General features: G+C 46.3%; 2 protein-coding genes, 1 long non-coding RNA gene, 1 other non-coding gene and 1 pseudogene across 13 annotated transcripts; 1 reads left to right on the top strand and 4 right to left on the bottom strand.

Annotated features, from left to right (window-relative positions):
• The first annotated feature begins 37,456 nt into the window (after nt 1-37,456).
• On the top strand, nt 37,457-106,789 carry SEC22A (SEC22 homolog A, vesicle trafficking protein). 6 transcript variants are annotated; one of them, XM_037013053.2, is made up of 9 exons: nt 37,457-37,580; nt 40,978-41,178; nt 53,574-53,737; nt 54,863-55,057; nt 71,167-71,282; nt 88,914-88,979; nt 94,872-97,408; nt 100,747-100,847; nt 102,244-106,789. In XM_037013053.2, the coding sequence occupies exons 2-7, from the start codon at nt 40,997-40,999 to the stop codon at nt 95,070-95,072; spliced, it is 924 nt and encodes a 307-aa protein (XP_036868948.1). In that variant the 5' UTR covers nt 37,457-37,580; nt 40,978-40,996; the 3' UTR covers nt 95,073-97,408; nt 100,747-100,847; nt 102,244-106,789. The 6 variants fall into 6 exon arrangements, with proteins under 6 accessions (XP_036868948.1, XP_036868947.1, XP_073087634.1 ...); XM_037013052.2 differs by having other exon boundaries at nt 94,872-100,847; XM_037013054.2 differs by lacking the exon at nt 37,457-37,580 and adding an exon at nt 37,621-37,991 and having other exon boundaries at nt 94,872-100,847.
• Nucleotides 41,188-50,266, bottom strand: LOC140848389 (mitochondrial import inner membrane translocase subunit TIM14 pseudogene; annotated as a pseudogene).
• ADCY5 (adenylate cyclase 5) lies at nt 105,179-249,616 on the bottom strand. Of its 5 annotated transcripts, none has more exons than XM_037013047.2 (22): nt 247,930-249,616; nt 169,922-170,071; nt 165,407-165,528; nt 152,482-152,593; nt 150,786-150,913; nt 148,681-148,905; nt 147,673-147,814; nt 145,663-145,803; nt 141,363-141,385; nt 140,282-140,426; nt 139,069-139,166; nt 136,047-136,134; nt 133,941-133,988; nt 125,463-125,579; nt 124,867-125,031; nt 121,918-122,093; nt 119,740-119,769; nt 118,626-118,758; nt 113,699-113,962; nt 112,393-112,597; nt 109,478-109,602; nt 105,179-107,653 (listed from the first exon to the last, which is right to left on the bottom strand). In XM_037013047.2, exons 1-22 carry the CDS (start codon nt 249,052-249,054, stop codon nt 107,525-107,527), a joined length of 3,891 nt encoding a protein of 1,296 aa, XP_036868942.1. In that variant the 5' UTR covers nt 249,055-249,616; the 3' UTR covers nt 105,179-107,524. The 5 variants fall into 5 exon arrangements, with proteins under 5 accessions (XP_036868942.1, XP_036868946.1, XP_036868944.1 ...); XM_037013051.2 differs by having other exon boundaries at nt 148,681-148,752; XM_037013049.2 differs by having other exon boundaries at nt 148,681-148,839; nt 247,930-249,614.
• LOC118971512 (U2 spliceosomal RNA) lies at nt 226,459-226,649 on the bottom strand. The gene has a single exon (XR_005059947.1). It is a non-coding gene; the product is annotated as a U2 spliceosomal RNA (small nuclear RNA).
• A 3,027-nt stretch (nt 249,617-252,643) lies between the features above and the next one.
• Nucleotides 252,644-269,041, bottom strand: LOC108396720 (uncharacterized). The gene is made up of 4 exons (XR_012129174.1): nt 268,943-269,041; nt 268,748-268,845; nt 259,587-262,618; nt 252,644-258,075 (listed from the first exon to the last, which is right to left on the bottom strand). It is a non-coding gene; the product is annotated as an uncharacterized lncRNA (long non-coding RNA).
• Between the last annotated feature and the right edge of the window lie 4,682 nt (nt 269,042-273,723).

Below are 273,723 nucleotides of genomic sequence, written 5' to 3'. Positions count from 1 at the left end.
CCTCCAGCAGGATGAGCTGCCCCTCAGCAGTAACCATGCTAGGTACAGCATTGACCAGCAGGGGGAGCGAGGGCCCGCACCACCTTGTGTGCGGAAGGGAGAGAGGGGCTTTGAAAGATTGGGCATTTGCCTAGGGAGTCGTCCTAGAGTTACCTAAAAAGAACTTTCAGTTTATTGGATCAGACTGAGATAACCACTTCTGTTAAAGCAATTAAGAGGAAAACACGCACACGCACACACAAACACTTTTCTCTGCATGAACAGGCACAGTGTAAATATGCAACTCCTAGATTCCTGATGAAGTGTGGTGCTCAGTTCTGAACACAAGATTCCAGACCAGCGAGGAAAGGACCACGAATCTCTCATATACTCTGGTTAATCTTGTTCTAGATTGCAGGCTCCCTGTCAACAAAAACCATTGAAATTTCTCACACTGCTCCCAGAAAAGACCGACTCTTGGTAGTTAATTTTCATTGAGTGTTTTTCTTCACTGATTTTCGAGGTAATACATGTGTTATAAGAAAATTTGAAGAATGCAGAAAAGCATGCAAAAGAATTTTGAGTCATAGTCCTGCTATTCATCAGTTACTATTGAATATTTTGGTGTATCAGTTTTCAATTTTTTCTATCGCACACAAATGAAATCTCTTTGCATTTTATAAATTTAAAAAAATTACAAAATATTAGAACATTTTCCCATAGTATTAGATATGCTTCCTCAGCATAATTATTAAAGATTATTATATAGCGGAGTTTATCAAAAGTATTTCTTGGCACTATTGACATTGTGGGACAGAATTATTCTTTATTGTAGGGCACTTCCCTGCATGTTGTAGGATATTTAGCAGTATATCTGACCTCTCCCCATTAAATGCCAGTAGCACCTCCACTTACCCCCAGGTAGTGACAATGAAATATGTCCTCAGACTTTGCCAGATGTCCCCCCTGGGGGGGGCGCAAAATCACCCCCAGTTGAGAATCACTGCTATGCAGTATTCCATCCTATGCAAATTTACATCCTATGTAAATTTTTTGCTTACAAATTCATTATCATTAGATATGTTATTCATACCTATTTCTCTATCATAAATAATGCTGGAATGGATATCTCTGCCTTAGTTATTTTATGCATTTTGCACACTTTCAGAAGTGGCTTTTGGGGTCAGAATACACTTGTTTTTTATTTTTATTTAAGATTTCATATTTTTTATGTTTATATTTATATTGTTGCAATATTTATATTGTTAATTTTTCTTCAGCAGTACACCTATTTATACTCTTACCAGGAATATATGAAATTACCTGCTTTCCTAAACTCTTGCTAGCTCTGAGAACTATAATTTTAAAAACTCTTTGCAATTGCATTCTTAATGTAATTTTAAGACATAATTATTCTGGTTACCTTTTATCTTGAAAATTCACTGTAGTTTTAGACTGCCAGCATGTTTTAGATTCTGTTTCTGTTTCTGACAAGTTTCCTTAACTTCATGTCACTTGCAAATTTGATAAAAATTAAAATGTTGTAAAAGACAGAGTGTGGCTGAGAATCATGTAGTAGGCCAATAGAAATTTCCCATCAATTCATTAGTTCAGTGTCCCTGGGTGCAGTAATTCAGCAAGTTCCTAACCCTCTCCATTGTCCCAGTGTCCAACTCAGATTTTCCAGCCTTTTCTAAGAGATACGATGAAGATGTTGTCAAATATTTTGTTATCATCTAGATATATTGTGTTTACCTACCACATTCCTCTGATGAATCAGTCTAATCCTGGGAAAGAAGACAAGTCCTTTATATGTGCACAGCCCCTTCCAGTTTGGAAGTATTTTTAGCCCCTTTTCATTCAATGCTCACACAACTCCAGTGTTGTAATGAGGAGGCCACGGTTCCAGGGGTCATATAACTTGCTCAAGTTCACAGAGGTGGTAAGTGGCAGAGCTCAGACGCAACACAGCGTTCCTCTCTCCTATGACCAACTTGTCATCGGTGATGCTTCCTTCTAGTGATTATTGCCTCTCTTCCAAACCCCCACTAGTCATTGTTGAACTGCCCAGCATCATGTCTGCTCAGTAAGTCTTCCCTTTCCTGGACTATGATTTAGTTACGTCCCACCTTCTTTCAGGACCTGGGGTGAGATTTGTCTGGGCCAAAAAGTTGAAATTGTTGAGGGCAAGCACACGCTTTCTTTCAAACTCTTAAACAATGTTGATCTTTTAGAAATCTGTTTTTTTCTATATATCATCTCTCTCAAACTGAATCAACTAATGCGTAACCAATACCTATATTTATAAAATACTTATTATGTATTTATGTTACATAACTACCTAAGAAACTTGAAAAGCTATCAAGGCCAGAGCTTCACCTGAACAGAGTCGCCAGTTCCAATGCACAGCTTGAGTTCCAAATGGGCGGGTTGAGCACTGCAGGCCTCACTGTGTGCAATGCTAAGCTTACTTAAATGTAAATGGAAGCAAGGCTAGGAAAACTTGGACAATTAAAGAGAAAGAAGCTTTGCCAACAACATTATTCTTCGAATTGGAAATATTTGGAAATTTTAGGTAAGTTGGAAATGTTTCATTTTGATTAAGTAATTGAGCTGCTTGTGCTCTGTTGTTACCTTTAACTCTCTTAAAAATTGTTTCTGAAAAACACTCAATAGGAAGTTATATATATATATATAAATCTGTCCACATTATCATTGCAATACAGGAGCATGCAGCTAAAATAGCTTGGCTCTGGACGCAAAGGCAGGAAAGTAAATGACAGTAACAGCACTACTGTATTGGTCAGACTACAGAGTGAGCAGCACGTGCAGAGCATGACGTTTCAAATGGTGCCACATCACCGCGTGTTCAACCTGGCATGTGGGCTGGGAGTCTGCCAAGCAAATGTCTCCCTTAACAGGATGTTAAAGCCTCAGCAGAATAAGATTTTAATTCCTGTCATCATCTGACAGTCTTCAAAACTTCCACTTTCTGCAGCATGAAAAAAATTGGTTTGGGTTTCAAACTTGGTCTATCAAGAAATAAGCTAACATCTGAAAACACAGAGGGCTTATCTGAATGCAAGCAGACACTGGTTTTCAGAAGTCTTTGACATGTTGAAAAATAAAAGAGGTGTCTGGGGAAGGTAAATTGCTGATAGCAATAGTTCAGAGGAGGAACTGGAGTACATCGAGCCCCACCAGCCAGGGTGGGGAGGGATGTTGTTCGGCTGCATGAGGTGGCAGTGGAGACTGGAGTATAACTTTTTGCTATCTGTGTATTCAATCCATCTTCTTGTTTTTGGCCTCACTTTCAGATGTAGTTGGGGCTTCCAAATCCTAAACCTGCCCAGAGTTCTGTAATGTGACTCTGCTTCTGGTCTTTTCCACTAACAGGTTGGGTTTCTGATCTGCTGAGGCAGCGACCACCCACCAGCATGACAGAGCCCAACACCGTTCTCCCCTTCAGAGTTACATCTACCAGCCTCCCTCAGGAGAGTGCTGCCAGCCATAGATTCGCCATCTGTAAGGACTGAAGCTCATACAATGTAGGGGCCCTCTTTAAGAAAAATAATATGAAATTAAGGACAAAGGCAAATGCTTATGTAGAATGAAAAGGAGAAATCACAGGGTAAGTGCTTAAAAGCTAAAATATACCACAAATAACACAAAATCCTGAAAATAATACTGTATTCTTATTTATGATTGTTTTTCTGTAAGAGTCTGCTCAAATATCATCTCCTCAAGGAGCCCTTGTCTCCCCTCCCCAAAGGACCCCGCACTGTCCACTGGTCTCCATGCCCTCAGCCTGCTTTCTTTTATCCCATAGCACTTGTCTCTCAGGATGTCACAGCTATTCTTGTTTGCTCAGACCGTCTTTCTTCGTTCCTAGAAGGTAAGCTCTTTGAGGGCAAAGACATTTTCGTCTGATTCTCCACATTGTCTCAATACCCAGAACCTGCTAAGTACTCAATGAATGTTTGTTGAGTAAGTGTTGAAAATTTTCACATAGAATTCAATATTTTACAAAATATAAGTAGAGTAGAATCCAGTTTTTGTAAAAATATGCATAGGAGGCGGAGCCAGGATGGCGGCGTGAGTAGAGCAGTGGAAATCTCCTCCCAAAAACACATAGAGCTATGAAAATATAACAAAGAAAACTCTTCCTAAAATAGAGACCAGAGGACACAGGACAACATCCAGACCACATCCACACCTGCAAGAACCCAGCGCCTTGCGAAGGGGGTAAGATACAAGCCCTGGCCCCGGTGGGACCCGAGCGCCCCTCCCCCCGGCTCCCGGTGGGTGGAAAGAAACCGGAGCGGTTTTTTTTTTGGCGAGTGCCTTTTGGAAGCCTTCAAGGGACAGGGACCCCGTTGCTAGGGAGGCAGGGCGGCGGGACCAGTGAGCGGGTGCCTGGGACTGGCGCCTGAGAACAAAGAATATCACGCATCTTTCCCTATGGGACCGGTGGGCGGGTGCCTGAGACCGGCACCTGAGGACGGAGGAAATCGCACGTTTTTCCCTTTTCTTTCTCTTTTTGGCGAGTGCTTTTTGGAAGCCTTAAAGGGACAGGGACCCCAGTGCTAGGGAGGCAGAGCAGCAGGACTGGTGAGCGGGTGCCTGGGACCGGCGCCTGAGGACAAGGAATATCGCGCATTTTTCCCTGCGGGACCGGTGGGCGGGTGCTTTTTGGAAGCCTTGAAGGGACAGGGGCCCCGGTACTAGGGAGGCAGGGCAGCAGGACCAGTGAACAGGTGCCTGGGACCGGCGCCTGAGGACAAAGAATATTGCACGTTTTTCCCTTTTTTTTTCTCTTTTTGGCGAGTGCTTTTTGGAAGCCTTAAAGGGACAGGGACTCCGGTGCTAGGTAGGCAGGGCGGTGGGACCGGTGAGTGGGTGCCTGGGACCGGCGCCTGAGGACAAAGAATATCGCGTATTTTTCTCTGTGGGACCGGTGGGCGGGTGCTTTCTGGAAGCCTTAAAGGGACAGGGACCCCGGTGCTGCGGAGGTAGGGCAGCAGGACCAGTGAGCGGGTGCCTGGGACTGGCGCCTGAGGACAAAGAATATCCTGTGATTTTCCCTGTGGGACCGGAGAGCAGGTGCCTGAGACCAGCGCCTGAGGATGGAGGAAATCGCGCATTTCCCCCTTTTTTTTTTCTCTTTTTGGCGAGTGTTTTTTGGAAGCCTTAAAGGGACGGGGACCCCGGTGCTAGGGAGGCAGGGTGGTGGGACCAGTGAGCGGGTGCCTGGGACCGGCGCCTGAGGACAAAGAATATCACGCGTTTTTCCCTGCGGGACCGGTGGGCAGGTGCTTTTTGGAAGCCTTGAAGGGACAGGGACCCCGGGGCTAGGGAGGCAGGGCAGCAGGACCAGTGAGCGGGTGCCTGGGACCGGCGCCTGAGGACAAAAAAAATCACGTTTTTTCCTTTTTTTTTTTTTTTCTTTCTGTTCCCTCTCTCATTGTTGCTGTTGTTGTTTTGGTTTGGAGAGTGCTATTTGGAAGTCTTAAAGGGGCAGGACAGGACACTTAGACCAGAGGCAGAGAATCTGGGGATCTCTGGGCACTCTAACCCCCTGGGCAACAGGGAGCACAGAGGCCCCTTACGGAGATAAATAGCCTCCCGGCTGTTCCCCCTCCAACAGGGCTCCACCACTTTGGAGGAGCAGCCCCAGCCAGGCCACGCCCACAGCAACAGCGGAGATAAACTCCATAGCAAACGGGCAGGTAGCAGAAGCCCTGTCTGTGCACAGCTGACAAGCATAAGCCACTAGAGGTCGCTATTCTCCCAGGAGAGGAAGGCCACAAACCAACAAGAAGGGAAGCTCTTCCAGCTGTCACTCGTACCAGCTCTGCAAACTATCTCTATCACCATGAAAAGGCAAAACTACAGGCAGACAAAGATCACAGAGACAACACCTGAGAAAGAGACAGACCTAACCAGTCCTCCTGAAAAAGAATTCAAAATAAAAATCATGAACATGCTGACAGAGATGCAGAGAAAAATGCAAGAGCAATGGGATGAAGTCCGGAGGGAGATCACAGATGTCAGGAAGGAGATCACAGAAGTGAAACAATCCCTGGAAGGATTTATAAGCAGAATGGATAAGATGCAAGAGGCCATTGAAGGAATAGAAGCCAGAGAATAGGAACGTATAGAAGCTGACATAGAGAGAGATAAAAGGATCTCCAGGAATGAAACAACACTAAGAGAACTATGTGACCAATCCAAAAGGAAAAATATTCGTATTATAGGGGTACCAGAAGAGGAAGAAAGAGGAAAAGGGATAGAAAGTCTCTTTGAAGAAATAATTGCTGAAAACTTCCCCAAACTGGGGGAGGAAATAATCGAACAGACCATGGAATTACACAGAACCCCCAACAGAAAGGATCCAAGGAGGACAACACCAAGACACATAGTAATTAAAATGGCAAGGATCAAGGACAAGGAAAGAGTTTTAAAGGCAGCTAGAGAGAAAAAGGTCACCTATAAAGGAAAACCCATCAGGCTAACATCAGACTTCCCGACAGAAACCCTACAGGCCAGAAGAGAATGGCATGATATACTGAATGCAATGAAACAGAAGGGCCTTGAACCAAGGATACTGTATCCAGCACGACTATCATTTAAATATGATGGCGGGGTTAAACAATTCCCAGACAAGCAAAAGCTGAGGGAATTTGCTTTCCACAAACCACCTCTATAGGGCATCCTACAAGGACTGCTCTAGATGGGAGCACTCCTAAAAAGAGCACAGAACAAAACACACAACATATGAAGAATGGAGGAGGAGGAATAAGAAGGGAGAGAAGAAAAGAATCTCCAGACAGTGTATATAACAGCTCAATAAGTGAGCTAAGTTAGGCAATGAGATACTAAAGAAGCTAACCTTGAACCTTTGGTAACCACGAATCTAAAGCCTGCAATGGTAATAAGTACATATATCTCAATAGTCACCCTAAATGTAAATGGACTTAATGCACCAATCAAAAGACACAGAGTAATAGAATGAATAAAAAAGTAAGACCCATCTATATGCTGCTTACAAGAGACTCATCTCAAACCCAAAGACAAGCATAGACTAAAAGTCAAGGGATGGAAAAACATATTTCAGGCAAACAACAGTGAGAAGAAAGCAGGGGTTGCAGTACTAATATCAGACAAAATAGACTTCAAAACAAAGAAAGTAACAAGAGATAAAGAAGGATACTACATAATAATAAAGGGCTCAGTCCAACAAGAGGATATAACCATTCTAAATATATATGCACCCAATACAGGAGCATCAGCATATGTGAAGCAAATACTAACAGAACTAAAGAGGGAACTAGACTGCAATGCATTCATTTTAGGAGAATTCAACACACCACTCACCCCAAAGGATAGATCCACCAGGCAGAAAATAAGTAAGGACACACAGGCAATGAACAACACACTAGAACAGATGGACCTAATAGACATCTATAGAACTCTACATCCAAAAGCAACAGGATATACATTCTTCTCAAGTGCACACGGAACATTCTCCAGAATAGACCACATACTAGCTCACAAAAAGAGCCTCAGTAAATTCCAAAACATTGAAATTCTACCAACCAATTTTTCAGACCACAAAGGTATAAAACTAGAAATAAATTCTACAAGGAAAACAAAAAGGCTCACAAACACATGGAGGCTTAACAACATGCTACTAAATAATCAATGGATCAATGAACAAATCAAAATAGAGATCAAGGAATATATAGAAACAAATGACAACAACAACACTAAGCCCCAACTTCTGTGGGACGCAGCGAAAGCAGTCTTAAGAGGAAAGTATATAGCAATCCAGGCACACTTGAAGAAGGAAAAACAATCCCAAATAAATAGTCCAACATCACAACTATTGAAACTGGAAAAAGAAGAACAAATGAGGCCTAAAGTCAGCAGAAGGAGGGACATAATAAAGATCAGAGAAGAAATAAACAAAATTGAGAAGAATAAAACAAAGCAAAAATCAACGTAACCAAGAGCTGGTTCTTTGAGAAAATAAACAAAATAGATAAGCCTCTAGCCGAACTTATTAAGAGAAAAAGAGAATCAACACAAATCAACATAATCAGAAATGAGAATGGAAAAATCACGACAGACCCCACAGAAATACAAAGAATTATTAAAGACTACTATGAAAATCTATATGCCAACAAGCTGGAAAACCTAGAAGAAATGGACAACTTCCTAGAAAAATACAACCTCCCAAGACTGACCAAGGAAGAAACACAAAAGTTAAACAAACCAATTACGAGCAAAGAAATTGAAATGGTAATCAAAAAACTACCCAAGAACAAAACCCCGGGGCCGGACGGATTTACCTCGGAATTTTATCAGACACACAGAGAAGACATAATACCCATTCTCCTTAAAATGTTCCAAAAAATAGAAGAAGAGGGAATACTCCCAAACTCATTCTATGAAGCCAACATCACCCTAATACCAAAACCAGGCAAAGACCCCACCAAAAAAGAAAATTACAGACCAATATCCCTGATGCATGTAGATGCAAAAATACTCAATAAAATATTAGCAAACAGAATTCAACAGTATATCAAAAGGATCATACACCATGACCAAGTGGGATTCATCCCAGGGATGCAAGGATGGTACAGCATTTGAAAATCCATCAACATCATCCACCACATCAACAAAAAGAAAGACAAAAACCACATGATCATCTCCATAGATGCTGAAAAAGCATTTGACAAAATTCAACATCCATTCATGATAAAAACTCTCAGCAAAATGGGAACAGAGGGCAAGTACCTCAACATAATAAAGGCCATATATGATAAACCCACAGCCAGCATTATACTGAACAGCGAGAAGCTGAAAGCATTTCCTCTGAGATCGGGAACCAGACAGAGATGCCCACTCTCCCCACTGTTATTTAACATAGTACTGGAGGTCCTAGCCATGGCAATCAGACAAAACAAAGAAATACAAGGAATCCAGATTGGTAAAGAAGAAGTTAAACTGTCACTATTTGCAGATGATATGATACTGTACATAAAAAACCCTAAAGACTCCACTCCAAAACTACTAGAACTGATACTGGAATACAGCAAAGTTGCAGGATACAAAATTAACACACAGAAATCTGTAGCTTTCCTATACACTAACAATGAATCAATAGAAAGAGAAATCAGGAAAACAATTCCATTCACCATTGCATCAAAAAGAATAAAATACCTAGGAATAAACCTAACCAAAGAAGTGAAAGACTTATACTCTGAAAACTACAAGTCACTCTTAAGAGAAATTAAAGGGGACACTAATAAATGGAAACTCATCCCATGCTCATGGCTAGGAAGAATTAATATCGTCAAAATGGCCATCCTGCCCAAAGCAATATACTGATTTGATGCAATCCCTCTCAAATTACCAGCAACATTCTTCAATGAATTGGAACAAATAATTCAAAAATTCATATGGAAACACCAAAGACCCCGAATAGCCAAAGCAATCCTGAAAAAGAAGAATAAAGTAGGGGGGATCTCACTTCCCAACTTCAAGCTCTACTACAAAGCCATAGTAATCAAGACAATTTGGTACTGGCACAAGAACAGAGCCACAGACCAGTGGAACAGATTAGAGACTCCAGACATTAACCCAAACATATATGGTCAATTAATATTTGATAAAGGAGCCATGGACATACAATGGCAAAATGACAGTCTCTTCAACAGATGGTGCTGGCAAAACTGGACAGCTACATGTAGGAGAATGAAACTGGAACATTGTCTAACCCCATATACAAAGGTAAACTCAAAATGGATCAAAGACCTAAATGTAAGTCATGAAACCATTAAACTCTTGGAAAAAAACATAGGCAAAAACCTCTTAGACATAAACATGAGTGACCTCTTCTTGAACATATCTCCCCAGGCAAGGAAAACAACAGCAAAAATGAGCAAGTGGGACTACATTAAGTTGAAAAGCTTCTGTACAGCGAAAGATACCATCAATAGAACAAAAAGGAACCCTACAGTATGGGAGAATATATTTGAAAATGACACATCCGATAAAGGCTTGACGTCCAGAATATATAAAGAGCTCACACGCCTCAACAAAGAAAAAACAAATAACCCAATTAAAAAATGGGCAGAGGAACTGAACAGACAGTTCTCTAAAAAAGAAATACAGATGGCCAAGAGACACATGAAAAGATGCTCCACATCGCTAATTATCAGAGAAATGCAAATTAAAACTACAATGAGGTATCACCTCACACCAGTAAGGATAGCTGCCATCCAAAAGACAAACAACAACAAATGTTGGCGAGGCTGTGGAGAAAGGGGTACCCTCCTACACTGCTGGTGGGAATGTAAATTAGTTCAACCATTGTGGAAAGCAGTATGGAGGTTCATCAAAATGCTCAAAACAGACCTACCATTTGACCCAGGAATTCCACTCCTAGGAATTTACCCTAAGAATGCAGCAATCAAGTTTGAGAAAGACAGATGCACCCCTATGTTTATCGTAGCACTATTTACAATAGCCAAGAATTGGAAGCAACCTAAATGTCCATCGGTAGATAAATGGATAAAGAAGATGTGGTACATATACACAATGGAATACTACTCAGCCATAAGAAGTGGAAAAATCCAACCATTTGCAGCAACATGGATGGAGCTGGAGAGTATTATGCTCAGTGAAATAAGCCATGCGGAGAAAGAGAAATACCAAATGATTTCACTCATCTGAGGAGTATAGGAACAAAGGAAAAACTGAAGGAACAAAACAGCAGCGGAATTACAGCCCAAAAATGGACTAACAGGTACCAAAGGGAAAGGAACTGGGGAGGATGGGTGGGCAGGGAGGGATAGGGGAGGGAAGAAGAAGGGAGGTATTAAGATTAGCATGCATGGGGGGAGGGAGAAAGGGGAGGGTGGGCTGCACAACACAGAGAGGACAAGTAGTGATTCTACAAAATTTTGCTAAGCTGATGGACAGTAACCGTAATGTGGTTGTTAAGGGGGGAACTGATATAGGGGAGAGCATAGTAAACATAGTATTGTTCATGTAAGTGTAGAATAAAAATTTAAAAAAAAAAGAAAGAAAGAAAGAAAGAAAAGGGGGATTACTCCTTGATAGGATAAAACTATTGGTAAATCAAAGATCAACGCATGCTTTAAATATCCTTAATGTTGATCACTTAAAGGGTGTCAGATGATCAGGTATGGAAGTACTCCTTTCTGATAATATTCCTTTCTCTTAATAAAAAAAAAAAAAGGCAGTTCCTGTGTGCTGACCTCCAATGAGTTCTGCACAGTGGTATAGAGGGCATGTCAAAGTGTGGGCAAAGGGTCTGTTTGTTTCTATGCAGAATATCAAGGCCTAGCTTGGATACCCAGAAAATGAACTAAGATACGATATGAGGAGGAGCTTCCGGCATCAGCACTCTCTGGAGGACTTGTGCCAGGGGGATGATCATCAAAAAGCCTCCACAGGTATCCGGACGATGCTGCGGTTGTGGCTGCATCCAGCCCACCATCTCCTGGACTTGCCATAGGAATGAGGAGGGAGATGTCTAGGCTGGCATGTGCATACAGTGAGACAACGAATTTGACCGGATCTGTACTGTTGGAACTCAACCAGGAGTTGGGAGGGGTGCAAGTTGTAGCACTCCAAAATCTCATGACTATAGACTATCTACGGTTAAAAGAACATATGGGATGTGAACAGATCCCAGAAATGGGCTGCTTTAATTTGTCTGATGGTTCAAGTACAGTTGGACAATATCCATCATATCATAGATAAATTTTCGCAAATGCCTAGGGTGCCTAAATGGTTTTCTTGGCTTCCTTGGAGATGGATGGTAATTATAGATTTGCTTTGTTTATGTCACCGTATTCCTATTATGTTAATATGTGTGTGCAAATTAGTTAGTAGTTTAAAACCTATACATGCATAAGGTACTCTACAAGAAGATATGTCAAAGAAATAATCAATCCTCCCATGTTTCCTTCCATATGCTACCTCTATTGCTTTTCTTCTTCCTTCCTAATTACAACACTTAAATAGAATTCGTGCCTCATATCGAATTTACCGAGTATCATAATTCCTCCAGGTGGTAAAGATACCTCGAGACAAGTGCTGGGCATAGAAGCCACAGGGCATAAATCTGCAAAGAAGTAAAAAGCTAACCTTTGCAAACAATATGGCTTCTCTCTCACTTACCAACTTTACATTTCCCTGTATGGCCCCGGAAGATGACTGGTTAGCCAGAGACGGGTAAGATTCCTCAAGGGAGGAACAACCTAAGACAGGCACAGTCGAAGGGGGTCCATCAGGTGAGAAATTGGGGATCAACAGAGGTGAGGCTCAGAACCTCACCCCCCCTGCTTTGAGAGAAATCTTCTGCACCCGTGGATGTTTTGCTGCCCTTGTCTAGCTTGGATTAATACTTAGTCCATAGGCACACACCTGATCATCTGATCATCTACATTTGCCCTCTTACAGCACTAAACTATGTTTTCTACCTTTATCTTGCATCTACTGACCACTTCAACATTTTATTAAAAATAAAAATAATAATAATAATAAAGGGAGAAATGTGGGATCAACATATAAATCAAGTATAAAAATCAAACGAATATTCATATTTGACCTGATTGTTTATAGTTCATAATGCGTGATCAAAACTGAAAGTTTCTGTGATGAATGCCCTTGTACTGTTCACCATGTAAGAATTTATTCTCTATGTAAGAATTCGTTCACCATGTAAGAACTTTTTCGTAATGCTGCAGAAGATTGGAGACTGACGAGAATTGGGCTTGAGATGGATTAATGATTGTGCATTGAGCATTGACCCCCTTATACAGAATTTTGTTGTTGTTGAAAACCGTTTGATCGATGAATATGAGAGATGCCTTCTCAAAAAAAAAAAAAAAGTACACACTTCCAATTGTAAAATAAATAAGTAACCGGGATGTAATGTATAGCATAAGGAATACAGTCAAAATATTGTAACAACTTTGTATGGTGATAGCTGGTAGCTAGAATTATCAAGTATATAAATGTTGAATCACTGTGTTGTACACCTGAAACTAATGTAATACTGTGTGTCAACTACCCTTCAATAAAAAATAATTTTAAAAAAATATGCATAGGAAAAAAGACCAGAAAAAAATAGATCAAAATATTACAAGTGATCATCTCTGGGTGATAAAATTATGGATATTTTTTATTTTCTTTTTCCTGCTTTTTTAGACATTGCAATTTCTTTTCAATGATGTATTAAAAAGTTTAGATAAATAAGAGGCAAAATGCTCATGATGAAGTGAGAAAAGCTAGAAACAAAATATATCTAATAAGATCCTGATGTGTTTAATTTGTTTTTTGAATTAAGAAACCTTGAAGGAAATAGAGCAGTAAATTAATAGTGAGTACATTTGGAAGCTGGAATAACAGGTGGTTTTCATTCCTTTTTATTTTTTTGTGTTTTTGCAGGTTTTGTAATAGACATGAATTGCTTTTGTAATCTATGAAAATTAAGGCAATAAATATTAATATGACCAAAAAAAGCCAGGAGTTATGAAAAATGAGGTCTGCATAACTAGAGATGTGAATAGATATTTGGTGGTGTTCAAAAAAAGGATGGGGGAAGGGCCCCAGAAGGAGGAAATAAGGTGGGAATGGAAACCTTTCTGAGATTAAGATTAAGTAGTAAGGGGAAAGAAAAAAGGAAGCAAGCGTAGGGAGGGATGAGTATAATGACAGAGGAGAGGTGGAACAGAAAAATTCCTCCAAAGTCAGCAAGCTGGACGTCCCCTCATTATAGAGCAAATAAATGTCCACCTTGAGAGCTTCCTAAATTTGGGGAAAAGTCTCAAGTTAAGTGGTAAGGAAATGAATGTCATTTTGTAAACTTCCAATGGGCTCTTTTAAAAAGCAATAAAGAAAAAAATGTATTTGGGAATTGCCCCAAAAGCCTTCTTGACTCCAGTTTTTCAAGAGACAGGCATCCAAATCAGGATATTCATGACTTGACTTACTGTGCATTAATTCCAGGTGGTGACGATTGATCGTAACTACAAATAACAGGACACATTCTTGTGGTCTCCAAAGAGTACCTGGATAATGGAATAATAATGATGATTAGGATGTGGTGAATCTAACTTCTCACTATGAAACAGAATACCAAATAGAAGTAGTTAGTATGCACTGAAAGCAGCATGTGAATAATCAGATAAAAGACAAGTACTTAGTATAGTACAAAACACTTAGTGAAAATCCTTTAACATTATTTTTGCAGTACAGTAAAATAAAAATGTGGATTAGATTTAAAATTCATAGCTTATCTAAAGGAACTCCCTGGGACTTACTGCCTACATATAAAATTACTTTAAAGAGAGAAATAGAGACTGTATTATAAAATGGAAGGAATTCAAAGCTCCTTTTTTACTGGAATACACATTGATAAGTGAAAGTGCTTTTAATTAAAGATAATTAAAATAATAGGCTATATTTAAAATAATTACATACTAAAAGATGTCTACAAAAGAATGATGGGAACTTGTCTTTAAAATTTTAACATGAGCAGTATCAAGACATAATACCTTATCAAAATGAATATGTTTTTTCACTAATCTACCTGTTCACCCTATTCACTAATCTCCCTTCTGCCTAAAGGGGGAAAAAAGCCTCACTAATATACAGACCCTTATTCGGCAGGTACAGAAGAAATGTACTGGAGTTGTATCTCTATGACAAAGTTGTAAACATAAATTTACCATTGAAATAAAACTTGAAAGTAGTGGATTGCTTGAAATACATAATCATATTCATGTGTCTATGAAGAGTGATAGATACATATTTAATATATGACTATATATAAGTGTGTGTTCCTCACATTAATAATTAACTTAAAAGGAAATAAAACTATAAGGTCCCACCTATGAAGGATGTTGAATCTAAATAGCAATAAAATGAAATGTAAATTAAAAGAAGGATCCTTCTTTTTTTTTCACTTTAATTAACAAAGTATTTTTTAAATGGTTGTATCCAAGCCATCATTTATCATCACCAATAGCATTTGAAAATGATTCAAACTTTCTTTTTAAAAAAATTTTTTACAGTATAGTTGATACATTATCTTATATCGGTTTCAATTGTACAACACAGTGGTTAAGCAGTTACCCATATTGTTAAATCTTCACCCCCACTAGTAAAGTTGCATTCTGTCAACATAGGAAGATTTTACAGAACCATTAGCTATATTCTCCATGCTGCCCTACCATCCCTGTGACCAACTTTCATTATGATTGAGATTTTTGTGCCCCTTTATCCCCCTCACTATTCCCACCCACCCTCTCCAACCCCTTCCCCCTGGTAACCACCAGTCATTTCTCAATGTCTTTGAGACAATGCTGTTTTGTTCATTTTGTCTTGTTTTGTTTTTAGATTTCACAAATAAGTGAAATAATATGGGCTTTTCTCTGCCTGGCTTATTTCACTTAGCATAATACTGTCTAGGTCCATCTGTGTTGTTGCAAATGACAGGATTTCTTTCTTCCTTATGGCTGAATAATATTCCAGTGTGTATATGTACCACAGCTTCTTTATCCATTCATCTATTGATGGACACTTTGGTTGCTTCCGTATCTTGGCTATGGTAAATAATGCAGCAATAAGCATAGGCGTGCATATAGTTTTCCAGTGATTCAGACCTTTTAGAAAGTAATCTGGTGGCATATATTTAGAGGCACAAAAATATTATAACTTTCAATTTGGCTACTCCAGTTCTGGGAATGTATCCACAGGAAATGATCCCAAGCATGAAAATAACTATAAGCAAGAATATATTAAAGCATCACTCAAAAAAGAGAAAAAAAGGAGAGGAGGGAGACATTTTTGAAAACAATACCAAATATCTAGTAAAAGAATAGTTACATAAGTTATGGTACATTAATTTGATATATTCTGGAACTGGTAAAACTGAAACCTAGGGAAAAATACAGAATAAATTGTATGGTGGGTTAAATTTTAACAGCAGAGTGCATATTTATGTGTTCTGTATGATTGCAAATGTTTCAAAGATAAACTTAAAAAAATACTGGAAGAATATACATTAAAATGACAACAATGGAGCTGTTAGGGTGATGAGAACATGGGTATTTTTGTTCCTTTTCTCTATGTTCTTCATATTTATGATGTGATGATAATAATTTTAAAATGAACATGTTATTAAGTTTTGGATTGGTGATTTGCCAATTTACTATTTTTCTTTTTTTTTTTTTGCAATGCTTTTCCCAACATATTGTCCAATCCCACTATATCTCTGAAGGCAGGTAGCACAAACTTAAAATAAAATTTTGGGGAAACATTTTAGGTAAATTACAGATGAAAATGCTCATCATGAAATACGATGTGAAAAAAATCTAGATATAAAATATTTTACCTAACATGAATCTGATTTGTTTCAAACTATTCTTATTAAAAATAAGACTTGACCTTATATCTGATATCACAAGCATGAGCAACAAAAGAAAGAAAACAGATAAATCAGACTTGATCAAAATTAGAAACTTTTGTTCTTCAGAGGATATCTTTGAGAAAGTGAAAAGACAACCCACAAAATGGGAGAAAATATTTACAAATCAATTATCTAAGAAACTCTTCTAATTTAACAACAAAAAGACAAATAACTCAATTTTTAAAAATAGACAAAGGATTAAAATAGACTTTTCTCCAAAGAAGATGTATGAATGGCCAGGAAGTACGTGAAAAGATGCTCAACATTACTATTCACTAGGGAAATGCAATTCAAAACCACAGCGAGATACAACTTCAAACCTACTAGGATGACTATAATCAAAAAGTCAAACAACAACTAGTGTTGGTGAGGATGTGGAGCAACTGGAACTCTCATTCACTGCTGTGAAAATGTAGGTGCACCTGCTATGGAAAACAGCTTGGAACTTCCTAAAAAAGTTTAATCAGTTACCATATGAGTCAACAATTCCACTCCTAGGAGAAGTAAAAATGTTATGTCCACCAAAAAACTTGTACATGAATGTTCAAAGCATTACATGTAATATCCAAAGTGTAAACAACCTGACTGTCCATCAACAGATGAATAGATAAACAAACGTGGTATGTACATACCAGGGAATGTTATTCAGTTGAATGAATTTCTGATATATGCTACATCATGGATGAACTTTGCAAACATCATGCTAAGTGAAAGAAAATAGACACAAAAGACCACATATCATATGATCTTCCTTGACTTACAAATGGTGCTACATCCTGATAAACCCCTTCTAAGGGGTTTTGAAAATATCATAACTTAAAAGTGCATCTAATACACCTAACTTATTGAACATCATAGCTTAACCTAGTCCACTTTAAACACGCTCAGAACACTTAGATTAGCCTACAGTTGGGTGAAATCATTTAACACAAAGCCCATTTTATAATGAAATGTTGACTATCTCATGTAATTTATTAAATACTGTACTGAAAGTGAAAACAGAATGGCTATATGGGTACAGAATGGTTTGAAGTGTGTCAGTTGTTTACACTCGTGATCGTGTGGCTGACTGGGAGCTGGGGCTCACGGCCCTGCCCAGCATCAGGAGAGAGGATCCTCCCACATACCATCAGTCTGGGAAAAGAGCAAAACCCAAATTTTGAAGTGTAATTTCTACTGAATGTGTATCATTTCCACACCAGTGTAAATTTGAAAAATTTTAAGTTGAACCACTGTAAATCAGATACTGTTTGTATTTATGTCCAGAACAGGAAAATCTATAGGGACAGGAAGTAGATGAGGGGTTGCCCAGTACTGGGAAGTACCAGGGAAGGGGAAGAGATATGGAACTTCTTTTTGGAGTAATAAATATAATCTTAGTGATGATTGCACAACTTTTTGTTGGTACTAGAAACCACTGAATCCATATGGTTTAAATGGAGAAATTATTTTGTATGGGAATTATATTTCAATAAAGCAGTTAAGAAAAAAAAGAATGACACCTCTGTTTGAACCCAAGGGTGTGAAAAAAAAAAGTGTTGAGAGAAATACAGCAGTAAATTAAAAGTGGTCACCTTGTGATACTAGACTGACAGGTGATTTTCATTTTCTTCCTATTGAGCAGACTGACCTGGTTCACAATCCTTGCTCCAGCCTGCTATTATCTAGTTGTGAGATGTTGGGTAAGTCACCTGACCTCTGTATGCCTTAGTTTCTTCTTCTGCACAAGAACCATCAATGATGATTTCTTCAGAGTGATTTGTTCTGAGCATTAATACAGGAAGTTCATATAAGTGCAGAGCACCGTGCATGGCATTTAGCAAACTCAATAAATGCAAGTTAGTGATGGGTGCCCTAATAATAAACAGTGGTATTAGTACTAGCGGTGGTAGTAATGAGGGATCCACAATACCAAAAAACCTTAAAAACTGCCATTCCCCATTGAGAGGCCTCTCTCTGCAGGTTGTAAGTTGTTGTAAATGAGGAGGGCAAGGTGGGCACCTCCCCAGCTCACAGCGCTTTTGCAGAAAATGTTGAGAGAAGCATACTTTTGGTTTTCTGGGCAATTTTAATTCCTAATAGTGGTTACATTTTCTCTGAGCTTTGTGGCGATCAGGCAGTGGTAGAGTAGTTTTTTCTTTCAGTTTTGCTGTAATGTATAGTTTATTTGTTCCTTTTCTTTCTTTTTAAAATTCACATCCACATAAATGGTTGAATTTTGAATTTTTTTTCCAACTAAATGAGATTACCTTGGGTTCCAGAACTACACTTTGCATGATACAGAGTAATGGACTTAATGGAATATAAGATTTATTTATCGGTATCAGATCTGTACCATCAGGAACATCATAAATTCTACGATTTTACCGAGCTTTTGCACAACTAGGAAAAATTAGGGTGGATTTTTGCTCTCCTTATACTTAGATTTGCTGTTGAGATCAACTTGAACAATCAAGATTAGATGTTTAATGATTTGTATCTTGTGTCTATAAATAAGTGGTCACATATTGTCTATCGTCACAAGCATCAAAAGGGAACAATTTTTAATTTCTGTAATAATTCTCCTGATACCAATTGTCTGGTGGAGGTAGCTCAATACATTCCTCATTCTGTAGGCTCTCTAGGGCACTTGGGAAGAGTACATTTCCCAGCCTCCCTTGCAGTTGCATTGTGGGGTCTCACTGGCTTCTATCCAGTGAAGTGTAGGAGGAGTGATGTAAGACATCTTCAGTTTGTCTCTTAAAATGTCCAGTGTGATCATCCGGCTTTCTCTTCCCTTGGATGTCGTCTCTAGATGAAGGGACCGAGATCTCTGAGTCCCCCGTTGGAGAGGAGCTGCTGAAGGAGCAGCCCAAGACACTGACATGAGTGACAGATAAAACCTTTTTTGTATTAAGCCTATGCTGTCTCGCCTAAAACAAACAGCATTTTAACACAGAGACCCCGGAATTCTCTCAGAAGAGGGTTGGTGTCATCACATTAACTGTGAATTATTTGGGTATATGTATATTTTGCTTTCAGTAATGCAGCTAGGATCAGATGTTCCTGCAGCCTGTCTCCTTGTATGTTACATGTGACATCACTTGGCTATTTGCCTTTACCTTCTGTCCACTCCAACATGAAAGAGGGCTCCTGTTGACCCATGTCAGGGACGTGACATCCTTCACCAGAGCTAGGTCTCCTCCCAGTGGCGTCTCTCTGCATCCTGCATGCCTTGGTTCTTCACTTACACCCAGATGGGACAGTTCAAAAGAGCTGAATGCATGAAAACCAGTATACTTTATGGAGCGCATTCCACTGGACACGTTATGTTAGCCTTCTTCCCCTTTTGGAAAAAAATTGTTTGGAAATCAGATTACTAATGCATTAGGATAAACAAACTCATTATCATTCTGTTTCTTTTGCTGAGAATCCAGACATTCTTAGTATCTTACAAGCCATCGCATTTATATTATAAAACCTTTTTCCCCCTCTAATTTATAAGCACCTTAAGGTCAAGGGACCAGGTTGATTTTTTTTGTTTTGTTTTGAATCTGAAGTGCTGAGAGTTGGATTAATCTTACTCCTCAATTCATAGTGAATTACCACTATCAGAAAAATAAGGTCCTTTTCTAGTCATCTATCATTTTATTTTATCTTTACCATCCCCCCTCCCTCCAGGTGGTCAGCCACCAATGTATCTGATGTATGTTAAGAATGCATTTATCCTTATGAAATATGTGTTGTGGGAGGTGTCAAATTTTTGTTTCTTCTCCATGGATATTAAATGACATTGTGCAAAGTCCGGTGAAAAGTCTGGGCCAGTTTCTAGAATGCTAAGTAGGTCACCTCCTCCATAGACTTTCAGGTAACATGCTCATGATTAGATTATGCAACTTTATTACAATTTATATGGTTTTCAATGCCTTTGAAATGTGATTAGTTCTTTTAAGGATCATGGACCCTTATGACACTTAGCTTATAAATAACTAAATCCAATTAATGCTCCAGACTGAACCAAACCTAATTTCTTTCAAGTTGGGGTTCTCAGCAGAGGAGGCCTAGGTTTAGAACTTTTGAAATACTCATTTCATCTTCTGTTCAATTCATTTCAGCAGTAAAATACAGGCAACCAAAGAGGGGAAATTACACATATATAGTTTATATTAAATTATGGCATTTTATTAGTTTGAAAAAATAAAATTAAAATTCCAGAAAAGTAGAATCATAAAATAAACTGCATGCCTTTAAGTTCCTTCTTTAAAAAATAATTTATTTCATATATTTAAAATATTTAAGAGGCATTAAAAGAATACAGAGCATCACAGTGTCTATTCTTCAGCTTTATAGCTTACAAATACAGCTGAAGGCATCTTCCTTGTCCCCATTCCCCTCCATTCTTCCCCCAAATCAACATTATGTTGGATCGCATGTTTATCATTTCCCTGTAAGTCTTTATGCTTTTATTACTCAGATGTGTATCCAAAATGATCGTGTTGTTTTGCAAATTTTAAGCTTTATATTAGTGGTATTATACTCTTAGTACCGTTTTTTTATTTAAATTTTTTGGAGTTTGTTCTCGTTCATATGTGAGGTTCTTCTAATTCATTCAGGTTCCACTGCCATCTGTTCTGTTGCAGGACTAAAGTTTATTTTTGCCCCCGCAAACAATGCTGACATGAACATTCATGAGCACATCCTCTGTGTCCTCATGTGGGAATTTCTCTAGAGTTGGTGTTTGGAAATGAGGGCCTCATGATAGCTTCCGGGGCTCCTTCCCGGACAGGCCTTGCTTGTGCTGCTTCCAGTGCAGCTCGCACTTCTGTCTCTTGCAGCCACCTGTCATCGCGTACCCTGACGAGGGTGGCTCCGTGGCAGGGGCTGAGCCCATAGAAAGTGACGCTCCCTCAGGTCCCCCTGGGCTTTGGCAGTTCCTCTGACCGTGCTGCCTGTCACTCTGGCGCCCAGGCTCTCACCATTCCCTTGGAGAGCAGCCCCTCGTAGGAGCCCCCTGGACCACTGGCCTGTCTTCAGCATCCTGGCTTTGCATCCCATCTCGGTTCTGACCCTTCACGTTCACTGTCTCTCCCCTAACTTCATCCTAACTGGACCCTTCACTCACAACTTTCACCTGGCACTGTCCTCCCTGCCACCACTCTGCCCTTGGTCCTCTATCCTCACTCCCCCTTTCCCACTCCTACCAATGTCCTGTTTCCTCTGCCTCAAAGCCCTCCTTCCCCCTGAGCTCATGTTATTTTTCACTTACCCATCCCCAGCTGTCTCATCTTTGCCAGCAGCATCCTCTCTACTGCTAGGCCCACTTGCTCCTCCTCTCGCACTCAGCCAGGCCTTCTCCTTGGCACCAGAGTCCCTTTGCCACCAGTCCCAAACCCCTCTTTCTGTCCTTCCTTTCACCCACACTACTGGGTACCTCTCTGCCACCAAACTCCTTAATTCTACTGGATCTCACATTCTTGATGGGCAGTCTTTCACCCCCACGATTTGCCTCTTCTTCTCCCCTCCCGGAGCACACTCAGATCAGGAATCCCCACCAACTAGGCCTCAGTTTCTGGCGCTGGGCCCTTCTCTGCTCTCTGACCCCCAATAGACATCACTTTCACTCTGACTCAATATATATCACTCTAACTCTAATGCAATCCCAGTGAAGACCATCCCACGGAGCTCATTTCCATGGAACCCTTGTTAGTGGGCCTTTTCTGTTCTAACCATCTCAGGCATTGACCCCTCAAGTATGCCTAAGAAGGTGGGCTGCTCCTCTATGCTCATTTCCACATTAGGGTCAAAGGGTCCAAGGAAATCCTCAAGGCTGAGCTCCTAAGCTACAATCAGGAGATGTCCCCAGAGCCAGTGAACTGGGAAACTCATCACAACAAAATGGATATCTATGCAGTGTTAAGGTTCCAGGGACCTAGGAATGCCCCCCACCATGAGGAATGTCAGTTGCTGTGCCTTACAGAGCAGCTGGCTGGTGATTTGAAACTCCAATGTGAAATGAAGCCACAGAACTAGTCCCAGGCCTGCCCTTTGGTCTGATACTTTGACTTCTCAGGTCTTGCTGGCCAGAGCATGCCCAGTGGGGATGCAACTGCCCAGAGCCTGGGTGTTCTTGGGGAGGCGGGAGGGAGACACCTGCAAGAGTGGGAACACTGGGTTCTGTGCCGTTGGCCCCAGCAAGGAGCCAGGATAAGTATTTCTCCCGAATGGAAGAGAGAGAGAGGACTCCAGGAGATCTAATACAGGAGAGCAAGGAGAAGGGCAGCAGGACCAGGGGCCTTCCGAGCTGGAGAGAAGAACTAAGCTGCCCAGCGCAGCACAGAGACTCGTGAACGCAAGAGCCCCTAACTCCCAGCACAGAATGGGCGGGCTCCTGAAGAAAGGAAACTCAGGAAAAGAAGGAGGCACTTCTTACAATGGCTTTATTTCAAGGAAAAAGACAAGGGGCAAGAAAATGCCTTTCAAAAACCCAGCGCAGTGTCAGTTCCTGCACAGAGCCAGGCCCAGTAGGAACTAGGGCTGTCTTCATGAGATGTTGAAGTTCAGGAGGGCATGGCAGGCAGGGGCCTGATCCTGGGGAAGAAACTGGGGTTCAGGCATGGGCTTCACACACGGGAGGGAGGTTAGGGCAGTAAGGAAGTGTGGTCCTGGCAGGGCCTGGAGATGGGTATTGCTGCAAACACAGGTTCCCTTTTTCCCAAAGCAAAGGAAAATGACAAACGCCAGTGTGCTGCCCTAAGTCAGGCTTTCAGGGCCAGAGCTATCCTTGCACCAGTAAGTTGTAAGTCCCCAGTAACAGGACATCCTTCATGCATGGTGCACCGAGGGAGACACAACATGACTTCTGGGGTACTCTTGCCCAAAATGCTTAACCACAATCTAACCAAGAAAACACTGTGCGCCTTACCAATACTTTTCAGAAATACCAAGGTTGTGAAAAATAAGAAAAGACTGAGGCAAAGTCACAGGTTGGAGGGGACTAAGGAGATATGATAGCTAAATGTAAAGTGGGATCCTGAACTGAACCCCAAACAGAAAGACATTTGTGGGAAAACTAGTAAAATTCTCTAAGTCTGTAGTATCTTAGTTATTGCACTAATGTTAATTTCTGGGTTTTGATTATTGTGCTGCAGTGATATAAACTGTTAACAGTAAGGAAGTATACAGGAGCTTTCTGTACTATTTTTGTAACTTTTCTGTAGTTATTTTTAAATAAAAGCGTACAAAATCTAGACCTGATGCCTTTGATTGGGGGCAATTTTTGATCCTTGATTCCATTTCTTTATCAGTTATTGGTCTTTCAGGGTTTTCTATTCCTTCTCTAGACATTTTGTTAATTTTTCGCAGAAGTTTCCATTTCAACTACGCTTCCAGAATTATTAGCATAATATTCAAATATATTATTCTCCAATATGTTTAGAAATGTCTAATGGGTTTATAGTTATGCCACCCTTTTCACTCATGACATTATTCATTTGTGCTTTCTCTTGCTGTCTTTCCCTTTGATGGGACTGCAGGAAACATGTCTTTTTTATTGGCCTTTTAATATTCTGTTTTGTTTTTCTTTTCTATTGCTTATTTCTATTTTCAGTAATTTCTGGTTTTAGATTCATTCTTTCTTCTATTTTTTGTGCTCTTTCTATTCCTCTTTTTTTAACTTCTTGAGTTGAATTGCTCATTAATTTATCACCCCTCATGTTTTCTAACAGAAGCAGTCAAAAATATATGGTTGTTTCTTCTAGTTCAACGTGATGGCATCACTCAAGTTGTAGGTAGTGTTTTCATTTTTCCTTTAAAAATATTTTTCCTTTTTTATTGAAATAAAGTTGATATAGAATATTATATTGGCTTCAGATGTACAACCTAGTAATTTGTTAATTATATACATTACTAGATGCTTGCCACAGTAAGTATAGCTCCCTGCTATACCAAGATACTTCAATATTATTGGTTTTATTCTGTATGTTGTACTTCCTTTCCTATGATGAACTTATTTTACAATTTGCAATTAGTACCTCTTTATCCCTTTCACCCATATTACCCCCCCCTTTACCTATGTCTTGTTGTCTATATTTATGGATCTGTTTCTTTTTTGGTTTTTGTTTTGTTGTTTAGATTCCACATGTAAGTGAAATCATTTGTTTTTCTCTGCCTGGCTTAATTCACTTAGCATAATATCCTGTAGGTCCATCCATGTTGTTGCAAATGGCAGGATTTCTCTTTCTTATCTGAGTAATATTCCATTGTGAGTAAGTACCACATCTTCTTTGTCTATTCATTTATAAATAGGCATTTGGGTTGCTTCCTTATCTTTGCTATTGCAAATAATGCTGTCAATAAATATAGGTGTGCATATATCTTTTCAAATTAGTGATTTTGTTTTCTTTGGGTAAATTTCCAGAAATGGAATTGCTGGGTTGTATGGTATTCCTATTTTTAGTTTTTTGAGGAAACTCCGTACTGCTTTCCACAGCGGCTGCACCAATTGACATTCCCTCCAACAGTGTAGGAGGGTTCCCATTTCTTCACATCCTTGCCAACACTTGTTATTTCTTGGCTTTTGGATAGTGGTCATTCTGACTGGTGTGAGGTGATACCTCACTGTGGTTTTGATTTGTATTTCCCTGATGATTAGTGATATTGAGCATCTTTTCATATGGCTGTTGTCCATCTGTATGTTTTCTTTGGAAAAATGTCTATTCAAGTCCTCTGCCCATGTTTTAAATGGACTATTTGTTTTTCTGGGGTTGACTTGTATGAGTTCTTTATGTATTTTGGATATTATCTCCTTAAAGGACATATTTGCAAACACATTCCCCCGTATGGTAAAATGCCTTTTCTTTTTGTTGAGGGCTTCCTTTGCTATGCAGAACCTTTATAGTTTGATGTAGTCCCACTTGGTTATTTTTGCTTTTGTTTCCCTTGCCTGTGGAGATGTGTCCATAAAGAAATTTCTCATATTGATGTTCATGAGATTCTTGCCTGTGTTGGTAGTGCTCTCGTTGTCGCACAATTTTAATGGTCATAATTTCTGTTACAATTTTTCCTTTAACTGATGGATTATTTATAAGTATGCTTCTTATTTCTACATCTATGAGACTTGCTATAAGTTTATTATCAGTACTTATTTATTTTAATAAAACATGAGCATTCTTACAGTCTAAATAATATCATTGTCATTTGGACAAGGTTCATAATACAGTTTTAATAAATATTGTCCATCTGCTCTTCATTCTTCTCTCCAAAAGTATTACTGTTTGCTTGAAATGAGGAAAATGTTTCAAAATAGAATATGTATAATTGACTGAATGATCTGAGACTTCAGTTTTGGCTCACCCTTCCGTATCTTTCCAACAATTTTGTATACTAACGAAGACATTGAAGCAAACCTTTAGCTTGATTTGTGATTCAGTTCACCATCTTCAAACAAATTACAGCCAATAAAAGTTTTAAAATTAGCATCTCTTCTCTGGTACTTGCAGGTATCAATGACATTTGTATGTGGATAGAGGTCATAGAAATTTGTGATTGTGCTGAAAAATATATAGGTCCAGAATCAGACTTATTATTGCTAGTGTTAAAGTATGACAAGCAATATCCTGGTGAATTTATATATTCCCACTATTTGAAACACTGAGTTAAGCCAGAATCTGAAGACAAGGTCAGGAAAGTCACTCTCTAAAATGGAATCTACTGAGATTTAATATACAAGGAAGGGGAATTTTTGTAACATACCTTATTTTGTGGTTGTGAGGGAGCTCATTAAGTAATGGCCCTAACTCATACAGACTGAAAAAGAGAATCAAATGGCAGTTATCCATCACTGCCTGTGTTAGTCAGGATTGTCCAGAGATGCAGAACTAGTAAGATGTGTAATATAAATCTGTATAGTATATGTATATACACACATACATGTATATAGTATATGTATATGATATAGAGACAGAGACACAGAGAGTGAGATTTATTTTAAGGAACTGACACATGTGATTATAGAAACTGGCAAGTCCAAAAATCTGTGGGGTGGGCCTGCAGGTTGGAGTTCCAGGGAAGAGCTAATACTGCAGTTCAGGTATGACGACTATCTGCTGCGGAGTTCCTTTTTGCTCAGGGGAGGTCAGTCTTTGTTCTATTTAGACTTTCCTCTGATTGGATGAATCCCACCCACATTATGGAGAGCTGCTTTTTACAAAGTCCACAGATTTAAATGTAAATCTCATCTAAAAAAACACCCTCACAGAAACATCCAGACATGTTTGACCAACTACCAACACCGCAGTCTGGGTAAGTTGATACATAACATTAATCATCACGCTGTCCAAGGAGGATAGGGGCTATTATGGGGAGGCAGTAGTATTTTAGTCCCTGGGAGACAGAGTGCCCAAAAGGGAAAGGGGTCTGACTTTGATTCTCAACTGTGTTTCTTCTTAGTTTTATGATCCTGAGCAGTTTAGCTAATCTCTAGCAGCTTTAGATTCTTTCTATACTAAATAATAGGGTTGTAAGAATTAAATCATATAATCCTATATACCACTAAGGGTCCCTTTGTAGGTGCTCAAAAGTTGCTTATTTCCCTCTGCTTCCCCAGGAAGGAGCATTCTCCAGCTGCTGCCTCACTGCAGCCAAACTTCTTACGAGATGACCTAACACTCTGAGCTCTTATGCTCTGCTCACAAAGCCACACTCTGATTACTAATTCCATTTTCCACAGATGTGAACATAAGAATTCTCATTGGAAAGGACTATCCCATTGTTCATGAGTACAATAGCATTCTTATTCATAAATCAGAATCTGAGTAGAAATTATTGGTAAGGAAAGAAATGCACTCCAAGAAATTCACAAAAAGAGAGTTTGTTATCAAGACTAAGGGGAAACTCACAGAGATGTAATGGTAGGAAATAGCCCATCCTCATTGGAAACCATAAAATGAGTCATCTGCCTCCGTCTCTCTCAGTATACATAGGCTTCTTCATTTCTCCTGGGCTTTCCTTGCTATGTTCTAAACATCTGCTCCCCTGTGATCTGGGTCAAGTGAGGCACTTCATAGACTCTCTGGCTTGCCCTTGATGCGCCTTTGTAGCTTCAGGCACAGCCACCTGACCAACTCACTCTTTGTGTTTCTTACGTCAAATCTAGAGAGTCTGATTGGTTTCTGGCCACCTTATCTGGTCAGATGGTCCAATCAGCTGTGGCTAAGCGGGAATGGATCATGTAATTGATAGACTAATCCTTACAGCAATATAAGCCAAAAATTTAGGCAGAAAAGGTAGAATGGTGTGCCAGGCAAAGTGACCTACAACTTGGTCTCTAATCTGGTTGTCAAGCTGAATCAGTCAGTACACCTCAAAGAGCTATACCTGCCCTCTGCCTGCATCCTCAGTGCACAGTTTACGTTTAATTCACAGCAGCCTTCAGATTCGCACAAACTTCTCCCCAAGTGAGAGAAGCCAAGGCTCCTATAAGCCCTTCTGACCCTGGTTGCCCCAAGGCGGCTGGAGAACCTTAACCTCTCCCTTGTATGGCTCCCAGTACGCCGCTATGACCTCTGGCAGGGACTGGATATCTTTTTTTGTCTTGTCTTCATATCCCTGTCCCCAGTCTCTGTGGCTTCCCTGGTCTTTACCTCCTCTTGTCTCTATAGACCTGTGGATTTTACACTCACATTCTCCTAGAGTCCAGCTAGATCTTCTCCCTTGGGATGAAGGTCCAGTGCGTCCTCACTCCAGGATGAACCAACGCATAACACTGGCTTTCTGAACTTGCAAAGCTGAGAGGCAAATCCAGACATGACTGGATCCCTAAAGCATGTAAAGTGTCTGAGAGAACAGGCCTAAAGAGCAGGTCTGCTTTCCCAGCTGCAGAGCCACCCACTGCAAGGGACAGCAAGGCAACGCAGGGAAAAGAACCAACATGTGAGTCAGCAGGTCTAGATTTGAATCCAGCTCTTATATTTAGTAGCTGTGGAACCGTGGCCAAGTTTTTGGAGGCTTGTTCCTGTAAAATAATAATAATTATAATACGGAAGGCACTCTAAAACCAAATGAGTGCAACATAATTAGCATGTAATAAACAAATGGGGGTAGTTACTTTAAATCATTTTTATCAGTGTTAACAGCGACATTTCCCAGTCTCCAGGAAATGGTTAAAGAGGAGGTATTGCTATACCACACAGTCAACTCCTCATTTCTTAAATAGGCTTTTCTCTCCACTCTATCTTACAAGGTCACTGCCATCTGGGGGCGATGAAAAAATGACGGATATATTTATAGCAGTTAGGGAAACTGTGTTTTGGATTTGAAGAACTTCCCCCACCTAAAACCCTCTCCTGTAATAAAAGTTTAAAGTCTTTTCCCTGCAGCTTACCTTATTTTATTTTTTTCCTAAACCACAGCAGCAATGTCACATTGAGGTTTTTCTCTGTGTGCAGGCACCACTGTACTGAAACATATTTCTTACTGAATTTTGGTTGGAGGGAAAATTATGTTGAAGGCATTTTTCCTATAGCGAAGAAATATATAGTAATTAAGACATTGTTTGTAAATAGGAGCAAAAATAATTTATAGCTTATGTGCAATCATTTCATTCTTTCATGAACTTACTTTACATATTTATGTGTGAATAAAACCCATGCATACTAACTATCTCTTTATTACAGTAAATGAGACTGGTGGGGAGTAAATTGGAGAAAGAAAGTGTGGGGCACATAATTGAAAAATAAGATGGAATGATGGATTTGAGATGCATGTCTGTCACTGAATCATTTTGTGACTCTAACTAAGTAGAACAGTCTGTGCTCTGATTCTCCACCTGGAAGATTATGATAATATAACTATCTGGAAAGTATGGCATAAGAGTATTTTTTTTAAAGGAGAACATCAAAAAGATTTTTGGACTTTTGGGTCCTAAGAGGCAAACATTCAAAACAAGAGTCTGGGAAATTAGAATCCTTGTTAAGCCTGAAACATTTTATCCTTGGTTAACAGAGTTTGTAATATTTGAAGAAGCTACTTTAAATCTAGGTGTTCACCAAATTAATGATAGTGTTTATGCAAAGAGATGAGTGGGCCACTTACAAAAGATAATACACATTTGGCAAAGAAACATATAAAACAGTCACCAAACTCACAAATACTACAAAAATTGCAAACTAAACAATGAGGTAACTTTTTTTCACTTTTCAAATTGGAAAAAAAATTAGACAGTCTTTGACAAAAGTCCAGCTTTGGTGAGATATTGGGGAAATACACATATTATTGGTAAGAATATAAGTAGTACAGACTTTTTAGAGCAACCTGGTAGTAGCTCTAAAAATTTTAAACCTGCAAGCCCTTTGGCCAAGGAATTCCACTTCAAGGAACCTATGCCACCTGAAGACTCACACTAAAGATGCACACATGATGGTGTTTGTGACAGCTGTGTTCAGCATGGAAAGGGAAACTAAACATCCATAAATGGAAAACTGATTCAATAGCTTACAGTACATCCATATTATCACCTGCCACTGTGAGAAGAATGAATTAAATTCACTAATACCGAGAGACAGGATAGGAGGAGGGACTGTCTAAGAAACACCGGTCATAAAAACAAGTTGTAGAATAATATACAGGGTATGATCTCATTTTCTGAAAAGCCTTTGTGCGGAAGTGTGGGTAAAATTGTAACATTTCTACAGTATCTCGCCTGGCTTTTAGTGCATTTGCATATCCTCAGGGGTGGAGAGAAGTTCATCTCCATGTCAATGGGTAATTACCTGGGCAACCGAGGGCGTGTCTGAACCTGAGCAGTTTAAAGGGAGGGGCTGGCTGGCTGCTCGCTTGCTTCTTCAGGAGCAGAGGAGAGAGCCGGCCCTGGACTGCAGTTTGTAAGCAATAAACGGGTTTTAAACTTTATTTCTCCCTTTGACTGATTTCCGTTTTTAGAAGTATTTTTCCCTGGAATTTCCTCTCCCTGGACTTACAGGATGATACCCATTAAAATAGTGGGTAGATTGTAAAAAAAAAAGTTTCATTTTTTCACTTTATAAATGTTCACATAATAATTTTTTTAAAAAGTATAAATTTTTATTTGTTAAAACAGTTTGAAATCACATATAATTTTATATGGACAGGCTTTTACAACTATCTCTTCTGCCATCCTTGACACTGCACTGGATCAACCTTTTTGTTTGGATTTTCTCTTCTTGTTTTGGGAGGCATTTTTATATAAACAACATTTCACTCTATAAAAGAATATCTGTTTATTGGAATATCTATTTATTGCAATGCTTAGAAAAATCTATCAAAGAAACTAAAAACAACACCAATCTCTCTAGAAATAAACTGTACATATATTTTGCTGTACTGTCTTCTAGTCTTTTTCTATAAATTTTTAAAAATTAGAATTATAGATATCATATTGCATGCTGATTTTAACTTACTGTTTAATTATGTGCACTTCCTCCTATTATTAACCACTTTCTGACATAATTGTGTTATAGATTGTGCCATATTATTGACATACCATTAGTTATTTAATATTGAACATTTTGATGGTTTCTAATTTTTTGCTATTGTAAAGAATATGTATATACATATATATATGCATATAGAAATATATGTATATTCCATTATATCTCTGCCTAAATTTCTAGAAAAGGAAGAATGAATTTAATATTGATTGCAATGAATATTTTAAAGACTCAATACGTGTTGTCCAATTGGCTCCTGAAAAGGCTGAATTAATTTGCACTCTTACCAGAAGGGGATCAAAGTGAATGAAACTTTGGCCGTCCTACTCTAACCAGTCGCTTAATTTTTAAATTAAATAAATAATAAAAGAAAGTTTGGCCCATTTAAAGGTGAAGACAATCTTATTTATTTATTTAGCCTTATTTATTCATTTATTTATTTATTTATTTTGGTATCATTAATCTACAATTACATGAAGAATATTATGTTTACTAGGCTCCCCCCTTCACCAAGACCCCCCCACATACCTCTTCACAGTCACTGTCCATCTACGTAGTAAGATACTGTAAAATCACTACTTGTGAAGACAGTCTTTTTAAAAAATTTACATTTATTTGTATTTGCATTTGTAGTTGAATAAATTTTAATATATTTTTACTTCAGTTTGCATGTAGCTTGAAAAAGAACATGTCCCCCCATAGTCAAAACATTACAGTTAACAAAATCAATAATAATGAATAATTTCTTAATATTATCTAATATCTATCTCATAGTTAAATTGTACCAATTGTCTCAAAAACGTCTTTTCTGGTTTGTTCAAAACGAAATCCAACCCCAAACCAGGCGTCATATACCTTGTTGTTATGTCTGCTAAGATTCCTTTAATCTCCATTTCATTTCTTCCTTTCTTTTTTTTTCTCCATGCACTGATTTAGTGAATAAATTGGACCAGTTGTCTGCAGAATGTTTTATTTTCCAGTATTTGTCTGGCTGCCTCCCTGTAGTTTTGTTTGCCTTTCTCCTTTATTCCCTGTATTTCTTTGTAAATGCTCTATTTACCTTCATAGGTGTTAATCCCTAAAAAATATATTGTACTCCAAACTGTACTCCAAACTCAGCCTGTGACAATGTCCTTCTCTGTGCACCATGTTAGGAAGCACACAAATTCAGTTTGTTCCAAAGCTAGGGACATTAACCTTGGTGACATAGTCATTGTCAGGCTTCCCCTCCATATAGTTCCTGGTTTTCCCTTTGCTTAATAAACAATTTGGGGAGATGGTCTAAGGATATATAAATATCCTGTCCCTCATTAAACTCTTTTTCTACTCTTGTTGGCATTGGCATCCATTAGTGATTTTCTAACTACATCATTGCTTCTGTATTTATTGCCTGGCATTCTACTATAAGGAAGCTTTCTCTTCTTATTTATTTATTTGTTTGTCTATTAAATTTATATCAGTACGGACTCATGGGTTATTTGTTTAACTCATTATTTTTACTCCAGTCAATGGGTTATAAATTACAATGATACTTTGGTTTGATGCTCATATTGTCCCCAGTCAGATCCATGGGAATTCCTTCAAGGTGCCTCCTATGTCCTTTTGATATATCTTTTCATTCTTCGCCATTTTTTCCTTTCTGACGTAAGATGGTCCATGTTCATAGTGTTCTTTCTGTGTCCCAGGTCTGAGATCAAACTTTTTCCAAAAATCTCTCATTCCTGTGGAAATGGCATTTTGCTCCCATGTATCTAGGTAACTCCCTTATTTTTAATTTTCTTCCTTGACATGGGACATTTGGCTTCCATTACCCTCAATAATATTTATTCACTCGTTTGCTGGAGCCTAGAATCAGAAAATACTTTCAGAATTGTTCATTAGACTTCAATATTTGTACACCAGTTTTTTTCTTTTGAGGGAATTTACATAGAATGAAATGCCAAAACCTTAAGTGTGCCATTTAATGAGTTCTGAAAAAGACATATACCTGTGCAAACCAAACCCCTGTCAAAATACAAAGCATTATCACCATCTCAGAAAGCTCCCTCCTGGCCCTTTCTAGTCCACCCAACCAATAGAGGCAAGCATTGTTATGATTTTGTTTTCATTATAGATTAGTTTTAGTTATAACTTCATTTAAGTGGAAAAATACAGTGTACTTTTTGGTTTCTGGTTTCTTTTTCTCCACAAGTTTTCATGGCCCCAAAAATATCCTATCTTGGTGAATATTGCATGTGTACTTGAAAAAAATGTGAATTCTGCTGTTGTTTGCTGATGTCTTCTATAAATATCAGTTATGTCAAGTTGGTTGTTAGTACTGTTCATGTACTTTACATCTTTATTGATATTTTGTCTACTTGCTCTGTCTCTTACTGAAAGGGAAGTGTTGAAATCTCCAACTGTAATTGTGAATTTGTCTATTTCTCCTTTCAGTTCTGTTTTTGCTTTGTATACTTTGAAACTATGATTAGATGCATTCCTATTTAGGAAGTTATCCCTTTTTGATGAAATATCCATCTTTTATCTTGATAATATTCCTTGTTCTGTAATTCACATTGTCTGATATTAATATAGTGACTTCATCTTTCTTTTGATTAGTGATTGTTATTCTTTTTCCATCCTTTTACTTTTAACTGATCTATGTCTTTATATTTCAAATGGATTTCTTGTAGATAGCATCAGTTGGGTCTTGACTGATTTTTTAAAAATTCAATATAATAATCTCTGCCTTTTAATGCAGTGTTTAGAGCATTTACATTTAATGTTTTATAATTTGGGTTAGGTTTAAATTTATCATATTGGTCATTTGTTTTTATTTGTCTATCTGTTCTTCATTCCGTTTTTATTTATTTTTGCCCTCTTTTAGATTACTTTATAGTACTCTAATTTTAATTCCTCTATAGGCCAACTATACTTTAGATACCTCTATTTTCCTTTTATTTATTTTTCTCACAATATGTATCTATCACATTCTACTTACAAATTATACTACTTCATGTATGTTGTATATATACTTACAACAGTATATATCCAGTCACCCTTACTTTATATTGGTAACATGTATTTTACTTTTTTGTTATAAATCTCAGAGATCACTGTTACTGTTTTTTATTTAAATGGATAATTATATTTCAGAGAAAATTTTTAAACAAAAAATTGATTATATTAACTTAAATATCCACCATTTCTGGCACTTTTTGTTCCTTTTGTGTGAATTTGAATTTCCATCTGGAATCATTTTTTGTTTAATCTTAAGAATTTCTTTAGTATTTATTATACTTCAGGTATGCTAGCAACAAATTCTCTCATCTTTTTTTTGTCTGATAATGCCTTTATTTCACCATTAGTTTTTGAAAAAATTTTTGCTGCATATAAAGTTCTAGATTGACAGTTTTTCCTTTCAGAACTTTGAAGATTTCATTCCATTATATTCTGGCTTACATTCTTTCTGATGTGAAGTCAATGGTAATTCTTGTCTTTGTTCCCTAAATACAATGTGGCTTTTTCTCTGGTTGTTTCTAATATTTTCTTTTAATAATAATAATTATTATTATTTAGAAGTTTCAGTGTAATATGCCTAGGTGAGAATTTCTTTATGTTTATCCTTTATTGGATTGCTTTGTTTTCTTGGATCTATGAGTATAGTTTTCACCAAATTTAGAAAATTTTTGGCCATTATTTCTTCACATATTTTTTATTTCATCTCCTCTCTTTATGGGTCTGTGATTACACATATGATAGATAACTGTTGTTCCACAGGTTGTTAAGGCCCTGTTCATTCTATTTTCATCTTTTCCTCCTTCTGCGCTTTTGTGTAGATAATTCTTTTGCACTGTTTCCTCATTTACAGATGTTTTCTTCTGCAGTGTCTAAACTGCTTTTAAGCCCATCCAGTGATATTTTCATTTTGGATTATTGTATTTCTCTGCCCTAGAAGTTCACTGGTTTTCTTTATAGTTTCTATTTTTTAATTTTATCTGTTTTCTTTCATATTATGATCACATTTATAATAACTGCTTTAAAGGTCCTATCTGCCAATTTTATCATCTTTGTCATTTCTGGGTCTGTTTCTATATATAGATTTTTCTCCTGTTTATGGTTCACATTTTCCTGCTTCTTCACCCATATAGTAACATTTCACTGGATACTGGATACTGTGAGCATTACATAGTTTAGTGCCTGGATTTTGTTGTCTTTCTTTAAAGATTGTTAAGTTTGGTTCAAGAAAGAAGTTAATTTGCTTGCAGATTAGCTTTTTCAGCTTTGAGTGGGTCTAAAATAACCTTTACTCCTGGGCTAGTTTAGCCTCATCTCTAAAGTGTGGCCTTTCTGAGGCCTCTCTGCCAAATGTCCAAGGTGTTTAATAAGGTTTCACTATTCCAATTGGTTAGAACTTGAATGTTTCCAAACTCTATTCAAGCTTTAGTAGTTGCTCAGCTTACTGTTCCCCAGTAATTGTTATTTAATCAGTCTCATGGACTCTATCCTTAAATGTACATAAAATATTCAAGGATACTCATATTTTTGGAGCTCTTTCTCTGGTACTCTGCACTGCAAGCTTCAGTTGCCTTAATTCCAATTTCTTTCTACTGAATTAGCAAGAATACTGTACTCTGCTTGGCTTTCTGGGGAAATCTTTGGACTCATCTTATTTGTTTTCCTTATTTGCAGGATGATAGTCTTACTCTACTTATTGTCTAATGTATGAAAACACTTGTTTCATAGATTTGGTCCAGTTTTCTATTGTTTGTGATAGGAAGGTTAGGCTGTTACCAGTTATTTATTCATGGCTGGCCCACCCATAACATTTTTAAAATGTAAAATGTAAATATAAAATACATACTGAAAAATTGCATAAATTGATGAATTTTCATTAACTGAACATACTGGTGTAATTAACACCCAGATGAAGAGGAACATTATTAGAACGCCAGAAGCCCCCTAGTGGCCCTTTCCAAACATTGATACCACCTAAGGATAACCAATATCCTGGCTTCTATTATATATGATTTTTGTCTGTTTTTAAACAGACAAAAGTGAAATCATGTAATATACAATTTTTGTATCTGGCTTCTTTCACTCATTTTTTGTGATTATGAGATTCATCTATATTTTTTGTGTAGTTTTAGATGATTCATTCTCTTCCTGTATAGTAGTCTTTTTGTGAACATATGAATACTTTTTCTGTTGCATATGTACCTAGGAGTGGAATTTCTCAGTTAACCCATTCCAAACACCACCAGATTTATACAACCCATCTAGACATTTCTTCTAACTCCAGATTTATATATCCAAATCTGTTTGAATCTCTGTTTACAAGCATCTCAAACTTCTATCCAGAACCATTTGCTCCCTGAATCAGTAAATGGCTTTCTACTCCATTTTGTTACTTAAGGAGCCATCCTTAATGTTTCTCTTTTCTTTACCCTTCCTGGCAACTCAATCCATTAAGATCCTGGGATTCCATCTTTGATTTATACATGTCTCAAAATTATCCAACTTCACTGTTTAAACTGCTATTACCCTAGTTCAAGCCACCATCATCTCCGGCCTTGACTTAAGTAATTGCCTCCAAACTGGTCTTCCAAACTACTCCCCACAAACAACCTGATGTAAATCAGATTTTGCTTAACAGTGTCTATTAGTTGCCCACATTCTTTAGGATACTTTCCAAAATACAGTCTAAAATCTAAAATGCGGCCAATAAGAGACTGCATGGTCTAGCCCCTATCTCATCTCAAACCAAGTTTGATCCCTATTCCCCAACCACACTGACTTCCTTTCAGTTCCTAGAACGCATAAGTTCTTTCATGCCTCAACAACCTCACATGAAATGTTTCCTTGGCTTGGAATATTCTTTAAGGCTTCTTCATACGCCAGGAGTTCAAAAGGTACTTTTTCAACGAACTCTTCCCTGGTAATCCAGAATTAATCCATCATTGCACCCACTGATTTTCCTTCATTGTACTGGTCACAATTTATAATTAGGTAGTGATTTATGCTTTAGCGTCTCTTGCTCCTATTACACTTTAGATTCCATCCAGTGTTATGTTCACTCCTATAATCCAAAGCCTAACCCTTTGCTTGGCACAAGGGACATGGTCAATGAGTGCTTGTTTAATAATGCATGACTGATGCCAAGGCTGGAAGGGACTACAAGGCCAGTAGTTGGCATTTCTCTGCCAAGGTGAGGTGCCTCTTCTTGTCTAGATGAGGCAGGATATTTTCTTGCTCACTCAGAAATCTTGTCCCTGTTCCTTGGATAACTGTTTGCTGTGGGCCTGTGTGAGAGACAAACTGCCGGCAGATACAGGCGGCAGGCGAGAGAGATTAGCCTTATTTGTGAGGGGCAGCATAGTCTGTCACCGAAGGCCTTGGCAACCTCTTGGCGCAGGTGGATGAAAAGCTACCAATCTTTCCTTGATGGGGGCGGGACTACCTCAGGCCCGGGCAGGGCGGGTCAGTATGTTCTTCCCATTGAACCTGATTGGCCTGGGCCAATCCCCCTGGGGAACGGGGGTGGGGTTTGATCCTGCGGCCGCCAGCCACGTTGGATGCGGGGCTGCCCCGCGGATAGGCCCTTCCCCAGCCCCACAATGCACTGCGGGCCGCGTCACTCGGAGCGGCGGGTCCCAGCTCGACAGGTACTGCCCGGCCCCTCCCAGCCCTCGTTCCTGCCTTCTGAGGGTCTCTGGGACCCCTGGCCATCCGCTGCCCTCGTTCTTCCCGCCTCCTGCCACGAACTCGGGCCCCGCCCCGGGACTGCAGACTTGCCCCCTGCAGGAACCCAGCCCTTAGGGGGCGCGAGCCGGGTGTCGTTAAAGCCGCGGAGCTCTGGAGGGGCGGGATTGCGGGGACTTCGTACTCTTCGACTTGGTTGTGCGGGGAGCGCGAGCAGCGGTTGCCCCTCGGCCGACCTGCCCTGAGTAGGCGGCAGCCCGGGCAGGGGCTCCGAGGGGGAGAAACGGTCGCTTGGGCTGCCAGCGGTGGAGAGGTAGGGGGAGCATTCTCGGGCTCCCAGGTCTATCAGAAACACGGGGATCCACCGAGGCGCCGTAAGTGGCCCGGAGAGCTTGGCGCGGCGTTTCTTGTTTCTTTTAGGCAGGGTGGGATTTGAACCTGAGCCTTCCTTTGCGTTTTGTGGGAATTGAGTGAGCATTGAGCCCAGAGTTGCCCGCGTTAGCTCACGGAAACCTGTTAAGGCCCTACTGGCACTTTAGGAACAATGTGGGATAAGGGAGACCTGAGCAATCGTCTCGGCAGGTGGAAGAGGGCTCCAAAATAGGAGGCCAAGCCCCAGCCGGCTTGAATCTCTCTGCCAGTGAAAACAGCTTTGGACTTTTCATCTCCTTAGTTTCTTGGATCATCCACTTGGACAGTTCAAGAGCCTGAGAACCAGTACCTCCTATTCCTGTTCAGCCAAGACAAGTCCAGGGCTAAAGTGTCAGCCATCAGACCAGCTAACAGGTGGAACAGCACTTGTTGAAACTCGTCTGAATCTCCTTCTGCGTTATTGGCATTTGCTCACATGCTGAAATTATAAGCAGTTAGGCAGTACCTTGAACAGTACCTACAATTTCTGGAATATGAAGGTTGTAGTTAAGAATCTGGGTAAATAGTTCTTGATGGTAAGAACTTCATATTGCTAATGTCTGGCATAGTCCCTGACATATAGTATGCACTCCATAGATGCTTGTTAATCAGGCATAAAAGAATGCAGTCTACTTTTAAATCCCAAGAATATGGATGTTTGGAAACTGAATGATTGTGTTGCAGTATACTTCTGGAAAGACTAGTTTCATATTTAAATAATAAGTGCTTAAGAGTATGAAGTAAGACACTTTCCTCCTTTCTTAACACTAGGCAGCATGTTACGATTGTGGCTTAATAGTTAAATAAAACATGGTAATAATTTTAAAAAGAGGTTTATAATACAGATATTATCCCTTGCAAGATCCCAGCTTTCTCGCTACTGCTTTTAGAAGAGAAAAGAAACTTGATTGAATAGGGGAAAAAAATGATTTGGGTATGTCATGTTGGAACTTTAGTTTGAAGGTTCCATAATGGTGTAGGCTAATTTAATTCCTGTTGGTTTTTTTCCTTTTAAGTGAGCAGAGGAGAAAAATCTTAAAGAGTAATGACGTATTAATACTTGTCCATTTCTCTCATTTTACTCATGGAAAGAGGAAAAAGGAGGGGGGTAAATTTAATGCATTAGCTTTATTATTTGGGTTAATTTTTATTGTCAGTTACCATCATGAATGGGCTGTCAGATTTGGACTCCACGCCGCAATGAAAACTAGGGACTACTGATTTTCAACTTAGTACCAGTTTGTTTTCTGTGATATTTTTTGATATATTACTAACTCCATTTTTCACTTTTGGAATGAGATAATATTGACCTAGCTGAATTAGGCAGGTAAGGATTTGTCTCTGGGCTACAATATCTTGAAGAAAGCCTATGAAATTGTTAACTAAATTTTTCAGTTTTCACCAGTTGCTCCTACTGTTAGTGAAGGAGAAGTATTTAATGGTATTGGGCTCTGATGGCCTGGCAGGAAAGGGTTATCAGTTAATTTCAGACTGTGATTATGTTTTAGTTCAACGTTTTTACAAGTCTGATCCTTAGGCAATAAGCATTGTACCTGGAGTCTAAATTGAAGACTCTCAAGCCCCACCTCTCAGTCAATGGGTCAGAATTTTGGGGAGTGGGCCTAGAAATCTGAATTTATAACCAAACTGTCAGTGGCTTTTATATAAGCTAAAATTTGAGAATTACTATATACTTGTTACCAATGTTTCTGTTTACCTGATTTCTTTCAGACCTGGCCTATGAAGTTCTTTTATCAGTTTTTGTAAGGCATAATCAGAATATAATAAAAGAGGTCATTATGATTTACTTTCTGGTAAACAGATTGAGAACAATATTAAAACCAGTATTCCTTTACATTAAATTTATGTTAACTAAAAATATTTTCTGATTATCAAAGTAATATATGCTCATTGTGGAATATTACAGAAATTTAGGAAATTATAAAATGATACCAATTACCCATAATACTATTTCCTGGAGAAAAGCATTATTCTAATTTTGGTTTTCTTCCAGGATCTGTTTCTTCATTTATCCCTACCTTTTTGTTTTTATGGAAAATAACATTTGTATTTTTTTTATAAAGGTATTATGGATATACACTCTTATGAATGTTTCACATGAAAAAAGCAATGTGGTTACTACATTCACCCATATTATCATGTCCCCCCTTACCCCACTGCAGTGACTGCCCATCAATGTAGTAAGATGCCACAGTCACTATTTGCCTTCTCTGTGCTACACTGTCTTCCCCGTGATTTCCCCGACACCATGCGTGCCAATCATAATACCCCACAAATCCCCTCTCCTTCTCTCCTGCCCTCCCCCACCCCACCCCTTTGGTAACTGCTAATCCGTTCTTGGCATCTGTGAGTCTGTTGCTGTTTTGTTCCTTCAGTTTTGCTTCATTGTTATTCTCTACAACAACATTTGTATTTTTTATCCTGCATTTTTTCTACCTGATATATAAGCATTTATCACATTATTAAACTTTTTTCACAAACATAACTTTTAGTTGCTTCATTATATTCCATCATAGGGGTATACTGTAATTTATTTAACCTTTTCCTTATTATTGCATGTTTAGGTTGCTCTCAGTTATTTCTGTTGAAAGTATCTGTTTAATTATCTGAATCTGATTACTTTCCTTAGGATAGGGTTATATATTTAAATTTATTGAGGTCAAAGGGCATAAATATTTTTAAACTTGTTGAATAGCACCAAATTGTTTTGAGAATGGTGTTTATTCCAGTATTTTCTTTAGCATCTTCTGAGAATGCCACAAAGAAGCAAGTAATAGTATTTTTTTTAAATCTAATTCATTAAGGAAAGCATAGTATGTTGTTCTTATTAGTATGTCTTTGATTATTAGCGAGTTGAACATTTTTGTCCTGTGCTTATCAACTTTGTTTTAAGTTTTTATCTAACCCAAATTGTCCATTTTGTTTTAGGTCTTCTCTGTCAGTTGAAATGTCTATGATTTTATCTGCCTCAGTCATTCGTGTCAGAGATGGACTGCCACTTTCTGCTTCTACTGACTATGAACAAGTCACAGGTGTGCAGGAATGCAGAAAGTATTTTAAAGTGCTCTCGAGGAAACTTGCTCAGCTGCCTGATAGATGTACACTGAAAACAGGACATTATAATATAAAGTAAGACTTGAGTTTACTCCATTAGAATCACTTGCTTATTGTTTGTCATTTTAATGAAATTTAAGTAGTTGCAATGGAAATTAGGCTTTGCTTAGTTTAGGAAAACTTGTTCAAGTCAAGAATCATGTGGTTCTGAACTTGCACCAAATAGTGGTCACTGTGTCATCCCCCTTTTTGCAGTGTCTCTGTGTTTATATCTGGCTTTAGAAAATTTTATAGGTTTTTAATCACAGATATTCCGTGTTACAAGTTGATAACTAGGTGTTTACTGGTGTTTTTATATGTCCTGGCAACTGTAGTGGGAAATATAAAAAAATTGTACATGAGACCTGCCCTCAAAGAACTAAAGAACTTTACATTGTAGTGAGAGAGGAAAGCACTTATAACTATTGCATATAAAGAAAGTAAAACTGGAGGCCAAGGGCTTCTCTGAGAGGGTGATATTTGGGGGTGACCTAAAGATGAGGAAGAAGATAGTCATATGAAGGATGCTGTGGTTGAAGAGCAACTCAGAAGCAACAGTCAGTGCAGAGGGCCTTCCATACAGATAACGGGATGGAAAGAAAACTGAAACAATGTAGACAATTAATAGAGTGGCAGAAAGTGAGGTCAAAAAGGTAAGAATGGGGCAGTTTATGTAGGGCCTTCTAGGCTGTGATAGAGAGTTTGGATTGAGTCTAATGCAATAGGAAGCCATTGGAGAGTTTTAAGCTAGAAAATTATGTATTCTGATTTTGGCTTTGAGTAGATCATCCTGGCTACTCTGTGAACAACGGGCATTACAGGAGAAAGAGTGGAAGCAGAGAGATCATTTAGGAGACTCTAGGAGAGGTTCAGGTAGAGGTGATGTTTATGACCTGAAGGAGGGTAATGATGAAAAGTGCTTGGATTGCGCCATATTTTGGGAGTAGCATCAACAAATCTTCCTAATGGATTGAAATGGCATGTGAGGGGAGGAGAATTATCAAGAGTCACCTCTAGATTTTTGACCTAGAGAATGTCCATAATTACTTGGTGAATAAGGCTGAAATTAAACTGGAGGATGTGTATTCCAGAGATAAAATCAAGAGTCTATTTGGACATATTAAGTCTTAGATGCCCATCAGACATCCATGGCACTGTCAGGTTGGCAGCTGGATGTGTAAGTCTGAAGTTTACTACAGAGATTTAGATTTGGGGGTCGGCTTACAGTTTATAATTAAAACCTTGGGGATGGACAAAACCGCCTTGGAGAATATACACTTGAAACGTTTACAGAACAGTTAACTCATGAACAGTTTGGTACTGATTGTGCTAACTACAAAATCACATCAGAACAAGGTTCATATGGGTATAATAAGGAGAGGGCTTACTTATTGAGATGACACATGCACCGTGTCCTGAAGAATTGGTAAGCTTTGCCTGAGGCAGAGAGGAGCACCTTTCAGGTGTAGGGAGGAGAGGCAGAGTAACTGAAGCATGTGACTTAGCATGCTAGGTGCATTAATTTATTTGGCCTGGTGTAGTGAATGGTGATTTAGGGATAGTTACGGGAAATGTCACATGATTAACATGGGACCAGATCCTGAATGTCACTTTGATATGATAGGTTACGGGAAGCTATTACTGTAGGTTTGAGGGAAGTGACTTGATGAAAAACAATGGTGAGAAGTGAAATACAAGGTGAAATGGAAAGTCTGAGAGGAGAGAGGTGAGTTTATAATTAGGGCCTGAACTAGTAAAATACAAGTGCAAATGAAAAAGAAAATGTCAACCACAAAGACACTTCAAAAGAAGAAATGGTTAATATTGGTAAGATGGAATACCAGAAATGAAGAGAGAAAGGGACAAAGATTACTGAAGCTTTGGAATTGAATGTAATGAGGTCTTTGGAAATGGTTGCTTTTGGGGTGTGAGGAAGAAGAAGAAGAGAAGGAAGCTCCAGTTTGGGCATTTAAAAAAATTTAAATAGTGTTCATCCATGGAGTATTAGTTTCCAAATATTCTATAATCTCATTTATAAGAAATTTATATGAATGCTTTGATTTAGCTTGTGCTAAATTATTTTTAAAAGTTGTAGCTTTGAGGCATTTATTATAAAAAGCTGGTACTCATAAACTAGTAACTTAAAATTCATACATTTGCTTCACTTTTTAGCTTGACCTTCTAGTAAATCTTTAGATTCATTGATTTTGGCTGCTGTATAAGGAGATGATCCTCCCTTGTCTGGATGGTTTAAGAGCATAATTCATTGATGAGCAGCTCTTATTTTTCTTTTACTGGCAGTAGGGCTTACACCTAGTATTAATGTGGCTTCCCATTTTGTCATTTTGGGTTCAAATCCACCTCTGTAACAGCCACCACTGAAGGCAGATTTTGGCAGACTTTGGAAAACTTGTTTTACTTGAGGCTCCCTGTGCTTCATGACTTGCAAAACATAATGGCCTGCAAATCCCGCAGCAGCAGTGGTCAGTCCAACTGCTACCACTGTGCTGGCCATGGCTCTGGTGCAGCTCATCCCAGCCCAGAGGCCGCAGCCACCCACCCCATGCATCTACCAGGATGCTATGCAGCCACCCCCAGCAAGCATAAACCACCCAGATATGGGCAGCCTCCATTTTGAGCATTTTAATTGTTGTGACCAGGTAGTGCATTGGAGGTGGGATAGAGATTTTGGAATTTTAACATGGAAGTTAAAACTGTGAGGGTAAAAATGCTCACTGAGTTTTCTAAAGGCCCACAATAGAACTTTAGGGAACATCCGTAGTAACTTGGGTCATCTAGGTAAAGGTAAAATAATGAATTGTTATCTTTAACTAGGTTTTCTGAGCATTTAACTGGAAAATGTGGTAGTGGTGGTGGTTCAAATATATCTAAATTGATAGCCTACTTCTATTTTCTGGAGAAAAAAATTAGAAACATTTTAATATTTAATAGACTGTTTTAGTGCCCTTGTTCATTATTTTGAGTATTAACTGTTACTGTATAGTGCTGTAGACAGAAGTCAACATTATAGGAGATTAACTTGAATGTATATTAATTCTGGTAGATATCCTGGACTTTAAAAAAAAGCAACAACTTCTTTTTAAATGTTTTTTGTTCCTGTACCTTATTCTCTTAAAAATAGAGTAGAATGTAGTAAAATTCTTAATACCCCTCCAGTTCTGTTTCACTGTTGTGAATTCTAGATCTAAATAATTTCTTTCACCCCATCTTATTCCACAAAATATATAAAGCGACTTACAAAAATATGATTTAGTAGTACAGGGAAGAGAATTATATGAAGGAAAAAGTAAAGTAGGAAGATAATAATAAACTAAAGTAACATTTCCTTCTTAAGATGCAAACTACATAGTCTGTTCATGTGTTGAAAGGGGCTACAAATATTGCTCTTATCTTTTTTGTTGCCAAAACAAAAGGGGTTAATGGATTATTTATAGGATTCACAGTGGCCATTGGATAAAAACATTGCCTTTCATGTTAACTGAGACCTGATGTACCTAAAGAGGCACAGCATTTGGGTAGCATTTTTCAGCAGCCATAGCAATAAACTCTTTATGATTTTTCTATTAATTCCTTAGTGTATGCAAATGGATTGGTACAAGAAGCAATTTTATGAGAGTTTAGCAGTGGGATGAATCAGCAGTGGTCTAATCTGGCCTCATTTAAGAATACAATGTAGAAATGTCTAAAGAAATAAATAGATTGCATGGCCTTCAGAACCACACATAGAAAAGCCTCTATGCATGTTATTTTTATAGCTAGGTTTTTGAAAAGATTGAACAGATTTTTAATTCTAGTTCCTAACAAGAACCTAGATTTTATATATTTTCTATCACGGATTAGAGGTATTGTTCATTAGTTTCGTGTTTACCGAGGTTTTCATGCTATGAAAAATTTAGATTGAAATGTATAAAATTGGGAGTGTGTTTTCATGTGTTAGTTGACTTACTTAATATTCTCACGTGACAACTCTTTTTCTGACCACGAGTTTGCTAGATAAAACTCATAGATCTGCGGTGGTGCTATTGTAGGACAGCCTGAAACTGGCACCAGACTCCTCTCTGCTCTCCTAGCCAAGTTTCTACATGGGTCTCTTTCCTTCAAAGCCCAGTTTATAGCTACTTCTTTTGAATCACCTTTTCCTTGTTATTACTATTTCATTTCTTTAATGGTGTCACTCTCTTCACAGATTGCATATAGCACTTGTTTGACTTTTTCATCATTTATTTATTTTTCTTATTTTTAATTTATTTTAAAACTTCTATATCCACGCTCCTTAACTAGATTGTAACTCATTGAGATAATTGATCTGCCATGGCTTATATTATTTTTGATTCCTCATCTCTTAGCATTGTGGTTTTCAGAAAATTGAGGTGCTCTCTTTGCAGAATGCCACTGAGAACCAAAACAAAGTAACTAAATGTATAATTATGTGCTAAATCAAGTGGTACCTCACCTTGGATTCTAGTTGAATAGATAGAGGAAGACCAGGTCTTTGAGAAAAAAACTAGAGGACTTACATTTAAAATAGATAAAATTCCTTTAATTTTCTCCTTCTGTGTATTGGGAAAATGATGAAATTCATCAGATTGCAGGGCTGAGTACTGCATTTCAGCAAATAGAACTCATTCTGTGAAGCATGTCTTGTGCTGGCACAATGCTGTGCATATTGTAACATAGTAGCTGCTAAGTGAAGGATGGCTGTTTTGAGGTATGGCAGTGTTCAGAATGCCATAGACTTTGGTCTAAGGTTTCATTTTGTCCAGAATTCTTCAACTTGACTTGTTGATTGGGAACAGGGGTGCATAATCCAGTTTTGTGATTTCTTTGTACTTTACATGGTAATCATACAATTCTCTCTGTATAAAATTTTAAGTAATTCATCTGTTTCATAGGTTGAAGGATACCTTCCTTGAATTGTCATAAATGTTTAATATATGAAAATAAGTTGTGCCATACAAGATCTTAAAACTTTGAGATTAATTTTGGGGGTTTAAATATCATAGTTACACATTTTTTAGATCTTTAAACATTGAGACACTGATTTTATAAAAAAAAAACTTTTGGGAGGTCAATCATACTCTGTTGTGAATTTCAGTGCAATTCCTTAGTTCTTTCACCATGAAATTATTTGAGTCTGTTAATGACTGTGAGCCTCAGAGATTCTCTCCTTACCTGAGGATTCACTTTCTCCGTATTTGTCTCCAAACTGGTACATCACTAGGAATGCTGTTTTAGGCTTACCTGCCTCTTTGGATTTAGTTTCTGGCAGTGCCTTTCTTTTACTCTTTGGTGTTACTTTCTGATTACATGAGTAGTAACTTCAACAACCCAGTTATTAAGTACCTTCACTTGCTAGGCACTTTACTTAAACTTTGCAACAGCTCTGTGAATAGCTAATAAATAGAGCTCTTTTATTTGCCAAGGACAGAAACACAACTCACTAGCTTAAGCAAAAAAGGGTATTGTGAAGGACAGGCTAGCTTCTCAGCTGGCTGGAACCAGGGACTCAGATGTTACCAGGAATCTTTCATTTCTCCAGTCTCCCTCCTTTTGCAGATAGGTGTTCTCCGTGTATTAGAAAACACTGTACAGGCTTACTTATTTCCAGCTGAGCAACCCTTCTCCCTCCATATTTCAAGAAAAAGATTTTGTTGGCTTTGCTGTGTTGTGGCCTCTTTCTGGACTAACATTGTGGTCAGAGCGCTAAGGTACTCTGAGTTGGATCCTGGATCACATGCCTACTCCTTTGATGGGCAGTTCTACCAAAGTCACATAGAATAGGTAGTGTGGCTGGAGATAATTCTGCAAAGGGAAGGAGTGAAGGGACACTGGGTAGATAGCATTATAGTACTACCTCCCTTAGGTAACAGATGAGGAAACTGAGACACAGCGTTTAAAGAAACTTGCTCAAAGTCACAGAGAGAATAAATGATATATCTGAACCACAGTCTTTGGCTTCAGCATTCATATTATTCTCGGGTAAAAGAAAGAGTTGCCTCCCTTACCCTTAATGTCTCTCTTGGAAGAATAAATTCTAATTCTTCTTACTTTTTATGGAGAGAAAAATTAACCAGGGAAGAGAATTAAGTGAAACTCCCTCCCACCTTTGGGGCTGAGAAATACGAGGAATGGAGTATGTGTGAGGTCTAAAATGGATGAGACAGCATTGTCACTTTGGAGACCAGATGTTTGGTGAGGAAGGGGCATGGCAGGGGAATGCAACCCGCTGCTACCACTTGGGGAAAGAAGGCAACCTGTGTATCCTACTTGCCTGTTTTGTCTCCTTGCTAGCATCACATTACTTTTCTCTTGTTTATTATGGTAAAATCGACAGCTTTTTAGCACTGTGTATGTTAAGTAGGTGCTTATGAACTAGTCTGGGAACCTAATTACTTTTACAATACACTTTTTGTGGGAGAATAAGCTCTACGTGAATAAACTTATGGAATTTAGCCAATAGGTAAACACATGATTGATTATCTAAAAATGTCAGGAGCTTCATTCTCTGGGGGGTGAATGGGAAAGGGTTAGTGGGAAAGGGTGAATCAGGAGATTAACTGCAGAAAAAGAAATTAAGGGTGTTAAAGGCAAATTTTGCTTGTTATCTTTTGTCCAAGGCTCTGATTGTGTTAATGCTAATTACCTTTGGTCACTTAAAATCATCTTATTCTCCTTTACTTTTCTGTTGTAAGTTGCTATCGCCTGGCATATTGCCTGTTAATAAATATTTTCATATTTAGTGAGGTTAATGTTAGTGACTAAATGAGTCTTTTATTCATGGGATAATGTGTTATGATTTAGCTCTTCATCATTGGAGAATAATTTCAATTTGACCATTTAAAAGAGGAGGGAGAATGTAAGATGTTCCTGATGGAATGCTGCACGTGGTAGATGCTTAGTGTTACTGAGGTCTCACCTCCTTAGCTTCCCAGTGATGGCAAAGTCTTGTTTCACCTTGTTTCCTGCTAGACATATTTAATGATGATAAAATCCCTAAGATATACTCATTTTCATAGTATCAAACTGTTTTATATCTTAAAGTTTAATTACTTTGCTTTAGAGAATAGAATTTGGTGTGGAAGGTTATTTTGAAAATAATATTTTTTCATACTTAGCAATTTTAACTTAGATTAGAGATGGCATGTCCTACTAGAGAACTTTTCTTCCCCAGGAAAGCTATTCACTGGGCAAATGTAGCTACAAAGGATAAGCAGATTTTTCTACATGTATACTTGCAGAATGAAAATATTATGTATTGCAAATATGATTAGTGTCTCAATTTGTAAATAGTTGGCTATGTATTTTTTTCAGTTAGCATGCTACAAAATGCAGTTTTGTTTCCTTATCTTGTTTTAATATATCATTTTATCATTTTAAATGCATTCCTAATACTGTATTGCAAGTTCCTGGCAGGCAGGGACTTAGTCTTTGACTTCAGAGCCTATGGAGTAAAATGCTATATACATATGCTAGGTGCTCTAGTATTTGCTGTGGGGAAGATGATTGCTTTCACTATTTAGTTTGATGAAGCAGGCTAGAATTGTACTAATAATACCAGTGTTTAATTGGTGATGTGTAAAATTTCTTTGACAGTTCATAAATAAAATTAGATATCAGAGAAAGTTTAATGTTTAAAACTATTTGTTTTATTCGACTTTAGGAATAACTTGCGGTATGGCTTGCTGGGACACAAAAAAGAATTAGTTTTTAATGAAGTGATTGAAAGGGATAAATCCCCTTTTCCTAGAGTTTGAATTTCTGCCAGACTTACCTGTTTAAGACCCACTTGATCCTGGAACTCCCTCAAGAAGTTCCTAGTGTATGTGCAGAAACCAAATGGGTAATGAGGTTAGATAATTCCTTGGCCCAAAGAAAGGCAATAGCTATAAAGACCAAATATAGTGGTACCAAAGCCCAAAAGTGGAAGGGAAATAAAAAGGGAAATCAGAGGAAAATAGGAAGAAAACAATGGCAATTTAAAAATTATACTCAAGGTGGAGAAAAGAGGACTGTCTGCGTGTGTGTGTGTGTGTTAGTAATGACTGTGATAAAAGGAGAACAAACTTACCTGTTAGACTCTGTAGCCATCTGGAGGTACTCACTGTAGAGGTAATTCCACGTGGTCCCTGAGAGCAGCCCCCTCTTTGAAGTAAGGGGATATTGAAACTCACTAACCTGAACCCTAAAGCCTTCTGGGAACACTGACAGGAAGATCAGATGAAGTTATACTCCCTTCTGTCATTTAGTCAAGTATTTATTGGGTTTCTGTTTGCATAAATACTTTTAGATACCAGCCAGCTGTATAATTATATGTACACAATATACTCAACAAAACCATGTATAACTGAATGAACTAATTTATTGAACAGTTATTACGTGCTAAACACAAAGTGTTCTAGGTGCTAAGATTACAGTGTGGAACCATACAGAAATCATCCTTCTTTCATGGAACATAGATATTAGTAAGAAACATTACAACAAATAAACACATAAGTATATAACTTCAAATTAGGTTAGTTACATGAAGAAAAATAACAGCTGATGTGATGTAACCATGGGGTGGACTCAGTTTAGATTGTGTGCTCTGGAAGGGACTTTAAGAACTGAAGGATGAGTAGGATTGATCATGTCAGAACTGAGCATTGCAGATGAAGCAGATGGAATTTGTGAAGCTTCTCAGATGGGGAGTTGGGGAACTGGGTGAGTTGGTATCTTTAAGGATCTGGAATGGGACTAGTGTGGCTGGAATCCAGGGAGGGAGAAACAGAGTGATTTGTGATTTTGAAAAAGTGGAAGAATGTTGGTGAATTAAGACAAAATTGGTTTACCTATACACTAGGGAAGTTGGTGTTGTGTTGTGGAAAGAATGTGAGTTTTGGAGTTAGAACTTTATTGCCACTCTGCTTCTTAATGGTGTGTGACCTTGGGTAAGTTACTAAGCTTCCCTGAACCTCTGTTCCTTCATGTGCAAAATGGAGCTAGTGCCCCTTTACTGTGAAAATGAAATCAAGTAAGATAGGCAAAGCACTTAACAAAGGTTCCGCATTCATACTAAGGGGTCAGTGAACTGTACCTGCTGCTGTTACTATTACTACTACTTCTCTTCTTCAAGGCAGAAGGACAAAGGCCAGGTCTATCAAATGTGAGCTAAATGAGCCTGATGAACAGGCCAAAGCATGTACGAACTGGTATGCCTGCAGGTGACTTTAGACTTTTTCATATGAGTGGTCCTCAGTGAAATGGTGGGAGTCGTTCAGTTTGTCCCAGTGATAGTTGAAAAAGCAGAAAGTCTTTTGATAACAAAAGTAAATTGACTGAGCCATATGTACTTTTGGAAAACTGCCTTTGCATTTCAAAGAAAGACAGCATTATAAGGCTATATTTGTCATGAAAAGCCATAATATTGAAGAACATTTTATAGCCTTTTCAGAGAGTATCATGGAACATAATTATAAAAAATAAAGACTTTGAAATAAAGACTCTGAAATTGCTGACATAAAATCCTAAAAACGGTTTCCTTTCATTCACAAATAATTTTCTAGTTAAATTTAGTGTAAGTAAAAAAACCATTGGAAAAGCTGTCATGTAGGTGTCTATTATCAATGTGGAAATAAAGTAAAAACCAGCCATAGCACAAAAAAATGGGGTTCAAAGTTTTAGTATATATTTGAAAGATAAATAAACTCCTAGCTAGCCATTTGGGAATTCTGAATGTTTGATAGCCAATCACCTATTGTGTTCTATCACAATTCAAATTATTATTGGGTATATTTGAATGCTAATGACATGCCAAAAAATTTTGACAAGGACAGTGAAGATTTTTTTTGAAAGATAAAATTACTTAGAAAAACAAATACTCAGCTTTTGGTTTATATATTAATTTTGTAGAAAAATGCAACATGTTATGGCTAAACTTTTTTTGACTCTGACCGATGAGAAGAGATACCTTTTACTTTGTGAGCACTACCCATATACAAATAGGAAACTGAAAAGTTTTATAGAACAATATGCATTCCAGTGTTTTCTGTTACATTCTGTTTCAATTTTTAAGAGAACACTGTGTGTAATTCACTTTCTAATTTTATGACCTACTAATGGGTCATAACTTGCAGTTTGAAAAACATTGCATCAAATGATTACATAGTAAGTAGAACTTCAGAAAGGAATTCCAGGTTATTCCAGAAACCTAAGATCAGCATAATTACCCCAGTAGTGTATCACACACCATTAATAATAGATGATTAATAGGTGCTACCCCACATCATTTGTCTGCCTGGAATGGTCTTTTAGAAAGATACACACACACACACACACACACACACACACACACACACTACATAAACACACATATATATTTATATTTACTTACATATGCATAAACTCTCACTGGAAGGATACAAAAGAAATTAATAACATGAGTTACATTTGAGGGACATAGGTATCTGTGGGCAAAGATTGGGATAAGACACTATGTACAGTATTTCCTCTCATTTTTCATTCTTTTTCAATATTTGAGTCGTGATATGTTCTAAATATTAAATCCAAAATAACAGATAAATTCTGCTTCTACAGTATTAGAGAAAAAAGGGGGTTGAGGGCCTTCAGTATGGATCAGGGTTTGGCGGTAAAGATTGCTGTGACAGAATAGCAGTATCTGGTGCAGGAGCGGGAGTTAGAGTCTATATGCTGTTCACTGCCCTTCATTTAGACCAGCTCTGTTATCAGTGCTGTAAAAGGATGTTTAAGTGACTGATTAAAAAGAGTTAATCTGTTGTCCCAGGCTCTGCTTATTATAGGGGGAATGTACCTCATTCTAGAAAGTTTTTTTTAATAGAACATAGTTAATTTAAACATTTCAGTGCTTAAAGTAGTTTTTTCTTTTTAATTTTTAACTTATTTAGAAATAATTTCAAACTCACAGAGAAGTTGTACAAATAAGAACAATACAGATAATACCTGTACCCAGATTGACCTTTGGTTAACATTTTACCCCACGTGCTTGATTTTATCCATCTACCTATTTTTGTTTGAACCATTTTTGAGACATTAACAAATACCATGCTGCTTTATTCCTAACTACTTCAAAGTGTGTTTTCTAAGATTAGGGATATTCTCTTACTTAACTGTAAGCACAGTTATCAGCACTATTAATATTGATATTTTTATCTAATCTACTGCCTGTTTTCCATTTTTGTCAGTCAACCCAGGAATGAGCTTTATAGCATTTTTTTCTTTCTTTTCTGGCATAGGATCCAGACTAAGGTTAGGTATTACACTTAGATGTGTCTCATTGGCCTCGTAATTAGAAACATTGCCACAGCCTTTATTTCTTTTTTACGACTTTGAGATTTTAAATCTCAGCCCCCCTGCCTTAAAAAAAAAAACCCAGAAAACAGAATACTGATCATTCTGATACCCTTCCATGATTAAATTCAGATCATGCCCTGTTGGCCAGAGTAGTACATAGCCGATATGTCTTTCTGAGGATATCACATCTGAGTCACAGAAATCAGTCCGTTGGCCCCTCATTATGATGTCAGAGCACTTGGTCAGGGTGCTGAGTAGTTTCTACTGTATAATAAATATATTCCCTTTGGCAACCAATAAGCAATCCATGGGAAGATATTTTGAAACCATGCAAGGTTCCCTGCTCCTTACCAAAATTTCCACCTAGATTTAGCATCCACTGATTGACCTTGCTTGATCCAATCCTTACCACATTGGTTACAAAAATGCTGATTTTTTTTTACAATTCTAGCACCATCTGTACATTTGCCTGTTGGCACTTAACACTCTGCTGCAAGAGTCCTTCTTAGTCCCCTTTTATTTTATTTGTTGTTATTATGAACTTGTTAAGTTCCTCTTTTTACCCCCAGTAGCCCATAATTCATTATTATTTGAAGTAGGGGATTTGATTCTGGGGTCAGTGGATGACTTTAGGAGGTTGGTAATCACCCTGAAATTGTGTGCCAAGTTCTGTGTTGTTTGGACATCTTCCTGATAAGAGCATGCATAACTTTCATCAGAATCTCTGAAGAGTTCTTGATTCAAACAATGTTAAGCTCCATGAGGTTGAAGAGTTAAACCTTAGGTCTTAACGCTATCTGTACCCTTATATATTTGTATAATTCTTTCCCCTGCTTTCTACACCAGGTGGTAAATAACTGAAATGTTGGAACCTCAGTGTATGTCCCTCTGTAGGTGTGTTCCATTTTTTTGTCTACTGTAATTGTAGCTGAAAACAGTATTATATTTTTGTTCCTTTAATTTTTTTTACTGGAATATGTAATTTTAATATCCTCATTGCTACTGTAGCTGCAGTTTATAATGTATATAGAACCAGTCTTGTGAAACAACATATTACCTTGGTTTCATTTGAAATTTTAAAACCAATGTTTTTTACACTATAGTTTTATTAGCTCTCTGGGAGTGAGTTACATGATGTTGTGCACTGAAAATTACCCCAATGTTCTGGCCTTCTCTTTCCTGGATGAGCTTCAGAAGGAGTTTATTACTACTTATAACATGATGAAGACAAATACTGCTGTCAGACCATACTGTTTCATTGAATTTGGTAAGGGACTGATTTTTTTTTTCTTTTTCATCATCATGTCTCCATCTAGTCATAAGCAATTTCTTACCTAATACTGGGGGGCAAGGGGAAAAACAGAAAACTCTGCTACCTTGCTTTTGATAGGATAATTTAACAAATAGTTTATCTATTATAGCAACTTCTTCATTTAGGAACTTGTAAGAAAAAATTTTGTTTGAACTGTGGAAGGGATTATGGTTATTTGCACAAATAGTTAATCCTGGAGGACAATCTCTCAATGAGAAATTTATAAGCCAGGGATTCAGAGTTTTGTGTTTATGTGATAACCTTTTATGGTCTGCTTAACATAGAACAGAGGTTGGCAAACATTTGCTGGAGAGGACATCTTTTAGGCTTTAAACACCATATGGTCTCTGTCACAACTACCCAACCCAGCTATTGTAGCTTGAAAGCAACCATAGGCAATATATAAATGAATGAGCATAGTTATACTCTAATAAAACTTGATTTACAAAAACAGGCTGTATTTAGCTTATGGACATTAATTTGTTTGACTCTTGATATAGAAGGAAAAAAGGTAAAACCAAATTGTAAATGGTGGAAATAAAATGGTAGATATTTAGAAAGTATCTTAGAGGGTATTTAGGAAATAATCTTGTACTGATCTCATTAAATTTATCTGTTAAAACATATTCTAAGGTATAAGCATTAAAAAGAAAACAGGTTAATAAGAACTTGCAATTTCTTATGTATGTTCTATGTAATCACAACTGGCAATTACTGACAGACAGTATTTTATGAGCTATGAATCCCTTTAAAGACTCTGGTTTAAAGTTAAAGAAAACTGTTTTTGTTAATGTTCAAAGTAATTCCTTGAAGTGGATGTAATAGTAGAAATATTCTTATGGTCATGTAGTGCTAAAACCTTAGTTTATTCACAATTATTAATTTGTAGAGTGAGAAATGTAATTCCATGATGTACTAATCATTAAACACAAATAATATTAGAATATTCTATGACAGATTTGAACAGTTTGGTAACAAATTAAACTGTTTATCTGCAAGATATACTGTCCATAAACAACATACTCTCAAATGATTTAATTAACAAATGACTACAAGGGGATTTATTTTTATTTTGCATAGATAACTTCATTCAGAGGACCAAGCAGCGATATAATAATCCCAGGTCTCTCTCAACAAAGATAAATCTGTCTGACATGCAGATGGAAATCAAGCTGAGACCCCCTTATCAAATTTCTATGTGTGAGCTGGGGGCAGCCAATGGAGTCACATCTGCATTTTCTGTTGACTATAAAGGTGCTGGTAAGATTTGTTCTGGTGAGTTCTGGATCGCAATTATTTCACACAAAAAAAGTCTTTTGTAAGAACTTTTTTAAGTCGGTTAACCTATTCTAATATTTTTAAGCAAGTACATGAGAGAATATAGAAGTTCAAAGTAATCCTTTCTCCCAGTGGTTTATACAGTGATCTACCAGATAATATGACTAATCAAGAAAATACTTTTAAATAACAATCTCAGGGGTTTGCCAGGGAAACATTTAAGAAAGTTTCTAGAAATGAATAATAGCTTATTTGTAATATTTGTTTCTAGTCATGTAAAGTGCTTTGCATCATGTCAAAATAGCTGTGTTCAAGGCCAGTGTTCTTGACTGTCACAGAAAATGTGATCATCTACTCAAACTTTGCCTACCAGACAAAGAATACCATACTCAACAGTTCTGACAGGTTGAAAACTTTTTCTTAAAAATGGAGACCTCATTATTTTATAAGGTAGCATATGCCATTATTGAATTTCTTGTTTAAAAAATTCTTTCTTACATTTTGAGCTAAAATCTGTTCCCTGTAATGCCTACCTGCCTGTCTAAATTCTGTGACCTCTCTCTCCCTCTCTTCAACTGTACCAGAATAGCACTTCAGAACTTTGAAGCCAGCAACTCTGTGTCTTTTCTTTTTTTATTAAGGTGTCACTGATATACACTCTTAGGAAGGTTTCACATAAAAAACATTGTGGTCATTACTATGTTTCATGCATATCAACTCCTCCCACACCCCATACCCCACTGAGGTTACTGTCCATCAGTGTAGTAAGATGCCACAGAGTCACTACTTGTCTTCTCTGTGCTACACTGTCTTCCCCATGACCACCCCCCACCACACACCATATGTACTAATCATAATACCCCTCAATCCCCTTCTCCCTCCCTACCCACTCACCCTTCCCCACCCCTCCACAACCCCTCCCCTTTGGTAACCGCTAGTCTCTTCTTGGAGTCTGTGAGTCTGCTGCTGTTCTGTTCCTTCAGTTTTGCTTTGTTGTTTTATTCCACAAATGAGGGAAATCATTTGGTACTTGTCTTTCTCCACCTGGCTTGTTTCACTGAGCATAATACCCTCTAGCTCCATCCATGTTGTTGCAAATGGTAGGATTTGTTTTCTTCTTATGGCCGAATAGTATTCCATTGTGTATATGTACCACTTCTTCCTTGTCCATTCATTTACTGATGGACACTTAGGTTACTTCCATATCTTGGCTATTGTAAATAGTGCTGCAATAAACATAGAGGTGCATATATCTTTTTGAATCTGAGATCTTGTTTTCTTTGGGTAAATTCCTAGAAGTGGGATTACTGGGTCAAATGGTATTTCTATTTTTAGTTTTTTGAGGAATATCCATATTGCTTTTCACAATGGTTGAACTAATTTACAGTCCCACCAGCAGTGTAGGAAGATTCCTCTTTCTCTGCATCCCAACTGGTCTGAGGTGGTATCTCACTGAGGTTTTTTTTTTTAAATTTTTTATTAAGGTATTATTGATATATACTCTTATGAAGGTTTCACATGAAAAACAATGTGGTTACTACAATTACCCATATTATCAAGTCCCACCCATACCCCAATGCAGTCGCTGTCCATCAGTGTAGTAAGATGCCACAGATTCATTATGTACCTTCTCTGTGCTACACTATTTTCCCCGTGATCCCCCACACCATGTGTACTAAACATAATACCCCTCCATCCTCTTTTCCCTCCCTACCCACCCTCCCACACCTCTCCCCTTTAGTAACAACTAGTTCCTTCTTGGAGTCTCTGAGTCTGCTGCTATTTTGTTCCTTCAGTTTTGCTTCATTGTTATACTCCACAAATGAGGGAAATCATTTGGCACTTGTCTTTCTCCAACTGGCTTATTTCACTGAGCATAATGTCCTCCAGCTCCATCCATGTTGTTGCAAATGGTTGGATTTGTTTCTTTCTTATGGCTGAATAGTATTCCATTGTGTATATGTACCACATCTTCTTTATCCATTCATCTACTGATGGACACTTAGGTTGCTTCCATATCTTGGCTATTGTAAAAAGTGCTGCAATAAACATAGGGATGCATATGTCTTTTTGAATCTGAGAATTCTTTGTATTCTTTGGGTAAATTCCAAGGAGTGAGATACCCGGGTCAAATGGTATTTCTATTTTTAGTTTTCTGAGGAACCTCCATATTGCTTTCCACGATGGTTGAACTAGCTTACATTCCCACCAGCAGTGTAGGAGGGTTTCCCTTTCTCCGCATCTTTGCCATGCCAGCATTTGTTGTTCTTAGTCTTTTCGATGCTGGCCATCCTTACTGATGTGAGGAGATATCTCATTGTAGTTTTAATTTGCCTTTCCCTGATGATTAGTGATGTGGAGCATCTTTTCATGTGTCTGTTGGCCATCTGAATTTCTTCTTTGGAGAACTGTCTCTTCATATCTTCTGCTCATTTTTTGATCGGGTTATTTGCTTTTTGGGTGTTGAAGTGTGTGAGTTCTTTATATATTTTGGATGTTAATCCCTTGTCGGATCTGTCATTTACAAATTTATTCTCCCATACTGTAGGATGCCTTTTTGTTCTACTGATGGTGTCCTTTGCTGTACAGAAGCTTTTTAGTTTGATATAGTCCCATTTGTTCATTTTTGCTTTTGTTTCCCTTGTCTGAGATGCATTCGGGAAAAAGTTGCTCATGTTTATTTATTTTTAAATTAAAAATATATATATATATATTTTATTAAGGTATCATTGATATATACTCTTACGAAGGTTTCACAAGAAAAACAATGTGGTTACTACATTCACCCGTATTATCGAGTCCCCCCTGCACCCTATTGCCATCACTGTCCATCAGTGTGCTAAGATGCCACAGAGTCACCAAAAGTTGCTCTGTTTATATTCAGGAGATTTCTGCCTATGTTTTCTTATAAGAGTTTTATGGTTTCATGACTTACATTCAGGTCTTCAATCCATTTTGAGTTCACTTTTGTGTATGAAGTTGAACAATAATCCAGTTTCATTCTCTTATATGTAGCTGTCCAGTTTTGCCAACACCAGCTGTTGAAGAAGCTGTCATTTCCCCACTGTATATCCATGGCTCCTTTATCATATATGCTTGGGTTTCTATCTGGGCTCTCTTTTCTGTTAAATTGATCTATGGGTCTGTTCTTGTGCCAGCACCAAATTGTCTTGATTACTGTGGCTTTGTAGTAGAGCTTGAAGTTGGGGAGCGTAATCCCCCCAGCTTTATTCCGTCTCAGGGTTGCTTTGGCTATTCAGGGTCTTTTGCGGTTCCATATGAATTTTACAACTGTTTGCTCAAATTCATTGAAGAATGCCATTGGTATTTTGATAGGGATTACATTGAATCTTTAGATTGCTTTAGGCAGGATGGCCATTTTGATAATATGAATTCTTCCTATCCATGAGCATGGGATGTATTTCCATTTATTGGTATCTTCTTTAATTTCCTTCATGAGTGTCTTGTAGTTTTCAGGGTATGGTCTTTCACTTCCTTGGTTAGGTTTATTCCTAGGTATTTTATTCTTTTTGATGCAGTTGTGAAAGGAATTGTTTTCTTGATTTCTCTTTCTTCTAGTTCATTGTTAGTACATAGGAATGCAACAGATTGCTATGTATTAATTTGTATCCTGCAACTTTGCTGAATTCAGTTATTAGTTCTAGTAGTTTTGGGGTGTATTCTTTTGGGACTTTTATGTACAATATTATGTCTTCTGCAAGGAGTGACAGTTTAACTTCTTCTTTACCAATCTGGATGCTTTTTATTTCTTTGTGTTGTCTTATTGCCATGGCTGGGATCTCCAGAACTGTTGAATAAAAGTCGGGAGAGTGGGCATCCTTGTCTTGTTCCAGATCTTAAAGGAAAAGCTTTTAGCTTCTCGCTGTTAAGTATGATGTTGGCTGTGGGTTTGTCATATATGGCCTTTAGTATGTTGAGGTGCTTGCCCTCTATACCCATTTTGTTGCAAGTTCTTATCATGATTGGATGTTGAATTTTGTTGAATGCTTTTTCAGCATCTATTGAGATGATCATGTAGTTTTTGTCCTTCTTTTTGTTGATGTGGTGGATGATGTTGATGGATTTTTGAATATTGTACCATCCTGGCATCCCTGGATTAAATCCTACTTGATCGTGATGGATGATATTTTTGATGTATTTTTGAATTTGGTTTGCTAATATTTTGTTGAGTATTTTTGCATCTATGTTCATCCAGAATATTGGTCTATAATTTTCTTTTTTTTGGTGTCTTTGCCTGGTTCTGGTATTAGAGTGATGCTGGCCTCATAGAATGAGTTTGGAAGTATACCCTTCTCTTGTACTTTTTGGAAAACTTTAAGGAGGATGGGTGTTAGGTCTTCACTAAATGTTTGATAAAATACAGTGGTACCTACATATGTGAGTACAGGGGTTTTGTTCTTAGGTAGTTTTTTGATTACCAATTCAGTTTTTTTGCTGGTAATTGGTCTGTTCAGATTTTCTGTTCCTGGGTCAGCCTTAGAAGGTTGTATTTTTCTAGAAAGTTATCCATTTCTTCTAGGTTATCCAGTTTGTTAGCATATAATTTTTCATAATATTGTCTAATAATTCTTTTATTTCTGTGTTATCCATAGTGATTTTTCCATTCTCATTTCTGATTCTGTTTATGTATGTAGACTTTTTTTCTTGATAAGTCTGGCTAGGGGTTTGTCTATTTTGTTAATTATCTCAAAGAACCAGCTCCTGCTTTCATTGATTCTTTCTATTGTTTTACTCTTCTCGATTTTATTTATTTCTGCTCTGAACTTTATTATGACTCCCCTTCTACTGACTTTGGGCCTCGTTTGTTCTTCTTTTTCTAGTTTCATTCATTGTGAGTTTAGACTGTTCATATGGCATTGTTCTTTTTTCGTGAGGTAAGCCTGTATTGCAATATATTTCCCTCTTAGTACGGCCTTCGCTGTATCCCACAGATTTTTGTGGTGTTGAATTATTGTTGTCATTTGTCTCTGTATATTGCTTGATCTCTGTTTTAATTTGTTCATTGATCCATTGATTATTTAGGAGTATGTTGTTAAGCCTCCATGTGTTTGTGGGGTTTTTTTGTTTTCTTTGCACAGTTTATTTCTAGTTTCATAACTTTGTTGTCTGAGAAGCTGTTTCGTAACAATTTCAATCTTTTTCAATTTACTGAGGCTCTTTCTGTGGCCTAGTATTTGATCTATTTTTTAAAATATGCACTCGAGAAGAATGTGCATCCTGCTGCTTTTGGGTGGAGTGTTCTGTAGATCTCTGTAGATGTCTGTTAGATCGATCTGTTCTAATTTGTTGTTCAGTGCCTCTGTCTCCTTAATTATTTTTTGTCTGGTTGATCTGTCCTTTGGAGTGAGTGGTGTGTTGAAGTCACCTGAAATGAATGCATTGCATTGTATCTCTCCCTTTAATTCTGTTAGTATTTGTTTCACATATGTAGGTACTCCTGTGTTGGGTGCATAGATATTTATAATGGGTATATCCTCTTGTTGGACTGACCCCTTTATCACTGTGTAATATCCTTCTTTGTCTCTTGTTACTTTCCTTGTTTTGAAGTCTATTTTGTCTGATACAGGTACTGCAACTCCTGTTTTTTTCTCCCTATTAGTTGCATGAAACTTTTTATCTGTGTATGTCTTTGGGTTTGAAGTGAATCTCTTGTAGGCAGCATATAGACTGGTCTTGTTTTTTATCCATTCAGTGGCTATGTCTTTTGATTGGTGCATTCAGACCATTTACATTTAGGGTGATTATCAATAAATATGTACTTATTCCCATTGCAGGCTTTAGATCCGGGTTACCAACGTTTCAATGGTAACTTTCTTACTGTCTAACAGTCTAGTTTAATTCAGTATGCTATTCCAAACACAATCTAAAGGTTCTTTTTTTTTATTCCTCCTTTTTCTTCCTTCTCCATTCTTTATATATTAGGTATCATATTCTGTACTCTTTGTCTATTCCTTGACTGACTTTGGGGGTAGTTGATTTAATTTTTCATCTGCTTAGTAATTAAGTACTTACTGTGGTTTTACTTCCTCTTGTGAAAGCTGTTTAGCCTTAGGAACACTTCCATGTATAGCAGTCCCTCCAAAATACACTTTAGAGGCGGTTTGTGGGAGGTAAGTTCTCTCAGCTTTTTCTTATCTGTAAATTGTTTAATCCCTGCTTCAAATTTAAATGATAATCTTGCCAGATAGAGTATTCTTGGTTCCAGGACCTTCTGCTTCATTGCTTTAAATATATCATGACACTCCCTTCTGGCCTGTAAGGTTTATGTTGAGAAGTCTGATGGTACTCTGATGGGTTTTCCTTTGTATGTGATTTTTTTCTCTCTCTGGCTGCTTTTAATACTCTGTCCTTATCCTTGATCTTTGCCGTTTGAATTATTATATCTCTTGGTGTTGTGTTCCTTGGGTCCCTTGTGTTGGGAGATTAGATTTGTGCACCTCCATGGCCTGAGAGACTATCTCCTTCCCACCCAGACTGGGGAAGTGTTCAGCAATTACCTCCTCAAAGACACTTTCTATCCTTTTTTCATTCTCTTTTTCTTCTGGTATTCCTATAATGCGAATATTATTCTGTTTGGATTGGTCACACAGTTCTCTAAATATTCTTTCCTTCCTAGAGATCCTTTTTTCTCTCTGTGCTTCAGCTTCTTTTTATTTCTGTTTCATTTACTCTGTCCTCTACTTCATATAATCTGCTTTTAAATCCCTCCATTGTATATTTCATTTCAGATACTGTATTCTTGAACATTTATATCTCCTTCCTGAATTCCTTCCTTAGTTCCTGAATCTTTTTCTGTAGCTCTTTAAGCATTTTTATGATTTTTATTTTGAAATCTCTTTCAGGAAGATTGATGATTTCAGTTTAATTGGGTCCTCTTTCTGGTGTTTGTGGGATTTTGGTTTGAACCTGGTTCCTTTAGATGTTTCATATTTGTAGGTGGTGCCCTCTGGTGCCCAGAAGCTCTACTCTCTGGAGCTGCTCAACCCCTGGAGTGATGGTGGAGGTCATAGGGGAGTGATGCTGGTGCCTGTTGGGAGGAAAGAGCTCTTTCTTGCTTCCTAGCGGTAGTTCCTGTGACCACTGCCAGGGCCAGTGATGTAAGCATGCAGGGAGAAGCTTCTATGCTTGTAGCCATCATTAGCAGGGCCACTCTCTGACTGGCCTGGTGCAATAGTGGGGCGGCTGGTTTTCGAGCTGGTGCTGGCCTGGAGGAAGACACAGCAGGCTGCATATCTCAGTTGAGGCCTCATAGCTGCATAGCCAGCCAGTGGGATGGAGCACCTGAAGCTCCTGAAAGTTCCCAAGCTGCTGGGCAGAGTGTGCCTGGACAATTTTATCCACCTGTCATTTCTCCTGAGCAGCAAGCTCTGTGCATCCTTGCCCCTTTAGCAGCCCTTTTGCTGTTAGAAAGTCTCTCAGACTGCCCGCCTTTCTATTGTCCCAGAGTGACCGGATGTGGATCTGTTTTCTATAAGTGGCTGGAATCTCAGTCTCTCTGGGTATTCTGCCTGTCTTAGCTTTCCAACCCCACTAATCTCCAGAGCAACATGCAATGTAGGTTCGTGCTCCCAGAGCAGATCATCAGGGCTGGGTGTTCAGCAGTCTTAGGCTTCTACCTGTTCCCTGCTTGGTTCTCTTCCTCCGTCTGGTGAGTTGGCATGGAGTCCCTTCAGATCATGGCTTTGGTACTTTACCCTTTTTCTTGAAGTCAGCTGGTTTCCCCAGGTGTAGACAGTCCGCCTCAGCCTCTTTCCTATTGCTTTTTCAGGATTTGATGTATTTGCTATATTTTAATATTGTATGTGGTTCTGGAAGGAGGTTTCTGTTTCACCGCTCACACCGCCATCTTTAGTTCTCCAACTCTATGTCTTTTCTATCCTTTATTTGTCTTACTGACTTCATATAAAATATTTTCAGTTCCTTTAGCCTTTTTGTCTATGGTATTTTGAAACCCAATTCACCCTGGAAGTTTCCTTTGTACATGCTTATCTGTAAATTGTTTAATCCCTGCTTCAAATTTAAATGATAATCTTGCCAGATAGAGTATTCTTGGTTCCAGGACCTTCTGCTTCATTGCTTTAAATATATCATGACACTCCCTTCTGGCCTGTAAGGTTTCTGTTGAGAAGTCTGATGGTACTCTGATGGGTTTTCCTTTGTATGTGATTTTTTTTCTCTCTCTGGCTGCTTTTAATACTCTGTCCTTATCCTTGATCTTTGCCGTTTGAATTATTATTATAGTTTGTTAGTATTTTTTGAATATTGCATTCAGGGCTGAACATACACTTCATATTTGGTTTGATTAATAGAATAGAAATTATGGGGGAAAGGGAGGAGTAGATTTCACTAAAGTAATTCAGCTAATCGGGAAACAAGTAAACAAGAAAATAACAGTAATAAGTTCTCAGGGAGAAGAGGTGGACTACTACCCAGAGCTGTTATAATATGTCATCTAAATGCCCAATTTCCAACAAAAAATTATAAGACATGCAGAGGAAGAGGAAATAATCATTCATTCACTGGGGGGAGGAATATCAAGCAATAGGAACTGCCTTGGAGTGTGATCAGATGTCATATTTAACAGAAAGACTTCAAAGTAGCCATTATAATTATGCTTAAAGAACTGAAGGAATCCATGATTAAAGAAGTAAGCAAAGTATGACAGTGATGTTGCATTAAATAGATAATATCAATAAAGAGGTAGAAATTATAGAGCAAAAGAACCAAATGAAAATTCTGGAATTGAAAAATACAACTGAAATAAAAAATTCATTGAAGTGGCAGAAGAAAGAGTTTGTAGAATTGAAGATAGATCAATAGAGATTATGCAGTCCAAAGAACAGAGAGAAGAATGGAGAAAAATAAACAGCACCTTAGAAAACTGTGGGGCATTTAAGCACACCAACATATGTATTATGAGAGAACCAGAAGGAGAGAAGAAAGAGCAGAAAAAGTATTTGAATAAATAATGGCTAAAAAGTTAAAAGGGAAACTGATCACTTCAGTTTCCCCATGGATTACTGTTTGGATGATGTTTGGGTGGGGGAGCTCCACGACTTCACTGGCCTTTCCTTCTCTAATAGTTCTAATTCTATAGGTCTGGCAGTCATTGTTGCTAACGGTATATTTCCATTAATATACAGACTCAGGATCCAGGAGGATAACCTTAGTTTGGGGCAGGGGTCCAGCTTGATCTAGGAGGAGGCAGACTCTGTTAGAAACTCCACATATTGTATTACCTCCCGGAAGTGCCCCCTCTGACCTATAGACTGCAGTGGTGTCCTGGATCACCAAACAGCAGACATCTGGAAAATGGGGGAGAATGTTTTAAGGAAGGGAGAGAAAGAAAAGTTTTAGGGAAGTTTTTAAAGTAATTCCAATTAGAACTTACTTTATTAAATTGCTTTTAACCCAGACCAAGCCTGCATAATGTTTTCTATAGTTTCCAAGTTTAAATGTTTTCATTTTTTTCCCCTTAAAATTATTTACTTTATTCTGGCTTTTGGTTAATATTTATTTGATAAACATTATTTTCAGGCCTTTTTCCTCTCTTATATTACCTTTAAATTCTCTTTTTTGTATTTCTTAGCTTTTTTTAAATTGTTGTTGTTCTTTTTCTAATCTTTTGATTCTTCTCCCCAAAGTCTGGCATGAATGCTTTTTTTGCCATATTACTATATTCTAAAGTCTGTGGTTGTTCTGTATGTCATAGGGTCCATATGTTAAATACTATGTCCTGCTTTTACTTTTTTTGATTTCTAATATTTTATCATGTATATATATAAACAAATGGTGTAACTAGCCCATATGTACCCATTACCTAGCTACAGCAACTGTATCAAAGTCTTGCCTTTCTTGTTTTCTCTATACCTCTCCCCACTCCCCACTCATCCTCTTGTTAATTTGTTTCTAAGGTTTATTTTCTTTTAAATTTAAGGGAAACTTGCACATATTAAAATTCACAAATCTTCGCTGTACTGTTTCAACAGATATATTTGTATAAATCACATTCTGTTTTAACATATAGATTTTACTCTTACTCAGGTATGGCAAGGCCAACAAACAGATCAGGAGAAAACTGCCATTGAGAAGATTGTTATAGATCCCAAGAGAAGGGAGCACACCACACCACTAGGGGGCCATGGGGAAGTGCCAATGTTGGTCAGGAGGCAAAGGAGGAGAAAATGTGGGCAAGAGCCTTTGTTGTGATTTCCCCAGAAGAGAACTAGAGAGGCAAAGTAAACAGGTTAAGAATTGAATACTTTAATCAGGCTCTGGGACACAGGACTGTCTTTAGTTGTCTGATAACTGACCCTGGGGTGATTTGGGCAGGGAAATCGTGGCCTTGAGAGTGAGAGCACCAAAGAGGAGGTAGTTAGGGGTGTGGGCTCTGTTTTCATGGGTTTGCTTCTGAAAGGGCACTCTTGCAAGTGAGTTCTTTGCTATGTTTAGGAATTAGGTAGCCTTGGAGGCCCAGTCCTCAGGGGTCACAAGGCCCAAAGATGTCAAAGCATCAGAGGTACAGAATAAAAATACATGATTAATACATAACCCTATCACAATGTAGAACATTTCTGTATCTCCACGAAGTCCCTTTGTGTCCCTCCTTCCCAGTCAATCTCTGCCCCTCCTCCAGGCAACCACTGTTCTGATTTTTTTCACTTTACATTAGTTTGGTTTGTTCTAGAACTTTAAATAAACAAGATTATATAACACGACTCATGTTCAGCTTTGCTTAGGACAATGTCATACATACGTCATACATATATATGGCATATCTCCATAGTTTGTTCCTTTTTATTGCTATCTAGTAGTCATTGAACATACCACAATTTGTTTATCTATTCTTTTGCTTATGGACATTAGCTTGTTTCCATTTTTTGGTTATTTTAAATAAAGCTACTACAAACATTCATCTTTTTGACATATGTTTTCATTTCTCTTGAGTAAATAGTAGGAGTGGAATTACCAGGTCAAAGATTAAGTGCATATTTAACTTTAAGAAACTGCCAGTTTTCTAAAGTAGTTGTACCAGTTTACATTCGCACAAGCAGTATATGAGAATTTTGATTGCTCCTAATCCTCACCAATATTTAATGTTTTTATAGTCTTTTAAATATTATTCCTTTTGTTAATTATTTTTTTAAAAAGTCACAGAACCCTAAATTTAATACAATTTTCTCAGTTTCTTTGACCTCCATTTTTAGGATAAATATTTGGTTGATCTGCTAAAATACTATTTTCTATCTACATAATTTGTCAATTGCCTGAAAATGCCATTCTATTCAGCTGACATTCCACAAGTCAAATAGATTTCCCAATGTCTCTCTTTCACACACACACACTCATCCCTACCTGCCGCCCCATGATCTTACAGATACTTACTGCTTTTTTTTCCCTCCTATCTATTATACTAAATATTGTGAAGCATTTTATGAAGATAGTAAGCACACTATCTGTTTTCAAGATTGGGAATGGAAATACATGCCAATAAGTAAAATACATAAAGTAGAATGTGATGCATACTCCAAAAGAAGTAAAAAGGAAGTACCATTTTCAGGCCTTGGAGCCTTGAAGGACACACCAGCTTTTGACAGGTGGTGATGGTAACGAAGCACCTGACTGGTGAAAAGCAAAGTGTGTTTTTGTACCATACAATTGGTCTCATTCAGTCATGATTTAGTAATAAATTATGTGCATTTAAATGGAACTGACCTGAAATTTCTCTCCTATGTTCCAAAACCCATTTCTCCAGCTCTTTGGGACATCATTGAATGACTGTACCTTCTGAGATTTGTCTTTGGCTCAGAGCATAGGCACTGTGGTATTGAGATGCGTTTGAGGTTTAGAGTCTGAGGTACCATCTTTGAATCCTCACAGTGACTGTTCTCACGCTCTGTTACCTTTATCTTGGCTCTTCTATTTCTTCACTGAATTTTTTCATTCCACCTACACATGTATTCAAATCTTCTTCTACCCCATTACAGGGGAGAAATAATTATTTTTCAAGCCAATTCCATCTGTTAAGCTGTCATCCTGTGTTTTTCTCCTTTGACTACAGTGGTATTCACTTACTGCTTCTGTCTCTTAACATCACCAGTTATTTAAGGTCTTGCAGTCTGAATTTTGCCTTCAACTGCTCCTCTGAAACTGTTTTATATAAGGGGCCAACAACCAGTCAATAAATTTGATATTCTTGTTTTTTCCTTTTCCGTGCAGATTGTCCTGTCTACAGGCATGGTCAGCCTTTCTTCTTCTTGATGGCCACTCCTGCCTAGGCTTCGGTGGCTCTTGCCTCTTCTGGTTCTGTCTTTCCTGAGTTCATCGTCCCCCTAAAGGTAGTTTATATACCGTGGATTTGCCCTTGGCCCACTTCTGTCCTTGGTCATCTCACCCAGACTGCACTTCAGGTGCAGACGGCATCTGTTTCTCCAGCTCTCCTACTTACTCTTCTGTTCTTCACGTGCTTGTTACCTCACATTCACCTCAAGTTTAATATATTTAAAGGGTCCCCATTCTTGATCAAACCTGAATTTCTTCCATTGGTTCTGATAGCACCTTTACCTTTCCCATCATCCACACTTAAAACCTTGGCATTTTTCTTTGATTCTTTTTTCCCTTTTGTTTCTCACATGTAATTAGTTGTCAAGTCTCATAGTTTTAACCGGTGTAGTCTCTCTCACCTCTTTCTTCTTCTGCATTTCTGCTGTCACTTTCATAATTCAGGCCCTCGTTTCAGTCCGTCTTTTGCAGTGACTCCTGAGCTCCCTGGTGTAGAATTGTAGCAGGCGCGTGGGCTTTGCAGGCAGAGTCCAGTGCTGACTGTGAAGATGGCACTTACCACTTGTCTAACCTGCAGCAAACTTTTTAACCTCAACAAACAGAAAAGAAAATTCAGAGAGAAGTTAGTCATTCCTATCTCAGAAAGTACCCCATTTTGAAGGACAAATGGGACAGTGTGTACCCAATGAAGAGGGAGTGAGAAAATATTTCTCTCCTTTTAATCTCTTTATAACCCTTTAAAAGATTAATATTCTTTAAGCATAGCTTAATCACATCAGTCTCTTATTCTTCAGTATTTGCTCATAATTTTTAGTCTTGTATTTCAGACCATTAATTTGCTTTCTGATCTTATTTCTTTCTACTTTTTATAAACATCCTTTTGAGCCAAACAAAACCAAATGCCCAATATCAAAGTGGTTAAGAGCATGAGTTCTAGAGTCAGGCTACCAGGATTTAAATCTCATCTACTTAACTCTGGGCAAATTACTTTAATTCCCCTTAACCTTGGTTTCCTGTTTGAAGAAAACAGATAATTATAGTGCCAGCTGCAGGGGTTCCTGGACAGATGAAATGAGATCATGTATACAAAGCACTTGGCACCTGACACATTGCCTGGCACATTGAGATGAGCTACTGTTGTAGGATTAGTGGAGGTAACAGTGTTGTAGGTGTGTTTATACTATTCAGTGCTGCTTCTCCTTCCATTCCATGCTCATATTCTTTTCTCTGCATGGAAAGCAGTTCTTTCTATTTGCACTTGTCTAGATTTTAACCATCTGTAGAGATATTCCTTTTTTCTCTTACCACTCCTATGTCACCACCTTTCCCCTAGTTATCTTTCCTCTTCACATTCCTTAACTCTTTTAATTTAGAATGCTTATTACTTTCATATGCTATCAGTCTGCCCATTTCCCTCTGAGGGCAGATTGTGTTATTCATTTTTTGTATATTCTAGAGTATAGCATCTTATACAAAGTCATGCCAAAAAGTATTTGCTGAATAAATATATTTAACTTCCTATAACCAACAGCCCTTTAGTTCCAAGGGATTTCCTCTTACTTCCATAAGAACTTTTGTAAACTCTCCGTTAATCATTTTTACATAAAAAAATTTTAATTTTGCCATAAAAATGCCATTTTGGGGCTCAAGGAGACTAATTAAAGAAAAGACACTGTAGCAGAAGACAATAATAACAAAAATAAAACAAAAGAAAAATTAGCCAGCTGACACTGCTTTGGATTTGGTAAAATTACTTTTCTTTTTTTACATTGTCTCTCACTTATTATTGTTCCAAATTGATTCTTTACCTAATAGTGCCTATCATGGTACCAGATTACACGTGAAGTAAGTAAGCATTTATGGATACCAATGGATATAAAATTGGTTTACTGACATTTAAAAAATACCATATATAACATAATACATTAAAATGTCATTAAATATGTCATTGGGTTTGTGAAAGTGAGAAGTTGTACCTAAGGAGTGTCATCCTCATACTGGTGCAGATGGAGTTTCCTCCAGGTACCCATTCCCGCAGGCCCTGGGGGAAGGAGCTGGGGAATCTCCACTTGAGGATTTCTTTCCCACGGTGGTTTTGCCCAGCGCCAGCAGGGCCCTCAGTGTAGTGCATGCCTTGTCCTTGTTAAAGGAGGCTTGTTTTGCTTTCAGACCTTTTAAAATATTTCTGGTCATTTTGAAATAATTTATAAGTGATATACTATCCTTATAAATAGAATGCTTCAAGGCCAAGAGGCAAATATTGAAAACTTAAATTTATATAGGTATTTATTTCTTAAATAGATGTTACATATTAAAATGGTAGTATTTTCCCATTCATGAATGGCCATACTTCAAATTGTAAAAAGCTAAGATTTTTTTTTTAGTTCTAATAAGGAACATTATTTGGATTTTGTTTTTTGTAAGGTAAACTTATTTTGTATACTTTAGAAGTACGATTCATATAACCTATTCAGTTGTCAAGTGGTTTTAAGCTTGAGACCCATATAAGGGATTTATTTTTTTATTAGAGGCCAGTTCTTCCTTACTACTAAGAGGTGTGGGGAAGGATGAAGGAGGAAATGAAAAATGTGACTAATTGGTAGGCCAGTTGGATAAGATTTTTAAATTTTGAGTTTTTTCTCTACTGATAGAAAAACAGTACTGTATAAAGACATTTAATTTTTTTTTCATATCGAAATCTCAAGGAAACTGATTGAGAAACCAAGCCATCAGCTTGGACACAGAAGAAAAAATTTAAGAAAATGCTATACCATATTAGCATTTCCTGCTGAGCTTGAAGAATAAATTGTGTTTGTGATATGTGGGGTTTTGTGTTTTTACGAACTGTTTAGGGAAGCTTTTTTGCTGTCGTGGCTGGATATAAGTTGCAAAAATTTAGGCCTGCCCTTATATTAATGTTCCACCTCATTAACTTCATTGTTAGGGTTTTTACACTTCAGTGATTTAAATAAAATGATCTAAATGTAGTTTTGTGGTCCTCTCTTTCTCTCTGTCTCCCTTTTGAGGTCTAGATGATTATGTACTTAGTTTTCTGTTTTCACTTAGACTGTATTGTTAATTCTATTAAGCACAAGATGATGATGAAGGGAAGCTATTGTATAACTAAATGTCTCATGCTGCTGAAGCCCTGACAGATGAGGGAATGTGAAGATACACTGGTCACTTCTTTAACTAGTATTTTATTCTTTGTACCTTTAAGCAGTCTTCAGAGACCAGGAACTTCATAGCTAAAAGAATCCATTCTATTGTGGAGCTCAGATTGGTGATTATAAATGAGCTTTCATGTATATCTCATGGTATTTATAGCCCTGGAACCCAAATAAGGGAAACCTTTGCTTAAAAAGTAAGCTATATTTGTCCTTAAAAATGTTTTCTCATCACTTTCATAAAAGTAGGAATTATGCAGTGAATAGTCAAGCAAAGTCACCTTAGCAAATATTTGCAGTTACTTGCAAATGGTAGATATATTTAGGCAGTAAAGTTTTTCTACATGATTTACTGCCAGGTGTCAGCACTCCTTAGTACCCCCAAATGCATGCTAGATGCCTTTGTTAAAAATGTAGAGAAAAAACAGTTAATGGAACATGAATTCAGGGGAATGAGCTGTCATATAAGACATTTTGCATTTAAAAAATATTTAATTACTAAGATACTAAATAATTTTATGAAGATCAACCTATATTTGACCCATCTAAATTGAGCAGTGAATTTCATTTTATGTAAGTTTAGATATTGACATGAGGTATTGGTGTTCATTTCTAACCATTTCTTTTATTTTCCAGCTCACCAGCGATTGGAACCAGCAACTCTATCAGGCATTGTGGCATTTATCCTTAGTCTTTTATGTGGAGCTCTGAATTTAATTCGAGGTTTTCATGCCATAGAAAGTCTCCTGCAGGTACTGTGCCTATTGATTTTGCTCATTACACAATTGATTTGAATTGATTTGGGTGTTAGTACAACTTACAATGCATGCTCAGATTCTGTATTCTTTATACCTGCCCTAGTCTCCCCTTCCTCTAAAAACACTGATTTCTAGTTGGCTTCTTTGACTCAATTAGCATGTACTTATTTACTATCTACTCTGCAGAAGGTACTGTGTCTCAGTGCTCTGGGAACACCAAAATTTTTATGACATGGGCTCTGCAGTCTCAGAGCCTAGAGTTGAGCTGACGAAGTGAAGAAATCCACGCGTAATTGCCAAGTGCACAGAGTTTGGGAGAGGACAGGTCAGTGTGAGTCAGGATAGGAAGAAGAGGCTCTTGGGGGGTGGGGGTAGCAGGACCTGGAAGGATCTGAGTGGACAGAGGGGAGTGGAAGAAAGAAGAGGGCATTCATGCACCAGCTTTTCTCTGACCTCTGTGTATTCCTATGTAGTTGTCTGCTCTTTTTCCTTCTGTTGGTAGCCACTTGTGAAACCACTGATTTCTTTAGATATTGTTTTCTACTGGAATTTCTTCCAGAGACTGCAGCTGTAAGAATATCCTAACTTTTTCTCTTTCTCCAAAAATTTTTTTACTTCCACATTGTAAATTGGTTCTCTTTTTTTGGTTAGCATTAAGCTCAGCATACCATTTTTAAAAACCCATTTAGCACACCTTACATTCTGTTTAAAACTCTGTTAGTTTGGGGAACACTCAGAGAGTACAGCTCAGCTGTATGAAGCCAGCAGCAGAGGAACATCATAGGTTTCAGGCAGCTGAGCTGTCCCTTGAGAGATTGAAGGTTGTTTCTCATGACTTCCCAATTCCTCTTCCAAACATCCTGGGCCAACAGGTAAAGCCCTCTTCCCTTTCAGGCACAGGACAGCTGACTGCTGTCTTGTGGTATTTCTGCCCTTGTTCCCTGGCCAGGTGAGCTTTGTTCCAGAAGTAGTTCAATTTTGAGCCAGTTAGACAACCTGTCAAAAAGAAAGGCAGTTTGGAGACTGCTGATTGAAAAAGCTAATATATAAGATACCCTTTTGCCTTTTTAAAAAAAAACTCAGTGTATTGGAAAGAACAGTAGTGTAGGTGCATGAAGAGTTGGTTTTCATTTGTGGAAGAAGGAGAAAGAGGGTTGTCTCTAGCTCCAGCTACTGACCAGCTCCATGACCTTGAATAGCTCACCTTACTTTCTGGTCCTGTTTCATTGCTTTTAAAATGAAGAAGGGTGGCTTTGTTGAATATTTTTTGAAGTATGGGACACATTTACTTACCTCTGGTTACACAACAGATGACTTTAGGTGATGGAAGGGCGAACATTTTTAATTTTTAGAATTATGTATTAATGTATATTAATGTGTAGTATCTAAGTTTGGGATGCTAGTTTCTATTAATGATAGAGTATAAAATTTTATTTTTAAAATAATTGTAATAAATTATAAAATTTATTACATAAATAATAGTGTAATTAGTATTTAGAGTTGGTAAAATTTTTTAAGGTGGTATTATAAAGTTGAAATTCTGTCATTAAAAAATTTCTCTGGGTATTAGAAACTAGCAAATTAATAAGTAAGGTGAAAGAGGTAGCCTGGTTAGAGACAAGTTTTATGCCACAGTGTTACCATCCATCACTAAGAAGCCTGAGCGTAAGTTGTGGAACTTGGGCTCAGACCACATTATTCTTAAGTTAAAATTCAGATAAGGCTGCATATCTGAAGGAAATCATTTCTTTCGGGCATTCAGATAGCCTGTCCCTCTTCTTCCTGAACTGATTCTTTCCTTCTCCCTCCTGGGATTAGCAACTTCAAAACTAAGGAAAGTATATAAGCTACAGTTTTTCATGCTTTTGAGCTGCCATACGTGGCTAATGCCTGCCTTGATTCCTAAATGTTTCATGTTCTCCCTCTGATCAGTATTCTTAGCCTCATTGTAGTTGTGTTTTAGGTTTCAGAAAAACAATAATCTGATTAATCTAATTACCATTTTCATGTAACTGACTGAATAGCTCAGACATTTCTTAGCCTATTTACATTTTTAAAAGGTAGCCTTACAGACTAATACCTCTGATGAACATAGATGCACAAATCCTCAACAAAATACAGTAAATTGAATCCAATAATGTATAAAAAGAATTATACACCACAACCAATGGTTGGGGTTTACTCCATCACAACAATAGGCTCAAGAAGAAGAATCGTATGATCATATAAGTAGATGCAGAAAAAGCATCTGACAAAATCCAACTCCTGTTTATAAATTCACAGCAAACTAAGAATAAATAGGAACTTTCTTAACTGGATAAAGAATAATCTACAAAAACCCTATAGCTATCATCATCATGAGAAATTAGATGCTTTTCTTCTTAAGAGTGGGAACAAGACAAGGATGTTGCCTCTTTCCATTCCAGTTCAACATTATCCTTCAAAACCTAGTTAATGCAAGACAAGAAATGAAAACAAAAGGTATACAGATTGGGAAGGATGAAATACAGCTGTCTTTATTCACAGATGGTATGACTATCTATGTAGAAGATCCCAAAGAATTGACAAAACTTGAACTCATATAGATTATTATAGTAAGGTCACAGGATCCTAAATTAATACATAAACATCAACTGCTTTCCTGTATATCAGCACAGAACAACTGAACTTAAAATAATACCATTTATATTGGCACCCCCAAAATGAGGTACTTAAAAATAAATCTAACAAAATATATACAAGATCTATATGAGGAAGACTATAAAACTGATGTATCAAAGATCTAAATAAATGAAGACATCTAAATGTAAAACACAAAACAAAATGTAAAACCCCTGGGCAGGAAGATTCAATATTGTTAACATGTTAGCTCTTTCCAAATTGATCTATAGATTCAACATAATCCCAATCAAAATTCCAGAAAGTTTTTTTTAGATATTGGTGAAGTCATCTAAAGTTTATATAGAAAGACAAAAGACCTAGAAAAGCCAACACAATACTGTAGAAAAAGTCAGAGGACTTACACTACCAACTTCAAGACTTAGTATTAAGTTATAATAAGTAAGACAGTGTAATATTAGCAAGACAATAGACAAACAGATCAGTGGAACAGAATAGAGAGCCCAGAAATATATTCGCACAAATATAGTCAACTGATCTTTGACAATGGAGCAAAAGCAGTTCAGTGGAGAAAGGATATTATTTTCAACAAATGGTGCTGGAACAGCTGGACATCCACATGCAAAAAAATGAATCTAGACATACAGGGCTTACACCTCTCACAAAAAGGTTAACTAAAAATGGATCATAGACCTAAATGTAAAACACAAAACTATAAAACTCATAAGATAACTGGAGAAAACCTAAGTGACCTTGAGTTTGGTGGTGAATATTTGCATACAACACCAAAAGCATAATCCATGAAAGAAAAAATTGGTTACGTTGGACTTAATTTAAAAATTTCTGCTCTGCAGAGAACATTGTTGTGAGAATGAAAAGATTAGCCACAGACGAGGAAAAAATACTTGCAAAACACTTCTGACAAAGGGCTGATATCTAAAACATACAAAAAAAAACAAAAACAAAACAAAACTCTTTAAACTCAAGAAAGCAAACAGCCCAACTAAAAATTGGGCAAAAGAACCGAACAGATACCTCACCAAAGTCAATATACAGGTGGTAAATAAGCACAAAAAAGCACATCATATGCCTTTGAGGAATTGCAAATTAAAACAATAAGATACCAGTCAACATCTATTAGAATGGCAAAATCCAAAAAAATAGACAATACCAAATATCGATGAGAATATGTAACCGTAGGAACTCTTCATTCTCGGCTGGTGGGAGTATAGAATGGCGCAGTCACCTTGGGGGACAGTTTGGCTGTTTCTCATGAAGCTACACATAGCCTTACCATACACTCTAGCATATTTACCCAAATTCAGTAATAAAAAGTAATGAGCTATCAAGCCACAAAAAGGTATGGCTAGATCTTAAATGCATATTGCTTAATGAAAGAAGCCATCTGAAAAACAACATACTGTATGATTCCAACTATATGATGTTCTGGAAAAGTCACAACCACACAGAGTAAGTGAAAAGATGAGTAGTTGCCTGGGGTTTGGCAGGAGGGATAAAGGGATGAATGGTTGGAGGAGCATGGGTTTTTAGGGTAATGAAACTATTCTGTATGTTGTAATGGTGGTTATGTCATTATCCATTCATCAAAACTCATAGAATTAGCAAATGTATCACATTAATGCAAGATAATAATAGGAAACCGTGAGCAGGGGAAAGAGCAGGCAATGGGAACTCTCTGTACTGTCTGCTTACACCACACACACACAATTTGCATTAAAACAAAGCCCAGAAAAGGAGGAGCCTTAGGTATGGCTCCACCTTGCTGTTAAAATACAGCCTGTTCTACCTAGCCAGCCCTTAGGAAATGGGGGATCAGGTTTTCTCTTCTTATGGAGGGGCTGAGCCTTCCCCTTGACACAGCCTAGGGGGTACCTCAGAGCTCTAGCCAGAATGGAGCCTGGGTTTTGGAATCTGATTCATGTTTCAAGTCCCGATGTACAATTTTGTGTCTTCTAACAACAGTGGTCATTTTGAGAAAACCAGTGAAACATGGACAGATCAGATCCTCTGACCTCGCACCCAACAGTCCCCCTCAGCTCAGCCCCAACTTCCCTTACCAGTGATGGCCTAGGAAAATAACAGTCTATCTTAATTTGCATAAAAAAACTCTGGAAAGAAAAGCTAATGAGTGTGGTAAGCCCTAGACGGATGGGAAGCAGGGTGAGACTGAGACTTTACAGTACATTCTTCTTATATATTATTTTTACTTTTTGAAGAATATTAATATATTATTCAGACTTTAATAAAAATGATTATTAATTAGCACCTGTTATGTAAGCAGGGAAAAAAATAGCTTTTGTTAATGCAGCATAATAGGCACATTTTCAAGTAACAAAAGTTTCAGGCAGAGCAAAGGTAAATATTTTTGTGTGGGCAAGGCGAGTCTGAGCATTTTCCCTGGGGTTTTGTGGCTTTTTCTTGCCTCTTAGATTCCACAGTTTCACTAGAAGTGTCAAGGTTTTTTACTTGTTTTAAACAGTCCTTAAAACTGGTGTTAGGGTGTGAAAAAAGCAAGGGGCAACTTAGGAGTAGGGAAAAGGTTACAGTGGTCTTTTTTTATTAGTAGGTCATTTATAATTTGGGGGCTCTTTGGATGCTAGTGTCTTTGAAGATGTGTCTTTTTGATGGTTGATACAGAATTTTTTCTTTTTCACTGTTGTCCTAGACTGAATTTACACCAACAGTGTTTCTTTCTTACTTGATCCAGGAACTGTGAATGGCCCCTGTGGGATTGTTAGCTGGAAACTGGGGACACTGGTTATGTTGTTACCTTAGTGTCGTCCTAAAGTCTTTGTTCTGTCCTAGTCCACCTGATATATTCCATGTGCTCACCAATAGTTGAAGTTCCTAAAACAGTGATGTTGAGAGAGGAGCAAGGAAATAAAGAGTGCAGACTGAGGGGCAGGGGGAGTGTAGTCCACAGGTAGTTTGTTACCCATACATGGTTTTAAAAGATTTCCCAGCAAATTCTGATCCTCTCACCTAAAAGAGAATCACTCCTTTTGGAAATTCACTGGACCCAAAGTAGAGATTCCCATTGCTGTAGTGATTGGAGATATTACATCTACATAGAGGCAAATATTTGGTTAAGTGACTGGTGCTTAGAAATGCACAGCTGCCCTGTCTTGTTATGACAATAATGAGAGAGCACTATGTAGCATTTTCCTAAGATTCTGTGTCCTAAAAGACAGAACACACAATAGGCAAACAAAAGGAAAAAATGGAATGTCAGAATGCAGAGGTCACTGTGATAAATTTAGAGTTTTAAGCAGAGTGGGATTACGGGTGCAAACTAAATTAATTTCAACAAGTACATCCTTTATAGCTCAAATTAGCCTGAAAAATACACAAAATTTGGAACGTGAGGTCTCTTTTGGCTTTCTCTCATTATAGTTTATCATTGTTCATAACTTGAATTGGATAAAAGACCCTGTTTATTCTTAGTAAAGCCATTAAATTTAAGACATATTCTTAGCCTTCTTCTGGTTCATCATTATGTTTTGTGTTAGGAATAATCTTTAGAGTCACTGTAGATAATTTTTGATTAGTAAAAGTAGAACTTTTTGAGGTAGTCTGCTGTGTAGACATGAGTACAAATTCCAGGACATGGGACTTAAACCTTTATCTGTTTTGAAGTTACCTGTGTAGAGCTATTCAGATCATGGTGGTGATAGATGAGGCAGAAAGGCAATACACAGATTGAGTGGCCTCAACATTTCCTTAACACTTGATTTAAGAGCAAAGGATTTATTTGGGGATCATATTTTTAGATCTGGCTGAAAATATGTAGTGTATTTCCTGAATGTGAGCAATATATTGATACTAATTTAAAGTTTACTTTTTAAGGCCATGAATTTTAAATACTTTTTTCAAATGCTGAAACTGATTACCACATTTATCTTCTAGTGTGTAATGTGGTGCCTGAGGCACATTTAAATTTGAGAAACCTCATGAATCAACATTCCTGTATATCTGACACTGAAGATTCAGCTCAACTTGGTTTCTTCTAGATTAACAACTGCCTATTAGGATGATAACAAAGAATTTATTAGAATACCTATCACTGAAGTTTTTCTTTGGTAAAAGTTCAAACTAGGGAGGTTAGGATGCATATAGTTTTTTTTAAGTTGATTGTGATTTGTTGTTTTCAGTAATGTGTAAATTAGATTATTTTCACTCATTCCTAACTTTGTTCTGAGTTGAGAGATGTTAATAGGTTTATTGTGAATTGGCACCTCATGAATGCATAAGCTTTTATCACAGTGGGTTTATATGCCTGTATTCCTTTAAGGATGAACCTTGAAACAATGCTATTAATTGGGCTCATGCCAACCAAGAAGTAATTTGCATGTGGTACAGTTTTTAGGAAAAAAACAGTATTCTAATACAGCAGTAGAAATGCTGGCTGGCCTGGAAGTCAGGATACCTGAGTCCCATCTGGCAGTAACTAACTTTGTGACCTTGAATGGGTAACTTTACCTTTTAGATCTTTTTCTTCTTCTGCAGAATGAAGGTTTTAGATTACATAAACTCAAGGACCACTTCAGTACTAACATTCCGGGACTATCTGATTCTAAAATTGTGATGGCCACTATAAAGCAGAAATAAGCCACTTGCTTTTATTCCTTGAGTTTTTATTTCCCACAGATTTGTTCTTACCTTTTGAGGAAATAACATACCTATTAAAGATCAGAGTAAGTATTTTATTTACTTCATGGCATATCTATGCTAAGATGCAGTGCTTACTTTCTTTCCAAAAAAACATAAGTATTTTTCCTGATTCTATGCTCATTGTTAGAGAATTAGGGGAAAATACATAAAGAAGAAAATAAAAACCATCCACAATTTTCTCTGTGTTTTACATATATACATATATACACACACAAACATATACATACATCCATTATATAATTTTGTGCCCATTTTTTCATTGAGGATTAAAAAGTGAATATTTTTCAGTTGTTAAAACATTTCAGTAGTATCAATACACTGTGTGGCTATTTTATGAACCCTCTACTTCTTCATCCTCACCTTAAAAATATTTTCTCCCTTTATTTGTTAGTTTTCAAAGCAGTATGTTGGTATCCTAGCATCCCCCAAAGGGAAATATGACATTTAAAAATTTTTTATTTGCACTCCTTACCTCTGCTACCTACTTCCCTGCCCCACCCCTGCCTTCATCCCTCTGCCTCCTCCCCCTACTTCTGTCCCCTCTCTAAACCTGTTCCATCTTCCCCCAGCCTCTAGCTAGTCCCTCCCCTACATTTCATCTGCTTTCTCTCTACTACCTCTTCTCTCAGCTCATAAACATCTTATAGCCTGACCATTGAGAAGACAAATAAAAAAAAAAACAACTAATGTATGTTTTCCCTTCTAATTTTTTGAAAGAGTAGACTGTTTGTTGTCCCTCTTCCCTTACTTTCTATTCTTTATGTCTACTGTGATCTTTTCTGCCCTCATAATTCTTTCAAACATGACCATTAAGCTCACTAGCATCCTTCTGATTGCCAAATACTGCAGCCACTCTTGAAGCCTTGTCTTATGTGCCCTGTCTGCCTCATCTCATATACTCTTCCTTTAAAAAATAACTCATTGTTTAATTTTTTAAATTATGTTTATTTTAGAAAACTTAAAAGCAAATGAAATAGGTCACTATTAATAGTTTGATGTGTTACCTTATTCTTCTTGACATTTTCACCTCCGTTCATTTTCCATGAAACAGTTTCCTCCTGTTGTATTTTTTGGTTTCTATTCCTCCCTTTATTTGGTAAACTTTCTTCTTCCATCTGTCCTTTAAATAATGGCACTCTCCAGTGTTCTGGCCTTGACTTTATATTCTTCTAACTTTATACTTTCTCCTTGGATATTTTCATAATGGCCTTTTTGAAAAAAGTTAATACTTGTACATATGCTCGTCCATACACATGCATACACACATTAAAATGTGCACATGGTAAATTTCAAGGCCTGTAATTGTCACCATAAGTAATTATCTTCCCTTTTCTTCTCCCTATGGTCAACCACTGGGTATCCTTGAGGAGACATTGTGTGTATATACTAGTACATACATGTTTATATATTTACCTATATATACATTTTTTGCAAGTTATTTATTTATTACGGAATCAAGGATATTCATTCTTATAAAGGTTTCACATGAACAACATGGTGGTTATTACATTCCCATATTATCAAGTACCCCCCCTACACTCCATCTGTCCATCAGTGTAGTAAGATGCCACAGAGTCACTACTTGCCTTCTCTGTGCTATACTGCCTTCCTTGTGACCCTGCTACATTATGTGTGCTAATCATAATGCCCCTCAATCCCTTTCTCCTTCTCCCCACCCCCACCCCATCCCTTTCCCTTTGGTAACTGCTAGTCCCTTCTTGGAGTCTGTGAGTCTGCTGCTATTTTGTTTCTTCAGTTTTGCTTCCTCGTTATACTCCACAAATGAGGGAAATCATTTAGCACTTGTCTTTCTCTGCCTGGATTACTTCAGTGAGCATAATACCCTCTAGTTCCATCCATGTTGTTGCAAATGGTGGGATTTGTTTTCTTCTTATGGCTGAATAGTATTCCATTGTGTATATGTACCATGCCTTCTCTATCCATTCATCTACTGATGGACACTAAGGTTGCTTCCATATCTTGGCTATTGTAAATAATTTGTGATGGACAAAGAGTTGCATATGCCTTCTTGAATCTGGGATCTTGTTTTCCTTGGGTAGATTCCTAGGAGTGGAATTCCTGGGTTAAATAGTATTTCTGTTTTTAATTTTTTGAGGAACCTCCATATTGCTTTCCACAATGGTTGAACTAGCTTACATTCCCATCAGTTTAAGAGAGTTCCCTTTTCTCCACATCCTTGCCAGCATTTGTTTTTCCTTGTCTTTTGAATGTTGGCCATCCTAACTGGTGTGAGTTAATAATTTTTTATTTGCATTTTTTATTTGTGGTTTTAATTTGCATTTCCCTGATAATTAGCTATGTGGAGCATCTTTTCATGTGTCTGTTGGCCATCTGAATTTCTTCTTTGGAGAACTGTCTGTTCAGATCCTCTGCCCATTTTTTAATTGCATTATTTGCTTTTTGGGTGTTGAGGCATGTGAGTTCTTTATATGTTTTAGATGTTAACCCCTTATTAGATATATCATTTATGAATATATTCTTCCATACCGTAGGATGCCTTTTTGTTCTACTGATGGTGCCCTTTGCTGTACAGAAGCTTTTTAGTTTGATGTAGTCCCATTTGTTCATTTTTGCTTTTGTTTCCCTTGCCTGAGGAGATGCATTCAGGAAAAACTTGCTCATGTTTATATTGAAGAGATTTTGCCTATGTTTCTTCTAAGAGTTTTATGGTTTCATGACTTACATTCAGGTCTTCAATCCGTTTTGAGTTTACTTTATGTATGAAGTTGAACAATAATCCAGTTTCATTCTCTTACATGTAGCTGTCCAGTTTTGCCAACACCAGCTGTTGAAGAAGCTGTCATTTCCCCACAGTATATCCATGGCTCCTTTATCATATATGCTTGGGTTTATATCTGGGCTGTCTATTCTGTTAAATTGATCGTGGTCAATACCAAATTGTATACTTGTGCCAGTACCAAATAGTCTTGATTACTGTGGCTTTGTAGTAGAGCTTGAAGTTGGGGAGCATAATCCCCCCAGCTTTATTCCTTCTCAGGATTGCTTTGGCTATTCAGGGTCTTTTGCAGTTCCATTTGAATTTTACAACTATTTGCTCAAATGCATTGAAGAATGCCATTGGTATTTTGATAGGGATTACACTGAATCTTTAGATTGCTTTAGTCAGGATGGCCATTTTGACAATATTAATTCTTCCTATCCATGAGCACGGGATGTATTTCCATTTATTGGTATCTTCTTTAATTTCCTTCATGAGTGTCTTGTAGTTTTCAGGGTATAGGTCTTTCACTTCCTTGGTTAGGTTTATTCCTAGTATTTTATTCTTTTTGATGCAATTGTGAAAGGAATTGTTTTCTTGATTTCTCTTTCTTCTAGTTCATTGTTAGTACATAGGAATGCAACACATTGCTGTGTATTGATCTTGTATCCTGCAACTTTGCTGAATTCAGTTATTAATTTCAGTAGTTTTTGGGTGTATTCTTTAGGGATTTTTATGTACAATATTATGTCTTCTGCAAAGAGTGACAGTTTAGCTTCTTCCTTAGCAATCTAGATGCCTTTTATTTCTTTGTGTTCTCTGATTGCCATGACTAGGACCTCCAGTAGTATGTTGAATAAAAATGAGGAAAGTGGTCATCCTTGTCTTGTTTCCAATCTTAGAGGAAAAGCTTTCAGCTTTTCACTGTTAAGTGTGATGTTGGCTAGGGATTTGTTATACATACCTTTATTGTGTTGAGATACTTGCTTTCTATACCTGTTTTATTGAGTTTTTATCATGAATGGATGTTGAGTTTTGTCAAATGCTTTTTCAGCATCTGTGGAGATGATCCTGTGGTTTTTGTCCTTCTTTTTGTTGATATGGTGGATGGTGTTGATGGATTTTTTTAATATTGTATCATCCTTGCATCCCTGGAATAAATCCTACTTGATCATGATGGATGATCTTTTTGATGTATTTTTGAATTCGGTTTGCTAATATTTTGTTGAGTATTTTTACATCTATGTTCATCAGGGATATTGGTCTGTAATTTTCTTTTTTAGTGGTGTCTTTACCTGGTTCTGGTATTAGAGTGATGCTGGCCTCATAGAATGAGTTTGAAAGTATTTCCTCCTCTTCTACCTTTTGGAAAACTTTAAGGAGGATGGGTATTCGATATTCTCGAAATGTTTGATAAAATTCAGTGGTAAAGCCATCTGGTCCGGGGTTTTTGTTGAAGTATCCTAAAATGAATGCATTGCCTTCTATTTCCCCCTTTAATTCTGTTAATATTTGTTTCACATAATTAGCTCCTCCTCTGTTTGATGCATGGATATTTACAGTGGTTGTTGGACTGACCCCTTTATCATTATGTAATGTCCTTCTTTATCTCTTGTTACTTTCTTTGTTTTGAAGTCCATTTTGTCTGATACAAGTACTGCAACTCCTGCATTTTTCTCTGTATTATTTGCATGAAATCTGTTTTTCCATCCCTTTGCTTTTAGTCTGTGTATGTCTTTGGGTTTGAAGTGAGTCTCTTGTAGGCAGCATATAGATGGGTCTTGTTTTTTTATCCCTTCTGTAACTCTATGTCTTTTGACTGGTACATTCAGTCCATTTACATTTAGGGTCATTTTCAATAGACATGTACTTATTGCCATTGAAGGCTTTAGATTCATAGTTACCAAAGGTTCAAGGGCAGCTTCTTTACTATCTAATAGTCTCACTTAACTTGCTTATTATGCTATTTCAAACACAATCTAAAGGTTCTTTTTTTTTCTCCCTTCTTTTTCTTCCTTCTCCACTCTTTATGTATTAGGTGTCATATTCTGAACTCTTTGTGTATCCCTTGATGACTTTGTTGGTAGTTGATTTAATTTTGCATCTACTTAGTAATTAATTGGTCTACTTCCTTTGCTGTGGTTTTGTTTTCTCTGGTGACAGCTATTTAGCCTTAGGAGCACTTCCATCTATAGCAGTCCCTCCAAAATATACTGTAAAGATGTTCTGTGGGATGTAAATTCCCTCTACTTTTGCTTATCTGGAAATTGTTTAATTGCTGCTTCAAATGTAAATGATAATCTTGCTGGGTAGAGTATTCTCAGTTTGAGGCCCTTCTGTTTCACTGCATTAAATATATCATGTTTATATTGAAGAGATTTTGCCTATGTTTCTTCTAAGAGTTTTATGGTTTCATGACTTACATTCAGGTCTTCAATCCGTTTTGAGTTTACTTTATGTATGAAGTTGAACAATAATCCAGTTTCATTACTGGATTTCATATGTTATTTCATATAATCTCTACAACTTTTATTTTTCAAAATAAGGAAACTGAATAGTTCAAGATCCTAAGTAAAGATCTGAACCCAGATCTGATTGACTCCAGAAACATGTTTTTAAGTGTTCCAAAGACAAGTAAGGCCACTCACTTTTGGCCTGTAATGTTTCTGCTGAGAAGTCTGATGATAGCCTGTTGGGTATTCCTTTGTATGTGATATTTTTTCTCTCTCTAGCTCCTTTTAATACTCTGTCCTTATCCTTGATCTTTGCCATTTTAATTATTATATGTCTTGATGTTGTCTTCCTTGGGTCCCTTTTGTTGGGAAATCTGTGTACTTCCATGGCCTGAGAGACTATTTTCTTCCCTACACTGAGGAAGTGTTCAGCAATTATTTCCTTAAAGACACTGTCTATCCCTTTTTCTCTCTCTTCTTCTTCTGGTACCCCTATAATGCCAATATTGTTCTGTTTGGATTGGTCACACAATGCTCTTAATATTTTTTCATTCCTAAAAATCCTTTTTTATCTCTGTGCCTCACCTTCTTTGTATTGCTGTTCTCTAATTTCTATTTCATTTGCTGTCTCCTCTGCTTCATCCAATCTGCTTTTAAGTCCCTCCATTGTATGTTTCTTTTTGGATACTGTATTTTTCAAAGTTTCTGTGTCTTTTCTGAAGTCCTCTCTCAGATCTTGACTATTTTTGTGTAGCTCTGTGAGCATGTTTATGATTTTTATTTTAAAATCTTTATCAGGAAGATTGGTGATTTCAATTTCACTTAGCCCTCTTTCTGGTGTTTGAGAGATTTTCATTTGTGCCAGATTCTTTTGCCATTTTGTATTTCTTCTTTTTTAAAAAATAATAATTACTAAGGAATTATAACTTTGTGTAGGCAGTGACCTCTAGTCCCCTGAAGCTCCACTCTCTGGAGCTGCCCAGTCCTTGGAGTGATAGCTGGGGTCGCAGGCATGCAGCGCCAGTGCCTATCAGGAGAAGAGAGCTCTTTCCTGCTTCCTGGCTCCAGTGCCTGCCTCCACTGCCAGGACCAGTGGGCCGAGTGCGCAGGGAGGACCTTCTGTGATACACCCCTGTAGCTGCCATAGGCAAGGCGGTCCGACTGGCCTGGTCCAGTGCTGGCCAGAAGGAAGGAGAGGCAGGCTGTGTATTGCAGTGGGGAGCCTTTTTGCTGTGTTGCCAGCTAGGGGGATGGGGCGTGTAAAGCTCCTGAAAGTTCCCAACCTCCTATGCTGAGTGTGCTGGAATGATTTTGTCCACCTGTCCTTTGTCCTGAGCAGCAAACTCTGTGTAATCCCTGCCCCTTTAGCACTCCTGCCCGCCTTTCTTTTGTCCTGGAGTGGCTGGTTGTGGGTACCTGTTCTCCATGAGTAGCTGGAATCTCAGTCTCTGAGTATTCTGCCTGTATTTGCTTTCCACCCCTCTATCTCCAGAACACCATGTAATGTGGATTTGTGCAGATCTTCAGGGATGGGTGTTTAGCAGTCCTGGCTTCTACTCCCTTCCCGCTCTGTTTCTCTTCCTCCTGCCCATAAGCTGGGGTAGAGGGAGGGCTTGGGTCCCACTGGATCACGGCTTTGCTACTTTACCCTTTTCTGTGAGGTTTTCTCTTTTCCCCAGATGTAGGCCATCTGTTGCTGTCTTCTATCTGGTCGCTCTTTCAGGATTAGTTGTATTTGCTATATTTTTGTGTTTTATGTGGTTTTGGGAGGAGGTTTCTGCCTCACTTCTCATGCTGCCATCTTTTTTCCTCTCTTTAATTATTCTTTCAGAAGTACTTCTGTGTAAATGGCAGTATGCTCTTCACACTAACTTGTATCTTTTCTCACATAACAATACGTAGGAGATCATTTCAAATCAGTATATAGAGAGATCTACTAGGTTCTTTTTAGTTAGTGGCTGCATAGCCTTTTTTTTCAATTGTGTCCTCTTTGCCCCCCCCCCCCACTGCACAACATTTTATTTTGAAGGATTTCAAACTTACAGAAAGGTTTAAAAAACAATACAATTAACACTCCCCTGTATACCTACTTACCTTCCTTTCTCTCCTTTTTTTTTTTTTGCTGAGTCATTTGAAAGTAAAATTGAAAGTATCATAACAGTTTATTCCAAAATTACTCAATATGTATGTCTTAAGAACTAGGCCATTCTATAGAACCACAGTACCTTTATTAAACCAAAGCAATTTAAGATCAATGCACTATTATCGCATATAAAATACATTTTCAGATTTCTATAACTGGCCCTAAATATCCTTTATAATGTTTTTTCCTCTAATAGGAGCCAGTCAAGAATTAGGACTTGCCTTGTTTGTCATAGGCCTTTCTTTGATGTAACTATTAATAAAATAGATAAAAAACTAGAGCTCTATTCAGATTCTACTGAAGCATACTTAAATAGCTACTAAATATAATTATTTGGATTGTTCTACAGCATGTCCAAAATGAAATCAAATTTTTCTGCTCACAAATCTGCTTTTCCTTCTGTATTCCCAATGTAGTGAATGGTATCATTCACATTTTGCTGAAACAAGAAACCTTGGCATCACCCTAGCTCTTCCTCTTTGGACTGCATGTGCTGCTTGTTCTGCCTGAGGTTCTCTTCTTACCTTGTCTACCTTGTCCACCAGTTCAGTCCACATTGTCCACCCTTCAAGACCCAGATTAAGCTTTACTTCTTGCAAACCTTCCTGACCCTTTTTTTCCCTCCAGATAGGCGTAGTGCATCTCCAGTAAGTTCCCTTAGTACCATGTGCAACACCTATCCCATCAGTTGTCACTCAGTGGGAATTGTTGGTTTATGTATCTACCTTCTTGACTAGAGAGTTAGCTCCCTGAGTTGGCATGGACTTACTTGTTTTCAATCCTAGGCCTGGTAACCCAGTGCCTGGCCGGTAAATGCTTAATGAATATCTATTGAATTGAAGAATGTGCTCATAGGCAGCAATCTTCTCTTTAGCTAGTGGAAATAAAGACCAAGCTCAGCTCAGCTTGGCATGTGTTTATTGAATTTCTGCTGAGTACACAGTTTCATACAAGTACTAAGATTTATTTTCTGCCTTGAAAATTAGGTTAGGAGGGTTCAGAGGTGGATGAAATGGGTGAAGGGGTCGAGGTACAAACTTCCAGTCATAAAATAAGTAAGTCACAGGGATGACTGTAATGTGTGTTGCATATTTGAAAGTTGCTGAGAGATTAAATCTTAAAAGCTCTCATCACAAGAAAAAGAAATGTGTAACTTTATATGGTAGTGGATAGTTAGCCTTATTTTGATCATTTATAGTGTGAATCATTACGTTGTGCACCTAAAACTAATAAAATGTTAATATCAATTATACCTCAATAAAAAAAAAGTTAGAATCTAATGGAGAAAGATGAGGCTGGTACACTAGAGATTTAGACAGTTCTGATTCTGAAAAGTAATCTAATTATCTGATGAATGATTCAGACAGTAACCTTAGGGAGAGAGAAGTTAGGGAATGTTTTTGAGTACCTGCTGTGTGCCAGTTACTGCTCTGTGTATGCATGTGTTATTTCATATAATCTCTACAACTTTTATTTTTCAAAATAAGGAAACTGAATAGTTCAAGATCGTAAGTAAAGATCTGAACCCAGATCTGATTGACTCCAGAAACATGTTTTTAAGTGTTCCAAAGACAAGTAAGAGAGCTATATAGTGATAATACAAACTTAGGGGAAAATAAAATTCAATTTTAAGACAACAATTAAATCATGAAAGGTTATATAACAATTACAAATCATGCAGTTGAGGAACATGTAGTATCTTCACAAGATGTTACATTATAATGTGAAGTACTAAGAAGCAATATAAAAGCATGATTCCATTTTTTAAAAAAATACATATATTTTTGTACAGAAAAAGAAGGAAATACATGAAGTAGTTAGCAGTAATTCTTCCAGACTTGTAGTAGTAGAGACTGTATGAATTTCTTTGTAATAATCTGTTTTCCAGATTCTCTACAGTGAACATGAACTTTTATAATCAGAAAAAAAGGTCATTAAAAAAATAAAGGACCAAGAAAAAAGTAATTAAGTCAAACTTATTTAAAGTAGAAAGGTTTCATGTTGACCTTCTGTGCCTCTGAAGGGGAACTGGCCTTAAGCATCCCAGACAGATTAATGGTTCCTATTTTAAGATCATCTCACTAGAATAAGCCACTCACCCTCTGCCTTACAGTCAGTTCCGTTGACACCATAAGCAAGTGGAAAAGAAATCTTCTCTTTGTATTATTTCATGAAGCCATGGTCGGAAAGACACTCCCATGTCTTATGAAAATTTTCATTATATTAGGATATTTTTTCTAAAATAAGAGCCAAAATTTATATGCCTGCGTGGAAGAAAGAAATCTAATGCTTCTCCTTGGGATTTATGTTTTACTTCATAAAAACATTGAAAGAAGTGATAAAGATATTTAAAAGGAATAAAAAAGGAACAGAAAAACTGGATTTTTATGTGTTTCCATTAGTTTTCTTTTACAAGAAATGCTGTATCCGTGATGTATCTGTGTTTTTCCTCTGGAGGACTGTTATCTAGCACAGCATGTGTGACTGACTTTTCTCATTAGGATTTAGCACACTCTAGTGGACAGTAGCTTTTCAGTTTTGTTGTTTTAATCATGTCAAATTACTTTATTGGACATTTCAGTGGTGTGCTTACTAGATAGTAAAGTTTGCCAATATTTATTTCAGTAGGTTAACTTTACAGGCAGCTGGGGTGTTATACATTTTCACATGGTTTTGCAGTAAAAGGAGGTTTTTTACGTTATGTGGAACTTTTTCCAATTGGCTTTCATCTTCTCTGGGTAAAATGAAATTGATAGGCCAAGAAATAGAGGAGCGCTGGTAGTTCTCTACCTCACACTCCTTGGTTCTTATGATATATTTTATATTTCCATTTGAGAACTTCTGGAACTTTCTATATACCACTTTGTGAAAATTTACTATTTGTACATAAATACGGTCATATCATCCTATCTTGATGGATTGTTTTTCGAAATGGGCTTCCACCAGAAAAAAAGTAATTTTTAATTTTGTTTTTGCAGAGTGATGGTGAGGATTTTAATTACATTGTTGCATTTTTCCTTGGAACAGCAGCCTGCCTTTACCAGGTAGGTTCTCTCCCATTCTTAAGGAACATTCCCTTTATTGTTTCAGGTATCAATTCTAAAAATTACGTGTGCACTTTAAATAAATGTAAAGTGTGCCTGAGTTCTCTCTTTTAATCTGAGCCTTTATCAGCTCTGTCACTTAAGCCTCCATTTGAGTAGACATGTATCCCAGTGAACTAAGTTAACCCTGACTCTCCTCTGCTGGGCTTCACTGGCAACATGTCATCTGCCTGTGGCAGCAAAGGGTCTTCTAGATTCTCTGGCAACTGATTATTCAGCTTCCAAGCTCTGCTTATACTTCTGGCTGAAGATTTTGTACTTTTGGAAAAATTTTTGAATAGAGAACAGCAAAGGAAGGATTTTAGAATGTTTAATTAATCAGTGATGAATAGAATGGCTTGTCAGGAGAAATTGGAAGCAAGAAAATTGGTTGTGAGATGATCCCATCCCATCATGCAAAGGTAATGGGAACCTAAACTCTGGTAAGCACTGTAGGGATGGGGCAGGGGCTGGGGAAGGACGTTGAGAAGGAAGCCAGCCGCTAGGACTTGAAGACAAGATAGATGAGACTGCACCTGGGTGATAGGGCGGTAGGTGCTTGCATTTCCAAGAAGAGAGGAGGTGCAGATTCATAAGGAAGGGAGGGGTGACCATGCCAGTTACCCAAACTCAAGAATGTCTTTGCTAAAACATGTTAGGGCAAGTGAGGCCTGTAAGTAACTTTTGTAAGTGACACACTTCTCTGGCTTGCATAAAAAAAATGTTAGAAAGATTGAGCACTGTAGGTAAATATAAGCCTACCTAAAACTCAGAAGAAGTCTCTAGTGAAATATTTTGAATATATGTGTTTAATTTGTTTGTAAAGATGTATTAAAACTTTTAGTTTCAGTGGTCCCCTTTTAAAAAAATCCCCTAATTTTTCTTTATCATTTATATTATCTCCAGAAATTGTTTTTCTATCAAACGTGACAGATTTAATAATAATAAATAACATTTCATGCACTAAATATGAAAACTTGTACATGTTAATGTCACAGCCCTTTAATTTCATGAAGCATTTTTGTGTAGATTTAAAAACTTTTATCTCTGCAGTCCTGTCTCACAGGAGATATTAGCTCATTTTTGAAAATAAGTCTGAGGCAGTGTCTGTACTATCCAGAGATTATGTCCCCTAAGTGGTGGATTCAAGACTTAACTCTGAGTTTTCTGATTTTAAATATCATGTTCATTCTACTATATCATCCTGTCTCTAAGCAAAATTCCTGTACTTTTAGAATTTTTATAAAGCTGTAGAATTAAAATTTTTTAACCTTTATGTGCATTATCTCATGATTCTAAACCAATGTGAAGTAAATTTTAACTTTAAAATAATTTCAGGAGTAATTATTCTTCTAAAATATATTTTTGACTGTTTTACTTTAATGAAATAATTTTAAATGCTAATAATCAAAACGTATTGAACTCTTACTTTGTGCTAAGCCTTTTATATTCCTTGTACCATTAAATCCTCACAGAAAGTCCCACACAAATTTAACTGTCATCACCATTTTCTGCAGAGGCCTAGACGGTTAGTTTTTAGATCCAGTCAGCGCCTGGTGCCCAGCTCTGTGTGATTCCAGAGCAGCGAGCGCTCTGTTACAGTCCTCGGGATCTCTGGACGTAGTTCTCCAAGTTCCCTCATGGTGGAGCAGTGTCAGGTGTTTTTACTTGAGAGAAGCAAACAAATTAATGCTTTAAGAAAGAAAAGCAAATAACCAGTTTCCTTCATATTGACAGGCTGTGAGCTGCACACTCTCCAAGTATGCTGAGCCGAGTGGCAATAATGCTGTTTTTTTTTATTGAAGGGTAGTTGACACACAATATTACATTAGTTTCAGGTGTACAACACAGTGATTCAACATTTATATACATGATAATTCTAGCTACCAGCTATCACCATACAAAGTTGTTACAATATTTTGACTATATTCCTTATGCTATACATTACATCCTGGTTACTTATTTATTTTACAATTGGAAGTCTGTACCTTTTTTTTTTTTTTTTTTTTGAGAGGACATCTCTCATATTTATTGATCAAATGGTTGTTAACAACAATAAAATTCTGTATAGGGGAGTCAATGCTCAATGCACAATCGTTAATCCACCCCAAGCCTAATTTTCGTCAGTCTCCAATCTTCTGAAGCATAACAAACAAGTTCTTACATGGAGAACAAATTCTTACATAGTGAATAAGTTACATGGTGAACAGTACAAGGGCAGTCATCACAGAAACGTTTGGTTTTGATCATTATGAACTATAAACAATCAGTTCAAATATGAATATTTGTTTGATTTTTATACTTGATTTATATGTGGATACCACATTTCTCTCTTTATTATTATTATTTTTAATAAAATGCTGCAGTGGTAGGTAGATGCAAGATAAAGGTAGAAAACATAGTTTAGTGTTGTAAGAGAGCCAATGTAGATGATCATTTGTGTGCCTGTAGACTAAGTGTTAATCCAAGCTAGACAAGGGCAATAAAACATCCACGGATGCAGAAGATTTCTCTCAAAACAGGGGGGGTGAGGTTCTAAGCCTCACCTCTGTTGATCCCCAATTTCTCACCTGATGGCCCCCCTGTGACTGTGCCTGTCTTAGGTTGTTCCTCCCTTGAGGAATCTTACCTGTCTCTGGCTAACCAGTCATCTTCTGGGGCCATACAGGGAAATGTAAAGTTGGTAGGTGAGAGAGAAGCCTTATTGTTTGAAAAGGTTAGCTTTTTACTTCTTTGCATATTTATGCCTGTGGCTTCTATGCCCAGCATTTGTCTTGAGGTATCTTTACCACTTGGAAGAATTATGATACTCGGTAAATTCGATACGAGGCACGAATTCTATGTAAGGGTTGTAATTAGGAAGGAAGAAGAAAAGCTATAGAAGTAACAGGTGGAAGAAAACATGGGAAGATTGATTATTTCTTTGACATATCTTCTTGTAGAGTAACTTCAGCATGTATAGGTTTTAAACTACTAATTAAATTGCGCACACACATTAACATAATGCTGTTTTTACTACGGTAAAACTTAGGTGGTTACGTTTTCCCATAGAATATGCCCTATCTCCTATTTTAAAATATCAGGATATTTTAAAATCCCCTTTAAATCAGACCTCAAAGGCCACTATCTACATAGTTAATTGTCTTTTTCTCCAGGCTGTGGGTTTTTATGGACGCACAGAGCTCAACCATATAGGAGTAATCTTGACATGAAACATTTGCAAAATAGGAAATCAAAGGATCTTGGAACTAGGAACTGTTGCTTTTCCCTCAACATTTTATTTTGAAAACTTGTTCAATTTAGAGAAAAGTTAAAAGACTATTATACCTGGAGTCACCAGTTGTTCGCATCTTGCACCACTTGCTTTAGCTCATGTGTGTGTGCATACAGTGTGTATGTTAGTTGTTTATAAAGTAAGGTACAGACAGATATGTATGTGTAAAGTTTTTCTTTTAAACTTCTTATTTTCTTATTAAACTTATTAAACTTCTTATAAACTCTAGATTCACATAGAGTTTTAAGAGAGGTCCCATATAGCCTTTACATGGTTTCCGCCAGTGGTACCGTCTTGCAAAACGATAAAACAATACCACACCAGGCTGCTGGTGTTGATGCAGCCAAGAGAGAACCTCCCTGCTGCCGCAATGACCCCTCACCTTGGCCTTTTATAGCCGTATCTACTTCCCACCTGCCCCTTAATCTTTGACAACCACTAATGTGTTCTCCATTTCTATAATTTTCTCATTTAAAGTATGATATATGAATAGAAGCTTATAGTATGTACCCTTTTGTGATTGACATTTTTTTTACTCAGCATAATTCTCTGGAGATTTATCCAGGTTATTGCATATATTAATGTTTTTTTTTCCTTTTGCTGAATAGTATGTCATGGTGTGGATTACCCAGTTTAATTATTCGCTCATTGAAGGACATTTGAGTTGTTTCCAGTTTTTGGCTATAGTAAATAAGGCTGCTATAAACATTCATATACAGATTTTTGTGTGTGAACATAAGTCCTCATTTCTTTGAGATAAATGCCTGGGAATATAATTGCTAGATCTTATGACAATTATATGCTTAATTTTAATGAGACAGAAAAACTGTTTTCTGGAGTGGCATACTATTTTACCTTCCCACCAGCGTTGTGTGAATGATCCAGGTTCTTTTCATTCTTTCCAGCATTTGGTGTTAACCACTATTTTTTGTTTTAGCAATTCTGATAGGTGTGTAGTGATACATCATTGTGGTTTTAATTTGCATGTCCCTAATAGCTAACAATTGAACATTGTTCAATGTGCTTATTTGTTATCCATATATCCTCTTGGGTGAGGTATCTGTTCATGTTTTTTGTCTACTTCCTAGTTGGATTGCTGGTTTTTGACTTTTGAGTTAGAGGGTTCTTTATATTTTCTAGATATTAGTCTTTGTCAGATTTGTAGTTTGTAAATATCTTCTCCCAGTCTGTAGCTTGTTTTTTCATCCATTCAACTGGGTCTTTTGTAGAGCTAAAAAGTTTTTAATTTTGATAAAGTTCCTTTTATCAGATTTTCCTTTAATGGATCACGCTTATGATGTCAAGTCTAAGAACTTTTTGCCTACCCCTAGATCCTGAAGATTTTCTCCTGTGTTTTCTCTAAAAGTTTTCTAGTTTTATATTTTACATTTAAATTCATGATCCATTTGAACTAAGTTTTATATAAGATTGTATGAGATGTGAGACTTAGATTAAATTGAGGTTCCTTTTTTTTTTTGGCTAGCGTGTGGATGACCAGTTGCTCCAGTACCATTTGTTAGAAAGGCTGTTGTGTTCTTCACTGAATTCCTTTTGCATCTTTGTCAAAATTCAGCTGGCGTATTTGTATGGGTCTTATTTCTGGGTTCTATATTCTACTCCACTGATCTGTGTGTCTGTCCCTCTGCTAGTACCACATAGTTTTGATTGCTGCTGTATAATATGCATTAAATTTTATCTTAGAAATAGTTATAGGGCTATTCAAATGATCTATTTCATATTGGGTGATTTGTGGTAGTTTGTATTCATGAGGAAGTAGACCATTTCATCTTACTAAATTGATGTGTGTAGAGTTGGTTGTAGTAGTCCCTTACTATCTTTTCATTGTCTGTAGGATTTGTAGTGATGTTCTCTGTTTCATCTTCATATTGGTGATACATGTTTCTCTTTCTTTGTCAGTCTTACTTGTTAATTTCATTGATCTTTTAAAAGGACATGTTCTTCATTCTATTGTTTTTTTTTCTACTGTCCATTTTATTGATTTCTGCTCTTACCTTTATTGCTTCCTTCCTCACGCTTGCTTGGGTTTTTTTTTGGCTCTCCTTTTTGTTGCAGGCCCTCAAAAAATATCTGTTGAATGAATTCTCCCTCAAATGTTCATTCAGATCCTTTACCTAGCTTAGTTCCTTGCACTGAGTTATTCACATCCAGGTTATATACAGCCCATTTTGCTAAATGACTTATTTGAGTTTTTTGTACTTTCTGGTGTGAGAATGAGAGCTGCAGTCCCCTCAGACCTTGAGAATGCTTCTTAGTTGCCTGTCACTGTGAGGAATTTGTCCAGCCTGTTTGCAGGGAGTCATCTGATCATATGTCCATTTAAAATATTCTACAAAATGCTTTTTGTTTTGAAAAATGAAAAACATAAAAGGAAAAATCTTTCAAGCAGTAGAGCTTTCATCATTGAATGTCTTAAAGATACTACATTTTCTTCAGATGAAAAATCCCTTTATTCTACTCTCATGTTTTACTCTGTAGTGTAGCCTATTACAATTTGATAGTAGAAGCATCTATTTCTTTTCTTGTAACCTTAATCATCTTTTATTTTATATTTTGAACAGTGTTATTTACTTGTCTACTACACTGGCTGGCGGAACTTGAAATCTTTTTTGACTTTTGGCCTAATCTGTCTATGCAACATGTATCTTTATGAACTGCGCAACCTCTGGCAGCTTTTCTTTCACGTGACTGTGGGAGCTTTTGTTACGCTACAGATCTGGCTGAGGCAAGCCCAGGGCAAAGCTCCTGATTATGATGTCTGACACCATCCTTCAGACTATTGCCTTGGCTTCTGGGGAAGAAGGAAGGAGCATATCTTAACTGCCACTGTGATGAAGGAACTGTTCACCACAAATGAGAAGCTCTGCTTTCTTTCCCTTCAACTGTCTTTTTTTGTTTTAAGTCAGCATGGCATGCCTGGGAGCATGCAATACCTGCTAGACAAACTCCTCTCAGAGTAATGTTGACCTTGAGATAATTATTCAGAGGAAAAGAAGACTTCTCTCTGCAGGGTCGTAACAGTGGAAGAACAGTTAGAAACCATTGGAAGACTTGGCCAGCAGTCACGAATCCCTCTGAAGAGCTCATTCAAAATAACTTTATGTGGTACTTGCTCTGAGGACCAAGCAGGGACTCTACAACCTGGGCTTGCCTTTGTGAGGCATTAGTATAGACCAAATAAAAAAAAATGCTGCAGTAAATTGAAAAGTTTAAGTTTAAAACAACCAGATTACTGAACAGATTTATGATACCATGAATTTAAGTCCAGGATGGTGTGCAGTTAGTTCCTTTTTCTCTTATATTTTTGCTTGAATCCTTACTCTGGAAATCACCTGATGTAGGAGAAGGCTATGGTGAGCTTATCTCTGGAACATCCCAAGTATTGAAAATACAGTGATATGTGTTTCCTTTCTAAGTCCATGTTTGTAGTTGCTTTTGAAATCACTTTTTAAAATTATGATTCATTAGACTACAGTCATTATTTCCCAAACTAAGTCACTTAAGTATTGAGTACTCTGTGTATTATTATTGACTTAATATTTATGTCTTAAAATTAAAATATTTTAACAAGAAACTAATCTCTACTCCAGGTGGAAAACCAGCATCAGTTTGCCATACATAAAAGGTAACTAAAAATAAATAAAACAAAAAATGTTACTAAATTCTAGCTAGACACTAATGCCTGCCAAGGCTCTGGATCCAAGAGATCTGTTCTTTATCTGTTATAGTGAGAGAGATGTTACCCAGCACAAAATGGGGCTCTCTCTATGGAATTATCAGGAGGATAAAAGAAAAATGTAAAGGGAATGACATTCACACTGTGATTCAACATTATTTAACTCTGTGTTATGTACCACCTAAAATCATCTGTAGACCATCAGTGGTGTGGGCCCTACACTGAACTGTACCAAGAGTCAGAAGGTGACTATTCTCCCAGAGACTCTTACCATTCTATGGCTTTAAGGAGTTAAGCACCTAGTGTCTTAGAAAACTTACTTGTTTTCTGAAACATTATAAAGATTGTTCAAGCAGTTATGAATTAAAAATATAGGAAGTACAGTTTGATTCCATTGGCAACATCTATAGCTCTCCTGGCTTTGGAAGTTATCATCATGAGAGAATTTTTGTTTTTGTTTTTATTTTAAAGAAGTGATTCCAAACAAGGAATTCATAAGGTACTGAAATTTGATATCCAGAAAAACAGTGGACCCATTACATATAATTTATGTTACTGGGCATATTTATTAAGCAGAAGAAATAGTCCAGAGGGTAGTCATTGAGCTATCTTGTTTGCCTGAACCAGTATGAGTAGGTATGTCTACAACTGTAAAATCTTGCTTAACTAGAACCTTTTTCTTGCATCCTCCTTTAGGAGAATGAGGCAAAAGACAATAAGTTTATGATATCAGGAATTTATTTAAAACAAGAAACTCCAATTCACCCCAATTTTCTGCCTCTATCAAAACTGTATAGAAATTTTGTCTATTCTGAGAAATACCCCAAGGTCCCTCATGATCCTAAATCATCAAATAAAATTATGTTTGGTATTTTGTACTTAACAGCCAGAAAAGTGAAATGATACAACTTAGAAAGGTTTTTCTAAACTAATGGTTAGAATAAGGGGAGTTTTTTTGTAAATAGTCAATTAGCCAGCAAGTTGGAGCATTCTGGTTAATTGTGACTGCCGTCAGTTCACAACTCTCCTACAAGTTTGGTTCATTTTGGTTCTCCTTTCATTGAATTACTGAGTTATGTTTGGTGTATGTGGATCTAATTAGCAAGGACACTTGAAAACTCACCAGCTACCTTTAAATGCTTAATTTTGTTTTTGTTTTTGTTTTATTTTTTCACCAGCTATTTTGGTTAAAAGGATGTTTACATCTTAATGTAAAAAAAAAGGTATAAAAATTTTTTATGTAAATAGAAGTGCTTTCTTTCATTATTTAGTGCCTGCATCTCTGAGTTGTCTATATAACTTCCCTGTCTCTATCATGTTATTGCCAAAGAAACTGAATCTGAAAGAGAAAATTTTGCCATGAATGTAAAGAAGTCCTAAGGCTCTTGAGAAAGAACACTTAGGCCTCTAATGTGTGTGAAGGTAAGAGTTTGCATTTATACTGCACTTTCACTTTTAAGAGCAATCTTCACTTACCTAATCATAAAGAGTTTCATAGGGTTGGGGGAGTAGTGGCTGCCCTCAGGGTATGAAAGAGCGAACTAGAACTAGGGTGATCAGATAGTAATGACTTAGCTAGGGTCATAGGGCTAAGCACACACCATTTATAATCTTTTAGCCCAGGACTTTTCCCCCAAAACAGGAGGCTAATGGATAACTATGATTATATTCAGGGAATATGTCTATTCTTGGTAAAATCAAGGAATTGGTGGTTTCTTAAAATAGTGAGCTCAGGCCTGCTATCAGATCTAGGTGTACATTATATTTAATTCAAAAATACTCCCTTTTGGTTAAGGTGTGATGTGAGGGCAAAAATACTCTTTTTTTAAATATTCTAAAAGTCATTGCAATATTTGCTTGCTGTTTTGGTCTGTATTTGAAATGTTTTTATACTGGGATCTTTCCCAAAAAAATTTGAGGCGTCATACCAAGAAAAGAAATATACAATAATTTTAATAAAATATGAACAGAAGTGGGAAGAAAAGATCAGTGAAAATGAAAGGAAAGGTGAACACAGTGCTGTGAGGGGGTGTAAAGTGAGACTCTTGAGCTCCTCGAAAGTCAAGGAGAGAGAAGGGAAATGAGTTCCACCTCACTCTAGCTCTGTCTGTAAGTCAGAGCACACCAGTTCCCGAGGGGGGACTTCTTCCTGATGAATTCTAGTAAAAATGTTCTCACTTAGGGTGTCCTGTGAAATGTGCAATGCTGAAAATGAACAAAGTCCTCAGTTGTTTTACACACATATGCATGTTATGATTGTGCTTTGGAATTCAGCCCATACCAGCTTTCAAAGGCTTTCATTTGAGGGGGTTTTTTGTGTGCGGAGTTAATAGACGATTTTGGTCCCATAAGTAAGAACTCTTGTCCTAAGCTAAAAATAAGTATCTGAGTTAAAGCTTAAAAATCCATTTTAGGCAAATGCTTGGAGATGTGGAGAACCTTTACTTGACTTTGTGATTTATAACTTATGTAAAGTGAGTGTGTTGTGCTTGGATTAGCACATTTATGCTGTGCGAAATGTGGTCTTTTTGACGGTGGAATTTAGTCTGGAGAAATGCATGGCTCCAGTTCTGCTAGGCCATGTCTGGAATCTCATTAGAGACCTGATTTGTCAAGGCTCCACGGAGACCAGAGGTGTCATATGAGCTTTCACGTCCTGTTTCAGCATTGTGTCCCTCTTGAGGTTAGTTGCCCACCCAACACTCAGATGTTTGGCCTTTATCCCAGAAGGTTTATTGAGTAATGCGAGGTCCCACTCTGAGCTGTTGGATTCCCAAGAGACATAACAAAGTGTGGGCCTGTGTGTGTGTGCACATGTGTGAGCGTGTCTTTACCTGTTTTATTATTGTAGCACTTCTGTTCACTGTAAAAGTTAGAGCTATCATGGAGTATGTGGTAAAAGAACGAATAGGTTATTTCAAAAGCAGCCGTCACTCAGACCAAATTAAACACTTAGTCTTACTACAAATTAAGTCACTCTTCAAGGCTGCATTTTTTATCTATGGTCCAGCCTCCTTTGTATCTTTCTGCTTTATTATTTGTAAGGGAATGGAGTATTTCTACCTAAAAATGCTGTGCTAAAAAAAAGCAAACCTGATTTTTGGGTTAACTTGAGTTTAGTTAAATCCTAGGTAAGAGTTAATAAAAGAAACCCCTCCAACTCTAAGCGTTTTGAAAGAGTTTGTTTGTAAAGGCTCTGTCAGCTGTAAATTCAGCTCCTCTGGTCTTATTGATTAGAATTAGGTGTGTCTGATCATCTTCATCCATGTTCTGGGACTGCTGTGGAGTCTGGTATCTCATAGCCTCCTGTTTGAACATTGAGTTTTCCAAAGAGAAGCTGTGTCTGCAGCTGCTGCTCTGGTAGCATCTCTTCCTTGAGTGGCCACAATTTCTAAATTACCTTATGTAGCATGTGAAATCACAGTGCTGTGTGATTGGAAGCCATGTGGCTTGTATCCTCCTTGCTTATGAACAGTGAGTGGTGTTGACACAGGTGCACATTTTCTTCAGCACTGGCAGTAATTTGTGTATAATAGTCTCAGAACAACTGGAAGCTGTAGAAAGCTCAAGGAGAGCAGGCTTGGTTCTCAAAGAGTTCCTGAAATCAGTACCATAGCCTTAAGAATTGTTCCTGCAATTTCCCTGGCAACAAACAGTATGTTTTAGCCATCCTTGCCTGAGTTCTCCTTTGCCCTTCTGGTCCTGCATCCCGCAGCCCAGCAACACAAGCATCCCCCCGCAGAAGCCCATTCAGGCTCCATCCATCTGACCCTCGGAGTCGGGACTCAGGCGCCCATTCCCCATTTGGTCTCAGCAGCCCCTCCCTAGTCCCACCTTCGTCACTTGCAACATGTGCCAGTGCCCTTCGTGGAGGCTTGGCTGTCAAGGGCCTCGCCCAGAGGTGAACAAGCAGCATTTTGCCTTTGTGCTTAAATTCCTCCGGTACTGAGGACAGTGATAAGAGTGGTTGTCAGGGCCTTTTGTGGGCCAGGGGTTCCTACATGGTTATCCTTACAGCAGCCCATGGGACAGGAAGGGCCCTATTTCATGTTCACTTGAGGAAACAGACTCATGTTCAAACCTGTGGCTCAGGTTATATGAAAGAAAACTCTGTGTGTGTGTGTGTGTGTGTGTGTGTGTGTGTGTGTGTGTGTGCATGTGCTAACCACTGGACTCTGTGTTATAGTAGCTGTGGGAACAGACAAGGCCACATGGGAAAGGCACTGTGTATGACAAGGATTTGATCTTCAGAAAGCGTTCATGTAGGTTTCTATCTTACAGACAAAGCACCTGGGAACTTTGGGAGCTAAGGGACTTCACCTCAGTCACAGAGTAACTAATGGTGACACCCTGATTTCATTCCAAATCAGTCCTACTCAGAACTCATATTCTTAACCACCATGTAACAGTAAGCTAGACAACATGGAAATATATTGAAGTATATAAGTTATATATATTGAAATATATATATAAGTAATCTACATTACTTTTTAAATGAAAGTGATCTGGTCAGTGTTAACTCCTGCAGTCTAGATGTCCTAGACTGAATAAAATAGTTTTCTAAAATTCCTACATCTGTAACAGTAACATAGAACAAGTGGCTGCTCTTAGAGGTATGGTGAACCTTAAATGTGCCTTAGATCTTAGGGCAGGCAAAGTAGAAAGTTTAGTCTTTGTAGTAAGACTCATGAATTCATGAATTAATGATTTTGATGTTTAGGCTTCATTGGTGATTCACATGTTACATTAACTTTTCCTAGCTGAAAGCCAGAATAGACTGGTGCTTTGATATGAAGTAATTTTATGGAAATTCTGCTCTAAGTGGTCCCTATATCTGAAAACATCAAAAGAAAAATGGAAGGTAACTATTTGCAACATCAAACAGTGATTATGAGTTTGGAGTCAGACTCCCTGGCTCTCCCTTCTACTGGCATTGTGATCTTAGCAAGTCATGTAACTTCTCTGCTTCAGTTTCCTCATCTGTAAAATGGGGATAATGGTACCTTGGGCAAAGCGTTACTGTACTAAATGAGTCAATAAATATAAAGTACTTATTAGATCCTGGCCCAGTGAGTGCTGGGAACAGCATTGTCCATAGCACTGTGGTCCTTATTGTTGGTGTTATTATTACTATCCAGGCAGTAAGGGTGTTTTTAAATTGCAGATGCCCCCAGATATGGTAAGTCATTGCACAAGACTTTTTAGAAATTGCCAGTTGAGTGAGGGTCCTGTTGAAATGTCTAGCAGGCAGTTTCCCTGCCCTGGCCAGCTCTCCTGTGCAGACTTCCGGGCAGGGCATGTTCAAAGAGAGGAGAAGGCATTGGAGAGGCTCTGCTTGCCACATGCCTGCTGTTCATCAGGTGCTTTCCGTAAAGGAGGTTATGTGAGCTCAAGACCTATCTGAGGTTAAGTAAGCAGGCTTACATTGTCCAATGTCACAGAGCCTGGAAGTGGTGGTCTCTGCTCTCCAGGACCCCACAACCTCCCAGGCAACTGGAGTGCTGTTGAACATGGTGAGTGCCTCTAGGATTCTCATATCCTCACCTTGCCCAGTGTGGCCCCATCATCCCTCCCTTTGAATGTCCCAATCTGGTCTAGCAGGTGCCCTTGGATGGCAGCCGCCCTAGTGCCTGCCGTTCTGTAAGGGCCCCTGTGAGAGTGTCTGTGCTTGGGGTCTGTGCCTTAATGGGAGGCGAGGGGTTGGGGAGGCAGCCAGCAGCCTCCAACCCGCAATATGGAAATATCATATGGATGCTGGGGAGGTGAGAGCTCAAGGCATTCTTAAGAAGCACAAATGAGCATAGCTTTTAAAAGACTGATGTGAAGCAAAATGCACCCCTCCAAAACAAAAAACAAAAAACCCCATGTAAGCCAAAAAGTGCCATTCAGCTGGCAAAGTCAAAGCAGAGAAGCAAATTTTACAAAATTAGAAAATAGTCTGTTAGAATACCCAGAGATGCTGACACAACAGAGATCCCATACAGGTCTGAATTAGAAATTGGCTGAGGGGAGAAAAAGGTGATGAGGCCCTAATGAATTCCAACAAGAGTTCTTTAAATTCACAGGCCTAATAGACCAGCAACATGATCGCAGGCCTTGGGGGTGAATATGTGCCCCCCCCCCCAGTGACAGGGGGCCCAGGTCAGCTCACTACAAGCAGCAGGGTGGTGAGGTTTGGGGCCTGCAAGCCAGTGGGGACAGGATGACTACTTTACCTTCAGCTCTAAATGCATCCTTTCCTTCTCTTTAATCTTTAGCCTCCATCTCCTGTCTTTCTGGACCCTCTGCCTGCTCTGTGAGCCTAGACTGATCTCAACCCAGCAGCCCTCCAGGCTCCAAGGACGGCGGGGGGCCTTGATAAAAGGACTCCTGGCCGCACTGCTATCCTGCATGGCTGGTGCTGGCTTGGTGTCCGGAGGGGAACAGAGTAAAGGCTGCTCTGACCGTTTGAAAGTGACCTTCCCACAGATTCCCCCTTGTATGGTGCTTTCACATCATTTGTCTCTCTGTGTTCGGCTCTAAAATCTTAAAATCCTAATTCAGTTGTGTTCAGGTTTGTGTCATACAGGTGGCCTAGCACTTGAAGATTAAAGAGGTATACAAATATCTAGAATCAAAAAATGACAGAGGAGGAAGAAACCACGGCCATCAGCCATTCGAATGGCCTCTGTTCTGGTGCCTGCCTTTTGAAGCAGTGACCTCTGCGGGTGGGAAGGAAAGACAGGCAAGAGGACAGCAAATATCCTTCTCCTCCCAAGAAAGTGAAAACACTGCCAAAGGGCTGTTTTGAGAACCTGGAAGAATAAGAAAAGCTATGATACTATAGTAATTGGATCTCATTTCCTCTCTTGTCAACCTTGAGGAGGGGCAAGCCCTCTTTCCCTGCCAAGATCATCAGTACCCAGCCAGATGCACACACCGGACGGAAGCGCCTGTGGGCTAGTGCTATGGGCTTTTGTCCCCGAGGATCAGAGCTGCCCCAGGGGCTGCACCAGTCCTTTTTCCCACTGCCTCCTAGGCCGGGGGCGGGGTGGGGGAAGGTCAGCACACACGAGAAAATGTATGTGAAAGCTCTTCATACACTGTGAAGTTCATCCAGGTGGGGGGGCATGGTATTCTCCGGCCTGCTGTACACCCCCCACCGCCCTCCTCCCCACTGTCAGCACCAGGCCTTCCCTCTCCCGACGCTAGGCTCTGGTATTTGCTACGGCTGGTCCAGCCCAGCTGCGTCGGTCCTTTCCTTCTGGAGGGCACTTTTACAGTATTTGTTCTCTTCAGTGTGGAGTTACTCTGATTTAGAGAAATTCAAAAGCTTTGGGTTTTCGTGGTCCGTTGTCCCTGCCTTTGCTGTTCTCTTGTTCAGGTGGCCGTGCGAATCTGCTCAGCACTGCTTTGGACTATTGTACATCCTGAGGCCCAAGAATGCTTTCCTGCCCTGCAGTGATACAGGGTCAGCATCTTTTCCAGGCCCTGAGAAATTCACTTTCTGCTGATTAGCTAAACTCATGGCCAAATTTATGGAAAATACCCATCTTTTATCATGTAAAACTGCATCTCTAGACACGATTTAGCTGTACACCACTTGGGTGGTATTTTCTTTTGCAAAAGTGTGCTTGTTAATTCTGAGTCTTAAAGTAACATGGCTACCTGGTGAATATTTAGCTTCAGCTCCCTCAGTGTGCCAAGGTTTGCTGTGCCTTCCTGCTAACGGTGATAAACTCACCTGCAATCAAATCACTGCCACGTTTGCAGTCTCTCTTGCTTTTAGTTGTCTTTGCTGTTGGTGGGCATTAAAGTGTGTTCAAAACTCATCCCACACATCAAAGGCATTTTTGCTAATAAGTTTGTCTAATTAACTTTCTAGGCATGGATATACTTTTGGGGAAAAGGGAGAAACAAGTGTGTTCTCTGGGATTAGCTCAGTGGAGATAGGATGACTTATCCCTTGTCCAGCCCGCGCTGGGTGTGTGCACGCATGCGTGTAGCTTCATGGGCCTGCCTGAGCGTGTGGTGTCTCCCAGCCATGGCAGGGTGGGAATCCTTCAGTTAAGGTCACCACCTAAGCTAATCAGCTTGTAAAGTCTGGCCTTACCACTTGCTCTCCTTTTCTAATTGACATGCCTCAGCCCCGAAGGGTTCTCAGAGTTCACATTCACTCTATACAATTACATCCTTCACCATGCACATTTCAATTCCCAACAACGGTCTATTTTCTTTGGAGCAGGAAACCTGCCTATGAGCAGGACTACTATAGTTATGTCCACATGCTGCATTGTTGCAGTGAACCCAAGGAAATATTTTTCACTGGCTCCTTCATTTTCACTTGTGCTAAACTTAATTTGACCAAGCCCCTCTGGTTTTATTTCCTGAACCCAAATATAATCCTGCATTTGATGGGTGCAGCAGGCAGGAAGTGCTGAGAAGGGCCCCTGCCTTCCTACCAGCTCTGCCTTCCTCGCAGGAGCAGAGGAGTCCTGGGCCACGCAAGAAGTTACCTGCATGGCCTTAGCAGACAGGCCCACTTGGGATCTCGTCTGTTAACTACCAGCTGTGTGGGCTTAGGCAAATAGCTCAACCCCTCTGTGACTGTTTCGCCATCCGTGAAATGGTGTGGCCAGGAGAACTGAGATAATGTTTGTATGGTGCTTATCCCAGAGTCTGGCACACAGAGAGTGTCCCATAAGTGGGAGCCGTTATTATTAGGTCTCCAGGTCAAATCAGTTCACCCGGGGCCTGTAGCAACTCTTTCTATCCACTTGGGGCCTTTTGACAATCTGTATACTCATCTGTATTTTCAACTTTCTTTCCCTTAGCATAGAAACATGCTTGGCCCACTTGTTTTAAAACATCCACCCCTCGACCCTGGATCTTTGCTGGTTCTATCCTCAGTCACTTGTCCCCTTCACTGCTGGTCCACCTCCTCATCTCTTCGTTCCTCAGCCTCCTGCACCCCGGCACCTGCTCCTCAGTCTAGTGAGTCTGCTCTTGCCCAGGTCACCAGTGTTCTTCTACCTGGCTGCCGTAATGGCATCCTCTCCAGAGCAGCTAGCTGCCCTGCCCTCTGTCAAGCGAGGCTCTACCTTGCGAGGCTCCTTCTGCAGTGTCCCACTGCCCCACCAAGGGCTGAATGCACTGGTTTTTGGACCAGAACCAGGCTCATGGCCCAAGCCACAAATCAGACCAGGACACATCACCAGTGAAAGTGTTTAATAGTTAAATTATTTAAATAGACTTTTCAATTTCCATGGGAAATCATAATTGTATCTGTTTTTTGCAAGAGCAGGAATAAAAAGAGTGCACACCCCTTGGAGGGAATGAAGAGCTAGCACTGCAAGTGGCCACCAGTCACTGCTGGGATGGGGAGGACAGGCCCCCTCGAGGCCAGAGAGGCAATGGCCAACAGAGGGAATGGGGTGGGGTGGGGGTTCCTCAGCACACAGACAGTACTTAGGCTGGAAGCAAAATGAAAACCCAGCACCACTGGCGGACAATATGGCGGGGTAGGGACTTGAGAACAGGACCACGGAGAAAGCTAGCCCCTTGCAATAGATGCAAGAGGGGTGATGCAGAACTCAAAGGATGGAGCAGCAAAAGTGTGGACAGACTCAGGCTGGCAGTTTTCAATCCAGGAAAAAAAGTTTTACTTCTCAGAGCTGTGTTCAAATTGGGGTGGGAGCTGGTGTGTGGAAAGGGGAGGCCAGGGTTAGTGTCCAGTGAGAGGTGGTAGGTGGGGGTCCAAGTAGCGTTTTGGAGCTGTTACACAGCTGCCTCCCCACCTCCAAGCTTGTGCTGGAGTTGAGAATAGTTCTGTCCTGAGAAGCAATGCAAAAATCTGGGGCACATGTCCAAGGACTCTGCTTGAGGGCATCTCTGTGATAGTATGTCCTTTTCCAGATGCCTCCTCACAGGGTATAAAAACTTGGCATTAACCGCCACCTCCCAAGAAAACAAAAACCAGACAAAATTTCTGCTAGTTTTGCCCCGTGAAGCTAGGCTCTACCCTTTCTTCTGGTTTACAGGTGGGGGGCAAGGCCACCACACTTCCCTGAACCTAAACACCGCACATTACATCCCCAAGACTAAGGGATCATCTCAGGAGAGAGCCACCTGCCCCTCAGCCACCTGGAAGGCCAGCCAGGTGCAGTTCCTCACCCCCGCCCGAGCTGGGGCCATCCGCTGACCTCTCTGAGCTGCAAGAGCTGCCTCTCCTCGGCTGCCATCGCAAGGAGGGGACGGGTGCGCAGTGGCGGCTGTGTGCTCTGCCACAGGCCGAGGCTGCTTCCCTTGTTCCCACCTTGGCCTGAGGTGGGAAGGAAGCTTTTTGTTTTCATTATATTTGCATTTTACTTACGGAAGTGATTCTGTGTGTGTGTGTGTGTGTGTGTGTGTGTGTGTGTGTGTGTGTGTGTGTGTGTTAGGTGGGATAATGTGTGTGTGTGTGTGTGTGTGTGTGTGTGTGTGTGTGTGTGTTAGAGAGGTGGGATAATGTGTACATGCATCTTCCTACTTAATCTGAACCCAAAAAGACATGCTCACTGCTCTGGCTGGACCTGGGAAAAACAAAACTGCCAAATCTGAAGGGAGGGAAACAGGTGTTTTGTCTGAGACCAGTTCCACAGCATAAACACACACACACCGGTGCACACGTGGACATACATACAGTACAAATGAGCACAAACACCCGGCTGTACACAGCTGTTTTCTAATATAGAGAATTTACAAAATATAGAATTTGGTATATTTGTTAGCTCTCCAAGGTTTTCAATAATACAAAATAAAAATACAAAAAAGACAAGTTGGAATCCCCACCCCCCTCCCCAGTGGCATCTTCGTTTGCTTGCAGGTCTCTTACACGCATACAACTAGCATAGTCTAAAGAAGGGCACAGAAACTTGTTTTATTTAATAAATATTTTCTTTTTCTCAGAACCACCAGTCCTTGCTCCAAGTCCTCTCGCCTCCCCTCGAATTAGTTCTGTCCCTCTCAAAGGGGCATTGTGGGGTGGAGGAGGAGGACCCCGAGGAAGGCCACTTAAAGTCCCTCCAGAAGCCAGCACTTCTGCCCAAGAGCCCCTCCACAGAGCAGGGGCCTCCACCTCTGTCTGAAGTTAAAGGCTCACATAGAAAAGCAGACCCCTCAGGGTCCTGGGTTCCGGGCCGGCGTGGCGCCGAGGCCTCTCCCTCAGCCCAGCTGTGGCAAGCTGGGCTGCTGCACACCGGGAGACACTCGGCAGCTCCTTGCCACCCGTGCAGCAGCACCTGTTCAAAAACTCAGGATTCAGATCGCATCTCGCAAAGTCTGCTACAGGGGGAAGCATCTTTGGTCAGCTTGGTGCTGGCAGGACGCTGGCACCCCAGGGCCTGGGAAGGAGGCCGCTGCCCGCCCCAAAGGCAAGAAGCTGCTTCTGGAGTCAAAGCGGAAAATGTCACCAGTGCGGCCATGTGGGCTGGAGCACAGGCTTCCACCTGCCTGGCCGGCACACAAGCCATTTCCATTCCTCTGGAGGGCCAGGCTGCCTGGCATCGTTGCTGGCAGCTGCTAACTTAGCGGGGGCCCTCCATTGAGGAAGTAGGTCATCATCTCGCCTTTGCCCTTGACCTTGACCACACCCCTGCACTCCAGCTGGTATGTGTTGGCAGCCAGAACCTGGTACATGTCCGTGGTGACCTAAGGAGGCAAAGGAAGAGAGGGGCAGGCCACTGATGAGCTGAACTGTGCATAGGCGCTGCCCGACGGCCCCTGACACGGGGCTGGGCGGCACCTCCAGGAGCCGCAGCTGCTTATGCACAGAAGGGCCTCTTAGAAACAAGAAGGGTGACAGCACCTACTCCACACTGGGCAGGGTGGCAGGCACCTCACACGTGCTATTTCAGTGCTGTTCAAAGTGTGGCCTGCGGCCCGCAAACTGCTTGTCATGGTCCACAGGAGTGGAAGGGCAGGAGCTGAGAGGAAGTGTTTAGGAGCTCGCATCATCTGACACCGCCACAGCCAGTATCCAAGCCCAGGACGAGGCCTTCACCGGGGTCTTACACCAAGACAGATCAGAGATATTTTTGGAAAGTGGTTTTTCACCACAGATAGTTTGAGAACCACTGCTTATCGCATTTAATCTATGAGGTAAGTATGATTACCTCAGGCTCAGAAAATCTAAGTCATTTGCCTACGGTTACACAGCAAATGATGGCAGAGCTTGGACTCAGTTCCATATTGTATTACCGATCTCTGCTTTAGCTTCTGGAACAAAGAGACTCAGGTGGCTTCAGTAATTACATTGTGTTATTGCAGGGCAAAGGAGAAGGGCAGGGGTGACAGGAGCAGCAGGACAGATGAATGCCTCACGAGAGGATCCAAGAGTCCTTTCTGGGTACTGCCAGCGCTCTACCCCAGGCCACCACAACAACCTGCTGGGTGCCCTGGCCCAGTCGGGCTGTCAGGTCAGGGAGGAAGGGCCAGGAGCCTCTGGATGGGCTGCTGGGAGGTGACCCAGCTGTGTTGTTATTAAGTGTATTCCAAGAATGGCAAATCCCTGTGTCAGGTGGCTGCTGGCAGAGTCCCTCTCACCTGTCCGTGGATGAGGTTAGAAGCTCTGCGGACACACAAGCCTCCGTCCCCATCTCCCCTCAGGGCCTCTAGCTCCCATTCTGCTGTCCCTTCTCTCCTGGGTGCCAGGATGGAGGTGATAGAAGGCCATTCTCCCAGGCCCCTCAGACAGCACCCATAAGCCAGCCAGGCTAGGCCATCTGGCCAGGGCGAAGCTTGGGGCCAACCCCTTGAGGTCCAGCAGGACAGAGAAGTTAAGGGAAACTTAAGCAGTGTCAGAACAAAGGTCCATAAAAAGAGTACAGTTAGCACTTGGGAAAACTGAGGTCAGGGAAGCTGAGTGTCTTGCCCACAGCCTCACAGTGAACTGGGGCTGTGGGAGTGCAGGACTAGAGCCCCGTCCTCTCTTTCAGATTAGAGCAGACAGAATCAAGGAGGGCCTGGGGAAAACAAAGAAAAGCATCTGAGCAGTAGGTCTGGGACTCACAAGCGCCAGCTCACAAAGGATGAAGAGAGGTTTCTGGGTCTCTAGCTGGGCCCCTTGACTCTTGGGGCTGGTGGAGACACCATCCCAGGAGACAGCAGCCTTGTCTCATTCTTCTGAGTACTGTGGACTCCATTTGACAAGACCCTGCTCCCTGCAGCCATCTTTGTGACCCCTCTGTGTGCCTGGGTTGTGGTGGTTGCCATCTGGGCTTGGCACGGGCAGCCAGCTTTCCCCTAACCCCCAATGCCCACTGCAGCCAGTAGAGGGCTTTGTGCAGGGCTGAGGATCTGTCCAAGGTACTGAGGGCCTGAAACAATCATGTTCCAGCTTCCAAGACATCCCCCTCAAACTTGGCTGCAGAAATTCTGACTGGGAACTGTGAACAGCCTGCCCCAAAGACCCTTAGCAGCAGGCAGAGGCCCCCTGATATGGATGCCCCATGTGGTAGGCGCTCGTGCACTCACCTGGATGCGGTCGGGCACGCCAGTGCTGTCCATGCGGCTGGCCACGTTCACTGTATTGCCCCAGATGTCGTACTGAGGCTTGCGAGCCCCGATCACCCCAGCCACCACTGGGCCAATATTGAGCCCTGAAGGGGACAGAAGTCAGCATGTTGATGGGGCTCAGGCTACGCTTCCTTCCTGAACCCTCAACAGGTTCCCTCTGACTCAGCCTGAGGACACCAGGCCCTCCAGTCCAGGGGCTGTGCTAAGCCCTGCAGCTCCCACTTCTCTGCTCCTAGCAAACACCTTCTAGCTGAGACCACAGGAACCTGCCCACACGTCCATGCTCCTGCGTGCTCAGCACCAGTCAGTGCTCAGCCCCTGCAGCTCCTTCACCAGGACTGCCTCTTCAAGGTTTCCAGGGACCTCCTGCATCATCCAGTTGCCTTTCCTTCATGGTCTCTCTCGGTGGCATTTAAGTTTTCTCTGTCAATTCAGACTCCCCGTACCAGAACTCACCCCTTTCTTCCTCCTCTCTCCTGTTCCTTTCAGGCTGCCACCTTCTTGTTCTTAGAAGCTAGCTCCTAACCCACCAGTCTCTTCTTTCTCCCATTAACCTTCCTCCCCGGCTCTGAGCAAGGGCAGGGACACAGCGCTCCAGCCGTCCACACGCGCTCCCCATCTCACCCTGGCCCATCAGCCCAAGTCTGCCCACCTTCCCAATCTTACCCGAGACAACCCTGAGCAACCCTGCCTCTAAGCCTTTGCTGTGCTGGTCTCCACCTGGTGGCCTCCCTCCCCTCCAGGTGAAATCCTTCCCTGGTACATCTGCCAACATTCTCTAGACATCTCCTGCCCTGTCTCCAAGCTCCTTCCTATTACCTGGACTATCTTACACTGGGCTTTCTTAAGCCTTGTTGCTCAGCTGTTGGTTGTGTGTGTGAGGGACGACTACCAACACAGCAAACTCCCAGAGAGGCGCCTCAGGCCACCTGCTCAGAAATGTCATCAGTCCTCAAAACTTCCCTCCATGACCCTCCTCTTTGGTCCTGTCGAGCCCTATGTAGCTTTTTACCCCACCTGCTCTTTGCCTCTGAACTGTCCCACTCTCTGGCCAAAAGCCACGGCCCCCAGGGAAGACATTCCTGAGTGTGTAGGATGGGATCTGACACCCAGGGCTCCTGACCGCCTGCCCAGCTGCTCATCGGCCTGCTCATCTGACGTCAGGGAGCCCAGGGCGAAGGTAACACAGAAACATAGGCTGCACGTGGTTACAGCAGAGCCCAGCTGGCTCTGCCCTGAGCTTCCCAGCAACCACAGCAAATGAGACTTTGATCAAGTCTACCAAGCACAGGGCTAAAACAATCCAGTCTGTTCAGGGAAAGCCCATTTCCTGACACTCAGGCCGAAACTAAATATCTCCCAAGGACATTAATGATCACAAAATGGATTTTTTACTAATCCAGTATTTCGATTCAGCTGAAATACTAGGATTTTTGTTGGTGTGTCACTGTTACTTTTTTAAACGTTTGAAATCTGAAACATTGATGGCTTGATACATACCCAGGAGTTGATATGCATTAAAATGTTGACTAGAACAAAGGTCTGCTCCTTCAGAAAGCATCCTTTACCTACACAATCCTCAGGCAGAAGATGGCAACACTCAACAAAGTTTCTACTACAGAAATGACTTGCCCTCTAGACACCTGAACATCCTTGGTAGGATATTATACTAAGGACACAGGAATGGCAGAAACACCCTGAACTTTATGGAGCAACAAATTCAGAACTGTAATTCTGAAATCATGTTGTGCATACAGTGGGATACAGCCAGTGCATGAAGGTGTCTATATACATGGGTTTACATTGTGCTGTTTCAGCTCTTCTGTAGAGCCGAAACTTGTGAGAATAACAGGTTGTGGTAACATAACAACATTAAATAGAAAAAGGGAAACAAAATTATATAGGTTGTTGGTTCGAGGTTTTCTGAGCAAATAGAATATGGCCCTGACTGTTTACAAACTGACCCAGAGCCTCTGCTCAGAATCCCCCTCTCGTCTCGGCAGCCCCTACTCTGGCCCACCACAGCACTACAAAGCTCCCTCAAAACCACCCAATGGGCTGAGGCAGCTGACAAAGAAAGAGTTCAGGGAAGACACATGGACTTGACTTATCACCACATCCTCATCATTTCTTTCCCTAATTTGCGTAGATTAGAAAAGCTTTTACAGCACCTGGAAAGTTTTGCTCACCGCACACCCACAAGCCACTTGGAACTCGGCAGTAACTCCACTGACCCGTTAGATTTTTAAGGTCACCCTTTTTAACAAAGTTGAAATATAATAATTCATGTGATTCTTTTCATGTTTAGTTTTTTTAAATATTCACTTTATTCCTTTCATTTTGCTAACAGTTTTGTAGAACGTATGCTTAATATTTTTATGAATTTTCAAATTGAATGACTTGTGCCATGTTTATGCATTTTGTATCTAAAATGTGTAAGTATTGCATTTTACTGCTTTGCATATTTACTGAATGAATTCAGAACACTTTTAAATTAAACACTACCATTAAGTCGTTATTACTTGAAATAAATGGGACTGTCATGCCCCTGAGGCAGCCCCCAGAAGACCCTGTGCCCAGGAACACAGCAGCCCCCACAAAGCCTTTCGGGCAGACAACAGCCTGTGTCCAACCGGGCCTTCCTAACAAGTGGGCGAGGTGGCACTCAGAATGAGGGTGTCCTGAGTGTGTCACCTGCACACCCACAAAAGAAGACATACATCTCAGCCCAGGAGGATTCCGCTGTGACTGACCGATGACCCCCACCCCCTTGGCAGGACACACTATAACGTCAGACTGCTCAGACAGGTGTGGTTGGGGCTCGGGGATGGGGCGGGGAGCCCCTAAGCCCCGGCACTCAGGACCCAGCTCACCGATCTTCATCTGGAAGTTGTTGAAGGAGTGCTCATTGATGTACTTCATTTGGTCCATCAGCTTCATGGCGAAGTCGGCCAGCGCTTTGATGTGCGTCTTGCCCACCTTGTCGTAGGTGGAGTCGTTGAGGCCCGAGGCGGCCATGTAGGTGCTGCCAATGGTCTTGATCTTTTCCAGCTGCCTGAACCGATCCTCACTGATGATCTGGACAGAGGGAGAGCAAACCTGGGTCACCCCCAAATCTGGGTCACTGAGGTCCACAGGGAAGTGCAGCCCTGTGGCTCCTCATGTCTCCCTAATGCACACAGGGTCCCGTCTCCATCACCAACTCTGCGTGAAGCCCTGATGGTGCCAGACAGAGCCAGGCCTCCTCCGGCACTCACCCACTGTACAGTGGCTGTGTGCTACTGTCCCCACTCCCTCACCAAGAACTCTGGGTCACTAGCCACCTCTGGGTCTTTTGCCCCCAATAGGGGCTGGTGGCTGTCTCCTGCTTCGCTGGCGAACCCACCTCATCTTCGTCCAGTAGGATACCCTTCTCTTTCTAGGACCTGCCAGAAGCCTGCCCACACCCAGCTTCCATTACCCCACTCCCCAGGAGTCTTGGGCTATTTCCAACACTGCCGGGCCCAGCTCCACCATCCCTCTCCTTCCTGTGCTCTGTGCCTAGGCCCTCTATTCCCACTGGGGTTGTCCCTCTCACATGCCCTACTTGATCTGCTCCCAGGATTGAGTCTGTCCATCGGGCACAGAGTCCCCAGTGCTGGGCACACACTAGGTGCTCAACAAGGGTATGACATACAAATGATGAAATGTTTTTGTTTCTGCCTCTGCTGTTCAGGGCCTTGCATCTTTGTTCTGCCTCCTCTCTCTGCCTGGGAATTCCTCCTTTCTTTGCCTCTCAAAGACTGCACCCCACCCTGGGGCCTGTGTCACCCTCGATGGCACAAGAGGAGTGCTGGGTGATGGGAAGTGGTCAGCAAGTCTGCCGGCAGGGCCTCTAGGGAGCAGCTGAGGCTCCAGGACTTCAATTTCAAACAGCCTGGGCTGAAACCACTGCTCGGCCACTATCTGAGGTCTGGGCTGAAACCACTGCTCGGCCACCTCAGAGGCAAGACCCGTAAGGTCTGTGGGCCTCAGAGTCCTCCCCTGTAAAGTGATGGCAGGGGAGGAAATGTAGGCAAGGAGCCTGTGACAGTGCTTGGGACATGGTCAGGGCTCCCGACATCATCACTCACATCTGCTGATGGCAAAACGGGGTGTCCCTCCGCTCCATGACCCAGCGTCCCCGGTCCCACCCCGTACCTCATCAAAGTCGGCGATGATCTCGTTGAGCAGCCGCAGGCACTCAACGCCCTCGTTGTTGGCCTCCAGCTCCACGTAGAACTCAGAGAAGTTAGCGATGGAGGCGAACATGACGGCCACGCACTCACACGACTGATAGTAGAGCTCGTCGTTGCGCCTCTCGCGGGCCAGGAAGTGGGCGGCCACGTCCTTGGGTAGGATGTTGTGCAGCAGCCGCCGGTTGTAGGCCTGCAGCTCCTCCATCTCCTCCTTCTCCTCCGTGGCCTGGGAAGAACACCCGGTCAGAGGGGGACAAGTGACATGCTACTTAGAAAAAGACAGAGGGATCCACCCCAGTGCCAACTGTGCCAGGATTTCAACAGGTGCCCGGCTTTCTGTCCTCTGCTCTCCCTTCCCTACTCCCAGGTTTTCTTTAAAGAGTGTCTAATACATTGACCATCAGGAAAGAGAGATTTTAAGTATCTAACTCTCCCCCACCTACCTGTTGGAAAGTGATACCTGTGAGGGTATTGGTCCCGAAGGAGGGAAGCCCTGAGTGGAAAAAGGTCCCAGAGGAGAGGTGGAAAGGATCCTGTCTGCCCAAGACTAGAACGAGGCAGTAGTAAAGGGATGGTAACCACACCTGACATGGCCCTACAGCTATGCAGGTGTCTTCAGCTTTCCATTTCCTCTTCATATCAGGCCACACAAAGGCCACGCAATCAGAAAAGTGTTGTGGTAAGGATCACTGAACCGACTGACCCCACAGGAGAGCAGCTTGTAGCTCTGCCCAGTCTCCCTGGGTCCCAGAGAGCAGACTCACTCCAGGGTCATGCACAGCCAGGCCAGGAGGTACAGGTGCCCCGAGGTGCCACTGGGATGGGGCAGGGACATCACCATTGGCATTGGTTCTTCCCCAGTTTGGGTCCTGGTCTAGGTGGCTGAGGTTTGTGTCCCTCACCCTCCAGGATAAAGGGACAATCCAGTTAAGAGGCCAACAGTGGCCCACGGCTGATGTGCAGAGGTAGGCATGCACCAGGGTGTGCAATGAGCCATCTGACCAGTGTTCATGGCCAAGGGGACACACAGCAGAGTCTGCTGGCTTCCTCCCAATCAGCGGCAAACAAAATTGCCCCTTTAAATGGGAGTGACCGTGTTGGTAAGGCAGGCAGGCAAAGATCAGTAGCAGGGCCATTTGAAAGATCTAGGCAGCTTGCTTGGGCCTTCCCTAACTAAACATGGAGGCCCTTTCTACTCAGCTTCAATTACAGCCTCCAAACACACCAGGACTACTTCTCAGGGCCCTGGTGCTCCTGGTGGGCAGTGGCTACCCATGGGGAAGGAGCTGGCACACCAACCCAAGGCCATGGGGAAGGCAGAAAGCTCAGGGACCCCAAGGCTCAGAGGCTCAGCCTTGCCCCTGAGATGGAGAACCCACAGCCCCATCATTCCTGGAGCCACTGGAAATGTGTCCACAAAGATGGGGGTCATGCCTGCGGCAGCTCCTGGACCTTTGGATGCCAGGTGGGTCCAGTGGGCACAACCCCTCTTCCTGCCCCAGATTGAACAAATGCAGAAAAATGTTATATGTTCATTTATATGTACACATATTTCCTATCTTTGTCCAAGGAGAGAACCTAGAATAGTGAGCACACTGAGCACTCTGATCCTGGTTTCTAAATACCAGCCTCTACAAAAAAGAATCAGGGGTTTTTGACAGTCACTGATTCCTTGGCTTGATCAGGGAAAGTACATGATGAGCCAAGACATCTTCTTTTCCATAAGGTACGAAAATGCTCAAAGAGTGATGAAGACATGTCAAAGAACACAGAAGCCAACGTTAAGAAACTCACCTGACCAAACCCAGGACAATTCTAACGTTAAAATAAGTAATGAAAGGAGCAGATTGAAACCCACTAAATTCTATTAGAATCTATGAAACCATATTGATATAAATAAATGAATGACTAAGTAAATAAGTGGGGGAGAAGGGTTCTACCTTATGGCAGAATGCCAATTAACAAATGCAGAAGGGGTCATTGCTACCTGGAAGGCAGGGTCAGCAATGGATGCTGAGACTGGTGGGTGGAAGTTTGCTGAGGATCAGAATATTTGTGTGAGACATCAGAATACCTTTCTGCAAATGCTATCTGAATACAGAGGAGAAGATGGGGGCCTGACAGTGGAGAAATCTGGCAGATGCCCACTTGAACAGGTGATCAGGGTTGTTAGTGTCACTAGAGGGGGCAGGCCGACATAGTGGACTTCCCAGTGTGATGTGCTGAGATGTGCATGGCCTCATTTCCACGGTTTTTCTCCAAGAAGCCATGGCTGTGTCTGGATGTGGGAACATCAGACATGGGACCTAGGCTGAGGGTCACAGAATAAGGACCTCTTTAAGCCTGAGAGACAAGGAAAGACTGAGGAGACATGATAACTAAATGCAGAGTACGCTGGATAGGACCCTGGACCAGAACTGGGACAGCTGGCAAAATGGGAGCGGGCTGGTGGGCGGGCTGGCAGCGCTACCTGGGTGTGATTTCCCGGCTGGGAGGTCGCAGAGGAATGGTGTGGGGAGTGTGCCTGCATCTGGAAGGTAGACACTGGAGAACTCAGGGGTGAGGAGGCACCACGTCAGAGAAGAGAGAGATTGAACAGATGCAGAAAAATGGCTGCAGAGTCTGGTGATGGGACCACTGGGGTTCTTTCTACTGTTCTTGTAACTTTTCTGTAGGCTTAAAATTATTTTTGAAAACTTCCTCCCAGAAAAGAAGATAAAATTGGGAAGTGAGGCGTGGACTTGGGGAGGAAAGATAAAAACATGGACATAACCCATTGTGGCCACCCATGGAGAGGAACGCAAGGAACGCAGGGACCCCTTGGAGCTGAGGACACACAGGAGTGGCGGAAAAGGACCGGGTCCCCGGGTCCTCAAGACACCCGGGAGCTGGGCTGCAGCCCAGGACACTGGAGGGAATGAGGATGACCGGGAATATGGGCAGGGCGTTGGCCCAAAGGGACCGAAAAGGTCCTGCCCCCATCCCCCACACCCCTTCCCGCAGCCGAGGTGAGCCCCCACAGCTCCGGCCGTCCAGGCCTGGGAGGCTCAGACCCGCCGAGAGCTGGGAGGCTGCAGCTCTCCGGGAGAGGCGGGCCCCACCTGTGGTTTGCCCGGGTCTCCACCTTCAAACTCGAGAGGCGGCAGCTGGCCAGGGGCTGAGAGAAAGCTGCTGTGGCCTGGGCTGGGGGAGCCGGCGAGGGGCTCTGCTCGGCCCCGGCAGGCAGCCTCAGTTTGACCCCACACACTCAGGAGCTGGACAAAGCCATAGGGTCTGGGGGACGGGGCAGCCGGTCACAGAGGGGGGCTGAGGGGCAGGCTCACCCTTCCCTTGCTTCCACCCCTTTCTGGAGTCCTTTGCAACGCAACCGAGTCCCATGACAGCAGCCATCTTGGGGAGGGCTTTCTGGGCACTCATGGGGGAGGTGGGGTGCGTGTGAGCTGAGAAGTGGAGGGACTTCAGCCCCAGGTCCCACAGACCCTGGTCAGCCCCTAGGAAACACTGTTCCCCAAAGGAGAGGGTGTGACAGGGCAGGGAGGAGGCTGGGGCAGCTCTCTGAGAAGAGAAGGGCAGCCTCACTAGAGAGCCCTGAGGCCCCTCCCAACCCAGGGCTCATGAGGGGCCTTCCGTGGAAAATATGTTCCCCCAACTTCGGCGAGCCCTCATGCAAGACACCCGACAGCAGGGACAACAGATGCCCCATCCTTTCTGTGTCTAGTGAAAATCCAGGGCCTTCTGACAACTTGAATCTCAACATTACTAAGAAGTCAAGGATGAACAAGGCCTTAGCAAGTTTCAGATGAGCTGGAGAGATGGTCTGGAGCTAAGGGCCAAGGCCGGGAGAGGCAGAGAGGCCAGGCCCAGCTACGTGCTGTAAGGGGCTGGGCTGCACTAGCAGGTCCGAGGCCACCCACGCCGGAGACCTGGCTTCTCGCAGTGCGTGCCTTTGGGCGTCCTCTCCCGTACCGTACCGTCTGCGGTGACCCAGCGGGCGTTGCGGGGCCACAGGCTGCCGCTTCCAGCACCCTGGGCATCCCCTCCAGGGGCATGTGGGGCCGAGGCCTGGAGGGCGGAGCACTGAGGGATTTCAGCCCCAGGTGGGCACCCAGCACAGGTCAGACCTGGGGCCCCGCAGAGGCCCACCACCTCTGCCCCTGCGCCACCTGTCACCAGAACAAGGGCACATCCAACTGGGGTTGTTTATACTGTTTTTGCAACTTTTCTGTAGGTTTTAAATTGTTTTTAAAACTTCCTCCCCAAAAAGAAAATAAAAATGGTGGTTGGTGGGGGGAGTGTGGGTGTGGGGAAGGAGGAGGTCAGGGAGCAAAGATGAAGAAGTGGACATGACCGTGAGGGTCTTTAATCCCCTTCCATCCCTCCTCCCAGAGGAGTCTGCAAGTCCAGTCTGGGCACGTCAAGCCCTGCTCAGTCGGTGCCAGCTGCTGCTCTGGCCAGACTCCTGCAAGGCCTCTGGGGTCCTGGGACTGCACGTGCCCTCCTCCTCTACTCACCTCCCGCCACCCTTCGCCACCCCCACCGACTCCTTGCTGCAGCCGCCACAAACTGGGCCTGTCCATGCCCCACCCCACCATGCCCCGCCTCCAGAAGCACACAGCATCTGTGACCTAACAGCCAATCTCCTGGGCCCATCCAGCTCCCAGCACCGTCTAGGGTGGTTTGTCTGGAATGAGCTCCAGGTTTCACCTCACGGCCCCAGAGCTGGAGCAGACCTGCTGGGGCCCTGGTAGTGGGGAGGAGGCCTGGGCAGTACACCTTGTCAGGGCACAGCTAAGGCCCAGCCCTGCCCAGGTGATGAACTCGCTCACTCACAAAGTGCCTCAGGGCCCTGGTGCCTCCCTAACCCCAGTTCCAGCCCCAGGGCAACCCACCTGAAGTTTCCAGAGGAAGTCGAGGCGGGCGGTGGACTCCACCTGCTGGGCGTGCAGGTACAGGGCCAGCACAAAGACTGAGATGATGATGGGTGTCACTACCTTCAGCGCCACCTTAGTCGCGTGCTCAGGGCTGCAGGTGGGAGGTAGATGCCCTTGCACCTCATGGGAGGCCTTTCTTTCCCTCCCACTGCAGCTTCCCCTTCTCACCTCCAGCTCAAGCTTTGCCTGAGGTGTGCCTCCTATAGGAAGCCTTCTTGGCTGGCAGCCCCACCTCAGTCCCTGCTCACACCTGCAGCTCAGCAGCCATTAACCCCTCTCCTTATGCCTCATCTCCCACATCACTGGGGTAATGTCCTTCTGGTACATCAGTGGGTGAATGAGGCCCTTGTGAAAGGCAGCATGTACATCACAGGTCTTTCTCAGTGGATGAAACGGGCCCTGGGTGCAGTAACTAACAAGGGAGCCAGACAGGCCATACTGTCTCTGGGCAACCTTTAGCAAGGGTCTTAACCTCTCTGAATTACAGTTTCCTAATCTATAAAATGGGGTAAGAATACCTACATTTCAAGATTGTGCTAAGAATTAAAGATACTGTCTACAGAATTCCTTGCATGGTACCTGACACAGTAGGAACCCCAAAGCTGGCAGTCCTATTGTCTCATATGTTCCTGTTAACATTATTGATAAATACTCTTTAAGAGAAGCAGCTGTGCCAGCCCCTGCTCCGTCCCAACAAAGAGCCCTTCCATGGGCCACAGTGCCCACTCTGCAGCTGCAGCCCCAGCTCAGGGCCTTGCTGGGGAGCCTCCTCTCCCCCCGCAGAGGTGGGCACCAGCCCCTGTTCTCCTATGCCTGGGGGCTCGTAGGAGCTAAAGGCTCTAAGTCTTTGTGTCTGTAGATCATCTTGGCATGGTGTGGATCGTTAAAGAAGAGCATCTGCCCCATGCGGCCTCCTTCGTACCGAGGAAGGGAAGGCCTCCCTCACGGCCCACCTTGCCCTCCCTCCCACCTGGGCCCTGCTGCCTTCTCTGGCAGGCCCTGGGCTGCAGGCCTCTGGCTGCTCCGTGCCAAGGACGGGGGAACTGAATCAGAGAACTCAGAGTCAACTCACCACTGGGAGGTCCCGTTGTTGTTGAAGTCTCTGTGAACAGGAGTTGGGAGGGCTGTTCAGGACTACCGTTCTACATCGGCAGCCTCCAGGCCTCCTCTGCCCCCCACCCTGCTCTGTGCTCCCCCATTCTGCTCTGCCCTCAGCACCCTGCTCTGCCCCACTATGCTGTGCCACCCTGCTCTGCTCCCTGACCCGACTGTCCCCCATCCTGCTCTATACCCCCCCACCCTGCTCTGCTCCCCCACCCCCAGCTCTGCTGCCCCATGACTGCTGCTCGTTTACCCCCAGCACTCCTCCGGATGCAAGGATACTTTCAGGATGGGACGCTTGCAGGAAGCCCAGCCCCAGCTAGCATCTGCCACAGTCACCCAGCGCCTGCCTGAGACCTGGGCCCCACCTCTCAGCACATCACACGGGTGGAAGCCTGCCCGTCTCTCTCACCCCAGCCCTTTGCTGCATCCAGAGGAGAAGCACTACACTTGCGTTGTCCAGGCTGGTAGCCAGTGACCACATGTGGCTCCTGAGCCTTAAAATGTGGCTAGTGCAAGTTAAAACATCCTATAAGTGTAAACATACACTAGGTTTTGAAGAATTAGTGTGGGAAACATGTGAAATATTTCATTAGTAATTATATATTGGCTACATATTAAAATAATATTTTAATATATCGGTTAAATAAAGATATTAAAATTAAATGCATGTTTTGCCTTTTGAATATAGCTACTAGAAAAGTTTAAATCACATATGTGGTTTGTACTATTTCTCTATTGGACAGCTGCTCCAAGCCACGCCAGCGTCTCCCAACCTGAAAATGGCCTCCACTCTCGGCTGCTACTTCAGCAGGACAGGAAAAGCTGCACGTGGCAGGGGAACAGGTGGCAAAGCCCAGATGCACGGTCTGACCCATGACAGCCTGACTGGCCACTGGAAAGGCCCAGGCCTCCTTCCTCCCCTGTGCTCACAGGCCTGCAGCCTGTACCGCCCCCAGGGCTACTGTATTTCTCTGTCACCCGCCCACAGCTCCACAGTTGCTCAGAAGTTCCACCTGAATCTGAGAGCCTTCATTACACCTTCCTTGTCTCAGGTAACACTCTCTTCACAAAAAAGTAGCATTTCTGACACTGGCTTTGCTGTGTGATCTATCCATGACTGTATTTCCACTGCCCAGCTCAAAGCCTGGGACGTGGTAGGCCCTCAATAAATATTTTTGAATGAATGCATAGATGGATGAAAGGATCCCCTTCCTCTAACTCAGAGAAAGCAGTTTGCTGCATTTTCTCAGGGGACCCAGACCTGTCACTCATATTTTTTGCAGTTCCTGGTATGTGTTTGCTGGGGGTGGGGCGGGGATGGTGACGGGAAGAAAAGGGGCGCTACACACCAGGCACCTACTATGGGTATTGTTATTCCCATTTTACTGGGGGGAAAAAAAATGAGGTTCAGGGAAAATAGCCAGATGTGCATCTGAGGCTGAGATTCAAACTCAATTCAACCCAAAGCCAGAGCTCCCTCTGCTCAAGGAGCCACCTCCCTTGGAAATCTGTCATCTTGCTATGTGACCAGGCTGACTGCCAGCTGGATAGCCTGGAGCACAACTCCCACGCCTGCCACCTCCTGGCTGTGGGACTTAACTGCTCACCATCACAGCAGGGGGCCTCCGAGCAGTGAGCAATCTACCCCACTGTCTGTGGCGGTCCTGCCTACTTTGCTTTGCTGGGTTGCTGTGAGGGTGAAAAGGGATAAGGCATGTCCAGGTGCCTGGCTCAAGGTGCGACTCAGAGCCCACGAACAACCAAGGCTTTTGCTCGGCTCCCACAGACCTTACTATCCAGCTCTCTGGAACCTTGACCCCTCTGGGTCTGAGGTGCCACAGGCATCTAGAGAAGATGAAATAACTCATCAGAGGCTGCCCTGGACAAGTGAGGAACAACTCAGTGAGGCCTGAGGTCAGGACTGAGTAGGAAACTGAAGGCAGCAGGACAGTGGGGCATTGTCACCCTAAGGCCACCCCAGAGAGGAAAAAAAAAGACATGGGTGCTTTACCAGGTGCTCAGAGTGAGGGAGCAACAGGACTCTCCCCTTACAAGGCCCCTGTAGCCCAGGACCCCAGCCTCCAGCTCTTCCTACCGCCCTGCAATGCCCAGACCCAGTGGGGGGCATGAGGGGAGGGCCACCTACATGGCATTGGCGGTGACCAGCAGGTCAGCATTGTCAAAGAGCGTGACACCGGGCACTTCGACGATGAGCACGTATACGAGCTCGATGGCCAGCATGAGCACCAGCTTCCCAATGCAGCTGATCTGCAGGAACACGGAGCAGGCCAGCAGGCTGAGCAGCACGCTGTAGGTGAAGTACTGCGGAGAGAGGGCGGTGGGCTTCAGCACCCTGGGCCCCGCCTGCCCCCGCCTGCCCCCCGCATCCCTCCAGCCTGAAGCAGCCTCAGATGAAGCCGGGGCCGGGAATGCTTCTGCTGATGTGAACTTGTGCTGTAACACGAAGGGCCCTGGTTAGGAACCAGGAGATGGGGCTCCGGGCTGAGTTTGGCCAGTACAGGCAGGAGAGCCCCATGGGTAGAGCAGGGCTCCAGGCTCAGGCAGACTGGAGTTTCATTCCTGATCCTTTAAGGATTGTTTGTGTGACTTGGGCCATGTATCCAACCTTTCTAAACCTCAGTTTTCCCATCTGCAAAACCTTCTATCTCATGGTTCACCGCGACTATTACTCAAGATGAAGCCGCTCGGCACAGGGCCTCGTGCTCTTATGCCTGTGGGGGGCAAGGCCCCAGCCCCTGAAGAACTGTAACTTTAAATCCAAAGTTCTGAAAATTGAAAGTATTTTCGTGAAAGATATGGTGACAACACCTGAATTGACCTTATTTGGTGGCAAAACCTGACCCAAATGACGTGAGGTGATTGTCATCTTTATCCTGCTTCCTGTGACTATTCATACACTTTGCTGCAGAAATATTAGTGCTTCATATCAGGTGCTGCTCAGGCTCACTGGGGGTGTGAGATGATCTTTTGAAACCTGAGAAATTCCCAAGTCCAAAATATATCTGTCCTGGAAGATTTCAGATGAGGGACTGAGGCCCTGTGCAGTTTACTTTTGGGGAGTCCTTTCTAACCTCTGAGCCTTAGTTACTTTCTTAGACAAGTGAGGGTCAGAACCAGGTGTTCTCAGTGGTCCGCTTCTGTTCTATTGTCCCCTGACACTAATCTAGGCACATCAGCATCTACTGTTTTGTTCTTTTTCTGTTGTTTTCTTTTAAATTTAGCATCACTACTTCTGAGTCAGGCATCGGGACTCACTGCCTCTGTCTTGGGCTGAGGGCCAAATAGTCCCCGGTTTGGACCTTCTGCCTCCCAGGCTTCAGAAACCCAGAGAGGGACAGCAGAGGCCCCCAGTGATTGGAATGGGGAGAACCAGCCTCAGGTCAGCACCTGGCACGGGGGCCAGAGAAGAAGGGAGGGAGGGCACACCGAGATGACTCAGCACCAAGGATAATAATACCATCCACAAGCCAGCCTGGATTCCCATTCAGACCCTGGGTCCAGACAACCAGGAGGCCAAAGCTTAATGCTGGGGCTCCCCAAGGCCTTCGGGGTCAGAACAACACTTGGAGGTTGAGGCGGGGTCAGCCCAAGAGCTCTATAGCCTGTGGGCTTGGGGTCAGCGGGCCTGAAACTGGTCTGGCTTGCAAGGGCTGCAGTCTGGGATCAAGCACTTCTCCCAGACAAGGAGCTCAGACAGGCCCTGTTGCCACTGCCCTGTCCCCTGCTCCTCTGCTGCTTCTGCGGAGCAGCCACCAAGGGGCAGGCACAGGACCGAAAACAGCCTCTGCTTCTCAGCACCCAGCCCTCAGGCTGCAGCTCCTGTGGCCTGTCCACCCGCTGTGAGAGGGGAGGGTGGGTGCCTGCCCAGGCCGTCCGTGGAGCACAGCCGCCTGAAGGAGAGGGACAGCCTGGCCTGTGCCCAGGCACAGGTGTGGGAGAGCCCTGCCAGGCGGGCATCGGGGAGCCCATCCCCCACAGAGTGCCCCTTGCTCATCTGCACAGGGGCGGCGCACCAGGCTCCTGCCCAGGGAGGGGGGCCCGGCATGGCAGTCCTCAGGGCCCTCCCTGCCACTCTGCACCCCTGCCGTGGGTCCTGGGCCTTTGGGGAACTGGATGGAGCTTGGACCCTCTCCCCAGAAAAGAGCCTAAACTGCTGTCCTCTTACAGGCTTTCTGGGACCCCCTCACAGGGAGCTGGGTGCAGCAATCACCCAGGGCCTGGGGTGGCCGCCCTGGGCTGGAAGCCTGGCCCTCCTGCTCACTCGAAAACTGCTCCCCAAGGAAATGCAGCAAGGTGAATGGAGTGCCCGCACACCCTAAGTGCCTGATGCGTGCCGCTCTGCAGGGGCTCTTGGCGCTACTGATTAAACCCAGTAACATGCAGGTACACGGTTTCTTTGGGCAGGGATGAAAGTTCTCCACGGTGAGATCAGGATGACGGCTGCACATGCTGGTGACTACACCAAATGCCACCAAATCGTACACCTGAAAGGGGTACACTTGAAGGTGGTACTTCAGTGGTTTGGGCTTGGGTTCCCTTTGCTCCCCTCCCTGTTCTCTGAAGCAGCAGGGGCTCAGACAGCTGCTCCTGAGGCACTGTGTGCCTGCCGCGAAAGCTGGCCATGCAGGAACAGGTTAAGAGTATGAACTCTGGAGCCAGATGACCTGGGTGGGAGCTCTGGCTCTGCTACTTACTAACTGTGTGACCTTGGGCAAGTTACTTAACCTCTCCATATCTCTGCTTCATCTGTGTAGAGGAGATAATAACAGTGTCTATGTCATAGCACTGTGGTGAGGATTCAATGAGTAAATGTACATAGAGCAGTTTAGCACAGCTCCAGGTACATGGCTAAGTATGATATGAACAACAGCTCTGCTATTATTACGTTGCTGTTACACTGAGGGGGCTGGTTGTGTCCACTGGTGTCTGGCACATGGCGTGAGAGAGACTGGGGAAAGGAGGTCTCCAGAAGGGCAGCGAGCCCGAGGGCCCTACCATGCCTCAGGGCAGCCAAGGGCAGAGATGGGGAGGGGTGGGAGGTCTCCCTCTGCATCCAGCCCCTTCTGCCCAGTACCTCGGGGAAGCTGCAGTTGGGCCAGGAGCTGCTGCAGAAGCCCCGCTCAGCACCCAGGCTGTAGTTGGCGGCCGACTCCACCACGTGGCACGCATTGACGTGGCTGGCACTGATGTTGTGCTCCTCCGCCAGGCAGCCGAACAGGTCATTGGAGTTGCACATGAACTGGGGGTAGGGGAAGAGAGGTCAGCCCCCGGGGGCCAGGCCAGCGCAGCCCATCTCCACGGGGCAGCAGGTGCCCGTCCACCCTGTCTCAGGGGTGGCTTGACACTGACCTGGGGCAGAAGAGGAGTCTGGAAGAAGCTGAGGAGCAGGCAGGGCTTGCCCAGCTGCCCAGGGTGGGGCTTGGAAATCTCCCTTAGAGGCCTCCCCACATCCTTCTGGTTCCTCAGCCTTAACAGTGAGGAACTAAAGCCTGTGTGAAAGGCTCTAGGGGTCAAATTTGATTCCAGACCCAAGGTGAGACCCATGTTAAGAATTTCCAGAGAGGGATAACTCCAGGGCCTGGGGGCAAATTCTTTGTCCAGCCTGTGCATGTGGGGTACAGGGCTCCAGCGGGCTGCACCGCGGGAGGCTGGGGAGGCAGAGCCACCCACCATGTTGACAAAAGCTGACAGGAACACCAGGGTGATAGTGAGCACCCCGACCAGGGTGCTGTTCATCCTGGACCGCACGATCTTCCTGGAGAGCATCTGCAGTGGGGCTGGGAAGAGCTGGCCGGGGTGGCGGGTGGAGAGAGGGAACAGAATTCAGTGTGGACTCCACAAACTGCCACACAGGAGCTCAGTGGACCACCAGCCCTCCCCTCCTCAGTGTCTTCCGCCAGCATAACCCCAGGGCCTTCCAGAAAGCCTCCCCAGTGGGTAAGCCCCCCATGCCCTGCAGCACTGCACCGTTGCTTCTGGGCAGTAGCACAGCCTGGCCGCTGGCCAGGAGTGGGTCTCCCTGGGGAGCTCGCAGGTGAGGGAGGCAGGATGAAGGAAAGATGCTATCTTGACCCCAACAGGCAAGCAGAAGAAAAGGCACATGTCCCAGCTGTGTGACTTCTTGGCCACTTGGGGTTACAATCAGGGAGGGCCAGCTGAGGAGTCATGGAGGGGCCCAGAATTTTCTACTTCTTCTTGGAAGAAGTAGGGAGCTGTGGGTCTGAGGATTCAGAGAGGACCTAGAGTCTGGAAGAAGGGGATGGGCTAGGGAGGAGGGGGCAGAGCGCATGTGAGCAGGAGGGTGGGACCCTGGACAAGTGAATTACCTGAGCCTTTTTCAGCAGGATGCTCATGGACCTGCCATTTCTCTCACTTAACCCTCCCTGTATTCCCTTCAACTAGACAAACCATATGTTCATTCAAAGAAATGAACACTGCAGTCTTGATAATTAAATAACCAGTCTGCCCCAAATCTGCCACAGTTGGCCTCCATGTCTTCCTCATCTCCAAAGAACCTAAACTACAAAAGATGTTGGCAGACCCGGAAAAGCAAAATGTGGATGCGATCCCCCCACTGCCCAACCCACCTCAGCACCTCCTGGTGAGGCTGATCTGCTACAAACCTGCCAGGTGTCTGGAAACCCTTAAGGTCAGAGGAGGGGCCTAGAAAAAGCATTGGACCAGGAGTCCAGAGACCAGGGTTCTAGGTGTGGCTTTTTCCTATGTGACCCTGAACAAGTCACATCCCGTCTCTGAAGGCTTCCCAACTGTAGGGCTCTTGGGTCCCTGAATGTCCCCGTGCATTCCAGCTGAGGGTGCCAGACTGCAAGGTTTATCCATCCTCTGATGCTGAGAGTTTCTGTACCTGGTCACACAGACAACTAAGTAGGCGAGGGGACACAGTGTGACCACTGTGTGACTGCTCACTCCCCAGCATGGAGGGGACTTGCTTGTACGCTACAATGTTTACTGCTAGCAAGTGCTAGGCCCCAAACTCACTACACACAGGGTGTCCATGTGGACCTGTCACATCACCTCCATGGGACCTTAGGGGACCAACACAAATGTGCCAATGCTCATGCTGATTTCTGTGCTGTAATAAAGTCATTCATCTCTGACCCAGGAGTCTCATGTCTTCTGCCAGCATCCATGAAAGAGCAACAAGCTAACTTAATTAACTTGTAAGTAGGGTGAGACCAAATCGCAAACCTTTCAGAGTTCTTGACACCAAGTAGTGCCCTGCCCACCCCTTGGTCTTGGGCTTTGCGCTGAGTCTGTGTGTAGGGAAGCAGTTCATCTTTTCCATTCCAAATCTTCCTCCACCCTTTCAACAAGCCCACTCTGTATTCAGCAGAGGGAAGGACAGACCACAGGTATGACTATAGAGGCTTGGCAGCCATTCAGGCTATTGTCAGAGAGGTAAAGATCTCGGACTCCATGTACTCAGGGTTCCCCCCAGGTGTGTTCATGTATCACCAAGTCTGTCTCAATAAGACACTTTCTTCTGAGGTAATAAAGGGGACATTCTGGCTGAACCTACTTATGTGGTAGAAGGAAAGCTATGTGAGATTTGGAGAGCATAAGCTTGAGTTAAAAATCCTGCTTAAGAGACAGAGATCAATGGAATAGGGAGTCCAGAATTTAACAGCTACTTTTACAATTGATTGATTTTGACAAGGTTGACAAGAAAATTCAGTGGGGGAAAGAATAATCTTTTCAATAAACAGTGCTAAGAAAATTGGATAACCACATGCAAAAGAATGAAGTTGGGCTCCTATCTCACAGCATATACAAAAATTATATGGATAGAAATGGTCTCTAAATGGATTAGAAGCCTAAATGTAAGAGCTTAAATTTTAAAACTTGGAAGAATATATGCATGGAAATCTTTGTGACTTCACATTAAGTACTGGTTTCTTAGCTATGACACCAAAAGCACAAGCAAAAAAGAATGTACAGATAAGCTGGATTTCATCAAAATTTAAAAATTTTGTGGTTCAAATAACACCATCAAGAAAGTTAAAAAAGGTGTTGGTGAGGATATGGATAAACTGGAACCTTTGTACAGCTCTGGTGGGCATATAAAATGATGCAGCTGCTGCAGAAAACAGTATGATGGTTCCTCAAAAAATTAAACATAGAATTACCACATGATTCAGCAATTCCACCTCTGGGAATATATCCAAAAGAGTAGAAAGCAGGGGCTTCTACAGATATTTGTACACTCATGTGCACAACAGCATTGTTCACAATAGTTTAACAGTGGAAGCAACCCAAATGTCCATCCATGGATGAATGGATAAACAAAACATGGCATAGACATACAGTAGAATATTAGTCAGTCTTCAAAAGAAATGAAATTCTGATGCTTGCTACAACATGAAGTGACATTCTAGAGACATTATGCTAAGTGAAAGAAGTCAGTCACAAAAGAACAATACATTATGATTCCACTTCTGTGAGGTATCTAGAGTAATTAAATTCATAGAGACAAAGTAGAATGGTGGTTGCTGAGCAAGAGCAGAATGCGGAGTTATTGTCTGATGGGTATAAGGTTTCAGGTGAATGGTAGTCATGGTTACACAACAATGAGAATGTACTTTATGCCACTGAACACTGAAAAATAGTTAAAATGGAAATTCATTGTATGTATATTTTACCACAATAAAAATTATATTTAAAAAAAGAAAATGAAAAGACAACCCACAGAATGGAGAAAATTGTTGCCAACTCTTTATCTAACAGGAGTCTTGTCACCAGAACATAGTAGTTCCCCCCCTTTTCTGTACATGATATATCCCCAAGCCCCCAGTGGGTGCCTAAAATTGCAGATAGTACCAAACCCTAATATACTATACTTTTTCCTAAACATAATTATCTATGATAAAGTTTAACTTTTAAGTTAGGCACAGAAAGAGATTAACAATAACTCAAATAAGACAGAACAATGGTAACAATATACTACAATAAAAGTTATGTCAATGTGGTCTCTCTCTCTCTCACACAAAGTATCTTATTGCACTGTCTTCACCCTTCTTATGAAGATGATGGAAGATGATAAAATGCCTATATGATGAGATGAAGTGAAGGGAGTGATATAGGCATTATGACATAGTGTTAGGCTGTTACTGGCCTCTGACGGTATAATCAGAAGGAGGATCATCTGCTTCGTGATGTTGGCTGACTGCTGGTGACTGAAACCATGTAAAGCCAAACTGGATAAAAGGGGGCTACTGTATACAAAGAACTCTTATAATTCAACAACAAGGCAGATCACACAATTAAAAAATGGGAAAATGATTTGAATAGACATTTCTCCAAAGAATCTACCCAAATGGCCATTAAGCACACAAAAAGATGTTTGACATCATTAGTCATTAGGGAAATATAAATCAAAAACAGGAAATGCCACTTCATACCCACTAGGATGACTCTAATAAAAAAGTCAGATAATAACAAGTATTGGTGAGGATGTAGAGAAATCAGAAACCTCATACATTCCTACTGGGAATGTAAAATAGTGCAGCTGCTTCAGAAATCAGTTTGGCAGTTCTTAAAATGTTAAGCACATAGTTACCATATGACCCAACTATTGTATTCCTAGATATATACTCAAGGGAATTGAAAACTTAAGTCCAAGTAAAAACTTGTGCACAAATGTTCATAGCAGCATTATTCACAATAATCTGAAAGTGGAAACTGCCCAGCTGTCCATCAGTCAATGAATGGATAAACAAAATGTGGTATATCCACACAATGCAATATTATTTGGCCTTAAAAAGGAATGAAGTGCTATTTCATTTACAATATGGATGAACCTATGCTAAGTGAAAGAAGCTAATCTCAACAGCCACTTACTGTATGATGCCATTAATACAAAATGACCAGAACAGGCAAATTCAGAGACAAAAAGCAGATTAGAGGTCACCAGGTCTGGGGCAAGCAGAGAATGAGCAATGACTGCTAATGGGGTTTCTTCTTGGGATGCTGGCAATGTTCTGGAACAGTTGCACAGCTTTATGAATATGCAAAAAACTACTGAATTACAACATCATCCACCTTTATAAAAGTGAATTTTATGGTATGTGGATTGTATCTCAAGAAAGTGCTTATTAAAAAGTCCTGTTCAGCCTTTAAAAAACCTGTCCCTGGGCCCAGGCCAGGCCCTCCCCCTCCCTCAGGATCAGTGTGATCCTGGGGAAGTATTCAACGGCTTTGAGCCTCAGTTTCCTCATTGGTAAATAAGGAATATTTATCTTTCAGGGTGGATATGAAGACTCAGTTACATCATGCATTTACAAGTGCTTTTGTAAGCTGTTAAATTCAGTAGAAAATTTAGTTAATATCTGTATTTTTAAAGGGTCGCATTGCCAACAAGTATGAAAGTCCTTGATTCCTATTAAAGGAATTTTTTGTTTCACAGCTGGAGAAAGTGTTTTGGCACTAGCCTGAGGATCTCACTCTGAAATCGTATGACAGATGGTTTTTAATCTTTGCCTTTGGCAAAATTTTTAAATTTGTCCATTTTATCCCCCACTTCCCGCCCTGCCTTGTTGCTTAAATTGTTCCAGTTCTGAGCACCCTATCCATCAATTGACAGGCTTCTTGTATCATTTTGCAATCACCAGGGAAATGACTGATTTAGGTAAAGGTCACTAGTAGATGCTAAATCCTTTATAGAAAGCGGTTGGGGAACAGGATGTGCACACAGCTTCCTGGTGACTGTGGGACCAGTAGCTCCACAGGGGCCACCCAGAGGCCAGGAGAAGAACTGCAGGCTTAAAAAAAATCTGAAGTGTAGTTCTAACATGTAATGAATGATTGACTTTTAATGCACTGGCTTGCTACAAGCCAGTTTCCCTTGTCATCCTTTACAAAGACCTGCTCTTGACTTTAAAGCCTCAGTAGGAACCCAGGAATTGTTGCTTTTTTGAAGTCTCCAGATTTGACATCCTGCCTTGGCACTAGTTTACAGAGTATCTCATCTCCAGTAATTGAAAAGTTTATCTGTGTTGACTGTAATTCACACCTTTACTAATCCCAGTGTGGATGACAAAACTCTTCACCTAGGGCAAAGTCACCTCTCGAGGCTGCACCGGATCTGCTTGCAGATCCCAGGGGGCATTTTTTTATGGCAGGGTAACTGTGTCTATGCACATCAATTACTCAGTGCCTGCTTACAGTCAGAACTCAGAAAAAGAATTGATTTTTAAAAAAAGCCAACCCAGTACATTCCCAGTCTGATTAATTCAAATCAATTCAACATGAAAAACAGGAGTGGGGACATAATTAATAAACCATGACCAGCACAAGGGACAGTTTTGATTTTGGCCTCTGTCTCCAGGCACATCAATAACCTCCCAGGGGCTCTGGCTCCCAGTCTGTGATGTGGGGCCAAGATATTGCAGAGATTAAAGATGGGGTTGAAATCCAATGGGGAACAGTTTAAGAAAACAGCCTTTTTGGCAAAGAGCTAATAAAAAAAAAATCCAGTAGTTCCTACTTCAGAAAAAAAATTTTAAAGATATGAAAGCTTCGGAGGCCAAACAAAGTAGGCAGATGCTGGCCAGGCTGCACACCACTGCTCCTGTCAGCTGGCCTTTCACTGTGACAAAGGCAGGTCCTGAAGAGGAAGGACTGTGGGCTCTGGAGTCAAGAGCCACCTGGGCTTAAATCCCAGCTCTACCACTTCCAGCTGTGGGACCTCAGGACAGCTCCTAACCTCTCTGAGCCTCATTTTCCTCATCAGCAATGTGGATGTAATAAAAGCCACATTAGAGTCTCAGGAAACACAACTCAAAGTGACACACCGGGAGCGGACCCCAAACTGCCTGACTCAAAGTCCATGGACAGGACCTGAAAGATGCCTCCCAGGAGGGAGAATTCTCCAGCCCCGGGTGAGCACATCCTCTCCCTCACAGACACAACATGCCCCTGAGCACGCGGGAAAGTGAGTGTGGGAATCCTAAAGTCCCCACAGGAGAGAAGATGTGAAGAAGGGAGAGGAGGTGGGGGTGCTGGTGATGAGACCCTATTCTAGACCCTGGAGAGGTAGGAAGGAGAGACGGTGAGGCGGGATTTAGCTGCACTCATGCTGTGGGAGAGGGGGATGCTCTCTGGCAAATGCACCGGAAGCTCTGGCCACAGTTTCCAGGAGCTCAAGACAGTCAGGTCCATGGGGCCAGTGGGATGCAAGCTAAAGGGGAGCCAGCAGCCTGGAGGATGAAGGAGGTTTAAACACCCATGTGTGCACATGCCCACACATGCCCACACTCTGTGTAGCTGAGTACTCTTTCTGGGCCCATCTATACCCAGGTCCCAAACCGCAGGAAGGGAGTCTGGCCTTCTGAGTAAGGATGTGCCAACAGTCAAGTCAAGACAGAGCAGGGGGAGGGAGGGAGCCCCTCTTCTACCTGTCTGGGCAGTGGAGGCAGCAGTGTCCATACTGTCAGGGGTAGGCCTGACCACTCACAGGTGATGGGGCTGAAGCCACAAGGGAGACTGATGGGACATCAGAGGTGGCCACAGAGGGAGGCAGATGCGCTGAGGAGGTGGTGAGCTCGCTGCCCTGTAAGTGGTCAAGCAGAGGCTGGCCCCCTCACACAGCTATCATAAAGGGACTCCGGCCTCAGGTGGGTTTCCCACTGTTCAGGCCATTTACAATCTGAGATTCTCGAGTCTGTGGACCACATGTGATAGCAAGGAGGGATTTAGCATGTTTTTCTTTAAGAAAAGCTGCTCTGGAGCCCAAGTCAGCACTGATACCAAGGGAAGGGATGGGTGGTATGAGCAGATGTCCAGACTGGCCCTCTAAGCAACTCCAGGAGGGTGCTCAGGGGACCGTCATAGGACAAGGCAAACCAGAAACAGTGGACACTCTGAGACTTTGGGACAGGATGAAGCGCAAGGCACCAGGTTAGCCTCCCTGAGAAAGCCACGTGTGCCTGGGGGCTGAACCAAGCCATGTCCGGAAGTGATGACAAGGCCCAGGGTGAAGGCAATCAGAGCACTTGTTGGGTGGGAAGTTTGGAAAAACCTCGTGACAGGCAGGCCCTGGGACTCTGCCTGACAGACAGCGAAGACAACCTCGTCAGCTGATGCAGTCTGCTCTTCTTGACGTTTCTCTTCAAAAAGGTCAGGACACGGACATTTTTAAGAAAGTAAGTCCAAGCTGTTCTGAAGAAATGGAAGAGTAAAGAAACAGAGACAGAAGCCCTGGCTGGCAGAACAGCCTGGTTTTGGAGCCCACACCGTGCGTGGCAAAGAACTGTCGTGTCTCATCAGAAAGCCACAGCCGTGACTTCTGGGAAGCGGTGGAACTAAGATGAAAAATGAGTTCTGGTAAAGGGCAAAGGTTTTCAAAGGGGAAACAGAATGACACAGAAAATTCCAGTCCGTCAGCTTCATGGCAATACCTGGAAAGGTGATAAAGTCAACTTTTAGTCCTTCTACCTGCAGGCAGCATGGGACGGTGATCAGTGATGGGCCCTTGTCCCCATTCGGCAAGGGGAGGGCTAGTCTGCCCTGCTGCATCGGCGCCAAAAGGGAGAATCGCCCCTTTCACATTTTTATATGCTCACAGTCACCCCACCACAGGGAAGAAAAGAAGAAGGAAATCAAGGAGAGTTCATACTACAAACAACTTCTCAGGCTGGATACCCAGGAAGTGGATAAATGCTGGGAAGATGGCTATTAGAGGCTGGGAGTGGGGAGGCAGCAGGGACCTCAGGGCAGGTATTTGCATCTATTCAGCTCCTGGCCCAGATCAGCAGGTTCCAGATTTGATAAGCCATAAAGCACTTCTTTCCCAAACAAATTCTTTACAGAAGCTCTACATCTGTGAGATGGAGGAAGCAGCCTCCCATGATTGAAGCGTGTGTGTGCGTGCGTGCGTGTGGTGGGGTGGGGTGGGGTACGGAGCAAGGGCAGGGAGGTGGGCATTTCATCTATCAGCGTTCCCCTGTGGGGCCCGTGGCCTCCTCAGAACTATCAGAAAAATTACTGGGTTGGATAAAGGAATTGAGAACACACTCATTGAATGACATTGATAACGATTCAATAAAACACAAGGAGGCAGGAATGATTTTCATAAATAATCTTGAACATAGGGAAAAAGAGTTCACTAGATCAAAGTACTAACTAACTCACAATGGCCAGTGCAGGCAGGCAGGTGGGCTGTCCCCCCTCTTCTTCTCCCTGCGGACCAGATACATGCGAAAATCAGGGAACAAGTGAAATCAGGAAAGCTCAGACTTAACCAGAGCCACTAACAGAAATCTGTTCTCATTTTAAAATTGTAGATGACATACAGCTTTGTTTCTGATTTGAATAAGCTAATGAAATACCTCAAATGAACAACCAATGATTTTGCCTCAGTTTATTACTTAAAAAGAGGAAAGATTCTTTCTGGGTTTCTGCAACAGAACATTTACGAGGCCCTTTTAGCCATGGTGTGTTTTTTCTCTAGGCTGTTGTGACTTCTTTTATTGCAGTAAAATATTCGTAACGAAGTTGCCATTTTCACCCATTTTAAAGTGTCCAATTTAAACTGGCATTAATTACAACATTCACATGTGGTGCAGCCATCACTGCTATTTCCAAAACCCTCTGATCATCCCCAACAGAAACGCTGTGCCCATTAAGCAATAACTCCCCATTCTCCCTTTGTCTGCCCTTGGTGCCCTCTTGTCTGCTTCCTGTCTATGAGTTTGCCTCTTCTAGATATTTCATGTAAGTGGAATCATACAATATATGCCCTTTTGTGTCTGGCTTCTTTCACTTGCCATAATGTTTAAGGTTCATCCATATGTGTTCACCCACATAGCATGTGTTGGAACTTCATTCCTTTTTATGGATAGACAATATTCCATTGTATGGACAGACGTTTGTTCATCCACGCGTCTGTTGATGGACACGCAGATTGTTTCCACTTTCTGTCTGTTGTGAATAAACGGTGTGATTTTGTAGCCATGAGATACAGAAAGTGAAACTGCCCACTGGGGGCCACGGTGGGTGGTGTCTTGACAAGCAAGATGGAAAGGCAGGAGGCAAATGAACACAGAGCCTTGGGAAGGAGCTGGTGCCGATGCAGGGAACCAGGATTGAGCCCTATAATGCAGCGAAGCCACTGGCCGAGTACACAGCTCAACTTTCCAACTGACCCTGGCCTGCCTGCCTCTCTCCGGACATTCGCTTCTTTACCTGCTCAGGGGGAGGGCTGGACCACACCAGATAATTCCCAAGGGCTTTTCCAGATCTAACAATCAGTCTATGAAGACCTTGACTCTCAGGTGATTTAACAGGTAACAGCCTAACGAAGGACTCTGTTTGCAGGGCTGAGAAAGAAAGGGAACTGGGAGGTAGCAAAGGTCCAACCCTCTGGAAGGAGAACACAGTGCCCACCACAGAGCGTAGGAAGTAATGGTAGAACCGGCCTCCTGGGGGCTTGGCTCCAGGTGAGCATCAGGGAGTGACAGAGAAATGGCTACAGCAGAGCTGGAGGGCCTGTGCTCGCTGGGCACCGAGTGTGTTCTGGACCAGGATGGCCCCGTCTGGGAATTCTTAAACCACTGGGGAAGGAAATGAGGGAAAGGCTGGGTGAGCAAGGCAAATGGGAACCTGAGTGTCTCCTACAACAGACAAGACTGGCCTGTGGTCAGGTTCCCCTGAAGGACACTGCCTGGAGCGGGGGCACAGCATGCCTAACAAGAGGAGAAGAACACAGACCAGGGTCTCCTGCCCACATGCCAGCTGCATGGTCCTGTCTCAGACACTGAGCCACTCTGGGTCTCCCTGTCATCTGTATGATGGGCAGCTCAAAGCCATCATCTCTACAGTTCCCCATCCCCCACCCCAGGGCCAATTTCAGGGCACATGGGAACTCTGAAGGGGAGGTGAGAAGAGATCTCTTCCACATGCTCTTCCAGCAAATGTTTGCTGACCACTACTGTGCCAGGCATTGTGTTAGGTGCCCTTCCTTCATCCTAACTGATACCAAGAGAAGGGACAGAGGAGTGGCAGCACCATCTTCTTGCAAGGAGTCACAAATGATTAAAATACCCAATATAAATAAGGCCCCAAGGACAAAGGACCCCCACCCGCTGCAGTCCAGCTGCTGCCAGTGCCAGTCAGGAGTTGTGGCCCAGCCTCATGCACCCTGATCCCAAGTGTGACTTCAGGCTCCTGGAGGGGCCCCTCTAAGGGTGGGAAAGGAGGAAAGAGGTGACTGGGGGCTTGGGTGTAAGCTGGACTCACCTTCACACAGGAGTAGATCATGGATACAAATACCACCAAGGTCAGCAGCAGGAAACAGGTCAGGTAGAAACTCAACATGAACACAGAGCTGGAAGGGAAGAGGCAGGGAATTCCAGGGCTCTGAAAGGTCCTGGGAAATAGCAAAGTACCTCCACTTCACCTGAACCCACTGCTCAGTCGTTTTCAGCCCCTGACCCACTGAAAAGGGCTTACACAGCCTTGTGAACAGATTCAGGACCCTCGTCCATAATGGTCTGGCTCCTGCCCTTCCCAACTTTCTGCACCTTTCTGGGGGAGGAGCAGCCCACAGGGGAGCTGAATGGAGAACTGACACTTGCTCAATATTTTGCTTAATTCTTAGCTATCCATAGACTTGCTTCTTTTAGCTTACAAAGACCCATTTTAAAAATCGCCTGGAAATTCCCTCAAGTAGTCACTCATGGCTTGATAATTAAGTGTGGAGGCTGAAAAAGTATTTGATAAATGGCATCATTTACAAAAATGCATCTGTCAGCAGCCCAACCAGACACTTTGGGAAACAGCAATGATGTGTCCCTTTGGAGGGCAGAGCACCTGAACCTTGCCCCCTGCCAGGCCCCGCAACAAAGCCTGCTCAGCTTTGCTCCACTCGTCCTAGCCAGTTCAACAAAAAAATGCAAGGACCTCTCCTGGGCCCTTTTAGAGGCAGATCACAGGGATCTGAACTTTCAACAGAATCAGAGGGCCAGAATCCTCGGACAGAAGCTGGAAGTGACTTTCCATCCAGAACCTCTTGTTAGCCTTCCTGGGCCAGGGGCTGGCAAGGTACAGCACACCCCACCATATTGCAGGAGGCTGCAGAAATTCCTTCTCCCTTTTAGGGACTGAGGGTGGCCTGGAGATGTCAGGTGTCACTAGCAGGTTAAAGACAGGTGGGGGACTCAAGAAGGCAGGTGGACACCTCTAGAGAGGCTTCTTTGTTCCAGGCTCCCCCAGAAGCCAGCAATTGGATATCTTAAACAAATAGACCAAGGGGAGAGAACTCTCTTCAGAGCAAAAGAAAGACCTTTAAAGTAGCTTCTAAGGCTTCCCTAGAGAGAGGACGGCTAGAGAGGGTCTTCGTCAAAGCCTTAGCACTGGAACTGTGGCCAGAGGGAAAGAAGCCGCTGCAGGTAGAGCGGGGGCCTGGGGTAACCCAGCCCCCAGGCCAGGATGCAGAAAAAAAAAAGCAGCACAGACGCAGGATTACGCACCCAAGCTAACTGGACTGTCAGTTGCAAACGGAGACAGAGAGCCTAAATTGTTTACTTAAACCCACAGCTCCATTTCAATACAGAAAAATGGAGTGCTATGCAAATGAGCACCCACAATCCTATGAGCTCTGCACAGCTGCACTGTGGGGGGCAATGGGCATTCGCTGTGTAACCAGAGTGAGCTGGCTGCCTGTGTCTGGTGTTCACCTGTGGTCTCTTGACAGTCACAGCAGATACAAATATAAGGGCCATCTCTGTAACAGTGTCATTAAAAATAAAAGGCACTGAGTAATGGGACATGCTGCCATCAGGTACCTCCTGACATGATGCACTCAGAAGGAAGCAATACCACTTCTGTGGGATTCTTGGCGGAAGTGCACAACTTCAATCTAATTATGAAAAAACATCAGACAAACCCAAATCAAGACATCTGTCAAATTAATTGGTCAGCACACATCAAAAGTGCCAAAGCCACGAAAGACAAGTAAAGGCCCAAGTGTCACAGATTGGACAAGACCAAGAAGATACAGCAGCTTAATGCAGAGTGGGATTGTGGACTGGCTGTTGGGACACAGAAAGGCCACTGGGGGAACACTGATGAAATCAGAACACTGTGTGTAGATTAGTTAATAGTATCATCCCAGTGTTAATGCCCTGCTTTTGAGAACTGTACTGCAGTTATATAAATGGTCAGCATTTTATTTCAAAGTGAAAAACAGAAGGTGTTGAGTGAGAAGACTCTTCTAGATTAGATTAGACTTATAGGACATAACCAAACACAGTCAGTGCATCCTAAGTAGATCATGGCTCTGCATAAACAAAGAGTAGAGGACATTTTGCAGGAAAAAGGGAATTTGAACGTGGACTTGGTTTGAGACGATCATAGAGTACTGGAGTTAATTTTGTTTGATGTATAAGCATTGTTGGTTAATAAGGAAAATGCCCTTAAAGCAGGTGTGCACTGAGGTTTCTTCAGGGGTAAAATGTACTTTTGCCTAAAATTTACTTTAAGAAAAAAATCAGAAAAAATAGATGAAACAAAATTGCAAAATATTAACAATTGTTATATCTAAGGGGTGGGTGTTGACTATATTAATTGCTTTTCTGTATGCTTGAAATATTGCCTAATAAAAAGTAAATATATGCCTATGTATATATATGCATGCACACAGACATTTACACACACACACACACACACACACACACACACACACACACACACACACACGGAACAGTTTTCTTTCTCACCTAGGCATGACCCACTGTGACTGACTATCTGACAAACACTTCCTTTCCAAAAGCCCACCTCGGAGTGGACCCTGGGAAGCCATGGGCCTCTCCCAGGGGCAAGGCCAGGGAAAAGCCTTCAGAACCTGAAATCCGTTCTTTGAAATATCCAGAGTAGCTGAAAACCTTTATCGTTTGAAGATGTATTGATTTTTTTTCACAAGAACCAAAGATCATGCAGAAACAACCCTGGTGAATAGTTTGGGTGATTCAGCGGGCAACCACTGTGTGGTTTAAATGGGGTGAGCTGGTAACGTGGTGGGAAGGAGGCCCGCGTGCAGCCGGGCAGGCCCTGAGAGAAAGCTTCCGCCCTGGAATAAGCACATGGCCTCATCATCAGAGAGGAGTCATCCGCCTTTATAGCTTCCCACCAAGGATGTGTTTGAAAACTTCTCTCCCTGCCTGAGCAAGTTCGGTCCAGATCCTGGCCTCTGCCTCCCTCCCAGCCTTGGAGCTCCGGCAGCCTGAGGAGGCAGCCCAGGGGATGGCGGGGTGTTACTCACTGGGGCACAATGGTGATCTGGACAAAGCAGATGAAGAGGAAGACGAGTGAGGCACACGCCACGTAGGCACCGAGTCGGTCATCCACCTGCTTGGAATACTGGGAGGACACGGGCAGGGTGAGGGCCCTGAGGCGCCGGCACTGTCTGCAACAGCCCCACTCCAGCCCAGCCCCACCGGGCAGCCCATTCCCAAGGCCTGGACACCCAGGACCAGCACCGGCACCAGCTGTCAGAAAGCAGCCCAGAGTGCTGGAGGTGGTGGTGCCCGCGGGCAGTGCGGCGGGCTTGTCAGACCAGAGGCTCTCTGCACGTGCTGGGGCCTACGAGTATCAGGGACACTATTATGGGAACCCCAGGAAGCAGGCACAGGACGCTGTTGTTTCTACTTCAGAGAGAGCAAGCTGGGGCTCAGAGAGGTCACCACTGTCCCAGCTCCCGGTCCAGCTCCTCCCCCAGCTCCTCCCATGACTTGGACCGTGTATAGGCACAGAGGCCCCGGCGCGGCCACCATTGGTCAGCTCCCTTTGCTGCTGGTGAACAGTAAGTGGCCCCTCCATAGGTTTGCCTCCCTTGGAGATGACATGGCTTTATATAAGCCCATTTTCACTGAACCCCAGGGAGACTGCGTGATGTGGAGCAAAAACCCTGGACCAGCGTCTGGCTCCAGCTGTCACCACTTCACTGGGCAGCCTAGGGCAGGTCACTCAACTCCTGAGTTTAGCTTTCTCAGTCACAATTTAAGGAGATGGGACAAAGAGATCTTGACTGCTTTATACTGTGAGGTTCCACTGCATCAACAGCAACTGGGTAGCCCATTGGTAATGAAATATAAGTAATATATAGTAATAATAATAATAAACAAAAATAAAACAAAGAGCAACTAACACTTACTGAACATCTTCTATAATGCAGATACTCTTTTATGTGTTTCCATATGTGGACTTGTTTAATCTTCACTACGATCCTATGAGGTAGGTATGTTAAGTATCCCCATTTCCCAGATAGGGAAACTGAGGCACAAGGAAGTTAAGATGTGTCCCTTTCAACCAAGGAAGTCTCCCTAAAATCTCCTGGGAAGTGCAGCACCAGGGCTGGGGAGCTGAGGGGACAGGGGCTCTTTCCCTGGTGGAGGGGACAGGGATCTGTCCTGTTGCCTCGTCCCCTCCCCGGCCCTGCTTCTGCTGGGGCCTCCTTCCCACCCAGGCAGCTGTACCTTCTTCTCTAAGTCAGGCTCCCTGAAGGTCAAGAGGAACTTGCGGACGTGCTCAGACCGCAGCCTGTCAATGCTCCTGGCGTCAATGGCACGGCCCAGAAACTCGTCCACTTCATCCTCTGGGTTGGCACTTTCCTGGGCATTCCTGGGGAGCAAAGAGGCTCAGATACAAAACAGGCTGACCACTGGGGGGCACTCCTAGAGGGCCTGCCCTGCCATGCCACCCAGACCATTGGAGGGGCCCCACAATCACCCAAGATCAGCACTAGTAGGTGGGCAATCCAGGACTGAGATCAGGACGGCTGAAGCCGAGTTCCATCTCACTGCTCACGTGCACAGAAAACTGCCCGAGTTTCAGCCTGCCGGCCGGAGGGCCTCACTACCAAAATGACTCCGCTGACACACTACTATAGCATGGTAGTAATATGATTTATTATCGAAGGTTTAATTTTTTTCCCTACAAGTAACAGTCTCTGCTCTTCATTCCTCAGCTGTACCATCACCTTGAAATAAAAGCTGATACCTAGAGGCAAGACTTCTGCCACAGGGGGTGAGAACCACCTGGCTGCCTAACCTGGCTCAGGGAGGTCTCTAGGAAGCAGGGTTCATGATTTCTGGGTACTGACCTAAAAACCCTATTTCTCAGGGTGAAGGGAAGTCCTTGAGTGGGATTTCTGATAGTCCCTGAGAACTGGGAAGTGGAGGAGAAGCAGGAGGACATTCCCTCAGGGCACTGGGATGTGGCCAGGTGCTGGCAACCGTGTACAAGGTCTGCATTTCCTGGGAGCTGCATATGTGTGTGTCTGTGTTGTGCATGCACATGGGCATGTGCAGAGTGTGCACGTACGTGGTTCTGTGTGTGCACATGTATAAGTGTGCAAATGGGCAGTGCCAAGGCCCGGCCTTTCTGCCGGCAAAGGGCTGCCACGCTGCCCTCCTATGAGCAGCAGTGGGCTTTGCTCACTCAGCCAAGACTGTCTGGGCTCATTCCCTGTGCAGCTGGGGAACCTGGGCAGGAGGGCGGATCTGGAGATGTCCCCCAGGCTGAGGGAGCAGGAATAAAGAAGGGCACATTACTCACTTGTCTTTAGGGTCTTCAAAACCCTAAAAGAGAGGGATGGAGAGGAGAGGCGAGTGAGAACACAGAGGCTGAAACGCAGGCTCCCAGCTAGGCCCCAGGGCCATGGCAGCTCATCTCTCTGCAGCTCACCATGGAGCCTGGACAGAGGGGACTGGCCCTCAGGAGTCCCTCCCTTCAGCAGCTACAGCTGGGTTCTTTCCATGGGAAGGCTCTGTGCTTGACGCTGGGGGTGCACTCACTTCATCTCCTAGTAAAATCCACATGTGTAAGTTCTTCCTGTCCCCACACTAAATTCTGTGTTATCTCAAATCTTCCCCCCACTCCTCCCAGACCCTGGGCTTGGTGGGTCCCCTCCCAATTCTGCCATTTCTCAGATGAAAATAAGAGACCGCTCAGCTGATCAGTCCCTACACACAGGCACACATGTGCACACACACTCTCACCCTCCACCACTGAGCACACATAAAATCTCTTGGGAGTTCACAAGTATTGAGCTCAAGAAAATTAAACTCTGGTTGTCTCCAACAATTATTCTGGTATCTGAGAACCTATGTGTTCTTGTAGGGCCAGAGTTGGTTGGGGATCCAGGAGGGGGACCTGCCCGCCCTAGGTTGACTACTGCTCTGACGCTCACATACACAGGGCAGGTGTGACGGTGGGAAGATCCCGTTCTGTCGACAACCTCAAAGCCCTATTCAAAGTTAATCTATAAAGTTCACAAGAGCACAGATGGGTGTCAGGGTCTGACCCACCATGGCACAATGCAGGGAAGAGTCTCTACATGGGAAGAGAGTGGAGTCCAGAAGGCAGGAGAGGAGGTAATAAGCAGCTCTGGACAGGCAGTTTCAGGTAAGCTTGGAACAAGGACAGAGGACCTCTCGTCTCTGCGGCCCAGGGTGGAGCACACTGCGGGGCAAAGGCTGGGTGAACTCCAACTCCAAAAGGACACATCTCTCTTCAATTCCCACTGAGGACATGGTTTGAAAATACAAAAAGCAGGATTTGCGTTGGTGTCCATGAGCCAGAGCCACCTGGCACTGAAATAGATGCCTGGGCCCCGGGGCCCCGAGGTGCTGCCTCTGCTCTCTGCCCTAGCTAAGACCTCCCAGGGGCTTCGCAGCCACCAGGCAGCAGGTTCAAGTCCCAACTTTGGGCTCTGAGCTCCTCCCAAGCTGCCTGGCCTCATCTTCTGGACAAGCCAGGCCCTTCTCCTTGTCCTCTGAGAATTGCCAGGTCTTCCCTCCAGGCTGCAAGACCCGGCCCACTTCATCCCAGCCTCGGGCTGCAGGAGTTGGCGTCACTCAGATGACTGTTCGGTCTGGGGCCAGGTGCTTCCGGGACCCCTCGGAGCGCAGGCTTGAGCAGGCAGGAGACAGCCTGGACAGGCCAGCTCCCCAGGGGACACAGCAGGTGCTGGTCTGCTGACTCTGTCACAGGAGCCGGCAAGAGTTCCACCCTGGCGCTGAGAACAACCGAGCTGCCTGTGCCTACACTGGGCTCTCCAGCTCCAAAATCAACCTGGCATGTTTTTAATAAGTTCATTTCTGACTTTCTCCAGCACCCCAGTGGTCTTCTGCTGGGGCTGGGGCTGGGGACCAAGCCCACTCTAAGCACACTGGGTGCCCTGTTGGTGTGGTGAGCTCAGCATCAGGTTGCCAGGGTGAATGGACACCCCTCAGAAAACACTTTGGCATAAATCATGGCAGAGGGTCATTAAGAACACAGCCCAGCGGACAGGGTTTGAGTCCTCTGACATGAGGACAGCGGTCCTCAGCTCAGCTTGGAGGACCCTCAGGTGGGTGCCCGCAGTATGTGCCTCAGCACTTCTGGGAGCAGCTCAGCTCAGGGGTTCTGTTTGGTTTCCATGCCCTCTCCCTTGGACCTAAAGCAGGAGCAGAGGCCCCCTGGCTTGTCCACACTGAGGTGCAGGCTCCCATTTGAACACCGGCCCTGGGGAGGCTGCCCATCTTCCTGGCCAGCTGCCCACAGAGAATGCAGAGTCGCCCTGGGCCTGGTTAGATGAACAGGGTCACGCCTGCTCTCCCTGTCAACCTTCTGACAAATAAATGGCCTTAGAGCCTTCACTACACTCATGCCCAGACACCCTGCATGCAGCTCATCACCACAGTTTATAAGCCGAATAAAAGCTGGAGCAAGATTTAAAGAAATAAAAGCACTGACCACAAGCTGGTACCTTTGCAACTGTTCTCAGTCACTATGTCTAATTTCCGCCGCCCCCCACCCCGACCCCCATCTTCAGGGGAAGTCAGGGTGGCTCTCCTTTTGCATATCTTTCTCAAACACTCCAGACACCACCAGCCGGGATGAGGGATGGGGAGCCTCTCCCCCCACAGCCTGCTCACAGAGGTGCCCCAGACCCCGATCTGCTGCGTGTTCCCTTCCCTCCTCACCGGGCAAAGCAATTAACACCAGGCAGGAGCCTCGCCAGCATCAGTCTGCTGCCTCCCCAGCCTGTCCTTTCCCCAGTCACAGCCCCTCCGCTAATTCTTCCAAGGTCCCTTGTCCTGACAATTATTAATTTATCTGCAAACCAGTGCTTATAGTCCAAACTGCCTTCTGAGACTCAGAAATAACTAGGGTCCACTTACAACAAATTTCACTGAAGAAAGGAAAACTTTCAAGGACTTTAAACTGAGAAAGTTCCACCGGCACCTTTCCTGCCTGGGGTCCCTCTTCCCCCCGACCACTCACACTCTGCCTGTCTTTTCTGGCCCATGCTCCGTCGCCTCTAGCAGCCCTCCCGCCCTCTGTCCTCTCCTCCCACCGTAACGAGGTCTCCCTCTTAGCATCCTGCTGGCCTCTTGCTCTCTCCTCTTCTTCTCTGTCCCCTGCCCATCCCGCCCCCACCCCACTTCCTCACCATCCTTGCTACGTGGTAGAGTCCACAGGAGATTATTAAAGGGCTGAGTGAGAACAGCTGCCCACCAGCTGCTCTTTGCCCTGGGGAGGGCCCGTGAGGGACAGCGGTGACTGCAGCCCCAGGCGGCATGGACGGGGTCTGTGGATGTCCAAGTTTATAGCCCTGGGTGGAGGCTGGGCCTCCCACTCTGCTCCCTCATGACCTGGTATCATACAAGTTGCTTTTTTTTTACCATGAAAAGTTAAAATGGAGGTCTTGACTCCATTCATTTTCTTCTGTACATTTTCCTTAAGCCTCTGCCACCTGCTACACATTGGCTAGCAAAGAGGAAAGGGCCTGGGTTCCATGCTGTCTGCTTCCTCAGACTCCTGGTTCTGTCTGCGGACTCCGCTGGGTTCCCGCAGGCTCTCTCTGAGCCCTGCTGCTGAAGCTTGAACCTACTCATCTGATCCACAGACCCCCAGTATGGGGACCCTAGTGTCGGGACGACCCCCTTATTCTCTCCTGGCTCTGTGGCAGCTAAGTGGCCACACACATACCACTCCTGCACCCTCTCTACCAGCCAACCTTCGCTCAGGGTGCGTAGCTGCCACCTGGGAACCAGGCAGCCGCGAGGGGTGTGCTCCCTGCAGAAGCCAAGCTCTCGGATAAACAGAAAGCACTGCTGCTGTAACCTGATGTCTTGTCATCCCTCTTCCTCCTCTCTCCACCCTCAGAGCTCTTCTATCATCACTGAGCGCTCCCAGGCAGCGCACCCCGAATGAGCCCAACTCTGGCGTGTGCAGGCATGGCTAGGGGTGCCTGTGTCCTGAAGCAGGCAGGGTCCCCTGGCATGGAAGGGGCAGCACCCCTGCCAGTCAGCCTGCATGCCACCCTGAAAGGCGGGAGTTAGCGGGGCTGATTCTCAGTGCAGAGGGCAGAGGGGACATCACCTGGCACTTGCCAAAAGCACTGGGATGGTTTCTGAGCAACTGAGCCAAAAGGATGTGTTTCAACCACTCTGGAAATGCAGCTGGTGCTGGAAGGGTGTCTGACAAGCTGGTGCCCACTCTACTCCCTGGGGCCTCCCGGACAGTGCCAAGAGGCCACTGGATGCTCTGGCTGGACTCTGGACCCAGTCAGATGGGCCAGCCTCCAGCCTGAGCCAGAGAGCTCTGCCGAGAGGGAGGCAGGAAGGGTGTTGCTGCTCTGTTCCAAAGCCAAATTTGGCCAAGAGACAGTGGGGTTCATGGAGAGAGCACGGGACCAGAAGTCAGACGCTCCAGCTCCTAGCCAAGCATTGGGGTGAGCCCCTCTTGCATTTCCTTTTACACCTCTGCAGATTCCCTTGGGCAACACCAGGGGCCTGGCCCAGCCTTCACACCCCAGAGGGCCCCTGCCCTGGGAGCACTGCCCTCACACTGCCCACCAGCCACTCACCATCCGCTTCATCTCCTTGGACACCTGGTTGCCACCCAGGTGGTTGTAGAAGGGGCGCTCAGCTCCCCAGTGTGGAGGGTTGTGCCCAATGGAGTTGGTTCTCTGGCGATTCATCTTGGCAATCATGGCCTTCTCTTCTTTCTGGGAGAGCAACACAGGTGCATCAGCCTTAGGGCAGGGCCCACCAGGTGGGCCCAGTGAGGGAGTTTCTAATTCCTCCCAGGTGCCTGGCAAGGGCAGCAGCTGCCCCTCTTCCTTGCAGAGCCTGGAGCCCAGAGGTCTGCCAAGGCCCTAGAGCTCACCAAGGAAGCATCCTAAATCCCTCCCCACTCCCCAGTGCCAGCCCTGGCTGGCCCAGACTGGAGCAGCAACACAGGATGAAACTGGCCTTGTGAGAAAGCAAAGGGACATGGGGCCATCTGCAGTTCTCACGGGATTCTCACAGGGGCAGAGGCTGGGTCCAAGGTGCCTGGGGGTGACGGAGGGAGAGGAAATCTGGGATTCCAATCTCCACTCCACTTCTCCAAAGTAGGCAACTTCTAGCTGAGCCAGGCCAGAGGATAGGCCCTGTGCCCAAAAGGCAGCTTCTGGAGGTTTGGGGACTAGAAAATGAGACTCAGGGACTGACAAGCATTCTACAGATACACAACCCATGATCTCTGTCTGTCTGTCATCCATCTATCCAAATGGGCTCAAGGTACAGGGCTGGAGAAGCCCTTGGGGACCCGAAGCAGCCTCCTCCTCCACTCCCTCCTTGGGCCTGAGAAGGGAGCCTGTCAGCTCAGGGATGCAGAGGGGAGGGGGCCCAGTCTGCTTCAGCTGCCACTGCTCTGGCTGGTGGGGTATCACTTCTGTCTGTCTCCATTTAATCCTTTCCGGTTCACTTGTCAACCTGAAATAACCACGAACCTGGGAACCCAGGGTGGAGGTGAGCCTGCAGCCCGGGTGGGGTGGAAGCCTTTGAACCTGGCAGGGAGGAGGGCCTGGGAGGATTTCGGTTCATTTACACTCTAGCCAAATAGAAAACACATTTTAAATGTGTCAGTTAAGTCGCTAGGCTCTCTCCCATAGTGTCTAAGTACCCCCACCCCTTCTCCTGGCACCTGTGGAGGGGCCTGATACAGGTCCCTGCAGCCAGGACCATCTCCTGGTGTGCTGCTGTGGCAGGGTGAGGGGCCCTCTGGCGCCCTCTGATGAGGTGCCCAGGGTGGACAACTGCCCCAAAGAGCCCTATCAACCTTTAAAAATTTACTTTTGCTATCATCCGAAACTTCCTCTGAACTTTCCTCACAGCTTAAATTTTATCTTTAGGGTAACTTCTTAGGAAAGAAGCAGAGCAGCTTTTCTTTATCAAAGGGTTCTGACCAATAGATAAACTCAAATGAAACCTTCATAAGTAAAAGGCATTTTAATCTAGGGAGAAATTTGAAATGTTCTCTTCATTCGCTTTAAAAATTAAGAACACGGAACATGACACTATTAAAAATAGAACACTGAAGTCTGCTAATAATTCAGTTTTATATTTGGGCAAGAGTGGGCTGAGACAAAAGGAGAAAAAAGAAAGAGACTAGAACGTGAAAAGGGGAAGAGATAGAGGTTTAAGAAACAAAGATGCACAGGTGCAGGCAGAGACAGACACGTGGCAGGAAGGACAAACGTCTACCCAGTCGGCAGTTGGCAACAGAGCAGGACAGAAATGGAAATGAAATACATGGCAGACAGATTTCTTGATGCTTCATTCCCACGTCATGGCCTTCTGCTGTATTGTTCCTAAACTATCTGATGCCTGTTGCACTTTTGCAACAGAAGCAAGTGACAACATTCCCTCTTTGGTCCCATCGTTTGTGAGGCCTCTGGAACTCTCGTGTCCTCTCTGAGATGCAGGAACCATAACTGCACAGGGAACTAACCACTGGACTCAAGGGTAGCATAAGAGAAGGAAGCAGCAGGCCCAAGACGATCCCTCCCCCGAAACATGAAGCCCTTGGGGCCCAGCGCCAGCTCCCCGACCCGCTTCTGGGTGCAGCTCAGGACGAGGAAGGTCTCGATACTGTGCTCCTTGAGGTAGGCATTGCGCTCGCCCCCGCAGCCTGGCTCCACCTCGTAGTCGCCATTCAGGTAGTTGAGTGTGGCCTTGGTGATGTGGATGCGTCTGCAGGTGGGGAGGGAAGCAGGGAGAGTCGTGCAGAAAACATGAATCTGAACTCCAGCTCCCAGGCAGAACCCAACTGCAGCCAACTCCATCACACCTCAAATCCCAGGGCCCAAACTCTGGCTCAAGGACTAATGTCCCCCTGGGTCCCCACCCCAACATACTGCATCCTGCTGATATCATCAAGATGGCTCAGGTGGGCCCCTGCCCAGCTCATGTGTACCACAGCCACACCATAACATATCATATGTCATTATGATAATAGAATGTTATTAGCCTGCCGGGAGAACACAGCCTCTGGTCTCACAAACTTCGTAAACCTGCTCAGAAGTGAGCAATAGCTCCTGCTATCAGGACTGAGTCCAAACGCCCCAGCATGGCATGAATGTCCTTCTGAACGTAGGCACTGTTTCTCCCACTGGTTCCTAAATGCCCTGTGCTCTACTTTCAGTCCAGGGATTACTGTGCTTCCTTGTACCTGTGCCCGCTGCCTCCAGTCCCTCAGCCTGGCACACTCTCCCTGCTCCACCTCCCTCACCTGCCTGAATCTGGCCCACGGGTCCAGTCCAGCTCACATCGCACCTCCTTATGTCCTGGCTACCTGGGAAATTATCCATGGTTCCTCCCTCCTCAAGAACTCTGCCCTACCTACCAATCTCACAACAAACCACGCGTTTTACGTAAATACCTTCTGGGCAAAGGTTGAAAGGATGCTTCCTATAACTTGCCGTGGTGTGGGGTAAAGGAACTTCTACTTAATGCTGCCCACCCAAGACCACCCAGCCCTGTTCTTCATGACAGTCACCCTGGGTAGGGTTGGGTGGGAGGCTCAGTGTGGGCCCTGCCCTGCCCGAACTCTCACTCACCCTGCCTTGCCTCCAGCCTCCATGTGGTTGGCCAGCGTGACGTCATTGGACCAGACGTCGAATTGCCACTTCCTGAGACCAAGGACACCGCAGTGTACTCGCCCGCTGTGAATTCCCACGCGCATGTTCACGTTCACCCCTGTCACCTCCCGGACCAACCTGGGGATGGAGCAGGGGTAAGGCTGGGAGGGGATCAGGGGCCAGGCACACAGAGTGGGGGCAAGGCTGGAAGGCAGGGATTCGGGGTGCGACAGAAGGTGCAGGGGTCAAAGAGTCATTTCTCTCAGGTGCTGCCCAAATCCAGGCAGACTGTTTAACCCAGTGGGCAGGGGCTGGGGCCTGGTGCTCAGGTGCTGTGTACAGTGAGACGCTTTTTCCCATATTGGCCACAAGGTGGCGCAGCGCCACGCACCAAAGACTGGGCCCCACTGCCTCCCCCAGTTAGGGCATCCCGGGCCATTGCTACCCTCAGTCAATTAAATTGTGTTCCAAAAATGCCAACTTGAGCCAAACAGGGAAGATACAGCCACATAACACTTGGATTTATCCACACTGCTGCCTCTTCATTAATGGGATCATGGAGAAAGGTAGTTAACAGAGTTTTAAGAGAAAACTCCCCTATATCCTGCACAGGAGAGCAGGGGAGCCTGGGCAGGTGCATGGGGCCTAGGTGTCCCTTGTGCTAGAAGACAGCTCCAGTCCCCTCCACATGCACCACGTACCCGGGAGTCCCCACCAGATGGGTGGGCCCTCCATGGAAGGGGGAGTGGGATGGGAGCTATGAAGCCACGTGTCTGGGGCCCAGGGTCTGTGGGTGCCCTGGGGGAAGGGCCACTCAGGCAGCTGTGGGGCCAGCAGTCTGACTTGGTCTGGCGGGCCGGACCCGCAGGTGGATTCTTGCCCTGCTCCCTGCCATACTAGCAAAAGGCTGACAACCCACCACAGGCAAGATTTATGCTGTCCATCATTTTGCTTGTCCTTGGGCTCAACTCTGCAGATTCCTTTACTGGAGCTATGGCTTCCACCCACAATGCCTCTGGCCACTTGCTTAGGTTGATGATATCTCCAGTCTACCTTTCTGGCTTAACTTCAGGGCCACCTCTTTAATGAAGCCTCTCTCGGGACTCCCCACTGGTCCCTCCCTCTGCAGATTGCCACAAGTTCCCAGACTCAGGAACCTGGTGGCATACCCACTCGGCATGCCCGGTATCCCAGCAGAGAGAGTCCCAGCCTCTCTCCCTCAACAGACTCCACGGAAGGGACTCAGTGGTTAGCCCGGGCACACAGGGGCACTCAGCAAACACTGCCAAAAGGAACTGAGCCAAACAGGATGGACCCCACCACCTTCCTGGCCAGCTACTCTGACCTCTGACCTTGCCCACTGTGGCTTTTCCTTTGCCCCTGCCCAAAGCTTGAAATTACCAAACCTGGATGCATTTCCTGATGCACTCCCTGGGTGGTGTGTAAGCTTGGATTGTCCATGTCTTTTCATGACTGGGGCTCCTTCTAAGGCCAGCAGTGACTAAGAATTGGCCAAAGATCCTTTTTGCTGGATTTTCTTAATTGGGAACACTTGCGTTTGCATCGGCCTACCTAGCAGTAATACGCTGGTGAGCTGTTAAACCCTGTGAGTCTAACCTCTCCCATCTGGGAAGAAATGGGGCTGGTAGATTCTAGCCCTGGCTGAGTAGCTGTGGAATGACAGAAGGCCTGGAGTGCAAGGCCTGCACACAGCACAGGGCACAGCATGGTGGCCAGCTTGTCCTCCTCTCCTGGAGAGGTGGGTCCACCTCCTGCTGCTCTGGAGTCTGCAAAGCCCTCCCTTGCTACAGGACCCATATGTCTGGGAAAAGCTTCCCAGGCTGCTGTGGGTAAAAGGAGTCCAGGAGAAAGCTCCCAGCCTGGAGGTACAAACCAACCCTCCAGCATGGCCAGGGGTCCTGGGAGGTGGCTTGGCCTCACCGTTTCCCTGCCTCCCTTGGTTCAACCTGGCAGCCAGCCAGCCAGTTAAGTGGGCCCTGGGACAGTTCCCCTTGCAGACAGGCAGTCCCCCTGGAGTCAGCGTCCCAGTAAGACAGGCAGCCCCCCTGGAGTCGGGCACTTACGAGATGGCCTCAATCATGTCCATGCCCATCTCCACACAGCAGTGGGCGTGGTCGGCCCTTGCTTCCGGCAGCCCTGAGACGCAGTAATAACAATCCCCCAGGATCTTAATACGTAAACAGTGATTCTCCTGGAAAGCAAATTAATTTTACAAATTAAAAATAGTAGGAAAGAGAAGTAGGAGGGGAAGAAACAGAAAGCAAACAGATTCACCCCATGCCTGGAATAACTTGCCTTTTAGGGCAGTGAGCACAGACCCAGTGCCTGCACGACACACGGCCCCAACCCCAGGACAGGCTTATCAGGAGTGGGGGGAGTGTGGCACGGAGGACAGGCTGAGCAGCCCTCAGAGAGGTGTTGCAACCTCCCAGACTCAGGAACTCACTTTTCTGGCCACTGCTGAGGCCCAAGAATGCGATTGGTCAGTGTGGCAGCAAATAGGGCAGACTTGTCAGCAAAAGGAAGGCCCTGAGTTGAGAGTCAGCATCCCATATCCCACTCCCAGCCCCTGGAGCACACGCCGACTCTTGGGTTTGAACAGTTTTCTGACTCTCCTCCTTTTACGGAAGACTGAAGCAGAAATGAGATTTAACCAAAGCTCGCCTGACGCTCAGCCTGAGGTTTTTATCGAAAAGAGTTCTGCTGAACCAGCAAGTATGTGAAGGCAGAGATACCCAGAGAGCTCAGTGCCTGCCTGCTGCTGCTCCCAGGAAAGAATCAAGCAGAGCAGGGTCACCCTGGCAGGCCAAGTCTGATCCCTTATTGGGATTGAGATGGAATGTCATTAATCACCAATCCTGAGCTGTCCGAATCGGCAGAAGTTACTTCATGAAGCTCGGATGATGGGACTCAGTGTCCATGTGGCCTGGACTCATTAAGGCCCAGCCAATGCCCAGAGGCCCAGCATGTACACGCTCACCTCACCCTTTGTTCAGTGATAGAAACATCAGTGAGGCGCGAGCCCTCAGAGGCCCTGGTACCACCTCTGACGGGCACCGGCCTCTCATCAACGATCTGGCTTGCTGTCCTGGGGGCAGGGGGAACATGTCCACATGCTGGTGGACATTGTGGCAAGTGGCCCCTGACCTATGATGACTCCACAAAGCTCAGAGGGTCACGCAAAGCCACAAAAGCAGAGACAGGAAACAGAGTGTAAGCAGGGCCATTTACCACTCCATGCCCTGCAGTGTTGCTTCCAATTTGAACATTGAAGAGACATTTTTTTCAAAGCGTCTGGGGGGTGGCACGCAGCTGTCTGCAGGCCAGGTGGGATTCAGACTCATTCTCTTATCACTTTGGCCAACCTCACCAGGAAAGTGGCCCTATGGCACTTCATTTGTCCCACCAAACAGAAATTCCTTGGGGGCTGGGCAGTGTTACCTGCAGGCCCCACCTTCCCCTTCCACTGATGAAGGGCTCACCAGCTTGCTCCCCCATGATCATGACACCCTGAAAGAATGTCCAGCTGTGTGTGTGACCAGGGCTCATGTGAGGACATGTAGCCATAGCCTGTGGGCCTCTCACCAGCACCCAACAGCAGGCTCTGCCCAGTAGGGCACACGCTGGCACAGTGCCTGTTCCTGGGCTCTGGCCAGTCCTTGGCCACAGCACCCTCCCTCCAGCAGGCAGCCCAGGTCAGGCCAACCATCCCCAGCTCAGGCACATGGGGTGTCTGAGGATAGTGGGCAGGTGACTCACCGCAGCCAGCTTGTCAAAGCGGGCAAAGAGCTCATTGAGGGTCATGACCAGCTCCTGGGCAGTGCACTGGGATGCCAGGCTAGTGAAGCCCTCGATGTCAGCAAACAGGATGCTGGGGAGACAGGAGGAGGGAGACCCCCATGAGGGAAGAAGGTCAGGGGACATAGCCAGGACCACCTGCAGCTGTGGGAGGGTTGCCTGCCAGCAAGAGTCCTGGGGCACGCCAAACGGCTACTGGAGAGGGGTCAAAGAGAGCCCAAAACTGGACAGCCAAGGACACTGGCCCCTTCAGGCTGGCTGGATGCTGTATCTAGTCCTCCCACACTCTGGCCTCACTCCCACCCAGGAGGAATGGGGGTCAGGGGTGCATGAGGCCTGGGAGGGTGTGTCTGACTGAGGGAGCCACAGATATCGCAGGCCCCCTCCTCAGTCACCTCTCAGCCTGCCCTGTGTGACTCCTGAGCAGCCCCCTCAAAGGCGCTGGGCCTGGATGGGCCTTTGATTCATCGGCTCTGAAGTGTTTCCAGTTTGAACAGTGGCCATACAAAGGTCCCACCTTCTGTCCCCACACCCACTTCCCAACCCCAAGCCCTCCATCCCAAAGGAGTCCTCTAGAAGGGACAGACTAAAGAGGCCCAAGGAGCAGAGAGAGGAAGACGCAGCCAGAAAGCATCGGTGGGAGGTCCCCACCTGTCCTCGTGGCTCGGTCAGCCCCACCCCGGGTGCGCAGCCGGTGCCGCAGCCACACCCTGTGTTGAGAACTGTACATCTTTATGTGTTTCTGTGGCTCATGCTCCTAAGACCTGTCTTCTTTTTCTTTCATAACAGACTACTGGAGGTGAGGCCCCAGGGCCAGCATGAGTAAGGGTCCCTAAAATGGTCCCCAAAATGTAGTAACTCTCATGCACTGAGATGTGCCTGGTGGCCAAGGCACAGGACTGGGAGCTTCCAATATGTCAGCTGACTGGGTCCTCTAGAAGTGAAGGCCTGGTGACCCCACTCACCGATGAGGGCTGGGCCGTAGGGAAGAAGCTCCAAACAGCAGCTTGCAGGCTCTGCCCCCAGGGCCTGTCCTCTTTCCACTGTACTGCAGGCTCCAGAACCGACACCCCCATTTTTTAAATTGAGAATGAATAACTGAACATATTTTGTTATTTTATTTGGAAAACATGTGTTGGTGCATTAAGCATGTCTTTTTATTCTGATGTTTGACATCTGGGGCCTTACTGACCCTTGCAAGCCTGTCTCTCCCAGGCTATCCAGTCCTAGAGACGGTCAAAGCTCACCTTAGAGTCCAGAGCCTCCACCCCCATCAGGCTGCCACACCCAGGCCACTACTCGCCTGTCCTGGTCACCCCAGGTACCAGACAACCTGGACAGCCCATATGCCTCGGAGCCCACTGAAATTATCCACATCAGCCAGTCCTCAGCCTGCTTACCCGGCCTCCCCTGTTCCTTCCCACAGGAACCTCAGTAGAGTTCCTTGCCCATGTTTCCCCCTCACTCTGCCCCCTGATCCACCTCAGTGCTTCCCCGTGTGGCCCCTGTGGAGGGGCGGGCCCTCCTCTTTTGGGAACTGTGACTATCTTTTCAATGTTAATGGTCTCCTGATCTGTTGGCCTCAACATACCTAGATGATAATATAACCTTAGTCTGACACTGTTTTATGTGTATTAACTCATTTAAGCCTCACAACTGCCCTACGAAATTAGTACCCACTTTTACAGGTGAGAAAACCGAAGCACAGAGAGGTCAAGGCACCTGCCCAAGGCCACACAGGCAACCTGGCTCCACAGTCCAGGAGCTGAGCCAATAAATATTATACCATCTCTTGGCCCCACAGCCATCTTAAATTAAGAAAAATCTAATTCAGTGGTCTAATACTGTACATGGGGCAGAGGGAGGCAGAGGGGCATGTGTGGGCTGCCATGGAAGGGCAGGTTCAGGACTCCATCAGGAGGGGCCACACTCAGCAGCTGCCCCCCAGCTCACACGAGGTGGGGTGGAAACAGGCTGCACCACTGGGAAGCACATCTCAGGGCTTGGGCTAGGCTGTGCCACCTCCCAGACAGCCCCCAGGGCAGCCCCCTGCCCCGAGCCCTGGGCTGTTTCCTTGAATCCCAGCTCCGACAGCCACTCTGATCCCAGCCCTGACCAGCAAAGACAACTGCAGGAGGAAAGCCAGAGAGAGTGGTTGGAATGGGGGTGTGGGGGGGGCCTAAGGAGAGACAAGACAGATGAGTGGAAAAGAAAGGGGAGGAGGAGGACTGGAGTGGAGACACACCGCCCCACATCGGGCACAGGACTCAGAGCCCCAGGCGGGCTGCTGCAGAGTGGGCAGCCCTGGGGCAGGGGGCTCAGAAGATGGGAGGGAGTCGGCAGCCTCCATCAAGCTCTGATGCTGGTGTCTGACCCGGCAGACAGGCTCAGCACCCACCCTGGGGGAGTGTAGGGTGGCCAGCATGCTGGGGGGAGAGAAGCAAGAGAGGGAAGCTCCAAAGGCTGAACTAAGTAGTTTCCCTGGGAAATAGGTGCAGAAGCCCGTCCTGGCCCGTGTGCCACTTGCCCGGCCCTCAGTCTCTCAGGCAGCCCCCCACCTTCCCTCAGGAAAAAAGAAAAGGTCTCTGCTGCCTGTGTAAAAGCAATGGTTACTTAGTAGTTCTGGAAATTCTTCCTTAACTCTCAGGAAATCAAAGCCAAGGGAAGCTGGGGTCAAGACCAGCTCCTCCACAGTGAAGGAACACACACATTCAGTGAGGGTCAGTATTTCACATGCAAAGCCGACAGCCTCTTGGGGCCTGCCCAGCGGAAGCCCGGCTTTGGGGGCTGCTGAGACCCTCGTGGTTGGAAGGAAAAATCCCCTGACCTGGCAGAGACGGGACTGCTGCTGAGCAAGGTAACCCGTGGCACCAAGCTGGGGAGAAGAGGGGAGGAGGAATAGACAGGGTGCCCCAGAAACTGGAGGCAGATGCGTGTGGACCAGGGGCTCAGGGACCCAGGTGCGCTTTGCTGACCTCTGAGCCTGCACCCGCAGGAGCTTACCTGCCTTTCGCTGTGCAGGTCTCTGATCTTTCTCCTCCACCAGGGCCCCTACTGGGCCTCAGAGAGCCCTTGCCCCGACTGCAGCTCAGACCTGGTGTCCCGCTACACCTGAGAGCTCTCATATGAAGTCCCAGAGCCCCTCCCGCCCCCAGAGATTCTGAGTTAATTGGCCAAGGTCTCTGCTACTGATTTTGTTATATTTTAAACTTCTCTGATTCTAATGTGCAGCCAGGTTGAGAACCACTGTACTAGTTTAAATGTCACCTTCTCAAGAAAGCTTCTACCCCGACCCCAACCCCATTTAAACTACAACCTTTCCTTGCTGTATTCTTTTACACTGTACTTTTCACCATTTAATGCATTACGTATTCTTGTTGTCCTTTATTATTATGCTCCTGTCTGGAATAGAATAGAATGTAAAGTCCTTGAGGGAGAGAATTTGGTTTATTCATTGACTACTGCCTCCTAGGCCTGAACACAATGTCTGGCACACTGTGTCTGGCCTCAGTAAAATTTGCAATTTGAATGACTGAATGAATGAGGCCAGGTCCCATGTACATTAACATTACCCTCTGCTCTATCTCCTCCCCTTTCCCCATTGCCCCACACGCGTAGCACACTATCGGCACACAGTAGGTGCCCATATTAGTTTGCTAGGGCTGCTGTGACAAAATACTACAGACTGGGTGGCTTAAAACAACAGAAACTTATTCTCTCATGGTCTGGAGGCTAGAAGCATGCCATCAGGGTGTTGGCAGGGCCACGCTCCCTCTGAGACTGAGTAGAATCCTTCCTTGCCTCTTCCTAGCTCCTGACAGTGGCTGTCAATCCTTGGCATCCCTTGGCTTGCAGATGGGTCACGCCTGTCTCCGCCTCTGTCCTCACATGGCATTCTCCTGGGCATGTGCCCTCACGTGGCATTTTCCTCTTTTGTAAGCACACCACTTCATTGAATCACTTCATTGAATTGGGGGCCCACCCTACTCCCGCATGACCTCATCTTAACCTGATTTTATCTGCAAAGACCCTATTTCCAAATAAGGTCCCATTCATGGGTACCAAAGGTTAGGACTTCAACGAATCTTTCAGGGGAATGCAATTCAATCCCAAATAGGGCCTAATATATATTTGTTGAATGGAAGAGAATATTCATAGCTTCAAAGCAACTAAGAGTCAGGACCAGTAACTCCAGGAGCTCTCCCTTAGACCCCACTGGGCCTCCTGGGGTTGTAAGCATGTCATCTGCGACAGGAGATGTCACCTTCTCAAGAAAGCTTCTACTCCCACCCCGGCCCAGGGCCTGGCACCCAGCAGGTGTTCCAGCAACGTTCAAAGGACAAATGGTGGAATGGTTATGGAGGCCGTGGGCAGCTTCCTGAGTCTGGGCCAGGAGTCATCAAAAACAACACTGGTGTGTGAGGGGTCTCTGCATGGCTTAGAAAGCCTGGCCTCCCCTTGGGTCTGCTGGGGATCTAGTATTCCATGGCCTCTCCGGGGGCTTGTAACAGCTACTGAGGAATCTGGGAGGGGCAGGTTGTGGGCCCCCTTCCTTCAGGTGGTGGAACAGAGCAACCAGCGAGCCAGGGTGACTTTCTAAAGAAGGACTTCTAACTGGCATGGAGGCCTAGACGAGGTCTCTGAGGTCCCAAACCTGGATCGCTGCAGTCTCTCCTACACATTTATGGAAATCCCACCACCTGGCATTCCCGCACCTCCTGTCAGAGGCGAAGTCACCCTCCTCTGCTGCCCTGGGGGAGGATTCTGCTTTAGCGGCTGTCACTTCTAGAGCCTCCTCTGTTTTATGAGGTTTACCCCATGGCAGACTGTCTGTTATGCTGGCCAAGATTTCCTGATCTGCTCCGTGGTAATTCTGAAGGCCACTTGACAACCAGTGCTGGACCCAGAAATGCACCCAGGTACTAATCCATCGATTAGCTCCCACTTGAGAGCTGGTGTCAGCCACTCGGTCAGGCCCTCCTGGCAGGCGCACAGAAGCTGGGTGAGGTCCACTCTGGCAGGGTGCTCCTCCCTAATTGCCTGCCATCCATCACTCTAGAGGCAGGAGCAAGCAGGCACTTCATCCCAATTACCATGGTGGGCCCTGCAGTTTTCTGTCACAGCTTCAGCTCAGCCTGCCACAGGCATTTTGGTTAAACGCATTTCTTCACTGTTGCTCCCTCTCTCTGCCAAGAGGCCCTGGGACTTGATGAAGTTGTGGGCGTCAGACCCTGCTCTTGGGCAGGGAGCCATGTGCCGCAGTACCTCTGAATACCCAGGGGATGAGTTCTCCTAGTGGTCTGGGCAGCCGGCAGTGCTCAGCGCCTGCTCCTCTGATCTGCACTTCTCAGCACTGCATGGAGAGGGAACTCAAGGAACGCAGAGAGGGAAACCATCACTGGAGATGGGTGCAGAAGGAACAGGGACCTGGGCAAACAGAAGTCAGGGGCTGGGGGAATGGAAAAGGAATATGGCAAGGCCTCAGCCCAGCTCCCAGGATCTTGGAGTAGCTGAAGGTCTTAGGGAAGCAGGAAATGCCCTAGAGGTGCCCAGCATGTAGTCTGGGGAGGCTCAGCCACAGGCCAGGGTTCTCTTTGTGATCAATGGGCCGCCCCCTACAGCATGCCATCCATTTGCTCCAAGCCATACCTGGGGAGCCTCCTGGGTCCATGCCCCTTGTGGCAGGGAATGTCAGAGGAGCAGTGGGTCACTCCCAGGCACTGGACGAGCACAATGAGGTGCAGTCTTACCAGCATCCGGCTGAGAATGGACACCAGATGACAGGGTGTTTTGTAAGAGGTGGCAGGAAAACGGTTAAGCAGAGCATCTGAACTGGGCCGCCAGAGACCTTCTGAGGGCACAGGTGACTGAGGCAAAGGGGAAGGCCAATGAGAGGACGCCAGACACACTGGTCATCTGCACAATTTCCACCAATAGGGAGACTAAGCCCTGGGACAAAAATGCAGCAGACACTTTACATTTACCCTCCCCGCTCTCACAGAGACTGGACACCTCCCTGCAGAAAGCGGAGGGGCCCTGCGACTGGCTCGTCCATCAGGACCACTTTCTGGGGTTCTGAGTCAAAGTGTGTCCTGAAGTCCATGCTGCCAGCCTCAGGGCCTCCTGCAGACTCCAGTTCACCCCCTGATCCCTCTGTTCACAGAGTCTTGGAAGAGCTGGGCAAACGCTTCTCAAAGAAGCAGTCCACAAACAGAGAAGGGACTGCACCCCCTCTCTATGCTGAGAATACGGTGTGCTTTATTCTTCTATACTGCTCTTATTTTCCAATTTTTCTACAAAGAACATCTATCCTTTGTATAAAAAGATGTTTATTTTTAAAAGGCTGAAAACAGATCACATTCTTCTTTTGGAACTGATCTAACCCTACCATCTTCCTGATGTTTTCTCCGACCTACCCCACCCAGAGGTATCCTTATGTCTGAATTCTTGTTAGAATCAGAATCACAAATCACAACCCATTCCGGTTGTTTTGAGGACATAGCCTCACATGTTCAACAGGTCAATGTCTCTTTGCCCTGACTTCTCTCTCTTCCTGTCTTCCCTGAGCATCCCATTTTGAGTCCAAAGAGCTAAAATAGTTAAGTCCTTGCTGGCTTGTGGTTCCATTCCCCACCAACCCCCATTCTGTGTCCCAGGACAAACTCAGGTCTGTTGTCAAGACCCAACCTCAGGCAAGGATGCGGAGAAATCAGAACTCTTGTGCACTGCTGGTGGCAAGGTAAAACGTGAACCACTATGGAAAAGGGGATGGTGTTCTTTAAAAAGTTAAAAATAGAGTTATCATATGATATAGAAATTCCACTTCTAGGTATATACTCAAAAGAATTGAAAACAGAGACTCAGAGATATTTGCACACCCATGTTCACCATGCACGCCGGTGCTGGTGCTACTTTCGACAGTCAAAAAGTGAAAGCGTCCCAGGTGTCCATCAATGGCTGCATGGGTAAACAAAATGTGGTTTGTACACACAATGGAGTATTATTCAGCCGTAAAAAGGAAGAAACATCTGACACATGCTACAACAAGGATGAACTTTAAAACATCTTAGGTGAAAGAAGGCAGACACCAAAGGACAAATCCTGTACAATTCTACTTATATGAGGAATCTGCAGCTGTCAGCTTCACAGGCAGAACTGGGAATGGTGGTTACCACCTGCTCGAGGGAGGGAGGAAGAAGGAGGTAGTGTTTAATGGATACAGAGTTTCAGTTTTGCAAGATGAGAAAAGTTCTGGAGCTGGAGGGGGGTGATGGTTGCACAGCAATGTGAATGCATTCAATGCCTCTGAACTGTACATTTAAAAATGGTCAAAATGATAAATCTTATGCTATGTATATTTTACCACAACTAAAATAATTAGTTAGTTAATTAATTAAAAAGAGAAAATGCAACCCCAGTGGCTTCCACAACAGGGCCAGTGGGGTTGTCTGGCTGCTGTTCCCACAGCACCTGGCTCAGCCCCACCTCACTGACCAGGGCTGGATATTCCCTGCAGGGCGAGCGCCCATCTTTTCCATCTACTCCTAGTCATGCCTGGCACATAGTAGCAGCTCCATAAATGTTTGTGGAATGAATATAAAGACCACTTATACCTGTAATTGGTATGAACATAGAGTTCAGAATATTTTTCTTAATATTAGGTTGGAGACAGGAATGCCAGGTACTCATGGACCACTCCTCATGTGGGCGGTTGGCTGGGGGCAAGACTGGAGGTAAACATTTTCCCTCTCTGCCCACATGGTGCCCAGTCCATCCACAGGTATCTGAGCTCCTGGACATTGTCTCGAGGTCATTGTAATTCAGGACCACACCATAACTGAGCCAGACGCCAGAGCAACCTGGGGAACACAGCCAAGTCCTTGCAGGAGACGGGAGAGGAGACGATAACCTTCAATGGGGAGGCTTGGGAGAGACTGGGGAGGGAAGGAAAGGAGGAGGTGAGGGGAAGAGAGGGTTGCCCTCCCCAGATGCTGCTTTACCGGTCCCAGTATGGGGGCAGGTGTTACCTCATTTCCACACCTGGATCAGCAGCCCCCTGGCTCCAGCCCCACGGGACTCCTGGGTCCCTGAGAATGAGGCTCTGATTCAGGCCAGTGAGCCAAGACCCCCACATGCCATCCTGAACTCCTCCCAGGGTCCAAACAGATGGAGCTCTGTGATGAATGGGTGTCTTCGGCAGAGGACCAGTGCCCCCTGGAGGAGGCAGCTTTCCCTCCAAGTGCACAGAGAGCAGTCTCTGGAATGATCTCTGACCCTCCTCACCACCTACAAACTTTAAAACCTACTGGGGGTCCAGGGTAGGGACAAGGCAATCAGGTGCGGGGCCACCCTCATTCAACAGAGACCCTTATGGAAGTAGGGAATCCTTCAGTACCTTCTCAGGCCTGGCTGGGGGTGTTCCCTGCCCCTGAAACTTTTGGGGTATTGGGTTATGTGCCCTTGACTCTTGTTTGCTCCACCTCCTGGGTCAGGGGCTTTTTATAGCCACCTCACTTACCTTCCCAGCACCCCTGCAAGGGGCTCCAGGGCCCCCTCTTACAGGATCCCTCCTTTGTGGCTTTGATTGCAATTGTAGCAGAATAGTTGAGCAGTAAGTTGTGTACCATCTACACCTTTCAAGAATATAGTCCTCCCCCGAATCCTCCTGTGATATATTACAATGTACTAAGGAATCCACTGCTCAGTGTGACTTCCTGAACCCAAGAGCTTCCCAGTGTCAGAGGCAGTGGCCCTATTAATTCCCACTGTGACCATTGCCTCTGGCTGAGGGTCTGTGAGCACAGCTGGTGATCCCCACCAAATGGAGGCAGAGATAACACATCCACTGCATGGATGGGTGAATAGACATCACTGTGCTCGTGCTACAGATGAGAAAACTGAGGTTCACCTAGGTGACTTGCCCAAGTTCCCACAGCTAGTAAGTGGCAGAGCAGGGCCTGATCCAGTCTGCCCGGCACAGACACTCATCTTGTTCTGCAGTGGTGACCTCCTGGCCGGGTAGCTCAGTGGTACCTGGGTTCTGGCTGTGTCTGACCTGTACTGTGACCTACAGGGATGTGCCCTCCCTGGTATGATGCCTCTCCGGCTGCCCGGCCCTTTAACTGTGATCTCCCCTCCCCCAAGGCAGAGCCCTGGGAGCCCCAGCCCAGAGAAGCCTCTGCTAGCATGTGCTAGAGGCCCTTGTCCCAACAGTAGGGCCAGCACAGCCCAATTCTGATGCTGGCACTGCAGCTGCGGGAAGAGCAGGTCCCTGGGCAGGGAGGTGGGGACAGGCAGGAGGGCCCTCAGGCCACAGGCCTGACTCCCAGCAGTGGGCCCCAGCTCCAGCTGGCCTGTCCGGCCAGAGGGGCTGCAACAGCTCCATCTGTCAGCACACGTCAGACAGGAGAGGCATCTGGGGGTGCTCTAGGGGGTCCCCCTGGGTTCTGTGGCCTCCAGCCTTCCTCAACCCTTAGCCAGTGGTGGCTCAGCACCAAAGCATCCCACAGGCTCCTGGCAGTCCTGGAATTGTATGCTATGCAACTGCTCTTCTTGGGGCCAGGGAGAATGAGGCCACAGAGGGGTGGGCACCTACCTGTCACCCCTCCCTGCCAGGCCAACCCTCCCCTACCCGTTAGTCTCTTCCCGTTCCACAGATGCAGACCCAAACTGTCACACCGCAGAGTTGATTTATTCTTCTTGTGGCCTTGCTCTCACTGGGGTTGAAGAACAGCATGTCATCACCCTCTGTAAATTTTACAACTCCACAGAGAATTGACAGTGTGACTCATCCCCGTTCCACTCTTCAGCTAGAATCCCCAGGCCTCTTTGTTGATAGGAGTGTGATAATAATCATAATAATAACACTAACCACAATAGTAGCTGCTCCCAATTACCCAACACCTGTTCTATGCCAGATATTGTGCTAAGCGCTTACCTCACATTACTTAATTTACTCTTTACAACCCTACTAAGTAGCTATTCTTCCTAGCCTATTATGTAGATGAGGAAACTGAGGTTCAGAGTGTCTCAGTGCCTATAATTTGCCCTGATTACATAGCCAGGAAATAGCAGGGCTGGGACAACATGCAGGGCTGCCTAACCCCAATCCCCTGGCCTCATCACTGTACCACAAGCCCAGCCCCACAGCATGTTTCTACACTATGATGTCACTGTCCACCTACTATTCAACCCCCAACCAAGCCAAAGGTTCAACCCAAAAGCAGAGGCTGGAGCAAGCACTGTGTTTCTATCAGGAGCTGTGCCCAGGATGCTAATGGAACACAGAAAGGAGCCTCTGTGGGATGTTTGCATATGATCGCTCACAGCTAGCCTCTGGTGTGTACCAGCCACCTCTAGCCTGGCAATTTCAGAGTCAGAATTATGTCTGTCCCTATGAAAACGAAGGCATCTTTCTTTTTCTCCCCTTTCATCTCATTCCTGATTGCTCTCATTGATCCTGAGCATGTCCCAGAATATAAATATCCTCATTGTGGCTGGGGTCTGATTCTCAGCCACTCTGTGATTAGGGTACTGTCCTTTTATTGACTCAAAGTCACAGCTCACGAGGTCTCTGAGGATGTGGACTGGAGAGGGGATGACACCCCGAGGGTGGGCCTCTCCCTGTGGTGGAGGGGGCCTAAGTCGCGCCTCTGACCAAACCTCCTTGCTGGAGTGTTGGGGGCCCTGAGCCAATAGCAGAGGGATGGGTGTAGATGGTGCCTGCCATGTGGAGGTCAGAGGGCACTGGGCAAAGAGGCAGAGGTGGCCAGATGTGCCAGATGTGTTAGCCAAGCCAGGCTGAGAATCTGTGCCTTGAATGCCAGACTGTTTCTGGGCAGTGAATTTTCTGGATTTCCTTTGTGTTCCACTTCATTTTCTACTGAAATCTGCTGAAAGCTCTGCTGTGCAAAGAGCCCTTGAGGAGGGCACGTTTTGTCCATGTTCTGTCTGCACCAGTGCCAGAGCCAGCAAGGGGGTGAAGACGGGACCAAGTGAGATGATTCTGGGGCGGGGACAAGGGGAGCTCAGGGGCTCGCGGGTGTTGGGGCCACCTGGCGGGTCACCCCTTCCCACCTGGACCTTGGGCCCCTGGGGTTTGTGCTAATAGGGAACACTGCTTCTTTACATGACATAAGGTGGAGTCCCCAAGATTTTAGGGGTTGCCATTTTGCCCCTGGTGGTCCCCTGTTACACACACACACACACATGCTGGGAGCCAAACCTCTTTCCTCTTGACCTGGGACCTCCCCTAAACTCCATCCCACAGACTCCTCCTGCCAACTCCTTTCTCCTGGGCATATGAAAACCATCTGTCCAGTAGTCAGTTTAGGGAAAGACTCTGATCTTTACCTAAAGTTTTCTGAGGGCAACTCTTCCACCTAACCAGCTATGGGATCTTAGACAAGTTGATCTCTGTGCCTCAGTTTCCTTACTTGCAAGATGGAGATAATAACAGTACCAACCTCTTATTTTTACTGTGGGAACTGGGTGAAAATATGAAAACACTTGGAATAGTGAGTGGGTTACAGAAACTCTATCTAAGTATTAACCATTATTGCTGGTGATTATTCCACAATAAGGACAGAGGCAGGTGTGAGGAGAAGCTGGAAACCAGCCCAGCACCGCCTCCTGTGGCCTGGATCCCACTTCCCTCTCTGAGCTTGGCTCGGCTGAGCCTGCAGCCCCTCAGGACACCTCCAGGCATGGAGACCTGCCCAGGGGCAGCCTGCTTCCTGAGAGACTGGAGCTGCTGCTGGCTGCACTGTCCCTGCCTGACAGTGGGGCATGTATGGGCTTCCAGGGGTTTGGGATACCCCAAAACTGAGGACAAAGTGCAATGCAGGTCCATTTTTCTCCCCAAATCTTAGAGTCTGTCTTGGGAGATGGCTAGAGGACCCAAGGGTAGAACTGACAGCCATGGATTCCAAAGCAGACGGGCACTGGGCCATTCTGCCTGCCCTGCATGAAAACACAGTGCCCTCCCCACTCCGCTGTCATCAGCTCACCTTGAGTGGACATCTACTTTGTGGTGGGGGGGGGGGGTGCAGGGGGTACGTGCATGCATGTGCAATGATTTACATTATCCAGAGGTTTCTCTCTACCCCAACCTTAGAGGACTTGTGGCTCCTAGGAAGACCTGCCTGGGAGAAAGTAACTGTTGAAGGCAAACACTGCAGCTTCTTTTCTGGGCATACGGGGGTATTGCTGGGTACTCCAGGAGGCCATGTCTGATGAAGGCCACCGTGTCTTTCATTTCATGTCCCCAGGGAACTCTTAAGCAGATTTTGCACTCTATTAATCTACATCTGTTTGCACATTCCTGCTGTCAACAGCTTCTGTCTAGGGAAGCAGCCACGTGCAGTAAAAGGAGTGTGAGCTTTCGGGTGGACCCCTGGGTGAAGCCCAGCTTTACTGGGTGAGTGACCTTGGGCAAGGGTCTTAGCCTCTCTGAGCTCAGTCTCTAAACAAGGGATGCTGATAAGGGCCCCCGCCGCGCAGAGCTTTCAAGGAGGACGAGCAGGAAGGCGGGCAAGGCCTGGCACACCTGGTCTAGAAGGCGTGGAGGCTGCTAGATGGTGCTGAACACTGAGGTGATGATGGTGACATGTGAGCCCCAAGTCGGCATTCTGTCTCCTTGTTCAGCTGGAAGTTTCCAAGAGTTCGTGTTCTCACTTTGGCCTTCCTCCTCCTCCCTCCTGTATCCTCTCCCTGAAGCCGCAGCTCACTTAACAGACCTCGAGGGGCAGTGCAGGGGCACCCCAGACAACACTCCAAAGCCACCAGATGCCCTGTTGGGCTGGGACTCCTTGAAGGGGAGGGAGGGGGGATGCGTCTCCTTTGGGCTTCGGACCTCCGCCCTCCCTCCCCCCAGCCTCACCCCTACCTCACGTTGTCATGTTTCTGGATGTAAATCTTATGGAACATCATATCCTCCTGCTTGGCATTGATGTCGGCTTTCATCTCCATGGCAACGTGACGGGGCAGGACAGACAGCAGGAGCCGCTCCTGGGGGGAAGCAGATGCTGTCGTCACAGCTCCTTCCACCTGCCTGGCAGTCCCCTCTCCTCCCCAGGCTGACTCCTCCACACCTGTGCGTCACCTGCAGGGCCCTGGAAAACATCTCCTGAAACTCAGGGGGCTAACACTGTGTGCATGGTGGGGCTGGAGTCATCCCCAGGGCTAGCAGGCTCCCGTCTCCCTGGGACACCGCCCGGTTCTTCAGGGTACCAGGAGAAAAGCACTCCAGGTGAACCTGTTGCGCCAACACCTTGGGTTAGAATCCAGGATGTCTCCTGAGACTCTGTGTGGCCTTGGGCAAATTACCGCACTTCTCTGAGCCTCAGGTTTCCCATCTGTAAATAGTGATGGTGTTGTTGAGGGCATTAACTGCGACTCATTCAATCAGTCATCAAATGTTTAGTGAGCACCTACCATGCCCCAGGCTTTCTGGGTGCCAGTAGTTCTAACTGTGAACAAGACAGGCAAGGTTCCTCCTTCACAAAGCACCCAGTCTCAAGGGGGGATGGAGTACTAGGGGGTACTGAACAGGGGTCCCTACCTAGGCTGGAGAGAAATGGGGCGGTCATAGGAGGCTGAGTGGGGGCCAGAGCAGTGGGGTGAGGAGGGGAGTGCCATTCCTCGTAGGGGGTGGTGGCCCAGGAGACAGGGAAAGCAGGCCAACCTTAAGGAACTGAGACAAGTTAGAACCAGTCGGGGAGGAGATGGGAGAGAAGCAGGGAGAGGGGCTGGGGCCACACTGCAGAGGGCATAGGTCACATCAGCCCACAATGGGGTCCGGACTTGGCCCCTTTCTGCATCTCCTCCTGGGCCTGCCTGCTCTGAGAGGCCCAGCTGAATCCCAAGTGGGCAGCCTCCACCTGTGCCCCCCGCAGCCCACCACCCACACCACTCTGCCAGGCTCGCTCAGGCATTCTTTCACCTGGAGCCTTTCATCCCAGCTGCCCCCACGCCCTCACTCTCTAGCTGGCACCAGGTGCTGGGCCACCCCCTCAAGTGGTCCTGAGACTCTTCTGCTCCTGTGTCTGTCTGGCTCCCCCCCCTCCTCCTGCGCCGCACAAAGGCATCCCTGGTTCTTCCTCTTCCTGCTCCCTCTCGCCTCTGGGAGCAAGGTTGCCGCAACACCTCCACCGCTCAGCTCCCACCCCCGTCCCTCATCCCGGGCTCCTGAGCCTCCAGCTGACCACCCCATGTCTTGCCACCTTCACCTTGACGTGACTCCCCAAACCATGCTCACCTTCCCAGGTGTGCATTCATTCCCCAGTAGCTCCTATTTTCAAGTTCCCTGCCTTTGCCTGTTCTCCTGATCACCAAGGTCCAGATCTTGTCCAGGCTAGACTGCTTTTAGTTTATAGAACTTTCCAGAGATTCTTCCCTGTCCTGCAGCCCTGGCCCTGCCCAGCACCGCTGAAGTCCTGCACACTTGGATACGGACCTCAGATTTGTCCTTTCTGTTCTGTATCACCTCCACTGGCTACATGCAGTTCTGCCCTGACTGTGGGTTTCTGGCCGTGCCATCCTGGCCAGGCAGCCTCTCCTCAGCCTTCCTTGCTGCCCAATCTCTCTGAAATACTGCTTTTGTCATGCCAACTCCCCTGCTCAAAACCTCTAAAGCTTCCCTGGGTTCCACCAGCCACATCAAATGTGGATTCTTCTGGACCTACTGAGCCTATTTCTCCTCGTTTTCTGCTGCACCCAACACCCTCACTCTACCTGCCCTTTCCTGTGTCTGCCCTGCTTCCTGGCCTGCTCCTGCCACCCCAGGTCTGACTGCTGCTTTTCTCCTTCTGAAGCCCCACTCCCTCATCCCAGCCTCAACCTCCAGCAGGTCAGGTCTGGCCCAGATGACAGGGACAGTCTCCACCTGGCTTTCTGTCTCCAAGCTTGCCGCCTGTGATCCATCCTCCACACTGCAACCCAGTGAGCAATCCTAGAACATACTCCGGCCCACATTGCTGCCCTGAGCAAAACTCTTCTGTGCCACCCTGTGCTTCTAGGATGAGCTCCTGCCCCTAGCCTGGCCTCAAGGTTTCCACAGTCTGGCTCCTCCATGTTCCCAGCACCCCTGCATTGAAATCTGCATGCTGCTCCAGAGAGATGGGCTACAGGAAGCCTCCCAAGCTTCTCATAGTTATTCCCTTGCCTTTACATAATCACCATCCTCACTCCTAGCCTTCCTTCAGGCTGCCCCTGTTCCCAGGAGGGTTCTGGCTCTGGCTGCCAGCAGCTAGAGTTCCTGATCACTCTGTACTTCAGAGGTCTCCCTTCAGTGCATGCAGAGAGACACATCCCTGAGGATGCAAGCTGTGTTTTGTTCAGCTCCACAGATGACAGCCTTATGCTGGGGAAACACTGCTAAGCCAGTTTGGGATGGTGCTCTCTGAGGGTCAGCCTGGCCTCCCCAGCCTGGTCTCCCCAGCCTAGGGCAGGGGCCCCTGCTCAGTACCCCCTGAACTGGCCACCGAAACCCATCTCATACTCACTGGACCCTCAGTAAACAGTTCCTGGAGATAGAAACACACACTATAGGGTGACTGGGAGAAAGTGTGCAGCAAGTCTTTTAGACTTGTGGGAGCCCCACCTACATTTATGAGTACTTCTGGGGCTCAGGGCCAGGAGGATTGGGCAGGGGGTGGCTGGGAAGAATTCTGAGTCCCTTTGTTGGGTGGCACCTAGGAGCTTCTCCCAGGGACTCAAGAGCAACCCTTTCTGCAGAGAGCAGGGGGAGGCCGGAGGGCCACTGGGCTCTGGCTGGGTGAGGGGAGCCTGTCCCCAGGAGCACGCATCCCTCCCTGTGTCTCAGCCAGGAACAGGGTATAACAAATATATTTTCTCCCCTGAACCCCTGTGGATCTGCTGGGAGGTCCAGCCTGGCCAGGCCAGTGCAAGACACTGGGATGTACTGTAAAATGTTAATTTTGTTGGAGAAGGGACGAGGCCCAGAGTGGGAAGGACACTCCCTAACATGGAAGGGGAAAGGCATCCTGATATCAGGTAAGAGATGCTGGGGCATGCAACTGGGTGGGAGGGGGCTTGTGAGGCACATAGGGGCTTAGAGTGGGGGGCAGAGTGAGGCAAACTTGTCCGGAAAAGGTCATGAGAGGGCTCAGAGACACTGCTGGGCTTTTTCACTCAAGAGGCTGGACCAGGAGCCTCTGGAGCCAAAAAAGCCCTTGGGGGAAGCCAGGCCTCCTACTGGGCAGTGTGCGCTGGAGATGGGGCAAGACGTGACTGCCACAGGGGTAGCGCTGGAAGGGAGGTGGGGACAGGCAGTGACTAGGGGAGGGCCTGGGGAGGCACCATGGGGCTCTACTCCCTTGCTCAGCTGTCTGGATGTCCCCTGGTCATGTCACCGCTCCTCCTAGGATCCATGTGGATGGAATCAGAGAAGCCCTCACATTGCAGTAAAACTGCTGTGTCCTCAGGGAACCACAGCACACGCTCCATGCTAGCCATGAGGGTGCGGATGACTACTGCCATCTAGACCTCTGTGTTCCCTGTCCTCACTCTCAAAGGCCGACCTTCCAGGTGGCTACCTGCCATCAGGCCTGACATAGCATGCAGCACAGAGCAGGACTCTAGTTATGCCTGCAGAGGCTTTGGGGAAATGCTGACATGTGAAGAGGAGGATCCAGTCTGGAGCAACTTCCATCTCTAGGTGTGAGTCCAGTGGGAGCCCCACCACCCTGCTGACCGCCGACTCTCTCCTCTGGGGCCGCCCAGCCCACTCTGGCCCCCCATACTGTCTCAGAGTTCCCAGACCAGATAGGGGCACCCCAAGGATGGCAGCCAGACAGGAGGGGACCCAGCACAGACCTTGGTCCCCATCCACCTCTACCCAGAAGCACACAGGGGCAGGTCTCCTGGCTGCAGGGCTCACTGGGAGCAGGGCCCCGAGGCTGTGGCCATGTGAACGGCCTGCCTCCTAACCCAGGAGTCCTCTGAGGGTGACGTTAGGGTGAGACAGGACTGTCTTCCTTTCTCTGAACCTACCAAACCCCAGACCTCGACATAGGGGTGACAGTTCTGTGTCCTCTCCTGCTCCCCTCTCCCCTGAGGGAGCACCTTAGTCCCAGGGAGGTAGGGGGTGCTGATGTTCTCCCCACTCCAACTCACCGGCACCTGGGGAGGGGTGGGGGCCCCATCCTGCCACCTGGGGCCTGGGCTGCTTGGCTTGTTGGCAATGGGGAGGTTCAGGGGTAGAGCTCCTTCTCCAGAGCCTCTTCTAAGCATTTCCATGGAGCCAGGAATGCTGGGCTTCCTCCAGGGGAAACATTCCCTAGCGGGCTGAGCCCCCACCTAGGGAGCAGGCTGAGCAGCTGTAGCCAGCACAGCTGGGGGCAGGCGGGCAGCTGGGCTGAGGCAGGAGGGCTTCACTCACCTGCTGCTGGTTCTCCCGCTGTGAGTGGAGCCTCGCCTGGATGCACTCCCGGGTCTCCTGGAAGGCCTGTCTCTGGGAGACCTCCGCCGGGTAGTGTGTGCAGACACCCACGATGTTGGTGCAGGAGAAAATGAGGACATTGGAGACAAGCTGCAGAGGGAGAGACGAGGACCCTGAGCTCAAGCCCGGAGAGGGCACCAGTCACGGGAGCCCCAACCCTGATCCTCCTAGCCCCAAGGTGTGGAGCTCTCCAGCCCCCATCCTAGCAAATGCACATCTAGATGCCAGAAAACAAATGCCAAGGACATCCACCCGCAGCTGACCGCTGCAAGTAGCAATCTGCCGGGCTCTCTGATGTCCTCAAAGCCTAAAGCTTGGCTGGCCTGTGACAGGGTGTGGCCATAAGGACATCGAGTCACTGAATAATCATACTGAACATGTCCATAGAACCAAAGATTAAATGGCTTAGTGTATTGGTGATACTGTGACGGAGCTGAGGAAAACAAAACACAACACAACCAACCCACAAAGGCAAGTTTACAGAGCACATTTCAGATCCTGGAAAAGATTCTGTTCAGTCAAAATTTCTATTGGCAAGTTCAGCTCCTGGGGCATCTGGGTAAACTGATCCTGGCCCAGTCCTTGCCTCAGGTAACATGACAGAAGCCACACAAAGATGCTCAGGCTTCGAGGCCTCAAGCTCTCCCTCCAAAAACTTAATTCTTAGTCCCTCCTGTAGAAGGAGCTCAGGTGAGCCCCTGCACCTTCTACTGTGGCCCCACCAGCCCTCAGGAGCCCTATGCTGGTCCCTTGTCCACTTCTCCATTTGGGTCCCAAAGTACCTTCCTCTGGGACTTCAGCTGACTGGAAGGGACCTGGCAGACAGCTCCCGCACTCGTCTTCCATGGGCCTCCTCGTCTCTGGAACCCAAAAGGCCTGTCCTTGACTCAGGTCTTCATTCTCCCAGAAGGCCTGAGGTGGTCCAGATTTCCACACAGGGTCCTCAGCCAGCTCAGGCCCAGAGGCCATGTGGGCTTCATGCTGGATGTGGTACCACCTTTCCCTGGACACATCCTATACCCCGTCTGCCCCCGCCCGTGAACAGAAAAAAGACTTTCTCCTTCCCATCTCAAAGTCTTGCTTTCTCACTGGCTGAACAATAGATTCTGATTTCCTGCTGGACAAACACCATGAGCTCCCTTCAGACACCTCTTGGATGCCCCCCAGATGCCTCCTGGATGTGCCATCAGGGAAGGGGCAGACTCAGATTCTCAGCTCCACCAACTCTGCCAATGATGCACAACTCCCACAACTCCCCACCCCAGCCCAGTCCACCCCAGGAGCCAACCATTGTCATTTCATGTAGACACATGGCAGAGAAAAACCCAACCTGTTTATCACAAGTAAAGAAGACTCTTACTCCACAGAAGCATAGAATCTGGTTGAGGAGATAAATGGACAAAACTGACAGAGAACCAACAACAGGAAGCAGAAACTGACTCACACCAAGCAAGAGGGAGAGGAGCAGAGAGTGGAGAGATGCGAGGAGATCTCTGGGCAGGCCAGGAGCCCTTTGGGCCTGGGGCTAGGGGCACATTTGGTGAGGTCGGCAGGCATGGGAGAGGACATCTAGGAAGCTTAGGCTTGTAAGGTATCTGGGGTCCTTAAGTAAATAATCTAGGTTCTCTGACCCTGAGAGGAAATCAACAGACAGAAGATGGAACTGGAAAGGCAGACTGAAGCCAGATTGAAGGGGCATCTGAATGTCCAGCTGAGGAGGCCTGGCACATCCTTATACACAGGGGCCACAAAGGACTGTTGAGCCAAAGAATAGCAGGATGAACACACTGCTTCAGGAAGATTCATCAGGAGTGAGGGTATAGTGCACAGGATGGGAGATGGGTCAGGAGGCTGCGGCAGAAGTCCAAGGTATGAAGGAATAAAGACCAATACGAGGCTGGAGCCAGGCAAGAAGATCTGACTCAAAAGGAAGTATCCCCAGTGCAATGACTATGAAGGGAGACCCTGAGGACGCAACTCCAGGAAATCACTTGGGAACCACTGGGCAAAGAGTAAGGAGAAAGAATGAGATGAGAAGGTGGAGGCTGAAGGTGCAGACTATAGGGAATTCTGAAGAATGTTCTAGTTAGTGGATCTCTTTTGAAAGGAGACAGGAAGGTACCATATGATAAAAACAGGAGTGAGACAGGAGAAAATGGGAAGGAGAAGATGAGGAGCTACCCTAAGACAGGATAATACACTATAATAATGCAACATGGACAAGTGGGGTTTATCCCAAGAGTGAAAGCCTGATTGATTTATTGAAAAATCAGTCAATGTAATTCACCATTTTAACAGACTAAATAGAAAAACCATACAGTTATTTCAATAGCTACTGAACACGTATATTAACAAATTCAACATGTATGCAAGACTTATAAAAAAAACTCTTAACAAATTAAGAATGGAAAGGAAAATCCTTAGTCTAATTAATGGCATATACAAAAAGTCTACAGCTAACATCATGCTTAATGGTGAAGACTGAATACTTTCCCCTAAGACCATGAATAAAGCAAGGTTGTCCACTCTCATCACTCATATCAACATTGTACTGGAGGTCCTAGACCACACAATGAGACAAGAGAAAGAAATAAAAGGCATAGAGATTGGAAAGAAAGAAATGAAACTGCCTGTATTTTCAGATGACATGATTATCTATGGGGAATATCCCAAATAATATACAAAACAGCTACCAGAATTAATAAACATGTTTAGAAATGCAAGGATACAAGATCACAGAATACAAGGTCAAGATACAAAAAGCAGCGATATTTCTATATGCAAGCAATGAACAATCAGAAGTAATTAGTTAATACAGTAATTAAAGCAGTGAAAATTTTAAAGTGCCATTTAATGGTACATAAATATTTATGTATAAATCTAACAAAATATGTGCAAACCTGTTAATTGAAAACTATAGAACACTGATGAAAGAAATTTTTTAAAGACCTAAATAAATAGAGATGTACCATGTTCATGTGTTAGAAAACTTAACATTGTTCCAATGGCAATTCTCTCCAAACTGATGTATAGAAGCAATGTAACCATAATCAAAATACAAGCAGGATTACTATTTTTTTTAGAAACTGGCAAGCTGAGCCTAAAATTTATATGGAAAAGCAAAGCAACTAAAATAGACAAAATAATTTTGAAAAAGATGAACCAAGTTGGAAGACTCACACTTCTCAATTTCAAGACTTACTATAAAGCTCCAGTAATTAAGGCAGTACAACAGTGGTATAAGGATAGGAATATAGATCAAAGGAATAGAATTAAGAGTTCAGAAATAAACCCTATATTTGTGGTTAGTTGATTCTTGACAAGGATACCAAGATAATTCGGTGGAGGAAAGAATAGTCTTTTCAATAGAAGATGCTGGGATAACTTCATATCCACATGCAAAAGAATGAAGTTGGATCCCCTACCTCACACCACATACAAAATTAACTTGAGGTGGATCAGAGATCTAAATGTAAAAGCCAAAGCTATAAAGCTCTTAGAAGAAAATACAGAAGTAAATCTTCATGACCTGGGATCAGGCAATGAGTTCTTAGATATTACACCGAAAGCACAAATGACAAAAGGAAAAAAATTGTATCTCATCAAAATTAAAAACTTTTGCTTCACATGACACCATCAAGAAAGTGAAAAGACAGCCCACAAGAATGAGAGAAAATGTCTACAGGTATCACACTTTTATTTTTGACAAATATAATGGCAACTAAATGGGGAAAAAGGATAATCTTTTAAGTAAATGGTGCCAGGACAATTGGATATCCAACTCAAACCTCACAAAATACACAGAAATTTACCCCAAATGGTTCATAGCCCTAAATGCAAAACCTAAAACTATTAAACTTCTAAAAGAAAACATAGGACTTTAGGTTAGGCAAAGATTTCTTATATATACCAGCAAAATCAAGATCTATAAAAGAAAAGAAATTATACATTCATAAACTAGATCATCAAAATTAAGAATTTTGCCTTCAAAAGACACTGTTTAATCAAAATAATGAAAAGGCAAGCCACAGAATGGGAGAAATTATTTGTAAATCACATATCTGATAAAAGGGTAGAATTCATAAAGAACTCTCAAAAGTCAACAATAAGAGGAAAAACAACCGACTTTTTAAAAGAGCAAAAGATTTGAATAGACAATTCACCTAATAAGATATAAGGGAGACAAGCACAGAGAAAGATATGCAAAATATTTAGCCCTTAGGGAAATGCAAATTTTAAGAAATTAGCCCTTAGGGAAATGCAAATTTTAAGAAACAATGAGATTCTACTAAACATTATTAGGATGGCTAAAATTAAGTTAAATTAAAAAGCGAAACAAAGCAAAAAGTAAAAGAACTGCTAATACTGGTAGTATTGATGATAATGTGGGGCAACTGGAAACCTCCTACCTTACTGGTAGAAATGAAAAATGGTGCGGCCACTTTGGAAAACTGGCACTTTTTTTGTAAAGTGAAACATACACTTGCCGTATGACCAGCAACCTCACTCCTAGGTATCTGCCTGAATGAAATAAAAAGTTATGTTCACACAAAAATCTGTGTAGGATTGCTTATGAAATTCTACTCATCTATAAAACAGAACACCCTAGTGATAACATATCAACACGGACAAGTCTCAAATACATTATGCCGAGTGAAAGAAGCCACACTTCACAGGCTATACACCGTATGATTCATATATACATTATTTATGCAGCATTCTGGGACAGGCAAGACCGCAGGGACTGACACAGTGGTTGCCAGGGGGCCTAGGAGACTGAAAGGGGCAGCTGGAGGAATACTTTAGGGGAGAGGGAGCTGCTCCATATCTTGATCGTGTTGGTGGTTACACATCTAAACGCCTTTGTCAAGTCCACAGAACTGTACATCATATAGGATGAATTCTACTGTATGTAAACTGTACTTCAATAAAAAAGAACAGGACACGATCCAGCAGGGAAAAGGAGAGAGAATGTGAGGCTGGACAGGGAAAGGGCAGTTCTTCCTCTCTGTGAAGACAGAAAGAGGGTCCAGAGTCTATTCTGAGGCATGACCCCTGAGGTAATTATCAGCTGGCCGCCGCAGCATACTGGTACTAGTCCTGGCCTCTCCTGCTGTAATTCAACTCCTGCAGCCAGAAGGCCAATAGCAACAGACGGTGCAAATCCAGGTAAAATGGTGCTCTGTAACCCAATAGGGGTCCAAATGGCTTTGCTAAGCTTAGTATGCCTCAGTGCTCCAGTCTCCCATTCACTAAAACATGAGACAGGGTGAGCAGGAATAGGGTGCTAACAGCCGGGTGGTGAGCAAGGACATAGGGAAGGGTGATTTCAGCAAATTGGACCTGAGAGTTAAAAAGTGGGATTAATATGTCAAACACACACACCACCCACCAAAAAAAGCAGGAATGTGTGCACCAGGTTTTAACAGATGCTAAGGTCCCCGCACAGACATTCATGTCATGAATGGAGAGGAGGCATCTGTAAAACCTTGTGGAATTCTGCTTACAGCCTTTTAGGAAGGAGTCTGCACCTTAAAAATGATCACACACCTTGGGTGCAAGGGTCCAAACGCTGACCGGTTTTCTTTCCCACTGAAAACAATGATGATCAATTATTGATCCTCCTCCTATGTGCCCCCCACCCCACCCCACCCCCAGAAGGCAAGCATAGCAGAAGCATAAACCCTGTACTTATGTAACAGATTTAGTCAACAACAGGTAACAGCAGCAATGGCAGGTAAACCAGGCCTAATTAAGGGTTTCTTGGTTTCCCCTGTGCCAACCACATGGGACACATCTAACCACAGGGAACATGCACGTGTGTGTGTGTGTGTGCCTGTATGTGTGAAGGTATACCTACATTACACCAGGATTAATGAGGAGACCCAGCCACACAGCAAAACCTCAGCCCTGGGAGCAGCTTTTGCATCTGCTTTTAAAGCAAACCCTGCAAATGGTTTGGGTCCAGGTGGCCCCAGGACACCACCAGGAGAAACTCCACTAGAAGAGAATGTTTGGAATTCCAATCTGAGCGGAAACCCAGGGGAGATGACTATGAATATTTACAACTCTGGTCGGCATTTCTAAAATGCAGCACTTCAGAAACCGCGTCTCTTGCTGCCTGCAGGCTGCAGGTCTGATTTGGCCCCAAGTGAAGTACAGCGCTTGCCTGCGTCTCCTCAGCAAAGGCGGAGAGAAATCCCAGCAGCCAGCCTTGGGCACTGCAATCGTTGGTGCCCCGCTCTCTGGGTTTTTAGAGAGCTGCATGGGCCCACTGCCCTAGACTTGCTACTCCCCAGTCCTGGGAGAGGCGCAGGGCAAAGAGGAATCAGGAACAGAAGGAAATGAGTTGGGGAAGACCCCCTCCCAATGTACTATTTTTCATGGCTTCTTTTCTGACCAGTCAGCTTGCCCCCTGCAAAGTGCTTCACAAGGAGTGTCTGGTGGTGGCAGTGCCAAGGAGGAGAGGAATCAGAATTTTCCTGGGAGCCAGACTTAGTGATGGGGGAGGGAGGCAAGAAGTTCAGTTAAATTTGAATTTCAGATAAACAACGAAATGATTTTTTTTTTTTAGTATAAGTATGTCCCATGGAATATTTGGGACATACTTACCCTAAAAAATTATATGTTGTTTCTCTGAAATTAAAACTTCACTAGTGACTCTACTTTGCCTGGCATCCCTATCAGGGAGCCTTTTCAAACCTATCCTCATCCAATTCTGAAAACCATTTCCCCTTGGCTGATCCCCTTGGCTGAGCCCCAGTATACTGGGGGTGACCCAGCTCCCCTGCCCCCTACCTGGCTACCTCTTCCAGATCCTCCCCTCCACTCCTGGTGGCTCCCTGCACAGGCAGATCACTGCTTTTCCCTCCACATCCGCATCTGAAATCACCCCAGCTAAGTGCAAGCCAAAGCGGGGATCTGACTTCCCCGATCCACCCACCTGGCCAAGGGGACTAGACTCCCTCAGGGCGCCTAGTGGCTGCTGCCTGCTCTGCTGGGTGTAGGAAGGGAGGGCAGGTCCTCTCCTGCAGGTGAGACTGGGACCCCAGCCCTTTCCTGTTCTAGTCCTTCTCCTGTTTACAAGTACACAAAACCAGCAACCAAATGAGTCCCAAAGAAAAGGAGCTGACAAGCTGCAGAAGAATTCCTTCCACTTGCCCCAGATTTCATTTGTCCTACAATGTGGTGGTGAGAAGCTCAGGAGACCTCAGTGGAATCCCATTATGATATAAAGTAAAATAAATCAAGGAGGGATAATCTTAAATTATATACTCTTAGAAGGCATATTGGCACTGTTCCTTGTGTACTGTACCATGCTCAATTAGGTACTAAACGGCTTTTTAAAAATATTACAGATTTTTAACTTTATTTAAATCATAGTGACGCCTCTTTAAAATGTTCCCTTTACAAAGCATAAAGACATCTCGCTGAATGCTTTTTGGTGATTGAAGCCTCATTATCTCTGCTTGGGGGTTTTGTGATGAGATCCTCTTTCATGGAGGTGGCTGGTCTGTCTCACTAGCTGTGGACAAATAGGACCAGGCTCCCTGCTCTCTTCATTCCTACTAGGGGCCTGCTCAGATGGCAGCCCCCTCCTCCCCATTCCAGCCCAGATCTAGCTGCTCAGGGCTTGCCAGTCTTCCTGCTCCTGACTCCTCCATGCATATTATCCTCTATATCAGAGATCCTCATATCCCTTCACATCATGACACTTTCCTGCTCCAAAGCCTGCCATGGCCCCTTATTACTAGTAAGATAAAGCCCCATCTCCTGCACTGGCATTAAGACTCTACAAGTCTCATCATAGGCCACATCTTCCTCCTTATCACCTACTCCAACCATACAGGCTATTCACTGCCTCTGGAAAACACCAGTCTACACTATGATTCTGAAAGTATTGTGTGTATTTAATACAATTTTACTGTTCCTAAAATCTGGCATGAAATATTTAAAAATCTACAATTAGCACCAGCTTAATATATTTTTAGGAAAAGACAAAATAGACTGAAACGTGAAGAAGGACCAGTATCGAGGAATGACTGGGTGCTGCAATTTTCATTATTCCCAAACACTTTCACATGTAACATTGCTGCATCCTCACTGCTTCCTTACAAGATAAACAAGTTGGGTGGTATCACCCCATGTTTGCTGATAAGGAAACTAAGTTTTGAGGTGGGAGCCCTCTGTCCATGGTTACACAGGAGGCAGCAGAGCTAAGTTACAGATTGTCATTCCAGCTTGGAGCTCATCCTGCTGACTGTACTAAGCTGTTATTTATCCCAACTTAATTTAGATCCACTTTTGTTTTATTCTATTTAATAAAGAAATGCTCAGCTTTCTTTTACCCTCGTCGTAGATGCCCCAGGCCTTCTTCATAGATCCTGGCCACATAAAACGCTGCTGATTAGGCACCTACTGCCAGCCACTACCTCTGAATGCACTTGGCTCCAAGGTGCAAGGGAGGTCAAGCCTTACTCTGGTAGAGCTTCCCTTAAGCATTTTTCCATTGAGATGTAATTCATATACCATAAAATTCATCTTATTAAAGTATACAATTCAGTAGTTTTTAGTGTATTCTGAAGGTTGTCCAACCTTCACCACTATCTAATTCCAGAACGTTTTCAACAACCTAAAAAAAAGCCCCACATCCATTAGTTTCCCACTTCTATCCCGACCCCCAGCTCCTGTCAACCACTAATTCATTTTCTATCTCAATGGATTTGCCTGTTATGGACATTTCCTATGGATGGAATCATGTAATAGGTAGCCTTCTGTGGCTGGATATTTTCACTAAGCATAATACTTTCAAGACTCCCCTCCGTTGAAGCAGGTCTCAGGACTTCATTCCTTCTTATGGCCAAATAATATTCCATAGCATGGATACACAATCTTTTATTTATCCATTCATCAGTTACGGACGTTTGAGTTGTGTTTACTTTTTGGCTATTATGAATATTGCTGCTATGAGCATTCATGTTCCAGTCCTTGCCTGGATGTATGTTTCCAGCTCTCTTGGGTATAACCCTAGGAGTAGAATGGCTAGATGTTCCGGACTGAATGTTTGTGTCCCTTCTGCCCAAGTTAAACTCCTAACCCACAAAGTGATGATATAAAGAGGTGGGGCTTTGGGGAGGTGATTAGGTCACGAGGGTGGAGCCCTGGTGAGTGGGATCACTGCTCTTATAAAAGAGGCCCCAGCTCTTTCTAACTCTCCTTCTACCATGTGAAGGCAGAGTGAGAAGATGGGTGGTCATCTGTGAGCCAGGAAGTGGGATCTCACCACACACCGAATCTGCTGGTGCCTTGAACTTGGACTTCCCAGCCTCCAGAAAAGTGAGAAATAAATACAGCTATAGTATTCTGTTACAGTAACCCAAGGGCACTAAGACACTGGTCACCTGGTAAATCTATGTTAAACGTTTTGAGGAACTGCCCAGATGTTTTCCAAAGTGGCCGCACCACTCGTATTGCAGCCAGTGGATGGAGGATTCTTACTCCACATCCTCCCTAGCACTTGTGTTTGTCTGTCTTTTTATGACAACCGTCCTAGTGCGAGTAAGGTGGGATGGCATTGTAATTTTGATTCCCTTATATTTTAAAGCAAACAATGGCAATAACGAGTGAGAGAGTTTATTCTATAACTTGAATGGCTGTGCTTTAGAGTAAAATGCCACCCTGTACATTTTAGTTTTGTCATCTTTGGCTACTTATTCCTAGGAAGATGCCAGACCTTGTGTGTGCATCCAGAAGAGGAACAACAGCTTTAACATAGCAGGGCTTACTTGAACAGGATGTCCTCTTTATGAAATATGCATTCATGAGAGAAAACTTCAAAATTATAGGGAAAAAAGGATCAATTTCCCACCCTAAGACAACCAGTGTTAACTGGTTTATTCATCTTTCTTTTTTAAAAAATCTGCTTACAGTTTTTTTGGTTTTGCTTTTGTGAAGCTGTGATTTACTGTTTAAATAATTTGGTATCCTGTCTTTTTCACTTAACGTTATAACGTAAGTATGTTCTCATGTTACTACAACTTCTAATGCTGCAGGCTTCCAGGAGGGAGATGTGATCAGAGCTGGACTTCGGGGAGATGAAGGTGACAGCTGGGAGAGGCAGCAAAGGTGAAGCAGCTAGAGGTAGGCAGACCAAGAAGAGAGCTGGGGAAATGGCCCAGGTAGGAGGAGCAGGGCCTGAGAGAGGCTAGGGCCCTGCCAAGGGGAAGGGAAGTGGTGTTCGGGATGGCTGGAGCCAGGCATCCGAGAGGAGAGGGCTGCAGAGGAAAGAAGGGCTTCTTCAATTCTTAATCCAACAGGGAAGTTCTGGGAGGCGCTGGTGTTGCCATGAGTGGAGTGAGTAAGACAGAGTCTTGAAAGCATTTTAAATGGAAGGGAGAAATTCAAGGAGGGGCTGCAGAGCCAACAGCATCAGTTACATGTTGAGATGATATTCTGAATATAGTGGGTAAAATAAAATACACTGTTCAAATTTATTTCACTTAAGGCTTTTTGTTTTACTTTTCTAGGTACCTCAAAAGTTAACATTATGTATATGGTTCTCATTACGTTTCTGTTGGACAGTGCAGCTATAAAACAAAGAAGAGGTGTTGCCAGAGGGACCTGGAGCATAGTGGACAAGGGACACACCCAGGCTGATCTACAGAATATCAAACTGCTGTTTTGGAAAACTCGACAACTGGAGAATTGATCCTAGAGTAACACCTTTGGGCCTCAGAGAGACTGGCCTCCCTCCCTGCCCTTTAGGGGGTCATTTTTCAAAGGCTCCGATTCATTCATCGGCCAGGCTCAGGCAGACCTCAGGTGGCTCACCACACATCAGCCACTCCTGACTTTTGGGAGTGTGAAATGTGGGGGAGAAAGAGGAAGGGAGTGTCTGGGGCTGAGACTCAACCAGTGAAACCTGGAGGCATGAGACGGTCTCCCATGGGGGCTCAGGTATACATGTACACTGTGGTATTAGGGCTGTCTAGACAGCATGCTGGCCTCTCTGACATGTCATGAAACTTGGGCACTTTGGGAAAGTATATGAATTTAAAACTCTGGGGAGAAGGGGCAATGAATGAATGTCTGAAGGCAGCACAGTGAGGTGAAACGGTTGGGACTTAGGAGGTCAAGTCCTCATCTTGGACTTGCGAAAATAAAAAAGATCACTGTGGCTCTAGGCAAGTTGCTTTTCCCTGTGGACCTCAGCTTCCTCACCCATTAAACCAGAGAGGCAATGGGTTTGGCCAAGGTCTTTGACACCTGGGACAGTCCCTGGAGTGGCCATGGCCTGGGTCTCTGGCTGTTTCGGTAGGATAATAGTCCTCAGCATACCACTGGGAATGGAAATATCCATCTACAGGATTTTCTGAGAAATCTCCAATTTCAAATACTCTGTCTCCAGTTCTCCTGAATGCAATGGAATACTTAACATTGCAGCTTTAAGGCAGCTGGTCATGCCTGGAAATTGTACAAAGGTCTCCCATCTGGCCCATGCTGGGTCCATGGGGGAATCCCAGAGGAGGCTCAAGTCCTTTAGAATCTGTGCCAGGCAAAGCCCGGCCCCCACCTGCCACCCTCCAAGGTGCAGGACTCACACATACAAAGCAGGGTGGAGGTGCAGATACAGCCCCACCCAGCCAAGGGCACCAGGACGGCTGGCTAGGTGGGAATGCCTTGGAAAGGCTTTCTAGAGAAGCGGGATGGTGGCTCTGACCACCTATAAACCGCTTCTCATGCAGTCCTCTGACCTCTGGGCTACCGAAGGATGTGCTCTGTGGCCTAGCAAGAGATTTTGTGGGCTAGAAGTTTATTTATAATCTGAGTACAAATGAAGTTTCTCTCCTCCAAAAATCTCATCTTGGAGAACAATCACCCAGCCTCCCCCTGCTCCCCTCCACCCCACCAAGTTCTCCACCCTCAGCTTCCTTCTTCCTCCCCCTCCCGGGAAAGTCAGACAAGCTTTCATTGTTCCAGGTGAGCAGTGGTGACAGATAAGGATGATGCTGGGCTGTGTAGGTGGAGGGAAGGGGCTGACAAAATGCTGGAATCAGATTCAGGGAGAGAGAAAAGAGCACCACACATACACACCCCACACTGCCCCAAATACCAAGTTCTGGATTGCACCCTACATAGGTGCGGTGCAGCTTTCCCCCTGCCTTCCCCACCCACCATGAACCTTCGCCCACCCACGCCACCTTTCTCCCGTCCTCACCTCCAAGGCCCATTTTAGGTCTGCTGAATGTGGAAGGAAAAAAGAAATGCTAAAGAGAAAGTGAAATTGCCACCTAACCTCAACTTGAGTGCACAACATGTGTGGGTCTGTGAGGCAGGCCCAGCTCCGTGTGGCTGACCCAGGAGCTGCTCGGGACAAGACAGCAATGTCAGGTGCCTTGGCAAGGATTTGGGGCCCCAGAGGTCACCCCAGTGGCTGCCTGCAGAGAGAGGCAGGGAGATACAATGGAAAGGGTGCTCTGCTCGGGGTCGGGGCACACGAGTGCTAGCTAGCCTTGGGACTTTGGGTCACCACATAACCTACCAGAACCTCAATGCGCTCATCTCTAAAAGGAAGCTAAGAACACCTGCTAATGAAACACGGATGGCAAACACGTCCCAGGAGTAAGCCAATACAGGCTGTACTTGTGATACTGTGGATGGCTTGGCAGGGGGAGGACAAGATGAAAGCCCCCCCCAGGGGCTGGCCATGACCCCTCTGCTCATGAGTGTATCCTTATCCTCAGAATGGAGGCTGACACACAGCAACACCAAGAAATGTATGCTAAATGAATAAATGGATGAAAAGGAAGTTGAGGGCTGCGGGGCACTTCCAACACCTTGAACATTCTAGCTCACATCAGAGAGAGTCCAGACCCCCAGCAGTCTTTGCCTCTGACACTGAGCATCAAGACAAGGCAGGAGAGGGGGTTATAGGACCCCTAACCACAGGAATGCCAAGACCTGTGTCAGAATTAGAAGAAACACAGAAGAGACAAGGCAAGATGGACAAATGAGTGTAGTACTAACCGCCATGGCTAGAGAGGGCTCAGCACGGTTTCCATCAGAGCTGAGCATGAGACAGGTCTATGTGTCCTGTGAGTAGGGGGCACAGCTCTGCTGGGCTGGGAACTATGAGACCTGGGTGTAGTCTGGTGAGTCCCTTACTGGCTGGTCGACCTTGAGCACATCGCTGGGAAGTCCCCAGAGGCCAAGCCTGTGTGGAGAAATGAGATAATGTGGACGTGAGGCTTGCAGGAAGGCTTGGTGACCAGCAAAGGACCTGGATTACTGCAAGGCCAGCCCTCCTCCTCACAGGCTGGGCCACCTGGGCAAGTCCTCTGGGTCCCATGAGGTTTCTTCTTATGGAAAACAGGCAAATGTGACCCCAGGGCTCTCAGCTGCTTCCCAAGGGCCTTGACATCCTGAGATTCTGGGAGCCTTCTCTGGGATGTGACCCGGCCTCCTAGAGAGAAAAGCAAAGTTGGCCCTGGTCTCCACTCACTCTCAGCTGTCCTGCTAACAGGGGGTAAGAAGGGTGACCAGGGGTGGCCTCGAGGTCATGGGCCCAAATCTTGGAGCGTAAGACGTCAGAGTCAAGTCTTTTCCCCCAGGACCAATGGAAACATGACCTGGTGCTGAGGGTGAGCAACTAAATTCAACCCTAACTGACACAAGTCTATAAAGAGCGCCCAGTGGGAAGAGGGCAGCAAGTGTACATTTTCAGACTGACCCTCCCTGCACACTCCTGCCCCCAGAAACACACTTCCTCTTGAGGACTATCTGGTTAGCTGTAGATTATCACACCACCACCTCTTGCCATGCCCCTCAGCATCGATAATTGAGATAAACCTTTTTATCTTAAAGGCTGTGGCAGGGACTGCTTTTTGTCCACCTAAATTCATTCTCCCCCTCTTCCAAGATGATACACAGTAGCTGGGCACGTGGCTGCCCAGCTCGAGTATTCCTCAGCCAGCCTTGCAGGTCGGTGTGGCTACGTGGCTTGGCTCAGGTCAAAGAGGAGTGAACAGAAATGATGGGTGCATGTCATCAACTTCCAGGTCATTTCCCTTTCCTTCATCAGACAAGCACCTTGACCTGCCTGCACCAGCACCTTTGTTCACTTTGTCCTGAGCTAGAGTAAAGATAGGCCCCAACCGCAGATTTGGTCAGACAGAAGAGGGTAAGGTCCTTGCAGGTGGTGGAGCAAGCCCATGGCACTGGGGCAGGTACCTTCAACTCTGTCACCTGAGAGAGAAACATACTCTCATCTTCGTACAGCCTCTGTATCTTGGTGGCTCTCTGTGACACAGCTTAACCTCCACCTTAACTAACGTGCCTGCACACAGCAGAAATTTCTAGATCTGAGCATCCAGCGGCAGCCCGAGCTCATCCTTCCTCCTCCCCTCCCACTACTCGCCCCAGGGTGGAAGGGGGGAAGCTGCAGCATGCAGAGCGCACGGAGGAGGGGGGTCAGGGTGGGCTGAGAGGCGTGAAGACTGAAGGCTCCCGAGGCGGTGGCCCTGACGAGAGCTGGCTCTGAGCCCAGAGACAAAGCAGGCAGAGTGGCTGGACTCTCAGGGCGGAAGGAAGTTCAGTGGCCACACTTCACAAGCTGGGAAACGGAGGCCCAGAGGGAAGAAGGAGCCGGCTCTGCACTAGCTCAAGGGGATGAAGCACGTGAGGGGAAGGAACATGGGATCTGGGGTCGGTAACCTGGGTTCAGGCCCCAGCTCATTATTTATGAGGTGAGTGGTGAGTTGGTGGAGGAAAGTGAATTCAAATTCAGCCCTTCCTGGCCCTGAGGGTTGTCCCTGGTATATGCTCGGGCCCTCACCCTGCCTGGCCAGTGTCCCTTGGCAGAGAGCCATGCCCAGGAGCTCCCATAAAAGGTGAGCTCCCATGCTGGCTAAACATTTTGTCTTTTGCCTCAGTTTACCCCATGTTCCCTGCTAGAATATTCAACTCTCTTAGTCCCAGCTGCTCACACTGAGTAACTTCATCTTAGTAAAGCCTCAGATTCTTCTCCTATAAAATAGGAATGATTCTATCTACTTCTCAAGGACTGTTGATAAACTAAATAGGGCAATAATATAAAATGTCAGAAAAGCAATTACTCTCCCACCACCTGTGTGGGTTTAGAAAGCAAGAAACTGAGAACCCCAGTCAATGTACCCCCATTCCCAAGCGGAGTAGGGAGCACAAGAACATCGGTCAGTATTTGAGGAGTGTCTGGAAGCACCAGGAACAGTGCCGGGAGCTTTTCCCAGAGCGCCTCCCTGGAGGAGTGACACACGGCCAGACCAGGGCACTGTCCACAGCAGGGCTGTGAGGACTGGGCAAGGGTGAGGTGCAAGGCTGCTGCTCAAGCACCCGGGGCTTCTCCCCAGGAGGGGCTGAGGCCTCCAAAGATGGGGACCATCCCTGCCTCCTCTGCCCGCTGGCCCCTGCAGGCTCTTGTCTGGGGACCACGGGCTTTCACTGAAAAGCTGCAAGCCCTTTATCTACAAGCAAGGAATTGGGAGGCACTTGGGGAGCCTCTGCTTCAGGAGTGAAAGCAAAGATGGAAGCTTCTTGGGAGGTTCCCAGAAAGCTGCCAGGCCTGGGCCAGCCCAGGCATTTGAACCTCATTTCCAGGCTGGTGGTCCTTCGCATTTCCATACAGCCAAATGCAGGGAAGGACACGGTACCTGCCTCAGGAGTAGCTGGGCCTTAGGCTGCTGTCAGCCAGAACTGGGCAGAGGGAGCGGCTCCCAAGAGAGTGGGGCAGCTGAGCCCCTAAGGTCTGCAGCAAGCCTGGGAGGAGGGCTTGGGCCGCCTGCCCAGAAGCCCCTCTCACCTGTAGGCCATTTTTCTTCCTCCTCTTCTACAATCCAAGTTTCTTTCTTTCTTCAAAATAGTATTTGAGTTGGTGGAGGAAAGTGAATTCAAATTCAGCCCTTCCTGGCCCTGAGGGTTGTCCCTGGTATATGCTCGGGCCCTCACCCTGCCTGGCCAGTGTCCCTTGGCAGAGAGCCATGCCCAGGAGCTCCCATAAAAGGTGAGCTCCCATGCTGGCTAAACATTTTGTCTTTTGCCTCAGTTTACCCCATGTTCCCTGCTAGAATATTCAAACTCTCTTAGTCCCAGCTGCTCACATGGACCCCAGCCCCGCTCCTCACCTTTCCGAAAGACTCAGGAGCAGCACCCTTTGCTCTGACCCTCCAGCACACAGGCAAAGAGCATTTCCCAGAAAGGCTGTAGGATCCAGGAAAGCAGCACAGTGCTCTGTGGGCAGGATATCAACCCCTAAATGGCACCCCCATCCTTACAGACCCCTAGTGAGACAAGCCAGGAGAGTCCTTTCTCCTCCCCATCTGGAGGAAGCAGAGTCCCTCCCAGGGCTCAGAGGTGGATGGAAAGAGGCCGACTCCTTGGAAAGGCAAATTGGACTGGAACTCAAGCCAGCAACAGCAGATGCTCTCCATTCCCTGGCTACGTGACGCGCCTGGGATGACAGAGCGTGAGAACATGGCAGCCCACCTCCCCACCACCACACCCACTGAGTGCCTTGCCCCACACCAGCAGCAAGGGCAGAAGAGCCCCACCAGGCTGGTGACTAGCATCAGTCATTCTTGATAGTCTTGACTGCTGCAGATCAGGGTCTGCAAGAGGCACCTACATGGAAAGGAAGCCTGGGGTACATCCTTGGTAGACCCTTATCTGATGCAAATGCTCACTCCCATAATAAATCAGCTTGGCAAATCTGAATGTTCATTTCTTGGGTTTTCTTAAAGAGGGCCACAGCTACATCAGAAAGCAGAGCCTGGCAAAGCCACGTTGGACCCTGGGCAACTTGAACTCTGACAAGCAGAGGGGAGGACAAGCGTGATTGGAAATGTGGGCTGCCAGTCTCTCCAGGTCAGCCAAGGTCTCCCTCCACTCTGGGAATTTTCCACAGCAAACTACTACCCAGGATCAGCCAGGTAGCTCTCTGGGTGCAGGGACCACATCTCACGGAGCCTTAGCACCTCGCACAGTGCCTACACTCAGCAGGTACTTGACAGATGTTTGGTAAGTAGGAGAATGGGCAAACATGTCAAGGAACGGCTGGTGCTCAGCACGGCCATTTCCAAGCAGCTGATATATATACAAGGAGTACAGACTGATGTGACCTCAGCATGAGCCCAAAATAATTAAGGGAGGAAGTCTGCCACAAATCATCCCATGCATTCCAAGCTATCAAACGCATTTAGGAAGCCTCCACTGTGTCCATGCTGCTGGCTCCCTGGCTCAGTGCAGCAAATGGCGTTGGCACCCAGAGGCATAGAGAACAAACTCTCTTGGAGCCCACCAGTCTCTGCCAGGCTTCTCCAGGAGCTAGAACAGGCCTGGAAGAATGAGGGCTGACAGAGGGACCAATTCACCCCACCCAATCCCCAGAGTCCCACAGCAGTAACCGCTGCCCCAGGGCCCTGGGGAGTTGGGACAGGGGTCCCGTGAGCATCTCAAGTGCTAGCACAGCCACCTAAATTAAATCGCCCTTGTCCAAATAAACCTGCTGCTGGCGTGCAGAGCAGGTCCCAGCTTTCATCACTGATGCTTGCTGAGCTGTGGGATTTGGCCAAGAGGCCAGGAGCCCTCCCCCAGTAACAACGGGTCAGGCCTGAAGGAGCACAGGCCCTCGGCTAGAGTCCAATTCCATTTCTACTGCATGATTACTTGGGAACCCTGGGACACATCTCTTGACCCTTTGTGTCCTATTAAATCAAAACAGGACTTCCTTATATTTGATGGAGAAGTTTCTACTGATCATTATGGTCCACTCCCAATTCTCCATACTAAGGGAGTCAAAGCAGTATGTGACTGGCCCTGTGAGACATGCTAGAAACATTTACATTGTGGCCCCTGTTTTCCAGGCACTCATAGTTAAGGTAGAGAGCATAGGAGAAACCACACGAATGGACGATGTAGAGCAAGATGGCTGGGTTCAGACTGCAAATGCTTCCATGGCCACAGAGGCCAAAACAGGCTTCTGGGAGGGGTGAAATTTGGGTGGGGAGGGGAAGTTTTCAGATGAGAGTAACAGCCTTCAAAAAAATCATGGCATGGCTGGGCCAGTGAAGAGGCCACCCAGCAGGATCAGAGAGTGACAGGTGACATGCTGCATATTCTAGTGGCCCAGATGGTTAGCCACTGTCTACCAGGATGGGAAGCTTGCCTGAGAATCAAAAACAATAAGGAACCACTGCAGGTTGGTGGTAGGGGGAGGCAGATTCATAGATGAAAGGCTATTTAAAAACAGCTACTACTGGCAGTGTGCAGGCTAACCTCATTTAATCCTCATGACAATCCTATGAGGTGGGTGCAATTAGAACTCCCATTTTACAGACACAGAAATGAGGCACAGCAGGGTTCAGTGACTTGCTGAAGGCTACACAGCTAGGAAGGGGCTAACCACTATACTACACTTCCCCCACTCCCCAAGAGGAAAGAATAATTTGCCTGCAGTTGCAAACAGCAATGGAGATGGCAGAAAGGAGGCTGGGTCTGCAGACGAGGAATACTGTTGCATTAGGGAAATGAGGATGGGGGAGGGCCCGAAAGGTAAGAGGAATCCAAGAGATTCCAGGAAGGAAGTATTGACAACACTTGAGGCAAAACAACCCGTCTTAGGAGACTTGAGTGTTTAGGGAAGCCTTGACAGAGATGGAAAAGTTGAGAAAGTCACCAATTATACGGCAAATGAGGAGTTCGGACTGAAGAGTTGAGAGCGTCCAGAAGATGGCCATGGTCATGTCTCCTTGTTAACTTCTTTTCCCACATAGTTTAACCTCCACCTGCAGCCCAGGTCTTCCCACGCGACCCACCAGGGGACTGAAGCCCTCACTCACCCTCTCGCAACCCCTCCACAGGCCCGTCTCCCACCGGCAAGGAGTCCCTTATCAAAAGGTCCTTTCCCCGGTGCAGCACATCTGTTCCCAGGGAAATGGACAGGATCTGGTTAGTGTCTGTCCACTGCCTTGGAGTACAAAGTGGGGGACTTAGGATTTCCAACTCTGTGCGTGTGAAAGCATGCACATGTGTGTCAAGATCCTGCAGATATAAACAGCTCCACCTCTGAAAAGGAAGCACACTCTCGTTTTTCTTCAGTGGACGACAAAAAGAGATAAACCAGGTGCTGAGCTTTCCCAGCTCCTGCTGCCCAGTGATCTCAGCCAAGAGCGCTCCCCGCAGGGCGTCCTTCCTGGAGACTCAGGGCCTGGTGGTCAAGCGTCAAGGCGTCACCCTAACAACCCACCTACCCTGTCTCTGGGTCAGCCGCCCATCTGGGACAGGCCCCTCTGTTTCCAGTCTTCAGAGCATAACCTGCTAAGTGGAAATTGCAGTCAGGTAACGGCCAGCCTGCCTACTGTGTGTGTGCTTGGTGAGGTCCAAACACGACAGTCAATCTCTCAAACTCAGTCCCAGATGCCTCCACGAGTGGAGGGGTGCAGGGGGGTTAAGAAGATGAAGTGGCCAGAAGGAGAGGCTGGAGAAGAGAAGTTGGAGCAGGCAGAAGGGAAGAACCAGTCCTGAGCCTTCAGCAGGGAAAGGGCAGGAAGAACATGTTTCCCTGAAATATTCCCAAAGCCTAATTTTAGACAATAGTTCCTTTCTCCACCAGCATTCTTCCCAGAGTTAGGATTCGCATCTGGTGAATTCCCATCATCCCCTGAGGGAGTTTCATCCTCTGGTGTTTCAAGCATGGAGAGCTTTTAATCTGAGCTGAGGCAGACCAACAGGGAGGCATGGCCTGGCAAGAAGGAAACCTTGGGCCATGGCCTTTCCAGTATCGTTGGCATGTTCACCTACACAAACACACCCACCTGTCCACCTCCACGTGACAAGAACAGAGAAGACAAGAAGTGGAGCTCTTCACACAGCAGCCGAGATGATCTTTGCAAAATACAAACCTGATCATGTAAACTACACTTCCTCTCCCACTTCAAACTTTGATAATTTCCAGTCTCTTGGAATAAAATCCAATATCCTTCACTCAGCTCCATGGGCTTCTGTTATCTGCTTCCTTCTGCTTCTCTAGCCTCATCCTACAGCAGCTCTTGCTGTCACTATCCTTGAATTCAATTCCTGCTCCATCCCACCACAGGACTTTTACATATGCTAGCCTCTTTCCCAAGAAAACCCCACCCCCACCCTCACCCCTCTTTGCGTAGTTACTCCTACTCTTCCTTTAGACTGCGGCCAAAAATTTGATTCCTCTGAAAAGCTGTGCTCTGAACCCCCAAAGTGACTGTGACCTCCCCACATCAGCCACCAAAGGCCTATGTGCTCCCTTTTGTGCTGAGTGCCACCAGGATTTCAGTTACGGGGTGATTTCTCATCAGTGTACAGAGCCCCTACTGGACCGAGAGCTCCGTGAAAGCAGGGCCCGTCTGCAACATCAGCACGAGCACAGTGCCTGGCACAGAATAAATCCTGAAGGAGCACTGATCAATGGGTGACTGATGGATGAATGAATGAACAAGAAACTCAAGCCAGTTATGAGCTCAGCATTCTCCAAAGCTAGATCCATAAATCCCACTTCAGACCAAAGCTGAAAAACAGCTCGGGCATGGCAGTCACCTTCCCTGACTCTTCACCTTGAGCCCAGAAGCCTTCCTTCTTCAGCGTATCCACTCAGCTCTCCACAGCCTCACCCTGAGAGGGCCCTCTTTCTAGATGAGGACACAGGTTTGGCACCCCAAGACCACACTGTCAGACAGCAGGAGAGCAGGGTCTATGTCAGGCCCTTCAACCGCAAGGTGCCTCTGCACCAGTCAGAACAATATGCCACAGCAAGAGCACACCCAAAACCTCAGGCGCTCGCCTCCACCAAAACTCCCAGAGAGGCCAGGGACTCTACGCCCTCTGGGCCATGTGGCCTCTAAGGGCCTGTGGAAGGGAGAACAGAAGGTTGGGGACTGCTGGGGCCCTGAGGTGATAAGGAAGACCATGCCCTGGGGCGCCCACCTCCCAGCCCCACTCCTCAGAGACTCCAGAGGCTCCAGCTAGTCCTGTCTTGCAGGAGGACGCCTGACACCACCCTAGGGAAGCCCCACTTCCACGCTGAAACCAAAGGCTGTTATCCTGGTCACCTGCCAGAGATGCCGAAGGACTACCAGATCAGACTTGGTCTGGACGGCAGAGAGACTCCAGCCTAAAGGGGGAGGGAGCCCTGGAAAAGGAAACAACCTCGGGCTCAGTTCCTGGCCCCAGCACTGATCGGCCAAATGTCTTGAGTTACGTCTCTTCATGCCTTTGTTTCTTCAAAGGTAGAATGGAGATGCTCTTACCAGCTCCGGCCTACTCCCCAGGGTTAGTGCGTGGATTAAATGCTGTTTAGATGAAAGTGGCAGTGAAGATGGCCATGGTCATGTCTCCTTGTTAACCAGCAGTCTGGTTCTCCTAGTTAGGGCTACTTCCCTACTTAGACATAATTAGGGACATCCCCTGACTCTCTTCTCAGAAACAGTGAGTCCAGGTTTGAACACATTTATAATAATAGGGGGAGTCGCCTAAAGCTCCAGGGCAGCTCCTGGCTTTGGCTGTCTTCTGAGTCTGCAGAACAGGCCCGTGTTGTTAATACCACCTTCTGCATGCTCATTCTCTGAGGATCCTACCTCAGTTTCCAGGGTGAAATTCTCCAAGCAAAGTGAATTCCTGATACTAGCTACTGTCCTGTAGTACTTGGATACAGCCTCAGACTTCCAATTTCCTTCCATACATGCTGGTCACTGGGCTGGAACCTCATGCACCTACTCACATACAGATGTCTACCATCTCTAACCAGGGGGCAAGGACCACTCATAGGTACCTCACCTTTATGCCTGGTCTTCGGCTGGTAAAGTTCCAGAGTTGGAGAGTGGGTTGATATGGGGGTGGCAGATCGGTACGGAGGACCCAGAGTTGGGGTGGGAAAGGGGCAGGTTTTACGAGTCACAGCGAGGTCCAGAACTCCCATCAGCTCCCCTCCTGGAGGGCTTCTGAGGCAGTTCTCTCTGCTTCTGTGAAATAACAGTGAGTCTTTCCTCTCTGGGGCAGGAGAGCCCCGTGAGGCAAGAAAATAACTTGCCAGGGCGGGAGGTGGGTTTGTGAACTTCGGGAGAATCTGGGACAGCAACTGCTGCTGCTTTGATGGGGAAAGGGGGCACTGGGAAGGGGAGGGAAGGCGTGAGAAGGGAGTGGGAGTGGCAGACAATGGAGGCTGTCAGGAGAGGTGCCTGTGACAGCAGAGCGTGGGAAGGACATGTGGGTGAGGGTGGGGTCACCTCCCAGGGGCTCAGACACGGGGACTGGGGAAGGGGGGCACTTGGCAGCTGCAAAGTTGAGAAGCCTAACTAGAGCCCTAGGTCTCAGTCAGCTGATCAGACCTGGTCTGGACAGCAGAGAGGCTCCAGCCTGAAGAGATGCCTGGAATTGCATTTCTCTTTCCTGTTAGTATCTCACCACGGGTTTCCACATCAACTCTATTCTAATTGAGTACTCGCATTTTTACAGAAGAAGAAACTGAGACTCAGAGGAGAGACCAACTCAACCCAAGAATATATGGATAAAATAACAAATGCAAGGTGAGAATCCAAATCCAGGTCTTTCTAACTCCCAAGGACACAGCCAGGCATTTCTGGATCTGAACTGCCCCTCCCAGCAGTAGGTCTGGTTCTCCTAGTTAGAGCTACTTCCCTACTTAGACATAATTAGGACATCCCCTGACTCTCAGAAACAGTGAGTCCAGGTTTGAACACATTTTGGTCTCCTAGGAAAAAATTAGCCAGAAAAATCCCAGTTACAAACACCAATGCCATCATATGATCAGCAACCACAAATATTTACAGGAAACCATGTAGGTGGGGAAAAAGCTGAGGTAGATGAGTGGGAAAATGACTCTAATATCCCCTGCCCTCAAGTGGATTCTGGTTCTGTCAAGCAAAGCCAAGCTCTGAGTGGCCAGATTTCGGGGAACTGTGGATCCTGGGCCCCCAGAGAAGGTGTGCCAGACCAGATGACAAGCTTTATTCCCCTCATTTGCTGTCCTAAACCATATGCTACAAACTGCCCTCCTGACTGGCCCTCTAAACACAGGCACTGTAGGCTTCCTCTCTGGGAGTCAGGATGCCCAGTATGGTATGGCCACCCTCCCTAAAATCAAGGTGGGCACCCCCCCACAATGCCAGGACCTGGGGTCACCACCACTGATGCTCCTCAGATGCCATCTGTGCCCACAAGAAATGCAAATAGCAGGTGTCCCCATGGTGCTCCACTCCTACCACGGCGAGGTCCTGAGCTTGCTGGCTGCGGCAACCTCACCCATGTGTGATCTGTGTGGTCCCACAGGGCCCACATTTGGTTTAATGCTCTGTCATTTTTGTCTTAAAATTCTTAATACCTTGCTCAGAACCTTATCCCCCCTGCTTTGAGAGAAATCTTCTGCATCCGTGGATGTTTTGTTGCCCTTGTCTAGCTTGGATTAATACTTAGTCCATAGGCACACACCTGATCATCTACATTTGCCCTCTTACAGCACTAAACTATGTTTTCTACCTTTATCTTGCATCTACCTACCACTTCAGCATTTTATTAAAAATAAAAATAATAATAATAATAAAGGGAGAAATGTGGGATCCACATATAAATCAAGTATAAAAATCAAATGAATATTCATATTTGACCTGATTGTTTATAGTTCATAATGCGTGATCAAAACCAAAAGTTTCTGTGATGAATGCCCTTGTACTGTTCACCATCACCATGTAAGAATTTATTCACTATGTAAGAATTCGTTCACCATGTAAGAACTTGTTCGTTATGCTTCAGAAGATTGGACACTGATGAGAATTAGGCTTGAGATGGATTAATGATTGTACATTGAGCATTGACCCCCCTATACTGAATTTTATTGTTGTTAACAACCATTTGATCAATAAATATGAGAGATGCCCTCTCAAAAAAAAAAAAAAAACTAACTAAAAATAGAAAAAAAAAATTCTTAATACCTTTTGAACAAGAGACCCTACATCTTCATTTGCTCCAGACCCTGCAAATCACCTAGTGGGTTGAGCAGGCTTCTCCACCTGTCTCCTGGGGGCTTCTCCCACCATTCTGAGCGGCGCCACCCTCACCAAGTTCAGGCATATTCAAGGCCTTTCCTCGGTGTCAGGGCTCCCCTGGGTGCCTAACTGGCCTCTTGCTTCAACCTTTCTTGCCCCACAGTCTCTTTTCAACAAATCAACTGCAGTGTCCTTTAGAGATGGGAAAGAGAATGTCACCCCTTCTTCAGACCCAGCAACAGCACCCACCCCACTCAGAGTGGCAGGAAGGACCGAGGCACGCGTGGCCCTGGAGGCCCCTCACAGTCTGCACCCTCCCCTCCCCTTGCTGACCTCACATCTGGGGTCCTCTCCTTTGCTCTGCTGCTCCATCTGCGTGGGATCTTACCCCAGATATCCTGCCCCAAAGAGAGGACCAAATGTCCCTTAAGTGCCAGAAAAGCCCTCTGAAATCATAACTACCCTTTTGTGCCCAAGCTAGACTGTACTTAATCCAGCTTTTAAAACAGCATGGAGTGTTGGTGAGGGTGTGCGGACATCGGAACCCTTGTGCACTGATGGCAGGAATATAATATGGTGCAGCTACTGTGGAAAATAGTGTGATGTTTCCTCAAAAACCTAAACAGATACCATCTGATCCAGGAATTCCCCCTCTGGGTATACACCCAAAAGACTGGGAAGCAGGGACTTAAACAGATATTTGTATACCCATGTTCACAGCAGCATAGTTCACAATAGCCAAAAGGCAAAAACAATTCAAATGTCCATGGATGGATGAATGGATAAATAAAATGTGCTGTGCGCGTACAACTGAATATCATTCAACCTGAGAAAGGAAGGAAATTCTGACACACGCTACAACATGGTTGGATCTTGATGACACTATTCCATATGAACTAAGCCCAATGCAGAAAGACAGATATTACACGGTTCAAACTCCATGGAGTACCTGGAGTAGTCAGATTCAGAAAGCAGGCAGAAATTAAAGGATGGTTACTGCGGGCTGGGGAGAGGGAGGAACAGAGAGTTAGTGCTTAACGGGTTTAGGGGTTTCCACTCAGTGCGATGAAAAAGTTCTGGAAATGGGCAGTGGTGATGGTTGCACAACATGGTAACTGTAACTAGGGCCACTGAATTGTACACTTAAAAATGGTTGAAATAATTAATTTTATGTTATTTATATTTTACAACAAGAAAAAATCATGAGGGTAGAAGACTCAATTTAAAATGGAATGCACTCTGGCCCCCACATCCCCATCTTGCCCCCTCAGCCTCGTCCACACCCACCCCAGGGTTTGATCCTGACCAGTTGACCAAGTCCTGGCCCTGGCCTGGGTCGGCTGCATTCCCTGGGAACAATGTGTACAAGGGAAACTCTCTCTCTCTCTCTCTCACACACACACACACATGACTGCGCCCTGGGCCATGCGGGTGAGAGCATGAAGCCCCTTGCCGAGGAGCTGGGGCTTTGTGAATGGGTGGAAAGCCAGAGGGAAAAGCAGTCTCTCAGGAGGCATTTTGGGAAGTCAGAATTTTGCCCGCAGGACTGCAGATTTCAGTAAAGCCAAGGAAAGGGACAGACAGTGACCGCAGTGAGTGACAGGAAGGAAGGGAAGAGAAGAGGCGCCTCTCCCTCTGCAACCCAGCCCTGCCGTGCCCCTGGTTGCCTCTTCAGGAATGTGAAGTGGGTCAACCCGTCCCTCACAGTGAGAGTAAGCCTGCAGGCCCTCTGGCTCTCCATTCTCAGCTGTAACAGCAATTGTCAAGCCAATTGAGAGGACAGAGAGTCTTTGGGTCTCCTGGGGAGTCTGAGATGCTCACAGCCCTGCCCCAACAGCAGGGTGGAGTGGGGCAGGGCTGTCCAGGCTGGGCTCCAGGGTCCCACCTTCCTGGGGAAGGACCAGCTCTGGGGGAGGAATGCCAGATGCAAAAGCACCCGCCCACAGGGCTAATTTTAGGCTCCATAGCAGCTCCCTGAGCAAAGCCCCCTGCTCAGCTCAGCTAAGGAGGTCAGGCCACGGGGCCACCCAGAAGGAACAGAAAATACACACATGCCCCTATGTGTGCATACCCTACCCACCCATGCGCATGCACACAGCACATACACCTTCCCTCCAGCAGGCCTTCCAAGTGCTCTTTCCTGCCCTGTGAGAGGAAATCCGGCAATGCTCCTTACCCCCTGCAGCTCTGAACCCAAGAAGCCCCACCAAATAGGATTAACCATGTGACCTTATGATTCCTGGGTCAGAGGGCCTGAGGTCACTAGGCCCCAAGAAAAGACCCTGAGGGAGTTTTAATCATAAACAGCCTTTAGCGCACAGCTGCAGATGGTGACCATCTGTCTTCTGAGAACAGAACAGAACAGCTCAACAATATGTATTATTGAGAAATTTCGTTGGACTTGAGGATGAGCCTTCCAACCAAGGGAAACCTAAAACATGAAGCTCCAGAGGCTCCTCCAGAGTATACCGTGTCACAAAAGGCTGCCTCCTCTCCTGGGCTGCGTCAGGTGTGGCTCACCTGTGCACAGCAGGTGGCTTAGACAGCCTTTGGAACCCTGGACAACACCTACTTGTATTTGCACCACAACTTGCTCTTCCTTAGTAGGTAACCTCAGGCACAGAGATGTGGACATCCTTGCCCCAGGTCACATGGCACATAAGACCCAGAGCTGGCATTTGAAGCCAGGTGTGTCCTCATAAGGCCTGTCCACATGCATTTTCCTTTTTCTTACCCAAGAACCAGGCTCCAGGGGATCTGGGCTATTTAAATTCATAAAATCACCTGGGAACTCCTGGCTACTTCTGGAGCCACCCACCTCCTCTGACCCCTCGGCCTGGGGGAAGAAGGGGACAGCAGGACTTCAGGGATGAAGGTACCCAGTGGAGGGCCAGCCAGCCCTTCAGTCTCCTTGAAGTCCCTAGGACCCCGCCCCACTCCTCGAAGTCATAATATTTACAGGGAACACTGCAAAGCCAGCCACCCAGCAGCTCCGCCTGGCTGACAAGTTACCGCAAACAGCAGATGTCTCTGAACAATGTAAACACGGCCCCCTCTCCTTACTCTCTATGCCCAGCCCCACCCCCAGTAAACAAATAAACAAGCAAGATGCTGGAGCCAAGCTAGCTGCCCTTCCTGCAGAGGTCACCCCAGAGCCAGAGTCACTCACCCACTCTCCACTTGAGAGCACATCCTTCTAGGGGCAAAAAATGTCCATCGCAGACACACACACATACACGACCAGCACTATAATCTGTGTGTGTGTGTGTGTGTGTGTGTGTGTGTGTGTGTGTGTGTGTGTGAGAGAGAGAGAGAGAGAGAGAGAGAGAGGCAGGGAGGGGGATGGAAAGGAGAGCAAGGGAATGTCAATACAGCCAAAATGCTTATTTTATTAAAATCTTTTATAAATAAGCTCCATTTAGCCCCAGCCAGACATGCAGTGTCACTGCCAGAAATCATGACTCCTCTACTTTCTGGAGACCTAGCTGGTGGGAGGGAGGTGTACACAGGCTGGGCGGGGAGACCTGATGTTTAGTATGAATATTCCTGTCCCCTCAAGCTCCCAGAACTCCCCCGTGGAACCCGATCTGTCTTCCAGTTGGCTAGAAAAGCGTGAGTCCGAGCCCCACTGCACCATTTACTTGCTGTGTGGCCTTGGGCAATTTACTTGGGCTCTCTGTGCCTCCGTTTTTCATCTGTAAAATGGAGAATAACAATATTTGCATTCCAGGGTTGTGTAGATGAGAGATTAGCTATTGTGATGATTACCCGATTCTCCAGTTTCCTTACCTCCCTTTCTACAGTCAACAAAAAGACTTCTGCAGACTGGCAGCAAATCATCACTGCCACCACCATCCTCTCATCAACGCCATGACAGCACTCCACAGTAGTTGTTCTTTTCTCCATCATAGAGATGAGGACACTGAGGCTCAGAGAGGCTTTGGGACAGGCGTGAGGTCACAGCGTCAGTGACAGAGCTGGGGGAGAAGGGTCACAGACACAGGCAGAGCATAAGAGCCCCCTCAGCCCTGTGTAAAGGCACTCAGAAGGACGCACCCGTCTCAGAATTCACAGGGCCAAGAGGAGGCGAGGAAAGGTGCGCAGGCGTGAATGAGCCCACATGACTTAGCCCAGGGGCAGGAGCGCACAGGGCTGGTGGCCAAGCCAGGTGACTCAGCCTTGACACTTCACACCTCGTGAGGCCCGGAGCCCTGGCTCCCCATCCTCAGCAGGTTGTCAGGACGCCCGCGTTCCAGAGGGAGGAATCCCCACAGGATGTCAGTGGCCCAGGACCCTAACTCCCAGCCTGGCAGTCTCTCTGCTTCCTGAAACACTCTCGGCCTCATCCTCCAGCCCTCCCCCAAGGGGCGCTCTATGGACAGAACTGAAGAGCACCCAGAACAGGTCTGTCTCCCACTCAGGAGACCGTATGTTCTGACTTGCCCAGGACCATCCTGGTTTATGCCTGCTGTTCTGGAGTAATTATTAATAGTGTTCCCTCCCCGCTCACTGTCAAAAATGTCCTAGCTTTGATGCTAAGCTCCATGGTCCTGGCACTCCAACCTCCCGCCCTCAAGGCTCCTTAGGACTGGGTTCAAAGCTGCTACCCAAGGGGTGCACCCCCCTCCTCAGACAATTCCAAGGACCTTCAAGCACCACTCCTGACCAACCTCCTTTATTTTCCAGATGGTAGAAACTTTCTTCCCACACTGCCTGCCAGACCCAACATGCCTGTGACTTCTAGAAGTAGCCCATCTGGTTCTTCTCAACACAACACAAGTGACCAGAGGTCATAAGCCTGTGGAAGGCAACTCCAGGACAGGGAAGGGAGACAACCAGACAGGTCACCCAGCCCCGCCTGTGGACACATCAGGACCCATGGGAAATCACGGTGACTTCAGGAGGAGAAACAGGTACTCCTGCATGCTCTAGCCTGTCCTTTGGCTCATTCAGTCAGTCATTCAATAAAAATTGACTGAACATCAACCAGGTTGAAGGCTAGGTTCTATAGTCAATGGAACCAGAACACACAAAAACAATATATATATAAAACCTAGAAAATTGGGCTGGAGACACACACACATATGTATAAATACAGAAGTAGTTGTTTCTGCTTATGGGTTGTGAGCTGTCCCCCAAACAACCTGAAAATCACTGAAATCAGGCTCTCAAATGTATTAGGTAATATTTTGCAATACATTTACCTCCTTGGTGATGTTTGAGTCCATGTGATATTGCAGTGTCATTTAAATAAGCCTAGATTCTGAGCCTTTTCTACATTCTCAGAAAATGCCAGGGGTTGGCAGAAGCTGGCCAGGGAATGAAATCAGTTTGGCCAAATTCATCAGTCTGGGAGTAGATATTAATTTGCCTGGGATGTGCCCGGCACTGCAAGAGGCTGGGGGTAAACCACATGAGGGGAGAGTAATAACAATATGTAAACCCAATAGCCTGGAGAGAGAAGCCTAGCTCCTGAAGAGGAGGGCATTCATCTTGGCCCAGCCCGGTCATAAACACGGGACAGACAAATCAAGTGACATAATCACCTCCCTTAAAAAGGTCCATTAGCAGATGCAAGAAAGAATTTATCCTCAAACAACATTAATTAAACAAAAACATGTACTGAGGCCAATGACAGGCCAGGTACTCTGTTAGAGCAAGTAACAATAAATAAGGGCTGTCTCAGCTTTTGAGATGCAGTCTAGGGGGAAGACAAACCCAGGAGGGCACAACAGCTGGGTGAGTGTGTTCACAGAGGGGTCCTGAGGAAGGAAGGAAACCCCTCATCCCTGGCTGTTGGGGCAGGGCCCAGGAAGGCTTCCTGGAGGAGGTGATATTTAACTTGGGCTCTGAAATGCAGATGAACAGTGGCAGAGTGGGGAGCAGCAGGGAGAAAGCATTCCAAGGAAGCCTGGAGAGGCAGCTGTGCAGGAATCTAAGGCATCTGGAGCAGAGGAACATACGCTCAGACCTGAGTTATGGAAACGTAGCATTACAGCTGCAGGGCAGGTGCACCAGAGAGGGAGACGGCCGAGTCAGGGAGTCCAGTTAAAAGGCTGTTGCAGTGGTGTGAATGAGATGGTGATGGGCTAAGCGGAGCAGTTCGGTGGGGCATGTGGCGGGTGAAGAGGATGTTTCAGGGTCAAAACCATCAGCACTAGGTGACTGGGTGAAAGTGGGAGGCAAGGAGAGGGCATTGTCAAGGATGACTCCCAGTTTCTAACTGGGCAGCAGGGGCATGGTGGTGCCGGAAAGCAAGAGAGACCAGAGAGCTGGAGGAGAAGCCGGCGATGGTAGGGACAGTGGGGTGGATGAGCGAGGCAGTACACACACTGGGCTTGCAGTGCCTGAGGGTCAGACATCCCAGGAATGAGGGACAGCTGGAAATCTGCGAGTGGACCTACAGAGGGTCTGCACCAGAGGGATAGATGTGAGGGGCAGTTAACAGACCCACAGAGGCAGGCAAGGTCAGTCAGCAGAGAGCCCAGTGTGGAGTCCTGGACAACACCTAAATGCTTACAGAGGAAGGACTAGACCAGAGGCCAAGACAAGAGACAGAACTGAGCAGCCAGAGAGGAGAACCAGGAGAGAGAGTGTCAGGAAGGAGGCGGTGCCAGGCTGATGGGAGGTGGAAGAGCAGAGGCTGAGGATGCTCGGCCAGGTGGCAGCCAGGCGACCCCGATGTGCATGGCAAGGACTGCTTCCAGTGTGGGCGGAACTGGTGAGTTGAGGGAGACATGCAAGCTGAGAACTACCCTGTCTCGGGGCTGGTGGTGATGAGAGTGATGGAGAACATGGCAGATGGAGGCAGGCCTGGGAGAGGATGAGGATGGGCTTGTATGCAGAAGAAGCTGTGTCCACGCTCAGCATCTGAGGGAGAGCAGAGAAGGGAGGCTGAATGAAGGCCAAGAGTGACAGAGGGAGGGAGGTGGCCTCAAGGGACAGAATGGAGGCCCAGACAGTGGAGGGAACACCCTGGGCAGGAGAAGGTCTGGGCTGGTTCTGAGAGGCCGGATGAGACCAGAAGGGACAGAGGCTGAGGGTTCTCAGTGAGGCAGGGAGATCACCTGCAAACAGTGAGGGCTTGATGGTGACACAGGACTGGGAGCTAGAGAGAGAGACAGTAGTGAGGGCTCCCGTAGGCCACCCTGGGGAGGAGGATATGAAAAAACCCACAAACCTCATTAGAAGATCCTGGGAGGAATGCTGGCCAGGAGGGGAACTGGTTCAGAAGAGTTAGAAACACAGCTTAAAGAGTTTTCTCTGGGCTACAATGTGTAGTCCTGTCCCTACTTCTTTCACTCCCTTTTGTTCAATACCAGTAGGGTCCATTTGCACATGGAGAGTTTCCACTAAACCCTCACCCCATCCCCAACACCCCCCCCCAACCACACACATGACAGCCAGGAACGCCTGTCCCACCCAGCCCACATCTGTTTCTTGCCCTTGGTGATGCCCCCAGCAGAGCACCGCGTGAAGAGAGGCATGTGACAAGCAGATGAGAGAGACACTCACCCTGAGGTTAGAAAAACCTACAACTTTCCCCCTCGCTGACCACAGGGTCAGTCAACTCTCCCAGAATAAGTGCTTCTCCGTCCAGGGATCTGAGCAGGATATAAACTCCAGAGTGAAGTGAATATGACCATAATCTAATTTAACAAAGAGCACACAGATGTCCAAGCAGGCCTCAGAGCTGTACCTACAAGAAACAAAGGGTGCAGAGCTTGCTGGGGAGCCAGGCTGCATAGCGAGATGCAAAGTCTCCTTTTTCCTCAAGAGCAGGTGGGGGTTACAATGGGGGCAGAGCCACAGGAAGGGCCTGGGTGTGGCCCTGCACATGGCTGGACACTAGGACAGTGCAGGTGACCCTAGGTGATGGGTGGCTGCCAATCCCTGGGACATCAAGAGTACAGCTGCAGGTGCAGGCTGGGAAGTCAGACAGACACTGAGCCATCAGCTTGGATAGAGCTGTCCCCTACTATTCTTTCCTGGGAGACAGAGCTCGCAGCCAGGCCTGACTTTTTGTGCTGCTTGTGGAAAAAGGGGGAAGGAAGAGGGATCTGGTCGTCCCTGAAGGCTGTGACTGCGGCAGGAAGCAGAGCATCCTTCAGAAGCCACTTGTACCCCCAACTCAGGGCCGTTCTTTTTCCTCCCCCTAGTTCCTCCCTGCATGTTCCAGTCCGTTTCCCTCCTGTGCACACCAGTGGGATGGCTGTGGAGGCATGAGATCCGGTCAGCAGGGGCTCTACCTGAGGCATGAACAGGTGGCCTTCGTGAGTCCAGGTCCCCCTAAAATGGTCTCCAAGGTGCAGAGGTGCATTTCCTGCAGGGAGGGTTAATAGCTTTCCTTAACTGATCAGAGGGGCTGAGTCCCAAAGGAGGATTAAAAAGCAACTACAGGGGATTCGGAGGAGCCATGGAGTAAGGGCCGAGGGCCAGGTTGAACGGTGGGGGTGTGGGTGAAGCACCTTCCTCCTGACCCCATGGTGGTCCCAGGCCATCAAGGCAGAGCCACCCGGTCACATCCGTGGAAGGGCCTCGCCCTGCTCCTTCGCTCCCCTTTACCCACTCAGGACAGCAGGCTGAGGTCTGCTGCCAGGAGACTCATCTCCGTGGTCTGTCCCCAAAATCTCCATCTGAGAAGTAAGTATTTGTTCAAACTTCAACTCTGTGCTACCAACAGAGACTCATGGGGCTGTGAGACGGGCATTTTGAGGTTCCCCTCCTTCCTGGAATGAGGTGGCCAAAGTGGACTTGAAAAACCAGAACAAACACTGTGAGCACACTGGGCTGATCCAGCCTTGGGCAGGGGCCAACATGCTTCCCATCTGCTCCTCCAGGGGCTTAGGGGCCACCCAGAACACCTGCACATGAGGACCAGCCGCCAAAACAGACTGGCCAGGGGTCCCCAAGAAGCTCAAAGGATGTGCAGGCGTGCTGATCCCTCCAGTGCGATGGGATGGCAGGAGATGGAGGGGAAAGTAAGTAAAGTGTGTGGGTCTGGGATGAGAAAAGTGAGCTACCTTCTCAGGATATCAAAGTACATGCCATCCCTGCAGCCTCTGGGCCACTAACCAGGCCAAACCCATCCTTCTCAGCCAGTCCGTGGGGCTGCTGCCTGATGGCCACAGATTGTCTAAACACTTCCAGATGTCCTTGAGGACTGTGCTGGGGACAGCAAGTGCAGCTCAGACAAAGAAAGTGAAAGATCATCTCTTGGGAAAGAGAGACTATAAATCACATGATGACTTCCTACTCAGAAGGAGGGAGAGACTCTGGGGTTGAGGACTGAGGGCAGACGAAGGGGCCGTCCTTCTTGGGAGGCAGCCCCTACCCAGCCAAGGAGGCTGAGAAGCAGTGACTCTCGAAGGGCTGTCTCTGGTCTCCTTGCTCCAGCCCAGCCCCCACCATCTCTCCTTCCCAAGGTCCAAATGCCATGGGATGGAAACACAGCGAAAATAACCTCACCCCATGAAATGTACACAGTCATTTCCCTGGGCCCAGGGCTCCTATAAACTCAGAGTGGTGACACAGGCAGTCCCTGGGGCTTGGGCCCAACATTGGGATTTCACAATTCCAGGAGATGCCATGCATGGTGAAGACTATATATGAATAGCTCCCTCAGCAGGCTATGGCGCTGTGTGCCATGGTCCACAGGCTGCTAAGTCCTGAGGTGGCCAGCTGCTCCACAACTAGCTCTCCCAGTCATCTGCCCCAAACTCTCAGACAAGGAGCCCCCTCCCTCAGGGGGCTGCTGGCCCCAACAACATCATCCCGGATCCAGGAGCAGCTGCAGTCCCCACCACGGCGCCCTCTGCCACAGCTTCCCCATCAGACCAGGACTCTGAACCTATGGGCAGGGCCGTTTCCAGAGGCCTCGACGGAAGTGAAGCAGCTGATGCAGGCTGTTGAAGGTCTGTCTGCTCCCGGCCAGCGCCTCCTCCTCACATCTAATTTACTTGGTATAATTAAGAAAAATTCACTATGTGGTGGCAGGAGTGGGGGAAGCAAGTTACAAAACAGCATATCCTGAATTACACGAATGTGGGTTTTAAATGACTAGAAGGAAATATCAAAATGTGGTAGAATTAAGGGTGATTTTACATTTCTCTCTTTTACACTTTCTTTTTTTTAATTTTACAGATGGTCTTTAAGAGATGTATATGACTTTCATGACCAAAGAAAAGGGGCTACAAATGCAGAAGATTTTTTTTGGTCAGAGAAACCTTGAATGGAAAGCTTGGTGAGTTCTAGGTGGGAACGAAACCTGCAGGTTTTAGAAAATCCGAGAAATGGCTGAGATGGGCTGGTGTCTGCAGGCATCACAGGTGTGGACATTGAGGTTCTCACAAACCACAGATTTAGAGAGCAAGAGGCTGTCTCCAACTCTCTCATCTCATGACTGGCAGCCCAAGACCCAGAAGGCAGAAGGCTGGCCTAAGGTCAGCAGCCAGGGGCCAGTGGCCAAGCTGAGTCTGAACCCAGGCCTCCTGACTCCCAGGCAGAGGACATTATCATTCCCTCCTCTGCGTCTCTCTGTCTCTGACAGTTTCACACGACCCTTACGCATCCCACCACCTGTCCTTAGGACAAGCACTTTTCTGGTGAGGGGAGGACACCAGTAGCCCCAGGAGGCCACCACAGTCTCCTCCACCCCAAGTGGCTTGAGCCATGGGACTCTAAAAGCACTGGGCCTAGACAACAACCCCCAGTAGGAAGACTGGGAACTTTCAGTCTCTGTAATCAGGCCTCACACAAGGCACACAGGCAAGCTGCCAGGTGCTGGAACCCAGGAACCACTGCACCTATCATCTGAACCTCCCTGTACCCTGCACACACACTGTACCAAAGCTCTTCCCCACCAGGGGCCAAGGAGCATGGGGTCTGGGAGTGGACGGTCCTTGGTTCAAGCTGCTTCCCTCAAAGCTGATCTCTGCAGCCAGTGTTACCCCTCCTGGCTCCTAGGGGTGTGGTATCACATGAGAACAAGATAGTATGTGCGAAGTGCCCTTTTGGGCCAGCAGGACTGGGTGCTCGCTGACTGGCAGCTATTGGTGTCACGAACGAGGGCCCTCAGCAGACCAGCGCCCCATTCGCCTCCCACTTCCACCCCAGCTCCCCCTCCTTGCCCCCAGCCCCGGCTGCTCAGAACCCTCCAGCACTGTGTACAACAACAAATCTTAAGGTGAAACATTCAATTTGTTTTTCTAACCCTAAAAATATATATTATTTTAATTCGATTTGATTAAAATAAAATTTTTTCCCTCACCCAAATCAGAAATTAAAAAGATAGTGCCTCCAATCTTACCATCTTCACAAATCAACTGCCTTCATGTCCCCTTCCAGGGAAGGATCTGATCATTTTTGAATGAATAAAAGATTGTGTATTTACAGTGGCACCTCATCCTTTTATAGCACAGCTGAGAACCCAGAAATAGCCAAAAAGGCACCCTATCGGACAAAACAGACGTCATGTAGACTGTGCACTCACATTCATGAGCTTTACCCGTTAGTGATAATCTCAGGTTATCACTAAGTACCTGATAACTGTTAGTTTCCACAAATTCTAATAGTACAGTTGCCAAGCTCGTGCAGTTTAGAAATAGCAAACTGGAAGTAGAGGAGGAGTGGGGTTGGGAGAAGCCAAGAGCTACTTGGGCAGGCACCAGAATAACTTCGAGAAGTGACAAGTGACAGTCTATTCACGAGGACGAAGACAGAAAGTGATTTTTTAAAGTATGTGTAAGTTCAAAAAACCCCTGTAGTTGGGGCTATCTAGTGTAGGAGAAACACCCCTCTGACCCCCACGAGGCCTGCCTTGCACCACAGCAGCAGATGATAATCAACTTACACAAGGATGGCCCGAGTCACCCAGAGAAGGTTATATCATACCAGCGACTATTTAAGGAGGTGGACAAAGGACATATTTTAGGAAGACTTCCATCAGACACAGTTACAATAAAAACTGCTGGCATAATTTCTTTATTGCTAGAAATGCAGGCCATACAGAATGGCCTGTTCCCCAAGAGTCCTGGTGTGAGGGGGGAGTCACTGTGCAAAGTTCACTTTTTAAGTCAAAGTTGCTCTATTTTCCATGCCCCAGGCAGAGGGGCTCCCGGCTCTCAGGGACACAGGCTTCTCTACTCTCAGAGGGCCCATCATACAAATGCCCCGTGTCCAGATGGGAATCTGCCCTAATGTCCCCTGGGCCATCCAGAGCAGGTAATGGTGTCCCCTGTGTCCCCAGGATGGCTTATCTCTCCATCCATACCCCATAACCCCAGTCTGCCTCCTGTCCCCTAAATACGCCCACTGACCTTCACACTGGCAGCCTCATTTGCCCGAGGTGTTCCCCCAGAATGCCACCCCTCTCCCCATCAAAGTCCCTCTCTGCCCATTGAAATCCTCCACACCCTTGCAGGCCCATGCCTGGGGCTTCCCTTGAGCTCCTCTCCATCCCAGGCTGAACTGCCCCCCTGTTCAGCTAGACAGTAAGCTGTCCACAGACAGCATGTGGCCTGGTTCCCTACAGTGACAGCACGGCACTCAGCATGTAACAGGCATTCAGTAAACTTTTGCCGTTCTTGAAAAGCCATGTCTACACCACAGCAAACCAGGGGCTCTGCTTTCTTGAGCACACGCAGGCATGCATGCCTATGGGCACCCTCACACACGGCCTTCAATCTTCCCACCAATTTGGGGAAACTCAAATAGATTCAATCTCCCAGAATTGGAAAGGGAGAAAGGAGGTCCAGCTGGGAAGGAATTCCCCCTTGCCCAATAAGGATTTTATGCTACTTTTTTTCTCCATAAACTCTAAAACTTAGAAGAGCTAAATTTGTCTGTCCTGGTGTTCCTAAGAATGGGTGGAACTAGGTGGAAGGGAAGGGGGCCCTGCCAACAATTTCCTCTGTGCTTTGCCTGACTTTTTCCTTACTCTTCGTTGTGGGAGTATGTGGAGAGGCACAGAAACCCCCAGAATCACTAGGCCCCTCTCTTCTCCTATTTCACGGGGAAGGAGTCTCCCCTGTGCTCAAAGGCTGCCAAGGAAAGGAACGACTGGATCACCCACTCCAGCACTCGAGCCTCAGGTCTGGAAGTCCTTCCTCATGTCTAGCTTCAGTCTTTCTTCTGTACTGTGCGAAGAATCTTTCCCACTCTCAAACATTTCTCCCCCTCTGATTGTGTGAGTGGACTTTTCAAACCAGAGGGGAAGAGGGATGAGGAAAAGGGGGCTTAATTAAGTATATCTCTGGCTCAAACTCTGTTTCATTTTAGGGATAAAACAGTGAAGGGGACTGCGTGGGGAGGACATGACCCAGAGGGGCCAATGGGGAGAAGAGGAGGAGACAGGAGAAGAGTAAGGAGGGTAATTTAAGGGCTAACCTTCCTGTCATAAGGTCTAGGCAGCCGCCGGGCACCGACGAAGCTGCTCTAGGGGTCTTGGAGTGCAGGCACCCCCTTGTCTGGGGTTCTCCACCACCCCAGCACTCAAGCAGCCATCGGCTGCCCTCCTCCCTCAGAGCACTGGCAATGTGTGCCCACTGCCCTGACAACCAGCTCTCCTGGTACCCAGAGGGAGGGTCTCATCAGCAAGGAGGCCCAAGTGACCTCAAACAAAGCTCCTTTCCCTCCAAAACCAAGGGTTCCACCTGCTCTTGGGCTGGGAACCATGTACCCCAGCTCTGCTGTGAAGGAGAGGCTAGGGTGTGTCCCCACTTAGGCCAGTCACACAGGCCATTAAGGTCTAGGGGGCTCTGCATGGGGGATCCCCAGGCTGAGATGACACACGGACACTGGAAGATGCTCAGTTCTCTGAGATTTTGCAAAGATGGATCCAATGTGCCTTATTACCATCCATCTTTGTCACCTCAGGTCCAGATTCCAGGCCAGTCTCCCCTGTTCCACATCAACCAGCTCATGGACACCATCACGGGATAATCTTCTTCAAATATCATTTTTATCCTATCACTTCTCAGCCCAAGTGCCTAAAATAGCTTGGTCTGGCTTATCAGATCACATCTAAACCTTTGCAGTATTTACAACCCCACCCCCCACACACACCAAATTCAAGTTGAGGTCCCCGCCACGGCATTCTTGCCGGCCGTGTCTCTGTCCCATGCATTCTTGTTCCTCCACATCTCCTTGCTCACACCGTTTCCCCCTCCTGCCGCATCCTTGCCTTCTGGTTCACAATCATCTTCTCCAACAAGACAGACCACAGTCTGTCACTGTAACTACCTAACATCTACCACAATGTTGCTATAAATGACCATTCGATGGGGGGTTCCAAATTTCTAACTTCATTGCAAACTCAAGAGGGGAGCTTTCCCTTTCACTGGGCTGTGAGACTCCCTTGTTAGACTGGGAGCTCCCAGAGGGCCCGCAATGTAGCTTTCTGCCTGAGACTAGGCACTCCTTAGGAACCAGAGCCACAGCTTGCCTGGTACAATTCCCCAGGGACAGGGCTGGGAGCCAGCTCTACGTCTCCTCCAGCCCTCTGTGCCCCCTGGCTTCTTGACACCACAGCCTAGCTTCCAAGGCAGGTGAAAGGGTAAAAGTCTAAAGCAGCGCTGTCCTCTGGGACCTTCTGCCACACTGGAAATGCTCTGAGCTGTCCAAGAGAGTGGTCTCAACCTGCGTGCGGCTGTTGAGTACTTGAAATGGGGTGAGTCTAAAATGAGATGTACTATAAGGGTCATATAGACACCAGACTTCAAAGACTTAGTCAAGATCTAAAATATTTCATTGATAATTTTTTATGTTGGTTACATGTTAAAACAGTAATGCTTTAGATATGTTGGGTTCAACAAAATGTCGTGCTAAAAACATATTTACCTGTTTCTCATCATTTTCTTAGACATGGCTACTAGAAAAATGTTCAGGTATACGCATGGCTCACATTACATTTCTGTTGGACACTGGCAGTCCAGAGAGCTTTGGGTATGTTTACTGACTTGTACCTTTCAGTGAAAATAGTCTCTCTGACTTCTGAAGGGGGTAACGAGTGTCTCTTCTCCATCATCTTCATGTTGCACCTTCTCTCCCTCTTCCTGTTGTTTATTGGAGTGAAAAAGACATAACATGAAATCTACCTTCTTAACCAATTTTGAAGGATACAGTACGAAATCGTTAGCTTTATGCACACTGTTGTACACCATCACTTGCCTTAGTTTTATTTATCTTGATGTATACCTCTCTGATAGATGCCTCAAATTCCCTCTGAAACAAACTAGTATTATAAATTAATTACTCAAGACCTTCAGTGTCCTAACATTGAATCTCCTATCCCAGGAGCACTTTAGGCTGAACCATAATCACAGTTGCACATTTCATTTGCATTGTTCCTTACTGTTTCATGGTGCCTTTTGCATGAGCTAGTTTGCATAATGACCCCGTGAAGCAGACAGGTGGGCATTACTATTCCCAGTTAACAGGTAAGGAAACAGAAGGTCAGGAAGGGTAAATGAATGTGCAAATCAGTGCCAGGACTAGGCTCCAACCCTGGACACCCAGACACTTTCCACGGCACACATTTGGGAAGAGCAGTGGACGTGGTTCAGAAGCAGCAGAGTTACATTGCTCTCCTTGTCCCCAAAAGAGAGACTAGGACATAGCTAACAATGAAAAAAGGAATATTATTAAAATAGGAATATGTGTTGAGGATAGCTATGAGATCTAAAATGGAAGCCTGTAGGCTGGGTTCCAGAACTGGCTCTGCTCCCAGGGAGCTACATGCCCTCAGACCACCACTCCTGTTCCATATCTGTGCCTCAGCTTCCTCATCTGTATTCCAAGGAGCTGGATACTTTCAGATGCAGCTGGATAGGCACCAGATTACCCTGCTAGTGGGAATGCGGACCAGCTCTATCATTTTGTGCAGCAATTTGGCAATGTGTGTCAAGAGCCTTAGAAATGTTCAAACTCTTTGACCCAGTAATTCCACTTCCGAGAATCCTAAGGAAATAATCCTAAATAAGGAAAAAGCTTTATGTGCATGGACCTTCATCTCAGCACTACTTACAACACTCAAATACTGGAAATGAGCTAATGTCCAAGAACAGGAGAATGGCTGAACTGTGATACGGTAAGTCTACCTTATGAAATATCATAGTTATTTAAAAGGCAGAGCATCAACATAGAATGTGTGTTTGGGCATGTGAAAAAAAGCAGATATTAAAGGCTGGTACTGTGTAATTATAATTAAACTTAAAGAAGTTTTGAAGCCCTCTGGGAGCACACACATATATTTACAAAAACTCACAAAAGAAATTCACCATAATGTAAATACTGACTATTTAAAGGGATGGGACTATGTTTTATTCCTCTTTTCTGTTTCCAAATGTACATCATTTTTGGGGGGGAAAACAAATATAACAAGGGACCTTATTTGAAGTTCCCCAAGAGCACTTGTGGCTTCAACAGGTCTGGATGGGTGAGATAAGCTGGTGAGGGGTACTCAGATGCTAAGCCAGGCTGGGTTGCTCAGGGAAATGCCAAGCACCTAAGGACTCCAGCTCAGGAGAAGCAAACTCCCAGGAGACCAGGGACCAGCATAATTCACATCCAGGCAGAGAATGACCATCCCACTGCCCCATCCCTCTACTTAAAAAAAAAAAAAAGACCATTATTGTGGTTATTGGCACTTAGGATTAGAAACAAGCACATGTCTGACCACCCTACAGCCTAGAGCAGATGATTTTCAGCCTGTGCTCCTTGCAGCCCAGTTAGTGGATGGGGTCAAGGTGGGCGAGACGGAAAGGGCAGACATTTGCCGAACTATTAACTGTTTTGCCCAGGGACACCTATGTAAGATTTCACTGGAACAAACGGTAGGAAGGTCGCCACGACTGTTTCATCAGGGTGGGAAGAAAGCTGGGATCGCCCTGAGTCCTGACCCTCTCCCCGGCCGGCATTCTGCATGGCAGGGGCGATGTCCCTCGAACCTTCCGGCTGCTCTCGGAGGCCCCTGCTGTGACAAGCAGCGATGACCACACCAATCTAGAAGACCTGGCTTGTCTCAGAACGGGACTTAGAGACCTCTCCGGAGACTCAGCTGACCCCCGGGAGACCCCATGGTGCCTGCCCCTCCCCAGAATGCACAGGCGATGAGCGCCTGCCCAGACCACACCTCAGACAAGGCCTGGCCAGGCCGGAACAGGTCCAGAGGGGAGAGCCGCAGAGACAAGGGCAGTGAAAAGGGGGGCTTGTGCCCCAGCTCCTCCAAGACTAGAACTGGGTGCCCCTGAGAGCTTTAAGGAAGGGCAGCTAGGAAACCAGAAACAGGTGTGTCGTGCCCAGCTGGGCGGTAACACAGTGCCCATCTCTCTAAGAGCTGAGGTAGGCTGAGGACAAAGGTGGCTCATGGGGGGTTCAGAGAAGGCAGAACCAGGATTGGTTATCAAGGGACATGAGGGGTGCCTGGACCACAAGCAGGACCATTTAAGGTCGATGGGAAGGAAGGCAACCCTCCACTCTCCAAATATACGACTTGGGCCAGACCTAGAGGTGGAATGCTGGGGCTGCAGAGCAGGGCTCCACCCCAGCGGTACTATTCTTAGGATCAAATCTGGCTGCCTGCCAGCACTGGACAACTGGTAAGCCTGGTGGCCGTGTGGTTGACAACGCTGGCAGGATTTTGGAAAGCAAAGGGAGGCCTTGTAGTACAAGCAAGGATTCTTCTAGGCCTTCCACCCCAGGGCAGAGCGGCTCAGTGGACCGTGGTTGGGAAAAGCGATCAAAGGTGACTGTAGTCACGTCTACAGTTTTTTCTTTTTGGCAGGGAAATGTACTTACATTGTATTTATTGTATAATTAAAGACTGTCCATAAAAAAGAAAAAAAGGAAACCATGAAAGCATCTCTCAATACTGATGTGAGGGACAATGAAATTAAAAGATTTCTTCACCAGTGGCTCCACATTTTGCAGAATCTTGAGCGCAGATTTAGAGCCAGAGAGTCCCATGTGGCTCCACCACCTATGGCCTGAGTGGCCTGAGTTGAGTCTGGTTTTGGCGCTGGTGAGAGGGATGGTAGTAAGTACCATCTAAAAATCAATGCCAGGGAGGCCTCGGGCAGGGCTCTCGAGGGAGCCAGTCAGTGAGGAACTGGGTCTTAATTCCATCCTCCTAAGGCTGCTGCCTTTTTCTTCCAACCCACCCTCCATATCCCTGCCGGGTGCCCAAGCACCCACCTGTGCAACCAAATGGCTTTCTCTGCCCATGAGATGAAGCACGAGCCCTTGGGCTGGCCCCTCCCAGCCCACCGGGGGCCCTCGCCTCATGGACCCCAGGCCCATCTTTCCTATGTGTCCTTGTCATGTTCCTCCTTCCATCCCTTCTGCTTTCAATCCCATCTCCCTTTGGAATCCACACCCACCCACAGCCCCTCTTCTGCGAGGTCTCCGACCCCCCCAGCGGGAAGGGGATTCTCTCTCTCTCACCACCTTCCTATGTACTGCTTTGATTATAGTCAGCTACACAAAGGTGTTCACCTTCCTGACTTAGCAAACATTTTGAGTCGGGTTAGTTCATGAGGAAGGAGGAAGACTCAGGCATGTTCCTCAAAGAACTTGAAATCCAGTGAGGGAGAACAGATGCCCACCCAGGACACTGAATGCGGCACTAGAGCCGATTGCACGGCACCAACGGAAGCAGACAGTCAGCAGGTGTCTGAGCCACAATCCCACCTGGGCCAACTGGGGCCTGCTACCTGCATGCCATGGAAGGGGCCTTTTAAATGCAACACAAAAGGCTAGTTAACAGGCACCGACTCACCACCCCAGTGTTGATTATACAAGACCCAAATGAAGGCACAGTTCCCTCGTCCCAAGCTTTGGACCTTGAACAAACACTGTCCCTGCCAGACACAGGGATGGACATGGCTGCCCTTGAGTTGCTGGCCAGTCAAGCAGAGGGCCTCCTTTGTACCTCTGGCCCTTTGGTACCAGAGGCCCTTGCCTCACCACCCAAACGTTCTGCTCTGGAGCGGTCAGCAGGATGGGCCCAGGAGGCAGGTAGCGGGCCCACGTCTGTGTTCGTGCCTGGCTCCTGCCTCGCCCTACCTCTCCAGCTGCACTCTGGGGAGAAGGAGCACTGTACCCAGGACAAACCCTCACAAGGCCTCCTGGGCAGAAAGGCGGCTCAGCAGTGGGAGCCTCCACCCCGACAGATAAGGGCTCCTGGCAGCTCTGTGGTCTGTGAGTGTGTCGCCAGAGCCACTCTGAGTTCAGCACCAGGGAATTTTCAGATCAGATGATCTCCATGTCCGATCGGAAACTCACGAAACCAGGGCTCACTACCCTGGCACCCTGGAGGAGTCAGGCTGAGCGCGAACCTGTCTGGGAGCGAATCCCCTTGGCTGCAAGCGGAAATGGTGGAAGGACATATTTCTGTCTCACTCCATCTCTTCATCCACATCTTCAATTGGCTTTCAAAGAGAAGCCTTGTCAGCATGGTCTGGTGAATGTGTTTACTCTGGGGCTTGAGCCCCTAACTCGGCCCCCTCTGAGCCTGTTTGCCTCCTTACTACAGAGGAAACCAGACCCACCCTCCTGGCTGCTAGGATGACACAGAGATGCCTGAGAGCAGGCAGTGGGAGCCAGCATGCGAGAGCTGCTGGGCCATGTCACCTGCCAGTGTGGCTACTCCCCAGGCCCGTCCTGCAGCTGCTGACCGTGGCCTTGACTGTGCGGCCAAGAGACCCAGACCCTCAGTGGCCTGTGGCAGCCCCACCTCCACACGCTCTCCCTCAGCCTAGAGCTGACAGGGATGGGCGGGCAGACACAAGTCGCCTCAGGTCGCAGCATGTCCATCCTCCAAGTCCGCCTCTTCTTAGAATGTAGGTCCTCGGACCCAGAGTCCGCCCAGGCAGACAGGATGGAGCTCCGACTTGGCCCTCTCCTTCAGGGCCCGAGGGAGCTGTGAGAGGCAGAGAGGGCAGCAGGGAATGAGGGAGACACCCCAGCACCAGGCCCAAGAAGGGCAGTGATGACAACGAGGTCCTGGGTGTTCCCACCACCCCAGCCAACGCCGTTCAGCTTTTCTGTGTTTCGGATGCTTTGGCGTGGATTCCTAGAGAGTGAATGACTTGCCCTTTGCCTCCTGCCTGTGTGGGAGCCTTTCAACCACCCCCCTTATCAGGCTCTCACGCTCCCACACCCTGGGTCGCCATTCCCCTGCCCTGCTTGCCCCAGGGCCAAGTCCCAGACAACCTGGACAGTCCCTATGCCCCAGCGCCTGCTGAAAGTATCCACCCCAGCCAGTCCTCAGCCTGCTTACCGGGCCTCGCCTGGTCCTTCCCGCGGGAACCACAGTAAAGGCCCTTGCCCACGTTTCCCCCTCACTCTGCCTCCTGACCCACCCCAGTGTTTCCCCGTGTGGTGCCCTCATGGAGTGACGTGCCCCCTTCTCTTGGGAACTGTGTCTAACACACTGTCTTTTCCACGGCAACCTTTTCCAGCTCTGTGGGCCTCAACAGACTCAGATAATAACAACACCTACATCTTAAAACACTCACCCTAGGGCTCTCCTGTCAGTTACAAGATGATTTTCTGATGCCACTGCCCAGCAAAGTGGTGCTTTCATTTTGGTTCGAGGCTTGAGGAGGAGAGGAAAGGGATTTTCTTCCTCCTGAAATTGTGTTCTTGAGACTCAGAGCTATTCCCTTTCCATTTCTCCATTTCATGATCGCTCTGATGGCATGAACGATGGTTTAGTGAGCAATGGGACGATGGGACGGAGGAGGACAGTCGGGCAACGGGGCAGAGCAAGCTGGCGTTCCCACGACTCCCCCCCGCTGAGCTCCTTCAAAGGCTCTCGGCACATCCGTCTGTGCCCTCTTCGCTGCTGGCCCAGGTCAGCTCCTCTCAGGGACGCTCTGCCTTCCTCAGCCAGCCTGTCACTCACCAACCCGCCCTGCAGGCCAAGCCACAGCTATTGCTATTTCTCAGGAAATCGAGGATCTTTTCCATCTGGGCACCAGGTCACCCCTTGGGTTTGGATCAAAATTGCTCAGCTTGAAGCCATTCGTATTCAGGCTTGGGGACATCCTTGGAGCTCAGCCACCACACTTCCCTGAACTAACTGCTCCTCTCTTCTAGGAATGTGACACCCCCTCAGCTGCCCTCTCTGCCAGGCTTCATCATCCCCCTCTGCCTACTTGATCCCTTATGACCACATACCCAGCCCCAACTGTGACCACCAACTCTCCCATCTCAAGACACCCTACTGTCCCACACAGTGCCCACCTACCAGTTCCTCTCCTCAATCCCCGTCTTCTCAAATCAGTGTCACATTTTAGGTTCCAACACTAACTCTTGGATTTCTCTGCTCACCAGGAAGAATGGGATTGGATTAACAAAATGTGATATACCGGTGCAACTGAATATTATTCAGCCATAAAAAGAAACAATGTACTCATATATGCTATAATATGGGTGAACCTCAAAGGCATTAAGCTGAGAGAAGCCAAACACAAAAAGACACAAATTGCACGATACCATTTTTATGAAATACCCAGAGTAGGTAAGCCATAGAGACAGAAGCACACTAGCATTTGCCAGGGGCTGGGCAATGGGGAGAATTAGAAACAACTACTAATGGTTTTGGAGTTTTCTGTGGGGGTGATGAAAATGTTTGGGAATAGACAGAGGCGGTGGATTTCACGGCATGGTGAATGTATTAAATGCTACTGAATTGTACACTTTTAAATGGCTGATTTTGTGTTATGTGAATTTTATCTCATTTGAAAACAGGAATTGGATTGGAAAATCCATCCATGACACACACTGTACAGTGAGCACATAAAACAAATATAAGAGGTGGCCTGGGATAGTACAAGAAGCCCTGAATCCATAGGGAAAATTCCAAACACCAATTCTGAGTTCGATACTTGGGAAACATTATGTAAACCATGGAACATCACCTCCGTGGGATGTTCTAGCACACACAACCGGTCATAACACTTACCTTCTGTGTTTTGGGGGGAATTAAATGAGATAATGTAGGGATATCATACAAAAGCCACTCATTTGAACACTCAGCAAGAAAATTAATATGCAAAGTGTTAAATTTTTTTTAAAAAAACAGCAGACAAAATCCTAGCTATGCAGACCACATTTACATACGTATCTCTGTCATACAGAAAAGACAAGAGAACTAGCCAATGTTTTAAGCTTCTGGATTTTTTTTTTGTAAAATGACCTATACAGACAGTATATAGTTGGAGTCCATGAAGCCAGGTGCTAGCTCTGGGTCTGTCCCTAACCAGCCTGGGAGATCTCTGTAAGACGCCCTCCCAATCCGGACCTCGATTTCCTGGTTTTGATTATGGCTCAGTCAGGACAATGGCCCAGTTTGACCAGACCCATTCAGCCCGAGCTCCTCTGGGTGCCAGGGCCTGAGTGAAGCGCCTCCAGGGTTAGTGAGAGTGACTCCCAGTCCTCAGGGAGTTGGGCAGAATGTGAAAAAGAGGACCCTGGGCCCTGCACGTGCAGTTTTCCGTGTGGCCACAGGGAAGGTGTCCTTTGAGCCAGGACCTAAAGGCAGGACGTGTCTTTCTCGGGTGGAGAGGGTTAGTTCCTGACCACAGACCTGTCCAAACAGCAAGGCTGGGCGAGAGAAGAGCCACTGTAAACTCTCAGCAGGGACTCCCGGGCTAGCAGCAGCTTCTGGGAACTAGCTAGGGGTGCAGACTCCTGGGTCCCATCCCGACCTTGTGAACCTGAATCTGGGTGTGGGGCTGGCAAGCCCTCCGCATGGTTCAGACACTTGCACAACTTGAGTACTGCCTCTCTGGCACCTGCTCTCCTAACAGACGCCCTGAATGAATGATGTGAAAACTGCCAGTGAAAGGCCCTCCTATCTGGCCTGGCCGCGCCCAGCCTCCAGGCCCCAGCTGGCTGAGTTGAGAAAGTTTCCTCTGCTTAGAAAAGCTAATCTATCACCTGGATATAGATTAACTTTCCCTCTCTTCACTAGCCACTGGCTTGGGAAAGGCAAACACCCAAAGCAGACAGAGCCGAAATAAATCTGTCTGCTGCTACCACCCCAGCTTTTTCCACACCATCTCACCACCCTGAGGCCTGTGCTCCTGGAGCAGCGGCCCCAAGAGCCCTGAGATCCCCAGACAGAAGGAGGCAGTGGGACCTCCCCCTGCTCTCCCCACACAGCCTCTCCTGAGATCCTATCTGCCCAGCAGGAGGCCCCCATCCACCCCCAGGGCTCCCTCCCCAGCTGGGAGGATGGGGGGTTGGGGCGGGATGGGGCTGGAACACAGCTCATCCTTAAAGATCAGTGACTGGGAGTCTCTTTTCTAGAGCTCCCAGGAAACAGCTCACAAAGACTCCCTCCAGGGCTGCTCCACCCCTGGAAGAGTTCTCCTCCCTTCCTCCTCCTCACTGAGCAGCCTGGGTCCACCCCCACCTCCCAGGTGTGTGTGTGACCAGGGCCGGAGGTTGGGGGGCATGCAGGGGACACGGACAGAGCAGGGACTATTCATCACCGTCATGCCCACCCTTTAGTCAAACACCTTCAATGGCTAGTTATCAGAAAGGAGGCAAAGCCCAAATCCTTAGCACTAGGGATCCTGCCTCCCATCTCTGAACCAGCAGCAACACCAAGATGTTCTTGTTGTCAGATATGCCCTCCACTACCAAACCGCCCTCCATGACCTTCCCAGCTCTTCGCCTCTGCCCTGTGGGCCCCTCTCCCCACTCCTAGCATTCTGCCTGAGTCTCCAGGTGACACGTGTATGCTTTGAGGGGGGCCTGTTGTCCATCATGAGATCCCCCACAGAGGGTTGAGCAAGGATAAGAGTGAAACAGATGTTTGCAAAATTGAATGGAATCCTTCCAGGTTCAGAAGAGAAAGCAGAGCCTGAAATCAGCAGGGAACAAATGGACACCAGCCAACCTGCTCCCAACTCTGTCCATGTAGTCAGATGATGGTGCTCGGGGCCTGTCCTGGTTGCATTCTGAGAGGCCACGTCCTGGGAGTTCTCAGCCTGAGACAGAAAACTCCAGAGGCAACAGACCCTGGCCCAGCCCCGCAGAGACAGAGGACAAAGGCCTGAGCCCAGTCCAGGATCCCAGTGCCTGCCTGCTCCTCGGCGTGCCATTCCTCGGCTGAGGCCCACAGAGAACCAGCCCAGCACTACCCACTCTGCACCCCAGGACTCAGCCTGAGCCCCAGAAGCAAAGCAAGGTCAGGGTTAAAGCTGCTCCTGATCTCACACTCTGGAGGCCAGAGAAGGCCAGGGACCCAGGCCTCAGGCTCCAGCATGCACATCCAAGAACAGCTTACCGTAATGGGACAGCTGGGCTGACATGTCAATACAGGTGAGCAGGCCCAAGTGGGGCCCTCTGCCCATGTTGACTGAAAAACAGAGACCCAGGTGGATGCACTGCAGCCTTCATGGCCCTTCTGCACACACAGCATGCCTGTCCCTAGAGCCGTAAATGGGTGGGCCCATGTACAAACCCACCCAAACGGAACTCCCCACCTTCCAGAGCACGCCATCCCCCCAAACAGGCCAGCAGATCTTTGGAACCTGAGGCCCTGTCCCGGCACCCAGGAGCTCAGGACACCTGCCTTCCTCTCTAAAGGTGCCAGCAATGCCCCCACTCACAAAATGTTCCCCACACAGGGGAGGCTCAGAAGAGTTAACAGGAGGGAAGGAGGATAGACTTCAGGAAGGTTTCCTGACCAAAAGGCAGATGCCATGGCAGGAGACACATCACCTTCCCCGCAGGCTGTACTGGGCCCGGCTGGGTGCCCTATCTTGGTTCAGATTCCTGCCACCAGGTTGCCTTTAGAGGAGGCATTCTCCTCACTAGGAAATAGGGGGCATGGGAGAGATAAGGGTAGAGTGACAGAGAAAGAAAGTGACAGTCCTGATAGGACTGTCCCTGTGTGCCCCCTCTGACTCTGAGTGAGTGCCAGACAAGGCTACCACAGCATCCCCCAGAAGTCCAGGCACTCCTTCAGCTGTGACCCCAGGGGCCAGGGCTGGTTCTGGGGGTGATACGTTAGGGGTAGTGACACAGCAGTGACACCATGGTGGCTATGAGCTCTGAGAGGAGATTAGGAACAAACCTAAGAAGAGGATGTGCTGGAGAGTTGGTGGGCTTAATGTGGGGGTCCCAGCATGGAAGGAACCTGAGCCCCCATGGAGGGTAAATTATCTGTTACATGGATGGTTCTGGCACCCACATCCCCCACATCCCTCATTTCCTATCTCTGGTCTTCAACTTTACCACAGAAAGCATCTGGAGAACTAGAAACATCTGGATCCTTCCTCAGGCTAAAAACAAACAACAAAAAAGGGCAGTCATGGTTATGTGCTCATTCAATGAACGCCCTGAATAACCCTGTCCATGAACACGCCTGTCACAACGATTGGGGACCATCACTTGACCAGTACAGATGCCCAGCCTCACAGAGCAGGCATCACAGCCCAGCTTGTACTTTGCTTCTGGGTTAAACTGAGTTTTGTAAGAAGTAACAGAGCCCTTTGAGATGTCCTCAGCATCAGAAGCAGACATGGGGTCCTCAGTTATCCAGGAGATGATGAACCTCCCTCCCCTGTTCTGTTTTCTCATTTTCATCTTGGAAATGCTGTCAGTTTATGGGAGAAGAGATGCAGACCCTGCCTTGCAGCAGATGGGCCAAGCCCAGGAGCAGGCTGTTTTCTTCAACAGTGGCCTTTCTGAAGGCAGGCACTAAGTGTGCCTAAAACACGTAACATTTCCTGAACCCTAACCCCAGACTGGAGCACATCCCGTCCCCAATGAGATCCCTGAGCTATGATCTCAGGCTCATGGGTGGCTGAACATCCATTCCTGGGAGGCCTCTGATCTCAGCCTGAGGAGGCCGGGAGATGCTCCGTCCCAGACAGAATTTCCATGTAGAAGTACAGAAAAATGTACTTGGAGAGGGCCTCCCAGCAGAAACCTGAGGCCTGAAGTTGGGAGGCCAGGTCAGCATCAAATCTGTGTCAGGACCCGCAGGATCATCCCTAGCAAATCCCAAGCTAGTGTGGCTCTCGCCAGAGACTCAAGACGGCAGAGCCACCACAGGAAGCTGCTCTACCTGACGCCACTGTCAGCCTGACCTAAATCTCTCTAGCTGCAACCTGAAGCATTTCTTATTCTCTCCTCAGAAAGCACAGAGAAAGCAGTTCTCCTTCCCCTTGATTTGTTCAACAAGTCTGTATTAAGCCTCACAGTGTTAGGTGCAAGAGACATAAATGCAGTGTCTGAAGACACAGGGAGTGGCAGACCCGAGGGCGACCAGAGATGGGGCAGATTGGTGCCCTGGGCAGAGCGATGCAGGGATCACGTCCCAGCCCCACCATAGACGGTGTGCCCCAGGGCAAGTCATTTCACCTCCAGGCACTTACCTCCTCTTGGAGCTCAGGGAAGATATATCCCTCCCAGCTCTGATGCAAACAAAACAAAACTCAAAGGGGAGAGAGAGATTGATTAGGTGGTCCAGACAGTATGTTGTGTGCTAAAGAGACAAACTTCTGGGGCATCTGCCCAGGATGCATGAATGAAGGCTGACTTTGTAGGCCTGCACTTCTCATCCATGCCCCTCCCACCCAGCCTCCCCTGCTCCAGGAGAACAACCCCAGCCCAGCAGCCACTTCACACTGATCCACCCACTGGCATGGGCCACCCCCCAGTGCCACCTCCACACTTACTGTGCAACTTTGTATAAGTCTCATCAATCTGAGCCTCATTTTTCTAACCTGTAAAATGGAGATGATAATAGTTCCTACTTCACTGACACACCAGTAAGGTCATGTGTGGTGCTCCTGGGAAACAACCAACAACGATTTGTTTATTTGCCAGTGATCTGCTTTGCCGATAATGCCCTGTGTCCAGTACCGAATGCCAGAGGGACGTGGGAGTTCTCAGTCACGGGCGAGAGGAAGCAGCGTTTCTGAGTGCCAGTTCTGAGTGGGGGCTTAACCTGACAACTCACTCTTAAAGCAACCCTTCCAGGGATTTACAGAGAGGCAACTGAGGTTCTGTGAGCCTAAGTAACCTGCCCAAGGCTGAAGAGGTGGTCAGCGTGGGAAGCAGGATTTGAATGCGGGGCTGCATGACTCCACAGCTTCCATGGCACCTGCCTCTGCCCCAGAGAGAAGAGCCGAGGGGTGAGCTGCAGCAGGGCCTGCAGCCCCCACCCGGTCACCAGCCACAGGTTCTCCCACGGTCCCTGCTGGCTCTCGAGTCTGACAGGAACTGTTTATTCTAGACTCTGATATTTTCTGTAAACACAGCTTAGGTTGCCAAGAGAGGGAGAGAAATTCATTTGTCAGAGAGGAATGAGACAGAATCATTAAACTTCCTTTGGCTCAGCTGGAGACCGGGGGACAGGGAGGAACCAGTCCTGGACGGAGCCCCGACCGGCCTCCTGCCCGGCCTCCACACTGCGTGTCCGGGTGCTGCTGTCCCGCGGGTCGTGGCACTTCCCACCACAGCCCCGGGGAGGTCTCTATGGTACAACATAAAGCGTCCTAGATACTCTCTGAGCAGGGCCGCTTGTCCTTCCGGGGCTGACAGCGGCCCCTGGGAGGGCTAATGAGCCTCTCTTCAGAGTCTGCAGGACCCATTAGAAAATGATTACTTTTCCTGTGACCAGAGAGCACGGCTGGAATGTCCCACAGCGCCACTGTGGCCTCAGGGAGGAGCTCCAACCAGGGAGAACGTGGCCTAATTACAAAACCCGGGACTCCGGGTTCAGCTTGGTGGACCTTCCTACTACACCATTTCTCTTTTTAACTTATCTTTTATTTACCTGAACACCACACCCTTGGGAAAAGGTCACAGTGAAGAAGCCCAGCAGAAGGCCATGGCTGACACCTGGGATGGCACAGAGACAGAGATCAAATTTGGGGCAGGTTTTTTTCTGTTTTTTTCAGAAACACATACTAAGTATATAGAGGCGGAATGGAGATAATGTTTCGAATTTGTTTTTATACACTCCAGGAAGAGAAGAAGAATAAAGGAAATAAATGTGGCAAAAATCCTGACACTTGTTGAATGTGAATGATGGGCATATGGGAGTGCATTATTCTCTCTACTCAGAAATGTTTGGTAGTTTGAAATTTCAAACAAAGACCCCGCCCAGGGCCGGGAGTAAGGATGCGAGGTCCAGGTGAGGGGCCCAGGGAGGCTGCAGACCCAGGGAGATGGAGGGGCGGGGGAAGACAGTGGGGGGGGGCCGGAAGGGACGGGGGGGGGGGTCATCCACGGAGGGCGGCTTCTCCTCCAGGCCCTGCTGCCCTGTGCGTGGTCACCTCCACCCCACAGCGCCCTCTCTGACACTCCATTCCTCAAGACTCACTCCCAGCCTTCTCCTGAAAAGGAGCTCAAGACTCCTTCTCTGGAACCTTTATAACCGGAACGTTTTGTGCAGCTGAACTGGGGAAGACACCAGGCTTCCCCACAGGGGAACAGCCCCGCCAAGATCCCAGAAGCCCTCACTGGCCCTGAGTTCACTGGGAAAGAGGTGAGGAAGCTCTGGGGCACGAGGGACACTCGGACTCTGCCGTCTCATCCAAGGTAAACGGTGGAACATGACGCTTCTCACCCAGAAACTTGTAGAGACTTTGAGACTTTGAGCTAATTCCCTACCAGACAGGCCTTTCACATGCCCAGACAGGGCACCCTGACACTGAGGAAGAGGCGAACCCACAGCTCTCGTTCACAAGCACTCTTTGTAATGGACAGAATTGTGTCCCCCCAGATTGATAGGTTGAAGCCTTAACCCCCAATGTGACTGTATTTGGAGACTGGGGTCTTGGGGAGGTAATTAGATTAAATGAGGTCATAAGAGTGGGGCCCTCATCTGATAGGGCTGGTGCCCTTATAAGGAGAGGAAGAGACACCAGATCTCTCTCTCTCTCTCTCTCTCTCTCTCTCTCTCTCTCTCTCTCTCTCTTTCTCTCTCTCTCTTTCTCTCTCTCTCCTTCTCTAAGCTCCACACACAGAGGAAAGGCCACGTGAGAACCGGGTGAGAAGGCAGCCATCTGCATGCCAGGAGAATTCTCACCAGGAATCCCATCTATTGGCACCTTGATCTTGGACTTCAGCCTCTAGAGCTGTGAGAAAACAGATGTCTGCTGTTAAGCCACCCAGTCTGTGGTGTTTTGTCATGGCAGCCCAAACTGACTAACCCTTCCCCTCAGAGAGATAGTGCACTGCAGTCCCATCTGACCCAATAAGCAGACCTGCCTGGTTCAGGTGCCCCTGATTTCCCGGCACCCCCGAAGGTATAGGGTGGTCCCACTCCCCCACACTATCATGCATGATCTGGCACAGGAAAGGCCACAGGTGGGTCTGTGTTTCTAGGGAAGAAAAGGAGTTGGTACCAATGAGAAGCCCCCACCCTCTCCTTGGCCTCTTCTTGGGCTCCCCACCAAGGCAGTGAGGGAAACAATCACCCGATTGGCCAAGCCAGCCAAAGCCATGAGCCCTTGTCCCTCACAGGCCCTGCAGAGCCAGACCTCCAGAGAGACATTCCCTTAACTCTTGCCCCTGCCTCTCCCCAAGGGAGTGAATACCTGTGTGTGCTGGACATTGTTCTTCTTCCATTCAGGCAATACATTTTTATCAAATTACATTTTGCTGAGTGCCAGAGATGGACAGGCAGGGCAACTTCAGACTTTGAAGAGGCCAGAAATTCACAAATGAAGGAAGTGATGTAGGAAACTGGCCAGTGTCTCAAGTCAGAAGACAGGCCTAAATCCCAATCAATTTAGAAAGGTCCAAATCAGCCATGACTAGCCCTGTGACCTTGGGTGGTCACCTCACCTCTCTGGGCCTCCTTCGTTCCACTGGAAATGAGAATGTTGGAGATGATAGCTCAAGTTCCTTCCACCTCTGACATTCTAGAATTCTATAAAGCAAAACTCAGAAAATGATACAAATGAAGACGTGCGAAGACGTGCAGGTTACAACAGCTCAAGATGCCTGCAATATGCTGGAGGAAGATGCAGAGTGGCCCGCCAGCCTGGAAGGCCCTGGACCAGCCATTGTTACCAACCCTTTTGTGAGCAGGAGACAGCCTCATTTCCCTGGGGAGCCCTGACCACAACCCCCATGAGCAGGTCTGAGTTACAAAGCAGCCAGGGCCCCAGGAGCTGCACCCCATGCTGGCCATTCGCTCCTGGGATGGCCAGTGCCACATGTTCACCCAAGGATCCCATCTTACCACCTGGTCTGTGCACCCACTGTCCCAGGCACCACAGAGAGGGCTCTTCATCCCCCTAGCGCCATCAAGATTCCCCAGGGACCTGCCCTCCCCCCACATCAGAGGCTCCAGGTCTGACCCCAAGTGCAGGCAGAGGGCAAACCAGCCCCTTCCTTCCACAAGCCCACAGGCCAGGGGAGCATGTCCCACCTACTTCATTTTGAATGACACTGTCCCTTCACCCAGCTCATCTTCCATGCCTCCTATTCCTTGCTTGCTAAATCCTGTCCGTTTTTGAAGAGAAATGTCTCTCTTCACCCATTCTTCCCACTCCCATTATGTCCTCATCCACCTCAGGCCCCATCCTCACTCCCAAATGGGCTTCAGCCTCTTCCCAGGGTGCTCCGCCACAGGCACCCCACCCCACAAACTCTCGGTCGCACCCCCTTCTAAGGTGCAGTCCAAACCACGCACTGTGCCCTCAAAGGATCCCCTCTGATAGCTACATTATACAGACAGTGCTCCCGTCAGCATTCAAGGCCACCCTGATGCATAAGTTTCCACCTTGTCTCCTGCCTGCCCCAGGGAGCACCATGCCCTTGGGTCCCTGGGAAGCCCCTGTGCCCAGACATGCCCTGTGTGCTCCAGCTGCCAGGCCTTTGCTTCTGCACTGCCCCCAGCGATGGCCGCATTGCCTTCCTCCCTAGGTTCCTCCTGCCCCAGACACCTCCAGCTGCTGCTGGGCTGCGTCTCCTCCTGAGGCCCTCACCCACTCCTGACTCTCAGCTTGCACTTCTCCATGATCCTTATTTTATTCCTCTGGGATTCAATTATTTGTGTGCTTGTCTTAGACACCCACCTACCCCTCTACCCTGTACAAATGACAAGTTCCCAGTGGGCGAGGCCAGCACTTTCCTCATCACTGGATCCTATGCAGTGCAGACAGAGGGCAAAACCAATCTCTTCCCTCAAATGACACTGAACACTCCGTTCTTTGGAGGGAGAAGGCAGGGGCGGACTGCCAAGGTGTACAGCAGAGGACCTCGGTGCTGGCTGCTGCAGCAGGAGCTGGCATCGCCCACCCAAGGCACAGGTCTCCTCTGTCCAGGCAGTTTGATTATTCATTTATGAGTCATGGTCACGAGTCCCACAGCAGCTAATGAAGGACATTCTCTATATATGCGCTCACACACATGCACAGACACACAGATACACTGCACACAGGCAGCCCATTTCCTGCCTAGAGATCACTGTTAAGGCCCGGAGACAGGCAAGGAGACGGGCAGAGATGTTCAGGTCCAAACCGCATGCTGGCCTGTTCTCTGCAGGAATTTATTATCTTCTCTCTCCATTTCCTCCTGCCTGGAGCACAGGTGAGGTGGGCAGTGCTCAAAGAAGGGGAGGCAAGGGGCAGGAGGCAGGGCGTGCAGTGACCTGTGCCCCAGGTCCAGCAGACAGCTCCAGCAACATTTACCTGCCTGCCCAAAAGCCTGGATCTTCCGGGACCGATGGCAGAGGCCCACAACCAGCCAAAGCCTAACAGAAGGCCCCAGATATTGGCCTGCTCTGTCCCACCCTCATTCTCCCCTGGCAAGCAGCTCAGGGTGGCAGTGGGAGACAGTGGGCCACAAGCCCATCAGATGCTGCATTCTCTTCCTAGGACTGCCTTAACCAAGTACCACAAACTCGGGGCCTCAAACAATAGAAATGTATTGTCTCACAGTCCTGGAGCCCATTGGTCCAAAGTCAAGTTGTGAGCAGGGTTGGTTCCTCTGAGGGTTATAAGGGAGACTCTGTCCCAGGCCTCTCTCCTGGCTTCAGGTGGCTTGAGCCATTCCTTGGTGTGCGGATGGCACTTTCCCTGTGTCTGCCTGCTGTCTTCTCCCAGTGCATGTCTATCACTGGGTCCAAATTTCCCCTTTTTCATAAGGACACCAGTCATATCGGATTAGGATTTTCCCTAGTGACCCCACATAACTTGATCATCTGCAAAGACCCTATTTCCAGATAAGATCACAGGTACAATGAGTTAGAACATCAGCATCTTTTTGGAAGATACAATTCAATATATAACAGACCCCAAGGGTGGGAGTTATAACAATTGAAGTAATAACTACATAAGAGCTGATGTTGTGGGTTTTTCACATGCCACGTACTATTATAAGCCTGGATAGCAACACTATGAAGTTACTTTTTCTTTTCTTTCTTTTTTTTGGGGGGGCACTGTAACTGGAAGTACTGAAATACCAGGTCAATGTGTGGAGTGGTTGGAGCAAGCTCCTATTCCATCTCCTAGTTCCAAAATTCTATTTAATATATTGTCCTCAGATAGAGGAGGTATCAGATATTAAACTGATAAGAACAGATACTACACTTGATCATAGCCAAAAGGCCGAGAAGCAATGAAGTTACTTTTATTATCTCTACTTCCCAATGAGAAAGCTGAGGCGCAGAGAGGTTAGGAAATTTACCCAAGGTCACATAGTTTATACTCGACAAGGTCAGAATTCGAACCCAGGTGGTCCTTAGCCACTGCACTATAATAACACCATGTGATGTAAGCATCCATACCAGTTCTGGACAGTAAAGATACTATCTCATTATGAAACCTAGTCCTAAATCTGGGGTCTGGATGTGGTCCACTGTGGCCGTCAGATTAAGCCATGGAGAGAGTTCTTACAAGGCAATTGCCCCCTGCGCCCTGGCTCAAGTCATCACTCAAGAGTGGGGACAGGCCTGCAGTGGGAGGAGTTCTGAATGAGCGAGTGACATACAGGACAAATGGAGCCCAGGCCTCCCTCTCTAGGACCTCCCTACATGCCCCCAGATGGGCACAAGCCCATACCATATCCAGTCCAACCTCTGGGCTAGAGTGGAAAGGATTTATTGATTTGTCCAGAAGGCTTCTTATGTAATGCAGGAAAACTGGGAGACAGAGCTGAGCATGAACAGCCTAGACCTGCTGTCTTCAAGCCCCACGACCATCCCTGGGGCACTAACCACAGCCCTGGCCTGGAGCCAGCCCCTCCGCTCTTGCCTTCACTACCATGCATGGCTGTCAGTGTCGTTGCTGTTATTATTACTGTTGTAGTAATCATGTTACTCGATGTTTCTTCCCTGGCCACTCTGGGGACAGCACAGACATTAGCTCATAATAACAATCTTTCCTGGGAGGCAGAAAACCGTGCAGGCCCTGGGCCTGCCAGCTTCCTCCCAGGCAGAAAGGGGCCTGAGAAGGGTTTGACCAGCTCCTAATATGGCCACACTTTCTCCCCTTCTTTTGGCAAAGTGGCATCAAAGCTGACTCTAGATTTAGGTGAGCATTTAAAGCAGCCAGAAGTTAAAATACACAAGACCAGGTAAAAGTTAGGGTGGGCAGAGTGGCCAGGGGAGCTGGATGTTTAGTTGGCTTACCTCGTCTTGGCCTTTGCTGGGATCGCCATGGGCAGTGGGGAGGGTCAGGGTGTTTTACACAGATTAGCACACACGTCATGCAACATCGTTGTGGAGTGGAGAGCAACAGCCCCAACCGATCAGATGGGGACACTGAGGGTCAGACAGTTGCTGTCACTCGTCCAAGGTGACTTGTACATGGGTAGGTGGTAGAGCTGGGTTTCAAATCAAGAGCTGCCCGATGGCAAAGCCCAGGTGCCTGCCATTAAACCACATGGCTACATAGTCATGACAGCAACTCAGGAGCAGTGAACTCAGCTCATGACTGGGGGGCTGCAAATCCCCTCCCGTAGACCCCAAGCAGAGCACCCCACCATGGGGACCCACTTCTTCCCAGACCATATGACAATGGCTTCTAGGTCATGTCCACCAGCAGCAGGCTCAGAACCCCTTCTCAGTGAACCCCTCCTCAGCCTGCTGGGAACTCTCAGAAGCCAAGACATTCCAGAAGAGTCTAAGGGCTGTGGCCATTGCAGAAGAGGGGTGAACACACAAATTAATGAGACAGTCCCTCCTCAAGAAGGGGAGAAAGACACAGGCACACATATATCACAGTCTGAAAGGAGGCTGGCATCATCTGCATACACAGAGAAGAGAGGACTTCCCAGCTGTCCCTCCTGGGAGCAGCATCAGGGCTGACCACGAGGACAGAGAGGAGACTTCTCTGCACCTTGCAGGGAGGGGACAGGACAGTTACCCAAGCTGCCTTGGCCCTGTGCTCTCTGGAGCGCTGGAGCGGGTCACACAAGGCACTTACTTAGTCTTGAGCTCGAGAGGGCACTCAGTCTTGAGCCCACCAGAGGCACGAGCCCACCCCCCTTGACTCCCCACCCACCTCCCTGACTCAGCCCTGAGCTCAACACAAACCCCTAGTGTTCGAGTGTATCATGCTTGTGAAAGCCTGACCACTCCCCACCCTGGCCATAAACCCATCCCTGCCCCACCCTTGAGGAGAAGGGGAAGTAGAAGGAAACTCCTGATTAACAGGATGTAATTCCTGGCTCTAACCTCCCACGGGAAGGTGCAAAGTTTCTCCTCCTGCTGCATGCCTGGCTATGGCCGTGGGGTCTCCAGGTGCCCAGGCCTGAGCACCTTTGCATTCCACACCCAGAAACTGGGTCAGAGGCCAGGGAGCGGGGAAGTGCCTCTCAGGGAGCTCCCCATCTGAGGGGGGAATGACATCTTCTGTCCTCAGAGTTCCCAAGCTAGTGGGGACAGGCTCAGCCCCTGCCCTCAGAGAGCTCCCCGTGTCATGGAAATGGACAGCACCCTTGCTCTGAGGGAGTCCCCTGACACTGTCCCAAGAAGAACCTCAGACAGACAGCCCCGCTTGGCAATGCCCGGCAGCTGGCAGTCCCTGTGCAGGTAAGCGTCCAGTCCCAGGAGCGCACTGTCTGTCTGGGCAGAGAAGAGCCCTCAGCGGTCAGGAAAATAGAGGTTTCATGTCCTAAGAAGGGGAGGGAAGGGCAGGCCAGCTGAGTGGGAGAATATAGGTGACCGGCCCAGGACCTAGGCTTGGTCGCCCCTCCTAACGGGCAGCCTCTGCCCCAGCCCCCTATCTCCTCACTCGCTGCCTTGGAGGTGACACGAACATCATTCTTATTTCTCACACACACAACCAAGGCGCGGGGAAAGGCCCAGGCAGCCGAAGGTGGACAGTTCCCACTGTCCTTTCTGTTCTGTTGGTTCTGTGCTGGCCTTTGGGAACCCTGGTGCCGAGGTTGTAGAGGGGAATGAGGCTGAGGCCCAGCCTCAGAGCAGATGGCTGGCCCTTTGCCAGGGAGACAGAAAACATGCATGCGGATTACTGCCCGGCCCTCAGGGGTCTGCACCCCACACAGTTGTACCACATAGTGCCCTGCATGCAGGAGGGGCTCACAAGTATGTGTGACTGGGGGTCTGGCATCTGCTCTGCTGCCAGCAACCTGCTATCAGAGGATCAAATGGTGGACAGGGCCATGTGCACACTGCCTCTCAGTTTAGACCTGTTCTTTCTGATGCTCTTTGCTGTCAGATGGTGTGACCGAGAACTGTTCATTTCATGAGCAGAGCCCAGGGTGGTCCCCACTGGCTGGAAGCTTTCTGAAGGCAGAAGCCAAGTTTCCCTCCTCTGGGAGATGGGAGCTTGTTGAAACTGGACAGAGAAGCAGGCCTCGCACAGAAGGAAGCAAGCACTCTCCTATATCCTAGCAAGGGGGTCCTAGTTCTCCCAGGCTCCCCTGCTGATATCTCTGGAAAGACAATGCAGGTGGGTTCCACAGTCCTCTCATGCATGAGCCCTCCTCAGGGCTGAGCACCCCTGTGGATGAGAGAATAGGCACAGAGATGCCTCGCAGAGGAAGGGCGCATCTGGGGAATGATGAGAATAGGGAGGTCACTGCCTCCCACCACCCCCACAGCCCTCTTCCAACCATGACACAGACTGCCCACCATTTGGTCATTTCTACCTTTTGCAACCCATGTTCAGCCTGGTGGGTGCAGGCTGTTTTTTCCAGTGGGTTCTGGGTTGGAGAATGTGAGGGTGTGTGTGTGTGTGTGTGTGTGTGTGTGTGCATGCCCACATGTGTGTGTGTGTGTGTGCACATGCATGTCAGTGTGTGTGTGCCCATCTGTCCTGGGGAGCAATAATAGTTAATAAATAAGTGAATGGCAAAAATAGCCTCAAAGGAGCTGACAGGCAGAAGGCCAGAGTGGCCGGGCATGGGGCCAGCACCCTGAAATGCCAAATGTTAATTTAGCCAAAAAGAAAAAAGGACCATTTGGAGACTGCCTCCATTAGCCAGGGTCAAGGTCTATTGTGGTTTCTGGTGCTGGCATAGCCCCTCCCCAGGCATCCTGCGTGCCGCCCAGGCACAGGCGGCCCCTTGCTCAGTGTTAGGGGAAAGCTCTGGAGAGGGGGCCCAGTCTGGTCACATGAGGTTATGAATGGGCAGGAAGCCGGGAGGCCACTTCCCAGCAGCCCTCCAACAGTCCACCCAGCTGGCCAGCCCTGCTTCCAGCCTAAAAGGTCCACCCAGCCAGGGGACTGATCTGGATAGCATCACAGTCTCTCACCCCCAGCACGGGCCCTGCCCCACCTAGACACTCGGTTTGAGGCGAGGGATTTGACTCGATGTCCTGGTTGTCACTTGCTCTTGGCCAGATCCCCTGAGTGCCTCATCTGAGGCCTCCCCGACTCCAAGCACTCTTCACACAGGGGCCTCTGGGGGTCCATGGGTGTTTTCCCTGTCATTTGCCACATGTGTACATGTCTTAATGGAGTTACAAACAGAAGCACACCTGGGAGAAACAGATGTGTGTCCCCTCTCTTTCCCAGAGGCTCCCACCTTTTCAAAACCATCTTCAGTTTATTAACCAGCCTCTCTAGAACAGTCCTTGGAGGGGATGCCTGACCTCCCTGCAGTCTCCCTCAGCAACAGCTACCCCCAAATTCAGGGGGACCTGGCTCAGCCCACTCCCTGGTTAACACTCACCCAACAAAGTCCTGACCCCAGCTTCCAGGCTGGTCCCGGTCAGCTCTGGAGGCTGCCTCGCTCCTGGAGGGTCTGTGCTGGTTAACTGGTGGCCACCAGCCAGATCAAGGACAGGGCAGGGATAGGGTAAAAACTCAGGACCCACGACCTGGCCCTCCTTCCACTTAGCCTTCTCTTTGGAGGGAATGTGATTTCTGTCTATCTTGTTTACTGCCCTCCAAATACAGGCATTCAGGAGAAACACGAGGCTGTCTTACAATGGGTGAGAATTTAAAAGTACGAAGTCCACGCAGCCAGGACAGACCACAGGTCATTTCCTGAGGGTGTTTTCCTTGGCAGGGCTTTGCATATATCATCACATATAATGTTCAACACAACCCCCAGGGGTAACAACTCTTACTATGTCCCCTTTTATGAAGAACATGTAGACTCAGAAAGGGCAAGAAGCCGGCCAAGGAGACACAGCTGGGAAAACGGCAGAGCTGGGATGTGCACTGTGCGGGCACAAGGAATACAGGCGTGCACAGGTGGAGTCTCTGCCTGAGGAAGCTGACGTTCTGAAGGGGCGTGCAGGGATCGGATAAGCAGCCAATAGGGGCTACACATGCACTTCATCACTGAGAGAGAACTGTGTGTGGGAGCTGGCATCTGGGGCTCTGGCAGTGCTGGTCCAGGGTGCCAGGGTCCCAGAGAGAGATGACATTCTCAGAGGTACCCCAAAAAGGGATGTGCTGGGGTGGGGGCTTCTAGTGTCCAGAGGGAGGAGGAGCTATGAGGTTGAATGTTTGTGAGCTTCACACCTTGGTAAAGGCAAAGCCCTGGGAAAGTGAGCAGAGAAGGTACATGGATATTTAAAGCCCAAGAACAGGTAAAGAGGAGTGCCCTTGGGAGCCACCACAGGTCTCCTGGGGAGGAGGTGCTATCGAACTCCCCAGAAGTTGAGGAGCTGGTCTCCTGGCTAGGGAGCACCAGGGAGTAGGTTTGATACCACCAGTAACCAAGGCAAGGAGAAACCACTAGGTAAATATCCAGATGGTCCCTGTGACCCTCAGGTACCCCAGCCTTACTGGACGATGGCAGTGGCCTCCCCTCAGCACTGCTCTCCGGCTCCACATGCAGACACCAGAGCCACCTTCCTAAATACAGATGGGGTCACATCTACTCACTGCCCTGCAGAAGAACTGTCTACAGATCCCCACAGCCTCTGAAGACACCCATGGCCTTGGCCCAGAAATCTATACTCTTCCCATGCTGATCTCGCCCACTGCCAGCTCTGCCTTTTCCACACCACTTCTTCCCCTTCCCTCCTGGTGCAGCAAGCATGCTTGGCCTCTGCTGCTAAAACCGCAGGAATCACACGGTGCCCAGCAGGCATGAATGCCGCTTGTCCCCTGGCCTTGGGAAGTAAGAGCCCGGGCTGCCCAGCTCATTGTGTGAGCCTGTTACCTCATCAGCACACTGGGGGTGACCACGGCAGGGCTTACCTCCTAGGGCTGCTGTGGGATGAGATGAGTTCACAGAGCTGGAGTGCTTAGAACAGAGCCCGGCACACCGGAGGCGCTATTTACAGGTGGACTCCTGCAGGCTGGGCCTGCGGCTTATTCATCTGGGTGTCCCAGTGCTTAATGGACTTTTGTTAGTAATTCAGTCCAACACACATCTGACACCAAATCTCGGCAAATATAAAACCCAATTTAGGGGTGAAGAATTTTGTTTGGGGACACGCTGAGTTCAACCAGCTGGAAGGGCGTGACCAGGAAGAATGATGGGCAGGGACCCAGGACTGAGGTTTATGGCAGGAAACCACGAGCTGTCTGCCTGCATGATGGTGCCAGCTCAGTGCCCCCAGGGGTGTATCATTTTGTCCCCATAGTACTCCCCATCCAGGCCTCCGGAATGAAGTCCTTTCTTACTTGACCGCAGAGCACCCATTAATGTACACGCTGCATGGACCTTCAGAGATTCTCTGATTTGCATTGCACAGATGGGGACACTGAGGCAGAGGTGTGGCTCCCTGTCAGCACTTAGCCCTGTGGTCATGCCACAGCAGCACGGCCAGTGTCCCTGCAGTCACCTGAAAATCCCTTCACCAACTCCTCTCTCGGCGCCTTGACATGTGTTCTGCTCCCAGACAACCTCTTGGCTCCTGCCCTCTGCATTAGAGCTGCTCCATCTCCTCTTTCCCTGGTCTCCTCCAAAAGCCTGCTCCAGCTGTGCCCCCGAGAGCCACCAACTCCCCCAGAGCCCCTCCTACCCTCTGTCTAACCCCTCCTTCTCCTGCTCAGTCTACCTCCAGGTGAAGTTAGCACAGAAAACGCCACCTCTTCTGAGGCCTGGCACTCCCCAGCACTTCGGGAGGGCCTCTGCCTGCCTCAGTCCTTTCTGCACCCACGCAGATACTGCAGGGTGGAACCTTGCCCTTGAGGCACCTGCCTCCAATTCTGGGGAACCTACTTAAGATGCAGATTCCTGAGGATTACTCTAGACTTCCTGTATCTGACTCTCTTGACAAGAGGCCCAAGAACAGAATTGGTAGATAGGCTTCCCAGGGAATTCTCACACACAAGTTTGGGAACTGCAAGCCTACCCAAGTCACTCTTCCCTGGGCTTCAAGTTTCTTATCTATAAAGTGTTCTGCTTAAAAATAATAATAATAAAGTACACCTATCTAATGGGAGATTAAATTACTTGTCAAGGTCAAACAAGTTACTCAGTGCTCAGCGCTGTACCTGGCACACGGTAAGTGTGTGATAAACAGTAGGAATTGGCAGTACTGTCCTGTCTTTAGGCTGGGCATCTCAGAAAGGCAGATGATTTCCAGCAGATGGAACATTTCCCAAGGGAGAGGACTAAGCCGTCCCCCTCCTCCCCATGCCCAGGGACCTAGGGGTTCATGAGGACAGTGGCAAAGGCTGGTGCCTGGAAAAGAAACAGATGCTATTCCCAAAGGACAGCCTGCCCCACTCCAGGCAAGCTATTGGGAAACTCCAAATCCAGAGGGGTCCCCAGAGAAAAGGAGATTTCCCGCCAACAGTGAGTGCCTGAGCTCAGCCCTTCCCCAGCCCTAGACTGGAAGCAAGATCTCAAAGCCCTCCTCTCCTGAAAGAAGAAGGCCAAGAGGCATGTGGCCTCATCCATCCCCAGCCGCCAATAGGGTGGCTTACCCAGGCTTTTCACTTCAGTGGTCTGACAATGGCAGAGCTCAGTAACTGCAGAGGCCACAGAATTAACCAGTGGCAGAGAGAGGCACCTTCTTGCCGTCCCAGAAGGGTGGGGCTGCATGGGAGAGGGATAGTCACCTGAGAGCATGCAGGGTGGCTCTGTCCGCCTGTGCGCGGCCAGTGCAGTGGCTTCTCACCTTGTAGAAACCCAAGGGTCCCAGCCTCTGTGCTCTTTACTGGGGAAGAGAGACACCCCCACCCTACAGCCATACCTGCGCCTGGTCCTCTGGAGCTCATGTGCTCCAGCCATGTCCTGCGCCCTCCAGGCCTACACTACACACAGTGGGCAGTGGGGACACCCAGTGGGGGGTCTCAGAGTCGGCAGCTCAGCCTGCAGTGAGTAAATGCCCCCTGCACCACCCCAGGGCCAGCCCCAGCCCTTCTCTGCACCTCTCACCTAGTGTGTGGGTCAGAACCACTTCGCCTTCTCCCAGGACCTCTCCCGGCACCAGCGCCTTTGTCCCGCCCCTCACAGCCCAGAGGCTCCAGCATCTGCCCCCGAGGCCCTCCTCCCACTCCACAGGGGAACCCAGAAAGGACCCTAAGGGAGGTGGGTGTGGCAGTCTGTATCTTTTCGTTCCTGTAAGAGAAACCAGTTCTCTTCTGTAAATCCAGGCTTAGGGTGATTTTCCTTTCACCTCCTGGCGGAGACAGAAAGCAAAATCAAGAACAGAAGGACTGCATGGGCACACAGGTTAGAACCAACTCACAGACCTGGAACTGGCAGGGAAAGTTCTCACCTGGATGCCTGGATGCCATCGCTTCCTCCAAGACGAGGCTGAGAGCAGCCCCAAGGGCTGCCTCTCCCAAGCTCTCAGCTGCTCCCTGACACCCCAGGATCAAAGCAGAGGGTGCCATCATTGCAGACCCAGCAGGAGTTCCCTACAGGCCTGTTTGCCAGTGAAACCACCCCGGAGGCCTCAGATGGAGAGTAGTTAAATCAGCCCCACAGACCTCAGGGGAGAAAGACTCAGGGGAGCAACATCTCACCGGGGAAGATGTCAGACAGTGACTAACTGGCTTTTCTAGGCCATTGCCACCAATGCTGGAGAAATATTCCACTTTAAAAATAAATGTAAAATGAAATCCAAAATTAACTCTCCCCAGATAACCCCTTTCCAAAAAAGACCACATCGTAATCCACATGTGGTCATTTGTGGAGGATTTAGTCCGAGGACATCTCCCTGTCCTGGGTGGGGGTGCATCCCAGGCCCAGGACCTGCACACCTGGTGCTCTTCAATCTTCTCAGTTCTCAGATGGACCCCAGGGCCAGGTGCTTCTCTCTGTCCTCCCAGGGCACAAGAACAGCAGCAGGATCCTTACCCTCCTTGCCCTGATCCAAAGGAAATCCCTTCAAGGTGCAAGCCCCACCTCTCCATCACTCTGCACACCACCTTTCTTCTACTCTCTCACTCTTTCCCACACTTGCTGGTAACCATAAATACATATGGGGAGTTGCTAACTATAATTCCTTGCTTTTCATGAGCTGGAGTCAAAGAAAAAGTCATAGTGGCAGTAGTGCTGGATCAACATTATGATTTACCAGCTGGGTAACTGAGCAAATTCACTCATCCATCCAACAAGTATTAAATGAGCACCTACTACAGCTAGTGCTCTAGTTTACACTCCAGTTGGAGAGAGACTCACAAAGACTACAATGAACACTGTTGAGCGAACAAGGCCACAGACTGTGCAATTTCTCCTCATGCAAAAGTGAAATACAGAAAAAAGAGAGGGAAGGGTTAATACTGATTGATAGGCGTTTGTTTGCAGCCAAGGGGCCATCTGGAATGCTAAGCGAGACTTCCTGCTCTGCCCAGTGGCTCAGTTGAGTGCGGGGTGGAGCAGTCAGTCCTTCAGTGCTCCTCCAATTATTACAGGGCTGCACTAAGCCACTTTGCAAGCCATGTTTGGGGCTAATTGCTGGTGATAAGAGCAGCATAAATATACTGAGCCACAGCCTTGCCTGACACGATTTTATACTCCAACCACCAACCAAGTTTTCTTCCCCTATAACACGCCTGCTATAATTTTTAGTGGCCATCACTCTACTGAATCACCACAATAAACCCTTTTGATATAAACAACTCGCCTTTCAATATCGTTATAAATCAGATCCAGTGTCATCCACATGATCCCTCTGCTAATGAAGGGAGCACAGGGCAGTAGTTCTCAACCCAGCGCACATCAGACTCACTGGGAGCCTTACACAGTGCTGGTGCCCAGGCCCGCCCCACATGAGCCTGGATGCTGGGGTAGTGTAAGAGCTCCTAGACATGCCTTCACTTCCCACACCTTAAACTCTGCCAGGTTATTTGAGGTTCAGCCATCCAGAAAGCTTATGTCTTAGCCCTGGGTGTTTGAGGTGAAAAACTCAGTTGCCACATGCATGGTTATCATATACACACGGTAATCGACTAGAGGGAAGTTTATGACCCACTGTGAGAACAGCTATTTCATGAGACTGCTTTGAAAAGAATGAAGAATCCTGTTTGGAGTTTGCGTAGTTATCCATGCTCATATTCATTGTCCTTATGTAGAAACTTGCCTCCTGATGAGCCTCTGAGGTCTTCATATTGTACAGCTGGAAAGGGGGTAGTGGTGGTGGGGGGGAAACTCAGGAGACAGGAAAAGACACCAAAAGAAAGATATGAAGAAGAGAGGGGACTGAGGACAGGAGTGGGGGGCAAATGGGTGTACCACGGCCCTTCCTGACATCACTGCACAGACCAGTAGGGAATCCAGCAGACGAAGAAGGGTCAGGATAAAAGCAGTGTTTTCTAAGCACAGTGGTCCGCTGCAGGGAGTGGACAAGCTGCCCGGGCCAGGGAGGGAGCACCCCGAGCCAGAAGCCCAGTGCAACCTGACAGTGGGAATGTCTGCTCTCTTCCCACAGTGCTGGGCAAGTAGGAGCCAGAAAGTCACTCACATTCAGTAAATATTCTGGTATTAAACCAGGCAAGGCCCCTGCCCTCAGAGAGGTGACTGTCAAGTAGAAAGACAGACAGATAAACCCACCAGCATCAAATTACAAACAAGCATAAGTGCTATGGAGAAAAAGAAGAGGATGTTCCAAACGAGAGATTAACAGTGCGTCACAAAGGCAGGGCCATTGTCAGGGGGCACAGGCCTACTCTGCTCCCCCCCGGACTCAGCTTCTGCAGCCTCCTCACCTGAGATGTCAGGGCCTCAGGGCCAAGACATTTCCTGGCTGGTGTTACCCACTGGGAGCCCATCAGGGGATGGCCGGATCCCTCCCGTGCAGCGTGGTGCAATGCTTACAGGAAAAGGGACTTGGCCAGAGGAAGACTGGGGACTTGGGCATGTTACATGAATAAATAATTAGCCTTCCCATCCCCAAAAAGAAAATGTGAAAATAAATCTCAAAAATCTACTTAGCAAAGAATGGTACCAGAGCAGGAGTTACATTTTCTTTTAGTTTTCTTGAGAAGAATGAGAGGGACAGAAGTGGACTAAAACAGGATATTTGGGCTATGTTTTAGGGTGTTGATGGCTTTTGGGAGTTGGGCTTTAAAGACATCCTAGAAACGCTCTAGCAAGCACTAAACATCATGTCTACTAGATGCTACTCTACAGAAAGACCCTGGGTCTGACCTCCAAGATGCACCAAGAAGTGATCCCGATGTGTCCCCAGCAGCCTGCTCTCTTCTCTCCCCTGTTCCACTTATGCCACCAGAAGACTGGTTATGGGGCAGCCTCACCCCCATAGCTAAGCTATCCTAGCATCACTTCTGACCCCTCCCCCAGGGTCTCAGTCCCTACTCACACATCCATAAAGCCACTCGTGGGCTCTGCACAGGTAAACATCTGACCCCAGGCGCCCCCGCACACACCAGCGCTGCCTTGCCTCACAGCATCATTGCATGCTCAGGAAATGACAACTCCTTCCCATCTGAGCCAGAGACCACGAAGGAAGGAAGGCCATCACAAATAAAAAACCACACATTCCAAAACCAAATCGAGACAATTGCTTGAGAGCAGCCTTGCCTTCTACTGCTTCATTAGGCACCACAGGGTGGACCCGGGACTGGGTCCAAATGCGAAAACCACACTGGATTTGGAGTCAGAGATCTGGATGTGTATAGAGCACTCCCAAGCTATCTAACTAGCTGTGTGACCTAGTTGAGGTCACTTAACCTCTCTGATCCCCTACTTCCTCTTCTTCAACACAAAGTAAGCGACATAGGTCTAACTATGAGTGCCATCACATGCATTGCCTTGTTTGGGCCACCCAACAACAGATCCTGTCATATCATACCCAATGTACAGAGGGGCCTGACTGAGAGAAGCCAAGGAAATTCAGCCAGATCATACATCAGGGCTTTCTTGTGGGCCTCTGGGCCCCAAAGCTAATCCTAACCCATCACCTCCTCAGAGCCATCATGAGAAGCAAATGAGATCACACACAGTAAGGTCCCTGGTCAGCTATAAAGTGCTAATCAAATGTAAAAGTACTTGAGTCTTTTGGCTGGTACCTGAGCAACTGTCCAGGGAACAGAAAGCCACACATTTTTAAGTAAAAAATCTTACACACACACAATACATATATATATTAAATTTCTTTATATTTCACATCATTCCTCTAGTCTGGCAACCACTTTACAAGTGACAAACATATGACATCAAATAGGAGTGAGGGGCCCAGGCTGCACGTGGGTCCTAAGTCACCAGAGTGGTGCACCTGAGCCTGTTGCCCCTAGTAAGCAGCCTCTTCCCCTCCCTAGTGCCCAAGTCGCACCTGGCTTAGAATCCCGGCTTCTCCACCCTTAATTTGGATTCCCCCAGAGAAAGATTCTGAGACATGGATTTGAATACAAGTGGTTTATCTGGGAGGGGAGCCCAAGAAACACTAGGAGGGAAGTGGAGAAATGAGACAAGGGAGAGAAGAGAGCCCTGAGAAAAGGATGTTATCAAGCATGCCACCATGGTAGGCAGCTAGAACTGAACCCTTCTGTGGGACTGGGAGCCCTGGGGAGCACAGGTCTCAGAGTCACACGCCCCACCCCAGGGACAAGCAGTTGGGGTATTTACCTGCCAGCACCCAGCAGTCACTGGTGAGAGCTGCTCTGGGGCTGGTAACTCCCTCGTGCTTCCGACCTGCCCCATGAGCAGGTAGAGAGGCTGCGGCCCTCCAGAGTCCTCAGGTGCTGACAGCCAGACGTCCAGCTGGCAAGAGTGGAAAGGTACTTGCCCAGGGAATATGGGTGGGCACGGAGCCATCTGCTGTGTTCACTAGCTATGTGACCTTGGGAAAGCTTCTTACCTTCTCTTACTCATTTTCTGCAGCCCTGAAAGAGGGATACAAATGTCTTTCTCATAGAATTGATATTCAATTAAATGAGGTCATATATGTAAGGCACTAGCCCAGTGCCAGGCTTACAGCAAAGACTCAATGTATACTCATTGTTTATAAGCAATATTTTTTAAGGGTTTCCTCCTTTTGGAGAGTGGGGGTGGGAAGGAAACAAAGTAAACTGGGTGAGGAGGGAAGATCTGGAATGGCCCATCACCATTTCCCTACATGCAGCCAGGCACTCAGGGTCTGAAGCAAAAGCTCTGGAAAGACATTCAATGGACCCCACACCCATTAAAGAAGCTCGAATGTCTAATGACAGCAAAAAAAAAAAAAAAAAAATCCTAAGAAAAACTGAAACTGAATAAAGGAGGCATTTCCCTGGTCCCTTCCAGCCCATCGTTTTATTTCATAAAGGATTTCGGACCCAGATGAGGGGCAAGACTTTAGAACAGGCAGCCAGACAATGAAGGCTGGGCAATCTCCTCCTGGAGCAAGGAAATCCACCCAACAAATGCCCCTGTCTAGATCACTCTGCCTAGGCCTATCCAGGAGGCAGTGAGCTGGTACCTGAGAAATTTCAAGGTTCTTCCCAGCCCCTGAAGCAGCACATCCTAAAACGAGTTCCAACAAACACTAATGTCCCCTGTGATATTCCTGGAAAAACTGGTTCTACAGTCAAATACATTTGATAAAGGCTTCAAGCAGTATCCTCCTCTTGTCAATTTTTAGTGCATATTAACATATTAAAAGCTTTAAGGTCCTAACCATAAAGACGTCTGTTTAACCCAGTACTTCCAAACTTACTTGACATGGGACTGAATGTTATATATGTGAAACATCTATTAGCATCCCTCCAAAGGCCACTGAGTGGGAGAGTCTGGGCTAATGTAGTCCTGGGTGCTGGGACCCAGGCTGAGTCATCTTTGAACTCCACGGCCTAGCACAGTGGCTGGTACACAGTAGGCACCTAATAAACAGCTGTTGTCTAAATGAATGGGGAGAATGCTGAAAGAATGACTTAATAATGGTTTTCAAATCTGTGAAGTGATATAGTATCAGCAGTGCCAGGCAACAGCTCTCTGTTTCCAAGAAGGCACACATTTTAAGTTGCAGCAAGAGGGATTCTGGAAGTCCTGCTCAGAGTTTAGGATTACAGTCCACCAAAATAGGCTTCCAAGCTGGGCTGCAGTGCTTCCTTCTGTGGAGGTGTTGGTCTAGCACTTCGCCGCAGCAGAGTCTGCGCAGCAGTCCACCCACCCCACCACCCATTCACTTGTGCATTCATTCAAACCCTCACTGAGCACCTACTATGTGCGAGACCCTGAGGCCCACTTCCAAAAGCCCAGGGAGCCCCTGAAGGGAACTCAGGTGTGAGGTCAGGAAGCCTCAAGCTCAGAAGCAGTGGCTCTTAACCCTCCCAGAGCAAGAAGGGGGGTAGGGATCTCAAACTTACACATGAGGCTGGCCTGTGGAATAAAGCCACTACTGTCTCCCCGCATTTGTTTGTCTACCCCTCTTTCTTGTGACTATATTCCATTGTTCCCAGAGAGCATCCCTTCCCCCCCCCCAACACTCACAGCTCCAATCCCCTCTTCCTTTCCTAAAGGCCTGCTCCTCTCTTCAAACCATCTCCTAATTCCTTACCTCTCACCTCATGCCTCCATGCCTTATATCCTCATTCTCCACATTCTATACCATCCGTTCCAGACCTGGGGTGCCTTCAGGGTTTTTCATATTCACTTACCAGACAAATTAATGAATAAACTAGGACTTAAACTAAGGTCCATCTTTCTGTTGGTCCTCTCCCAATCTCACCAACAATGGTGTACCATATTGCTTTGCCTCAAACCAGAAAGGGGTGGGGGTGGTGAGGATGGTGGGAAGAAGGGATGAGAGGAGATCTGGGGCATCCTTCCCATCCTGTTTCACATAACGAGTAGCCTTTCAGATCTGCAGTCTTACATCATATACACTCACCACCCAACCAGGATGTCTCCCAGTTGGTCTGCAGTAAATTTGTTTCTTTAGAACAGAGGCTGAGACGTAGGAAGCCCAAAAGATTTCAGGAGGCAGCCATGCTGTTTCAAGACACCAAACCACAGAATCCTAGGGTTGGGTGTGAATGGTGATGGCCAACGATCCAAAACCTATTAAGTTGGTCATCAGCATCACCTGTGGAACGTCAAACACTAAATCCAAGACGTTTAAAAAATAGATCCATTCTGGGCTCCACCCCAGACCTTTAGAAGCAGAACTTTCCATTTCCTCAGTAGCAAGCCTTGCAAACAGCTGTCCAACCTGCTGGCTACCCCAGAAGGCATCTGGTGGCTGTAACTCCAAAGACTAGAAAGGTATCTCCTACCTGGAGCTGAAATCTGTCCACTCTTTGAACCTGTTTGTGCCAGCCCTGTCCTTGGAAGCAACTAAAAATAAATTTAGTCCCTCCTCTATTATCTGGTAACAGGGATTCCCAGCAATAATGCCTTGCCCATCTCTACTCTCCTCCCAGCTAAATATCCCCTTTCTTTAAAATGATCTTTCAGAAGCCAGGGTTTCCTTACCAAGCTGGTCACTGTCCTCTGAATACTGAAATCAAACATAGTATTTCAGAGGGGTCCTAAATCTTCCTATGAACTGGATATGCCCATAAACCTAACCAAGATCCTGCTAGTCTTTTCCAACAGCCAGGCCAAAATGCAGGCTCACTTTAAGCCCATGGTCCGTTAACTAGAAACCCCCCCATTTTGTTTGCAATGTTGTAAGATCTTCTAGACATTGCCTTGAGAAAGAGGGGCAGGGAAAGTAGAGCTTTCCAGTTATCTCCATGAAGTTTTGTGTTTGGGAGAGAAAATGAATGTTAATTCCGCCCTCCATCAGCTAGCTACCTCCAACTGATAATCATGGATGAAAGAAGGATATGCCAAATATAACTTATGTAACTGTACCCAAAGGATTTATGAGCACAATCATATCAGAGCAAACTGTTTCCATTCCAACGCAGGCTGAACTCCCAGGAAGTAAACGGCCATGAGCTGGACCCACCACAAGATAAATAGTTAATTGAGGTGCCAAGCAGGTAGCTGTGGACTGGAAGCCTTCCAGCAAGAGGCTGGCACTATGGTAGAGGCTCCCACCTTGGGTCCCCCTCCCCACAACACCAGCCCATCTCTGGCTGGGACCAAGGGGAGAGCCCCATTCACACCTCTCAGGAGGAGAGACAGAGCCCACCACGTGCCATAGCCCTGCTCCTGCTGCCAGCTGCATCCTCTGACAGTGCCTGTGGCCAGGGCCTGTCTGCAGAGGAAAGCATCTGTCCAGGCCTTTTATGCTGATTGTTAAAACTCTTCTGTGAGATAGGGCAGGTTTCCATGATGCAGTGTAATACCTTGTCTGTGTCCTCCTCCTAGACAAACATGAGCATTCTATCCTGTGAATGCTTGCTCACACAGGCCTCATGCTCCAGAACAGAACTTCGATTGAATTACTAACAGTGATACAAATATAGCAATGGTCATTCTACTCCTCAGCTGGCTCTCTACCATTCCTGAAGTCTTCCCCATAGGAACTGAGGCACCCCTGGGATCTAGAAGTGATGAACCCCTATCCAGTAGTCCTGCTGGACACCCCCACCCCCAAGGGCTTCTGCTACACTCTAAGCACCCCTTTCCCTGCCACACAGAGAAGGAAGCCACATAATTGAAAACAATTAGCAAATAGAACTGGAAAGGACAGTTAGCCTTGCGGCAAGACAAGCAGACCGTCCTCAGCTCCCAACTCAGGCAAGCCTCCACCCCAGCAGCTGCTGCTGCCTTTGGTCACTGAGGCCAGATTTCTCCCATCCAGAAATGCAGGCGGGAGAGTCTTTGGTGGCAGACAGCTCCCGGCCGCTGCAATGAAGTGTGCCCTCCTCCACACCACCTGGGCAGGCAGGGAGGCAGTGGTTGCCAGCAGCACACTCGGGCAGCCACAGACTCACCAGATGAGGCAATGGGCCAAATCCCAGAGTGAGGAGGTGGCTCTTCAGCAGGACTCAGGGGGCAGCTGAGCAGGTAGGCAGCAGGAAGGCTTTTGAAAGGGAAGGTGGGACTCCATGGGGTCAAAGGAAGTGGCCACCCAAGTCAAGCCGTCAGCTCATTATGGAAAAGGAGCATGTGCACCCAGGGTACCTCTCTGAGAGTCCAAAGGTCAAGGTCAGAAGGGCAATCAAGGCCCAGAATCAAACGGCAAATGGCCACGGGAAGCCGGCCACCAGCCAAGAATAAACAGGACAGAGCTGCAATAATCTCCTTTCAAAGTCAACACAAAGGCTTGCCTGGGCCCACCTCCATCACCCAGGCCAGCCCACATGACACATGCGCGTGCACACACATGTGTGTAGGCACCCAGCCCTCAGCAACCACAGCAGTCGGCTGGTTCTTAGTCTGCATCCCCACCCCCATCCATCCCCAGCCTCCTCACTACAGACACACACATGCTCACAGTCACAGAACATCACCCACACAGAGCCTGTGCCTTTCTGATCTCTGGAACAACTGGTGACAGTTGGAGGTTCAAACAGGCACAAAGGAAGAAATGCGGAAAATCACTGAGTTTCTCCAAAAGGGTCAGGGGAAAAAGAGCTGAAGGGAGGCCTGGGGAGGGGAGGGGTAATCCCACACTGCAAGGGCAACCTCTCACTGCTCTCCCAAGCCCAGGGGCCCACATGGGACAGAATCTTCTCTTCAGAAACCATGTCAGGCAGGTTTAATGTGGCTGCATAATAGTAATTCCACACATTTGAATAGGACCCTCTACTTTTCAATCCACTCCTGGAATAACACTGGACAGCAGAGATGCCCATCTCCTGGGCCAAATGACCGCCCACTCCTGCGGGGCTGAAAGATTTCTCCAAAACATTATTTCTCCAAAATAATCTTTAATAGCTAAGCGTATGTAATAGTTGTGTGAGCCTGCTTGTTTGTGTGTGAGTGAGTGCATGAGGAGGCTTTATGCAGCAGAGGGGGTTACAGTCAAACAAAAATGAGGTCGCCATGGTAACAGGCTCCAGCATCATTGCAGCCTATTAACACAAGTGAGGAATGTGTTTGGCAGATGCTCGAGTGTTATTTATGGTATGGGTGTAGCAGAGGGACTTCTAACAGGCCAAGACAGAGGAAAAAACAACCGCGTGACGCTCCTACTGTACCCCATCAAGGAGACGACAGGGAGACAAGAGCACAGAAGGAGAGGCTGAGAGGCTGCAAATGGGGAGCAGGAGATAGGTAGCAGAATGAGCAGGCAGGCAGAGGAGAGGAGGGGTGGGCAGAGAGCAACAGGGGACGGGAGGGGAGGGAAAAGAAAGGAAGTGAGAGAGAAGAGCAGGGGGAGAGGGTGGATACCAGGGAAAGAGCCAGAGAAAGAGGTAACTAGGGAAGGAACATCTTCGCCCGAAGAGGCTGCCCCACCGTGCCTCCTGGTTTTCTCCTAAGTAAAAACTATCAGGAGGCACCCCTTAACAAACCAACTGCTTCTTCTCCTAGCTGGAGCGAAGGGCAGAGTCTCCAACATAAGAAGGGCTGGGCAAGGCCAAAACAGGTGAAACGGAAGAGGAGCTGGGAAGACTCCAATAGGTCACATGATGATAGAGAAGACTTGGGCTGTGGGAGCAAGGGGGCCAACCCAGCAGAACAAGAAATGAACAAATGCCAGTACAGTTTACTGAGGGCCTGCAATGTGTCCAAGGCCCCAACATTAGGAACGATGCACTGCTGCCCCATTTCCCTGGACATGCATCTTCATCAAAGAAAAGGATCTGACACAAACAATCCTCAAACACCTGCTGCTCTTGGGTAGCCTAAGGCAGAGGTTAATGCTGGACTGTCCTACTAATATTTCCCCACCCACTGGCAGGGTTTGGTTAAGAAATACAAATTTTATAACAGACATGATTAGAAAGGTAAATCAAATACAAACATAAAAGATATGCTTTTCTCTGAAGCCAAAGAGAAGAAGTGTTTGCATTCCCTTGTCTTGGACTGCGCTGTTCCCAACTAGCTCTGCTGTACTCAACTGAGCAGACCGTGAGAAGTTAAGTAAAAATCTATCCAAAAGCCTACAGCCAAACAAAGGTCTAAAGGCCACGCTGGGTAAAAGAAGCATGGGGGAGAATTGGTGGAGGTGGGGAGAGAGAAGGGAGGGGGATTTGCCTGAGAAGCTAGAAAGGGAAGTCGGTCAGACACTCTGTTGCTACACTGCATTTTCATGCTAAGATGGAGCTGGAGTAACCCAGGTCCAGCACTCCTTTTCTGGGCTCTGACTCCAGTCTCTTGAAATCATATATCCAGGACTGTCTAGGTCTGTAATCAGACCCTTCATCCCAAGTCTGGTTTAGGAAACACCCTAAATGATCCTGAAATCTCTGCTTCTCCAAGTGGATAACATGTCATCCCCTCTGCAGAAAAATGACACCCAGCCAAGCATCCTGACTCCTACCCAAGCCAAGAACAGCCCCCAGAGATACAGCACCCAGGTGATAGCTTGGGTGCTCAGGTCAAAAGAGCTGGAGCCATTATAAGCACTAATAATAGTAGTTAACTTTTTAGAAAAACACCTGCTCTCAATAGGTTTCAGGTTTCTCTCTCAAGTTCAAAGCTGATCTCTAAAGATTCTTTCTTTCTGATCTTTCCAAGATCAGAAAAACTTTAACTTAACCTCAACAACCTCACCTACTCCACTCATTGGCAACCAAATTGGCAAGCAGTTTTTTTAAATTAAATCCCTACTAAGCACCCGCACTGGGCTTGACAAGGAGAGAGCAGAGAAGGAAAAACATATACAACTCAGGACTCCTCCATCCCCGGACAGGGAAGCAAAGCCAGCGGGCACTGGAGAAGAAGTGCTCCACTCTGTGGCTCTGACTCCATTGTTAACCTTGCAGAAGACAGAAGGCCAGTGTGGCTGGAATGGAGGGAGGGCTCCTTGCAGGAGGTAGCCATAGTACAGAGGAGGTCAGAACTAGATGCGGCGTGCACAACACTCGCATTCTCTCTGAGAGGCTGCAGTCACAGAGTTCCTGGGAGGCACAGCTAGAGCCCAGCACATGGAGGCCATAGCAGGGCTTTTCCCTGAGGGGAGCATCACACCCAGGAGCCAGGGGGCACAGGAGAGCCCCCAGAGAAAGACCCGTACTCAACAGGGTCAAAGTCTGAGGAAAGGCATTAGAAGTAAGGAGGAGGAAAGCAATGAAATGCAGTGGAATACACTCAAGAGGCTCTGTTAGAGGAGGAGGATGCAGGAAGAGATGGGAACTCTCACAGCCAAGGTGCATGCAAACAAGTGGACTCAGCAGGAGTCAAGGGATGAGGCCCAGGAAGCCACAGACAAGGCGACTGCTAATGGAAGAAGGTGTACACGTCACAGGGGCTGGTATCACCCGAGGTCAGGAGGGCAAGCACACCCCTCTCCCAGAAGCTTTCAATGGAGTCACTGGGTACGCAGACAGAAGTTGATTTCCCTGAGCCCACCATTCTAGGCTCACCCAACCAGTCCCAACAGTGATAAAAAGCTCCCACCACAAGCAATAACCGGAAGTATCCGTGTGGAGGGGTCATGATAGCCAACACCAGCTTTCTACTCAGGCCAAGAGGGAGACTGCTACCACACTCATCTCAGAGGCTCCTTCCCACCTTGGCTTGGGGCACATTTGTAAATGAAACAAACTTGTTAGTCCTCCCTCAAGTTCAAGGATATCTTCAGCTCCCAAACCCCCAGCCTCAGACAACAAGCAGGGTTATTATTTCTCCTCCTTTAAGACAGGGTCTCCCCTCCGCAACCCTCTCGCCAGGGCTGGGTTAACAAGCCAGCACCGGCTCCTAGGAGGGAGAGGCTGCTACAGCGCCCAGCCACTTTTGTCAGGAGCCTTTGACACACAGGGACAGAAGTGCAAAAGCGAAGCAGACCTCTCCAGAGAATTTATCTTCCTACTGTCCTTCCTTTTTCGCATCCCCACAAAATGGGTAGTTCAGCCTGTGTCTTATACCTAGCCGGGAACATTCCACACAGTCCAAGGGCACTCTCTAAGTGAAGACGCTTAAGAGGCTGGACGACACCACACGGCTGACACAACCATGCGTCTTTGGCTCTTTTCACCACTTTAATGGGTGAGGGTGGGTTCTCTCTCTGAGTCAAGCCAAGGCCTGCCCACCCAACAAACCAGTCCCTGCGGCCAGGTGGGCCCCTACCTGCTTGAGCAGGAACTGGTCCTGGGCGTTGGTGTGCAGGGCAATAGCCAGGTGGAGGGCAGACAGGAGCACCCCGCTGAGGACCGCGGCCCGCATGCGCACGGGCAGCAGTGTGTAGATGGTGTAGATGAAGAACACGGTCCACCAGATGCCCTCGGAGGCGCTGCGCGGCTGGGGCAGCAGCAGGCCCACTACCTGGACGGCCAGCACCACGGCGATGAGCGCATAGCAGGCGAGGCCCATGTGGTCCTGGTGGAAAGCGGCGCGGTTGCAGAGCACGGCCATGAGGAGGATCACGCCCACAGCGGCCGCCAGCACGGCCAGGTAGGGCAGCTGGAGTGGCGGCCGCGCAGCGTGGAAGGCCAGCATGACGAGGCACACGAGCACCAGCACGGCCATGAGCATAGTGAGGCTGCTCTGGTTCAGACGGAAGAAGTAGCGCTGGTACAGCCGTTCCAGCTTGTCCGACGGGAACTTCTTGGAGCGGAATATCTGCAGCAGCGCCAGGCAGCAGGCGCCCAGCGACAGCACCGCGCCGGGCCCCGCACCCGAGCCTGCCGAACTGCCACCATCCCCGGACCTCTCGTCGCCCTCGACGGCGCCGGCCTCCAGCTCGTCGGCCGCGCAGCCCTTGCCCCGCCGCTCTTCCAGGCCCAGCTCCACAGAGCGCGGGCGCACCTCGGTCCCGCCGGCTGCGGCGGCCGCCGCTGAGCCGCCGCCGCCACCCGCAGGGGGCGCCCGGGTGCTGCCCCCGCCGGCCGCACCCCGCCGCTGCCGGCGGCTGCCGCGGCCACAGTCGTCGCCGCCGCGCTCCTGCCAGGCCGACTTGGAGCGGAAGCTGAAGCCGAAGCCCGCGGCCAGAGGGTCGTCGCCGCCCAGCGGAGGTTCGTCGTCGTCGTCGCCGCGCCAGCGGCTGGCCAAGCGCTGCTGCTGCTGCGGGGTCACCGCCCCCCCGGGTTTCTTGGTGGAGCCGCGGGCAGAATCCCCAGGGGCGTGGGGATAGCCATTGGCGCGGGAATTGGCCTCCCCCCAGGCGGAGCGGTGTTCCTGGCCTCCCCGGGAAGCCGGCGCCGCTGCTGTCTGCGCCGCGTAGCCCGGAGGGCTCACGCTTTTGGAGACGGACATCCCCCCCTCGGCCTCGTCGTCTTCTTCCTCCTCCCCCGGGGGCCGGGCCGGGGGTCTCCAAGGGGAGGGCGGACGGCCGAGCAGGGGGACCAGGCTGGGGTCACACGTCGGGGGAGGCCCGGGGCCCTGCGCAGCAGCTGGGCATCTTGGCACCCCCGTCCTGAGCGGAGAAGGAGGCAGCAGGAGGGCGAGTGGAGAGGCAGGCACAGCCCCGAGGTGAGAAGTGGCTGAGAATCCGCGTCCGGGGTCCCAGGTCCGAGATGGTGTTGGCTCCGAGCTGGGGCAACAGGGACTGCTCAGGCTGTTGGGCTGCGCGCAGAGGAACGTCCAGACTCCTGGCTCGCGTCGAGCTCGACGAGGACCAGAGTTGCGGACGAGGCGGGACAGAGAGGTGTCCTTGCGGGCGGCGCCTCCCCGGGGCTGGCAATGCCCGGGCGCGGCGCTCGCTGATTCTGCCTAAACGGAGCTCAGCTGCACACTCGGCGAGGCAGTGGCTAGGACGGCTCCACGGGGGTCCGGGCGTGGAGACCGAATGGGTGCCCTTTCCTCGCGGCGGACTGGGAGCGAATGGGAGGTGCGGGCGCCAGCCAGCATTATTTTCTTACGAGGGGTGGGGAGGTGGGATGGGGGGTGGAGAGGACGGGGGAGGGGGCGGCGGGCGGAGCAACAGCTCCGGAGCCCTGGGGGGAGGGTCCTGGAGCCCTGGGGGGCCGTCGCCCGCATCCCCCACCTCCTGCGGCGAGAGTGGGAGCGTGGCCCCCGCGAAAGCAGAGCCGAGCCTTCAGCGCGTCCGTGCAGGGGGCGGGGGCGAGGACCGGCTCCTGCGGCGCTGCTCTTCGCCTCGAGCCTCCCCTTTCTCCCAAAACGAAGCGGGGCTGGCCCGGACCTGCTGGCCCAGGAGGGCTGTCACGCCAGCTTCGCAAGCCCCAGGCTCCTCGCCGCCGGCTGCGGGCCCACCGCGGCCGGGCGCCGAAGGACTAGGCGGAGGGCGGAATCCGAAGCAGCGCCGCCGCCGTTCTGCCCCAACGCAGTCGGGCTTCTCCCCGGGAGCACGACATCCAGAGATCGAGGGCCGGGGCTCAGGCGCAGCCGGCGGAGAGGGGCCCTCCCAAGAGCCGCTGCGCCCCCGGAGAGCTCCGGGGGAGCCCGCGGGAGCCCGGCTCAGGGCGCGCCAGGCATGCCTCGGGCCCAGCGCCGCTCCGGCCGCTCGCGCCGCTCCTCCCTCCTCGCCCGCCTGCCGCCGCCGCCGCCGCTGCCGGAGCGCCCTCCGCATCCCCTCCTCCCGCCGCCTCCCCGCCCCCCGCGCGGCTCCGGCCTCGGCTCACAGCGGCGCGCGGCCGCCTCCGCCCCTGGCCGGACCGCGGCCCCCTCCTCGGCGCCCCGCAGGCATCCTCAGGCTCGGCCCGGTGAGGCGCCCGGGGCCGCAGGGGTCTCAGCTCCCCTTCCTCACCTAAAATGCTCGCCGCGACCCCTCCCTCCCTGGCGCCTGGAGCTTCCGCCAGCCCGCGGTTCCTTCGCTGGACCTGGTGGTGTGAGGTCCTCCCCCACCCCCTGCTTGGGTTCCTGCGCCCCTAGTCCCAGCTCCCCTCTTTTGTGTCCCCCTTCAGCCCCCCTCCCCCTATTCAACCCAACTTCAGCCCCCGCGCTGCGCCCCCCTTCCCTGACCGGGCTCGATTGGCCGCTTCCAGAGCTGTCAGACTTGAGTCCAGAGCTCTTATTGGGCGATTCTCTGGCCAGGCGACAGTGCCAAAGGAGGGAGCACTGGGCTGGGGGCGCCGGGGCAGCGACCGCCGCAGGGAGCAGAGACCCGAGTCCCTGGAGGGGCCGGAGGGCCGTGAGCCAGACCCGAAAATGGACATGGAGGATGGAGAGGCTGAGGATCTCTGAAGAAGGCAGTGACGGAAAAGATGGAGATACAGTGGATGAGGCGGATGCAGCCAGGGCGGGGCGGACAGAAACACTTTGGTGGGTAGTCAGAGAGGAAGCCCCACAGCCAGCACTAGGAACACCTGGCGTTTATGAGGAGCTATGCCCGTTTATACTTAAAAAACAAAACAAAACTCGTTTGTGGGATGTGACAGAAGACAGGGCCGGTGATTATTCCCAGTTTATAGATGCGGCAACTGAGGTTTCAACTTGCCATGAGTCACGCAGGTTCCCTAACTTGCAATCCAGAAATCTTTTATCAGCGCCAGCCTGCCTCTCCTACCCAGAAATGTGTTAGCCAGAAGGATGCACACCTCCTGGGGACGGGGGCGGACAGAGAATGACCAGACAGGCCTGCACAGCGCCAGCGACAAAGAGGCAGGCGTGGAGAGAAGGACTTCACTGTGGGTCAAAGAGGACCTAGGCCTGTGGATGCACCCACCCAATTCCCTTGCCAGGCAGTTGCCCTGCTGGAAGTTGTGGGGGGCTAAGCACTGGGAGGGGTGAGGAGACCACACCTCTCCCTGTCTAAGGAGAAACAACCTTCACTTCACTCTTCCTCCAGCCCTCACTGCAGAGCTTCCGACAAGGAGCCTAGAGGTCCCAAGTGAGCTTCCCTTCCTCTGAGGGGCATCTCTTTGCAGATTGGAAGAGAAACCTTGCCAGAGTTACAAATTGGGAGGAGAAACAGTCCAAGAAGCCTAAATAAGCTAACTCCTGAGTAATCCAACCTTTAAGTAGTCAATCTATGATTAGCTAAGTCATAAAAAACACCATGAATTTAACCAACAAACATTCATAGAGCACCCCTTATATGCAAAGCACTGTGCTGGGTGCTACTGGGATAGAGATGACCCAACTCTGGATTCAGTCAGTGTTTAACAGAGGCCCAAACAGAGCATTCTTGGGAGTCAGAGAGAGGAGGTGTTAATTCCCACTGTGAGAGCCAACTAAGACCTGGAGGGCAAATCTAGGGCTAGCAGGGAAAGATGAGTGAGAAGAAAGGGAGGGTGGACTGATATTTATTAAGCAACTTCTGTATGTCTATAAATATTTTACTGTCAAATAACCACTTTGAGGAAGGTGTTATTCTCCCCACTATGAAGGGGAGAGTGAGACCTAGAGAATGAAAAAGTTTGCCTAAGGCCCACAGTTGGTAGCAGAATGGAACCTAAGTCAGTCTGCTCCTTGTACACTGTCACACAGCCATGTAGTAAATATGATATGAGAAGGACACACAGACAGGCAACTGCATGGACAGAAGCCAGATGACCTGAGGTATCAAGGTTATTTGGTTCCATCCTTGATCCACTTCTTATTAACCATCATAAAACAAAAGCCATGTATGATTAAATGTAGAAAAAAAGACAAAAGAAAATGCATAATCATTACCACCTGGGAAGAACTATTAGCATCTTAATTTTTTTTCTTAACAAAAAATGGGACTTTTACTCTACAGTTTAGAATCTGCTTTTTTCTTTTGAAATTTTGTGGATGTTTTTTCATGGAAATCAACAAACATTTCTGTACAATATCTAGTTTATTGTCAGAATAGAATTCAGTTGCATGGGTATAACATAATTTATTTAACCAGTTCCCTACTGTTGGACATTTTTCACTGTCACAGAAGTTGACCAGAGTTTCCACTCTTTTGCTGTTGTATCAATGAGCATTTTTGTAGATAAATCTTCACACACATCTTCAATTATATATCCTTAGGAGAAATTTCTACAAGTAGAATTGCTGGGTCAAAGGATAAACATGTTTTTTCTCTAAGATAGTTCTGCAATCTGTATCTTCAGCCCCTGCCTCCCTTCCCGGTTCCAAGCTTACTCCTGTCCATTGGAGAGCTCCCTATGGATGCTACTTGGTGCCAGCCAACACTCCAGATTCAAGTTGTCTAAAACTAAGGTCATCACCCAAGTTTACCCCTTCCTCTATTTTCTAACTGCTTGTAGAATTATCACCCCCACCCCACACACAGCTCCCTGATCTTAGAGCGAAGATTCATCCTCCCCTCCTACCCCAGTTCCCAGAATCCTGCAGCCATACCCTGTCTTTTCATGCTTGTTTCTTCCACACTCTCTGGCTACTATCTTCCCCTAGACCCTCCCCTCTCCTTTCCTGGACAATTAACAACTCTCCCTCCCCCTCCTTCTTTGCCCTTCAGTCTGTCCCCCAGTTTTGTCCCCATCTGATCATGCATGTTATATACCTCTACTGAAACTATCCACAAAATAGCTTCTTGATACCTGCCAGCTCTGTCAACCACTTCCCCATGCCATCCAACCACCTTGAAATGCTCTTTAAACCTCTGCAGAGATCACTCTCCGCACCTCCAGCCCGCACAAATCCGATTTATAGCACCTCTGCAAAGCCCTACCTAATGCCCCTCCCCTCCAGCAGGCTGTTAGGCACTCCCTCCTCCGCAGCTCCCAGCACACCTTGCTTTTATCTGTGTAATAGCACTTGTCACATTGTATTATTTTGACTTGTTCTCGAACTGTCTCCAACCCTCTGAACTCCTTGAGGGTAGGGTTGGTATCTTACTCATTCTTGTGCCTAGTGCTTAGCCTGTTGCCTGGCACATAGACGCCCCATAGCTGTTTGCTGGATAAACAAATGATATATCTGGGGAATAGCAACCAGGATGGAGTCTAAGGTGTGTGTAGGGTGGGGAGGGAACTGGCAATGGTGGGTGAAGATGGAAAGGTGGGTTGGGCTCTTGAATACTGTGCAGAGGAAGGTGGGCTTCAGTTTAAAGATAATGAAGAACCCCTGAATTTGAGGACCATGGTTTGCAGAGGTGAGGTGACTACACACACCCCAGGGGACAGCAGACCCTTTGGGAGGTCTGCACACACCTATACCCCACACCAGCCATCTTCCCCTTGTGCTTCAGGTATCCTTTAAGACTTCATTCTTCACTCCCTCAGGCTTCTTTCTGGAAGAATATTTCTATTTTGGAGATTAGAATATTAATAATTTATAACATTAGAAGTATTTCTAGAAGAGGGTATCAGTAATAGTTCCCTACCTAAAAGTACCTAAAAGTACTTACTCCACACTGCTTGAAATTCCACCCTTAGATAGTCATGCTTTGGGATGACAATCATTCCCTAAAAATGAATACAGAAAATCTAGAGACAGAAAGTAGATTAGTGGTTGCCTAGGCCTCAGTGATGGAGGAATGGGGAGTACAAGGGTACAAGATTTCATTTTGGAGTCATAAAAATGTTCTAAGATTAGGTTACAGTGACAATTGCACAACTCAAGAAATACGCTAAAAACCATTTCATTACACACTTTAACCCAACCAGGTGAATTCTATGGTATGCAAATTATCTCTCAATAAAAATGAATGCAGATACCCCTAGAGATTGAAGGATTTATGCCAGGCCTGTCAGTCATCAGTCCATAGCAAGTCATTCTGAATGGGTTTACTCAGCAGGGTTCCCCCACTAAGGCCCAACCAAGGTGGGGGCACTAAGAGAATGGATGCTTGCTACTTAGAAGTAGGGATAAGTTAAGGAGAGGAAGGAGAGAAGAGATGGGACCACTGAGCATTTCCCACGATGCATGGAACCAGAGAAGGGTCGGGGTGCCCAGGAGCAGAAAGGAAGAGGGCAGAAATGAAAGCTGATTGGGATTTGGGGATCAAAAATGAACTTTGCCTACTGTACAGGGGAGCCCTGACCTGTAATGAGTTCTTCACACATAACTAAGGAACTCTCTCAAGGGTGAAAGAATCTTAAAGATCATCCTATTCCCAAAAGTGTGTCAACCTCTCCTATGGCATTTTTGAGAGTAAGCCGCATCCTTCAATGATTTAACTTTTCACGAAGAACCAACCTACTGATATCCCCAAGTCACAGTCGCTGACAGGATGAAACATTAGGTGTCTTGAGAGTAGGTCATCCATAGGCTTAAGGCTCAGTGTCTTAACCACTGGGCACAGGTGGGTGACTGAGATCCCTGGGGGCCATCCTTCCCTCTAGCCTGTCCCCAACAGGGACTCTGAGGAGGAGCCAAGGACATCAGCTCTCTTACTATTGACCTCTGGTGTCCTTGGCTTGGAAATCATGGATGGTAAGAAGTTTGCAATTGGCTATGGGGTACCCAGGCCCTAGATTTTTCCAGACCTACACTCACTTCCAAACTTGTGGACCTCAGGGAACAGGAATTATGCAAGAGCTCAGATTGTAGCTGAGGTGGAAGTGGTTGATAATGGCTGATCTGCCACTCTCCGGATACTGACATTTAACCCATCCTTTCAATTGCTACTGGAGGTGAAAGGGAGACCCTTGGTGGCCCAGGACCTTTTAAGACTGTATCTGATCCATGGCAGCTGCAAACCTTTGGACTATAGAACCCACATTCCATGCTTTATCTTTGTTTCAGTTCTTGATTTTCTTCTCTTTCTTGCACACTTTCTCCTGAGTCTGTTTTTCCTAAAAGTCTAGGAACATCCCCATGAGTCATTTATTCTTTCAACACACATAAACTGATTATCCTTTTCAAGCAGAAAACTGTGCTGGGCAGAGTTGAGTGGGGGGAGAAGTATGCCAGCAAGATGCCACCTAAAAGTCAGAGGTGAGGAAATCACAAAAAATGAGAACAGCAAAGTCAGCAGAGGCGGGCCACACAGCTCATTCCAAGTGTTTCTTGAATATTCCAAATGAGAGGCTGTGAACTAATAGGAGAAAAATATTCCTGTAGATTGAGGGAGCAAGATAGGCTTCTGGGAGGGAGAGAAGGGCCCTTAAAGTATGCATAGGAGTTGGACATACAAAGACTGGATGGATGGAGTTTTGAGGATTAAAAACATTCCTCTAATCACAAAACACCACATATTGCATGATCTTATTTAAATGAAATATCCAAAAGAGGCAAATCTATAGAAACAAAATAGATCAGAGACTGCCTAGATGGAGGGTGGGAAGTAACTGTTAACTGTTAACTGTTAACAAATGCCAACTGTCAATGATGATGAAAGTGTCCTAAGATTATGCTAAAAAACAGTGAGTTACACACTTTAAGTAAATGTCCCTTTATGCAATGTAAATTGTATCTACTAAAGTTGTTAAAAAACAGGGAGGTGGGGCCCGAAAAGATCATTCCTTCTGTAACTCTGCTTCATAGTTACAGAAGGAATATCCTTGTTTTAAGTTCCTAGCCTTTTCCTGTATGAAGGCCCATTTTTAAGGCAAAATATTTTCGAGGCCCCCCAAAGTGGTGTATATGAGAACCTTTAGTTAAGAAAATACATAATGGTAAAAAAATATTGTAAATTTGGTAATTGATTTAAATGATACTTTATTAATCCCAATAGCATGTACACATTAGAAAAAATGGTTCTGTATTGGTAGGGGGAGCATGTTTATTATGCCTACAGACAGGGTTTAGTAGCCCTTTTTCAAGATCTCCTTGGTTTCGGGGGTCCTCAGCCTACAAGTTTGGAATCCTGGCCTGTGCTCTAACAAGAGGTGTTAGGCTCAGCTTCTCTGCCAGGCAAATACTAGTGGGTGGGGACCCATTACCAGAAAATGCAACACAATCTCTACCCGCTGATGTTTCTGTGTCTTCAGCCCCTCATCTGAAGTGGTACCCTTTGTCCTTCCAAACTAGTGGGCTTTGCTGAGAGCAGATCCCACACAGAAAAGCCAGAGCCATGCGGGCCAGCAGACACTTGTCTCTAGCAAACGTAATTAAAGGCAGCAGCAAGCAAGTGCCTATTAATTTTTCATTAGAAAGTCAAAAGCAGCCTCTTAGAAGGCAGCATCACTGAACTTCAGCTTTGGTAGTTGAAGCCAGGCTTTCTCCCCACTGTGTATATACCCATTTCCACAAACGTGGGCATGCACACGTGCACACACACACACACACACACACACACACACACACACACACACAGTTCACAACATCTTTTTTGAGTGGAGAGAAAGACCACACCCCCATTGTCTTCAGAGGTCACTTTGCCCCATCCCCTCATCTCAGATCACCCCATGTCTATCTGCACATGTAACTGACAATGTGTATGGATCTTATACAATATACTGGTTGTCTCCCCAGCTTGTGTTTACATCATTTTTATAGTTTGAACCCTATTTTTGATACTTTTGGGGAGCTTGCCATTCAAAGTGCTCTATGGTGAAAACTTTTGTAAAGAAAACACAATACTTACTCCGGAATGTGTTCATTTTATAAGCTGGGCAATGTGAGGTAAGAGGAGGAGAGCTGGGGCCTGGGGGCGGATGCGGCCCTAGCGGCTGTCTCCCTGTGGGTAGGCAGGGCTGACTGAACCGCCTCCTGCAACAGTTAGCTCCTCTCTTGCCTTTCCTGGTCCTGCGGCCTTACTAAGGCAACCCACCTGATGAGAAAAGTCTCTCCACTTAACATAAAAAAGCACTGAGCAGGACAGAGCTAAGCTTGGAGTCTGGATACCTGGAGTCTCTATACCATCCCTTGGGCTTTCTGGCTATATGATGTCTGATGAGTCACCTCACGTCTCTGCCATGCAGTCCCCAGCAAGGATGACAATGCTTTCCTACCCCGCTTGATGACTTGTTATGAGGATTGGGACAATGATGCGAAATTCCTTTTCAAATCATTCACCCTTACATAAAATGGGAGTCATGCTTCATAAATAGCGAATTAATAAATTCATTCTTAATAAATCCAGGTGTTCATTTAAGAGGATAGCATGAAATGAAGTACATCTCTGGGTCTCGGGCTCTTGCCTACATTTACAGATGACTGTGATAAATATTTTTATGTCTGTGCTGTGTGTGTACCAGCTTTTCTAGTAGTCTGGGAAATCTGCCCTTTCATCTCTGCTGTGTTCAAAGCAGAGCCTCCAGGGCCATGCAGATGAGGTCTCTGTTCTCAAAGACATTCCCTCTTTCAGGATTCTGGCAGACTGCAGCCTGTCTGCTGGGGAGACGGGAGAGCTCCATCCTCCTCCTGCAGGCATGGGTGGTGATGAGAGTGGCCTGTGAGGAGCTTGAGAGGTGCTGAGTGGTGTTTCTGCTCTCAGTGGCCACGCTGTTTGGCCTTGGGGTGGTCTTATCCATCTCTGTGTCACTGACTTTGAATCTGTGATTGGGGACGACAAGCCAAGCCACATTAGAGATTGTGCTGGGGCTGGCTGACCTTCCCCAAACCGGGATAATCTCTCTCCCTGGCAACAGACAGAGGCACCAAGGGACAGTGACAGATTGTGAAATCCTGGGGTTGGGCTTTCTAGAATTACTTAAAAAGAGAAAATAGTAACAATACCTTGCATTAGAATATTGCTTTTAAAAAGAAAGGAGATAGTTTTTAAAAACTATTCCAGGGGCAGCTTTGGAATTGTCTGGTAGAGAATGAACCCGGAGGGTAAGAAATGCATTGTCTTATTCTTAGCCACTCAATATCATTGACAATATTAGGAGAAATCTTTTTCTCTTTTCCCCCATATGGGGATGCAGAGGAAGAGAGAAGTGGAGTGACTTGATCAGTACCATGCAGCATTAGGGGAAGACTGTGACCTAACCTTGACATTTTTGTCAACCAAAAGGCAGAGAGAATGAAGTTGAATGACCTAAGAGTATGCTTTGTCCACCTGCATTTGTGGCATGTAGACAGCTCTGAGTCAGACTTTGTACTTGGTCATCTGAGGCATACAGGAAGGAATATGCCTGTACTTATAGATCTCAAAGCAATGAAGAAGTTCAGGGGTGGGGGCATGGGAAAAAGTGTAAACCTTTTGCAAGATAACTACCTGAGACGAGGCCACTAAGCTATCTTTTAGCAAGGTAACACCAAATTTAACAGGCAGGAATGGATGAACCAATGGTTTACTTCTGTTGCTTAAGGAGTTTTAGTGATGCTGAAAGATTTTAAAGAACAATCAGCGAACTCTGGGCAGTGGACTAAATGTTTTTATAAATAAAACAGGCCACTGCCTGTTTTTATAAATAAAGTTTTATCACCACACAGCCACATTCATGTATTTGTTGTCTCAGCCTGCTTTTGTCCTACATGACAGAATTGAGTAGATATGACAAAGACCAGATGGCCTGCAAAGCCTAAAATATTTACCATTTGATCTTTTAAGAAAAAGTTTGCCAAACCCTGCCCCACAGCATATGCATAAAAAATTAACTCGGATTTATCATAGACCTAAATGTAAAGCCTAGAACTGTAAGAAGAGTACATAGGAGAAAATCTTTGTGACCTTGGGTTACGAAGACTTCTTTGATATAATATCAAAAGTACAATTCATTATTTTTCAAATTATTCAAAACATTTTTTGATAAATTGGACTTCATCAAAATAAGAAGTCTTCAAAAGACATTGTTAAAGAATGAAAAGATAAGACATAGACTGGGAGAAATTATTTGCAGATCACACACATATCTCATAAAGGATTTGTATGCAGCATCTCTAAAGAACTCTAAACTCAGTAATGAGAAAACATCCCAATAAAAATGAGCAAAGGATTTGAACAGACCCTTCACCAGAAATGGGTGAAAATATATAGACATCGCCTAAGTACATGAAAACTACATCATTAGCTACCAGGGAAAAGCAAATTAAAAGCACAGTGAGAAACCACTACATACCTTTTAGAATAATTAAAATTAAAAGGTGACCATGCCAAATGTTGGACAGGATATGAAGCAACTGGAACTCTGTACACTGCTGGTGGGAATATAAAATGGTGCAACCACTGAAAAACAGCCTGGCAGTTTCTTAACCAATTAAGCATCCACATACCATATAATCCATCAATTTCACTCCTAGGTGTTTATCCAAGAAAAATGATAGCATATAAACATAGATCCACATAAAGACATGTACACTAACATTTATAGTGGCTTTATTCATAACTAGAAACAACCCAAATCAATCCATTAATAAGTGAATAGATAAAAATGAGTATAGCCATGCAATGGAATGCTACTCAGTAGTAAAAGGGATAAACTATTGACAATAAACCCCAAAATAATTATAACAATTACTCTGAGTGGAGGAAGCCAGGCAGAAGTAAGAACATACTGTGTGATTCCATTTATAAAAAATTCTAAAAAAGGCTAATCCGTAGTGATGGAAAGTAGATTAGTGGTTGCCTGGGAAAGGAAAAGGGGCAAAGAAGAGCAGGAGGGATTTGCAAAGGTACCCAAAGAAATTTTGGGGGGTAATGGATGTTTGTGCTCTTGATTGTAGTGATGGTGTCACAGGAATGTGTGTGTATATATATGTGTGTCAAAACTTCAAATTGTACACTTTAAATATATGCAGTTTATTTTACGTCAGTACACATAGCTATATTGACAAAAAAGCTATTTTTAAAGATTGAGGTATAATTGACATATCACATTATATATAAAGCTATTTTTTTAAAAGAAAGAAGAAAATCCCCTGAGGTTGTTATTTCTTTCTTTAAACACTCTGTGTAGTGGGAAGCAGCCAGCCCACTCCACAGGTTTTAACTCCTTATTCTCACCTCAGTGGTTTATCTCAGCAGTGACTCTGTCCTCTAAAGCTTTACCTTCATCATAAGTGACCACAGGCGACAGCTGTATTGCCATTCTGCCATATGGACTACCAGAATACTATCTCCTAATGCTAATGGGGTCCTTGTTGCCTTTCAATCCAACTAGGTCAGATAGTCAATCTTAGATTCTATTTGCTTGAGAATCTGCTGCATCAATCAGTCTGTTGATAAGAGTTAACTACAGAGAACAGAATCCACTCTAGTTAAAGCAGAAAGGAATGTACTAAAAGATGCTGGAGACAGGTTCAAAGAGGAAGGTCTCAGCCATTTCTGCATGTGGGAATTATCTCAATATGTGGGGAATGGTTGACTATAGAATAATCAAATCGACATCATAGAAGTACGTTTTAATAATGCTTTCCCCCTAATATGTCATAATATCCCAAGTCCTAGTAAAATAAAACTCGACTTCAAACCAGGACGGCTTATTCCAGGGATAATTTTCCTGGGGTTAAGAAAGGACAAGGTGATTCTAGAACATCTCATTGGACTGGAAAGCAAAGATGCCCTGGGAGATGAGTGGGGACGTGTCAAAACAGCACAGGATGCTGCACACTGCACATCTATTAGAACTGCTCAAACAAAACAACAGGAACTTGACAAGGTCCCGAGAGGTGATTCCAGGCCCACTCCAGGATGGCTCAGGGACTCAGCTGTCTGCAGTGCAGGGACATGCCTCCAGGGACCTGGATATGGACCAAAAAGACAGTGCCAGCACCCCTGAGAAATCTTTGAGGAAGCCGCCAGGAAAGAGTCCTGCAGAAATCAGGAACCCTGGGTTCTTGACTGCTGCTGACCTGCCTTTTGCAAGCCCACAAAGCAGGTCTTTTCCCTTCTGAGCCTCTGTGTCCTGTGTGTTCAATAAGCAGGGAGGGGTGAACCCTAAGTTTTCCAGCTGAGTTTCCTGGCACTCTGAGCCTCCTCGGATTGCCTTGGGATACTGCAAAGGGAGCCAATATTAGGGTGAGCTCCACCTAGAACACCCCTGCTTTTATCTGTTGTATATTTGGCAGATAGACTTCTCAACTGACAGACTCAGGAGGTGTAGAAAACATCAAGTCCTCCATTTGCTAAGTTTCTAAATTAATTTCTGACTCCTAGGACCTATTCCCAAAAGCTGGATGAAATATGCATCCCACATATTCTTGGCTCTGAGGTGGTGCCTTGCTTCTGGACATGGGGTGCTCTAACAAGCCCCATCTATGTCCAGTGGCCCCTGTGCATCCAGGTGTCCCTGATGATTCTGTGCCACCCCCAGGACACGGGTACCTTTTGGAAGCTGACCAATGTCCCCTCTGCCTTTCTTTTCCTTATCCCGTAGACCCTCTTTCTAGCCCACCCTTCCTCCTGGGAAAATAGCCTGAAGCAAATTTCCTTCTGTGTTTCTTGAAGATTTTCATTCAATCTATGCCAGTGAGTCCCCACTATGGGTTGAATTGTGTCTCCCCAAAAAGATATGTTGACGTCCAAACCCCCAACACCTCAGAATGTGACCTGATTTGGAGATAGGGCCCTTACAGAGATAAGCCAGTTTAAATGAGGTCATTGGAGTGAGTCCTAATCCAATGTGACTGGTGTCCTTGTAAGAGGAGAAAATCTGGACACAGACAGGCATAGCGGGAAGAAGATGTGAAGAAACTTGGAGAAGAGGACTTAGCCAGGGAGAGAGGCCTAGAGCCGACAGTTCCCTCACAGTCCCTCAGAAAGAGCCAGGACTGCTCAGACCTTACTCTCAGGCTTCCAGCCTCCAGGCCTGGGAGACAATAAGGTTCTATTATGTAAGCCGCTCAGGTCAGGGTATTGTTTGCAGCCCTAGAAAATAAATGCAGACTCCTTCCCCTCTTTTCCCTCCTTTGCAAGCTCTTTAAGTTCTCCTAGGTATTGCTAGTTCTCCTAGCATCTGCTTGAATGGGAGAAAGGGACAGGGAAGAAACCGTAAGTACATATTTCATAACTTTCTCAGCAGAGAATCAGATAAGAACAATGTACAAATCACTCAGCTGATGATTGGGTGCTGCCACTGGGTGATGGTCCAGGGGAGTTCATTCTGCTGTTCTCTCCACTTTTGTGTATCATGAAAATTTCCATTGTAAACCACTAAAAAGGAAAATAGAAAGCATCACTGTACATCACTGGGCCAAAAGATGACTAAGGGGCTTCCATCTCTAAAGCTCCGTCACGGTAGCTTCCATCCCTCTCCTTATCCCCATCAGCCAGACTCTACTGACAGCACAAAGAGCTGCCCCCGCCCCCGATCTCCAGCTGGTGCCACTGACACCAGAGCCCGTGCCCAGTTCAGCCTGGAGACTTCCTTCCCCAGCCAGGCTCCAGCGCCGAGGCCTTTGCAGCCATGGAGCAGCTGAGCCGAGCAGAGCAAGGATGGCGGAGAGACCCTCCTGAATCCCGAACACTCTACAAGCGCTACCACGGCCTGGGCTACCTCGCCAGGTCCTCCCGGCCACTCACTCTAGCTCCTCTGTCCTGCAGGAGCCTTTCCCCCTGAATGGTGTTATTATCATTTGAATCACCACATGACTACTCAAATATTACTGACCAGCTCTCAAATTATCTTCGGGGACATAGCTACCTCAGCTCTTGACCGGTACTCTCCCTCATCAAGCCCTCCTTGACCCTCCTCTCTGGGTCAGGGTGAAAGAAGCCATGGAAACAGTATTATCTGTGATGTTTTAAATGAGTTGAGGCTACCACTGGCACGAGGACCATGTTCCCCATGCTGGTGGTGAAGCTCAGTAGTTCTCAACTGCATCCCACTTCAGGGGCCGCTCTTTAGGTTTTCCCTCTTAATACCTCTTCTAACCTCACTCCTTCCTTTACAACCCACTAGTGTTGACATTTCCACTGGCAAAATTAGAAAAGGAAAATGGGCCTTTCATGGAACTGATTTAATAACATTTTCAAGAAATGGTCCTTTTATTTTAGGATTGTGTTCTTCCTATATACTGGTCTTAAAATGTTTCTTTCATGAGTTGGTAGCATCAGTGTATCACAATTTATCAGTCAGGGTTTAACTGCAGGTATAGCAATCACTGAGTTATTTTAAGCAGAAAAGAATTGAATACAGGAATTTAGGACTTTACAAAATCATTGGAAGGGCTGGTGGAGAAGAGGTAGGCTGGGCTTCCAGGGACTCCTCCCCAAAGTCCTGCCATCTCTGCCATGATCAGGAAGCCACTGGTCCCATCTGCCAGCTCCAGGACCACATCCCTTTGGCTGTGCTCCACGTGATTCACATCAGCAAAATCAATGTCATGCATCTGCCCTCTTGACACCCCCCAGCACTAGAGCCTGGGCCTGGGATCTCTGCTACTGCCATCCAAGAGAACCAAACATCTTAACCCCTGAGCTAGCCAGGAGAAATGGTGGCCACAGCAAAAGCACCCGCCTGGCCACACTTCTGCCATCCCAACGGCACATGAGCGCAGGCCTGGTAGAGGGGGTCTTGTGCAGACCAGAACAGGAAGTCCTCCTACAGTGGAGGGTGCAGTGGCTTGAACCAGTCTGCAAGATATGTCACAGATGGTAGTTTAGTGGGTAATTCTGTGGCTGAACCCCTAAATTTTACTCATTTGTGAAATCCCAGGTCCCTGGTTGGTGGAGTGGGGGAGTCAATCTGCTACAGCAGCTCTAGTGAAGACAGAAACTAAATGACTTAGATTCACACCCAAATATCCAATAAATGTGAGAAGAAGTGCTCCTCCTCAGTAGTCATCAAGACAGTGCAAATTAAAATCACAATTAAATTGTGATTAAAATCCTCACTACACACCTACAAGAATGACTAACATGGAAAAGGGACAATACCAGGTGTGCACGAGAGGGTAGAGCAAGGATAGCTCTCGTTCACTGCTGGTGCACTGAAGAGACAGATGAGATGAAGAAAGATGTAGTATCCCTGCCTGTGGGCAGCATACTGTCCTAGAGGTGACAACAACTATTATTTATTGAACATCATTATTTCCTGGGCATGGTTCTGATCTCCTTATAGCATTGTCTCACTGAGGCCTTTAAAGGTGCTATCTGATTCCCATTTTATCGATGAGGGAACTGAGGCTCAGAAGTTTAAGTGGCTTGTGTGGCAGGCCTTCTAGGATGGCCCAGTCTTCCCCTTCTCCTCACCTTCACATCCCTTGTGCAATCCCCTGTCATTTGAGTGTGGGCTGGACCTACTGCTTTGCTTCTAATGAGGAGAATAGGGTAGAGGTAATGGAATGTCGCTTCCAAGACTGAGTGATAAAAAGACCTCCTCTTGGGTGCCCTCTTTGGTGGGTCCCTCCCCTGGGGGAGCCAGCTGCCAGGCCGTGGAGAGGTCTGCGTGAGTGAGCTTAGGCACAGCTCCTCCCCAGCTGAGCCCTGAGATGACTACAGCCTTGGGTGACATTTTGATGGCCGCCTCAGGAGAGCCCCCAAGCCTGAAGCACCCAGTGAAGCTGCTCTCACATCCCTGGCCCTTGGAGCTGTGAGATAATAAACATTTGCTTTTTAAGCAGCCGAATACTGGGGACCTTGTTACAAAGCAGTGGGTAGCTAATACGCTTGCCCATCCTCATGCAGCCCGTCTGCAATAGAGCCCAGGAAAGTCTGACTCTGATGTCCATGCTTCACAGCACTCCCTGTACTGTTTCTCCTGTGAAAGGAACACAATCAGTGCTTGAACTGAACCGAGACTACCCGGAATTGATGAAGAGGGTGAGAGCTGAGTAAGCTTGGGCAAGAATCTTAACCATTCTGTGCCTCAGTTTTCTCATATATAAAATGGGATGGTAGTAATACCCAATTCTATAAGGTTGTTGTGAGGTCTGAATGAGTTGATTCATGTGAAGCTCTTAGAACATAGTGAACACTCAATAAGAGTTAACCCATCATTAGTGCGAGGGGAAATAATGTACGCAGATATTAAATGAAATAATGTTTGCCTCAGTCCATGCTCCTCTGAAAATGCAGTGTTCTCATTTGCAAATGGATATAACAATACTGTCATTCTTTGGCCTTGTAGTACAGTGCCTAGAATGTACTAGAATCTTAATAAATGGCACCCATTGTAGGACTACATTGACTAATGTTCTAACAGTAGCACATGGAAGATGGGTGGCCAGTGAGTGCTGTTACAGTGCGGTCTCTGTTGATCCCACTCACCTGAGACACTGCGCTGGGGCATGTGAGCTGGCTGAAGGGGGAGGGCCATGTATGGGGCAGAGAGTATGTGCTTCATGGAAAATCCAAGAAGAGGCTAGACCTCCCCCCTGGTTCTGGGGAATGTGCTTCCTCAGAGCACTAGCCAGCTGCTAATAGGTCCTCAATGCACCAATTAAGGGATTATGTTAACAATCCCAAGAAGGAAATTGGTTCCATGAAAATCCCCAGGTTCCTGGGGCTGACGGGCCTAATAAGTCCCAGCACAAAGGACACCACCATGTCTCATTCCAATTGGATCTTTTTTGCATGGTTTGTGCTCAAATGCACTCCAAAAGAAAGAAATAAGTAAGAAAGATGGACCTTATTCTGCAGCCCTATGTGGAAATACTTGAGAAAATGTGATGACCATCTTTGTTCAAAGATTTGGAGATTAATGAAACATGTATGTATAACTTCCTCTAGCAATTTCTTGTTGAGTTTTTTGGCATTTGAAGTGCCAGATACCATAAACAAGAAAATGCAAAACAGCCCCAGTTATACTGGAATATACTATTTAAAAAGTACTACTCCAGAGCACCCCAAATACTGCCATTTTCACTGGGGTCTGACAGCATTGGCTGTGAACTTCAGGGCTGTGGTCCTGGCTGGGGCAGACCACTTCCCTGCTCTGAATTTTCTCATCTACAAAGTATCAGGCTTGGATCTATCATTGGTTTTCAAATTGTGTTCCTCGGAGTTCCTGGGTTATATCAATAAGAGCTGCTCCCCTTTCGTCAGCCTCACAACTAGATTATGATTTTTTTGAAAAAGGGATTTCCCTGCTTAAAAAAAAAAAAAAAGACATTTGAAAGCTACTTTCTTATATCATCTCTAAGTTTCTGTCTAGTGCTGATATTGTTAGAGACTGTGTTCAAGAGGAGAGGGAAAGGGGGATAAAAATGGCAGAGGAAACATAGGAGTCAGACTCAAGGACGACCTTCCCTAACAGCAAAGAGCATGCATCACTGTCAGAAGTAACATGGGAGGAGGGCTAAGGAACTTTCGTTTGCAGAGATCTTTGAGAAGAACAGCAGAAGGGCTCAGATGCAGGGAGAAACTATCCTACCCAGGGCTGGGGGAAGATGAGATGATTCCATGGTGGGAGGATTCCACGGCCCTGTGAAATTCCTATGTGCGCTGAGCAATTCCTGGATGGGGAAAGGCCCTGCTCACCACAAGGCAAAGTCTATTTGCCACATTTCTTCCTTTCTACCTGGCCTTACTCCTCCCAGCTTCCCAGGCTGAATTATGCATTCAACAAACAGATTCCATGAGTTCGCCTACTACGTGCCAAACAGTATGAGTGCGGGGGACACAGCCGTGAACCAGGCAAGAGTCCCTGCCCTCTCCGAATGTACACTCCGGAGGGTGACCCGGAAGCTGACCTACAAACTGGGACACCTGTTCCAGGGCTCTGAAGGAGAAGTAGAGCAACAGGAGCAATTGCAGGGGGCTGGGACCCTGGGGGTTACTGCGCTGGGTTCCTTTGAGAAGTGGCATTTGAAGGAAAATCTGAAAGAGAGTGAGGATTAACCCGGGGTACCCCTATAGCAGGGAGGGAGCGGCAGGGACGCCTCCCTGCACCCCCATGCATGCACAAAGTGATTGTGTGCTTTAGCTCATTGCCAAGTTCTATGGGAAGGAATCCGCTCCCTGGGTTGTCTCACTGTCTGGACCAGCTCCCCTGCCTGTCCTTCCAGCTCATGCTTCTCAAACCTGAGTGTGCACCAGAATCGCCTGGGTGCTTGTGCAAATACAGGCTCCTGTCCCCCCACCGCCACCTGATTCGGTGTTGGTGAGGCTAGTGCTGCTTCCCAACCACATTTGAGAAGCACTGCCTGCTCCAGGGTCACCTTCCTGTTGAGGTCTCTCCAGACACCCAACTTCAGAGAGACAGGAGACTCCCAGCCTGGCTGGGAGGTCAGAACAAAAGTCCCAGTGACCCTGGGATCCTGGGAGTGTTGTCTGGGGCAAGCTGCCTGGAGAGCAGAGCAGCCCCCTGTCATGGGATGTGGGGAAGGTATGGCAGAGTGTGCGCTGTGAGTCAACTCCTTCCACCTTTTGGGGCCTGCTTCACACTGAGGGTGCTTGTGAGAAGGGTGGGGGAAGGGCAGCAGGCTTGACCAGTGTGTGGTTGCAGAGGGACCATGGCACACAAGGAGCTCCACCAGACATGTGGGCTTTTTCCTTTTTTTTTATGGAGTGGGGAGGCCTCTGGAAGCTGTGTTCTATGTTCTGGCTCCTAAAAGAAACTATCTTATATGGTGGAAGAGTGTTGACTTTGGAGTTAGCCTTATTAGACAGAACTATTGTTTGCTTATTGTGTGACCACAGCAAAATTACTTAACGCCTCTGAGATGTAGTTTCCTTACTAGTGGAATGAAAGCATCTCTTCTCCCTGAGGGCCTGACACTCAGGCTGCTGGAGGAGAGAGAGTCCTTTCCTTAGCTAAGTCCTCACGAGGTGTGGCTCAGGGTCCCTCTGCAGACGGTGTCCATGCTGATGCTTGTCTCCCTCTCCCCTCCCAGTGCAGCTCTCAGGCGGGGTCTGCAGAGCCTGAAATCAGCAGAGAGAGCCTCCTGCTTTCCCATGGGAGCTGGGCCACCTGGCCAGGGCTCAGCCCCCGACCCTCAGGATTTCTGTCTGCTCTTCACTAGCCCAGAGACGAAGCCCTGCTGGCCAGTGAGGCTCCCCTCAGGAGGGATGGCAGCAGGGAGGGAGGTCACTCGGCTTTGCAGGCCCATTTTCTAGCTGGAACAATGTCTGGTCGATGGAACCAAAGGGAAGGGTGTTGGAGAAAGGTTGCCCCAGCAGAGGAAGGCCCAGCCAATGTACGAGCTTAGGGTTTGGAGACTCCCCAGTGGGGACTTGAAGCCCAGCACCAGCATCTGGCCCAAAGCTTGCTCTGTGGCATGCTGTTCACCCCAAATAGCATGCCTCTTTGGCTGGGAATAAAGTCAGTGCTACTCATTTGTACCCCTCCCTCAGCCTATGTCAGGGCCCCCTCAAAGCCCCAGGAGAACAAGACTGTACCTGGGTGTGAGGTGGTCCTGGGTATAAGCTCCACATGGGGCTTGTCCATTTCCGCCTTGTCTGTGGGTCCATCCTTAGCACCCAGCACAGGATCTGGCCTGGAAGAAAAGCTCATCAATATTTGTTGAATGAATGATAGACAAGAAGGCTCTATAAAGTAGTGGTTTAGGGCATGAGATCTAGAGTGAAACAAACCTGGTTTCAAACCATCTCTGACCTCACCAGCTGGGTGTCAGAGCCCCGTGGTCCTCATCTGTGAACAGTGATGAAAATGACGGCACCTGCTTCCCAGGGGCTGAAAGGGCTGGCTGGACCCGCATAAGTCATGGGGGTCCCACAGGGGTCTTCTCCAGCTCCTGGAAGTGTCAGGGTCGCAGCTTGCCTGGCTTCTCTCTGTGGCTTCCGCCTCCTCCCAGCTTGGCTCTCTGGCTGGAACCCAGGAGCACAATGGCATTTCGAAGGGGCTCAGCACTGTAGAAACCAGCGACAGGAGAGACACAGAAGGAACGTGAGAACGTGAGGAAGGCTGGAAGAGCAGGTGAGACCAGGCCTGACAGTGTGCGTGGAAGGGGCTGAGGGCAGATGGGCTTGTCAGGGCCTTAGTGTGGTGGCTGGGGCACAGGGCAGGGGAGAGGGGAGGCGGTCAGGATCTCCAGGCCTCCCAAGGGGCTTCTTCAAACCAGTTGAGGTTGAAGCTTACTGAGCAGAGAGGTGGAAGAGACTGTTCTGCAGCATGAGAAGCTAGAAAGAGTCTAGGGGAGAGAAAGGACCCCCACAGCAGGAACGGGGCTGAAAGGGCTGGCTGGACCCGCATAAGTCATGGGGGTCCCACAGGGGTCTTCTCCAGCTCCTGGAAGTGTCAGGGTCGCAGCTTGCCTGGCTTCTCTCTGTGGCTTCCGCCTCCTCCCAGCTTGGCTCTCTGGCTGGAACCCAGGAGCACAATGGCATTTCGAAGGGGCTCAGCACTGTAGAAACCAGCGACAGGAGAGACACAGAAGGAACGTGAGAACGTGAGGAAGGCAGGGGTGAAGAGCAGGTGGTTCAGTGGCCAAGCCTGTGGCCAGTGTGAGGAGGAAGGGTAAGGGGGTGGGGGCCAGATGGATCCCCTTGAACTTGACACCCCACAGCTGGTCATCCCCCGCCATCCCGAAGCTTTGGAGCCAGATGACATCCCCCACCGCCCCAGGTAAGTAAAGGGGCTGGCCCCATCCTAGTGCACCTGTGAAGGGGGCATGATCTGGGCTCTGCCAGAGTATACGAGACTCTTACCCAGGACAGCAAAGGCTCCATACAAGACACTTCTTAGCAGCAGTCACCAGGGCCACTCTGTCCAGGCAGCAGGCTTCCACTGGAGGCTGGGCCAGGTCCTACCAGCCTTCTCCAATTGTGAAAGTGGAGGGGAGCAATGGGCCTTCAAATTTTGTTTTGTTTTGTTTTTGTTTGGGGGGTAGTAGAGATATAGCAAACAGAGTTAAGCAGTATAATTAAATGAAGCTTATAATAAATTAATCTGCCAGATAATTATGTAACTGCTATTATTTTACATGGTAATTAGTCATAAATCATAAACAGTCCACAAAAACAAAGGTAACTGGTGTTCCTTTTACACAGCCAAGCCAGCAGGTCTCCTCCGTCTGGTTGGGTCTCCCGGATGTCGTGGATCCCTACGCTCCCTCACACTCAGCCGCTGACACTCGCTTGCACCTCCTGTGGCCCCGAGCCCCAGTGCCTTCCTTCCACTCCCCCGTCATTCCGCAGGCCCACCCTGTCCCCAGTGTGAGGGGGCCTGGGGCAGTACATTCAGCCTCTCCTTAATTTCTGCTCTGACCTTTAGGCTGTCCTCCTCCTTCAGTTTATCAACAGATAGCTGTTCCGCACCCCCAGATGGCAAGGTCGGTACTAATGCTGGGAGACAAAGGTGGAAGGGACCAGTCAAATGGTCAAGAGAAAACTGGGAAACATTTGGGCATATGATGATGACATATGCTTGCTCTGTGATGTCTCTATGCACGTATTATTGCTCGTGATCAAGATATTTTTGTAGGACTCAAAAGTGGTTATTTTTTTAGAAAGAGATGAATAAGATCCAGCTTTTTATCCAGAGGAGCGAATGAGCTGACAGAGGAAACCAGCCTCCATCCCTCTTGATCAAAGCCCTGGAATAAAGCTGGAAGGGTCTACAAAAGCGAGTGAAGCAGCTGTGTGGGCAATGGCTCTGTTTGGGTCTGGGGCACAGCTCAGAGCAGGTTTCATTGAGTGACATGTTTGAAGGATGAGGAATGACAAAACCAGCTAACATTTACTGAGCACATACCACATGCCAGGTGCTGCTCCAAGTCTGTGCACGTACTAACCCACAGTATCGTGAGGCAGCTGCTACTCTCGTCTGCCTTTTATAGAGGAAGCAACTGAATATAGTGGGTTGCAAGGTGTCCCCCAAAAAGGTAAGTCCAAGTCCTAACACCGGTCCCTGTGAATGTGGCCTTATTTGAAAATAAGGCCAAATATAATTAAGAATTAAGATTTCATCTTAAAATCTTAAAATCAGATTACAGCTCATCACAAGATGAGATCATTTTGGGTTGAGGATGGGCCCCAAATCCAGTAACTGGTGTTCCTATGACAGAAAGGGAAAGAGAAGGAGATACAGGACACAGAGACATAGGGGACAAGGGCCTGGGAAGACAGAGGCAGAGACTGGAGTTAAGCTGCCATAAGCCAAGGAAACCCAAAGGCACGGAGGCTGGAAGAGGCAAGTAGGATTCTCCCCTACAGCCACCAGAGCGAGCGGGACCCTGTCCCTAGCTGGGTATCAGGTGGCAATCGTTCTCTGGAGAATCATTGGCTGAGTCACTGTGAATGATCTCCCCTTCTTTCCTCCCACCGCCGAGGTCTTCAAATCCTCATCAGGGGAGGGGAGGGCTACCCCCACTTCCCTAGAGTGGCATCAGCTGACCCCAGGAACCTGGTCCCAGACTCACTATCCACTCTGTGTATGCCCAGCCCGCCAGGAACAGCCTGGCCAGGAGAGCAAGCAGCACCTGGGGTCGCTGCGTGGGGAGTCCTGCAGGCTGACCCAGGCCCTAGGGGGAGGAGCTCGGTTCCTGCCGTAGGCTGGGGTCCCCCCGCCAGCACAGCAGCAGCAGACTAGGGTGCGTGTCCTGTGGGGAAGAAGGGAGGCTCACCTGGTGGGCTGGGCTGGCCTAACCTCAGTCATCAGGAGACTCCTGGGCCTTTCAGATGGACAGGGCTTCGAGCGGGGCAGGCTCAGCCTTCTGGGCTTGGCCGGAGGCTGTTCTGTGACTCTCTGTTCTGCCATGTTCTCACTCCCTCCCGTATCCTGATTCTCTGAGAGGGCTGGGGACTGGTGTGCTCCTCGTCGGGAAGCAGTTCTTGCTGCAACAGGAAAGCAAGTTTGGTGTTCTCACAGCAGACAGGAGCACAACTGAGGCCTGAAGAGCCCAAAGGATGGGAGGGAAAAGTGTGGAGAGGCTTGTGGAAAAGAAATCATGCCACCTGTCCCTGGGCCCAGGGTGAGAGTGAGGGAGCTAACCCAGGGACACGCTGCTTTCCAGACAGCCCTGGGTGCCCTGAGCAGCCCCACCCAACTCCCAGTGGGAACCCCTCCTGGGTGTGCGGAGGGCCCAGCTCAGGGGCTCTGCAGGGCCACATGAGGTTTGTCAGACTCCAGGCAAGGCAGACCCAGGCAGACTGTTCTCTTCCCTTCATTTATTCTCTCCATCTCCGCCTGGCGCACACCCCCACCCAGGGTAGTCACTAAGTCTCTGCTGGCGTCTGTGCAGGGAGGCAGAGTGGCTCCATTGGGTCGCTTCTGGGTATGTTCTCTTCTGGAGCATAGGATGGATGTCAGTGCCCTGAGGCGGCTGGAGGAGCCTGCCAGTCTCCAGGCAGGGGACCCAGGCTGCAGGAAGGAACTGCCTCAGACATGCAAGCAGGCTGTGTGTGGCCATTGTCATTTCGTGGGCACTGAAATGGGTTTATGTTCCACTGTGCAACAGAGGAGAGAGGATTTCATTGTTGGGCTCTTACTTTCTCTGTGATGGAGAGATTGACTTAAACACACGAGTGGGTTCATCATAATGGTGGTGCTTGGGCCGTACCGTCACGTGGTGCTCAATGGTGACCAACCTGGCAGCCAGGCTGGGTGGCTACAGTGGGAGATGATTCCAGATGGTGAGTGCCCAGCAGGGACACCTATGGCCTTCAAGCTAAAGCACATAATGAATGCAAGTTCTGGAACACCTCCAGGGTTTATGTCCAGGAACTTAAGCTCTTTTTTGCCTTGTTTCACCATCTATAAAATGGGAGTCTGACAGTATTGACTTAATAGACTTGTCGGAAGAAATACATGGGTTAATGTATGTGAAAAAGTATGAACAGTGCTTGGCACATAGTAAGGGCTAAGCAATATTAGCTATGACTCTTCAAAGGTCCCCCTTGCATTACGGGCCTGCAGATGTGTGAGTCACTGTGCATTTGGAGGATGTGCTTATGGGTCTCCGTATTTCTGAGTCCCCTGGTAACACTGTCATTATGATAATATCATTCAAAACCTGCCCTGGGTAGTGTTGCCTCAGAGCAGATGACAACCTGGGGAGACTTAGGGCTGCAGAGCATGGACCTAATCGCTTCTGACCCAGGTCTTTTTCTCTCACCCTAAATCAGCCTTTCCTGATTTATACCTTGCACTCCATACTGTCAGCTTTTACTCCTGTATCTACAGATTCGCTATCACATGAGCACCTCTCACAGGATTCCTCTTCTCTGCTCAACTAAATCACATGGTGTCAGGGCCAGGGGTTGCCTGAGAGGTTCCAGAGTTCACCTCCCTCATTGTTCAGAGGACATCGGGAACCAGGCGAGTGGCACCTGGGGACAGAGTGACACAGTGGGGACTCTGTGACATGGCTCTTCCACTGTGCTGGTGCCTCCCAGGAGGAGGAGGGGTGGTTTGC

This window comes from Manis javanica, chromosome 3 (assembly GCF_040802235.1).
Source record: "Manis javanica isolate MJ-LG chromosome 3, MJ_LKY, whole genome shotgun sequence".
NCBI classification, from domain to species: Eukaryota; Metazoa; Chordata; class Mammalia; order Pholidota; family Manidae; genus Manis; species Manis javanica.
This window is presented reverse-complemented; position numbering and strand designations above follow the sequence as displayed.

Excerpts from the sequence above, each read along its gene's own strand:
- ADCY5 (XM_037013047.2), bottom strand. The coding sequence starts at position 249,054 with ATGTCCGTCTCCAAAAGCGTGAGCCCTCCGGGCTACGCGGCGCAGACA. Across the intron at positions 145,804-147,672 it reads TGAGCTGCACCCAGAAGCGG|AAAGAAGAGAAGGCCATGAT; the intron begins GTCGGGGAGCTG and ends TTGCTCTCCCAG. Across the intron at positions 125,032-125,462 it reads TGTCAGCTTTTGTCAACATG|TTCATGTGCAACTCCAATGA; the intron begins GTGGGTGGCTCT and ends CCCTACCCCCAG.
- SEC22A (XM_037013053.2), top strand. The coding sequence starts at position 40,997 with ATGTCTATGATTTTATCTGCCTCAGTCATTCGTGTCAGAGATGGACTG. Across the intron at positions 41,179-53,573 it reads ACAGGACATTATAATATAAA|TTTTATTAGCTCTCTGGGAG; the intron begins GTAAGACTTGAG and ends TTTACACTATAG. Across the intron at positions 53,738-54,862 it reads ATACTGTTTCATTGAATTTG|ATAACTTCATTCAGAGGACC; the intron begins GTAAGGGACTGA and ends TATTTTGCATAG.